A 288358-nucleotide genomic window follows, 5' to 3' on the forward strand; every position below is an offset into this window, starting at 1 on the left:
ATCACTTACAGTAACAAACTAACAATGATAGACTGATACAGAGGGAAGAGGACCCTGCCCTTGTGGGCTTACAGTCTACAGGAACAGGGAAGGAGACAGTAGGTTGAGGGGTTGCAGTAGCTCCGGTGTTGAGGTGGCAGCAGGCAAGGTCATGGCAGGCTGTAAGATTGTTTGAAGAGATGGGTTTTCATGCTCCGTCTGAAGGATCCGGATGTGGCGGATAATCGGATGTGTTGAGGCATGGGAAATCTTAGAGGCGATTGGGCAAGGAATGAATAAGTGTGGTGGAGAGAAGGAGGTCTTGGGAGGACCGGAAGTTACGTGAGGGAATATATCGGGAGATTAGTTCAGAGATGTACGGAGGAGAGAGGTTATGGATAGCTTTGTAGGTCAGTGTTAGTAGTTTGAACTGGATACGTTGGGCAATTGGGAGCTAGTAAAGGGATTTGCAAAGGGGCTTAGCAGAGGAGTAGCGAGGCGAGAGATGAACAAGTCGCACAGCAGAGTTAAGGATGGACTGGAGGGGTGCGAGAGTGCTAGTAGGTAGGCCACAGAGGAGGGTGTTGCAGTGGTCGAGGGCGGGAGATGAGGAGGGCATGCACAAGCAGTTTAGTAGATTGAGGGTTGAGGAAAGGATGTATTCTGAGCTGGAGGCCACAGGAGGTGGCGAGAGCTTGGATGTGGGGTTTGAAGGACAGAGCAGAGTCAAGGGTTACTCCGAGGCAGCGAATTGTCGGTACAGGGGAAAGAGTGATGTTGTTGTGATAGAAAGATGAGATGGGGGAAAGATAATGAGTTCAGTTTTGTCCACATTGATCTTGAGGTAGTGGGAGGAGGAGAAGGAGGATATGGCTGCTAGACATGCTGGGATTCTGGACAGCAGAGAGGTGACATCTGGGCCAGAGAGGTAGATCTGGGTGTCATCAGCGTACAGATAATACTGGAAGCCGTGGGACTTTATCAGCTGTCCCAGGCCAAGGGTATAGATTGAGAAGAGTAGGGGTCCTAGGACAGAGCCTTGAGGGACTCCAATAGAGAGGGGGCGGGGTGGGGAGGTAGTGTGGGAGTGGGAGACGCTAAATGTGTGGTTGGAAAGGTACGAGGAGATCCAAGATAGGGCAAAGTCCTTGACGCCAAAGGAGGAGAAGATCTGTAGTAGGAGGCAATGGTCAACTGTATCGAAAGCAGAGGACAGGTCAAGAAAGAGTACAGAGAATCGTCTTAGTTTTGGCTGTAAGTAAGTCATTGGTGATTTTGGTAAGGGCAGTTTCGGTGGAATGGTGGGGGCAGAAGCCGGATTGTCGGTTGTCGAAGAGGGAGTTAGATGAGAAGTGTGAGGTAAGTTCAGTGTGAACGTGTTCCTTAAGGAGTTTACAGGCAAATGGGAGCTGTGATATGGGGCGATAGCTGGACAAGGCGGTTGGGTCGAGGGATGGCTTTTTGAGGATGGGCATGATTGTGGCGAGTTTGAAGGCAGAGGGGAAGGTACCAGAAGATGGTGATAGGTTGGTATCTGTATGGCCTGGCCATGATTATACAAGGTCGGTATTTATGGTGTGGTATATTATACAGGGTTGATATCTGTGGTCGCCACTACGACTGGACCAGGTGGGCTCGGACGCACATCCAGTTGAAGTATATTGCGGCATATAGACCCATTGGGTACGTGCCAACAATACACCCTGCCGGCCAATCAGTCCCTTCTACTGGGTGAAATGTGCTCTTGTCCACAATCCCTTACTAACAATGGCCGTTTCCTTGTGTCAGTATGTCCAGCTGTTATGGGGTTTGGCTTCACATGAGTTAATATCTCTGATTTTTAGTTACTTTTATAATGTCTGGTTTTCTTGGATATACAAAGGATGGTGATGGACCAGAAGGTGCAGAAAAGAGACTTCCACTTCTTCGTCACCATAATCTTTGGAGAGTCCATAGCCACCAGTGCCGATCATACTCACAGGTAACATAACCACTGTCATTGCTGAATTATAAAATACTTGTTTTTATTTCTTTCACTCAATGGAATGAAGTGTGGTATTGCCGAGTCCCGTTGATGGGTTCTGATTCCAGAAATCAATGTTTTGACAAATTCTCCTTCTTAGTCTTGGTTTGTACAGTATATGAAGTGGATGTTAGGAATAGTTTTCTCACTCCAGTTTAAAAGTTGCACGGGTGTGAAGATTTGGTGTGAATACGGCCTCTGGAGGATAGCCCGAGCTGCAAGGCTTTTCACGGGGCCACCTAAAGCGCCTTTCAGCTTCCACTCCAAAATCCTCCTTGTGCTGGTAGACATTTATAAAGTTTCTCCTGTTTTTATACTGCACCGAAGAGCCATCCGAGAAGTAGTAAGCCTTGTTCAAACTTGGTAGGATGTCAGTTTTTATCACTGAAATCAAACTTTTTGGCACAAATGAACATCTATTGAATAATGAAGTAAGCACTCCGATATCAGAACTGCACTTTTATGTATTATTTCTGACTGTAAAGCAGAGCCGGCTTCTTACTGATCAGCGAAGCCGACAACAGCCCGGACGCTGCGCTCGTCGCACAGGGCGCTGGGGGAGACATTGCAAAAGGGAGACTAGCCCCTCATGACTCTTCATTTCAGAGCAGCAAACAAAGCTAGGGGAGTGTTGGGATGTCCCAACCCCCTCCCTTCGATGATGATTGAGGCGGAAAGGTGAGTGACAGCAGTTTCTGCCAGCAGATGACTATTCGTTTTGAGTATCCCATCATGCACTGAAGATTCTCAATCAAATCGTCATAGGAAGGGGGTAATATATACAGTACCTGAAGTTGCAGGACAGAGTGAATAGTAGGGAATTTTACCATGACTTAATTTCTGTTTCATTAGTTTTTAAAGATTTATTAATTTTTTATTTTGAAATTTACTTTTGGGTTTCGGACTATCAGCTGGTCGCAAAAACTTTCTACAAAGTCTTTTGCACTTTTAGAAACAGTGTCAGAAGTCCATCTGTCACCTGATACCCACTGTCTATAAATTATACAATCTACCATAGCCTGTTGGAAATTATTTTGTATTTTTTCTTGGACGGCCATTACTGGAGGACGTTCTTTTGCAGATATTTAGGTAACAGTTTGAACTCTTTTACTGGACACATTGTTTCAGACACATACCTTGTAATCACCAAGGCTGGACTCCCCAATCTGAATATCTTCCAGCTTACCTCCTTCAGCTTAGTGTCCTGAAGTGCTGAACATACACATACTGAGTATGGACCACTACCCCCAGCTGGGACGCAATTCTTAGGTCGCAGCACGACCACTAGCCGGGACGCAATTCTTAGGTCGCAGCACGACCACCAGCAGGGGACGCAATTCTTAGGTCGCAGCACGACCACTAGCCGGGACGCAATTCTTAGGTCGCAGCACGACCACCAGCTGGGGCCGCAATTCTTAGGTCGCAGCACGACCACCAGCTGGGGACGCAATTCTTAGGTCGCAGCACGACCACCAGCCGGGCCGCAATTCTTAGGTCGCAGGTCAGCACATTTTGGCAAAAGTTGAATTAAAAAAAAAAATTCATAGGTCTCTTTCAAATTGGGAAGAACCAGCCTCTTATGGACACAAGTTTTCTTAATGCTCACTTTCATAGACACAGTCTTTCTTGCCAGGTATAATTCTGCTCACTGCTTCACTTTTGTAAATACCTTTCGCTGTACGCACTATAACTTTACCTAATGATTTGCCTGGTTTACGATCAATCAGGACAAGTCATGAAACCTTTTTTAATTTGGAAAACAGACCTGCACTTTTAGACCACAGGCTCAGCAGATCTGAATTCAAGATTTTCAAATTGACGCTGTTTATATACTTATTTTTTGAAGTATGATCCCTTTGAGATCCCAACTTGAATTTTGGTACAGATGTGGCTAGGAGCATAGGAGGCACTTGAATTTTTTGAAAACTTTATAATCATAGTTTTTTGACTATGCTCTTCAAAATTTTGCATTAGAGTCCGCATAGGTAAAATATTAGTTATTCTTGTAACATAACGGGTGAAAGAATGTACAGTTCTCAGTGTAATAATGTTTTTTTTTTTCTATATTGGTTATGAGGAAAAATGTGAAGGCATGCAGCATAGAAATTCACATTTTTTCAAAACTTTGAAAATTAATAAATAGATTTTTTTTTTTCTTCACATTTTGCATCCTCTAACACACTATTACCAGAGAACAAAATGTAAAAATATAGAGGTAAAATTCATTGGCTCACTTGACATGGAATGACCCGGATGACCATGGGGGTACATTATACTTTTATGAAGGACTGTGGGGTGTAGTATACTATATGGATGACTAGGGGGAGTGCATTATACTACAGTGGGGAAATAAGATTTTGATACGCTGCCGAGTTTGCAAGTTTTCCCACCTACAAAGAATGGAGAGGTCTGTAATTTTTATTGTAGGTCAGTTCACCTGTGAGCGACAGAATCTAAAAATAAAAACCAGAAAATCCCATTGTATGATTTTTCTATAATTAAATTGCATTTTATTGCATGAAATAAGTATTTGATCACCTACCAACCAGCAAGAATTCTGCCTCTCACAGACCTGTTAGTTTTCTTTTGTTTTTTTATTTTTAAGAAGCCCTCCTACTCTGCATTCATTACCTGTATAAAAGGCACCTGGCCACAGACTGTCACACACCAACCTCTCCAACATGGCCAAGACCAAAAAGCTGTCTAAGGACACCAGGGACAAAATTGTAGACCTGCACAAGGCTGGGATGGGCTACAGGACAATAGACAAGCAACTTGGGGAGAAGGTAACAACTGTTGGCACAATTATTAGAAACACAAGATGACTGACGATCTTCCTGGGTCTGGGGCTCCCTGCAAGATCTCGCTACATGGGGTAAGGATGATTTTGAGAAAGGTCAGGAATCAGCCCAGAACTACACGGAAGGACCTGGTCAATGGCCTGAGGAAAGCTGGGACCACAATCTCATACATTATTGTTAGTAACACACTGCACCGTCATGGATTAAAATCCTGCAGGGCACGCAAGGTCCCACTGTTCACACAAGCACATGTCCAGGCCCGTTTGACCATAACCATCTGGATGATCCAGAGGAGGCTTGGGAGAAGGTCATGTGGTCAGATGAGACCAAAATAGAACTTTTTGGCAACAGCTGCACTGCGATTTTTGGAGGGAGAAGAAGGAAGACTACAACCCCATTCCAACTGTGTAGCATGGTGAGGGAAACATTGTACTTTGGGGGAGCTTTTCTGCAAAGGGGACAGGATAACTGCACCGTATTGAAGGGAGGGTGGATGGGGTCATGTATCGTGAGATTTTCAACAACAAACTCCTTCCCTCAGTAAGTGTATTGAAGATGGGTCGTGTCTGAAGGCCCCGTCACACATAACGAGATCGCTAGCGAGATCGCTGATGAGTCACGGTTTGGTGACGCAATAGCGATCTCGCTAGCGATCTCGTTATGTCTGACAGGTAGCAACGATCAGGCCCCTGCTGTGAGATCGCTGATCGTTACAAAGCTTCCTGGACCATTCCTGGGTCGTTGCGCTCCCGCTGGGCAGTGTGCATCGCTGTATTTGACACCTTGTCAACGACCTCGCCAGCGATTCAGAACTGAGACATGTAGAGGTGCATAAATTGGACTTTTCTGCGTTCATCGTCCCCGATTGGTGGTCGCTACTGCGTCCTTGTTTTTTCAGATCCCACCAGCGTTCTCCGGCTGTGACTCCACTTTGAACAAATCAGACATCTTTAGCGAAGTAGGTATTGTTTGGGGTCTCAAATGAGTTTCCATTTTTAATTCATTTATAGGACATCTACCAATTATCTGCTATCATTGCTCTTCAGGGAGGGAGGGCTTGGCTTCTATCTGTATATATATGCTTTTGCATGGGCAGATATTTTAGGGGTCTCGTGCACACACACCCACACAGCACGTTTTCTGACACGCTGTCGTGGCCAACCGCTTCAGAGTTTTTCATACGCCAATTAACATGAAGCTTAAATCAATAGACTCTGTTCTTTTGGCCTGTTGCACGCTTCAAAACTTTCTTCGTCGACGTGATGCAATTACGTACTGTCCACCTGGCTTTGTGGACTCTGTGGACCGAGCCAATGGGGAAGTGGAGCTCGGTGAATAGCGTGCAAACTATCCTGCAATTGCAGGCCTTCAACCAGTGGGACATGGCAGAAACACCCATGATGCGAAGACCTGCTTTAACGGTCCTGGTGCCCCGTCACACATAACGAGATCGCTATTGAAGCCAAAGCCCTCCCTCCCTGAAGAGCAATGATAGCAGATAATTGGTAGATGTCCTATAAATGAATTAAAAATGGAAACTCATTTGAGACCCCAAACAATACCTACTTCGCTAAAGATGTCTGATTTGTTCAAAGTGGAGTCACAGCCGGAGAACGCTGGTGGGATCTGAAAAAACAAGGACGCAGTAGCGACCACCAATCGGGGACGATGAACGCAGAAAAGTCCAATTTATGCACCTCTACGTGTCTCAGTTCTGAATCGCTAGCGAAGTCGTTGACAAGGTGTCAAATACAGCGATGCACACTGCCCAGCGGGAGCGCAACGACCCAGGAATGGTCCAGGAAGCTTTGTAACGATCAGCGATCTCACAGTAGGGGCCTGATCGTTGCTACCTGTCAGACATAACGAGATCGCTAGCGAGATCGCTATTGCGTCACCAAAACGTGACTCATCAGCGATCTCGTTATGTGTGACGGGGCCTTGAGTCTTCCAGCATGATAATGACCTGAAACAAGCAGTCAGGGTAACTAAGGAGTGGCTCCGTAAGAAGCATTTCAAGGTCCTGGAGTGGCCTAGCCAGTCTCCAGACCCCAGGAAGCAGCAGATGATTCATAGGCCGGATGAATAGGGGCAGCTATGCTTTACTACAAAATGGGGTGATGTTTCAGAAATATTTTGGGAGAGCAGTCATCAGGGAGAGTTTTTGCCTGGCTTGATTTGCAGGTCTCTCCCTGTCTTTATGACCCCTGGACTTCAGTCTATATAGAAGTTAGGGCAGAAGATACTATACGTAATAGTGACCATACTGTATCATGGATATATAGGAGCAAATGGTGGCTTGTTGCAGGCACATGGACACCCGTGTGTAGCGATAGTCAAAACACCTGCACTGTCAGCCTCCACCACCGCCGTGGGTTTGGTGGTGCGCCTGCCCTTGCATCAGACATACTGGCAGTAAGGGGATAGCAAGCTCGGACCGTCAGCCACTCAATACGAGAGACTTGTATGCGAGTCCAAATCCACACTAATGAAAGAACGACAGTACTCGCTCACCATAGTGAAATGCGTTGGTTTATTGGATGTGACCTGGCTACACAGACGGAGTAGCAGTGACCAGGCGGATAGTCTGAACAAACATTTATTGAAAAAAAAAAAAAAAGCCCCATCTGTGCCACCCCTATCCAAACTTGTGTGTATTACTGTGCACCACCGCTCTTCTTTTAAATAAACTTTATTTACACAGACCTTTCTGCACAAAGGAACACATCCACCTGAGATCATCGGTTACATTCATCTACGTGGGCTGTTTTTCATGTATGGGGGCAGTCACAGAAATTGCTGCAAAAACTCCAGTTTGTGACCGAAAGAAGAAGAAAAAAAAATGTAGCTTAGACGGGTATTACTTGACCAGGAGCCGACAAAGCTCATGATGCATCTTCATACAACCGCCTCAGCCATAAGACACCTATAGATTAATACCTCTCCAATATAGGAATTCAATACTCTAAAACTAATGATATATATAGGTAAAGTGAGTGTGTTGACCATTATTCCTCTCTTGGTTGAAAAACAGCACAGGAAACAGTGCTGACACCAGAGGCAGGGTGCAAGCCGTTATATTACATCGAAATATAGTAATTAACAATAGGTTCAGAGAGTAATTGACAATCCCTTTAAGAACATAGAGATCAGCCTGTATATACCCATCTTTTACATCATATACAGACATTGCCTATGGCTGATGAAGAGCGGGGGAGGACTCAGTATACAGAGGAGCTCCTGAACAAAGCCCACCCAGGAGGTTCCAATAATGAGCGAATACAGTTGTGCTCAAAAGTTTACATACCCCAGCAGAATTTTTCCTTTCTTGGCCTTGTTTCAGAGAATATGAATGGTAACAAAAACTTTTTCTCCACGCATGGTTATTGATTGGGTGAAGCCATTTATTGTCAAACTACTGTGTTTACTCTTAATGATAACCAAAAACATCCAAATGACCCTGATCAAAAGTTCACATACCCCAGTTCTTAATGCCGTGTATTGCCCCCTCTAACATCAATGACAGCTTGAAGTCATTTGTGGTAGTTGTGGATGAGGTTCTTTATATTCTCAGATGGTAAAGCTGCCCATTCTTCTTGGCAAAAAGCCTCCAGTTCCTGTAAATTCAGGGCTGTCTGCGCGCTTGAGATGTCCCCAGAGTGGCTCAATGATATTGAGGTCAGGAGACTGAGATGGCCACTCTAGAACCTTCACTTTGTTCTGCTGTCATTGTCATGTTGGAACGTCCAAGTACGTCCCATGCGCAGCTTCCGGTCTGATGGGTGCAAATTTGCCTCCAGTATTTGCTGATAACGTGCTGCATTCATCTTTCCTTCAACTCTTACCAAGTTTCCCCAAAACATCAGCGATCCACCTCCGTGCTTTACTGTAGGAATGGTGTTCCTTTCATCATAGGCCTTGTTGACCTCTCTCCAAATGTAACGTTTATGGTTGTGGCCAAAAAGTTCAATTTTGGTCTCATCACTCCAAATGACCTTGTTCCAGAAGTTTTGAGGCTTGTCTCTGTGCTGTTTGGCGTATTGTAGGCGAGATACTTTGTGGCATTTGCGCAGTAATGGCTTTCTTCTGGCGACTCGACCATGCAGCCCATTTTTCTTCAAGTGCCTCCTTATTGTTCATCTTGAAACAGCCACACCGCTAGTTTTCAGAGAGTCCTGAATTTCAGCTGATAATATATGTGGGTTTTTCTTTGTATCCTGAACAATTTTCCTGGCAGTTGTGGCCAAAATTGTTGTTGGTCTATCTGACCATGGTTTGGTTTTTACAGAGCCCCTGTTTTTCCATTTGTTAATCACAGTTTGAACGCTGCTGACTGGCATTATCAATTCCTTGGATATTTTTTTGTCTCCCTTTCCTGTGTTATACAGTTCAACTACCTTTTCCTGTAGATCCGTTGACAATTCTTTTGCTTTCCCCATGACTCACAATCCAGAAACGTCAGTGGCTGGATGAAAGAGTTGGTCTGGATCCCAGAAACTCACTCAGCTTTTATGCACACACACTGATTACAAGCAAACAGGTCACAGGTGAGGATGTTACCTTTAGTAGCCATTCAAACCCATTTGTGTCAAATTCTGTGCATGTTATCAGGCCAAAATCACCAGGGTATGTGAACTTTTGATCAGGGTCATTTGGATGTTTTTGGTTGTCATTAAGATTTAAAAGGAGAAAACACAGTAGTTTGACAATAAATGGCTTCACCCAACCAATAACCATGAGTGGAGAAAAAGGTTTTTGTTATCATTCATATTCTCTGAAACAAGGCCAAGAAAGGAAAAATTTTGCCCGAGTATGTAAACTTTTGAGGACAACTGTATGTGGGGACAATTAGCTGCAAGACCCCTTCACTGCAAAATCTTTAACATTGATCCTTTGTTAAACAGGTTTAAAATCCAACCTCAAGTACAGGTTTCCCCCCCAATCCTCGAGACACTTTGTAAATGCAAGATGTCACTGATCCGGAGTTACCTCCTGTATTATACTCCAGAGCTGCACTCACTATTCTGCTGGTGGAGTCACAGTACAGGATCAGTAATGTAATGTATGTACACAGTGACTGCACCAGCAGAATAGTGAGTGCAGCTCTGGAGTATAATACAGGATGTAACTCAGGATCAGTATAGGATCAGTAATGTAATGTATGTACACAGTGACTGCACCAGCAGAATAGTGAGTGCAGCTCTGGAGTATAATACAGGAAGTAACTCAGGATCAGTAATGTAATGTATGTACACAGTGACTGCACCAGCAGAATAGTGAGTGCAGCTCTGGGGTATAATACAGGATGTAACTCGGGATCAGTAATGTAATGTATGTACACAGTGACTGCACCAGCAGAATAGTGAGTGCAGCTCTGGAGTATAATACAGGATGTAACTCAGGATCAGTAATGTAATGCATGTACACAGTGACTGCACCAGCAGAATAGTGAGTGCAGCTCTGGAGTATAATACAGGATGTAACTCAGGATCAGTAATGTAATGTATGTACACAGTGACGGCACCAGCAGAATAGTGAGTGCAGCTCTGGAGTATAATACAGGATGTAACTCAGGATCAGTAATGTAATGTATGTACACAGTGACTGCACCAGCAGAATAGTGAGTGCAGCTCTGGAGTATAATAAAGGAGGTACCTCAGGATCAGTCTTATATTATAATGTAATTACAGAAACACATGTAAGTCTCAGCAGTACATTGATACTATTGAATACTCTTGGGGGGTAAAGTATTTAAAAGGGGCTTACTTGGCGCCAGGCCCCCTTATAAATGTCTACATCTCCAGCCCGCACTCCCCCTGCAGGCGCACACTGACACAAGCTATTTGGTATCATGTAAACCACAATTTCCCTCTGCGGTTGGCAGAAGATTTGATCACTGGAGATGCAGCCGTTTCCTCCATCGCTGTGAGATGAAGCGTCTCCTGTAATGCGACGGCCGATGAGAAACTAGATACAGGGCATCTCCTCAGCTGGGGTCTATACAGACAGGTCCCTTTAAGAAGGGGGCTGGTTCCTCTGCTCAGTCCTTGCAGGTTCCAGTCATATGTAACACAGTCCATGTCACACATGCGGGAAGCTCCGACCTCCATGATCCTAGCTCCAACAAGCAGCTGGTCAGTCACCGCACGACTCAAGAAGAAGCCAAGTCACACCAGATGGACTTTATTATTGCCAGAGCGCCAAGCGTCACCAACCACCATGATATCACCGACCTGTGACACCATCTGTTCAGCTTGTCTCATAGGAGGAGAGGAGAGCAGCGTCCACCGGCTCCATGCACGACGGACACGTGAACGATCGCATCAGCCAGTTATCTATACACTCCATGTGGTAGACGTGCATACAGGGCAGGAAGCGGACCGGATCCCCACCAACAAAGTCCAGCATACAGATCACACACCTGCAGAGACAACAGCGCCGACCTGGTGACGACTCACATGTACTGCACCTATGCAACCGCCACATCCTAATTCCTGCCCTGCTGGATTATAGTAGTTATATTCTTGTACATAGGGGGCAGTATTATAGTAGTTATATTCTTGTACATAGGGGGCAGTATTATAGTAGTTATATTCTTGTATATAGGGGGCAGTATTATAGTAGTTATATTCTTGTATATAGGAGCAGTATTATAGTAGTTATATTCTTGTACATAGGGAGCAGTATTATAGTAGTTATATTCTTGTACATAGGGAGCAGTATTATAGTAGTTATATTCTTGTATATAGGGGCAGTATTATAGTAGTTATATTCTTGTACATAGGGGCAGTATTATAGTAGTTATATTCTTGTACATAGGGGGCAGTATTATAGTAGTTATATTCTTGTACATAGGGGGCGGTATTATAGTAGTTATATTCTTGTACATAGGGGGCGGTATTATAGTAGTTATATTCTTGTACATAGGAGCAGTATTATAGTAGTTATATTCTTGTACATAGGAGCAGTATTATAGTAGTTATATTTTTGTACATAGGGGCAGTATTATAGTAGTTATATTCTTGTACATAGGGAGCAGTATTATAGTAGCTATATTCTTGTACATAGGAGCAGCATTATAGTAGTTATATTTTTGTACATAGGGGCAGTATTATAGTAGTTATATTCTTGTACATAGGGCCAGTATTATAGTAGTTATATTCTTGTACATAGGAGCAGTATTATAGTAGTTATATTTTTGTACATAGGGGCAGTATTATAGTAGTTATATTCTTGTACATAGGAGCAGTATTATAGCAGTTATATTCTTGTACATAGGGGCAGTATTATAGTAGCTATATTCTTGTACATAGGAGCAGCATTATATATCACATTGTCATGAGTTTTGGAGTAACATCACTCACTCTTTTGGTTTCTTCTCGGATGACTCGGAGCCGGGGTCATATCTGCCTTTAGGTAAGTGCTGTATAAGGCCGATTCTTTGAGCAATCCACACCTGTTCTTCTTCGGTCAGCTGAGTGGCGAGGCGGGTCTGGCTGGGTGTGGGATGATAGACAGGGACCGGCTCTCGCTCCTACATAGAAAGTAAAAAACATAAAAGTTAACAACCCAAAACTTAAACAGTATTACATCTGAGAACTGCTGAGTGAATGCGCGGGGGGCCTGGAAACTGGGACTATTATGTAAGACACTTGGACCAGTCAAGATGACTTTTACCTGAAATCTCCACTACAAACGTAAAGATCCAATACATGGGAAGGTTACTGTGTGGCCATATAAATGTATATGTGTATATATGTGTATATATATATATATATATATATATATATATATATATATATATATATATATATATATATATATATATATACATACATACATTGCCCACACATGCGCAGCTCACAAGTTACCAAAGGTCTTTGGGGGCCATAGGAATCTCTAAAAGCTTAGGGGGCCCAATGCATAGAGCCCCTACCCATCACATGCCAGTTAAAGCACTGATGTGGCAGGGGGGGCCTTGAAGCCCCCTTTACCTCCTTCCCACGTACATCACATATCTGTTATACATCCGTTGTTAGACTAACAGCAGCGATCGGAGTTACCTCCAGTAACTGCTGTTTAAATGCGTTGTTGATTGGCTATTTTCTGCGTACACTGTGCATAGGCAGAAAGCAGCCAATCAGTGGCGTGGGCGGGGTTATACAGGGCTCAGCATTTAGAGCACTGCTAGAGCTGCAGCAGAGAAATCAGGTTTTTTTTTTAATGAAAACTACAACAAGCAGCCCAATAAGTGACATCACTGGAATCAGGGTCTCTGCCCCTACATCATACTGCTCTTAAATGGAGTAACAAAAACTTGTGGACAGAATTCCTTTAAATGCTGCTCTCAATGATTGGCACAGTAGCCGGGAGTGTATTGAAAGTCCCCATCTTATTATATTGTAGTTTGTCTAAGCAGTCGGATGATTGCAGTTTTATACCGCCAGGGGACTGAAAAGGAATATATTTTATATATATATATATATATATATATATATATATTTTTATTCTAAAGGGGTTGTCCTATGAACAGAAGTGCTGCTTGTTCTGACCCCGTAGAAGGAGGGAGGATAAGTGGCAGCGCTAACAGGGGACCCTCCATTCTTACCTACCTGGTATCTACCTTAACAGAGGGTCTATGAGCTTCCCTCAATAAATCCCACCAGCGCAGTACGAGAGATTAATAACCGGACATTATCAGCGCATATGTCCGTCTCCGGAGCTCGATTTACTGCACTGCTGTGATTTAGGCTGGGACTGCACAGTAGTGTTGAGCCACCCCCGTAGTGTTCGAGTTCGGTTCGGTTCGTCGAACACCCGTGTGTTCATCGAACTGTTCGTCGAACACCTTCGAACACCGTTAAAACCAATGGCAGGCAAACAAAAACACATAGAAACACATAGAAAACACCTTCAAAGGTGTCCAAAAGCTGACAAACTGCTCAGAAGACATAACTAACACATGGAAAAGTGACAAGTACATATAGTCATGCGAAAAGAAAAGAGGTGGAGGAGTAAAAGGAGGGGGAGACACAGATATAGGCATGTCATGCCCTTCTAAAATCCAAAAAGTGAGAAGCCGACACGTTCAGTCCGCTCCTGCCCGTGCCACCTCCGTGTCGCCGGGTGTGTGCCAGAGCCGCGGTGAACCCTGACGGCCAGCCCCCCTCTCCCAATACTGGTGCCTGTCCGCTGGTGGGTCGAGCGAGCCCCCCTGTGGTGGAGGCAGCTCTAAGCTTTTTAATTTAAATTGTCTCTCTAATTTGAATGAATACACTTTAAATCCATTTACAAGGATCTATTGGAGGGCAAGTCTCATGCCAGCAGCCGCGTAATTCCAGCTCCAGTAGCGTCCACTAAAGCTGCTGCAGTTAAAAAGCTTTTATAAGGATCGAGCTCGGCTGTCCACCGCAAGGCATCCTACTGCCAGTCCCAGCCCCTATGCCTTGGGGTGCCTCCTGATGCTCTTCACTGAGTATCCCGTGGTCCCGAAGCATTTCCTTTGAAAAAATGAAGTGTCCAAACTACAGGTGGTGTAGCTTGCTTAACAGCCGGGATAATCCGCTGACTAGCAGACCCTGCTACTAGGCACAAAGTATTTCCTGGGCTAGATGCAGTTAAAAATTTGTAATTAGATACTCTCGTTGGAAGCTGAGAAAGCATTCCATAGAGTCTCCTGGCACGCCATATATGATTCTCTTAAAAAGCTTGGGGTAGGGGTCTAGGGGACCCTTTTATAGCCAAAATCACGGCCCTGTATCGCAATGCGTCACCTAGGCTGAAGATAAATGGAACTGTAGCACCCTGAGGGCTCTGTTGCTACAGAGGTATTGCACCTTACCCAGAGGTGTGATATCTCACTCTCAGGTAAGGATGTAGTGTGGATCAGGACCCGACACCTGCATGCATTACACCACATTGCCGTGGGGCAGGGCGACCAATATGCCCCTGAAATGGGCACGACAGTCCCTGTCCCTGGCTGGAGTGGGGGGAGGGAACACTGAGGAAGGGGAACCCTGTAGTGCAGGAGCAGGGAGGAAGCAGTTCCTGGGTGCATTGAGAAGGGAGTATAAAAGGTGGGCACCATCTTAGTTCAGTGCAGAGAAGTCTGAGCAGAAGTGGCAGGGAGCAGGGGCTCTGCATGAGCTCTGCTCCAGAGGCGGGCCTAGTAACAGAGGCCCAGGCCTGCAAGAGGGAGAAGGAAGGAAGAGGAGCGGAGAAGGCTCCAGGAACGAGGAATGAAGGGATCCCAGGGGTGCGGACGGGCGAGTCGCCACCGCACGCCCGAATCCACCTGCGTGGAGGGGTCAGGCCAAAGGGGGAGACCGGTCCCCGAAACTAGTGGAGGCAGGAAACGACCCTCAGCTAGAAACAGGAGGCTGTGACATTTTATGTGGTGCAGCCCCTCGCTACACCCGCTAGGAAGGCACCACATAGGGTCAGGGAAACTGGCGCCAAGTTTACCAAGAGGAGGCCCGAGGCAGCCGGACAGAAGTGTTGGTAAGAAAGGCCAGACAAAGGACACACAAAGGGGGTCCTGTGAAGCGCTCCAAAGTTATCTGGGAGTTGTCTGAGCCCCTCACCTGGTGAGCACAGTACGACGTGGGCAGCCGTTACCTGCAGACGTGGTCTGGATAATAAGAACTGTGAGTAAAGGCCCTGGACTGCATCACTGACTCCGTGTCGTTACTGCTGCTGCCCTGCACCATCACCCCCATCCTCCGCATACACTGCCCTGAGGCTATACTCCTCCCGTGGGGAGTTATGCTACGCTCTGCTGCACCCACAACACCAGCCTCAGCGGTCTGCACTGGAGCGGCGGTTCACTCTGACCGCAATCCACGGGTGGCGTAGTCGGACATTTAAACATCAAAACCACATAAATAGTTCCGCCACTGGTTTGACCGCCCTGAGCCACGGAACCGGGTTGCCGCCACGGAGACTACAACCACCAGCATCCACCAAAAAGGGTCCGGCTCCGGGTGTCCCAAGGCCCAGGGGGCGCGTCAGAACATTTTCATCACCTTTCACAATCACCAATGGGACAAGGCAGTGATGTCCTCTGTCCCCTCTCTTATACATCCTAGTGACGGAGCACCTGCTCTCATCAATTCGCCATAACCCCAATATTAGGTGGATTGAGGTGGGAGGCACCGAGTACAAGTGCTCTCTATTTGCTGATGATGTCCTAGTATATATCACTCAATCACATATATCCATCCCTGCTGTTATGGCTGAAATAGATCACTTTGTTACATGGTCAAATTTTAAAATCAATGCAGCGAAGTCTGAGGCCCTCGATGTCTCCCTCCCCAAATCCATATAGGATTCCATCCAGTCCAACTTTCCCTTTGCCTGGCCCTCACAGGGTATCAAATACTTAGGAATTCCTATTCATAGAGACCTCTCCCATCAATGTTATCTTAATTTTGGGCCCTTTATTGAACAACTCCATACAGACCACGGTTGGCAAGTTAGAACTGTAAGATTCACTACGTGAACCACTGGTGTTTTGTGGAAAAGCACATGTACACCGCGTTCCAAATTATTATACAAAAAGTGTTTAGGAGTGATAAGGGAAGAATTTGTTTGTTTGTCAGTTAAACTCATTGATGGTGATGTGTGTCAGGGCTCTTTATATCACTGTAAGCAATTGCAGACACCTGTGCTAATTAGTTTGGCAGGTGTGTCCAATGAAAGGCAAGACTACTTAAGAAGGCTCTCTCACATTATTAAGCAGCCTACATTTTCTGCCAAAATGGGAAAGAAAAAGGATGTGTCGGCTGCTGAGAAGCAACAAATTGTGGAGTGTTTAGGTCAAGGCATGACTACAATCAACATTGTGCGATGATCAGGATGAAGTGTCTTGGCAATCAAGAAGTATGTAGCTGATTCACAGTACACACGTGTGCGTGCTGATAAGGGCAAATTGAGGACTCTTTCCTACAGGCAATTACGTCAGGTTGAAAGAGCAGCGGCAAAAAAGCCTTGTCATAGCAGCAGGCAAGTTTTTGAAGCTGCTTGTGCCTCCAACGTCCCCCGAACAACAAGATGCAGGGTCCTTCAGAGGTTTGCAGCTGTGCATACGCCATCCTGTCGACCTCCTCTATCCACTTCACACAAGCAGAAACGGCTCCAGTGGGCCAAACATTACATGAAGACTGATTTCAAAACTGTTTTGTTCACGGATGAGTGCCGTGCAGCGCTCGATGGTCCAGATGGATGGAGTGGAGGATGGCTGGTTGATGGACACCCCACGCAAACACGGCTACAGCGCCAACAAGGAGGAGGTGGAGTAATGTTTTGGACTGGAATCATGGGGAGAGAGATTGTCGGCCCCTTTAGGATCCCTGAAGGCGCTAAAGATGAACTCCATAATGTATGTGGATTTTCTCAAACAGCACTTCCTGCCATGGTTCAAGAAGAAGAACCGTGTATTTCACAGCAAGATCATTTTTCTGCATGATAATGCACCATCTCATGCTGCACATAAAACATCTGCATCTCTGGCTGATATGGGCATAAAAGGGGACAAACTTATGGTGTGACCCCCATGCTCCCCTGACCTCTACCCCATTCAGAACCTTTGGAGCATCATTAAAAGGAGTGTCTATGATGGCGGGAGGCAGTTCACATCTAAGCAACAGCTCTGGGAGGGTATTCTGTCCTCATGCAAAACAATTGAAGCAGAAACCATCCAAAACCTGACAAATTCAATGGACGAGAGAGTTCAGAAGCTCCTTTCGAACAAGGGGTCCTATGTGAAAATGTAACATCACCTAGAATAAAGTTTTGAGTTGAAAACTGTTTGATTTCAGTTTCTAATAACCTGCTAATGCTTATAATTTCAAAAATGACCATTTTTTTGGTCTTTATTAAAATGAAAAGGTTGATCGAAAAGTTTGGGGGATCTAAGAGTGTGGCAACCCAGTAGTCATGATTACTTCGAATTCTGACAATATGAGGGTCATGCTGCAGGTAGTGCAGCAAGAAGGCACTTATGTGTCTTGCGCATCTCGGAGCCCCAAAATTATTTTCCGGGCTAGATGCAGCTAAAAATTATTATTAATTTTAAATCTGGTGAAGCTTTAGTATAGATGGCCTAATAGGATCAGTGCTGCACACTGCTACAAAGCCCAAATTATTTTCCAGTCAAGATACAGATAAACATGATTAGTAATTTTAAATCTGGTGGAGCTTATTATAGATGGCCTAATAGAATCAGTGCTGCACACTGCTACAAAGCCCAAATTATTTTCCAGCCAAGATACACATAAACATGATTAGTAATTTGAAAGCTTAAAACGGTTGGTAGGGTGATTTTAAACAATCAAGCTTTTACTCTCCCCAGGATGACACAGGGGTAGAAAAGTCGTTTCGGATCCATGATTTGTTCATCTTTATGAACGTGAGTCTGTCTACATTATCAGTGGAGAGCCGCGTGCGCTTATCTGTCAGCACACCACCAGCAGCGCTGAACACACGTTCGGAGAGAACGCTGGCTGCGGGGCATGACAAGATCTCCAAGGCGTAAGTGGCTAGCTCCGGCCATTTATCCAGATTGGAAGCCCAAAAAGAGCAAAGGTCCAGTGACACAGTCGTGGCTTCAATGTTTACTTGGAGATACTCCTGTACCATCGTCTCTAGGCGTTGACTATGTGTCAGACTTCTTGTCTCCTGTGGCCTTGCAAAGGATGGGCTAAAAAAGTGGTGAAATGATTCCGCAAAATTGATGTTACCAGCAGATACTGTGGTTCTGTTACGGTTTGAGTGCTGAACACTTGACGGTCCCACGGTTGGCAAGTTGGAACTGTGAGATTCACTACGTGCACCACTGGTATTTTGTGGAAAAGCACATGTAAGATTCTGCAACAGTCTCTGCTGATACTCCTGCATGCGTGCATCCCTTTCTATGGCAGGAATAATTTCTGCAAATTTACTTTTGTACCGGGGAACTAACAGTGTGGCAACCCAGTAGTCAGGATTATTTCTAATTCTCACAATTCGAGGGTCATGTTGCAGGTAGTGCAGCAAGAAGGCACTCATGTGTGTTGCGCATCCAGGAGCACCAAGTCCCTGTTGTGTTGGTGGCGAGGTAACAATCATGCTTCCTTCCTCTGTCCTCTCCCCCCAACCTCGCACAACAGAAATGTGATCAAGGTCTCCCTCATCTGATGAGTCTTCCATCAGTTCGTCCTCCACTTCTTCCTGGGCTCCTGCACCTTCCTCACTAGTTTGGCTGCTACCATGCGCCCTAGTAAAACCATCTCCCCCACCCTCACATGCCTGCCGCCTTGGTGCTGCCGACCGTCTGGACCTTGCAGATGTTAGCCCTTCCGCATACAACTCCTCCTCCTCTACTTCCTCCACCTCCTCTTGTGCCAGCACCTGACTCCGAATTCTGTTTAACGTGTGCTCCAGCATGTAAATCACCGGAATAGTCATGCTGATAATGGCATCGTCAGCACTAAACATCTTCGTCGCCATTTCAAAACTGTGCAGAAGGGTGCATAGGTCCCTGATCTGAGACCACTCCTCCAGCGTGATTTGCCCCACCTCTGGATCTCGTTGGCCCAGGCTATACGTCAGAACGTATTGCACCAGGGCTTGTCGGTGCTGCCACAGTCGCTGCAACATGTGCAGAGTTGAATTCCACCGGGTAGGCACATCGCATTTTAGCCGGTGAAGTGGCAGGCCCAACGACTTCTGTAGAGATGTAAGTCGCTGAGCTGCGGGATGCGAACGGCGGAAGTGAGCACACAGCGACCGTGCCCTCTGCAGAAGGCCATCTAGTCTGGGATAGTGGGCTAAAAATTGCTGGACAACCAGGTTCAACACGTGAGCCATACAAGGCACGTGTGTGACATTGCCCCGGCGAAGGGCCGCACCCAGGTTTGCAGCATTGTCGCACACGGCCTTCCCTGGTTTCAGGTCCAGTGGAGACAACCATTCATGAAATTGGTTCTCCAGAGCTGACCACAACTCCTCAGCTGTGTGACTCACATTTCCCAGACATTTCAATGTAAAAACCGCCTGATGACGTTGAGCCCTACTGCCAGCATAGTAAGGAGGTGTGCAGGATCCCTTCTGCGCAGTTAGAAAGCTTGTGGCATGACCAGACAGGCTTTGGGTGCAGGTGGAAGACCGAGAGGAGGTTGAGGAGGCAGAAGCAGTGGAGGAACTTTGACATAAAGAGGATTGACGCACAACTCGTGGGGACGGCAAGACTTGGACAGCAGCCCCTTGTCCTGCTGTCACCATAGTTACCCAGAGCCCAGTCAGCGACATGTAACGCCCCTGTCCATGCCTACTCGTCCAAGTGTCTGTGGTGAAATGCACCCTGTCACACACAGAGTTTCTCAAAGAAGCGGTGATGTTGTGTGCGACATGCTGGTGGAGCGCAGGCACACCTTTCTTTGAGAAGTAGTGCCGACTGGGCATCTGGTACTGGGGCACTGCGACGGACATAAGGTCTCGAAAATCCTCTGTGTCCACCAGGCGGAAAGGCAGCATTTCTGTAGCCAAGAACTTGCAGATGGTGAAATTCAACCTCTTAGCTTTCTCATGGCTAGGAGGAAATGGTCTTTTACTTGTCCACATCTGAGGGACCGAGGGCTGGCTATTGTGCTTAGACGGGGTTGATAAGGGTGTCCCCGGCAAACTGCCGGTCTGTGAGGAAGATGCAGGCGGACATGTTAGGTTGCCTTGATCCAAAGGTGGTGCTATCGATGTCGGACAGCGCTCAACACCAGCTGGTGTTCCCACCTCCAAAGAAAATGATGACCTGCCAATCACGCTGGCTGTTGCGGGTAAAGAGGTGGCAGGTCTGCGCCCCAAAACAGGTGTGACTGCTGTCCCCCCAGTCACAGAGGATGAAGAGGCCGCGGATGCACAAGATATGGCAGACGGTGGTTGGCCCGGCCGGCTAGGCCGCATTGTAGCACACTGAGCTTCCCACTGCAACTTATGCTTCATGTCCATGTGCCGGTTCATGCATGAAGTACTCAAACTATGTATTTTTTGGCCTCTACTTAGCTTTTGCTGACAAATGTTACAGATAACACGAGTTGGGTCATCTTTATCGATCTGAAAAAATGCCCAGGCTATGCAAGGCTTAGCACCCATGCAACCTGAAGAGCCACCACGACTTGTGGTGAGAGGCAGAGTTGTGTTTGAGGATGCAGTTGTTGACGTGCTTCCAGTACTACGTCTCTGTCCAGGAAGGCGCAACCTGACCTCGTCGTCACTAGCATCTTCCTCCACCTCCTCTGCTGACCTCATCTCTTGGCTGACTGTGGGTTGACAGTAAGTGGGATCTCCGACCTCATCATCATCACCCTGTGCATTATCACACCCGTCGTCCTCAGAGCCAACCTGTTCCTGCCCTGACAAAAAACTAAAGTTGTCGCTCCAATCAGGTATTTGAGTCTCATCATCGTCTTCCTCATTGTCTCCACCAACAGGAGTTACAGTTTGGGAATGAGGGTCTACATTATGGTGAAAACCTTCTGCGTCTGGTCCTGGATCCGACTCATAAAGATTCTGGGCATCAGTGCAGATCATTTCCTCGTCTGGATTCACAGAAGCGCTGGAGTCGACCTCTGATTCCCAGGCTATAGTATGAGTAAACAGCTCTGCAGACTCAACCATCTGTTCTACCTCACACTCAGACGGGCAGCTGGAGATTTGGGAGCTGTGAGGAAGCAAGTGCGATTTGGGTGACACCTTTGAGGACTGGAGTATTTGTGATGTTGAAGTTGATGTGGAGGAGAGCCCACTTAAAAGAGCACTTGATATCCGTTGAAGCACCTGCTGTTTTTGTGCCTCATCTGGAATTTGTAGCGATTGGCGTGGCCGTAAGAAAGGGATCTTATCACATTGTCCGCTAAAAGAAGTAGACATTTTAGTTTGGCTGGAAGATGGTCTTTCTTCTGCAGATGTTACTGTTGCTTTAACACCTACCCCACGGACACAACCTTTTTTCCCCTTCCCAACATGCCTATTCCCCTTTCCACTCATTTTGGTGGTTAACTAATTAACAACTCTGGAGTTGTTTGCACAAAAAAACAATGGATGGTAACCGAGCAGAGCTGAGTGGCCAAACTGTGGTATTAGGCCAAAACTATTGGCTGGGTTAGATGCAGAAAAAAATTATATTCAATTTGCAACCTGATGGAGGTCAGTATAGATGGACTAATACAACAAGTCCCACACACAGCTAGAAGCCCAAATATTTTTTCAGAGGTAGATGAAGAAAAAAATATATGCAGTTTGCAACCTGATGGAGGTCAGTATAGATGGACTAATAGAATGATGCTATGCCCAAAAGATTTTACTTCACTAGGTGCAGTAAAAAAATTGGTATTGTATACACAGGTGGTGTAGCTTGCAACACAGATAGGCTACTCCACTGACTAACACACTCTGCAATAGGCCAAAAAGGATTAGCTTTGCTAGATTCAGCCAAATGCTGTGAAAAAAACTTGCACAGCACTGGCACAGACCTGCCTGGCAAAAACTGATAGGAACTGATGTAACCTAGTCCTGAAAAGGACTGCAATTACAATTAGTCTTTACTCCCACAATCTATCTATTTAAGAGCACAGACCTGCCTGATAAAAGTCGTAGGAAATGCTGTAACCTAGTCCTTAAAAGGACTGCAATCTCAACTATTCCCTACTCCCAAGCTATCTGTAGATTTGTGCGAAAATTGGCTTGAAATTAACAAGGTATAGCGCACACAGCAACAGCGGTGCCGTCTAACACGCAGCTGCAGCAGTGAGAAAATGGTGGCGACGCGGAAAATGGCTGGGTCTTGTAGGGCAAGGACATGTGACATACACTGCCAATCACACATGCCCTTGCTTGTGTGAAAAAAAAGCACTTCGCTCCGTGTGTGCGCTGCTGATAGGCTGACAGATTGCACCTCCCCACTGCAAATGCGGGAAAGAGAAAAAAAAAATGGAGATCTTCATTATTCCTGCAGAGATCCATCCCCTGCCCCTCCCCCCACCCCGCTGTACACTCAAACTGCGTATTAACATTAATTTTCATCATTACTGAGAAAAAATCCAGTTATGATTTTGGTGCACGAACAGTTATCGAACATAACCTCGAACAGCCGGATTTTTCTCAAATTGTTCGTGTTCACCGAACGGCTCGAACACCGCCCAAAACAGCTCGAATTTGAGATTGGCGAACAGTTCGAGTAGAACAACGCTCATCTCTAGTGCACAGCAATCCTGGCCGTGACCAAGGTATCACAGTCACAGAACAGCGCTGTCAGTAGGGGACATTCACTCATCCTCCTCCTGCACGTCCCGGCAGCTGTAGCGCCTCCCTATGGGCAGTTATACAGAACACAGGACTAGCAGTTTCTACATTTAAGAAAAACCCAAAACATCCAATTGTGAAAACATTTTTTTTTCCTGCCATCTGTTGCACTTTTGTTCCTGGGAAAACCCCTTTAAATTCCCCTCCCCCAAATAAAAAAAAAATTAAAAATAAATACAAAAAAAGTATCACAATATAAAAGGATTTAACCCATTAAGGTCTTGAACTGCAGAATTTAACTGCCAGGTCATTTTTATCATATAGATAGATAGATAGATAGATAGATAGATAGATAGATAGATAAAAAAACAAACAAACAAACAATGGCAGAAAAAGAAATAAACGAAAGAGCAAAAAAAAATATGAAAAAAGGCTACGACAGGAAAGGGTTAATAATAGAGTAGCCAATATATGAGGAACTAGCAGCAGACATCACACTGACAGATGATTGTGTGCAGCCCCCTGGACTCCTCCATGCATATGATGATGATGATGGAGGGGGCGATCACCTGGTATGGCGGCGGGGGCTCCCCGGGCAGGCTGGCACCGTCTGAATCGTTGAGCAGGGACAGATCATCAGCAGTCTGCGAGGACAGACAGTTCCCCATCCCCCAATCCCGGAGCTCCCCGCGCCCCAAGTCTCCAGCTCCGGGCTGTTTACACTCACGTCCGGCAAGTCTGTGCAATAGCTGAAAGGAAAAAACTACAACTCCCGACACGCTCCTGGGCTGAGCTTATTGTATACGTCATCACCGTGCGCCCGCACTGAGCACGTGATCGGGCTGCTCAGTCACGTGGTGTAAATTCCTCCTAGATTCTCCTACATGGCTGCTTAATTGGTTCATGGCGCTGATTACAGATGGATCTGCGTCGTTATTCCCTGTTTTAGTCGATCTCCAATCTGTGGCAACTCCATCAGTTGTGGGACTACAACTCCCAGCATGCTTCAACAGCCAATGGCCATCAGGGCATGCTGGGAGTTGTAGTTCTCACAGGTGATTTGAGTGCCATTGCATTTTTTTGTCTTATTTCTTTTATTTCTTCTAACTAAGGGGAATAAAACTGATTCTTTGATGCATTTTAGTCCTTTTTTTTCTGGTTTTCATTGTTTTACATTTTGTGCTTTAGTCTTAAATTTGCGGGTTTCTTTGTTTTCAAATCAATTTTTTATGTTTTTGTGTTTTTATTTTTAATGGTTTACATTGTAGCCGAGGTTTGGGGTCTTGAGATGTTTTCGGCTGATTCATCAATTCCATTTTACATATTTTTAGCCCAAATATGTCCCGTTTCCCCTTCCTGGAGTCATTTCATTTGCTCTTGGGGAGTTTTCTGTGCAAATTTTGCTTTCTTTTAACAGAACTCGTTACTTTTTTTGTGTTAAAAAGTTGCAAAAATGGTTAAAAGAAAAAAAAAATTTTTTTTGATTTTGTACAAAATTGATGAATCCTGTCGGCCATTTTGGTTAATGTGATGCAAAAAAACCAAAACATCAATCAATACAAAACAGAGAAAAGAAAGGCCGATTCAGCAAAGTCCCCATGGGCCCCTCTTCGCTTCCGATTTTTCCTCCTCGCCTTCCAAGACCTGGGTTGTTTTTTCTTTTTTTCGGATGACGGCCTTCATTTTTGCAGCACGAGCCATTAGGTTTTATTCTTACCCTTTTGGGGTCTATATAACTTTCCGATATATTTTTATTCCATTGTTTTAAATCTTTGTTAGAACTTTTTTTTATATATGGTAACATTTTTTTTTATTTTTTATTTTTTTTAGATTTTGCTCTTTCAGTTTTTGTTTTGTTTCAGCCTTTTCGTTCGGGTAGTAATGTAAACCGCAATACCAGATATGTTCATTTATTTTTTATTTTCTAGATTTTTTTAAATTTTTTAAGGACTTTTTTTTTATATATTCAAAATTATTTTTTTTTTTAGATTCTGCGCTTTCAGTTTTTGTTTTATTTGTTTCAGCATTTTCTTCATTTGGGTAGTAATGCAAGCCGCAATACCAGATATGTTCATTTTTTATTTTCTAGATTTTTTTCATTTTTTAAAATTTTTTGCTTGCCGTTTTATGCAGACATTATGTTGCACTGCTGTTACATTACTTCAGTATAAAGCTGCCACAGTATGTTGGTAATGTTCCAGCACTATATGGTGGTACTTACCTGTATGGCATTGATACTTGAGTACTGTGCCATATATTATTTTGTAGAGGAAGGTGCAGCAATCAATTGCCACAGGGGTCCTACACAGAAGGAATCACACAGGGTATCACCCAATATAAGGCCCTCCGTGGAGAACATCATCTGAGAGCACCAGGCACTGGGTAGGACCACCGAATCCTGGAGACAGTCCTGGTAAATAGTCATTGTCCTTTCAACAAACTTTGTATGAATCAAAAGTACAAGTGAATATAAGAAACTTGTCATCGCCCCGAACGCTTCAGTCATTCTGAAAAACTGCTAATATCCATCAAGGTCAAAACCAGATTACAGCTGCCTATGGAGGTATATATCCCCATCAATATACTTCAGTAGGCAGCTGTAATCCTGACCCGAGACAGTAGGGGGCGACACACTGTTATGTTTCACCTAGTGAGGTGGGTCCTCAAAGCCCCCAGTCTGGAAAAGCAGCTCTTAAAGGAAATCTGTCATGACGATTGAATCTCCCCACACACACACTCCAGACAGGTGTGTAACGGTTTCAATCTTAGATGTTGTGACCGGGCCTGTGTGGGAGGGGGGCCCACCGACCACACCACCTACTTTAGCTGGATGTGCATCCTCGGATTGGTGCAGGGACCCGCCGGCGCCAATCAGAGGCCGGTAGCTGACATTGGCATGCCAGGCATTGGCATCTCGTGGCAGTGACATCATATATCGCCATAGCAGGCACATCGATGTCAGCTGCCGGCCTCTGATTGGCCGGCTGTGAGTATTGTAGTGCAGAGAGCCGGAGCGCCGCTGCTCTGCAATACACTTCAGGTGAATATGCTGAAGGACACACATCCAGCCGAAGAAGGCGCTGGGGTCGGCGGTCCACCCCACCTTCCCCCACACGGGCCCGGAAGAGGTTGCCGTACGTCGAGGGAGCGGAGGAAGGCGAGAAGAATGTTTTGGGTTTTTTTTATTATGGAGAACGGGGAACATCTGTACCAGGATGGGAGACACACAGTATATACCAGGATATGGGGGACGTACAGTTGAAACCAGAAGTTTCCATACACTATATAAAAAGACACATCTGCATGTTTTTCTCAATATCTGACATGAAATCAGAATAAATCTTTCCCGTTTTAGGTCAATTAGGATTACCAGAATAATGCAAAGTCAAAAGTTTACATACACTCAGATTACTATGCCTTTAAACAATGGAGGCTGATAGCAGTGCTGGAAGAAGGATGTAGCAGAGTTATAACAGTGGAAGCCAAAAGCAATGCTGGAAGAAGGATGTAGCAGAGTTATAACAGCAGAAGCTGATAGCAATGCTGGAAGAAGGATGTAGCAGAGTTATAACAGCAGAAGCTGATAGCAGTGCTGGAACAAGGATGTAGCAGAGTTATAACAGCGGAAGCTGATAGCAATGCTGGAACAAGGATGTAGCAGAGTTATAACAGCAGAAGCTGATAGCAGTGCTGGAACAAGGATGTAGCAGAGGTATAACAGCGGAAGCTGATAGCAGTGCTGGAAGAAGGATGTAGCAGAGTTATAACAGCGGAAGCTGATAGCAATGTTGGAACAAAGATGTAGCAGAGTTATAACAGCGGAATTATAGCAGCGGAAGCTGATAGCAGTGCTGGAACAAGGATGTAGCAGAGTTATAACAGTGGAAGCTGATAGCAGGTCAATTAGGATTACCATCATTTTTAATATTTGCCAAATGCCAGAATAATGAGAGAGAGCGAATGTTTTAAGGCATTTTTATTACTTACTGCAAAGTCAAAAGTTTACATACACTCAGATTACCATGCCTTTAAACAATTGAGGCTGATAGCAGTGCTGGAAGAAGGATGTAGCAGATTTATAACAGCAGAAGCTGATAGCAGTGCTGGAACAAGGATGTAGCAGAGTTATAACAGCGGAAGCCAAAAGCAATGCTGGAAGAAGGATGTAGCAGAGTTATAACAGCAGAAGCTGATAGCAGTGCTGGAACAAGGATGTAGCAGAGTTATAACAGTGGAAGCTGATAGCAGTGCTGGAACAAGGATGTAGCAGAGTTATAACAGCGGAAGCTGATAGCAGTGCTGGAACAAGGATGTAGCAGAGTTATAACAGTGGAAGCTGATAGCAGTGCTGGAACAAGGATGTAGCAGAGTTATAACAGTGGAAGCTGATAGCAGTGCTGGAACAAGGATGTAGCAGAGTTATAACAGTGGAAGCTGATAGCAGTGCTGGAACAAGGATGTAGCAGAGTTATAACAGTGGAAGCTGATAGCAGTGCTGGAACAAGGATGTAGCAGAGTTATTACAGCGGAAGCTGATAGCAGTGCTGGAACAAGGATGTAGCAGAGTTATTACAGCAGAAGCTGATAGCAGTGCTGGAACAAGGATGTAGCAGAGTTATAACAGCAGAAGCTGATAGCAGTGCTGGAACAAGGATGTAGCAGAGTTATAACAGCGGAAGCTGATAGCAATGCTGGAACAAGGATGTAGCAGAGTTATAACAGTGGAAGCTGATAGCAATGCTAGAATAAGAATGTAGCAGAGTTATAACAGCGGAAGCTGATATCAGTGCTGGAACTAGGATGTAGCAGAGTTATAACAGCAGAAGCTGATAGCAGTGCTGGAACAAGGATGTAGCAGAGTTATAACAGCGGAAGCTGATAGCAATGCTAGAATAAGAATGTAGCAGAGTTATAACAGCGGAAGCTGATATCAGTGCTGGAACTAGGATGTAGCAGAGTTATAACAGCAAAAGCTGATAGCAGTGCTGGAACAAGGATGTAGCAGAGTTATAACAGCAGAAGCTGATAGCAATGCTGGAACAAGGATGTAGCAGAGTTATAACAGCGGAAGCTGATAGCAGTGCTGGAACAAGGATGTAGCAGAGTTATAACAGCAGAAGCTGATAGCAGTGCTGGAACAAGGATGTAGCAGAGTTATAACAGTGGAGGCTGATAGCAGTGCTGGAACAAGGATGTAGCAGAGGTGTAACAGCAGAAACTGATAGCAGTGCTAAAATAAGAATGTAGCTGAGTTGTAGTTTAGTCTAAGTAGCACACCAATGCCAGCACTAAGTAGTCAGGTTGCCACAGCAAATTGATTCACAGAAGCAGACAAAACAGTATGATGGAGAGAGGCAACGAAGCGTTCACCACTGGAACCAAGAAAAGGTGAGTAACATGCACAATAACATTGTAGTTTTATAGTGAGTGTTTATCTCACCCCAGCACTGGATGCACAGCTACACTGCTCAGTACTGATGTATAATGTCCTGCTGCTTCTATGAGTGTTTATCTCACCCCAGCACTGGATGCAGAGCTACACTGCTCAGTACTGATGTATAATGTCCTGCTGCTTCTATGAGTGTTTATCTCACCCCAGCACTGGATGCAGAGCTACACTGCTCAGTACTGATGTATAATGTCCTGCTGCTTCTATGAGTGTTTATCTCACCCCAGCACTGGATGCAGAGCTACACTGCTCAGTACTGATGTATAATGTCCTGCTGCTTCTATGAGTGTTTATCTCACCCCAGCACTGGATGCACAGCTACACTGCTCAGTACTGATGTATAATGTCCTGCTGCTTCTATGAGTGTTTATCTCACCCCAGCACTGGATGCACAGCTACACTGCTCAGTACTGATGTATAATGTCCTGCTGCTTCTATGAGTGTTTATCTCACCCCAGCACTGGATGCACAGATACACTGCTCAGTACTGATGAATAATGTCCTGCTGCTTCTATGAGTGTTTATCTCACCCAAGCACTGGATGCAGAGCTACACTGCTCAGTACTGATGTATAATGTCCTGCTGCTTCTATGAGTGTTTATCTCACCCCAGCACTGGATGCAGAGCTACACTGCTCAGTACTGATGTATAATGTCCTGCTGCTTCTATGAGTGTTTATCTCACCCCAGCACTGGATGCAGAGCTACACTGCTCAGTACTGATGTATAATGTCCTGCTGCTTCTATGAGTGTTTATCTCACCCCAGCACTGGATGCAGAGCTACACTGCTCAGTACTGATGTATAATGTCCTGCTGCTTCTATGAGTGTTTATCTCACCCCAGCACTGGATGCACAGCTACACTGCTCAGTACTGATGTATAATGTCCTGCTGCTTCTATGAGTGTTTATCTCACCCCAGCACTGGATGCACAGCTACACTGCTCAGTACTGATGTATAATGTCCTGCTGCTTCTATGAGTGTTTATCTCACCCCAGCACTGGATGCAGAGCTACACTGCTCAGTACTGATGTATAATGTCCTGCTGCTTCTATGAGTGTTTATCTCACCCCAGCACTGGATGCAGAGCTACACTGCTCAGTACTGATGTATAATGTCCTGCTGCTTCTATGAGTGTTTATCTCACCCCAGCACTGGATGCACAGCTACACTGCTCAGTACTGATGTATAATGTCCTGCTGCTTCTATGAGTGTTTATCTCACCCCAGCACTGGATGCACAGCTACACTGCTCAGTACTGATGTATAATGTCCTGCTGCTTCTATGAGTGTTTATCTCACCCCAGCACTGGATGCAGAGCTACACTGCTCAGTACTGATGTATAATGTCCTGCTGCTTCTATGAGTGTTTATCTCACCTCAGCACTAGATGCAGAGCTACACTGCTCAGTACTGATGTATAATGTCCTGCTGCTTCTATGAGTGTTTATCTCACCCCAGCACTGGATGCAGAGCTACACTGCTCAGTACTGATGTATAATGTCCTGCTGCTTCTATGAGTGTTTATCTCACCTCAGCACTGGATGCAGAGCTACACTGCTCAGTACTGATGTATAATGTCCTGCTGCTTCTATGAGTGTTTATCTCACCCCAGCACTGGATGCAGAGCTACACTGCTCAGTACTGATGTATAATGTCCTGCTGCTTCTATGAGTGTTTATCTCACCCCAGCACTGGATGCAGAGCTACACTGCTCAGTACTGATGTATAATGTCCTGCTGCTTCTATGAGTGTTTATCTCACCCCAGCACTGGATGCACAGCTACACTGCTCAGTACTGATGTATAATGTCCTGCTGCTTCTATGAGTGTTTATCTCACCCCAGCACTGGATGCAGAGCTACACTGCTCAGTACTGATGTATAATGTCCTGCTGCTTCTTTGAGTGTTTATCTCACCCCAGCACTGGATGCAGAGCTACACTGCTCAGTACTGATGTATAATGTCCTGCTGCTTCTATGAGTGTTTATCTCGCTCCAGCACTGGATGCAGAGCTACACTGCTCAGTACTGATGTATAATGTCCTGCTGCTTCTATGAGTGTTTATCTCACCCCAGCACTGGATGCAGAGCTACACTGCTCAGTACTGATGTATAATGTCCTGCTGCTTCTATGAGTGTTTATCTCACCCCAGCACTGGATGCAGAGCTACACTGCTCAGTACTGATGTATAATGTCCTGCTGCTTCTTTGAGTGTTTATCTCACCCCAGCACTGGATGCAGAGCTACACTGCTCAGTACTGATGTATAATGTCCTGCTGCTTCTATGAGTGTTTATCTCGCTCCAGCACTGGATGCAGAGCTACACTGCTCAGTACTGATGTATAATGTCCTGCTGCTTCTATGAGTGTTTATCTCGCTCCAGCACTGGATGCACAGCTACACTGCTCAGTACTGATGTATAATGTCCTGCTGCTTCTATGACTGTTTATCTCACCCCAGCACTGGATGCAGAGCTACACTGCTCAGTACTGATGTATAATGTCCTGCTGCTTCTATGAGTTTTTATCTCACTCCAGCACTGGATGCAGAGCTACACTGCTCAGTACTGATGTATAATGTCCTGCTGCTTCTATGAGTGTTTATCTCGCTCCAGCACTGGATGCACAGCTACACTGCTCAGTACTGATGTATAATGTCCTGCTGCTTCTATGACTGTTTATCTCACCCCAGCACTGGATGCAGAGCTACACTGCTCAGTACTAATGTATAATGTCCTGCTGCTTCTAAGCATGTGCTGCAGAGCAGGAATCCCTCAGGTCTGTGTTTCTACCCAGTAGGTCTGAGACAAATGATAACTGATGAAAAGGCAGCCCTGACAGATTCAGGTGCTAATTCCAAAATTCTGAGACTCCATAGATTATAGGGTGGATTATAGCATACCGACAGGATAATAGATACAAGTGTCTCTCCTGTATATGAAGTGTCCTGCGCGTCCCGGCGGTGCCCCAGTTTCGGCACCAGCAGCCCGTCTCGTTAGGTCACAGTGGAGCAGGCTCTCCCGTATACATTTGGGGGATGTTTCCGCTTGAACCACATTTAATTAGAGAAATGTCTCATCATTAGAGAAAGAAGCCTGTAACCCCTTGTGTCCATCTGTCAGCTCTGTCACACGGCATTAGGATGAGGCACAAGCAGATGGCGCAGGGGGGCAACACCGCCTGCTTCACCGGGGATTTGTAAAGCTTAAGTCCTGCCATCCAGCACCGGGACACAACGTTACCCCGCAGAAGCCTCCTCACTCATTCTATAGGATTTCGGGGCTCACAAAACAATATTCACACCCAGGCACGTTCCACCCTCAGCAAATAAATGTTAATTTAGTATACACCTTTCATATACAGTGCTCAGCATAAATGAGTACACCCTTTTTGAAAAGTACGATTTTAATCAATTTCTCACTTCAACACACAAACAATTTACAACATTTTGAAACTTCTGAGTTTTATAGAACATTTTTTACCCCATAACATGAGAGTAAGGTTATTTATATAACTTTCTTTACAAAATATTCAGTTTTACTCAAATTAAGTTGATGCAAAAATGAGTACACCCCACATCAAAAACTCCAACATCTAGTATTTTGTTTGACTTCCATGATTAGGATTATTAAGGAAAGCACCAAGTCTTCTAGGCCTGGGATCAACAAGTTGGCGACATATTGTAACATCTATCTTTTTCCATTCTCCAAGAACGAGTTCTCTTAGAGCCTGGACGTTGGATGGAGAGTGATGACAACTTGACTCTTCAGAGGTTCCCACAGGTGTTCGGTTGGGGTCAGATCAGGAGACACTTGGCCACCGAGTCACTGTCACCCTGTTCTTATGAAATGCAACAAATGTGAGTTTTGTATCATTGAGATGTTGGAAAAGTGCTCGTCTACCAAGGGCACAGAGTGATGGCGGCATCTTATCTGTCACTATAGAGCAGTACATCTGTGAATTCATGATACCATCAATGACATGTAGCCCTCAACACCAGCAGCTCATGTGCCCCCGACACCAGCAGCTCATGTGCCCCCGACACCAGCAGCTCATGTGCCCCCGACACCAGCAGCTCATGTGCCCCCCCGACACTGGCAGCTCATGTGCCCCCCGACACCAGCAGCTCATGTGCCCCCGACACCAGCAGCTCATGTGCCCCCCGACACCAGCAGCTCATGTGCCCCCCCCTGACACCAGCAGCTCATGTGCCCCCGACACCAGCAGCTCATGTGCCTCCCTACACCAGCAGCTCATGTGCCCCCCGACACTGGCAGCTCATGTGCCCCTGACACCAGCAGTCCATGTGTCCCCCGACACCGGCAGTTCATGTGCCCCCGACACCAGCAGCTCATGTGCTCCCCCCTGACACGAGCAGCTCATGTGCCCCCCGACACCAGCAGCTCATGTGCGCCCTCCATCAGCAGTCCATGTGCCCCCGACACCAGCAGCTCATGTGCCCCCTGACACCAGCAGCTCATGTGCCCCCCGACACCAGCAGCTCATGTGCCCCCCGACACCAGCAGCTCATGTGCCCCCCCGACACTGGCAGCTCACGTACCCCCTGACACCAGCAGCTCATGTGTCCCCTGACACCGGCAGTTCATGTGCCCCCGACACCAGCAGCTCATGTGCCCCCCCTGACACGAGCAGCTCATGTGCCCCCCGACACCAGCAGCTCATGTGCCCCCCCCATCAGCAGTCCATGTGCCCCCGACACCAGCAGCTCATGTGCCCCCCGACACCAGCAGCTCATGTGCCCCCCGCCACCAGCAGCTCATGTGCCCCCCGACACCAGCAGCTCATGTGCCCCCGACACCAGCAGCTCATGTGCCCCCCGACACCAGCAGCTCATGTGCCCCCGACACCAGCAGCTCATGTGCCCCCCCGACACCAGCAGCTCATGTGCCCCCTGACACCAGCAGTCCATGTGCCCCCCGACACCAGCAGCTCATGTGCCCCCGACACCAGCAGTCCATGTGCCCCCGACACCAGCAGCTCATGTGCCCCCGACACCAGCAGTCCATGTGCCCCCTGACACCAGCAGTCCATGTGCCCCACATAAGGACGCGGCCACCACCATGTGTCACTGCAGGCACCCGGCATTTTTCCTTGCTTTCGTCATCTCACAGTTTTGAAGCCGTCCGTTCCAGAAGCCTTTATCTTGGTCTCATCCCTGCAGAGTATGGAGGCCCCGGATCTTCATGGTTTTCATCGTGGACCCTGGCACATTGCAGGTGGCTTTCCTGTGCATGGGCTTTAGGAGAGGATTCCCTTGTGGACGACCCCCATACGTGTAGTTCCCCTGACCTGTACCCCATATTGTGTCACCCCAGTTTGGCTTTCTGTTTCTTTAGATAACAGCAGTGATAATTACAGGTGGATTTTCTTCATCCCTTCTCATCAGAAGACGCTCCTGTCTAGGTGGTAACTTCCGTGCTCGGCCCGGACTCTATGAGATGGTCGCAGTTCCATCTTCCATCACTTTTGCTTCAGTATCTTACCGATAAGTAAAGCTTTGCTGATTTTCTTGTAGACGTCACCTTTCTTGTGTAAAGAAATCATGTTCTTTCTCAGGTCTGGTGACATTTCTCTTCCATGTGGTGCCATTGCTGACAGCATGAAATGGGAAGAGGTTTTCTTTGTTAAGTAAAGGTACCGGTGATTGGATTCTTGTAGTGTTTTGTAATCTAAACGTCACCTTTGCGCCTAATACTTTAATTGGGGGTGTTCTCATTTTTCCAACATGGTCTTGAATAAATTTGTTAGCCAAATTACTTTTTTGGGTGCGCAAAATAATAAATCTTATTCGCAATCAATGACTCACATTTGTGTGAGTATTTTGTAGTATGGTGTCCCATAAAAAATGCTGAATTATTAAAGCAAATTTAAGGTTTTCTGTCAAATCTGTTGGGGTGTACTTATTTATGCAGAGCACTGTATATTTTCTGTATCCATTCTCAACAGTTTTCAAGATCTCTGCTTGCTGTCATTGCATAGAAATTCCATCATTTTTTATTACCAGATGCTACAAACCAGTTGTGGTTACAAGTCATAGCTCTGATAACTCGGCCAGCTGGGACATCATGGTCCATACTGGGACTGTGAAAGTCAGAAGGATCAAACTGGTCTTACTGTAATGAACCATGCAGCTGTTGGCAATAAGGTCTAGAAAGTGAGCCATAAGGGAGCTCATGGAGCCTAATCATGGAAGCAGGCGATGTTTGGTAGTACCTATGGATTTAGCATGTGATCTCCTTATACCCCTAATCAAACCACTGCCAAATATATGACAAACCACATTTCCATTCGGAAATGCCTGATCGCTTCCACCTTACTTGGGCTCCGTAAGGTGACGATTGGGCGACTCCAGCCTAAGTTACCTTCCTATCTTATTTACTCTTCCTAAGCAGATTATATCAGACTTCCATTGCTTTTCTCCTCCCTCTATCCACTGCGTGTTTTCCTTTCTCACATTCCTTGGTTAATTATTACCTCTTTTCTGATACTGATACCATTCTGATTTAGAGGTTATGCTAATTTATCAGCTCTTCGCCGGATGTCCACAGTCAGACTTGTTCCAAGCCGCTCAACTCAGTAGAGTTTAGGGGCGGTGCTCTGGTTCTTACCCTTTAACACCTATATATCGAAATCTGCAGGTACCCCTATATTGTATATGTAGAGTATCTGCCGACCGGGAACAGAACCTGAAAGACAGGGACAAGGACAAAAATGCATCCAAATGTGTGCTCTGTGGAAGCCGGGTCACCGTCCAAGAAGTCAATCAGAATAAACAGGAGGAAAGGAGTCAGGTAGTCCAAAAGTCAAACCAGTTAGGGCATCCAAGGGTTAATTAGGAGAGAGCACCAATTAAAAAAGCACCATGGTGTTATCCAAAAGGTACAAAATGTTTTTTTCACTTAATACTTTTAGTCAACTTTTTACTGTGGAATTACCTTTAATAACAAGCTGAACACCTGAGGACACCCCCTGTAAGAATACTAGGGTTATAATACCTGAAAACGCTCCATCTAAGTACACTAGGGTTACATCACCTGAGGACACCCCCTGTAAGAATACTAGGGTTATAATACCTGAAAACGCCCCATCTAAGTACACTAGGGTTACATCACCTGAGGACACCCCCTGTAAGAATACTAGAGTTATAATACCTGAAAATGCCCCATCTAAGTACACTAGGGTTACATCACCTGAGGACACCTCCTGTAAGAACACTAGGGTTATAATACCTGAAAACGCCCCATCTAAGTACACTAGGGTTACATCACCTGAGGACACCTCCTGTAAGTACACTAGGGTTATAATACCTGAAAACGCCCCATCTAAGTACACTAGGGTTACATCACCTGAGGACACCTCCTGTAAGTACACTAGGGTTATAATACCTGAAAACGCCCCATCTAAGTACACTAGGGTTAGATCACCTGAGGACACCCCCTGTAAGAATACTAGGGTTATAATACCTGAAAACGCCCCATCTAAGTACACTAGGGTTACATCACCTGAGGACACCTCCTGTAAGAATACTAGAGTTATAATACCTGAAAATGCCCCATCTAAGTACACTAGGGTTACATCACCTGAGGACACCCCCTGTAAGAACACTAGGGTTATAATACCTGAAAACGCCCCATCTAAGTACACTAGGGTTACATCACCTGAGGACACCTCCTGTAAGAACACTAGGGTTATAATACCTGAAAACGCCCCATCTAAGTACACTAGGGTTACATCACCTGAGGACACCTCCTGTAAGTACACTAGGGTTATAATACCTGAAAACGCCCCATCTAAGTACACTAGGGTTAGATCACCTGAGGACACCCCCTGTAAGAATACTAGGGTTATAATACCTGAAAACGCCCCATCTAAGTACACTAGGGTTACATCACCTGAGGACACCCCCTGTAAGAACACTAGGGTTATAACACCTGAAAACGCCCATCCAAGTACTCTAGGGTTAGATCATCTGAGGACACCTCCTGTAAGAACACTAGGGTTATAATACCTGAAAACGCCCCATCTAAGTACACTAGGGTTATATCACCTGAGGACACCTCCTGTAAGAACACTAGGGTTATAATACCTGAAAACACCCCATCTAAGTACACTAGGGTTACATCACCTGAGGACACCCCCTGTAAGAATACTAGGGTTATAATACCTGAAAACACCCCATCTAAGTACACTAGGGTTACATCACCTGAGGACACCCCCTGTAAGAATACTAGGGTTATAATACCTGAAAACACCCCATCTAAGTACACTAGGGTTACATCACCTGAGGACACCCCCTGTAAGAACACTAGGGTTATAATACCTGAAAATGCCCCATCTAAGTACACTAGGGTTACATCACCTGAGGACACCCCCTGTAAGAACACTAGGGTTATAATACCTGAAAATGCCCCATCTAAGTACACTAGGGTTACATCACCTGAGGACACCCCCTGTAAGAATACTAGGGTTATAACACCTGAAAACGTCCCATCTAAGTACACTAGGGTTACATCACCTGAGGACACCCCCTGTAAGTACACTAGGGTTATAACACCTGAAAACGCCCCATCTAAGTACACTAGGGTTAGATCACCTGAGGACACCCCCTGTAAGTACACTAGGGTTATAACACCTGAAAACACCCCATCTAAGTACACTAGGGTTACATCACCTGAGGACACCCCCTGTAAGAATACTAGGGTTATAATACCTGAAAACACCCCATCTAAGTACACTAGGGTTACATCACCTGAGGACACCCCCTGTAAGAACACTAGGGTTATAACACCTGAAAACGCCCCATCTAAGTACACTAGGGTTACATCACCTGAGGACACCCCCTGTAAGAATACTAGGGTTATAACACCTGAAAACGCCCCATCTAAGTACACTAGGGTTAGATCACCTGAGGACACCCCCTGTAAGTACACTAGGGTTATAATACCTGAAAACACCCCATCTAAGTACACTAGGGTTACATCACCTGAGGACACCCCCTGTAAGAATACTAGGGTTATAATACCTGAAAACGCCCCATCTAAGTACACTAGGGTTAGATCACCTGAGGACACCCCCTGTAAGTACACTAGGGTTATAATACCTGAAAACACCCCATCTAAGTACACTAGGGTTACATCACCTGAGGACACCCCCTGTAAGAATACTAGGGTTATAATACCTGAAAACACCCCATCTAAGTACACTAGGGTTACATCACCTGAGGACACCCCCTGTAAGAATACTAGGGTTATAACACCTGAAAACGCCCCATCTAAGTACACTAGGGTTACATCACCTGAGGACACCCCCTGTAAGAATACTAGGGTTATAATACCTGAAAACGCCCCATCTAAGTACACTAGGGTTACATCACCTGAGGACACCCCCTGTAAGTACACTAGGGTTATAACACCTGAAAACGCCCCATCTAAGTACACTAGGGTTAGATCACCTGAGGACACCTCCTGTAAGTACACTAGGGTTATAACACCTGAAAACGCCCCATCTGAGTACACTAGGGTTAGATCACCTGAGGACACCCCCTGTAAGAACACTAGGGTTATAACACCTGAAAACGCCCCATCTAAGTACACTAGGGTTACATCACCTGAGGACACCCCCTGTAAGAATACTAGGGTTATAATACCTGAAAACGCCCCATCTAAGTACACTAGGGTTACATCACCTGAGGACACCCCCTGTAAGAATACTAGGGTTATAATACCTGAAAACACCCCATCTAAGTACACTAGGGTTACATCACGTGAGGACACCCCCTGTAAGAATACTAGGGTTATAACACCTGAAAATGCCCCATCTAAGTACACTAGGGTTAGATCACCTGAGGACACCCCCTGTAAGAATACTAGGGTTATAACACCTGAAAACGCCCCATCTAAGTACACTAGGGTTAGATCACCTGAGGACACCCCCTGTAAGAATACTAGGGTTATAACACCTGAAAATGCCCCATCTAAGTACACTAGGGTTACATCACCTGAGGACACCTCCTGTAAGTACACTAGGGTTATAATACCTGAAAACGCCCCATCTAAGTACACTAGGGTTACATCACCTGAGGACACCCCCTGTAAGAATACTAGGGTTATAACACCTGAAAACGCCCCATCTAAGTACACTAGGGTTAGATCACCTGAGGACACCCCCTGTAAGAACACTAGGGTTATAACACCTGAAAACGCCCCATCTAAGTACACTAGGGTTACATCACCTGAGGACACCCCCTGTAAGAATACTAGGGTTATAATACCTGAAAATGCCCCATCTAAGTACACTAGGGTTACATCACCTGAGGACACCCCCTGTAAGAACACTAGGGTTATAATACCTGAAAACAACCCATCTAAGTACACTAGGGTAACATCACCTGAGGACACCCCTTGTAAGAATACTAGGGTTATAACACCTGAAAACGCCCCATCTAAGTACACTAGGGTTACATCACCTGAGGACACCTCCTGTAAGAATACTAGGGTTATAATACCTGAAAACGCCCCATCTAAGTACACTAGGGTTACATCACCTGAGGACACCCCCTGTAAGAACACTAGGGTTAGATCACCTGAAAACGCCCCATCTAAGTACACTAGGGTTACATCACCTGAGGACACCCCCTGTAAGAATACTAGGGTTATAACAGGTGAAAACGCCCCATCTAAGTACACTAGGGTTAGATCACCTGAGGACACCCCCTGTAAGAATACTAGGGTTATAACACCTGAAAACGCCCCATCTAAGTACACTAGGGTTAGATCACCTGAGGACACCTCCTGTAAGTACACTAGGCTTACATCACCTGAGGACACCCCCTGTCAGTACACTAGGGTTATAACACCTGAAAACGCCCCATCTAAGTACACTGGGGTTACATCACCTGAGGACACCCCCTGTAAGTACACTAGGGTTACATCACCTGAGGACACCCCCTGTAAGTACACTAGGGTGATAACAGCTGAAAAAGTCCCATCTAATTACACTAGGGTTACATCACCTGAGGACACCCCCTGTAAGTACACTAGGGTTATAACACCTGAAAACGCCCATCCAAGTACTCTAGGGTTAGATCATCTGAGGACACCTCCTGTAAGTACACTAGGGTTATAACAGGTGAAAACACCCCATCTAAGTACACTAGGGTTAGATCACCTGAGGACACCCCCTGTAAGAACACTAGGGTTATAATACCTGAAAAAGCCCCATCTAAGTACACTAGGGTTACACCACCTGAGGACACCCCCTGTAAGAATACTAGGGTTATAACAGGTGAAAACGCCCCATATAAGTACACTAGGGTTAGATCACCTGAGGACACCCCCTGTAAGAACACTAGGGTTATAATACCTGAAAAAGCCCCATCTAAGTACACTAGGGTTACACCACCTGAGGACACCCCCTGTAAGAATACTAGGGTTATAACACCTGAAAATGCCCCATCTAAGTACACTAGGGTTAGATCACCTGAGGACACCCCCTGTAAGTACACTAGGGTTATAACACCTGAAAACGCCCCATCTAAGTACACTGGGGTTACATCACCTGAGGACACCCCCTGTAAGTACACTAGGGTTATAATACCTGAAAACGCCCCATCTAAGTACACTAGGGTTACATCACCTGAGGACACCCCCTGTAAGAATACTAGGGTTATAACACCTGAAAATGCCCCATCTAAGTACACTAGGGTTAGATCACCTGAGGACACCCCCTGTAAGTACACTAGGGTTATAACACCTGAAAACGCCCCATCTAAGTACACTGGGGTTACATCACCTGAGGACACCCCCTGTAAGTACACTAGGGTGATAACAGCTGAAAAAGTCCCATCTAATTACACTAGGGTTACATCACCTGAGGACACCTCCTGTAAGAACAATAGGGTTATAACACCTGAAAACGCCCCATCTAAGTACACTGGGGTTACATCACCTGAGGACACCCCCTGTAAGTACACTAGGGTGATAACACCTGAAAACGCCCCATCTAAGTACACTAGGGTTACATCACCTGAGGACACCCCCTGTAAGAACACTAGGGTTATAACAGGTGAAAACGCCCCATCTAAGTACACTAGGGTTACATCACCTGAGGACACCCCCTGTAAGAACACTAGGGTTATAACAGGTGAAAACGCCCCATCTAAGTACACTAGGGTTACATCACCTGAGGACACCCCCTGTAAGAATACTAGGGTTATAATACCTGAAAACACCCCATCTAAGTACACTAGGGTTACATCACCTGAGGACACCCCCTGTAAGAATACTAGGGTTATAACAGGTGAAAACGCCCCATCTAAGTACACTAGGGTTAGATCACCTGAGGACACCTCCTGTAAGAATACTAGGGTTATAATACCTGAAAACGCCCCATCTAAGTACACTAGGGTTACATCACCTGAGGACACCCCCTGTAAGAATACTAGGGTTATAACAGGTGAAAACGCCCCATCTAAGTACACTAGGGTTAGATCACCTGAGGACACCCCCTGTAAGAATACTAGGGTTATAACAGGTGAAAACGCCCCATCTAAGTACACTAGGGTAACATCACCTGAATACGCCGCTTCTAGGTTGTGACGGCGGTGGGTGTTGACCCACTGTGACACTGCACTAGCTTACCCTGGAGGGGCATGACTAAGTGGCTACCCAGTTTCCGCTAGAGCCTCTGATGGTGAGGATAGGCTTGGGTCATTAGGGTAGCCACAAGGTGCCACTCCAGGGCAGAGCCCAGACCTTCAGCAATTTCCCAACGGGTCAAGTCAGAGATACCTAACCTGAAGATGCCGCCTCAAAGTACACTAGGGCTAGAACATCTGAGGACGCCCCCTCTAAGTACACTAGTGTTAGATCACCTGAAGATGCCCCCTCTAAGTACACAAGGGTTAAATCAACTGAAGATGCCCCCTCTAAGTACACAAGGGTTAGATCACCTGAAAACGCCCCCTCTAAGTACACAAGGGTTAAATCAACTGAAGACGCCCCCTCTAAGTACACAAGGGTTAGATCACCTGAAGACGCCCCCTCTAAGTACACAAGGGTTAGATCACCTGAAAACGCCCCCTCTAAGTACACAAGGGTTAAATCAACTGAAGACGCCCCCTCTAAGTACACAAGGGTTAGATCACCTGAAGACGCCCCCTCTAAGTACACTAGGGTAACATCACCTGAATACGCCGCTTCTAGGTTGTGACGGCGGTGGGTGTTGACCCACTGTGACACTGCACTAGCTTACCCTGGAGGGGCATGACTAAGTGGCTACCCAGTTTCCGCTAGAGCCTCTGATGGTGAGGATAGGCTTGGGTCATTAGGGTAGCCACAAGGTGCCACTCCAGGGCAGAGCCCAGACCTTCAGCAATTTCCCAACGGGTCAAGTCAGAGATACCTAACCTGAAGATGCCGCCTCAAAGTACACTAGGGCTAGAACATCTGAGGACGCCCCCTCTAAGTACACTAGTGTTAGATCACCTGAAGATGCCCCCTCTAAGTACACAAGGGTTAAATCAACTGAAGATGCCCCCTCTAAGTACACAAGGGTTAGATCACCTGAAAACGCCCCCTCTAAGTACACAAGGGTTAAATCAACTGAAGATGCCCCCTCTAAGTACACAAGGGTTAGATCACCTGAAGACGCCCCCTCTAAGTACACAAGGGTTAAATCAACTGAAGATGCCCCCTCTAAGTACACAAGGGTTAAATCAACTGAAGACGCCCCCTCTAAGTACACAAGGGTTAGATCACCTGAAGACGCCCCCTCTAAGTACACAAGGGTTAGATCACCTGAAAACGCCCCCTCTAAGTACACAAGGGTTAAATCAACTGAAGACGCCCCCTCTAAGTACACAAGGGTTAGATCACCTGAAGATGCCCCCTCTAAGTACTCTAAGGTTAGGTCAAGTGAGGACGCCCCCTCTAAGTACACTAGAGTTAGATCACCTCAGGCTGACTAAGGGTAAATGATTATAACTAGTGGTGCTATAATTAGATTATATATTAAGGTTAATTATATTGTGTATTGGAAGTAGGAATTTTAATATACCCTAACTGGATCTTATATGAGCTGTGATATTGCCAGTTTTCAGCATTATATAATTGAGTTGCAACCACACATACAGTACAGACCAAAAGTTTGGACACACCTTTAAAGATTTTTCTGTATTTTCATGACTATGAAAATTGTACACTCACACTGAAGGCATCAAAACTATGAATTAACACATGTGGAATTATATACTTAACAAAAAAGTGTGAAACAACTGAAAATATGTCTTATATTCTAGGTTCTTCAAAGTAGCCACCTTTTGCTTTGATGACTGCTTTGCACACTCTTGGCATTCTCTTGATGAGCTTCAAGAGGTAGTCACCGGAAATGGTTTTCACTTCACAGGTGAGCCCTGTCAGGTTTAATAAGTGGGATTTCTTGCCTTATAAATGGGGTTGGGACCATTAGTTGTGTTGTGCAGAAGTCTGGTTGATACACAGCTGATAGTCCTACTGAATAGACTGTTAGAATTTGTATTATGGCAAGAAAAAAGCAGCTAAGTAAAGAAAAACGAGTGGCCATCATTACTTTAAGAAATGAAGGTCAGTCAGTCCGAAAAATTGGGAAAACTTTGAAAGTGTCCCCAAGTGCAGTTGCAAAAACCATCAAGCGCTACAAAGAAACTGGCTCACATGAAGACCGCCCCAAGAAAGGAAGACCAAGAGTCACCTCTGCTTCTGAGGATAAGTTTATCCGAGTCACCAGCCTCAGAAATCGCAGGTTAACAGCAGCTCAGATTAGAGACCAGGTCAATGCCACACAGAGTTCTAGCAGCAGACACATCTCTTCAACAACTGTTAAGAGGAGACTTTGTGCAGCAGGCCTTCATGGTAAAATAGCTGCTAGGAAACCACTGCTAAGGACAGGCAACAAGCAGAAGAGACTTGTTTGGGCTAAAGAACACAAGGAATGGACATTAGACCAGTGGAAATCTGTGCTTTGGTCTGATGAGTCCAAATTTGAGATCTTTGGTTCCAACCACCGTGTCTTTGTGCGACGCAGAAAAGGTGAACGGATGGACTCTACATGCCTGGTTCCCACCGTGAAGCATGGAGGAGGAGGTGTGATGGTGTGGGGGGGCTTTGCTGGTGACACTGTTGGGGATTTATTCAAAATTGAAGGCATACTGAACCAGCATGGCTACCACAGCATCTTGCAGCGGCATGCTATTCCATCCGGTTTGCGTTTAGTTGGACCATCATTTATTTTTCAACAGGACAATGACCCCAAACAAACCTCCAGGCTGTGTAAGGGCTATTTGACCAAGCAGGAGAGTGATGGGGTGCTACGCCAGATGACCTGGCCTCCACAGTCACCAGACCTGAACCCAATCGAGATGGTTTGGGGTGAGCTGGACCGCAGAGTGAAGGCAAAAGGGCCAACAAGTGCTAAGCATCTCTGGGAACTCCTTCAAGATTGTTGGAAGACCATTTCCGGTGACTACCTCTTGAAGCTCATCAAGAGAATGCCAAGAGTGTGCAAAGCAGTCATCAAAGCAAAAGGTGGCTACTTTGAAGAACCTAGAATATAAGACATATTTTCAGTTGTTTCACACTTTTTTGTTAAGTATATAATTCCACATGTGTTAATTCATAGTTTTGATGCCTTCAGTGTGAATGTACAATTTTCATAGTCATGAAAATACAGAAAAATCTTTAAATGAGAAGGTGTGTCCAAACTTTTGGTCTGTACTGTATATCTGAGTGTTGTTAAAAAGTGGATTGACCATATAACACCCAGATTTAAGAGGAGCAGCCGGTATGACTACTGCAAGTCCTGCTGCTAATGTCGGGTGGGCTGCGGTTAGCAGAGTAGATCAGCTGCTGTCAGCGCCTGCACAGCTAATGATGGTGTTCAGGCGGGTGGAAAGGAATTATTGCTTTAATACAGGCTGCACTACTTAAATCTGGGTGTTATATGGTCAATCCACTTTTTACGAAAATTCAGATATGCATGTGCTTGTAACTCAGTTATATAATTCTGCAAAATGGCAACATCACAGCTCATACTAGATCCAGTTAGGAAATAATGCCACATATTTTTGCCTAATTAATTATATACATACATATACCATATGTACGTATTCACAACCAGTGGCATAACTAAAGTCCCATGGGCCCCGATGCAAACGTTGAACCTGGGCCCCCATCTCCATATTGATCATATGTAAGGGCCATTGTAGAGTTCTAGATCCTATAAAGACATACAGGTGCATCTCACTGAATTAGAATACCATAAAAAAAAGTTAATTTATTTCAGTTCTTCAATACAAAAAGTGAAACTCATATATTATATAGAGTCATTACAGACAGAGTGATCTATTAAGCATTTAAAAAGGTGCCTTAGGCTGTTTCAGTAGGCTCCACAATCATTGGGAAGACTGCTGACTGAAATAAACTGAACGTTTTGATGATATTCTAATTTAGTGAGATGCACCTGTAGATGTAATAATGTTCCCCATCCTGTCCCTTTTTTGTAATAAGGTCCCCAGTCCTGGCCTCATTCTGTAATAATGTCCCCAGTCCTGGCCCTCATCTTGTTATTATGTCTCTCATCCCAGAATCCCCTTCTTGTTATAATATACCCTATCCTTGGCCTCTTCCAGATATAATGTCCCCCATCCTGGGCATTTTCCTGGTATAATGTTCCCCTACCTGGTATAATTTCCTCCATTCTGGACCATTCCTGTAACAATGTCCCCCATTCTGGACCCTTCCTGTAACAATGTTCCCCTTCCTGGTATAATGTGCCTCATCATGGGCCCCCATCCTATAATAATGTCCGCCATCCTGGACTCCATTCTGGTATAATGACACCTATCTGTTATGAATGTGTTCACACTCACACCAGGGAAACGCCACAACTACACTCCACTGGTCCCTGTACAGACTAGAAAGGCCCTACCCGCAGAACTAAAGAACACCACCTCATACCTGGCTCCCTAAAAGGTCATCAAGGGGTTTCTCGTACCTCCTGAGGAACCAGAGGGGAGGTGGCAAAACACTACCGATAAGGGGAAAGGAAAGCGTGAGGAGAAATAAGAGAACCCAAGGTGAGAAACTAAGACACATTCAAATAAGGTGGAGGGATGAAGGTTAAAGAGTACCAAAAATAAAAGGAACAAGAAAGACCTCCCAAAAACCTAACAGTGGTAAAAGGAAAAGGTGCTGGGAGGGAAAGAAAACCAACTTGCAGCAAGAATGCAACTGGAGTTTACCCAGCAAGGTAAACCCATAAGATAAAGATCAAGAACTATACATCCACCAGGAAATATAGCCAGCAAGGAAGTGCAGAGAAGGGATACTATATAAAGCCCCACCCAGAACATGATAGGGCAAACCAAAATGGGAATATCGAAAACACTTGGAAGGGAGCAAACCAAGAAGGGAGAATAAGGACAAAGGAAGAATCAGCATTTGGACAGGGAAAGAAAAGAGCCTTCGCTCAACAGGCAGAAGAACCAACCACGAAGTAACAGGTCACTGGATCGAATCCCCAAACTGAGCCATGACACCATCCTGGGTGTCTTCCTAGTATAATGACCCCCATTCTGGTATATTGACCCACATCCTGGGCCTCTTCCTTGTATAATGACCCTCATTCTGGACCCCATTCTGGTATAATGCCCCCAATCCTGGGCCCCTTCTTTGTATGATGTCCTCAATTCTGGGCCCCTTCTTTGCGTAATGACCCCCATCCTGGGCCCCTTCCTGATATAATGTCAGTTCTGTTTTCCAAACATAAAAAAAAAAGATTATTTTTATGTTCCTCCCCTCCCACGACGTACAGCATCCTCTTCTGTAGCTGACTTCATTGTAGCGGCAGGGTCAGCGTATGACGTCGCTGCCATGCGCCGCTCGTGACTGGCACGCCAACGTCAGCTGCTGGCCTCTGATTGGCCGGCGGTGTGTATTTCAGCACTGGGAGCCGGTGGGTCCCTACGCTGCAATACACTTCAGCTGAATGTGTGTCCTCGGATGCAGATCCAGCTGATGTAGGCGCCGGTGTCAGTGGCATAGGCGGATTATAATGAGGGCAATCTGGGCTACTGCCCAGGGCCCCGAACCTCCAGGGGGCCCGGGGCTCCGGGGTGTCTATGGCCAGATTGCCCTCATTATATGTGCGGCGCCGTGGCAAATACCGGTAGACAGTGGCGGGGGGGCCCGGACCGCTCCCCCAGCAGCGGCGCACGGCCGCTGCTTCTTCTTTGGCCAGGCCAGCACTGCAGCAGTTAATTTCCCTGTGCTTGCCTGGCCGCGTCACTGCTAGGAGACACGTCTCTGTGCGCGGCCGTGTTTCCTAGCTGTGACGTCACACGCAGTGCTGCACCAGAAAAGAGCAGGAGGACTGGAGCCGAGCGATGGTGAGTGTGTGTGTGTCTGTGTGTGTATGTATGTGTGTGTATGTGTTTGTGTGTGTGCAGGCAGATATCATTGTGTGATGTCTGTTTATATGTATTTTTGTGTTTCAAATGTGTTTATGCGTGTATGTATATGTCTGTATATGTTTGTGTACGTGCGTGACTGCGTGCGGCCTCCTGCTGAGTATAGATGGCGCCGTGCGGCCTCCTGCTGTCTCTGGGGGGGCGCCGTGTGGCCTCCCCCTGTGTATAGATGGCGCCGTGCGGCCTCCTGCTGTGTATAGATGGCGCCGTGCGGCCTCTCGCTGTGTATAGATGGCGCCGTGCGGCCTCCCGCTGTGTATAGATGGCGCCGTGCGGCCTCCCGCTGTGTATAGATGGATACGTGCGGCCTCCCGTTGTGTATAGATGGCGCCGTGCGACCTCCCGCTGTGTATAGCTGGCGCCATGCGGCCTCCCGCTGTGTATAGATGGCTACGTGTGGCCTCCCGCTGTGTATAGATGGTGCCGTGCGGCCTCCCGCTGTGTATAGATGGTGCCGTGCGGCCTCCCGCTGTGTATAGATGGTGCCGTGCGGCCTCCCGCTGTGTATAGATGGCGCCGTGCGGCCTCTCGCTGTGTATACATGGCGCCATGCGGCCTCCCGCTGTGTATAGATGGCTAAATGCGGCCTCTCGCTGTGTATAGATGGCGCCGTGCGGCCTCCCGCTGTGTATAGATGGCGCCATGCGGCCTCCCGCTGTGTATAGATGGCGCCGTGCGGCCTTCCGCTGTGTATAGATGGCGCCGTGCGCCCTCCCGCTGTGTATAGATGGCGCCGTGCGGCCTCCCGCTGTGTATAGATGGCCACGTGCGGCCTCCTGCTGTGTATAGATGGCTACGTGCGGCCTCCTGTTGTGTATAGATGGCTACGTGAGGCCTCCTGCTGTGTATAGATGGCTACATGCGGCCTCCTGCTGTGTATAGATGGCTACGTGCGGCCTCCTGCTGTGTATAGATGGCTACGTGAGGCATCCTGCTGTGTATAGATGGCTACGTGCGGCCTCCTGCAGTGTATAGATGGCTATGTGCGGCCTGCTGCTATGCATAGATGGCTACGTGCGGCCTCCTGCTGTGTATAGATGGCTACGTGAGGCCTCCTGCTGTGTATAGATGGCTACGTGCGGCCTCCTGCTGTGTATAGATGGCTACGTGCGGCCTCCTGCTATGCATAGATGGCTACGTGCGGCCTCCTGTTGTGTATAGATGGCTACGTGTGGCCTCCTGCTGTGTATAGACGGCTACGTGTGCTCAATATTGAGTCATACAATTAATGTAAGGCTATGTGCCCACGATGCAGAAATGCTCTGGATTTTTTTTGAGCGTTTCTGCATCTCCCTGGCAGAAAAAACGCATGCGGATTGTACATGCGTTTTTCCTGCCAGGGACTTGCAGATGTGAAGCGTTCTTCACTTGCATTTCCGCATGCGGGTTGACAAGCGATTTTAGCATCACTTGGAAAGTGCTTGACAACTTGGTCACACTATATAAATCCATGCAACCGGCATGGATTTATATAGTGTGACCGTAAAAGAATGGTAAAAAATAAATATATAATTACCTTCTGATGGGCTTCCGACGTCAGCGGTCGCGTGACCCGTCACATGACTAAATGACGTCACGGCAGGTCCTTTTCAGACCATCGCGAGCTGCCGGCAAGCCAGGACGCATCGGATAAAGACACCGGGGGCCATCAGAAGGTAAGTATATTTATTTTTTATTTTATTCTTTTTTTACAGGTTCTATGGTACCCGGGTCCGGAGGAGAGTCTCCTGTCCTCCACACCCGGGTACCATCCGCACATTGAAACGCATGGATTCTGCATGTACAGATCCAGTGATGCGGATTACATGCGTTCCAATGCAAGTCAATGGTGGCGAAAGCGCAGCGCTTCCGCAAAATAATTGGTAATGCTGCGGATTTTTCCGCAATGATAATCCGCAGCGGAAATTTCCGCAGCATGTGCACAGCACATGCGGATTATCATTGGGGAACATGGCAGACCTTCTACCAAGCGTTTTTTAAGCATTTCTGCAGCGGAATTGCCGCTGCGGAAAAGCTTAAAAAACGCATAGTGGGCACACAGCCTAAAAAAAAATATTATAATTAATATTGTGCCAAATTAATTTCACGTGAACTATCACATGATCTATCACAGGGGATCATGTGACATGTCACGTGATACATCAGGTGTGTGTGTGTGTGTGTGTGTGTGTGTGTGTGGGGGGCCCGCGCCTTCTAAACTGCCTGGGGCCCTTGCTACTCTTAATCCACCCCTGGTCAGTGGGCCCCATCCCGCACGGGCCCGGTCGCAGTCACACCCTCAATTTACAATGTTGCAAAGGGTCAATGTCGCAGTTCATATAACATCCAGTTAGGATATAATGCCACATTAAAATTCCTACTCACAATACACAATATAATTAACCTTAATATATAATCTAATTATAGCACCACTAGTTATAATCATTTACACTTCGCCAGCCTTAGTTCAATTATTCACAGAAATACTTTCAATGAAATTATAGCGCTACCCAATAATTATAATACTTATAATACCGTCACTGCTTACTGTAAAGGAAAATCGTATCCCAATAGTTAACCGGGAATCAATTTTACTCTCTTCCAATCCCAATAAGAATTCTTGGTTAGGAATAGGGACAATTTTAACTATAAGTATTTTAATGATTATAATAAAAATTAAATTTTTATATTATTTATTCACATGTCTACCCCTTTCTTTAATTTTCTCTTTACAATCAGTTTATTTGGTGGTGTAAACTACATGTGAATATAGATATGAGAGGGTGGTACTTGTAATTGCCCCTATAAGTACATTAGGACTAGAACACCTGAAGGACGCCCTCTAAAAACAATTGCACTAGAGTACCTGAGGAACGTCCCCCCCCCTTCAAGAACAATCTATCTAGAACAGCTGAGGGACTACTCCCTAAAAACAATTGAGCTAGAACATTTGTGGATGACCCCTAAGAACAAGAGGATGTCCCTACAATTACTTTAGAGCTAGAACACCTGAGGACGTCCCATTTTAGGACACTCACGTTAGAACGCCTGAGGAACTCAGGTGTTCTAGCTAAGGACACTTGAGCTAGAACACCTGAAAGGACCTCCTCTAAGGGCACCCCCTCTATGGACTCTGAACTACACTAGAACCTCTGAGACAACCCCCTCTAAGTATACACATGTTATATCACCTGAAAAGGCCCTCCTAAAAAAAACACAATTATAATATACATCTGAGGAGGCCCCTGTAAAGACCCCTGCACTAGAATACCTGAGAAAGCCCCCTCTATAGACACTTGCACTAAAATAACTGAAAAAGTCCCCTCTATAGACACTTTTGCTAAAATACCTGAGAAAGCCCCCTATGAGGGCATAGCAGAATACCTAATGAGGCCCCCCTCCAAGAACACTCACACTAAAACAGCATGGAGAAGCCCCTCCGATAGACACTTATGCCCCCTTTAAAGATACTCTCGCTAGAACTCCTGAGGAAGCCCCCACTAAGGATACGTGGCATAGAACAGCTGAAGAGGGCCACTTTAGCGACATGAACGCTAGAACACCTGTGGACACCCCTTCTAAGGATACGAGTACTACAAAACTTGGGGATGTCCCTTCTTAGGACACAGGAGGCCCTGTGCACACATTGAGTATTTGGGGAGTTTTGTACATCAGTATTGTAAGCCAAAACCAATACTCAACGTGTGAACGTGGCCTTAGATTAAATTGGTTCCACAACCTTTGGTAACAATGACGACCTTGTAGCCATTTGTGAGCGTCTTGTCCTCGTCTACTGGGAGATTCTCTTGGACCAGGTTAACAGTCCAGCTTTTCCTTATTAACCCTTCATGTGTATCTCAGGGTGAGTATTCTGCTGTAGGACTTATTTTTTTCCGTTTTCTTAGATTATGGTGCACATTTCACTATAAAAGGCTATGACGTTCCTCTGGCTTCATTGTTTCTGTAACACATTCAACACCTCCAGTCCCAAAGGCTTCAAAGCAGCCCCACAACAATATGGCCAATATGGCTGCTCCGTCATGTGTCGCTTTCTTCTATAGGTTCCTCCACAATATGTCTCTATAGGTATGTGGACACTGCAGAGCTCCTTTTTCTGGATTTCTGTGGGGGTCGCAGCCGTCGGGCCCCCAGGAATCAGTAAGTTATCTTCTATTCATAGGGGATAATTTGATTTTATATCCCTTTAAGGCCAAAAATGTCTCACCACTAAAGAGTTAAATAATCATGTAGTCTTCACACAAAAAAAAACCATATACCGTAGGGTGATGCGCTCTCATGGTGGGTGATCAGTGAAAATGGGGGCACACAGCTCCAGAAAAAGAGCAGGAACAGATATCAAATAGCTCAAAGGCACAGCCAATCAGAGTCCAGCTCTCAAAATGAAAGTAGCGCTTTTATTGGTCGCCCCCTCTGTGACATCATCCCACCAGGTTTCCTTTTTTCCAACTGCCCAAAACAAAGATGGCGCCCGCGGACAGTCACGTGCTGTAGCGCAGTTGGCATGGCGGCATTTGAAATAGCCCAGGCTAAAGACGGCGGTCGGGAGGGGTCATGGTAAAACTGGCTCCGCCCATTTGAAGGCAGTTTATTGGTTGGTTGTAAGGGTGCAAATGACGTCATCAGCCCGCGCTCTCTCTCTTTCTGTGTCTCCGCCGCCTGCGAGTCTCCTCCATCTCTGCGAGGTGAGCGGCACCGGGGGGGGGGGAAGCGGAGAGGGAAGGGGTCAGCGGCGGCAGCTGTGGTGGGAGAGGAGAGGGGAGGACCGGCTGCGGGGCCGGGGGGAGAGGAAGAGCAGGCGAGAGCTACAGGTGGGAGCCGGCCGGGCCGTAGGAGTGATCTGTGGGGAGGGGGAAGCCAGAATGTGATCCAGTGCGGCGGGATCTGCTGACCGAGGGGCATGTGGGGCCGGGATCTGGCCGGTTCTGAACGCGGTCTACCATTGTTCCACTCTGATAGGATGGAATAAAGATCTGTGAACTTCCCGGACCAATAAAATCTCAGGATCTCCTGGGGCAGATTGTTGGATCTGGGATCGGCCGGGGCAGTTTGGGGGCGGTGGGATCAGCTGGGGCTGCGAGATCTGGGATCCACCAGAGCAGATCAGATAGGTCTGGAGGGGTCTGGGGTCCTCCCAGGTAGATCAGGGGTCACCTTGGGGGGCAAAACCCCCGAACCTTTCTAGATTGGATCTAAATCTGATCCTACACGAGATGATCTGCAGACCTTTGGCTGATTTAAAGGAGTGATCTCAGGATCATTTGATCAGTTGTGCTCCTGACTGACAGATGGGCCGGGGCTGAGCTTCCGGTCCGCGCTGTGCGCTGTCCGGTGCTGCGGTCAGAGGCGGCCTTCACTCTGCAGCATCAAGGAGTGCGGATCTTCAGCTTCAGAGTAGAAAGCTGTTCTCATTGTCTAGGAGACTAGCCGCCTCTGATAGATTGCGGAGGTAGCCGGTAGCCAAGGCAGCAAGCAGTAAATTATAAACTTAAAGATCTCTCCACTCTTTAGAACAGAGGATTTTTAGATAAGAGGTAAAAGGTGATTGATTTATGAGAACGTTCCAATTACTCTTTATTACGATGCGACAACCCCTTTACTAGATGTGATTACAGCTGCGTCAGTCTGATGCCGTCGTGGTCCAAAATGTGAGATCAACAGCTGACGCCACTGACCAGGACCTGCCGCCCTGTGTGCAGGGGGAGATCTGTGATCTGCAGGGAGAGGAGGAAGCTCCTGACATTTACAGGGAATTTGTCACCAGTGTTTGAAATGTAATCTGAGAACTGTATGTTTGAGGGGCAGAGACTCTGATTGCAGCGATGTCACTTATTGGGCTAATTGCTGTAGTTTTGATTGAAAACTGCTTTCTTTGCTGCAGATCTCCGAGTTTCCTGAATGCTGAGCCCTTTATCACCCCACCCACACCACTGATTGGCTGCTTTCTGTGTACACTGTGCATAGGCTGAAAGTTACCAGTTAGAGATGAGGCGGGGTTATACATAACTCATGAATATGGAGCACCACATGGCAGCCGGCTTGGTAGTCCTCTATTGATCTAGTAATCTCCTGCTGATAAAACTGTGATTTTATCAAAACTGCAGCAGGCAGCCTAGTAAGTGGCACATCACTGGAATCGGGGATTCTGCCCCTACATCATGCTGCTGCCCCCCCCCCCCTTGTGCCTCTCGCTGGGCCCCCCCCCCCCTTGTGCCTCTCGCTGGGCCCCCCCCCCCTTGTGCCTCTCGCTGGGCCCCCCCCCCTTGTGCCTCTCGCTGGGCCCCCCCCCCCTTGTGCCTCTCGCTGGGCCCCCCCCCCCCCCCTTGTGCCTCTCGCTGGGCCCCCCCCCCTTGTGCCTCTCGCTGGGCCCCCCCCCCCCTTGTGCCTCTCGCTGGGCCCCCCCCCCCTTGTGCCTCTCGCTGGGCCCCCCCCCTTGTGCCTCTCGCTGGGCCCCCCCCCCTTGTGCCTCTCGCTGGGCCCCCCCCCCCTTGTGCCTCTCGCTGGGCCCCCCCCCCTTGTGCCTCTCGCTGGCCCCCCCCCCTTGTGCCTCTCGCTGGCCCCCCCCCCCCCCTTGTGCCTCTCGCTGGCCCCCCCCCCTCGTGCCTCTCGCTGGCCCCCCCCCCTCGTGCCTCTCGCTGGCCCCCCCCCTCGTGCCTCTCGCTGGCCCCCCCCCCCCCTCGTGCCTCTCGCTGGCCCCCCCCCCCCTCGTGCCTCTCGCTGGCCCCCCCCCCCTCGTGCCTCTCGCTGGCCCCCCCCCCCCCCCCCTCGTGCCTCTTGCTGGGCCCCCCCCCCCAATCATCTCGCCGTGTGCCGCCATCCCCCGACCTCATCTGTTGGGGGCCAGTTGGAGGGTGACCACACATCAGAGTATCGGTGGGTTTAGCCGACACCAGTCTGCATGGGGGGGGGCGGTTTTAGGTCCCTCCATACACATTAGCTGAACCCACCAATTTGAGCAGGACTGACCCTTCACTCCATGGGTTTAGGCGTCTTGACTCTTCCCAAGTGGATTGGGGAAGGAGGGGGGGATTTCCCCATGTTCAGCACTTGTCAGGTGGGCTCCTCTCCCTATAGAGAATACGTTTACACCCTGCCTCGCTGATCATAAATGTGTATGGGGGTCAGCTGAGGCGGCTGTCGGCCAAATGAGCCGAGCTCTGTCTCGTATCCTGCGGTGGTCTCCTAATGGGCAGGAGCTGGGGGGCCGATACCAGGATTGGGCCCAGGGGGACAGTGACCACACGTCTATGTGAGACCCCTGGAGATGATGCACATCCTGGGCACCATGATGTCTCTAGCTCATACTGTCTGATCGAGGGTCTCCCAGCGCCACAATCTACAGATTCAGGGGTGGAAACCATACGGTCCTTCAGCAGCACAGAGTATTTCAGAAGAAGCCTGTGCTGATCTTGTGATCCGAATACTTACATAGTTGACAGAAGCTGCCGGGGAAGAACAGAGTCTCCGGAGACGTCCGTACTGATCTCGTGTGGCTCTGCAGCACAGAGGACTTCAGGAGATGATGGGCTCTTCCTGCAGTACAGACATGGAGCTGTTTATGCTGCTGGCTGTTATGTGTTCTATTTACAATACAGCAGTGCCCACGGCAGGCGGAGGGGCAGTACTGCATGGCTGAGTATTGCTGATGCTGTTTCCCTTCTGTGTCTTCTTGCAGCCTGTGATTGTGACGATGGACTGGCGTCCGGACGAGGAAGGGTTACAGCAAGTCCTGCAGCTCCTAAAGGACTCCCAGTCCCCAGACACGGCCACACAGCGGGTGGTCCAGGATGTATCCTTCACGTGGTCACTGTACGGCGGCTCTGTCCGTGCGTCTCCCATTATACACGCAGAGCCGCTCTTACTGTGGGGGGCAGCGGTGGTATAATATACGGGAGCGGGGGGGCAGATATTCCAGCAGATGATCGCTCTCTTCTCCTGAACCGTCTCTTAGAAACTGAAGCAGCTGAACCAGTATCCCGACTTCAACAATTACCTGATCTTTGTGCTGACGCGGCTCAAGTCTGAAGGTGAGAGGGGGCGGTCGGGTGTAGGTGGGGTATTGTCTGTGGAAGTGTGGGATACTGGGGCTGATTTATGGGGTCTGTCGTACTGGGTGTAGTCAGCGGTCACAGGGTATGGTATATGCGGTAATGGGTGGGCACAGGGTATAGCGTACTGGGTCGCTGTATCTGTGGATGCTCGTCGTGCCATACTGGGTAGATCATGCGGATGTTGTCGCCGGGCCATACTAGTTAGATGGTGTGGATTCACACTGTACAGCGTGGACCATGCAGATACCCATGCCGTATTTGGTAGATTTGTGTGGATGCGCCCGCCGGGCCGTACTAGGTAGTTTGTGCTGATGCCCGTGCTATCCTGGCTAGATAGTGCAGATGCGCACCGTACTGGGTGGATTTGTGCTGATGAGCCCACGGTGCCATACTGGTTAGATTGTGTGGCCCGCCGGGCCCTACTAGGAAGGCTCTCATTAGTCTCATTCCTCTGCCCTCCTCACACCAGGCCTGTGGGGTCACCTTCCAGTGGAGGTCGCAGTATAATGACCAGTGTCTGTATTACAGATGAGCCCACGCGCTCGCTGAGCGGTCTGATCCTGAAGAACAATGTGAAGGCTCATTACCAGAACTTTCCCCAGCCCGTGTCTGAGTTCATAAAACAGGAATGTCTGAACAGCATCGGAGACTCGTCCTCCCTCATCAGAGCCACCATCGGTGAGTGCGGCCCCGGAGACCCCCGCTTTCGGGCCCTGGACATGATGCAGATCCGTATCCCTGAAGTACAGTGAGGGCTTTTGTATTCATACTGTCTGATCCAGTGACCGTGTAATCACCCTGCAGACCCCTCATCCACACGGATGACATGCAGCCACTGGGGTTGCTGTGTGCTTTTGACACCAGTTTGTCCACTTAGTTGTGTGTTTCTTCTCCAGGGATTCTTATCACCACCATAGCATCAAAGGGAGAGCTGCAGACCTGGCCAGAACTACTACCCCAACTCTGCAACCTGCTGAACTCCGAGGACTACAACACCTGCGAGGTGAGCCCCGATGGCTGCGAGACTTCCTGAACCGTCCTGATATAGCAGTGATCATGGGGGTCCCCGGACCCCCTCTCATTATCAGTGCCATACAGGGGTCTCCACTGATCTGCGATTTCTCGCTGTATTATTTATAGGGAGCGTTCGGCGCTCTTCAGAAGATCTGTGAGGATTCCTCCGAGCTCCTGGACAGCGACGCGCTGAACCGACCACTGAACATCATGATCCCCAAATTTCTCCAGTTCTTCAAGCACTGCAGCCCCAAAATCAGGTCCTTCAAGCCGCTTCTGTCGGTGCCTGTCCATAAAGCCGTCGCTCGTGCCCCGTCTGACGCGCTCTCTCCTCCTCAGGTCCCACGCCATCGCCTGCGTAAACCAGTTTATTACAGACCGGGCCCAGGCTCTCATGGATAATATCGACACGTTCATCGAGGTTGGTATTCCTGAGGAGATCCAGTTCGTGACCAGATCCTGAATCTCTCACAGGTGTCGTTGGAGAAGTGAGACTAACAAAGCCCCTCTTTTCCTCAGCACCTTTTTGCACTTGCGGTGGATGAAGACCCCGAGGTCCGTAAGAATGTGTGTCGGGCGCTGGTCATGTTGCTGGAGGTGCGGATAGACCGGCTACTTCCTCACATGCACAGCATCATCCAGGTGTGTGACGGTCTCTCCTCCTCCTCGGTCATGGTGGGTCAGAGCCGCTCTGCTCAGTCTCACTCCTCCTCCTCCGTTGTGCCCTTTTTCTCTCCGAGCCGCTCTGCTCAGCCGTGCCCTCCTCTTCTCTCCGAGCCGCTCTGCTCAGCCGTGCCCTCCTCTTCTCTCCGAGCCGCTCTGCTCAGCCGTGCCCTCCTCTTCTCTCCGAGCCGCTCTGCTCAGCCGTGCCCTCCTCTTCTCTCCGAGCCGCTCTGCTCAGCCGTGCCCTCCTCTTCTCTCCGAGCCGCTCTGCTCAGCCGTGCCCTCCTCTTCTCTCCGAGCCGCTCTGCTCAGCCGTGCCCTCCTCTTCTCTCCGAGCCGCTCTGCTCAGCCGTGCCCTCCTCTTCTCTCCGAGCCGCTCTGCTCAGCCGTGCCCTCCTCTTCTCTCCGAGCCGCTCTGCTCAGCCGTGCCCTCCTCTTCTCTCCGAGCCGCTCTGCTCAGCCGTGCCCTCCTCTTTCCTCCTCCAGTACATGCTGCAGCGGACACAGGACAGCGACGAGAACGTGGCGCTAGAAGCCTGCGAGTTCTGGTTGACGCTAGCGGATCAACCCATCTGTAAAGACGCTCTGTCCAATCACCTGCTGCAGTGAGTGCCCAGCATGGCTGCCCCCTTCTGTCCAGGTCTATCACTACACATCCAGGGTGACCCTATAAGGGGCGTGTCCCTGACTTGATCGGGGTTAAGAATATTTAAGGGAATCCCTCATTATCATAGATCTGAGTCTGGAGAGAAACTCTGATAATGTGCCCCATAGTGGAAGCCTCCAGCCCCTCGGTGCCGTGCAGAGCTCCTCATGGGGTATGATTGGTGGCGGACATAGACATCTGCTGTTTGTCTTGCAGGCTGATTCCCATCCTGGTGAACGGTATGAAGTACAATGAGATCGACATCATTCTCCTAAAGGTGAGGACATCTATTCCTGGGCTTGTGACGAGCGGTGGCCTGTCCATCCAGTCCAACCCATAACCTAATGGGTTATTCTAGAGGAAATGAGGCAGGTGCTAATTGCCCCATAATCAGTGAAAGGGTTCCTTCCCCCACTCCACACAGCAATCGGATTAGTTCCTGGGATCAATGTCCTGTCCCGAAAATCTAATATTTCTTGAAAAGCATCCATGGCCTTGTTGAACTTTTTTAGTGTATCAGCCATTGGAGCATTGTGTGGTAGAGAATCCATGGTATCCCGGCTCGCACGGTAAAGCGTCCATAGTCTCACTGCTCGCACGGTAAAGCGTCCATAGTCTCACTGCTCGCACGGTAAAGCGTCCATAGTCTCACTGCTCGCACGGTAAAGCGTCCATAGTCTCACTGCTCGCACGGTAAAGCGTCCATAGTCTCACTGCTCGCACGGTAAAGCGTCCATAGTCTCACTGCTCGCACGGTAAAGAATCCATAGTCTCACTGCTCACACAGTAAAGAATCCATAGTCTCACTGCTCATACAGTAAAGAATCCATAGTCTCACTGCTCGCACGGTAAAGCGTCCATAGTCTCACTGCTCGCACGGTAAAGCGTCCATAGTCTCACTGCTCGCACGGTAAAGCGTCCATAGTCTCACTGCTCGCACGGTAAAGCGTCCATAGTCTCACTGCTCGCACGGTAAAGCGTCCATAGTCTCACTGCTCGCACGGTAAAGCGTCCATAGTCTCACTGCTCGCACGGTAAAGCGTCCATAGTCTCACTGCTCGCACGGCAAAGCGTCCATAGTCTCACTGCTCGCACGGTAAAGAGTCCTTTAGGGCAGGAGTGTCTAACTCAAACACACAGAGGGCCAAAATGAAAAACCTGAAAGTCGCGGGCCAACAAGTATACAGTATAATGGGCCCCACATAGTCCCCCATACAGTATAATGGGCCCCACATAGTCCCCCATACAGTATAATGGGCCCCACATAGTCCCCCATACAGTATAATGGGCCCCACATAGTCGTGGTGGTTCTGGTGTTGAGGGCTAAATAAAACCACCCTATGAACAGGTTTGACCAACGGGCCGGAGTTAGACATTTGCTCTAGATGTAGATGATGTCCCCTGCGCACAGGCCTAGATGTAATAAGCTCATTATACAGATCCCTGTCCCCCCATATATTTGTACGGTGTAATAAGACGCCCCTGAGCCGTTATCTTTCCAAACTGAAAACTATATTCTCGTCATGGGCCTCTCGGCCTCTTTTGATAGTTCCCATGATTTTCTTAGTCTTGGCAGCAGCTGCCTGACACTGGTCATCGCTCCTTTGTTCTTAGAGGGTTTCTCCACTTTTCGGAGTATTGGGGCTTTTTCTAGGTTTGGCCATAAAGCGCCCAGATAATAATAATCTGTCCTGTCTCTGTAGGGGGATGTGGAGGAGGACGAGACGGTCCCTGACAGTGAGCAGGACATTAAGCCGCGGTTCCACAAATCCCGCACCGTGACCCTACAACATGAAGAAGAGCGAGTGGAAGGAGAGGACGATGGTGACGACGGAGATGATGACGATGATACGTTGTCTGACTGGAATTTAAGTATGTACCACTCTTGCGTAAGACCCTTCACATTAGGACCCTCCAGAAGTGATGCAGATACATCATCCCCTGAGTTACTGAGGGTCTCTAGTATTCATACTGTCTGATAGGAGGGTCTTGGCTTCACCTCTCGGGGCCGGGGGGGCCTCTCTGCCCTCTCGGGGCCGGGGGGGCCTCTCTGCCCTCGGTAACATGACATTGTGTTTTCTCAGGGAAGTGTTCGGCTGCTGCCTTGGACGTCCTGGCTAATGTTTTCCGTGAAGAGCTCCTTCCTCACCTTCTCCCGCTCCTGAAGGACCTGCTGTTCCACCCAGAATGGGTGATAAAGGAGTCCGGTATCTTGGTGCTCGGGGCCATTGCTGAAGGTAGCACTCCTCCTCCTCATATGCTTTGGTTGTAAGATGCCTTTTAACCCCTGACATACTGAGTCGTCCATGTTGTGGTTGGCCACAGGCTGTATGCAGGGCATGGTCCCCTACCTGCCAGAGCTGATTCCTCACCTCATCCAGTGCCTGTCTGACAAGAAGGCTTTGGTCCGCTCCATCGCCTGCTGGACCCTGAGCCGCTATGCCCACTGGGTGGTCAGCCAGCCCCCTGATCTTTATCTGAAGCCCCTTATGACTGAGCTACTGAAACGAATCCTGGACAGCAACAAGCGAGTGCAGGAAGCAGCATGCAGGTACCAACGGCCGACCTCTATGTAAGGCTGAGGTCACATGGTGTGCTCCAGTGCATGCTGGGAGATGTAGTGTGTGGTCTTGGAGGAGAATCTACTTCCTCCATGTTAGTCTTGGGGCTACAGGGAGAAATCTTTGCTACTACCAGGGTAGCATGTAAACTGTGAATACAGCTTTGGATGTGACTGGAGTAATAAAGGGGTGAAGTCTGGGAATGGGTTGCAGGTTTAAAGGGGTATTCCCATCTGGGCAGGTGATGACATATTGTGAGGATATCTCACCATACCTGAGAATGAAGGTGCTGGGGTATTGCACAGGGGGTGCTCCTGATCTGGCGGCCATGGACTACTGCTTTCACCACTGGACAAGGGTCCTGCCAGTCGAGTATCTCATCTCTAGTGATGACTTATCCTAATAATGGAACCTGACAACTTTCGTCCCAAACTGTCTTAGATCCTCCCCCACTTCCCTTAGTATTTCTCATTGCGGCTGATAGCGGGGAACAGTAGCTTGCATTGGCCTGAATGTTCCCGCTGAGATCCACAGATGAGCCGTTTTCTCCCTCAGTGCATTCGCCACCCTGGAGGAGGAGGCCTGCACCGAGCTTGTGCCGTATCTCAGCTTCATCCTGGACACTTTGGTTTTTGCCTTTGGAAAATACCAGCACAAGAACCTCCTCATCTTGTACGACGCCATCGGGACCCTCGCCGACTCAGTGGGCCACCATCTAAACCAGCCGGTGAGTGGAGGTTTATATATAAATATATATATGTATGTATATATGTAGATGGGTTGCAATTTGTAGAACTGGGTGGGGGGACCGCATCTCCGGAGATGATGATACATCTACCATGAAATCTCTGATGTCTTGTATTCATACTGCCTGATCCAGAGATCCGTCCTCACATTGCACTGTATGGTGGGTCCATTATATGACCCCCCCCCCCCCCCGTTGGGCAAGCTCATATACTATATTTCTTTCCTTCCCCCTGTCCCCCCCCCCACCCCACATACATTCAGGAGTACATTCAGAAACTGATGCCCCCTCTAATTCAGAAGTGGAACGAACTGAAGGATGAGGATAAGGACCTATTCCCACTCCTGGAGGTGAGGACCGGTCCTTATGGAGGTGGCGGTGGTTGTGTGAGGGGTGTGATGTAGAACCGCAAATCTGAATTACCCGTGTTGGTATCTTGTATTCATACTGGCTGACCCCTGGTGACTGGCACAGGGTATAGTAGGAGGTGCCACTCGCCCATCTGTGTAACAAAGTGTTTTCCTCCAGTGTCTGTCCTCCATCGCGACCGCCCTGCAGAGCGGATTCCTCCCGTACTGTGAACCGGTGTATCAGCGCTGCGTCACGCTGGTGCAGAAGACCCTCGCTCAAGCCATGGTGAGTACATGCAACCCACAATCATGCCTATGTGACATCAATCCCTTCCCACACCTAAGCTTAAATAGTTTGCTGAGGTCATTGGCAATACCGTGGCTGTCAGGGTGCAAGGCGTTGCCTCTGCACCCGCTGGCCGCCAGGCGTTGCCTCTGCACCCGCTGGCCGCCAGGCGTTGCCTCTGCACCCGCTGGCCGCCAGGCGTTGCCTCTGCACCCGCTGGCCGCCAGGCGTTGCCTCTGCACCCGCTGGAAGCCAGGCGTTGCCTCTGCACCCGCTGGAAGCCAGGCGTTGCCTCTGCACCCGCTGGAAGCCAGGCGTTGCCTCTGCACCCGCTGGCCGCCAGGCGTTGCCTCTGCACCCGCTGGCCGCCAGGCGTTGCCTCTGCACCCGCTGGCCGCCAGGCGTTGCCTCTGCACCCGCTGGCCGCCAGGCGTTGCCTCTGCACCCGCTGGCCGCCAGGCGTTGCCCACAGAGGACGGGTGTAATTCACAGCCGTTTCCACAAAAGCCGTAATAGGGAAAAACTCAGATCCCAGGGCAGACCCATACTGTAAAATATCTGCAGCCATCAGCCAGACGCTTCCTGACGCCATGTCTTGTACTGATCCTTTTTCTGCCCAGCAGATGTACAGTCAGCATCCAGACCAGTACGAGGCTCCCGATAAAGACTTCATGATTGTGGCCTTGGATCTTCTCAGCGGGCTGGCGGAGGGGCTTGGGGGCCACGTGGAGCAGTTAGTAGCCAGAAGCAACATTATGACCCTCCTGTTCCAGTGCATGCAGGTGAGGATTCTGGCTTTGCTCTTGGTAAATCATGATCCCCCTGGGGAAACAGACCTTGGTCTGAGGCTTCTCTCCTTTTACTTATAGGACATCATGCCGGAGGTTCGGCAAAGCTCTTTTGCTCTCCTGGGTGACCTGACGAAGGCTTGTTTCTTGCACGTGAAACCTTGTATTTGTAAGTAATTTATTGTGTTTTATATGAGCATGAAGGCCTTTCCACGATTACCTGGTACATGTACATTTTATATCTTGATCTATTGTGGGCACAGGAGCTGAACCCGCGCCATGCAGGTTTTACACCCAGCAGCGATTAGAGCTAGATCTGATTGCTGCTTTTTAACCCCATAAATGCTACTGTCAATCCCTGATATGAGCATTTAAAGGGATCCTTTAAATAAAAGCTAGAGGAGGCAGTGGGTGAAATGAAAAGGCTCTGGGTTCTGACGGTCTTCTCAGAGAAGTTTTCAAAGATTATGGAGAGATCCTGCTTCCTAGATTGCTGGAAGTGTTGGAGGGAGCAGTAACAGCTGGGTGACTGCCCGCTTCAAGGAATGAGGCGATTTATTGTTCTGTTACTGAGGCCAGGAAAGGACCCCGAGTGCCCGGACTCTACATCTACCGGTAGCAGAGATATGGGTCTATAAAGTATTTGCTAAGGTACTAGCCATGGGGCTTAATAAAGTTATAACCGAGCTTTATTGCCTAATAGATCCTCGGCTATAAATATTAGACGCTTATACTCTAACTTGCAATTATGTAGTGCGGAAACGGGTCACCGAGGAATAATGTCCCTCGATGCGGCCTTCGATAGTTCCACTCAACACTATCTATGGGAAGTTGTGAGTAAAATGGGGATGAGCCAGAAGTTTATAAATTGGGTCAAATTACTGTATGGGTCACCATCGGCAAGGTTGAGAGTTAATTGGCTCCTGTCAAGTCCATTTGCATTAGGTATGGGCACGCGTCAGGGGTACCCGCTCTCACCCCTCCTATTTGCTCTGGCGACGGAGCCATTGACTTGTAGACTTACGAGACTTTGTGGGATTCTGGTGTAATGATATAGAGGAAAAAGTAAGTTGTGATTGGCCTACATGTAAAAGTTTATAGAACGCTAAATATTAACCCTTTGTTAGACAAATTTAGATCTAAAATAAATGCATGGTGCAGACTTCCTCTATCGGTAATTGGGGGGAGGGGTGACCTTATCAAAATGATCTTACTGCCACAATTGCGATATCTGTTACACAACCCCCCCCCATGTTGGATCCCACCTCCTATACTCCGTAAGGGGCAGTCAATGCTTAGAAAACTAATTTTGGTGCAACGATTAAATTGCTAACTCTCCAGGGGAGAAAAACGAGGGGTGGGCTGGCGATACCAGATCCGTGGATCTACTTTGTGCAGAGTTTTCATGGCTCGGGACAAGGGAAAGTATGGGCAAGGCTGGGAGTCTTGTCGTGCAAGATAAGAAATGTTCCTCTCCTGTCTATATATTGGAGGAAGGTACGGGCTGTCTGGATGGTGATAGACCAACTTTAGCGCTAATGTATAAGGTCTGGGATGGGGAGAAAGAGATTGTTGGGAATGACTGGGCTCTCCAAATTTACCCCACTGTGGCGTAATCATAAATTGGCGGAGTTTGGCAAATTAAAGGGTTTCGGGGGATGGGAGTAAAAGGAACACAGATTTGATTGTTCCACTATCTATTATATTATCTAAAGTTTAAATAAACTCCAACAGGAGTTTGGGCTTCTCAGGCTTCCTTCTTCCAATACTTACACTGGAGACCTGTGTTCCAGACTCAGTTTGGTGTTGCTGTACCCAAAATTCAAAAAGGCAAAATACACGTCCGGTCATGGGGCTGTAATTGGACAGTAATACTACAATGGGACACATACCTGGGACAGATCGCAAAAGAACAATGGAAAGCGATATTGGAGCATATTCCTAGACTGTTCCCTTGTGAATCTGAGACACTCGCAGGTACCGTATTTTTTGGATTATAAGACGCACTTTTTTTCCCCCAAATTTGGGAGGAAAAAGGGGGGGTCCGTCTTTTAATGCGAAGGTACGGTATTTTACCTGGGGGGCGTCGTCGGTTGAGCGGGGCCACAGATTCAGGAGGTTGGTGGCGGCTGTAGCAGGAGTGGGACGATGCTGCAGGCCCCATCCTTGCAGAAGAAGTCGGCGGTGAGCGGAGGTCCCCTCTTCAGTACATAGCCCTGTGGTGGGCTTCAAGAAAATGGTCGCCGCAGGCGGCGCAAGCACAGATCGAGACCTCGAGAGACGTCATCTTGCCTCCCGAGATCTCAATCAGCGCATGCTCCGTTGGCCATTTTCCCGAAGCCCACCGAATGGGTATGTACAGAAGAGGGGACCGCCCTTTCAGAAGAAGTCGGTGGTGAGTGTAGATCCCCTCTTCAGTACATAGTCCGGCGGTGGGCTTCAGGAAAATGGCCGACGGAGCATGCGCTGATTGAGATCTCGGGAGGCAAGATGACGTCTCTCGAGGTCTCGATCTGTGCATCCGCCGCCTCCGGCAACCATTTTACCAAAGCCCACCTTGGGGGGACAGGTCTTTTCCATGTGTCCATATGTAGGGAGAAGACCAGTCACTCATCTGGAGCATCGCTGGGAGATGCCACCCAGAATGGCACTGGACAGGTCTCGTCTCCATGGTCCTCCAGTGCTTGCTTCTATTGTTCCCGCTGGATATTTAAACTGTTTTCTCTGAAATTAGTGTTTCAGAGAAAAACATACCTGACTGCAATCATGTAGTTTAGGCTCTGATTTATGCTGCCTGTGGTTTAAGGGATGAGGCAATCACTTTTTCACACAGGGCCCTGTATGTTTGGATTTCTTTTTTTTTTTATCGCTGGGTGTGTAAAAGTCGTGTTTCTTGTTTTTAGAAAATAAAATGGTACAATTCCTGTTCTTATTTTTACAGCTGAATTTATGCCCATTCTCGGTACCAACTTAAACCCCGAGTTCATCTCTGTGTGTAATAATGCCACCTGGGCCATCGGGGAGATCTGCATGCAGATGGGTGAGTATATATGTGTCCTTCTGTCTGTATACAGGGCTGAGTCCTGCTCTATGTCCGGGCTCCCTCTGCTGGCAATGTCTGACCTCCCTGCTCTCTGACAGGGGCCGAGATGCAGCCGTACGTTCCCATGGTCCTGAATAACCTGGTAGAAATCATCAACAGGCCGAATACGCCCAAGACGCTGCTCGAGAACACAGGTTAGTTGCATCCTGATATTTTCTGCTCCAGATCAGTCGTCTAAGCGAGTGGCAGCCGACAGACCCTCAGCTGAGTGGCTTGCCTTAAGGGGTATCGTAGCCAGTGAGATATAAGCTTTGCTTGTATGCCTGGAAATGACACCAACACACATGTTAAAGTGCACGAGGCTTCATTGTTCCTTTTAGAGGCTAAAAGTGTCCTTTTGGCCACCATTCAACTGGCATCTATTGATAATACCGCAAAAGAAATCCTTAAAGGGGTTCTATCGATTATGAGAAAAAACATAAAAAATGACAGGAAATGAGATTTATAAGATTTTTTTCAAATATATGTCATTAGCAAATCCCATGTTTTCCCTGCGTATTACAGCGACACAGGATTTGCATTAACCGCTACTAGAGTGAGCGTGGAATCTGGGGAGATACCAAGTGTGTGTGTGGGGGGAGTCTACACGTCGTTTGAGTGATAGTGGAGCCCAGAGCTCAGATCTGTACTTCATTGTGGACATTGTTATTTATCAGCTGTGAAATAAGATGTCCTGGTGTATAATGCTGCCCAGATAAAGGAGGGGGGACTGCTGCTTGTAAAGGATCAATAAGCAGTAGGAGGACATCGCTGCTTGTAAAAGATCAATCAGCAGTAGGAGGACATCGCTGCTTGTAAAGGATCAATCAGCAGTAGGAGGACATCGCTGCTTGTAAAGGATCAATCAGCAGTAGGAGGACATCGCTGCTTGTAAGGGGCTAATTTGAGTCTCTGGCTGTGCACAGTACTAGTTATACAACAACAGGAGGCTGTGAATCCACTGTTTCCAGTCACCACCTCCTATTATTCCATAATACACAGGCATCCATCTGACATTGTCTCTTATAATAACATAAGCATGACATTAGGAACGGCAGCTCACGTCTCCCCTAGGTTTCCATGATGAACACTTCCAATCTCCTGCCGCACAGTGGGATCTCCCAGCCCAAATGCAGGAATAGTGCGGCAGCGGAGAGCCGGCATCTTCAGACACTGTTGTGTTTTGTTTATGGGCCAGAGCTTTTATCACTAAATTCGATATGAACGTTTACCTAATTACATGTATCTCAGAGAGGTTTTCTATTTTGGTCTCCTTTTGCTATATGAAGCTTTCCAGGAGGTGATGGAACAGAGTAATAACCTGTTCTTCCATACAAAAAAAATAATCTCTAAATGTTATACTGAAATACTCCTGAAACACCCCCAAATGTGGTTCACTAGATGCTAAAGGTTTAGGACCTCTGGTCTGGGCCCGGAGTGGCCCCTTGGGAACATTAATTGTCCACATGAGAAATTGACTGTTGTGATGGGGCAAACCAATAGGGTTTTATTGCTTTATAAAAAGTTCTGGCTGCCGCCGCTGTGCCGCTCTGGCTGCCGCTGCCGCCGCCGCTGTGCCCCTCTGGCTGCCGCCGCCGCTGTGCCCCTCTGGCTGCCGCCGCCGCTGTGCCCCTCTGGCTGCCGCCGCCGCTGTGCCCCTCTGGCTGCCGCCGCCGCTGTGCCCCTCTGGCTGCCGCCGCCGCTGTGCCCCTCTGGCTGCCGCAGACAGACGCGCGCAGTGTGTAGCGTAGCTTGTGTTCCTGACCTTAATCTCTGCAGATCAGCGCAGGACCTGGTGTACACTGCGTCCTAGGAGCACCGCTGCGTCTTGCGTTTGATTGCCAGCTCTTCGGCTGTCCCTGTCCACAGCCGACAATTTTCCCAGGTTTGGTGTTGGCAATACTCTGTAACTCACACTCCATCCTGACTGCACTGACACGTAGTAACAGATTCTCAGTTCTGTGAGTCGGTTTGATGTTTAGGAGCACGAGGTCTTCTAGATATTTTCTGCCACTGAATCCTAACCGGATTGTTTCCTTTCCGTGAATCCTGTTTTCTGCGCTTCTGGTTTCTGGACCCTTGTGCTCCAGCGTCTCATGTATTTCCCCTTCTCTCCCAGCTATCACTATTGGTCGCCTCGGCTGTGTCTGTCCCCAGGAGGTCGCCCCCATGCTGCAGCAGTTCATCCGGCCTTGGTGAGTAGTGGGCTCTTGTTCCCCCTTCCTCATCTGTAGTTTGTTTGGGATTTTCCTCAACGTTTTCCCATATAACAGGTGCACGTCCCTGCGTAATATTCGCGATAATGAGGAGAAGGACTCGGCCTTCAGAGGGATCTGCATAATGATCGGCGTGAACCCTGGTGGAGTAGTGCAGGTGAGTGGGACACGCCGGGGTCTCCTATAGGAGGGGTCTCCCCTGCGTCTGGCTTCACATTCATCTCCTTTATCTTGCAGGATTTCATCTTTTTCTGCGACGCTGTGGCCTCCTGGGTGAGCCCCAAGGATGATCTGAGAGACATGTTCTATAAGGTCAGTCAGGCGGCGTCGTTGCCCGAGGAGTGACTGCAGCGTGTGCACAGGTCCCATCGTAAACCCCCGTAGGACCGGGGATCTGCCGCACTCAGAAGGCTTGGGCTCCATCTACAGCGCACCTTTACCCTATGATTAGCACTTGTAGAAGGAAAGCTCCCGACGATGGGGTTACCCAACCCTGATGGTCTCATTGATGACACCTTAGTGAGGTTTGGTAGATCTAAAGTGATGACCTGTCGTTAGGATAATCATTCATTTTATGAGCAATGGGGGTCTGAGTTCTGCAATCCCCACCAATTCCAAGAGTGACGGAGCCACAGAACTGCAACCTCAACATTTTTTTTTCTTGCATGGCGGCGCCCGACCACCAGGGCACGTTAGTGGGACCTCACTGCAGTTTGTGTAGCACCTTGTCCCTTCACAGTTTATCCCTGCTTAGTGCCCCCCCCCCCAGCTGTGCAGGGGTGCGGTGCTACACCAGCAGTCTACGGAGACGGTCTAACATGTGCGCTGCCCTCAAATCAGACGGTGGGCCTCGGTGGAAAGTACCTGTCCTGTGGATAGGTGATAACTTTTGGTTAACAGAACACCGCTTTTAATTTGGCTTTCCGGGACATTAATACTTATGGGATATTCCTAGGCAGGATCAAGGTTTAAAGTCCGAGGGATCATGTCAGGTGATTCATTAGTGATGGCGGCGTTCAGGCACAATCTCTGTTTTCACTCTGAAAATAGGAGCGGGGATCAAGGTGATTGAGAGAACTAGTTTCAGAATTGTCTCCCCCTGCCGACTCTGCTCCCTTGCTCCTCGCCACACCGGCTGCTCGCCACCCCGCCGACTCCTAACATTGCAGCATTGAGTGAGACTATATTACTAATGACTGGGCCGGTCACTGATTCCCGCAGGTCACGCAGCAGGTTCTCAGTGAGGAATGGGAGTGAATGAGCGGACCCCGGAGGACATGCTTACATTCCACCTGATCGTTTGTCCCCTTCTGTCTTACAGATTTTGCACGGTTTTAAGGAACAGGTCGGGGAGGATAATTGGACGCAGTTCTCTGAGCAGTTTCCTCCTCTGCTGAAGGAGCGACTGGCCGCGTTCTACGGGGTGTAACGTGATCATGGGCAAATCTACACACACCCAGCGTGGGAGGTAACGGGCGGAGGGTCTGCTGCGGGTGGGGAGGGGTCAGGAATAAGCTGTGCTTATATTGTCCTCCTTCTCTTCCTCCAGGTTCCTGTTAGGTCCATGAGGTCATTGGGATTGGTGTCCTACACCCCACACATCAGTCTTTAGCGGGGTTTCAGGGAACAGTGTCCTGGGTCAGCGACATCCCTCCATTCCAGACTCCTTCCACCCGACTCCCAAGACACCTCAGCGGAGAACAGCAGGATGCAAACACTACGCCACCCTCCCGCCATCGGAGATCTTCTTTTTTTTTTATTTTTTATTTTCTAGTAACAGAGCATGATGGGGGGAGTTGTCTTAGGATTGAGATGTTAACCCTTGTAGGGTGGGGGGTGGAGGAGCTGGTCCCACGTCAGGGCAGGAGGGTTAGACTATAGAGCGGGAGGGAGGAAGGGGATCTACGGCAATAGGCAGATCGGAGCAGGTTAGGGGTCAAACATTAATAATGTCAGAAAAAGCAGAATCCAATCACAGCAGAATAGGGTTGTAACCACAGACTGGAAGGTCGGACATCACCACCAGGCCCAGGCTCGGCCGGAGGAAGAGATCGCATCGTCATCAGCTTGTGAACTTATTTTTATTATTATTTCTTTGCGTCTTACTACTTTTTGCTCCCTTGCTAATTTGCACAAGAGGTAAATGGTTCACTACAAGTTCTCAGTTTTCACCAGCCTTTATCAATACGGCAGGAAGAGTCTCAGACGGGGTTGAGGTTTCCTCACTTATTTTTTATTTTATTTTTTTTATCCTAAATCATGTCCAAGGGGGTGAAAGACTTTGCAGAGTTCAGACTGGCCCTATAAGGGAACAGGTGGTTGTGTAAAAAGCAAGTAGAGGGAGCCACCTAGTGGGCAAAAAAACAAGTCTAGTTTCCAGTGCAAAGTTCGAACCTTCGTGAGGGTAACGGCGAAATAATGAATATTTTCTATTATTAATTATATATTAGGCCGGGCGCTGGGACGTGACGTCTCTGCCGGCTGTCGGAGGGGGCTTTAATTTAATGGGCATTAGCAATAAGGAGCTTTATGTATCTGGACTTAAAGGCGAGAACAGTAAAGGGTTTCTATGTAGGATTGGACGGCCCCTGCAGTGATCCCTTGCTGCTCACACTGCGGCCTTTAGGGGGCAGTGTTTTGCATTCATCATAATTGTGATTAATGGTCACTGCAGCCATTAACACCCCCCCCCCAATAATGGCACTCAGAGTTTAGCTGTATGGCGCGGTTTAACCCCTACTTGTATATGGGTAGATGCCCTTTATCTGTTAATACTAATTATGCAATGTCGACTCTGGCGCCTCCAGGACTTGGTGGTCCATAGGGGTCACTGGTGAGGAGGTGGACGCCACCACCACTAAAAATCTACAGCATTGTGACCAATTTGCCCCTTCCTCAGTGGTTGCAGGGCATGTCTGATCCTCAACAGGGGGTCCTGCCCGTGAAGGTCTTAAAAATGTGGTAGGGCAGAGCCAGGCAATCTACCCAATCCGTGAGTGCCATGGACCATGCATGGTGTATCAGGTCATTCCAAATGGTTCAGGTGGCACAGGTAAGGCGGTGGGCACCATGTCGGCAAGCGGTTCCTCACCCGGTGCAGGGTGCTGTACAGCGAACTTGCTATAAAGGCAAAGTCTCCATTTTTTTTTTTTTCCTTTCACCTCCCTGTTGCGTTTAGAGCACGGCGGGAACCAACCCGGATGTGGGAAGCGTCAGACGGTCTGCGACCAACATTCCAGTTTACATACCGACAGAAAACGTATATATATGTATGCTTTCTTTTGTTGTTTTTATATACATATATAGATTTATAGCCATTTCCAGCAGATGAAGACGGAGAAGAAAGGTCCTGAGACTTGACTGACACTGTGAAAAGGGAGACGAGCGTGTAACATGGCTTTAGGCTTAGGGTGGTCTAGGAAAGGGTTAAACCTGCGGGGAGGTAGAAGGGGGACCGGGGAACATTTTTAATAGGTAGAGCAGGGTTTAGATGGCGTCCTGGTACGTGTCGTGAAGTGTGCGCTCCTGGGCCGAGGGTTCATTAGCATCCTCCCTTCCTGTTTTGTATAGTAGGGCACACCACTAGGCTCCAGGCGAATTCTGGGACTGTATATTGGTATTTGTGATGTAATGTTTCCTATGGTAAAACTGCAGTGTATTTAGTGTAAAGCCGTCTGCTTGCACCTTTGCTCAGATGAGAATTATATTCTCATTTTATGTATATTTTTTTTTTCATTTTTTTTTTTTTTTCTTTGTTAAACTAAAATGCAGTTTTTTTTTTGTGACTCTACTAGTCTACTGTCCTGTTATTTTTATGGGGTGGAGTGTTGGTATCGGTAGTGCTGGTGCACCCATCTCACAGTGTATAGACAACACGATCGAGGGTCGATCCAGAGCCAATGCAGAAATATGTAAAAAGAAAAAAATCAAGTTTATTCTATCTTTAATAAAATCACATTAATGACCTGAAAAAAAAAGGGTTAAACACCCAGCCGACGCGTTTCAGGCCCATTGCATAGAGCAGCACGTAGTACAAGGTCGACATATAATCCATATGAAAAAGAAAGAACAGCTGCAGTCCGATCTATGGAAAAGCAACATTGACCGTAGAAAAAAGCGGCTCTCGCCACCTAGAACAAAATAGCTCTTAGCTAAGTCCTTACGGGCGCAGTCAGACACCGTATAGATAGGACCGCAGTGCACGGACTGGCTGGCGGCTCTCCCGGCCTGAGCGTGACTGCTTCATGTATTTCTACGCAGCTGTCACACTGTAGTCTGGAGAGCAGACTTCCAGTCCGTGCACTGCAGTGCGATCCTTGTCTGAGACATACGGCTGTCTGATTCATCCCTTAAAATGCAACCTGTAGGGCACACATCACTTTTGGCATTTGGCCCTCTATACTACATGTGCAGGGATACAATTCATATACCATTTAATATGGTAAACAGAATCATGATTACAACTTTTCCTATTAGGGGTTGTCCAGGCTTGGGGTGCAAGCATTCAGTTACTCTGTGACTGCCGACTTGTTAATCCTCACACTGCGCGCGGTCAGGACTCTTTGGTACGGGCAAGCTCGTGACCGCAAGTATGTGATTTGTAGACTTCCAGCCACGTTACGACTAGATGTGTCCGGCGTCACTCAGTACATCTAGTTGGCATGTGACCGCATATATGCCAATCCCATACTTGCAGGCACACGCCTACCCACTCCTTACTCAAGGTTTTGACAAGGTGGGGTCCCGTTCAGTGATCTGATCTGCAGATATTTGAGTCGGGGTGTCGCAGTACTTACAGCACCAGTGAAAGGGCTGGCTGATCATCTAGGTAGCCAAACCAGCCCCCTTCTCTGAATGCATTTGCCATGACGACAGTGGCTACTGCACCTTTTGGTTCTTGGGTTATGTCTGAATCCTGGAGGTGAGAAATGAAGATCTGAAAGCTGAGATAATGGATGCGCATAAGTAAGTTGTATTTTTTTGTGTTTTTTTTTTTTTTATTTTTTTTAATTTAAGGTTACAGTCACACATTTGTTTCACAGACCAGGTATAGAATGTGATTTTTATACCCTCAGTGGGGTCTCCTGACCTGAACTCGAAATCCCCCTATCCTGGGAATAGACCGTAATTTCTGGACTGGCCACTGTTTTCCTGACCTAACCTCGCCAGCCTCGTGGATGTGGCTGCAGCTGGCAGGGGCTCCGCCGCCAGTCCGGCATCATGGGCCATAAAACATGGGCCTATGAGTGCCCTAAATATACAACAAATTTATGCCCAACATATAGTAACTTGTATTATTGCAGAATGAGTGTAAAGGTAAATGACATGGCGGTATAATTTATGAAAAAAATAACATTCGGAAATAGTTCTGTCCAATTGGCGTTACTTTAACATAAAAGGGGCAACAGAATCCCTGCCTGGGGTGGTGAGCACGTGTGGACAGAGCCAACCTTGGGTAATGGAGATTCCCTGGACTAGGCATGGTGGAGCAGGAGCTACTGGCCATGAAGAAGAACTAGGTATGGCAGAGAAGTGACTACTGGGCATGAAGAAGGACTTAGGCATGGTGGAGCAGTGACTACCGGCCATGAAAAAGAACTAGGCATGGTGGAGCAGTGACTACTGGCCATGACGGAGCAGTGACTACTGGCCATGAAGAAGGACAGGGCATGACGCAGCAGTGACTACCGGTCATGAAGAAGGATTAGGCATGGTGGAGCAGTGACTACCGGCCATGAAGAAGGACTAGGCATGGTGGAGCATTGACTCCTGGCCATGAAGAAGGACTAGGCATGGCGAAGCAGTGACTACCGGCCATGAAAAAGGACTAGGCATGCTGGAGCAGTGCCTACTGGCCATGAAGAAGGACTGGGCATGACGCAGCAGTGACTACTGGTCATGAAGAAGGATTAGGCATGGTGGAGCAGTGACTACCGGCCATGAAGAAGGACTGGGCATGACGGAGCAGTGACTACTGGCCATGAAGAAGGACTGGGCATGACGGAGCAGTGACTACTGGCCATGAAGAAGGACTGGGCATGACGGAGCAGTGACTATTGGCCATGACGGAGCAGTGACTACTGGCCATGAAGAAGGACAGGGCATGACGCAGCAGTGACTACCGGTCATGAAGAAGGATTAGGCATGGTGGAGCAGTGACTACCGGCCATGAAGAAGGACTAGGCATGGTGGAGCATTGACTCCTGGCCATGAAGAAGGACTAGGCATGGCGAAGCAGTGACTACCGGCCATGAAAAAGGACTAGGCATGCTGGAGCAGTGCCTACTGGCCATGAAGAAGGACTGGGCATGACGCAGCAGTGACTACTGGTCATGAAGAAGGATTAGGCATGGTGGAGCAGTGACTACCGGCCATGAAGAAGGACTGGGCATGACGAAGCAGTGACTACTGGGCATGACGGAGCAGTGACTACTGGCCATGAAGAAGGACTGGGCATGACACAGCAGTGACTACCGGCCATGAAGGAGGACTGGGCATGACGGAGCAGTGACTACTGGCCATGAAGAAGGACTGGGCATGACGGAGCAGTGACTACTGGCCATGAAGAAGGATTAGGCATGGTGGAGCAGTGACTACCGGCCATGAAGAAGGACTAGGCATGGCGAAGCAGTGACTATTGGCCATGAAAAAGGACTAGACATGGTGGAGGAGTGACTACCGGTCATGAAGAAGGACTAGGCATGATGGAACAGTGACTACCGGCCATGAAGGACTAGGTTGCTGCATAGAAGATCTGCACGGCCCAAGATGGGAGCGAATGATCTGCTCCAGCCAGGGACACTGATTATGACCTATGGATGATGATCCTTCATGTGGACCAGAATATTCAGTGCTTCATAGATATAGGCAGGGTGGTGTCTATGGCACAGTGGTCTGGTATGTCTCCCATGAAATATGAAGTATGTGACCTACATCCCTGAGAAAGTTGTAAAAAGCAGCCATTATATCTACTGCTGTTCTAGGCCCCAGTACAGGAGTACGGACCGGTCATAGGTCTAAGCCAAACTCAGCACCCACATATGCTGAGTACAAGCTGCGGAGTTGGGGTCGGGGTCCCTGCGGCCGGTCTGGACATTGCCGTCTGTACTCAGACCGTGAATGTCGGATGTGTGATACCCTGGCCACATGTTGCCACCGATATGGCTGCTGTAAGTCCAGCTCATTATCTGCAGGCCGATTTGCTGTTTGTTTATCTCTTAAAAATGATGAATTCGTTTGACAAATCCGTGGCGTAAATATGTGCCAAGTGTGAATTCGGCCTTATGGAGGTGTCTGGGTCCGCCAGCTCGTAATGTCCTTCATGGCATCTCTGCTGGAGAGTTATTATGTTGTGCCAAGTTTAGGGCCTAAAATCTACAGGTGACAACTCCACATGAGCAGTATAGGGGGTGTGTGTGTGTGTGTGTGTGTGTGTATGTGTGTGTATATGTATGTATGTATTGTAAGGCAGCGCTAGTCATCATACTGGGGGTAACTCGCTTCGCTGCGTCAATCAATGCACACGTGCAATGTCTTTACCTTTTTCACACAGTGTTGCAGTTTATTATGGCACTTCATAAACCGCTGTTCACACACAGTTCATCTTAGTCCGCCACCGGCAGGTTTACACACAAACAATTCATGAGCCAAGTGGCACACCGGCCCACTTGCTCCAGGGTACAGCTTACGGCAAGGTAATAAAGTAGCAATGTTCATATCACAATGTCCATATAGCACCGGGTATTACCTTTGCCAGGTATAGCTGTCTCAGTCCGTTACTCTGCCACCACTGTGGCTCTGCGGCTTCCCAGGTAGGGGTCTCCAGCCGTCGTTCCCTCAAAGGCCACTGACATCCACACAGGATCCAGGCTCTGCCTTCCAGGAGTCTTACTCAAGCCGGCTCTCCCTCAAAGGCCACTGACATCCGCACAGGATCCAGGCTCGACCTTTCAGGTACCAGGCTTCACTTCAAAGCCGCTGCCTTCCAAGGCCACTAGCATCCGCACAGGATCTAGTCTTTGCCTTCAGGCTGCCAGGCTTCACGGTATCCCGGTATCCCACACACATGGGGAACAGGCCTCACGCCTCTCACACCGAACACACCTGTCTCAAATTAAGCAGGTTTATATATGCTGTGCACAGACAGCCTCATACTGACAGGACCTTGCTGATGTCACAGTCATGTGATCAGTCAGCTGTGTGTATAGGTCCTGTGTGCTGTCCCAGTCATGTATACAGAGCTTTACTGTGCATGCAGGACCTGGGTGATGTCACAGTCATGTGACCAGTCAGATAAAGGGGAAGGTACATGGTCCAGTAAGCACATCCTGGACCATTTACAGTAATGCTAGCAACCTGCTGCATTACATATCCCCCCTCTCTGTTCAAACTTGTGGGGTTGAACACATAATATACACAATAACATTATAACCCCCAGCTCACATATAGACCATGAACTTTACAATTGTGCTACTCAGCCCCTGGAACCTTAGTCAATGACATTAGCCCATTCCTTAGGGACCTACCATTTGTCACTGTCACTGACTTCGTCAGGTCACCTTTCCGGGTTGTAACTTTGTCAGGTCTCCCCCGCTCCCAGCGGTCAATCAAAACCCTGTCAGGTCTTCCCCGCTCCCAGCGGTCAATACAGCAGCGCGACTCGCATGCCCCGGTATCTAAGGTCCGGTTCGACTCCGTACTGTCCCGTCCTCTATTGGGTCGTTTGTATGGGCTGCTCAAACCGGAGTTACTGGAGGTCTCACTACCTCTAAACCCACGCCCACTACTCTCAGGACATCCTAAAAGGTCCCTAACTTCAGCTGTAGCTGTTCTGTTATTTAGGCGGCCCTTTCTCTGTCGGGTCTCACTATTTCTAGACGGCTTCCATCTTCTGCTGCTCAGATGATGCTGTCTATCTACTCGCAGTCTAGCGAGATTCAATTGTTCTACCTCCTGCAGGCAGGTCACTCGGTACTCAATCAGCATGCGTATATATTCTAGGCTTTCTTCTGTTCCTACCGCGGAAAAGGACACCATGCCGTCTTTGTCTGGTATCCAGTCCTGTTGATCACGTGGACTGCTTACTTTCACCACACCAGACTTCTTGACCATCATCTGCATGGCTCGACCGCTTCTCCCAATGAGCTTTCTCACCAGAACATGAGGCACCCGGATGACCTCTTCACGCATACTGTGAGCTTTTCTCCTAAGCTCCAGTTGTCTAACGGCTTGTTCCGTCTTCAACAGGAGAAACCGCTTCGTGCGAACACATCGCCAGTGCATGTCACTTAGGATAGCCACCCTCTTCACTGTGACTTTGGTCGTGGACAGGACCACCAGCTGTTTAGTTTCTGAGGTCAAGTAGACCTTACAGGCTCCCACAGCCTTCTTAAACTCTTCATGCACGGACTCACGGGTGCATTCTTCCCTCAAGTCCTCGGGTACTTCTACGAGGCACTTGTACCGAGACGTTTCGGTCTCACCAGTGGTTTCCAGACGATCAACCAGCTCAGGTTTCAGGAACAACTGACTTCCAGCTTCTTCACCCTGGATGCTTCCCCTGAGCTGACTCACAGCTACCACTTCACAACTTTTCGTCTTGACCACCTCCACTTCACCTTTATCTTCCAACACCATACTTTTAGCTCTCCTCAGGTCCTCCTTCTCAGGGTCTAAGGGAGTAAGTGCAACTTGTTTGCCTTTTCCCTTCTCCAAGGAGACCTCGTTCACCACGTGACACTTTGCTAGGCGACCTTTGAGCTCTAAAACTTCTCCTTCCAGCTCAGTTACTCGCCTCTCAGCGGCCCGTCTCTGAAGCTCTTCCTGCTTCAACTGCTCTTCCAGCAGCAGAGCTCTCTCAGACCTCTCCGTCTCCAATGTGCCCACTCGGCGCTCAATAGCCAGTCTCTCACGCTTCTCTTGCGTCCACTGGGTTTGTAGCAACTCCTTGAGCTCCCTGATCTCGGCTCTTACTTCCACCGAATCATCCAAGCTCGCATCACTCGAGGAGGTATCTGTTTCACACCTCCCCTCACCAGCGGCCAACTCCTGGCCCTGGTCTGTGGCTTCTCTGACGGACTCCTCCATCTTTTTCCGCTCAGCTTCCATCTTGCTGACTGTTTCTTTAAGGCACGTCTCCGCCCTCTGGAGAGTATCACAGGACATCTGTAGCTCCTTCACCTGAGCTTCCAGATCTAGGGTCTTTCCACGGAGACCATCATTCTCCTCACGGGTGTCTTGCAGAGTGGTCTCAACCACTTGGCGCACTTGCTCTGCACCCGCCTTATCCTCCTCTAGTTTTTCCTTCACCTTGAGGAGATCTTCATAATCTCTCTTACTCTGTTGCAGTTCCCTACTGCGTTCACTACACACCTTCTTGGAGTCACACAGCTCCTGGTTGAGCTGTTTGCGCAGTCGTTCTAGGATTTGTTCACGTCCAGAAACACCATCCTGCCGCGCCTCCTTCTCAAGCTTCAACTGCAAAACCTCTTCCTTGATTTTGCGGCGGTCCTCCTTAATTGCGTAGAACATTTCCTTCCAATGGTTAATTTCCGCGTTGCTTCCCTCCACGTCTCGCTGCCAGTTCCTCATAACCTGGTATATTTTCTGCTGTTCAGACTCCAGGTTCAGCTGGTCTGCGGACACGTCACTCTGACACTGTTGCCTGATAGGCTCCAGTTCCTGGTCATGACTGGCCACCTTCTCTTTCGGGTCTGTCAGATCCTGATCCGTCAGTCTCAGTACCGTACCGGAGGTTGCTACTGGAAACGTCACCTCCTCTTCTACCTCTAAAGGAGGATCCACACTTGAAGCATAGGCACACAGTACTACATTCTTTTTATTTTCATTTTCAGCCAAGTCTACAGGAGCAACCTTTTTGTGGCCCTTGCGCCGTCTACGAGATGGGGACTCTCTCACCTCGTCTAGCCCCTCCTGACTGAACTCACTTTTTACTTTCATAGTGTCACAGTCAGCTACGGGGTCTGTGTCACTACCCATGGTGTTGTGGACTAACAGGTCACCTCCCACTTTGACTTCACCCCCTTCTACTGGAGTTACCCCGTTATCAACGGTCACATTGTCATTTTTAGGAGGCACCAACCCACCAACAGTAACAATTTTCAGTTTTCTACACTCCACACTCGTGAAAATCCACCCCTTTTTTAGACTCCGCCCCCTTTTTAACAACCACACCGGCAGGGTAATTTTTACACAAAAAATCTGCAGTAGTCTTAGGACTCAGTTCACAACATCTCTTACCACCTCCCCGGGCACTCTGGGACAACACTGGCGCCCCCGGAGAGTCCATAGAATGGTCCACTGCAGCCATTCCATATGGTGCCCACAGCTCCTGCGGTTCCTGCACCATGTCCAGAAAAAGTTTCCCAAATACCTGCTCCGGTCCCAACCGGTCCTTCAACCGCTCAATAGCTCCAGACAGATCTGCTGCTTTGCTCACAGCCATCGCGGTACACTGTTCACACTAGCACTTCATCGCTCTCCCGGAAAAATTTTCGTGGCCCCACCAAGCCACCGCAAAACGGGATTTGAGTGCGATGAGAATCTTCGCAACCCCGCCGAGTTGCCGCAAGATGCTTTATCCACACTCGTCGTCCTGTGCCGTTGCCCCTAGCAACCGGGGTTGTCGTTGCCACTAGCAACCGGGCTGCCGTTGCCCGCACTCTCGAACCATATGTAAGGCAGCGCTAGTCATCATACTGGGGGTAACTCGCTTCGCTGCGTCAATCAATGCACACGTGCAATGTCTTTACCTTTTTCACACAGTGTTGCAGTTTATTATGGCACTTCATAAACCGCTGTTCACACACAGTTCATCTTAGTCCGCCACCGGCAGGTTTACACACAAACAATTCATGAGCCAAGTGGCACACCGGCCCACTTGCTCCAGGGTACAGCTTACGGCAAGGTAATAAAGTAGCAATGTTCATATCACAATGTCCATATAGCACCGGGTATTACCTTTGCCGGGTATAGCTGTCTCAGTCCGTTACTCCGCCACCACTGTGGCTCTGCGGCTTCCCAGGTAGGGGTCTCCAGCCGTCGTTCCCTCAAAGGCCACTGACATCCACACAGGATCCAGGCGCTGCCTTCCAGGACTCTTACTCAAGCCGGCTCTCCCTCAAAGGCCACTGACATCCGCACAGGATCCAGGCTCGACCTTTCAGGTACCAGGCTTCACTTCAAAGCCGCTGCCTTCCAAGGCCACCAGCATCCGCACAGGATCTAGTCTTTGCCTTCAGGCTGCCAGGCTTCACGGTATCACGGTATCCCACACACACATGGGGAACAGGCCTCACGCCTCTCACACCGAACACACCTGTCTCAAATTAAGCAGGTTTATATATGCTGTGCACAGACAGCCTCATACTGACAGGACCTTGCTGATGTCACAGTCATGTGATCAGTCAGCTGTGTGTATAGGTCCTGTGTGCTGTCCCAGTCATGTATACAGAGCTTTACTGTGCATGCAGGACCTGGGTGATGTCACAGTCATGTGACCAGTCAGATAAAGGGGAAGGTACATGGTCCAGTAAGCACATCCTGGACCATTTACAGTAATGCTAGCAACCTGCTGCATTACAGTATATATATATGAACAGTATAGGAACATCACAGGCTGTGTATATAGATATGTATGTGTATGTGTATATATACGAGGGGCGTTCATTAAAGATTTCCCCTGACCCTCTTCTATTTATCACAGGATGCTAAAATTTCACATGTATAATGATATAAGTCTCTATAGGTTACGTGCCAATTTGCAGCTCAGAACTGATTACGGTCTTGATGTTACAGGTGCTGAAGTGGTGTGAGGTTTGATAATGGACCCAGTCATCAAGTTCCTGTACTTGAAAGGTCGCACCCCAGAGGAGACGTTCGATGACATGAAAGAGGTTTATGGTGATGATTCCCCATCAGATCATGTAGTCAAGAACTGGCATCGTCAATTGAAATGTGGTCGGACTTCGGTGCAAACAGTTCCAATTCCAGAGCGACCCCCATTCTGCTATTGAACACACCATTCAGCAAGTGGAAGTCGCCATTTTGGAAAATTGCAGCGTAACCATTCGCCATCTAGCCCAAAATGTCAAGATTAGTGTGGGGTCTGTGGAAAAAAATCATCCAAGACCATCTTCACATGCATAAGCTATCCGCTTGCTGGGTTCCCCGGCTGCTCGCACCTTTCCAGAAGCAAGAACGAGTCGAATGCTCTCAGGCTCAATTGACGATGTGCCATGGAAACCAGGAGGACTTTTACAACAGACTGATCACACAGAATGAAAGCTAAGTCCATCACTATGATCCTGAGACTAAAGTCCAGTCGATGCAATAGAAGCATCATGACTCACCGCCTCCAAAGAAGGCTGGTGGCCAACCCTCGGCAGGCCAGGTCATGCGCACAGTATTTTTGGACCAGCACGGAGTAGTATTGATGGATTTCCTAGCAAAGGGTACCATGATCACTGGGGCATACTATGCTTCACTGCTGCGGAAATTGCAGGAGGCCTTCAAAACCAAGAGACGTGGCATGTTCACCAAAGATGTCCGCCTTCTGCAAGACAATGCACCAGTTCACAACTCACATGATGCCAAAATGGAAGCTGCTCCTGTGGCTTTGAAATTGTACCGCACCCCCCTTATTCACCCGGCCTCGCACCATCGGACTTCCACCTCTTTCCCACAATGAAGTTATTTTTGAAGGACAAGCATTTTCCAGATGATGAGACTCTGATTTCCAAAGTCACAACGTGGCTTTTGGAGCAACCTGACAACTTCTACAAGCGAGGTGTTTACAGCTGCTTAAAGAGAGGGGGGAAGTGTGTGTCCTTAGGTGGCACCTATGTAGGAAAGGACTAATAACTGTGCCAAGTTTCATTGCTCTCAGTCCACAGGAAGTGGGTCAGGGGCCAGTGTGTGTGTGTACATGGATGCATATAATAAGCAGTATAGGAACATCATAGGCTGTGTATATGTGTGTGTGTGTGTATATATATATATATATATATATATATATATATATATATATATATATATATATATATATATATATATATATATATACAGTCATATGAAAAAGTTTGGGCACCCCTATTAATCTTCAGCTTATTGTTTTATATAAATTGGTGTTTTTGCACCAGCTATTTCAGCTTGATATATGTAATAACTGTTGGACACAGTAATGGTTCTGCCTTGAAATGAGGTTTATTGTACTAACAGAAAATGTGCAATCTGCATTCAAACAAAATTTGACAGGTGCATAAGTATGGGCACCTCACCAGAAAAGTGACATTAATATTAAGTAGATCCTCCTTTTGCAAAAATAACAGCCTCTAGTCGCTTCCTGTAGCTTTTAATGAGTTCCTGGATCCTGGATGAAGGTATTTTTGACCATTCCTCTTTACAAAACAATTCCAGTTCAGTTAAGTTTGATGGTCGCCGAGCATGGACAGCCCTCTTCAAATGATCCCACAGATGTTCAATGATATTCCGGTCTGGGGACTGGGATGGCCATTCCAGAACATTGTAATTGTTCCTCTGCATGAATGACTGAGTAGATTTGGAGCGGTGTTTTGGATCATTGTCTTGCTGAAAGATCCATCCCCTGCGTAACTTCAACTTTATCACCGATTCTTGAACATTATCGTCAAGAATCTGCTGATACTGAGTGGAATCCATGCGTCCCTCAACTTTAACAAGATTCCCGGTGCCGGCATTGGCCACACAGCCCCAAAGCATGATGGAACCTCCACCAAATTTTACTGTGGGTAGCAAGTGTTTTTCTTGGAATGCTGTGTTTTTTTGCCGCCATGCATAACGCCTTTTTGTATGACCAAACAACTCAATCTTGGTTTCATCAGTCCACAGGACCTTCTTCCAAAAAGAAATTGGCTTCTCCAAATGTGCTTTTGCATACCTCAGCCGACTCTGTTTGTGGCGTGCTTGCAGAAACGGCTTCTTTCGCATCACTCTCCCATACAGCTTCTCCTTGTGCAAAGTGCGTTGTATAGTTGACCGATGCACAGTGACACCATCTGCAGCAAGTTGATGCTGCAGCTCTCTGGAGGTGGTCTGAGGATTGTCCTTGACTGATCTCACCATTCTTCTTCTCTGCCTTTCTGATGTTTTTCTTGGCCTGCCACTTCTGGCCTTAACAAGAACTGTCCCTGTGTTCTTCCATTTCCTTACTATGTTCCTCACAGTGGAAACTGACAGGTTAAATCTCTGAGACAGCTTTTTGTATCCTTCCCCTGAACAACTATGTTGAATAACCTTTGTTTTCAGATCATTTGACAGTTGTTTTGAGGAGCCCATGATGCCACTCTTCAGTGGAGATTCAAACAGGAGAACAACTTGCAAGTGGCCACTTTAAGTAGCTTTTCTCATGATTGCATACACCTGGTTATGGAGTTCAAAGCTCAATGAGGTTACAAAACCAAAAAAAGTGCTGTAGTAAGTCAGTAAAAAGCAGGTAGGAGTATTTAAAACAAGAAAATGATAAGGGTGCCCATACTTATGCACCTGTCAAATTTTGTTTGAATGCAGATTGCACATTTTCTGTTAGTACAATAAACCTCATTTCAAGGCCGAAACATTACTGTGTCCAACAGTTATTACATATATCAAAGTGAAATAGCTGTTGCAAAAACACCAATTTTTATAAAACATTAAGCTTAAGATTAATAGGGGTGCCCAAACTTTTTCATATAACTGTATATATATATATATATATATATATATATGAGCAGTATAGGCACATCACAGGGTGTGTATGATTTTTTTCCATTGCTATGCCACCTGATCACCAGCAGGGTGCGCACTTTCCTAACAGAACGCAAGTCATAGCAGCTAATAGTCCATCCTGTAGCCACGCCCCCATCCCTTTTATTGGTGCCCTTACTGTTTCCACGGTTACACCTAGTCGCCGCTCCGCACAAGGTACAGAGAGTTCCTGTCGCCGTGACGTCATCTCCAGGCGTCGGCTGTTCGGGCGGTGTCCTAGGAGACAGGTGTGTAGAGCTGAAGAGAGTGAGAAACATGACGAAATGTCTATATGTCGGCGGTTACTCGGTGCTGCCCTCAGTGTAAGGCTCCTGTATAGCACTGCCCCTGTATACAGCCTGGCATGGGTCGGTATTGCCGGATCATCTCAGTAAATGGCTACTGAGCCTCATATAATGGGTATAAATGGTGTTACTGTGGGAATGCAGCAGATAACTGTAGGTATTGGGATAGTGATATGGGGCCTTAGAGGGGTTGTCAGGTCATGGTGATAACTAGGTGTTGTGATAGGGGTTGTCAGCGGCTGCACGAAAGGAAGGAAAGCCATAATAATCCACCATTCCTCTCCTTCTATCCAGCTGCTCTCTGGTAACTGTGGCGCCGCAGTGACATCATGCAGACACGTGACTGCTCCAGCCAATCCCCAGCCTCGGCTGTCTTGTGCTGTGATGGGCTGCAGCAGTCAGGTGATAGTGTGTGATGTCCGATGGCCTCTTCTACAGCCTTTTAGTCCGCAATCCCTTCTGCATAGCACAAACATACCCTTTATCATACAGTCCGGCCAATGGGTGTTGCTGGTCTGGATCCATCGCCTCCTCACTAGTCGCAAGCGCTGCCCTGTTGGTGTCATGTGCCTGCAATTGCAAGCAGGAGGATCAACACCAGCAACGCCCATCAGACCGGACCGCAGCCTATGGGGGTACAATAAATTGTATTTTTGTGCTATGCAGAGGGGATTGCGGACTTGTAGCTTACTAAAATGCCATAAAGTGGCCTGAAAGGTTATGACCGTACTTTATACAGGGAAAACCTGGTGACTGGCTCCCTCTAAAGGAGGACAAAAAAAGTGCGTGCACATTATAAAGGAAAAATCCACATTATATCTGTGCAAGATCTGATGTTCAGCTTGCAGGGGCAGATTTGACCATGGATTTTTAGCCCCCCTGTATTGAAAACCGTGAGATGTTCCAGGGATCAGCTGTAATGTGTTGGGGAACTCGCAAGCAATTGCTAAATTTACCTGCGGCGCCGTCACAGGAGTAATGCAGAGTTACACATTTCTCATTGAAATCAATGGGTTGTCCATGTTGTACAGAAAATTGCCAGGTACTCCCCAGCGAGACTCTTTGTAACCACCTGAGTTTGCGTGAATCGATAAGTGCGTCCCATACCATTGACCACAACAGCAGTGAGTGGCTCATAGGCGGATATTGGGGAGTACCACCTGACGACATCTGCAGCTCGCCTTTTGATTAGCCGGACTGGAACGACATCAGACCAGGCCAATGAATGAAAAGAAAAGACGCAGATGCCATCAGGGGAGAGCCTGTTCTCCTTTTCCCGTCCAGTGACCCCTGACCATTGTCACAGCTTTACACACAGCTCAGCATTCTGAGCTCTGCTAGACCTGCAGCAGAGAAAACGGTGATTGTATTACAACTGCTGCACCCAGTAAACTTAGTGACACATCGCTGGAATCAGAGTCTCTGCGTCTACACCATTCTGCTGTCATATTACATAGCCAAAGCTATTGATTGATTCCCTTAAACTAAAAATGGCCCTATTGTATTTGATAGTGGGTTTTGTGAACTAACAGCCCCTTTAGGTTTCTTTGGTGGCTGATGTGAATGATGGCCAATGCCGGGGAATTAGCAGATTATTATAATCTGCCGTTAGTTATTTACGCTTCCTCCTATCTTCCGTCTCATGGATTACTTTTGTCCTTTAGTTTTCCTGCCCTCGGTGTAGATGCACAGATAGGAACGTTCAGGGACTTTGCCCACCCTGATTATCACCATGGCAAGTGCTCGGGAGGCAGAGTCTGATAACGACTCTGATGGGGAAACAGGAGAAGACCCTGAAAGACAAGCAATGGATTATGTCTCAAGGGTCCTAAGTACCGTGACGCTACAAGACAAAGCCAGGCGACAGCCGCACACTCTGCCTGTGGAAGCCCAGGATGGGATCCAGCATGGCGGCCTGGATCTGAAGAAGTCTCCTGTATCGGGGGAGGACGTAGAGGTGACGTCGCTGCTGTTACTTCTTCCCCTGGAGCTTATTTTGCACATTCTGTCGTTTCTGGAAGCACGGTTCATCCTCGGTGTCCTCCCCCTGGTGTGCCGCATGCTCCGAGATATCGTGTCACAGAAGGTAACCTGGAGGCTGAGGGTTCAGAAGAAGATCAGCTCCAGTTACCCCGTGGTGGAACGTGAGTTATAATCCTGCAATTCATTAACCTCTGCTAATACACAGACATCAGGACACACGGACCTCTCCTCCTCCTAATACACAGACAATAGGACACACAGACCTCTCCTCCTCCTCCGACATCAGGAAACACAGACCTCTCCTCCTCCTCCGACATCAGGACACACAGACCTCTCCTCCTCCTCCTCCTCCTCCAACATCAGGACACACAGACCTCTCCTCCTCCTCCTCCTCCATCAGGACACACAGACCTCTCCTCCTCCTCCTCCTCCTCCGACATCAGGACACACAGACCTCTCCTCCTCCTCCGACATCAGGACACACAGACCTCTCCTCCTCCTCCGACATCAGGACACACAGACCTCTCCTCCTCCTCCGACATCAGGACACACAGACCTCTCCTCCTCCTCCTCCTCCGACATTAGGACACACAGATCTCTCCTCCTCCGACATCAGGACACACAGATCTCTCCTCCTCCTCCTCCGACATCAGGACACACAGACCTCTCCTCCTCCTCCGACATCAGGACACACAGACCTCTCCTCCTCCTCCGACATCAGGACACACAGACCTCTCCTCCGACATCAGGACACACAGACCTCTCCTCCTCCTCCTCCGACATCAGGACACACAGACCTCTCCTCCTCCGACATCAGGACACACAGACCTCTCCTCCTCCTCGGACATCAGGACACACAGACCTCTCCTCCTCCTCGGACATCAGGACACACAGACCTCTCCTCCTCCTCGGACATCAGGACACACAGACCTCTCCTCCTCCTCGGACATCAGGACTCACAGACCTCTCCTCCTCCTCGGACATCAGGACTCACAGACCTCTCCTCCTCCTCGGACATCAGGACTCACAGACCTCTCCTCCTCCTCGGACATCAGGACTCACAGACCTCTCCTCCTCGGACATCAGGACACACAGACCTCTCCTCCTCCTCCTCCGACATCAGGACACACAGACCTCTCCTCCTCCGACATCAGGTCACACAGACCTCTCCTCCTCCTCCTCCGACATCAGGACACACAGACCTCTCCTCCTCCGACATCAGGACACGCAAACCTCTCCTCCTCCGACATCAGGACACGTAAAAACCTTTCCTCCTCCTCCTTCTCCCCCGACATCAGGACACGTAAAAACCTTTCCTCCTCCTCCTCCCCCGACATCAGGACACGTAAAAACCTTTCCTCCTCCTCCTCCTCCTCCTCCCCCGACATCAGGACACGTAAAAACCTTTCCTCCTCCTCCTCCCCCGACATCAGGACACGTAAAAACCTTTCCTCCTCCTCCTCCTCCTCCCCCGACATCAGGACACGTAAAAACCTTTCCTCCTCCTCCTCCTCCTCCCCCGACATCAGGACACGTAAAAACCTTTCTTCCTCCTCCTCCTCCTCCCCCGACATCAGGACACGTAAAAACCTTTCCTCCTCCTCCGACATCAGGACACGTAAAAACCTTTCCTCCTCCTCCTCCTCCTCCTCCTCCGACATCAGGACACGTAAAAACCTCTCCTCCTCCTCCTCCTCCTCCTCCTCCTCCCACATCAGGACACGTAAAAACCTCCCCTCCTCCTCCTCCTCCTCCTCCTCCTCCTCCTCTCACATCAGGACACGTAAAAACCTCTCCTCCTCCTCCTCCTCCTCCCCCGACATCAGGACACGTAAAAACCTCTCCTCCTCTTCCTCCTCCTCCGACATCAAGACACGTAAAAACCTCTCCTCCTCCGACATCAAGACACACAGACCTCTCCTCCTCAGACATCAAGACACACAGACCTCTCCTCCTCCTCCTCAGACATCAAGACACACAGACCCTTCCTCCTCCTCAGACATCAAGAAACACAGACCCTTCCTCCTCCTCCTCCTCAGACATCAAGACACACAGACCTCTCCTCCTCCTCCTCCTCAGACATCAAGACACACAGACCTCTCCTCCTCCTCCTCCTCAGACATCAAGACACACAGACCCTTCCTCCTCCTCCTCCTCCTCCGACATCAAGACACACAGACCTCTCCTCCTCCGACATCAGGACACACAGACCTCTCCTCCTCCAACATCAGGACACGCAGACCCCTCCTCCTCCTCCTCCATCAGGACACGTAAAAACCTCTCCTCCTCCATCAGGACACGTAAAAACCTCTCCTCCTCCATCAGGACACGTAAAAACCTCTCCTCCTCCTCCGACATCAGGACGCGCAAACCTCTCCTCCTCCTCCGACATCAGGACACGCAAACCTCTCCTCCTCCGACATCAGGACACGTAAAAACCTCTCCTCCTCCGACATCAGGACACGTAAAAACCTCTAATCCTCCTCCTTCTCCTCCGACATCAGGACACGTAAAAACATCTCCTCCTCCTCCTCCTCCTCCTCCGACATCAGGACACGTAAAAACCTCTCCCCCTCCTCCGACATCAGGACACGTAAAAACCTCTCCTCCTCCTCCTCCGACATCAGGACACGCAAACCTCTCCTCCTCCTCCGACATCAGGACACGCAAACCTCTCCTCCTCCTCCTCCTCCTCCTCCGACATCAGGACACGTAAAAACCTCTCCTCCTCCGACATCAGGACACGTAAAAACCTCTAATCCTCCTCCTCCTCCTCCTCCTCCTCCAACGACATCAGGACACGTAAAAACATCTCCTCCGACATCAAGACACACAGACCTCTCCTCCTCAGACATCAAGACACACAGACCTCTCCTCCTCCTCCTCAGACATCAAGACACACAGACCCTTCCTCCTCCTCCTACATCAGGACACACAGACCTCTCCTCCTCCGACATTAGGACACACAGACCCCTCCTCCTCCTCCGACATCAGGACACGTAAAAACATCTCCTCCTCCTCCTCCTCCTCCTCCTCCTCCTCCTCCTCCTCCTCTTCCTCCTCTTCCTCCTCCATCAGGACACGTAAAAACCTCTCCTCCTCCGACATCAGGACACGCAAACCTCTCCTCCTCCTCCTCCGACATCAGGACACGCAAACCTCTCCTCCGACATCAGGACACGCAAACCTCTCCTCCTCCTCCTCCTCCATCAGGACACGTAAAAACCTCTCCTCCTCCGACATCAGGACACGTAAAAACCTCTAATCCTCCTCCTCCTCCGACATCAGGACACGTAAAAACATCTCCTCCTCCTCCTCCGACATCAGGACACGTAAAAACCTCTCCCCCCTCCTCCTCCTCCGACATCAGGACACGTAAAAACCTCTCCCCCCTCCTCCGACATCAGGACACGTAAAAACCTCTCGACCTCTCCTCCTCAGACATCAAGACACACAGACCTCTCCTCCTCCTCCTCAGATATCAAGACACACTGACCCTTCCTCCTCCTCCTCCTACATCAGGACACACAGACCTCTCCTCCTCCGACATCAGGACACACAGACCCCTCCTCCTCCTCCGACATCAGGACACGTAAAAACCTCTCCTCCTCCATCAGGACACGTAAAAACCTCTCCTCCTCCTCCGACATCAGGACACGTAAACCTCTCCTCCTCCGACATCAGGACACGCAAACCACTCCTCCTCCTCCTCCTCTGACATCAGGACACGTAAAAACCTCTCCTCCTCCTCCTCCTCCTCTGACATCAGGACACGTAAAAACCTTTCCTCCTCCTCCTCCCCCGACATCAGGACACGTAAAAACCTTTCTTCCTCCTCCTCCTCCTCCCCCGACATCAGGACACGTAAAAACCTTTCCTCCTCCTCCTCCGACATCAGGACACGTAAAAACTTTTCCTCCTCCTCCTCCTCCCCCGACATCAGGACACGTAAAAACCTTTCCTCCTCCTCCTCCTCCGACATCAGGACACGTAAAAACCTCTCCTCCTCCTCCTCCTCCTCCTCCTCCTCCTCCTCCTCCCACATCAGGACACGTAAAAACCTCCCCTCCTCCTCCTCCTCCTCCTCCTCCTCCTCCTCCTCTCACATCAGGACACGTAAAAACCTCTCCTCCTCCTCCTCCTCCCCCGACATCAGGACACGTAAAAACCTCTCCTCCTCTTCCTCCTCCTCCGACATCAAGACACGTAAAAACCTCTCCTCCTCCGACATCAAGACACACAGACCTCTCCTCCTCAGACATCAAGACACACAGACCTCTCCTCCTCCTCCTCCTCAGACATCAAGACACACAGACCCTTCCTCCTCCTCAGACATCAAGACACACAGACCCTTCCTCCTCCTCCTCCTCAGACATCAAGACACACAGACCTCTCCTCCTCCTCCTCCTCCTCAGACATCAAGACACACAGACCTCTCCTCCTCCTCCTCCTCAGACATCAAGACACACAGACCTCTCCTCCTCCTCCTCCTCAGACATCAAGACACACAGACCCTTCCTCCTCCTCCTCCTCCTCCGACATCAAGACACACAGACCTCTCCTCCTCCGACATCAGGACACACAGACCTCTCCTCCTCCAACATCAGGACACGCAGACCCCTCCTCCTCCTCCTCCATCAGGACACGTAAAAACCTCTCCTCCTCCATCAGGACACGTAAAAACCTCTCCTCCTCCATCAGGACACGTAAAAACCTCTCCTCCTCCTCCGACATCAGGACGCGCAAACCTCTCCTCCTCCTCCGACATCAGGACACGCAAACCTCTCCTCCTCCGACATCAGGACACGTAAAAACCTCTCCTCCTCCGACATCAGGACACGTAAAAACCTCTAATCCTCCTCCTTCTCCTCCGACATCAGGACACGTAAAAACATCTCCTCCTCCTCCTCCTCCTCCGACATCAGGACACGTAAAAACCTCTCCCCCTCCTCCGACATCAGGACACGTAAAAACCTCTCCTCCTCCTCCTCCGACATCAGGACACGCAAACCTCTCCTCCTCCTCCGACATCAGGACACGCAAACCTCTCCTCCTCCGACATCAGGACACGCAAACCTCTCCTCCTCCTCCTCCTCCTCCTCCGACATCAGGACACGTAAAAACCTCTCCTCCGACATCAGGACACGTAAAAACCTCTAATCCTCCTCCTCCGACGACGACGACATCAGGACACGTAAAAACATCTCCGACGACATCAAGACACACAGACCTCTCCTCCTCAGACATCAAGACACACAGACCTCTCCTCCTCCTCCTCAGACATCAAGACACACAGACCCTTCCTCCTCCTCCTACATCAGGACACACAGACCTCTCCTCCTCCGACATTAGGACACACAGACCCCTCCTCCTCCTCCGACATCAGGACACGTAAAAACATCTCCTCCTCCTCCTCCTCCTCCTCCTCCTCCTCCTCCTCCTCCTCTTCCTCCTCTTCCTCCTCCATCAGGACACGTAAAAACCTCTCCTCCTCCGACATCAGGACACGCAAACCTCTCCTCCTCCTCCTCCGACATCAGGACACGCAAACCTCTCCTCCGACATCAGGACACGCAAACCTCTCCTCCTCCTCCTCCTCCATCAGGACACGTAAAAACCTCTCCTCCTCCGACATCAGGACACGTAAAAACCTCTAATCCTCCTCCTCCTCCGACATCAGGACACGTAAAAACATCTCCTCCTCCGACATCAGGACACGTAAAAACCTCTCCCCCTCCTCCTCCTCCGACATCAGGACATGTAAAAACCTCTCCCCCCTCCTCCGACATCAGGACACGTAAAAACCTCTCCCCCTCCTCCTCCTCCGACATCAAGACACACAGACCTCTCCTCCTCAGACATCAAGACACACAGACCTCTCCTCCTCCTCCTCAGATATCAAGACACACTGACCCTTCCTCCTCCTCCTCCTACATCAGGACACACAGACCTCTCCTCCTCCGACATCAGGACACACAGACCCCTCCTCCTCCTCCGACATCAGGACACGTAAAAACCTCTCCTCCTCCATCAGGACACGTAAAAACCTCTCCTCCTCCTCCGACATCAGGACACGTAAACCTCTCCTCCTCCGACATCAGGACACGCAAACCACTCCTCCTCCTCCTCCTCTGACATCAGGACACGTAAAAACCTCTCCTCCTCCTCCTCCTCTGACATCAGGACACGTAAAAACCTCTCCTCCTCCTCCTCCTCCTCCTCCTCCTCCGACATCAGGACACGTAAAAACCTCTCCTCCGACATCAGGACACGTAAAAACCTCTCCTCCGACATCAGGACACGTAAAAACCTCTCCTCCGACATCAGGACACGTAAAAACCTCTCCTCCTCCTCCTCCTCCTCCTCCTCCTCCGACATCAGGACACGCAAACCACTCCTCCTCCTCCGACATCAGGACACGTAAAAACCTCTAATCCTCCTCCTCCTCCGACATCAGGACACGCAAACCACTACTCCTCCGACATCAGGACACGTAAAAACCTCTCCTCCTCCTCCTCCGACATCAGGACACGTAAAAACCTCTAATCCTCCTCCTCCTCCGACATCAGGACACGTAAAAACCTCTCCTCCTCCTCTGACATCAGGACACATAAAAACATCTCCTCCTCCTCTGACATCAGGACACATAAAAACATCTCCTCCTCCTCCGAATTCAGGACACGTAAAAACCCCTCCTCCTCCGAATTTAGGACACGTAAAAACCTCTCCTCCTCCGACATCAGGACACGTAAAAACCTCTCCCCCTCCTCCTCCGACATCAGGACACGTAAAAACCTCTAATCCTCCTCCTCCTCCGACATCAGGACACGTAAAAACATCTCCTCCTCCGACATCAAGACACGTAAAAACCCCTCCTCCTCCTCCTCCTCCGACATCAGGACACGTAAAAACATCTCCTCCTCCTCCGACATCAGGACACGTAAAAACCTCTCCCCCCTCCTCCTCCTCCTCCGACATCAGGACACGTAAAAGCCTCTCCTCCTCCTCCGACATCAGGACACGTAAAAGCCTCTCCTCCTCCGACATCAGGACACGTGAAAACATCTCCTCCTCCTCCGACATCAGGACACGTAAAAACCCCTCCTCCTCCTCCTCCTCCTCCTCCTCCGACATCAGGACACGTAAAAACATCTCCTCCTCCTCCGACATCAGGACACGTAAAAACCTCTCCCCCCTCCTCCTCCTCCTCCGACATCAGGACACGTAAAAACCTCTCCTCCTCCTAATACACAGACATATTTGTTCCCTCCCTTTTCTTCATCCTTTCACAGAAGAGAACTTGGATTGGCCAGCTGCCTGTATAGAGCTGGAGGAGCAGCTCTCCCATTGGTCAGATAATGGGACGCTAGAACATTTCTCATTGGCTGACGGCCATTACGCCCCGGTGGACGCGGTTCTCCTGTTACAGGTGTGTCCGTCTGTCCTTCCCCTCGGATCTGTGTGCTCCTGTACCTGTAGCTCCTTTCTAATGTCCATAAAATACACATGTTGTGTGTGTGTGTGTGTGTGTGTGTGTGTGTGTGTGTGTGTGTGTGTGTGTGTGTCTCCCGGTGCTGGACCTCCACAGTGGTCCCCGGTGCTGGACCTCCACAGTGGTCCCTGGTGCTGGACCTCCACAGTAGTCCCCGGTGCTGGACCTCCACAGTGGTCCCCGGTGCTGGACCTCCACAGTGGTCCCCGGTGCTGGACCTCCACAGTGGTCCCCGGTACACGCTCTCACCTGCTCGCACAGGTCGTCTTTCTTCATTTTCATGATCGTTCGGCTTTCTTCTACTTCTCTCCTCAGGATGGCTCTCTGTGTGTGTCTGGGTCTCGGGACAGGAATGTCTGCCTCTGGAATCTACAAAACCTGGGAAAAGACCAAGAGAAGGTCTCCGTGAAGCCCTTAGGGAAAGACAAGACCGGCACACACAAGGTATGGACAGTGCAGTTCACTACTGTTACACCAGAGGACGCTACGAGAGTCACAATAGGTGTAAGATCATACCTGCAGCACTAGGTTGGCAGCTGCTAGGGGCCCCTGCCCTGGCCTTGGTGGAGCTGGGCCCCATAGTTACGTGTGTTGTCATTCCTCATAGGGCTGGGCCTGGTCGCTTGCCTCCTGTGAGGATCGGGTCTGCTCCGGGTCCTGGGACAGCACCATGAAGATCTGGGATATTGGGGCTGAAGGTCAACTGCTTCAGGATATCAAGTAAGACCCCCTTGAAATGAGAATCTCCCTGTCCTGTTATTTCAGACTGTCAGATAACGTTTCACTACTCCTCATAATTAAAATGTAAGAGAAACTTTTTAGTATGTAGTAGCTGCTGGAGATTGTGGGGTCTGGGTCATGAGACCCCCTATGGACATTCGAGCTGTGAAGTGCTCAGGCTATGCAGTGTATGGGCTCAGTGGACACTCTGTGGATGTGTACACTGCTCCTTCACAGGCGCCACTGCGTGCACGCTCGTTCATAGGCGCCGCTTCGTGCACGCTCGTTCATAGGTGCCGCTGCGTGCACGCTCCTTCCCAGGCGCCGCTTCGTGCACGCTCCTTCACCGGCGCCGCTGCGTGCACTCTCCTTCACCGGCGCCGCTGCGTGCACTCTCCTTCACAGGCGCCGCTGCGTGCACTCTCCTTCACAGGCGCAGCACTTCTATCTCTTGTATTAAACAATGTATGCAGTATCAAGACTCAAGACCCCCACCAATCAACCATGATGAACGGGGGGCTACATCACTACATCATAGGAAAAAGTCTTTCATGTTTAGTTCTATGTACACAGCTGCACTGTCCACAAAGGTTCACATACTTTTCATACTAAAAATTGGTAGAGAGGAGAGCCGCCAGCCAGCACACTCCAGTCCTCAGTAATAGTTAGCGACGTTTCGCCAGGAGCGCCTCGCTAGGGTCTCCAGATTATTCTTTTTTTTGTAGTGTTCTTTGTAGTTTTAAAGCCTTAAAGGGATTTTGTCTTTATGCCGAATGTTTAAAATTGCAAAGTGCTTGTAAAAACAAAACAAAGGGCAATTTTTCAATTTATTTCTTACTAAAAGAAAAACAAATATCTCTATTCTTCAGAATGGAAGAATTTTTAATTGTAATGTGTCCTACGTTCTGCTTTGGTCACCTAGACCTGCTCGGTTATGGACTCTGCTATAGAGCTTGTATGTACTGCTGCTGGAGTTGGGCAGATCCTGCGATCCGGACTGCCGAAGGGCCCCTGCTCTGCTCTGGTGCTGCCTCTGTTTGCCACATTGGGAAGGGTGTAGTTTTGGGCCAGTGCCCCTGTGGCAACCATGCTGCTTGGCCATAAGTGTCAATATTTAGGAGCGCACTGCCTCCAGCAAGCAAGAAGACCGGAGGCAGAGGAGCGGTGCGCTCCTGAACATCGGATCATGAGAATATCCGTCTAATACAATATTAACTTTGGATGTACATTCAGATTCAGTAGACGGTGCAGAAGCCCTCTAGTGCAAGGCGACCGTCCTGTGAGCCGGATATAATAACCTCAGGATGGCCAGCTGGTGACTGCTGGGACTGTCAGTGATGGCATCAGTAGGATCAAGCTGCATATTACATCTATAAACTGAGCCATGTTCCTCCATGACCCAGGGCAGGTCCACAAGACGTGTTTCTGCTCATTCATCCTTACACACATGCTCATTTGTATATGATACCGTCCGTCCTCTTTATGTGTATTAGGGGCTTCAGGATTACCCCCTCTCTGAAATAATTAGTCAGGGTCACGAGTTTGATCACCTCCGATCCTGTGCTCACAGGAGATGAGGCTCGGATCACACTACTGATTGGTGTCCAGCTTTTCTGTTCCATAATGTGAACTCCTGCAAGAAACCCATGCATATGATGGATACTAATGGCACCGGACAGACCCCACTGAGTGTGTCGGGGGGGTGTTTGCATAGCTCAGTCCCAGCAGATTTAGATTGAATCCACCATTGATGTGCAGATAAATATCTAACATGGAAGCACGGTCCCTGCATCACCCCCGATGACTGGAAGAGAGCGGCTGCAGGGATAACAGAACTTCATTTTCTTCCTGTAGCCGCTGCTATAGTCAGGATGTAAATGCTATAACAAGATATTGGTGACTTACAATGACAGAATCCATGTTATCTCGCCCTTGTCTCTATACAGGGGGCGAGCTGCAATCCTTTGCCTGGCGTACCTGCCGGACATCCTGGTGGCTGGATCCTACGATAAGAGAGTGAGTGTGTATGACCCAAGAGGTGAGATACCGTGTGGGGGAATGGTTACCTGGCCCTGCGCCGCCCTGATTACAGCCCTCTCATTGCCATATACAGTATTCTATAGATTTATTGTACTACCTAAAGGTCCGGTGACTTTTTCTACCAATTCTCTTTTCAGCTTCTTCGCCATTGATAAAGTCTCGCAAGATCCATTCCAGCCCGGTGTTATCGCTTGCTGCCGACGACCGTCACATCGTGTCTGGGAGTGAGGACAGGACCTTGGTTGTGTTTGACCGCAGGGTTAATGCTGTTTTACAGAGAATACAGGTGGGATTATAGTGTCATTCCCCATCTGCTTCCTAGAAAGTGATTCCACTTGTCCAGCACCTTAATGTGCAGGGTGGGCCATTTATATGGGTACACCTAAATTACATGGGAATGCTTGGTGACATCAACTTCCTGTTTGTGGCACATTAGTATATGGGAGGGGGAAAACTTTTCCAGATGGCTGGTGACCATGGCGGCCATTTTGAAGTCGGCCATTTTGGATCTAACTTTATTTTTTTTCAGGCTATAACTTCTGGGATCAGAGATGACTCTGATCCCAGCATTTTAACCCCTGGGATGCCATCGTCAATAGCTCCAGCAGCATCCAAGCAGTTAGGCATATAGGACTGACTCCCTCTATTTTCCCCAGTGAATTAAAAAAAAAACTGATCACAAAGGTACAATTGGGGGAGGAAGGTTGATCTTGATGGAGCTAAGTCTTTATTCAACCTGTGTTACTATGATACATGTGCCCCAAAATGGCACCAACCAAGCAAACATGGCTGCATCGGTGCAAAAATAAAGAAAAAGTCATGGATCTCAGAATATGGCACAAACTAATGTTCTTTCTTTCCTTTTTTATTTTGATACATGACTATATAAATTGCTGTGATTGCGGTGACCCTCACCCGAGACCGCAGGGAACGCTTTAAAAAATGTAATAAAAAAAAAATGGATTTTTTTTAAATATATCTTTCACCACATTCTACATTTAATTACAGTAAATAATCCTATTAAAAAATGTGACTTCTCAAGTCAACATGTAAACCAAATGCGGGGGTGAAAAACTGAAAGTTGGTTGCATATTAAACAGAAATTGTGGTTAAAAAAAATACCTCTCTATAGTAAGTATTGGGCCTGAATCACACATGCAGTTTATGATGGGGTTTTTTTTCTTCTTTTTTTTTGAAGCCAGAAGTGGATCCAGCAGGAAAAAGGAAAAAATGACATTTTTTAATTCTTCCCAAATTCATTCTTCTTGGACTTTTATATTATTTTTATTTTTTTTAAAGCCAGAAATGGATCTAGCAAGGAGAATAAATAATTATTTTATACTTTCCATTCCTTCTAAATTCAGTCTTTTTTGGAGGTAATTAAAGAAGGAATAGGAAAGATAAAATACTTTTTTTTTATTATTCTTATTCTTGCTGGATCCACTTCTGGCTGTAAATAAAAAAAAACCTAAAAAACCCCAAACATATGCCCAGCAATGTGAAAATGACTCGCGTAGGTTCCGTCATAAGTCATCCAAAATAACAGAGAAATGCTTCAGGGGAAAACATTGCGAACATTTTCCTAAAGTGCCTTCTGCTTAGAAAACTACGGTGTACAAAAGACGCCATGTGCCCGTATAGAGATGCAGCGGGGGCTAATCACTTCTTCTTTCTCGCCACCTCAGCTGGAGAACTACCTCTTCTGCATGTCCTATGAAGCTCCACAGCTATGGGCCGGAGACAACCAAGGCCTGATCCACGTGTACGGGAGCCACGGAGGGACATTCCAGCACCTGCGGGTACAGAACATTGCAGTTTGCTATCAGTTATCTGCATCCAAAAAGTACAGTGCCATCTGTGCCATAGATGCAGACGCGGGTATGAACCCATGCCCCAAGTATTGCTTAAACCAGGAGGGAAAGCAGCCGCTGAGTCTGCACACAGCTGAAGTGTTAGGTAGCGTCAGTATATGGCACATAGTGATTGTATATCCTATATATAACCCTATTATTACCAACCTCGTTTTCTTCCCCTTCTTTCTAATCTCTCCTCTTATTCTCTTTATTTCTTCGAAAAAACCTATAAATGAACATCCGACAAAGAGGCCATATATATTCGATTGAAAACACCTTTATTATAACAAATTAGGGTATATGGTGACAAAGAAAATGAGCATACACATGATAAAGATATCTTATTAAAATATTAATTATTTGTATGCACACAGGACGCCAGAGTAATGACACCACTTCATTTCAGCATAACTAACACTGCTACATCTAACCTGCTACAGTGGCAGTATGTCAGTGTCAATGACTATGCAACTTATACTCAATTAGAGCACCATCCCAAGTATAACCAGCGGTGTATGGACATAACTATTCTTTCATATCAAGGAAGGACGCACCGAAACGCGCGTCGGGGTGAGCATTACACGCGCAGCAGGAACATTCAGTCTGGAGCCACCACTATATGTGGACATTCCAACCAGCAGGTATGAGGACACTTAACCACATACATGTATATAACGCTGAATATTTATTATAACCCAGCAAAAATTAGTGGCTAATGATATGAAATATATATGGCCTCTTTGTCGGATGTTCATTTATAGGTTTTTTCATTTATTGCCGATTGGTCAATCCAATCTAGTCAGCAGAGATACATAATTTACGATGTGGATGTTTAGGACCATTAATATTATACATAAATCTAAATGTGTATCATCTGCTTGCTCTTTGCATCCTTTTAATTCTTTTTTTCTTCGGCCCATTCCGCTCAGTGTTTTGACGTAGGTCATGCATCCCAAGTCACAGGTATCTGGCATTCGGCAGGTGCGCTGTACACCACGTCCACGGATAAGACCATGAAGGTAGGGGCTCGGGGAGTTCTATATGACGCCGTATTCTCGCTGCAGGTGAATGGATCCTGACGCCGCTTTCTGTTTCCAGGTTCACATTCCTACTGATCCGCCCAGGACGCTGAGCACACAGACGCATAGCAACGTAGTCAATGGGGTAAGAACGTCACACCGACCGACCGAGAACTGATCAGCAGAATGCGACCTTCTTACCCCCGCTCCATTCATTCTCGCTCTTTGCTTTTTCTAGCAGCGCCGTAGAGAATGAACAGAGCGGTGATTGGGGGTCCAATCTGTCACTTCATTCCTTGTCATGGATACAAATACTCCGTTCTGCCGATTGGTGCAGGTCCCAGCTGTCGGACCCCCATCAATCATCACATAAAGGCCTATCACTAGGAAAGGCGATAACTTGTATTCACTTGACAGCCCCTGTAACACTCACAGCATTGTCCACAGTGGAGATGATGGAAGGGTTGCAGATTTTACTATTTGTGTTGCGAATCCGCATCACTGGTCAATTTACGCTGCTGGTACTTTACCGAGTTTGGTGAAATCTCATCCACAATACCCCTGTTGTAATTCACTGTCGATCTCCTGCTGCTCAGTGGAATAATTGTTGGGACTTTGGACGCTAACCAGGTCTCTAGAACTAGCGGCACTCTAATCTATCCCCGTCCCCCGGATTACTCCTGAAGGAGGAGACGCTGGGTTCACTTGCCTTGCTATGCTCCTATATCTACCCTGATCTGTCCCCTCCCCCACCCAGAACAGTGGGAAGCAGCAGTGTTTAGGAACATACTAACCAGACAAACAAGGGAAGACGGACAGGGATAAATGAAAATACCATGCATACAAAATACACTCACCAAACAGAGTGGGACACGGGAGTTAAAGGAAGTAGAAACCAAATAGGAGGGGATGAGGATGTGCACACAGACAAAACTCCAAGCAACAATCTCCAGACCAATCTCCAAACACCAACTCCAACCACAGACTACACCTCAAACTCCAGAACCAGGCAGCAAGAACTAACACTGGTAATCTGTAAGTGCCAGAGGGGAGCGGCCAACACTGAACAGCTGAGACAATCCAGGATGGAGAGCTCTAGGAGATCAACTGAACAGATTACCCCCCTGCACTGTTTAATACGATATTGAAGTGCTTCTAACCAGTGCAGGAGTACGTGAAACCAGATACCGCGGTCTTCTGGCCCGTCTGTCTCGGTATTCTTGTGCAAAAATAATATTTCTTTATTGAAGACCATCAATATAAAACACGGAGATGCGCTTTACGCCTCTTCAGTTTTTTATTCATAGCATATCTAAATGCAGTAATCAGGTTACCAAATATTTGGGTTCCAGACTCCTTCATGTACGTCAGGTTACAACATCTGTCACACTGCATTATTGTCTACACTTGTCCTGCGCGTTCGGACGTCTTATGGAGCTCTGTGCTTTTTTTTGTTGGGGTGAGCTGTCAGTCCTTTTATATTTTTCATATACCGTATTTTTCGGACTATAAGAAGCACCTAGGTTTTAGAGGAGGAAAATAGAAAAAAAAATATTTAAGCAAAAAATGTGGTCATGATGCCCTGTTAAAGGGGAGGGAGTCTGCTGCTGACACTGGTATTGGGGTAATGTCCCCCCAATTCTGTTAATATTCTCTATCCTGGTATGTATGAACCCTCCTTCCTGGTATACGTGGCCCCCATCCCATCTTGGCATACGTGGCCCTCATCCCCATCCTGGAATTCATGGCACCCCTTTGATCTACCATCCTGGTATGCATGGCACCCCTTGATCACCCATCCTGGTATGCATGGCACCCCTTGATCACCCATCCTGGTATGCATGGCACCCCTTGATCCCCCATCCAGGTATGCATGGCACCCCCCTGATCCCCATCCTGGTAATGTATGGCACCCCTTGGTCCCCCATCCTGGTATGCATGGCACCCCTTTATCCCCCATCCTGGTATGCATGGCACCCCTTTATCCCCCATCCTGGTATGCATGGCACCCCTTTATCCCCCATCCTGGTATGCATGGCACCCCTTTATCCCCCATCTTGGTATGCATGACACCCCTTTATCCCCCATCCTGGTATGCATGGCACCCCTTTATCCCCCATCTTGGTATGCATGGCACCCCTTTATCCCCCATCTTGGTATGCATGGCACCCCTTTATCCCCCATCCTGGTATGCATGGCACCCCTTTATGCCCCATCCTGGTATGCTTGGCGCCCCTTGAGCTACCATCCTCTTATGCTTGGCACCCCTTGAGCCCCCATCCTGGTATGCATGGCACCCCTTGAGCCCCCATCCTGCTGCCCACAAAAAAAAATAAACAATCATACTCCCCTCCTCTCTCCTCCAGCGCTGTCCCGCTCTGCTGCTGACACTCTCACTGTGTGAGCCGCGCATGGCGTCCCTGCCATTCGCCCTCACACAGTGTGAGAGCGCGCACACTGTAACGCAGCGCGGCTCCTGCTGCGCTCTGCGGTCAGTGTGCCCGCTATTAAAGATCATGGATATTCACTACAACCCATAGGAGTGGGTTGTAGTGAACATTCATGAGTTTAAATAGCGGGCACACTGACCGCAGAGCGCAGCAGGAGCCGCGCTGCGTTACAGTGTGCCGGCTATTAAGGAAAATGAATATTCCCTGTTCCCCATGCCAAGTGTTTTGTTTTTTTTGTTGTTGTTTTTTTTTTATTATTTTATTTACCTTGTTTTTTTGTCTCTTGAGCATGTGATGCCTCAGTATAACAGAACATTATGTCTTTGTCTATGTTTGGCCTAATATGAGTCTAAAGATGGCTGATTTAGCGGCCATTACTAAGCTCACAGTTGACAAAGAAACCCATTGGCTCCCTGCGGTTGCTTTGCAAGGGCGCCAGCGAGGTGACAGTGCGCACCCTCCTCATGTCTAACCACTTAGATACTATTCTTGGTATGCACCTGGCAGTATACTATATACATTTGTTGTGAAGAAGTCATCCAGCCCTTGTATAAAGCTGTTATAGTGTCGGCCATCACTACCCCTTGTGGTCGACAATCCACAGTCATAGAATCATAGAATCATAGAATGGTAGAGTTGGAAGGGACCTCCTGGGTCATCTGGTCCAACCCCCTGCTCAAAGCAGGATTCACTAGATCATCTCAGACAGATGTCTGTCCAGCCTCTGTTTGAAGACGTCCATTGAAGGGGAACTCACCACCTCTCGTGGCCGCCTTTTCCACTCATTAATCACCCTAACTGTCAAAAAGTTTTTTCTAATATCTAATCTGTGTCTCCTCCCATTTAGTTTCATCCCATTGCTTCTAGTCTTTCCTTGTGCAAATGAGAATAAAGATGATCCTTCTACAATGTGACAGCCATTGACATATTTGTAGACAGCTATTAAGTCTCCTCTCAGTCTTCTTTTTTGCAAGCTAAACATTCCCAAATCCTGCAACCGTTCCTCATAGGACATGGTTTGCAGACCAGTCACCATTCTGGTCGCTCTTCTCTGAACTTGCTCCAGTTTGTCTATGTCTTTTTTAAAATGTGGTGCCCAAAACTGTACACAGTATTCCAGATGAGGTCTGACCAAAGAGGAGTAAAGACCGATAATGACTTCACGTGATCTAGACTGTATGCTTCTGTTAATACATCCCAGAATTGTATTTGCCTTTTTTGCTGCTGCATCACACTGTTGACTCATGTTCAGTCTATGATCTGTTAGTATACCTAAGTCTTTTTCACATGTACTGTTGCTTAGCTCTATTCCTCCCATTCTGTATATGCTTTTTTCATTTTTATTGCCCAGATGTAGTACTTTGCATTTTTCCCTGTTAAAAACCATTCTGTTGGTTGCTGCCCACTGCTCCAGTTTATTTAGGTCTTTTTGAATCCTCTCTCTCTCTTCTCTAGTATTAGCTATCCCTCCTAGCTTTGTGTCATCAGCAAATTTAATCAGTTTACCCTCAATTCCTTCATCTAAATCATTGATAAAGATGTTGAACAATACAGGTCCCAGGACGGAGCCCTGTGGTACCCCACTTGAGACATTCATCCAGCTGGATGTGAAGCCATTTACAACCACCCTTTGAGTCCGATCACTAAGCCAGTTATGAATCCACCTAACAGTTGCCTGGTCCATTGCATACTTGGTCATTTTTTCAATAAGGATGGTGTGAGATACTTTGTCAAATGCTTTGCTGAAGTCAAGATATACTATATCTACAGCATTTCCCTGATCCACCCAGTCAGTGATTCTGTCATAGAAGGAAATTAAGTTAGTCTGACATGACTTGTTAGTTACAAACCCATGCTGACTCTGGTTAATCACTTCATTCTTATCCATGTACTTACATACATGTTGTTTAATAATTTGTTCAAAGATCTTTCCTGGTATAGAAGTCAGACTCACCGGCCTATAGTTCCCTGGGTCCACCTTCTTCCCCTTTTTGAAGATAGGAACAACATTTGCTCTTCTCCAGTCTTCAGGGACTTCTCCTGTTCTCCAAGAATTTTCAAAGATTATGGAGAGTGGTTCTAAAATTTCTTCTATGATCTCCTTCAGTACTCTGGGGTGTAATTCATCTGGACCTGGAGACTTGAACTCATTTATGTTAGCTAAATATTCCCTCACAATCTTTCTGTTTACAGATAACTTAGATTCCTCTATTCCTCTAAAAGGACAGTGAAGATCAGTTGATGTTACATTTTCTTTCTGAGAGAAAACAGATGCAAAATAGGAATTAAAAAGTTCGGCCTTCTCAACATCCTCTCTTACCATTTCTCCATTTTCATCCTGTAAAAATCCTATAGCATCTTTGACTTTTCTTTTACTTTTGACATACCCCCAAAATCCTTTTTTATTGCTTTTGACATCTCTTGCAAGCCTTAATTCATTGTCAGCTTTAGCTAACCTGATACGTGCCCTACAGGATCTGCAGACTGCATTATAATCTTCTTTAGATATGCCTCCCTCTTTCCATTTAATAAACATTTCTTTCTTTCTTTTTAGCATGTGTTTAAGTTCTGTGTTCATCCATCCTGGTTTCCTTAAATGCTTCCCATTCTTCCTACTTTTCGGGATTGTTAACGATTGTGCTTTGAGAATCTCATTTTTAAAAATTTCCCATCCTTCCTGGACATTTTTGTCCTTAAGGACATCCAGCCATTGGATCCCTCCTATTCTCTTTCTGAGTCTCTTAAAATCTGCCTTTCTAAAATCTAACCTTGAAGTTTGAGTCTTCACATGTCTTCCTCCTCTATTTATCCAAAATTCTATAATAGCATGATCGCTGCCTCCTAGCGTCCCAGCCACTGCTCTGACTGCTCTGACTGTAAAGAACCCTTTCCTGTTTAGCTGCCGGAATCGCCTTTCTTCCTCCCGTAGTCCCCTGGTCCTTAGTATGGTCTTTGGAAGGAATAAGTCATGTGCCAGTACTTTGTACTGACCACACATATATTTATACATATAAATGAGATCTCCTCTGAGGCGTCTTCTTTCTAAGCTAAACAAGCCCGACTTTTCACCCTGTCATTATAAGAGTTCCCCTGTAATTATCCAGTCACTTGCCTTTAAACCAACTCTACTTAACGCCTTTTTTATGTTTGCACTTTTTCCCCTTCTACCCGGAGCCTGAACTTTTTTTTTTTCGTTTAATTTTGCATCAACATCACTTAATTTCTCATTATTACACATAACTTAATTCATGGACATCTATGGTGATTTCTTTATGGATTGGATGGGTTGTTACCGACATCTAGTGAGAATTTCATGTCAATAGCACCTTTAGAAATAGATTTACTTAGAAAATTAGTGACGTGTTCAATACTGACCTTATTTTTCGGACTATAAGACGCATTTATTTTCCCCCAACTTTGGGAAGAAAATGGAGGGTGCATCATAAAGTCCAAATATGGCTTACCAGGGGGGGCGGCGGTGGTGGAGCAGGGTCACAGGAGGCAGGGTCGCTGCTGGAAGACGGCAGCTCTTCCCTCGCACTAAGACCTGTATATAGCAGCTGTGACATGGGGCGCAGAGACCCCAAACGTATCGCCACTAGATGTGGCTTCCTCAGGGGTAATGGATATATATGTGGGAGTGGGTCTCTGCACCTGGATCTTCACCAATCAAAACATCTGACATGAAATATCAGAAGTTTTCTGAACTTTACACATGCATATTTATATTCATGGCTGACGTCGTCTGAAAAAAACAGCCCCAACCCTGTCTCAGTCGTATCCAGTATTGCAGCTCGGACCCATTGAAGTGAACAGATAACGGGATAGAGCCGTGACGTATACGGCAGACCATGTATGTGACCTGGGTAAGGAGAATAAAGGGAAGAAGACGTCTGACCTTTATAATGGTAGAAGTGATAATGACACAAATCCCCCGACCCCTTTCATCACCGCCGGATGACTAACAGATGACTAACCATACGGCTGAGAACTGAAGGCAATACCCAAAATACAGACCATGACCCTGCGAAACTGACGGTGGTAGGGAACCAGTTTAGACATACCTGGATGGATGATCTTTGTGTGAATATGACCGAAGAAATGTTAAATGGTCAGGAAGTGGGGGGGCGGGGTCTGTGTTGTACAGGAAGTGGGGGGGGCGGGTCTGTGTTGTACAGGAAGTGGGGGGGCGGGGTCTGTATTGTACAGGAAGTGGGGGGGCAGGTCTTTGTCTCTATAGGAAAGAGGGTGGGTCATTGTCTCCTCTTTTTGCTTCTGCCCCCATGTCTGTTAAGCAGCATACAGGTATAGCAGAGTGGCAGCCCTTTAGTTCAGGGTGGGCAAAGTATTTGGAAAATTTTAAGAGCTTTGCATTTTAGGATATGAATGGAAGGAAGTTCCAGCACATAATGTGCTGGCAAAATGTTGAAGAGGAAGCACCTCACCCCCCCTCCCCCCTCCCAAATAAAAAAAATTTGCAAGTTGCGTAGCATAAGAACAGGAACAGTTCCAGGACTTATTAGATTGGTGTGAACAATTTAATTTTACCTTGTTGTGGGGGGTGAAGGCAACAAGACAATGCCTTTCTATAGATGTTGAGGGAAAGGTACGCCTTAACCTGTCATGCTATGTATCTGCTGGGCATTCTTTACCAGTGAAGTGTCTCTTCCCACACTCCCTCCACCGCGCTCTTAAGTGACAGCCCTAGTGTCCTTCCAGGAGACCACCAGATTGACTCCAACCACCCCCCACTATAGAGGAGTACGTAGTGCATGTGCGCTGTTCCCATGATATTATAACCTGTGCTCCCATTGTGCCGGCTTGTTTTCCGCCATCCTCTACTCATGTCCACATTTCTTCCTACCAGGTGTGTGCGGCCGGGGGCACGGTGGCTGCAGCCTCTGGAGGACAGACGGTGGAGATATGGAGATTTCCCGAATAACACCCATCACCATTAACACTTGGCGTCTGTCTCTAACCAGTCGTGCAAATATAAACAAGAAATATACAGTACGAGGAGGCGACCTGCATGGAAATCAATATGTAGCGGGGGACGAGGCTTGCGTCTCGGTGGTCCTCCTTCCATATGTGATAACATGTATGCTGAGATTTGCACAAACAGAAGAAAGGGCTTTATGGTAAACGATAAAATGGTGCCCGTTCATGCCATCACACCCTTCACCCCCCCCCCCCCCCCCCCAAAAAAAAAACAGGTGGACCTGGGGCTGATTGCTCTGAGCACGGGATGCACACAGGGAACTGGACCAGCCATGGGTCACCGGCCTCCAACCTGTGGCTCTATGGCTATCGGTAAGGTGACAGCCTTCAACATGCTGGGACTTGTGGTATCTGACATTCACAGGTTGGCGGACACTGATGAAACCAAATACCATCTCCTGATCTCTGTAGATTGGGCTTCCATACTCAGGTTTTTAGTCACCATTTTAAATATATGAAAAATAAAATAAATCCTTGGAAAGCGTCCTGGCGTCAGCGTCTTGTCCATAATACGGAATATTATAGGTTCCTCCATTGCGTTGATGAACCATCGTGATTAGGATGGACCGCTCCTATCCTAAAAGAGAAAATTAAAATCGCCCTGCAGAAAACATGTATCTATGTGAGTGTGAGCAGATCTGGTGACCGGGCGCCTGTCAGGGATGGAGATATCAGGCCGTAAATGATCAGTCAGTTCTTGAAGCAAGAAAAATGGGCGAGTGTAAGGATGTGCGTGATAAGGGCCCAATTGTGATGATTAAAGAACTGGGTCAGAACAGCTCCAGAGTGGCGGCTCGTGCGGGGTGTCCCTGGTACATGCCGGCTCGTGCGGGGTGTCCCCGGTACATGCCGGCTCGTGCGGGGTGTCCCCGGTACATGCCGGCTCGTGCGGGGTGTCCCCGGTACATGCCGGCTCGTGCGGGGTGTCCCCGGTACATGCCGGCTCGTGCGGGGTGTCCCCGGTACATGCCGGCTCGTGCGGGGTGTTTCTGCCGTTCTTCAGGTCTTGTATGGTGTTCCCTGTATTGATTGGTTAGTACATACCAAAAGTGGTCCATGGAACGTCACGCTGAGCATCGCAGCTATGATAGAAAAGTGTCAGGACACGCTGAGCATCGCTGCTATGATAGAAAGGTGTCAGGACACGCTGAGCATCGCAGCTATGATAGAAAGGTGTCAGGACACGCTGAGCATCGCAGCTATGATAGAAAGGTGTCAGGACACGCTGAGCATCGCAGCTATGATAGAAAGGTGTCAGGACACGCTGAGCATCGCAGCTATGATAGAAAGGTGTCAGGACACGCTGAGCATCGCAGCTATGATAGAAAGGTGTCAGGACACGCTGAGCATCGCAGCTATGATAGAAAGGTGTCAGGACACGCTGAGCATCGCAGCTATGATAGAAAGGTGTCAGGACACGCTGAGCATCGCAGCTATGATAGAAAGGTGTCAGGACACGCTGAGCATCGCAGCTATGATAGAAAGGTGTCAGGACACGCTGAGCATCGCAGCTATGATAGAAAGGTGTCAGGACACGCTGAGCATCGCAGCTATGATAGAAAGGTGTCAGGACACGCTGAGCATCGCAGCTATGATAGAAAGGTGTCAGGACACGCTGAGCATCGCAGCTATGATAGAAAGGTGTCAGGACACGCTGAGCATCGCAGCTATGATAGAAAGGTGTCAGGACACGCTGAGCATCGCAGCTATGATAGAAAGGTGTCAGGACACGCTGAGCATCGCAGCTATGATAGAAAGGTGTCAGGACACGCTGAGCATCGCAGCTATGATAGAAAGGTGTCAGGACATGCTGAGCATCGCACCTATGATAGAAAGGTGTAGAGACACACAGAGCACCGCGGCAACGATAGAAAGGTGCCGGGACATGCTGAGCATCACAGCTGTGATAGAAAGACGTTTGAAATCTGTTCTGGAGCGTGGCAGTCAGGTCAAGACATGATGAATTGAGGACCGTGGCAGATACAGTGGGGGAAATAAGTATTTGATCCCTTGCTTATTTTGTAAGTTTGCCCACTGACAAAGACATGAACAGTCTATAATTTTAAGGGTAGGTTAATTTTAACCTTGAGAGATAGAATATCCCAAAAAAATCAAGAAAATCACATTGTATACATTAGATACATTTTTTTGCATTGAGAAATAAGTATTTGATTCCTCTGGTAAACAACATTTAATACTTGGTGGCAAAACCCTTGTTGGCAAGCACAGCAGTCAGACATTGTTTGTAGTTGATGATGAGGTTTGCGCACATGTCAGGAGGAGTTTTGGTCCACTCCTCTTTGCAGATCATTTCTAAATCATTAAGATTTTGAGGCTGTCACTTGGCAAATCGGAGCTTCAACTCCCTCTATGAGTTTTCTATGGGATTAAGGTCTGGATACTGGCTAGGCCACTCCATGACCTTAATGTGCTTCTTTTTGAGCCACTCCTTTGTTGCCTTGGCTGTGTGTTTTGGGTCATTGTCTTGCTGGAAGACACAGCCACAACCCATCTTCAATGCTCTTACTGAGGGAAGGAGGTTGTTTTTATCCCAAAAAACAGATTTTTAATACAAATATGAAGGGTGGAGCCCGAGCCCACATGATGTCATCACAGGGGTGTGGGGGCCGATCTTCCCCTTCGACATAACAGAGAGCCGAAGGGACATTGATCAATATTCATTTCGGGAGTATATAGTTATTATATGCAATGGATCCTGTTCGATAACAGTCAAATCAGAGAGCTCCCCTCCAGCTATATTGAGTCGTCACTGCGAACGTATAGTAAGTTTCTTCCTTAATCCTTATTATTTTGTGTAACTGCTTATGTATTGTAAATGTCTCCTTTTATAAAATCTTTTGTATATTTTCCCTAAACACTGCCTCCCTTTTGGATTAAACATAAAATGTAATAGTTCTGTTTCTTTTGTTCTGTAATCGTTCCCTCCCCCGAAGCCATACGCTACCAAAAAGCGGGCGTCCGCCCAGGCCTGTATTATATTTCAAATCTGGATGGTGGTAGCAGCGAAAAATATTAATAATTGGGCTATCGTGAAGCTGACAGTGACCGTACGGAGGGCATAAACACATATTCCATGCGTTGGAATCCAGAGGTGTGACACCATACGCTCACTGGTCGCTTGCCGATACCTCCTTAGCGAGTAGTGGGGACTGTGTGCTCACGGATCCCTGACGAAATCCGTGAGATATTGTGTGATCTCCCTGGTGTCGTCCCTGTGGAATCCATGACAAATGGGTAAAATCTCGCGATACATGACCCCACCCATCTTCCCTTCAGTACGGTGCAGTCGTCATGTCCCCTTTGCAGAAAAGCACCCCCAAAGTATAACGTTTCCCCCACCATGCTTCACAGTTGGGACGATGTTCTTAGGGTTGTACTCGCCCTTCTTCCTCCAAACACGGAGAGTTGAGTTAATGCCAAACAGCTCAATTTTTGTCTCAACTGACCACAGCACTTTCTCCCAATAACTCACAGATTCATCCAGGTGTTCATTGGCAAACTTCAGACGGGCCTGCACATATGCCTTCTTGAGCAGGGGGACCTTGCGGGCACTGCAGGATTTTAAACCTTTAAGGCGTAATGTGTTACCAATGGTTTTCTTTGTGACTGGTCCCAGCTGGTTTGAGATCATTAACAAGTTCCCCCCCGTGTAGTTTTAGGCTGATCTCTCACCTTCCTCATGATCAAGGATACCCCACTAGGTGAGATTTTGCATGGTGCCCCAGATCGATGTCGATTGACAGTCATTTTGCATTTCTTCCATTTTCTTACTATTGCACCGACAGTTGTCTCCTTCTCACCCAGCGTCTTACTTATGGTTTTGTAGCCCATTATAGCCAAGCAAACAACATTTCCGCCTGAACTGCTGCTGTTCTCGGCAGACCGGCTCATCCTCTGGTCATACGTGCAGCTCCAAGCCTCTTAAAAAGGGGTTGTCCCATGAACAAACTACTTAGTAATAAATTTCACCTTTTAGATGTGTTAAATAAAACCTCCTGTGCAGAGATTTTATAAATGCGCCCCTGTATGTACTGTGTAATGGCCATGTCTCACCATGCAGGGGCATAGTCTGAACTTTTATTCCAAAATCTATTGATTAAACTGTGCTTTGTCAGTAGGACAAATTCCTGCGCTTGTCTTCAGTTATTGTCTGAGGCTTCTTTAAAGACCCTCCTTTATCTCTCCTTTTCTGAGTCATTTCGTTCATCTGGTTCTTCAGCTTTTTTTGAAAACGATCTATTCCTGTTTTCTTACCCAGCTTGTCTCTATTTACCTTCTTTCTTTTTATTTCCACCAAATTTTGACCTTTTGTCATTACGTCATTGTAATATAATGTCCGGGGTTTGTCTAACTACACTTTGTTAGCCGTGGTTGACACAATTGAAGACTGAGGCTACTCCGGGGAAAGTGATTGGGAATTCCCTGCCGTTAAGCCCTCATCTCCATATGAGGGTAAAAGTATGAAAACCGGGGTGTGAAGATCTGAGGTTGTGGGTTGTAATAATCACCTAGAAAGGTTAACGATTCAATTACTTTTTTATTCCTTGCGTCCATGGTCTTACAAAAACTCTGGGTAGATGGCCAAAATACAATGTCCCCAGTCCACAAGATCCCACTGGGTAATTCCACTGTCTCACAGCTTTTGTATCTCCCGCCAGTATAGTCTGTAATCAGTCCATGCTCCTCCATATGACGCATACCACGACAGTAGCACACATATCCAGCTCCAGCCAGCAACAACAACCCCATTCTCTTGTCAGTGTCCTAAATACCCAAGACGCCCCCTGGAATTGAGCCCGGCCCTCGGGAAACACTACCACCCCCCCCAAAGCTAACTGTGCATTGGTGGAGGTATTCTCCTGATGCCGAGCAGATCACCTGGGACTGCATGTGAGATCCCCAGTGGTGACAGCTCCACTGGGTCTACTATCCCCATCCACATAATGGGACTAGTGGCTGGGAGAACAATGGCTTAATTGAGGCCCCTGAGACACTGATGAGAGTAATGGAATGATTGCTTTACCTTTACCAATCTCGTGTCTGGCCTTATGTATACATAAGATCCAGTCCGCACGTCTTCCTCTGCTTACTGTCACTGAATGAAAACATTGATTACTGAGGCTGAACACTCTCCATTAGAGATTTGTGCACCTTAAACTGACGAGCAAATAAATCTCTAATAAAACACGAGAATAAGATCGCCGTAACCAGTGCTCCGTGTTGGGAGAAGTCTGCATCCCTTAGAGCTGTGTATTCTGCTCTACGTTCATGGGTCCAATAAGTCTTTAGTCTGTGGTAAGCTTCTCAGATGTCTGCTCCTCTGTTTAACCCAACACCAGCTCCACATCATCCCTGGTGGGCCTTGTGTCCCGCGAGAAAGTTGGTTTTCTTTTGGCAGATATGTTGGGAGATCCCCTCCCGTTGAGGTAAATACACTTAGTAGGTTCTATCCTACGGTAGCTATAGTTCCTTGTATTTTAACATATAGTGGTGCGGTCCTCCCCTTTGGGCACCTTGTTTCCTCATCTTTCTACTGGCAAGTTAAAAAAAAAAAAGCCAAGTCTGGGTCCTGCTCTGCCCCCGTCTATTTTGAGGCCTCCTGGCACGTGGCAAGGTGATATACTAGAGTTGGGGTCTATCCCGATGGGTACGACTTGTGGTGGTGGGATGGCTTTTATGATCAAAAAAACCTCCACATTCCAATTTCTTGATACACACACATCTGTTTCCATGCTTATATCCATCAAACAGTAACTGTTTTCTCCAGGGGTGTACCTAGAAATAATGGGACCCCCACAGCAATTTCTTCACTGATGCCATGCCCCAACTTTGGACACTTTTTTTTCAGGTTGGCATCAGCAGCGCATGTCATTGTGGAGTATTTTCCACAATTTGGAAACCAATTAAAAAAATTAAATCCATTGACCTGAGATGCACAAAGAGGCTTGGGTTCAAGGAGGACAGCCAAAGAAAATCCGGTTGGGAGCCATGTGAAGAAGTAAAATTAAGTGTTAAGGTAGACCGGTGGCACGATTGTCTTTTTTTTCTTGAAGCCCAACCGTCCCACGCCAGAGAGGTGTTTTGGTGTAAGGTCAAAAAAAATTACCGAGCAAGTACTTAGGGGTTTTGTCACTTTTGCAAAGTTAAGAATCGCCCAGTGATCGGCTATCCATTTGTGTACTGGGCAGCAGAAAGAAAATGATGATCTTGTAAGTTGCAGTTGGGGCTGGAAGGAAAGATGGTCAGAATTCAGTGAGGCCAGAAGTGGGCACAACTAGTAAGACGGGTGAATATGCGGCAGCTGCCAGTGATATCCCAGGCTTCTGATGTGTAGGGCATAATCTGACCATCAAAGTTTACTTGATGGAAGCAATGTCCTGGATTTAAAGGGTTATTCCTAACTTTGAAAGTTATTACCTACCCAAAGGATAGGTGATGACTTTCTGATCGAATGCTGGGACCTTTCCAATATATACTTAGAGGCCATGCCAAGCATGCCCCAGGCTTTGTGGTGGGCTTGGTCATCAGTGGGTGGACACAGGTCCCCATATTGGTTGGGCTTAGGTAGTCACAAAAGTTGGTCTAGCCCTGTTTGGTGTGCACCTCGCCAGCAAGGACCGTGAGCCGACGTGCCCATTTCACAATTGCTCCCTCACTGGTTTTTATGTTTTTTTGACACACATTGTGCCATGTCGGCTCTGTCGTTTGTGTTAATTGTGTGTTGGGGACTCGGGTGGGGTATAACATGTGTGCACCTTATGTGTGCGCCAAGATTTGTAGAAACTTTTGCATAGAGATAATTATTGCTCTGCAGCTAACAGCCTGAGGGGGAGGTGGGGAAATCTAGGACAAGTCTTGAGGATGACAAGTGGGAGGAGGGGGTTTCATTTCAGAACTAATTGTCCCACATCACTGGCCACAGATCACATTGGAGAGAGACCCAAGACAGCTGCTGCGCCGGAGAAGGTCTGTACCCAAGAGTGTATAACGACTATATCATGCAGAATAGGCTTAGATACACAGGATAGTACATGATGGGCTTAGATGCAGCACATTTGTGCAGATATCTGTAGATGTCATTAGTCCTGATCTTAGACCTAACCTCAGTTTATGAGATGTATGGGGTGCAATGTTGTGGTTTGGAGGAGATGACGGAACAGGAAAGGAAAAGGGAGGGGGGGAAAGCGAAATAGCCAAACTGAGCCACTGGTGACAAGGTAGGACACTGGAGAGTGACAGGGGGAGACCAATCATGTGATATGTGCCGTATCACCGGGGCTGGGCCGTTTATGACAAAAGCCAAGCAATGAGAAGGTGACGGCTTCTGTAACGGCTCCTGGGACCTGACGTCTGCATGTCCTACATACAGCACTGCATACTGTGTGCACCAGGGTAGGGCTCTGCCGCTCGCAGTCTGAGGGGAGGGTGGGGGATCTAGCACAAGTATTGAGGATGGTGAGGGACAAGTTAGGGGGTTATTTCAGACCGCAGATAACACTTTTTAGCTTGTAGGAGGTCTTCAGCCATGTACAGTGCCTTGAAAAAGTATTCATACCCGGTGAACTTCTCCACATTTTTTTCATGTTACAACCACAAACTTAAATGTATTTTATGGGGATTTTATGTGATATACCAACACAAAGTTGCAAGTATTTGTGAAGTGGAAAGGACATTATTACATGGTTTTCTAATTGTTTCTAAAACATAAATTTAAAAATTGTGAGGTGCATTTGTATTCCGACTCCAGGTCAATACTTTGTACGACCAACTTTTGTTGCAATTACTGCTGCAGTGTTTTGGGGTCTGTCTCTATCAGCTTTGCACACCTAGAGATGACATTTTTGCCCCTTCTTCTTTGCACACTCGCTCTCGCTCAGTGAGATTGGATGGAGACGTCTGTGATCAGCAATTTTCAAGTCTTACCACAGATTCTCAATGGGATTTGAGTCTGGACAGTGACAGGGCCGTTCACATACAGGGATATGTTTTGATCTAAACCCTCCATTGTAGCTCTGGCAGGATGTTTAGGGTCATTGTCCTGCAGGAAGGTGAACATACGCCCCAGTCTCAAGCCTTTTGCAGCCTCTCACAGGTTTTCTTCCAGCATTGTCCTGTATTTAGCTTCATCCATCTTCTCATCATCTCTGACCAGCTTCCCTGCCTCTGCTGAAGAAAAGTCTCCCCACAGCAGGATGCTGCCACCACCATGTTTGATAGTGGGGATGGTTTCAAAAATGGTTTTCTTCTAGCCACTCTTCCATGAAGGCTAGATTTGTGGAGTGTACAACTGAGGCTACATACACATGTTCAGTATTTGGTCAGTATTTTATATCCGTATTTGTAAGCCAAAACCAGGAGATAGTGAAAAATGCAGAAGTGGTGAGTGACGTGTTTATGTTAAACCACCATTTATTGTGTATGGAGGTGAACAGACTCTCTCCCCTGACAGTAGATGTCAGTGGAGAGAAGGATGGGGCATGTTGGATATCAACATGTCCAGTTATGTTGTACTCAAGCCATCACTGGAGGGATCTGATAGCTGCTTACTCCCCTCTCCCCATTGAGTGTGTCACACAGAATAGACTTCTGTACAGGGCAAAATCAGGCAGTGTCCCATGTGGGTTAATGGACAATCCCTTGCGATAGTAATGGCTCACCCCCTTCCCCCACCCCCCAGCTTTCCGCTGAAATTTGCAGGCAATCTTTCATCCCACAGTGTATAAATGGCCACAAATATATGTTTGCACTTGTATATTATTAGCCCACTTGTGTTTGGGATTACTTTAGTGGCCATAAAGTTCATGACAGACCCCCTAAAAAAAATGTTGGCAATTCTTTTATAAACTTTTTTTTTTAAATTAAAGACCAGGAGAAAGATGCGGTTATTTACCAGCCAGCTCTTCTGCCAAACGCCTGCAAATTTCTGTTCCGAATGTTCCCTTCTGTCCGGGAACTTTTTAAAGGGGTTGTCCCTTTTCAACCATCTTTAGTGATTGTAAAAATAAAACTTGCACTGTCCTTGCTCTCCCAGGTTCAGCGTTGCCTCCTACACTGCCCTGGTCTTTGGCTGCAGTGCCGTCGACATTACGTCACCACTGCTGCCGATCATCAAGCAGTGAGCTTAACCACTTGATTGGTCTACATTGGAATATGGCTCAGTGATTAGCTGCAGTGCTGTTGATATGTAGTCACCACTGTTAATCACCAAAGACTGGAGCATTGGAGGATCCCAGGAGGCTGAGAAAAGGGCAGGTTTTTTTTTTTTTACATATCTTAAAGCCTGCGGGATAAATATAGTTGAATGAGTATAAACCCTTCAAGGCTGGAGGATCAGGAATAGATTATTGTGACATTTGTCATCATTACAGCTCTCAGTAAATGCTTCCGATGTGACTAGATTAGCATTCTGCGCTAAAGACGAGTCTTGCCTATAAGCTTTATGGGTCGCTCCGCGGTTTTCAAACACTCCCGTGAAAAAGTTGCTTGTCTGTGACTTCTGGATAAGTTCTAGAAAGAGAAATAATCAGGCTGAGTTATGATATATATCATCCCCCCGGGCCTGTCTCTTGTCATACCACTGACTGTGTGCAATGCAAATTGCCTCACACCTTCGTCTTCCTCCTGCTGCAGATCTGGTATTCCTCATATGACACATCTGTCTAATCACCAGAGCTGTGGTAGCCAGGGTACGTCTCAAGCTGTCAGAGTTTGCATTGGAGCTCTTTAAAGGGTTTGTCCAGTGAAGAAAAGCTATTGCTTTTCCATGGGATCGATGATGGCTTATAAATCGGTGGAAGTCCAACTGCTGGGACCTGCACTGCTCACCAATATGGGGAATTGTTATCCCCGTTAGAATGGGGCTGCAGGGCGCAAGTGCGACCACCGATCCATTCATTCCTCATGGGGCGGCCAAGTGCTGCGCTCGGCTCTTTCTGGCTGCTCCATAGAGTACTAGAGTGGCGTCCTTGCGATCTGCCGCCATGGCGGATACAGGATCTTCTTACCGGGGCCAGTAGTGAGCCTGGTATCCATGTGTGGATTCCAATCTTTGGCAGGTGAAATCACTTGCTGAAAGTACAAAAAATGAAAAAATACCTACACGTTTCGAAAGATACACTTCTTCCTTCATCAGGGTTACTGCCTTACCAACTTCACTCACCTTTCATTTGTTCAATAAGTACTGGTTTATTAATGAGAACAAGTCACTTATTCAGATGATGAAAGGATTCTGGTGATGTAAAGATGTGGAGGGGTTAATGTCACCAACGTTGGGGGTCTAGGGTTGTGCCTCCTTTATTGGTGCAGCTTTTGTTTGTGTAGTGGGGTCTGTATTTATGTGGTTGGAGGGGGGGGTTGGTCTGTATTAGTTTAATATCTGTATTTAGAGAGTCTGTATTCATTTTGAAGATTTGTCTTATTTTAATTCTGGTCCTGAATTGATTAAGCAGGGGGTGGTGTCCTGTAGTGGACACCCCCTTTAAAGTGCTACCTGTTTTTATAGGACAGGTCTCAGGTAGTCGATATGACAATCATTAAAGCTGGTTTCTCATCAGTGTTCGGAAATTGTCCAAAATGCAAATGTGAACCCCACCCTAACAGACCCCAAAAAATTATAGATCCCAGACGAGGTCCCCTAAACTAATGCAAGTGTCTGGATTATTTTCAATATTAGTTTAGGGGGTCTGATATCTATATTTTTTGAGTGTGGTAGGGTGGGATTCACATTTGCATTTTGAACAATTCCTTAACACTGATGTGAACCCATCTGTGATTGTCACGTGGACTATCTGGGACCTGTCCTATAAAAATGGGAATCATTTTTTAAAGGGGTTGTCCACTACAGGACATCCCCAGCTTAATCAATTCAGGACCCAAAATAAAAACAATCTATACTCTCCTCCCACAGCCGCACTGTTCCAGCGATGTCTGCGCTGCTGTTCCTGGAGAGTGATGACTTGTTGGGTCACGTGCCGGCTGCGGCCAGTGATTGGCCACTCATCAGCTGCAGCCTTTACTATTTGATTACAGCGAACATCCTGACAAGTGGTCACTTATTGGCTGCAGCTGTCACGTGACCCAACAAGTCGTCACTCTCCAGGAACATTGACCCCCGACATCGCGGGAGCGGTGCTGCCATCAGAGGAGAGTGTAGCTTGGTAGGATCTTGAATTGAGGAAGCAGAGGGTATCCAGTAGTGGACAACCCTTGTAATAAAACACTTCTGAGTCTTGATGGTGACACTTTTTACAAATTTGGCAAATATAGTGTAAGGGTCATAGCCTTGACCCTTCAAGAATGTTCTCATGAGAATTGTCAATGCAGCAAGTAATAACCAGTTTTTACTGTTTATGCTGCGAGCAAATAAGGGAGTGGTCGGACGTCTGACATTCTGCACAATGTGCACTGACTTCATGGTCTGTCTAAGGTATTGGTGCACAACAGGGGGCCCCCCTCGATCTTTCCTATCTATATTGGTGGCCTCTCTTTTTATACCCCACATTGACAAAAAAAAACCTGCAGTAAAATCTGTGGTTAGCTTGTCATGGCCCATAGCTACCCACACCATGGTGGTGGCCCTGAAGTGCCGCACATCTTGCTGCAAAATGTAATGTAGGCTCGTCCATCTCCCCTACATTACAACCTTATTATTATTAACTGCATTCAGCTCGATCTCAAGCCATGGGGACTTGATGGATGAACGACCTGTAGGAAGATAGATCTTGTATGAGCCTAGATAGGTCCACCAGGGTCTTCTCCGCCGTTATCTTGATTGTATCAAACCATCGGGTTGCTGGTCTTCCTCTTCAACTTGTTCTTTCTATTCTTCCGACCATGATGTCCTTCTCCAGTGATTGCTCTCTTCGTATCATGTGTCCAAAGTAGGCAAGTTGTAGCTTGATGCTCGTTTCCAGTGACACGTCCGGCTTGACTTGTTCTAAAATTGATTTGTTTGTTCTTCTTGCCATGCATGGTACTGATAACATCCATCTCCAGCACCACATTTCAAAGGCACTTGCTCTTCTCTCTTGTTTATCGTCCAGGTTTCGCATCCATATGTTAGTGCAGTAGTACAAACCTCTATCGCGTCCTGCAGGCTGAAGTGGGAAATGCATCTTATACCTTCTGTACGATTCATCACATTCAATGCCCACCAGTCTACCAACAGCCACCATGGCACTCTTCAATGCCAAGCTAACTTTCCTCTCCACCATCTTGGATGATGCAGCACCCCTCCCGTCTCATTTGTATAATTTCTGACCACCCCAATTTAACCTCCGGTCACTTTCCAAAGAAAAACCAACATAAATCTGGAAGCTCGACTATTAATTCCAGACTTCTGCATGCCCTTCTGTGACCCTTACTATATCTGGTCAGTTTCCGACTTTGTCAACCCTTTCTTAGCCATCTCATCTAATCAATCCTAAATGCCCCCTCAAACATCAGTTCAGATACCAGTGCTGCAAAAATATTAAAAGCCTAAGAATGTGACTTTCTTCAATTGGGGGCAAAAAAAGTGCACAAGGATGTGGTGCATGGGGGATCGCAAGCCTCTAACAAACCTTTTTGTAACCTTTCCGAACCAGAACGCCACAGCAAATGGTCAAGGATCTGTGGTCTTCATCTGCTGAAGTGTAGGGACGGCCCTTTTCGCTCCTGGGTCCCTCTTGCTCTGCCACCATAGTGTCCACCCAGAGACTCAACTGAGGCTACCTTTCTCCCCCTCTGTGAAGGGAACAAGAGTTTGCAGGGGGGGCTGAGGACCCTGATCATCGCCCCTTTCCTTTTCTCAATGTAATGAATTAAATTGATTCCTTTCTTTCATTTTGCCCTTCATCCCCTGCCCCATATAAGTCCATTAGTGACTAGTAATTGCTGACTAGTCCTGCACATCTGCTTCAAGGAATTTTAGCCCATTCCTCCCTACAGATCAGCTTCATCTGATATATTGATGGGGTTTCTCCATGAACTGCTCAATTCAGCGCTGGCTGACTCAGACAGAAGAGGGCCACTGTGCAAGAACAATATTTGGGCCCTTTGCAGTCCAATAGTTTATCATAATGCACAATTCAACCTGCTTTGGAAGTAGTTTTGCTCATTTTTACCTCATGGGCCCCTGGTTGCACCAATGATATGTCCGCCCCTGAGGCTTAGGTCCTTCAACAGCATTTCCATAGGATTAAGGTGCTGACTGTGACTCTGCCATTCCAAAACATTTTTGTCATTTTATTATTCTCATTCTTTTGTAAAATGCCTTGTGGCTCTGGGTCGTTGTCTTGCTGCAGGATCCTCGTTCTCTTCAGATTCGGCTCATGGACAGATGTCCTGAGATTTTCCTTTAGAATTTGCTGGTATAATTCAGAATTCATTGTTCCATAGGTGATGACAGCCATTCTAGCCCAGATGCAGCACAGGCTCAAACCGTAATACTACCGCCACAACGTGTCACAAATGATACGAGGTTTTTATGCCGTCATGCAGTGTTTTTCTTTCTCCATATATCATTTAAACCTCAAAAAACTCTCTTTTGGTCTCATCTGTCCCAGTTGCCTTCTGGTTTGTCCAGGTGATCTTTTACCAACTGTAGGTGGGCAGTGATGTTCTTTTAGGAGATCAGTGGCTTTCTCCTTGCCGTCCTGTCATGTACACCATTGTTATTCAGTGTCCTCCTCATGGTAGATTCATGAACATTCACTAATGTGAGAAAAGCCTTTAGTTGCTTAGAAGTTACCTTGGGTTCCTTTGTGACCTTGCAGACTATTACATGCCTTACTTGGGTGATCTTTGTGGGTTCACCCCTCCTGGGGAGGGTAATAATGGTCTTGAATTTCCTCCATTTGTACACATCTGTCAGACTGTGGTGTGCATTAGTCCTAACTCTTTAGAGACGGTTCTGTAACCTTTTCCATTCCTCAGAAACCTCCTTAGTTCGTCCCATGATGCACTTCTACACCCATGTAGTGTGAAGATCAGATTTTGGCTGTGGGCCCACGATGCGTTTTTTTAAGCGTTTCCGCAGCGGCAAAAACGCTGCAGAAACGCTTAAAAAATGCATAGTAGAAGGCCTGCCATGTCCCCCAATGATAATCCGCATGTGCTGTGCAAATGCTGCGGAAATTTCCGCTGCGGATTATCATTGCGGAAAAAAACGCAGCACTACCAATTATTTTGCGGAAGCGCTGCTTTTTCGCCGCCATTGACTTGCATTAGAACGCGCCAATTCCGCAAGACTGCATCTGTACTTGCAGAATTGGCGCGTTCTAATGTGCGGATGGTACCCGGGTGTAGAGGAGAGGAGAGTCTCATCCACACCCAGGTACCATTAAAAAAGCTGTAAAAAGAGAATAAAATAATAAAATAAATGTATACTCACCTTCTGGCGGCCCGCGCTGCGCTCCTCCTTGCTTCCCGGCACTTCGCGATGGAATGAAGGACCTGCGCTGACGTCAGTCATGTGATGGGTCACGCGACGCTGACGTCAGCAGGTCCTTCAGTGTACCGCTGCCGGCAGCCAGGACCGAGCGAAGCAAAACAGCGCGGGCCATTGGAGGGTAAGTATATATTTATTTTTTTACATTCTTTCGGGTCACACTATATAAATCCATGCCGGTTGCATGGATTTATATAGTGTGACCAAGTTGTCAAGCACTTTCCAAGTGATGCTAAAATCGCTTGTCAACCCGCATGCAGAAATGCAAGTGAAGAACGCTTCACATCCGCTTGTCCCTGGCAGGAAAAACGCATGTACAATCCGCATTTCTGCATCGTGGGCACATAGCCTTTAGTGGATTCCTGGTGCTAATAGTGAAAGCAATGCTTGTGTTTTGGTTTCAGTCACGTTTTCTGCTAATGCTAAGGGTTCACATACTTTTGCCACTCACAGACGTGATACTGGATCACTTTCCTGATTTTAAAGGATCACATACTCTAATATTAGTGACTCATCAGTTGTATTTTGTTCTTTCTTTGCTTTTAGGACTTGTGTGAAAATCTTTTAGGTCAGATTTATGCAGAAATATGGAAAATTCTCAGGGGTTCACAAACTTTCAAGCTCCAGTGTAATTAACCATTGCAATTGCTGCGGGTTGTAACATCCACAGCGTCCAGATCTACCCTGTCAGGCTTATGGCTCCTCATAGCAACCACGTGGGGGCAGTCATGGGCTGATGTGTCTGTAATGGCGGATGTGACTCTCCATAGGGATCATGTGGCTCCCTGTGCCATGTGGGGTAAGAGCTGCAGCCGGCATGAAGCACCGGCAGGATGTGCTGCTCCTTACTGCCGGCACCTGGACCCTGCACCCCGCTCTGGGTCCGTGTGTACAGGGCAGAGGTGCAGCAGGAAGCCGCGCCGTACGGCAGTCACACTGCGGCATCGCAACTCGGTTACCCGGCAACGTGCTTTACCCGAGTAAACAAGCCGGAAACCAGGAAAACCACGCCCCTTGTGTTACCCGGCCGGTACAGGGCGTGGTCAGCTGGTCTTCTCCAATCTTACAGCAGAGGTCGCTTTCTAGCTCCGCCCAGTGCCCCGCGGGTCCTCGGCGGTTTCCGTACAGGGGAGGGAGACATGTGAGCCGGCTCAGTGCGATGGACGTAGGTGGTGTGTGTGTATATATACTGTGTGTGTATTGTGTGATTTGATGTGTATATACTGTAGACGTGTGTGATGGGGTATATACTGTATGTGTGATGTGTGTATACATACTGTGTGATGAGTATATATACTCTATACATGTATATGTGATGGGTATATACTGTATACGTGTGGTGTGTATATATTGCATGTTTGGTGGGTATATACTGTATACGTGTGTGATGCGTATATACTGTATGTGTGATGGGTATATACTGTATACATGTGTGATGGGTGTATACGTGTGTGATGGGTATATACTGTATATGTGTGTGATGGGTGTATACGTGTGTGATGGGTATATACTGTATACGTGTGTGATGGGTATATACTGTATATGTGTGTGATGGGTGTATACGTGTGTGATGGGTATATACTGTATACGTGTGTGATGGGTATATACTGTATGTGTGATGGGTATATACTGTATACGTGTGTGATGGGTATATACTGTATACGTGTGTGATGGGTGTATACGTGTGTGATGGGTATATACTGTATACGTGTGTGATGGGTATATACTGTATACGTGTGTGATGGGTATATACTGTATACGTGTGTGATGGGTATATACTGTATGTGTGATGTGTATGTACTGTATACTTGTGATGTGTGTATATATTGCATATTTGGTGGGTATATACTGTATACGTGTGTGATGGGTATATACTGTATACGTGTGTGATGGGTATATACTGTATGTGTGATGGGTATATACTGTATACGTGTGTGATGGGTATATACTGTATACGTGTGTGATGGGTGTATACGTGTGTGATGGGTATATACTGTATACGTGTGTGATGGGTGTATACCTGTGTGATGGGTATATACTGTATACGTGTGTGATGGGTATATACTGTATACGTGTGTGATGGGTATATACTCTATACATGTGTGATGGGTATATACTGTATGTGTGATGTATATACTGTATGTGTGATGGGTATATACTGTATGTGTGGTGGGTTATATACTGTATACGTGTGATGTGTTTACAGCCACAGTCCGTGTCGGAGGACTGATCCCTGAACGCTCCATCGGTAGATTTGTGCAGCGTTCGGCTTTCAGCTCCGGGGTGGAGCATTGTTACCAGACATCACATGTTTTTCCTCGTTCCCCCAGGCGCAGATCACCACCATGGCTGAGGAGCTGCCCAAAGATGCCAAAGGGGCAGTGCTGATGCCCAGCGACTCCCTGCCGGAAGGAACCACCCAGATCCGTGGCTACGATTTCAATCGGGGGGTGAACTTCGAGGCCTTGCTGCAGAGCTACCTGACCACCGGATTTCAGGCCTCGCACTACGGGCAGGCGGTGCGGGAGGTGAACAACATGGTGAGACCCTTGGCAACGCCATTGTAGCAAACCTGTAACTGTGCAAATTTTTGATCCAAACAGGTTTTTACCCTCCAGATGTAGAGAGGAAAGTTCTCATTCAGTGACTGTAAGCGGAGGCCTTAGAAATCCGGAAAAATCTTACAAATCCTGAGGAATTGGAACAATTAGAAACCTTTGCCCTGAGGCTGGAGGAGCCATCTGGACGCAGCTGTAGTTGACGTCTCTGATCTCAGCCATTTAACCCCATAGATGCCGAGCTGTAACCTCTTCCATACAGCGCCTGGTATCTGTGACCAGAGATCAATTCTGCCCTCTCCGATCTCCCGCCGTTCTGTTTCTACTTCCTGGTCCCGCCTCCACACACAGGAAATCCCTTCTCTGCCAATCGGTGGCTGTAGCTGGGCCCCGCCTCCTCCAGTAATTGGCTGGGCAGCGGGCATTTATTAGAATTTTTTATGTTTCTTCCTACAGATTGACACCAAGCTGTCCTCCCCCGGCGGGTGCGTCATCTTACTGGGATACACCTCCAACCTGATCAGCTCGGGGGTCCGGGAGACCATCCGATACCTGGCGGAGCACAAGATGGTGAGCGCATCGATGTGTCAGTATACGAATGCTGCATGTATGTACTTACGACTGTCCGTTATCTGTCCAGGTGGATATTATTGTCACCACCGCTGGCGGGATAGAGGAAGACCTGATCAAATGCCTCGCCCCTACATATCTAGGAGACTTCAGCCTGAAGGGGGTAGAGCTGAGGCCAAAGGGCATCAATAGGTGAGCGGGCGATATACTGGGGCGGAGTCGGGCTCACCCCGCAGTTACTCACCGTGTACCCGATTGCTTACAGGATCGGTAATCTCCTGGTCCCTAATAATAATTACTGTCTGTTCGAGGAATGGATAACGCCGATATTGGACCAGATGGTGCTAGAACAAGACACTGAGGTGAGGGCATGATGGATGCCGGGGCGAGGAGGGATCCTGGACCTGTGAAGTCATCTAATCACAATTCTTCTTCACTGCAGGGGACTAAGTGGACACCGTCCCAGATGATCGCCCGACTAGGAAAAGAAATTAATCACCCCGATTCTGTATATTATTGGGCCCAAAAGGTAAATACCAGAAAGTGGGCACGGGGTGGGGCGAGGGGTGCAATTATGGAACCTGCTGAGTGACAGGGCATGGAGTCTGCTCCTCCCACCACAGGGTGACACAGACAAGAGGAAGGAGCTGTGACATATCTTCAGCTCCTCGCTCTTGTCTGTGATGGGAGGAGCATACTCCATCTTACTTAGCTCCTCTAGCCTCTCTGTTACCCTATGGTGGGAGGAGCAATTAGACATGGAGCCTGCTCCTCCCACCACAGGGTGACACAACGGGAGAAACTTTTTGATATGGACTCTGTTCTTCCCATCACTTGGTGACAGTCATGTGGGAGGAGCTATGTGATAAGGACTCTATCCTTCCCGTCAGGTGGGAGGAGCTCTTTTGTAAGGACTCTTTTCTTCCTGTCATGTGGGAGGAGCTATGTGATAAGTACTCTACTTCCTGTCATGTGGGAGGAGCTCTGTCCCTCCTATCTAATGATGACTTTCTCCCTCTAACAGAACAATATTCCGGTGTACAGCCCGGCCCTCACAGACGGATCACTGGGGGACATGTTGTATTTTCACTCCTACAAGAACCCTGGTCTGAAGTTGGACATTGTTGAAGGTGACATTCCTGATCTTCTCATTAGTGACCTCACTTATACGCTTGAGTGTGCCATCACGGGTGGCAAGATCTGCCCTGGCACTGCCCAGCTCACCCATCAGCAGATCAGGAGCTGTTTATGGCAGCCTGCATTCTGTGTATGGGGGGCAGACACAGGGAATACATCATTCCCTCTCCTGCTCGCAGTACCTGGGGGGTTGTCGCACCTCTCGCCCTTTGTATTGATATTATCGCTATATATGACGGTAAGAATCATTGCTCCTGTCGTTTCTCAGACATTCGGCGGCTGAATTCTTCGGTGGTTTTTGCTAAGAAGACGGGAATGATAATTCTTGGAGGAGGACTGGTGAAGCATCACATCTGCAATGCCAACCTCATGGTACGTGAAGCCTGACGCCCATGACAGAGGGAGACCATAGAGACGAGCATGTGATCCCGAGAGCTTATTCCCCTCGCAGAGCGGCTCTTCATCATCCCTGATGCTTTTTCCTTCTGCAGAGAAATGGCGCAGACTATGCGGTTTATGTGAACACGGCACAGGAATTTGATGGATCGGACGCTGGAGCCAGACCAGATGAGGCCGTGTCCTGGGGAAAGATCCGCATGGATGCTAATCCAGTCAAGGTAAGGAAGTGTCGCAATATGTCTCCTGACCCCAAAATAAAACACTCGCGTGTGTGCAGTAATCCTTCTGTATATAACTATTATAATACTGTTCCTGTATACAACAATATAACTATTATAATACTGCTCCCCCCTCCCCCTGTGTACAATAATATCCCAGCTATACTACTGTCCCCCGTGTACCGTACAACAGCTATACTACTGCCCCCCCATGAACCAGTGTACAACCTCTATAATACTGCCCCCCCCATGTACAAGAATACGACTGCTATACTACTGCCCCCCCCCATGAACCAGTGTACAACCTCTATAATACTGCCCCCCCATGTACAAGAATACGACTGCGATACTACTGCCCCCCCTGTGTACAAGAATACGACTGCTATACTACTGCCCCCCCGTGAACCAGTGTACAACCTCTATAGTACTGCCCCCCCTGTGTACAAGAATACGACTGCGATACTACTGCCCCCCCTGTGTACAAGAATATGACTGCTATACTACAGCCCCGTGTACAAGAATACGACTGCTATAATGCTGCCCACCCCGTGTACAAGAATACGACTGCTATACTACTGCCCCCCCATGTACAAGAATACTACTGCCCCCATGTACAAGAATACGACTACTATACTACTGCCCACCGTGTACAAGAATACGACTGCTATACTACTGCCCACCGTGTACAAGAATACGACTGCTATACTACTGCCCCCGTGTACAAGAATACGACAGCTATACTACTGCCCCGTGTACAAGAATACGACTGCTATACTGCCCCCGTGTACAAGAATACTACTGCCCCCCCATGTACAAGAATACTACTGCCCCCCATGTACAAGAATACGACTGCTATACTACTGCCCCGTGTACAAGAATATGACTACTATACTACTGCCCCCCCCGTGTACAAGAATACGACTACTATACTACTGCCCCCCCGTGTACAAGAATACGACTACTATACTACTGCCCCCCCGTGTACAAGAATACGACTGCTATACTACTGCCCCGTGTACAAGAATATGACTACTATACTACTGCCCCCCCGTGTACAAGAATACGACTACTATACTACTGCCCCCCCGTGTACAAGAATACGACAGCTATACTACTGCCCCCCCCCCGTGTACAAGAATACGACTGCTATACTACTGCCCCGTGTACAAGAATACGACAGCTATACTACTGCCCCGTGTACAAGAATACGACAGCTATACTACTGCCCCGTGTACAAGAATACGACTGCTATACTACTGCCCCCGTGTACAAGAATACGACTGCTATACTGCCCCCCCATGTACAAGAATACTACTGCCCCCCCATGTACAAGAATACTACTGCCCCCCATGTACAAGAATACTACTGCCCCCCATGTACAAGAATACGACTGCTATACTACTGCCCCGTGTACAAGAATATGACTACTATACTACTGCCCCCCCGTGTACAAGAATACGACTGCTATACTACTGCCCCCCCGTGTACAAGAATACGACTGCTATACTACTGCCCCCCCCCGTGTACAAGAATACGACTGCTATACTACTGCCCCCCCCCGTGTACAAGAATACGACTGCTATACTACTGCCCCCCCCCCCCCGTGTACAAGAATACGATTGCTATACTACTGCCTCCCCCCGTGTACAAGAATACGACTGCTATACTACTGCCCCCGTGTACAAGAATGACTGCTATACTACTGCCCCCGTGTACAAGAATGACTGCTATACTACTGCCCCCGTGTACAAGAATACTACTGCCCCCCATGTACAAGAATACGACTGCTATACTACTGCCCCATGTACAAGAATATAACTACTATAATACTGCCCCCCCGTGTACAAGAATACGACAACTATACTACTGCCCCCCCCGTGTACAAGAATACGTCTGCTATAACACTACCTCACAAAAAAGTAAATTTGTAGAAAAGCCTCACTGTGTAGTAGATAAAGCAGCAGCTCCCGAATTATTTTCCTTGGATCCTATACCGTCGACCGGTAGAATCAGAGAGAGAAAAAAACAAAAGGACCCGGGCAGTGCAAAATATTTAGAAAGTTCTTGTCTTTATTCCATCTTATATAGGGATATCTATACATAGGAAATAGATTAGAACAGACTAATCTTTTTCATATGTATGGATATCCCTATATCTATCCTAAATATTTTGGACTGCATGGCTCCTTTTTTCTTCTATAACACTACCTTGTTATTAATGATAATAGCGCCTCCGCACTATACTGCCCCTCGTGGACGAGTTGATGAACATTAACTTGTTTACGGATTTCGTCTATAGGCAGTATGACGCCTTCCCGTTTCCTCCACAGGTCTACGCTGATGCCACCCTGGTCTTCCCGTTGCTTGTAGCCCAGACATTTGCGCAGAGACACGCGGATTTATCCACCCGGGAGAAGGAGAAGGAGCAGGACTGATGATGTGCGGACCGATGTCCGTCAGGGTTTGCACGCTGCATGCTGCTCCTGGCTGTCAGTCTGTACTGAGCTTCCATCCCAGGCGGCCTCCGCACAGGAGCGTGGTAGAGGTGACCCAGGCGTGAGATTAGAGCATGTGACGGTGTGCCGATACACCACGCTGGGTCTACACAGCACTATACCGGTGTAGGAAAGCGCTCGGCCAGCCAAAGCTCCCGCTCTGCGGTGCATGGGAGTAGTAGTCCTAGAATGTGATGGGCGGGTCGCTAGTGATACACATAATGCTCTGCCCTGAACTGTAAACCAAGTAATGTTATTATGTATTTAAGTCGTTCTAGGTGGGGGAGGGGAAGGAAGTCGGGGTAATGGGCGTGGAAATAATAAAGGATTGTTTCCAAAATGTCAGACTTTATTTGTGATATTAAATTAAAACAAAGTCACTGTGATCCGCTGCCACCGTCCTCCGCAGGCTCACCCCTCCAAACCTGGACTTCACCCTCACTGGCGGTCAGCAGGCACGGTTCAGTGGGATGATATGAGAGCGACTGTACAACTCCTTTACTGACCGGGAGCCTGAGTGTGAGGGATCCCTGCAGGACAGAAGAGGGAAGGCGGGTGATGGAATACTGCCCCCTATGTACAAGAATATAACTGCTATAATACTGCCCCTATATACAAGAATATAACTACTGTAATACTGCCCCCTATGTACAAGAATATAACTACTGTAATACTGCCCCCTATGTACAAGAATATAACTACTATAATACTGCTCCCTATGTAGAAGAATATATCTACTATAATACTGCCTCCTATGTACAAGAATATAACTACTATAATACTGCCCCCTATGTACAAGAATATAACTACTATAATACTGCCCCCTATGTACAAGAATATAACTACTATAATACTGCTCCTATGTACAAGAATATAACTACTATAATACTGCCTCCTATGTACAAGAATATAACCACTATAATACTGCTCCCTATATACAGGAATATAACTACTATAATACTGCTCCCTATATACAGGAATATAACTACTATAATACTGCCCCCTATGTACAAGAATATAACTACTATAATACTGCCCCCTATGTACAAGAATATAACTACTATAATACTGCTCCTATGTACAAGAATATAACTACTATAATACTGCCTCCTATGTACAAGAATATAACTACTATAATACTGCCTCCTATGTACAAGAATATAACTACTATAATACTGCCCCTATGTACAAGAATATAACTACTATAATACTGCCCCTATGTACAAGAATATAACTACTAGAATACTGCCCCCTATGTACAAGAATATAACTACTAGAATACTGCCCCCTATGTACAAGAATATAACTACTATAATACTGCCCCCTATGTACAAGAATATAACTACTATAATACTGCCCCCTATGTACAAGAATATAACTACTATAATACTGCCCCCTATGTACAAGAATATAACTACTATAATACTGCCTCCTATGTACAAGAATATAACTACTATAATACTGCCCCCTATGTACAAGAATATAACTACTGTAATACTGCCCCCTATGTACAAGAATATAACTACTGTAATACTGCCTCCTATGTACAAGAATATAACTACTATAATACTGCTCCCTATATACAGGAATATAACTACTATAATACTGCTCCCTATATACAGGAATATAACTACTATAATACTGCCCCCTATGTACAAGAATATAACTACTATAATACTGCTCCCTATGTACAAGAATATAACTACTATAATACTGCTCCCTATGTACAAGAATATAACTACTATAATACTGCTCCTATATACAAGAATATAAGTACTATAATACTGCTCCTATATACAAGAATATAACTACTATAATACTGCTCCCTATGTAGAAGAATATAACTACTATAATACTGCCTCCTATGTACAAGAATATAACTACTGTAATACTGCCCCCTATGTACAAGAATATAACTACTGTAATACTGCCCCCTATGTACAAGAATATAACTACTGTAATACTGCCCCCTATGTACAAGAATATAACTACTGTAATACTGCCTCCTATGTACAAGAATATAACTACTATAATACTGCTCCCTATATACAGGAATATAACTACTATAATACTGCTCCCTATATACAGGAATATAACTACTATAATACTGCCCCCTATGTACAAGAATATAACTACTATAATACTGCTCCCTATGTACAAGAATATAACTACTATAATACTGCTCCTATATACAAGAATATAACTACTATAATACTGCGCCTATATACAAGAATATAACTACTATAATACTGCCTCCTATGTACAAGAATATAACTACTATAATACTGCCTCCTATGTACAAGAATATAACTACTATAATACTGCCCCTATGTACAAGAATATAACTACTATAATACTGCCCCCTATGTACAAGAATATAACTACTATAATACTGCCCCTATGTACAAGAATATAACTACTATAATACTGCTCCCTATATACAGGAATATAACTACTATAATACTGCTCCCTATATACAGGAATATAACTACTATAATACTGCCCCCTATGTACAAGAATATAACTACTATAATACTGCTCCCTATGTACAAGAATATAACTACTATAATACTGCTCCTATATACAAGTATATAACTATTATAATACTGCCCCTATATACAAGAATATAACTACTGTAATACTGCCCCCTATGTACAAGAATATAACTACTGTAATACTGCCCCCTATGTACAAGAATATAACTACTATAATACTGCTCCCTATGTAGAAGAATATAACTACTATAATACTGCCTCCTATGTACAAGAATATAACTACTATAATACTGCCTCCTATGTACAAGAATATAACTACTATAATAATGCCCCCTATGTACAGGAATATAACTACTATAATACTGCCCCCTATGTACAAGAATATAACTACTATAATACTGCCCCCTATGTACAAGAATATAACTACTATAATACTGCCCCCTATGTACAAGAATATAACTACTATAATACTGCCCCCTATGTACAAGAATATAACTACTGTAATACTGCCCCCTATGTACAAGAATATAACTACTGTAATACTGCCCCCTATGTACAAGAATATAACTACTATAATACTGCTCCCTATGTAGAAGAATATAACTACTATAATACTGCCTCCTATGTACAAGAATATAACTACTATAATACTGCCTCCTATGTACAAGAATATAACTACTATAATAATGCCCCCTATGTACAGGAATATAACTACTATAATACTGCCCCCTATGTACAAGAATATAACTACTATAATACTGCCCCCTATGTACAAGAATATATCTCCTATAATACTGCCCCTATGTACAAGAATATAACTACTATAATACTGCCCCCTATGTACAAGAATATAACTACTATAATACTGCCTCCTATGTACAAGAATATAACTACTATAATACTGCCCCCTATTATGTCATCATCTACCATTGGAGGTATAGGTTCGGAGTTATACCCTGCAGATGCGATATGTATGGGGTCTCGCTATCTGCCTAACTTTAACACTGGAGTGGGCCACAGCCCATTTTAAAAGGTAAAGGTTCATTATGAAGAGGGAGGACAGAGCAGCGGTCGGAGCTTCTGAGACTTCAACAAGGTCTCATCCATGGAGTGGTCTCTCGCTTAGAAACCTCGACTGGTTTAAGGTTTCAAGCAGCGGCCACATGTAATCCTGAAGATTGAGCTACGCGAGTCCTCACCTCCACCAGGTCCCAGAAGCAGACGGTGCCGTCCTCGGAGCAGCTCACCACATGCGTGTCCTTCTCACTGAGGCAGCTGTCCAGTTTATAGCTAGAGTTCTTGTGTCCAGAGTACCTGGTGAAGAACAGAGGACGCATGGTTACAGGGCAAACGGTAATACTTGTAATAACTACTGCCGACCACTAGGTGTCACAAACTCACTCCCCAGCTCCTTACAAATAATTTTGTGGCGGCAGTGTGGGGGCGAGGGCGGCACTGGGGTTGGAGCACATTTTACTCACTCTCCGAGCAGTTCTCCTGTGTCCTTATCCAGGAGGCGGAGGCAGGAATCCAGGGAGGAGGCCAAGAGACACTGCGAGTCCTGACTGAAACTCACACACGTAATGGGGTCTATGGGAAAGTAACAACATTAACCGGTCACTATAGGGTAATGCTGGCCTAGTAATCCCCTCCTGGCCCAGTGAGCTCCTGTGTATGAGGCGTCTGCTCTGTAATCGCACTGTCCGCTGCTTTGCCTTCTCCCTCAGGACATCAGCTGCTAGTAGGAGGCATAAAACATGGCTGCACACTGCTGTCAGGTGCCGAGGAAAATTAACAGAGAACTTACTGCCAACGTAATCCGCACACATCTCGCCCGCCCGCAGGTCATAACGGCGTAGATTCCCATCCACAGACCTAGAGCCAAGGAGGAGAAGTCACAGTGATGAGTGATCCTCCCACTATAGGGTGACACAGGAGCAACGTTCCCGCCCTCTCCTCCCACTATAGGGTGACACAGGAGCAACGTCCCCGCCTGCTCCTCCCACTATAGGGTGACACAGGAGCAACGTCCCCGCCTGCTCCTCCCACTACAGGGTGACACAGGAGCAACGTCCCCGCCTGCTCCTCCCACTACAGGGTGACACAGGAGCAACGTCCCCGCCCTCTCCTCCCACTATAGGGTGACACAGGAGCAACGTCCCCGCCTGCTCCTCCCACTACAGGGTGACACAGGAGCAACGTCCCCGCCCTCTCCTCCCACTATAGGGTGACACAGGAGCAACGTCCCCGCCTGCTCCTCCCACTATAGGGTGACACAGGAGCAACGTCCCCGCCTGCTCCTCCCACTATAGGGTGACACAGGAGCAACGTCCCCGCCTGCTCCTCCCACTACAGGGTGACACAGGAGCAACGTCCCCGCCCTCTCCTCCCACTATAGGGTGACACAGGAGCAACGTCCCCGCCTGCTCCTCCCACTATAGGGTGACACAGGAGCAACGTCCCCGCCTGCTCCTCCCACTACAGGGTGACACAGGAGCAACGTCCCCGCCTGCTCCTCCCACTACAGGGTGACACAGGAGCAACGTCCCCGCCCTCTCCTCCCACTATAGGGTGACACAGGAGCAACGTCCCCGCCTGCTCCTCCCACTACAGGGTGACACAGGAGCAACGTCCCCGCCCTCTCCTCCCACTATAGGGTGACACAGGAGCAACGTCCCCGCCTGCTCCTCCCACTATAGGGTGACACAGGAGCAACGTCCCCGCCTGCTCCTCCCACTATAGGGTGACACAGGAGCAACGTCCCCGCCTGCTCCTCCCACTACAGGGTGACACAGGAGCAACGTCCCCGCCCTCTCCTCCCACTATAGGGTGACACAGGAGCAACGTCCCCGCCTGCTCCTCCCACTATAGGGTGACACAGGAGCAACGTCCCCGCCTGCTCCTCCCACTACAGGGTGACACAGGAGCAACGTCCCCGCCTGCTCCTCCCACTACAGGGTGACACAGGAGCAACGTCCCCGCCTGCTCCTCCCACTACAGGGTGACACAAGAGCAACGTCCCCGCCTGCTCCTCCCACTACAGGGTGACACAAGAGCAACATCCCCGCCCTCTCCTCCCACTACGGGGTGACACAGGAGCAACGTCCCCGCCCGCTCCTCTCACTACGGGGTGACACAGGAGCAACGTCCCCGCCCTCTCCTCCCACTACGGGGTGACACAGGAGCAACGTCCCCGTCCGCTCCTCTCACTACGGGGTGACACAGAAGCAACGTCCCCGCCTGCTCCTCCCACTACGGGGTAACACAGTAGCAACATCCCCGCCTGCTCCTCCCACTACGGGGGTGACACAGGAGCAAAGTCCCCGCCCTCTCCTCCCACTACGGGGTGACACAGGAGCAACATCCCCGCCCTCTCCTCCCACTACGGGGTGACACAGGAGCAACATCCCCGCCCTCTCCTCCCACTACGGGGTGACACAGGAGCAACATCCCCGCCCTCTCCTCCCACTACGGGGTGACACAGTAGCAACATCCCCGCCCTCTCCTCCCACTACGGGGTGACACAGTAGCAACATCCCCGCCCTCTCCTCCCACTACGGGGTGACACAGTAGCAACATCCCCGCCTGCTCCTCCCACTACAGGGTGACACAGGAGCAACGTCCCCGCCCTCTCCTCCCACTACGGAGTGACACAGGAGCAACGTCCCCGCCCGCTCCTCTCACTACGGGGTGACACAGGAGTAACGTCCCCGTCTGCTCCTCCCACTACGGGGTGACACAGGAGTAACGTCCCCGCCCGCTCCTCCCACTACGGGGTGACACAGAAGCAAAATCCCCGCCCGCTCCTCCCACTACGGGGTGACACAGGAGCAACGTCCTTGTCTGCTCCTCCCACTACGGGGTGACACAGGAGCAACGTCCCCGTCTGCTGCTCCCAACACAGGATGACAGACATAAGGAAGCAGAATAATGAGACAGACCCGGCCAGGATCTCGTGGTCGGACACTTTGATGCTGGAGATCCCGTCTTTGGCTTCATCCAGGATCTGTATGGCCTCCGGTCTGCGGGAGCGACAGTCCCAGCACCTGATAGAAGAATCTATAGATCCTGAGAGATCAGAAAAAAAGTGACACTCAGCGCTCAGGAGGACGACCGCCAGATCACTGCATGTTCAGGGGCGTCTGCAGAACATCACACAAGCAAGGGAAAAGGACGTTACCTGACATGATCACAGTGGACTCCTCATTAAACGCCACGCAGTTCACTTTCTGCAGAGAGACGCAGAAGCACGTCAGACGGTGAGACCGCCAATGTCCCCACACCATTCTATCACCACAAATCATGTGTGGGGGCGGCAAGTTACACTCAAAGTGATAGCCTACCCCGAAAAGGACATGTAGCAGCTGCCCTGTGTACAGGGGGAGATGCGCCGCCATCAGCTGATCGCTGCCGTGTGTACAGGGGGAGATGCGCCGCCATCAGCTGATCGCTGCCGTGTGTACAGGGGGAGATGCGCCGCCATCAGCTGATCGCTGCCGTGTGTACAGGGGGAGATGCGCCGCCATCAGCTGATCGCTGCCGTGTGTACAGGGGGAGATGCGCCGCCATCAGCTGATCGCTGCCGTGTGTACAGGGGGAGATGCGCCGCCATCAGCTGATCGCTGCCGTGTGTACAGGGGGAGATGCGCCGCCATCAGCTGATCGCTGCCGTGTGTACAGGGGGAGATGCGCCGCCATCAGCTGATCGCTGCCGTGTGTACAGGGGGAGATGCGCCGCCATCAGCTGATCGCTGCCGTGTGTACAGAAGGAGATGTGCCGCCATCAGCTGATCGCTGCCGTGTTTACACAGAAAGTAAAGGCAGAACTCGTAAGTAGGATGGATCCGTGGATGTGGCTCCGCAGCGACACTACAATTTCTAGAAACATATTCCTGGATTTAGCTTTGTGTCGCTGCAGTCTATATTTGGGGACGATTCCTTTAGTACCAGTGACAAATGTGGACCAATCGGCCATACCAGCCAAAGTTTTTAGAAAAGTAATAGCAGTGTCCTGATTGGTTGCCCGGGATGACTACTCCCCTTCCATTGAATCCAATCATTTACCGGCTCGTACTACATCAGTAATGGTAAGCGCCGCTCACCCCTGCGTGTCCTCGAAACTTCCGAACAACCTGACCTTGCGCCACATCCCACAGGACGACGGTTTTGTCTGAGCTGCAGGAACAGATCTGGCTGTTGTCACAAGACCTGAAAGAGACGTAAAATGAGAACTCTCCCCCAAAAAAACCCACACCGGGGACCCCGCTCATCCAATCAATGAGAGTGTAATACGGCTTCTCTCCAGGAGAGGGCAATCAGTGCTGCCACCATCAGATGACTGTGGGGTTCATAGTGGACCCCCTGTAATCACTGGGGAATCCAGAAACCTGGAGAACCCTGAATACAAATGTATCAGACTCTCCCATCTTATGTAGGCAGGAATGATTCTGTCACCGAACAGCAAAGAGGTAAGAAACTCCTACAGATCATATCCTGTGGCTCATTATATGGGGGAGCCCTGGGTCCAGGCAGTGGGATCCAGAGGTGGGGATCTTACTGATCACAGAATGGATCCACTGTTTACCCTCACACCGACCCCGGCCATAAGACCTGTAATGACGGACGGTTACCCTGCCGCGTCCAGCACCTCGTATCCGTGCCCGGAGTACGTCTTCAGCAGGGTGCCCTTGTGCGGATTCCACAGCTTCAGAGACTTGTCACTGCCACACGTCATACAGTAATTACCGTCCACTGCCAACCGCAAGGAGAGAAGGGTCACAGGGAGGCACACAGCCAACAGGGAGGAGCTAGGTGACAGTCTGCTCCTCCCACCACAGGATCACAGTCAGGAGGGAGGAGCTATGTGAAGGGGTTGTCGGGGGGGGGTTCTCACCGTTGTAGCGTACGGCCCGCACCGCCCCCTGGGCACACAGCAGCCTGCGGTGCAGATATCGGGGCAGCTCCGGGGGTCTCGGTTTGGGGGCTGGGAAGGACATGGCCCCTCCTGTAAATACTGCAGGATACAGAAGTGACAGGATCACACACAGCTGGGGCCATTGTACAGGGACAGGGCCCAGCGTGGGGCAGAATTACCATCTAGGACTATGGAGAAGGTGACCGTACTGAAGACCATTCTGGCCTTGCTGGGACTTCTAGTCCGTCGCTCACCTTCATTCAGAGTCTCTGGGAGCAGAAGAGGATTCTGGGTCTTGTATTTCGCGCAGCAGTGAACCGATCACGTGACGCTATGCGCGCGCCGGTGTACACAAGGCCACGTGGTTCGGAAGCACTTCCGGTTCACCTGGACTATTTTCTTTTACTTCCGGTCCCTGTGCCGGAAGTTCCCTGATTAGCCGCAGATTTGTCTTACTACACGGAAAGGAAGGGAGAAAACATGACCGGGAATATCGGGAGCGACCCCAGGAGACCGGCCAAGGTGCAGAGGTGAGGGGGCTGCGGAGATACTGCCTCAGAATGGAGACGGAGGGGTTAATGTCAGAGCCATAGTGATTAATGGTGCACAGTCAGATGCAAGACGCTGATTGGCTCCAGTGATCACGTGGCACTTCTCCCCTGTGGATGGTACCAGAGGACAGTATGGCGAAATGTTGCAGCTTTAAGTTTTTTCTTTTTGTGGCCGTCACTACGTGACCAATAGAATTACATTTTAATTTAATGCACGTCCCCTTTAAGCCGGGACCTGTCCTGCACATTGAGGCTGCAGAGTGTTAGATACTCAGTATACTACTTAAAGGGTTAATTCTACAAGTAGAAATGATGCCCTATCCAATGTATAGAGGATAGCCCCCTGGGACCCCACGATCTGCGCTGTGCACATGGGGCGGACGTGATCATACTCGCTTTCTGCTGCATTCATTATCTGTGTGACTGCTGGGATGGCCGCACTCTGCTTCTCTGCAGCCCCTATGGATGATGAATGGGGCAGATGCCGAGCATGAGCAGAGCCACCCCACTGTGCGGGGCCCCGATCCCGGGGTAGCCGGGTCCACCCCGCTGTGCGGAGCCCCGATCCCGGGGTAGCCGGGTCCACCCCGCTGTGCGGAGCCCCGATCCCGGGGTCGCCGGGTCCACCCCGCTGTGCGGAGCCCCGATCCCGGGGTCGCCGGGTCCACCCCGCTGTGCGGAGCCCCGATCCCTGGGTCGCCGGGTCCACCCCGCTGTGCGGAGCCCCGATCCCTGGGTCGCCGGGTCCACCCCGCTGTGCGGAGCCCCGATCCCTGGGTCGCCGGGTGCGCACAGATATCTGCTCTACTTTGGATGGGAAATCATTTTTAATTCTAGGAATTCATAGTTATGGTTGAACGTAGATCTTATCCAATCTTGTTCATCCTATAACCCTTTTTATTTCTATTACCTGCCCGCCTTGGCCATGTGCCACCACTTAGCAGTCTCACTGTACAAGAAGGATCTTGGCTTAAAAGGAATGTCCATTTCCACTTAATCCATAAAAGTGCCAGGTTAGCGCAAGAAATACGAAAACCTATAGAAGATTAGACCCCTAAAATTTAACTTTTAATAAATTATCTAAAAAGGACTAAACAATCCACAATAGGCAAAACAAAAAAAATGCAAAATGTAGTATTAGGGAATATCCAAATTAGGTTCCACACCGACCAGGAGAGAGTACAGGCTAAACCTGTCCCTACTTTATCCCTAATGTCCCTTCCTGGCAGCGGAGGTTGGCACCCTAATTTGTGCTGCGGGGGGGGGGGGGGGGGTTGTGCCTGGGGGTTTTTTGCTCTCACGGCCAGGTACAGAGAACCCTCTGATATTGGCCATTAAACCCCATGATTGATGTGTTTCATAGTTCCTAACCACTGCAGCCGATCACAGGAGGGATCCAGGAGAGGCCTGTAGATGAGTATGACAAAGATTAGTATTTTCAGAGACTCCAAGCAACATTGAACTTAGCTAGGATATCCCTTTAAGCCTGTTAAAGGCCCTTGTACACATTGGAGCAAGGTCCGAGGAATTCTTCCGAACCATCCGACCATCTGATGTGTTTGGGGCTTCCCCGATGATGGGGTGAGGGGGATGGATTGGGCATGCTGAAGATCTGTCCCATTCGTTTGCTCTCAGAGGAGATAAGTGGCCATCAGAGATACCGACAGCCGCTGACTCTCTTGCCCTCGTTGATGCGCGGCTGAGGCCATTATGGGTATATATGGAGGGATTGCCCTGCGGTGACTCTTATTGGGGGTTTATGGGCTCCTTTAGTGTTACGCTAATGACGCCGGCATCGTAGTGACACAGTGTGTACAGGAGTTTGTTCCATGAGACGGATAAAATATTGATGTAAAAAAAATGTATACCGGTAATTTGCAATAAAAATGATTATTATATGATACATTACATCCTATGTGTAAGTCGGCTCCCCTGAAGCCTGCACTGCACCTTGTAGACCCCCGGCAGACCCCTGCACAGGTTGCCTGTCCCCCGAGTGCCGTAGTGGCAGCAGGCTGTGAATCTGTGAGTACAGCTGGGATAGGTCTATGCACCGGGGGAGCGGTGCTCTGTACAGAGCTCTGCCGCTACCTTACTCAGTGTGAGGATCCAGGCTCCATCCTGGTATAATTGCCCCTTTAATCTATAGGATCTTCTTTTCCAGGGACACATAATCCGGGGCTGCAGGGCGATCCTGCTCTTCCGGGAACAGGGTGACACGTGTATTCCAGCTAAGCCTCCGCACGGCCGAGCATCGTGACTTCATGGCCTTGGAGTCATCGGACCGATGATCCCGGCGCGGGTTTATCTCTTTATTCCACGTTGCTTTTCCATAGTCCGAAACTGAAGGCTGCAATATAATATGTCTAACGCCCATCTGCTCTGCAGGGAAACACAATCTATTGCTCTCTGTTATCAGCCATCTCCAGCAGGGGCGAGGATGACAGAAAGTTCTAGTGTCACCGATCTGCAGCCCCGAGACCCTCAGCACCTTCTAGTCCAAATACCCCAGTATATAAGATGGGAGACCCCGTTCTACGTATCTGTGCTGCATGTTAGGGTCTCGTCTAGTTTCTGTCTTTCCTACATAGGCGGCCATGTTTCATAGATATCATATGACACATAGCAGCCAGGATTTTCTAATCCTAGGATTCATTCTTCCAAAACAGCGCCCCCTCTGTCCACTGGTCAGATATGGTATTGCAGCTCAGCTCTAAAAACATACCAGAAGCCGACAATTGTGGTGCTGATAATAGAAGAAAGCGGCCATGTTTTTCTAACTCTGGACATCCCAGTGATGGTGAGCGTTACATGAATAATCACCTTTTATGTCTGATTTAGGTATAAACCCCCCACATCGGAGAACTCACCCACACTGGACGACCCGACCCCAGACTACATGAACCTGCTGGGGATGATCTTCAGTATGTGCGGCCTGATGCTGAAGGTGAGTGTCACCTATAGGTGTGTGGACATACGGGGCCATGACCTCTGCTTATATAGGATATAAAAGACTACAACTCTCAACATGTCTTGACAGCGGGAAGTGCTGGGAGTTGTAGTTTTATAAGCAATGTCTATATACATATGATGTCTTGCAGCTGAAGTGGTGTGCCTGGATCGCCGTCTATTGCTCCTTCATCAGCTTCGCCAATTCCCGCAGCTCCGAGGACACCAAGCAGATGATGAGCAGCTTCATGTAAGTGGGGGAGGGGGTCATCGCATACATTATTGTGCCCCCCATGATGAAGTCGCACTTCCCCTTTAATTATTCTCTCTCTGTCCTCGCAGGTTATCCATCTCCGCTGTCGTCATGTCTTATCTACAGAACCCGCAACCCATGTCTCCTCCGTGGTGACAGCTGCTCCGGCGTCTCGTTACTGTCTGTTTATAGAAAAAATAAAGGCTGATGTCGCACTGTGTGTACAGAGTCTTATTTTACCTGCAGGATCCTGGCTGATGCCCCCCCCCCCCCTGGCGGCGAGAAGCGGCACTTCTGTGCAGGGTGAGATCTGTCGCCACGGGGAGGTGTACTCTTTTATCCCTTTCCCACTACATGATGCACTGGTGAATGAATACCGGGTTAAGTTTTTAAAATTCTAAAAAAAAAAAATAATTCAATAAAAAAAAAGAAAATGAAAGCATATTTAGTATCTGAAAAAGTCTCGATCTGTGGAAATATAAAGTTATTTGATCCAGACAGGAAATACCGTATAGAAGAAAAAAAAAAGGTATTTGGAACCTGGTGCTGCCCCTCAGTTGGGAACAAAAGACCCCAAAATGGTACCAATAAAGACATCAGCGAGGGGTCTCAGAAAATGGTGACACAAGTGAATGTTAATATTCTATAATATAAAGAAAATAGTAATAAATATAAATCTATGTATAAAAAGTTATTTTAAAATATATATATATATTTTTGCTAAGTTCTAATTTTTCCTGACAATAAAAACAAAAAATAAACTAATAATCTCCTTACCCTGGAGAATCGTTACCAGCTGATTTTCACCGCACAGTGACCGCAGTAAAGACAAGGAGTGATGGCCGGATTGTGGCTTTTTTTTTCCTTTTCAGCCTTTTGCTACATTTAACAACTCTTTCCAGTCTTTTGGGACATTATATAGTAAATAACAAGCTGTCAGACGCCGACGGAAAATAATAATAAAAAAAAAGTTATGACTCTTAGAACAAAAGAAGCAGAAGAATGAAAATCATCATCATATCAGCCCAGGAACAGAATTCTAGACCAGCAGTGAACACTGACACACAACACTACTGAGATACCAGGCGTCATGTGGGTTATGACTCAGGTGAGTGGTATTGCAGTAGTGTCAGTGTTCACTGCCGGTGTAGAATTGTGTTCCTGACCTGGGATGAGCGGAGCTAGAGCTCATGGCATGCTGGGAGTTGTAGTATCACACCGTGTGGTTTGCTGCTGATCCCCCCCTGTAGACGTTAGAGATTCCTGATGTGAGCAGACATAGCAGAGCAGAGTTTACCACCTGGCACCTCTGCATGGCTGTCATGTTCATCCAGTACTGCCTGATTCATGACCCATGTGAGGTAATAGGCCGTAAAGGACCGATTGTAGAGTGTGAGAAGGAGTGGGGCGCTATGGTGACGGCAGCAGCGGTATATCTGCTCGTTTTCGCCCTCTGGTGGCAGAATTTGCGTACTGCACTTTATGAGCTGCTGTTCGGTCATGTGACCTTCAACTGTAGATCAATTGGTTATCGAGCTGTTTAGAGGCGTGGTCTGTGAGAATCACATGATTGTAAATTCCCGCACCGGTAATACGGTGACAGTAAATGATGGAGCGACACCGGGGGCTGCTGATCCTGCTGCTGCTGCTGGGAGCGGTGTACCGGGGGAGCGGCTGCGGCCCGGAGGCGAGTGAGGATGATTATCATGTCTCCTTCAGTTAACTTAGCGGCTTCTGACTAAAGCAGGAAGCAAAGTCTGATATCTATGAGGCGTGCAGTGTACCGAGGAGGAGAGGAGAGGGGGAGCAGTGTACCGAGGAGGAGAGGAGAGGGGGAGCAGTGTACAGAGGAGGAGAGGAGAGGGGGAGCAGTGTACAGAGGAGGAGAGGAGAGGGGGAGCAGTGTACTGAGGAGGAGAGGAGAGGGGGAGCAGTGTACAGAGGAGGAGAGGAGAGGGGGAGCAGTGTACCGAGGAGGAGAGGAGAGGGGGAGCAGTGTACCGAGGAGGAGAGGAGAGGGGGAGCAGTGTACCGAGGAGGAGAGGAGAGGGGGAGCAGTGTACAGAGGAGGAGAGGAGAGGGGGAGCAGTGTACTGAGGAGGAGAGGAGAGGGGGAGCAGTGTACTGAGGAGGGGAGTAGAGGGGGAGCAGTGTACTGAGGAGGAGAGGAGAGGGGGAGCAGTGTACTGAGGAGGAGAGGAGAGGGGGAGCAGTGTACAGAGGAGGAGAGGAGAGGGGGAGCAGTGTACAGAGGAGGAGAGGAGAGGGGGAGCAGTGTACAGAGGAGGAGAGGAGAGGGGGAGCAGTGTACAGAGGAGGAGAGGAGAGGGGGAGCAGTGTACCGAGGGGGAGCAGTGTACCGAGGGGGAGAGGAGAGGGGGAGCAGTGTACCGAGGAGGAGAGGAGAGGGGGAGCAGTGTACCGAGGAGGAGAGGGGGAGCAGTGTACAGAGGAGGAGAGGAGAGGGGGAGCAGTGTACTGAGGAGGAGAGGAGAGGGGGAGCAGTGTACTGAGGAGGGGAGTAGAGGGGGAGCAGTGTACTGAGGAGGAGAGGAGAGGGGGAGCAGTGTACTGAGGAGGAGAGGAGAGGGGGAGCAGTGTACTGAGGAGGAGAGGAGAGGGGGAGCAGTGTACTGAGGAGGAGAGGAGAGGAGGAGAGGAGAGGGGGAGCAGTGTACAGAGGAGGGGAGTAGAGGGGGAGCAGTGTACTGAGGAGGGGAGGAGAGGGGGAGCAGTGTACAGAGGAGGAGAGGAGAGGGGGAGCAGTGTACCGAGGAGGAGAGGAGAGGGGGAGCAGTGTACAGAGGAGGGGAGGAGAGGGGGAGCAGTGTACTGAGGAGGAGAGGAGAGGGGGAGCAGTGTACAGAGGAGGGGAGGAGAGGGGGAGCAGTGTACAGAGGAGGGGAGGAGAGGGGGAGCAGTGTACAGAGGAGGGGAGGAGAGGGGGAGCAGTGTACAGAGGAGGGGAGGAGAGGGGGAGCAGTGTACAGAGGAGGGGAGGAGAGGGGGAGCAGTGTACAGAGGAGGAGAGGAGAGGGGGAGCAGTGTACTGAGGAGGAGAGGAGAGGGGGAGCAGTGTACTGAGGAGGGGAGGAGAGGGGGAGCAGTGTACAGAGGAGGAGAGGAGAGGGGGAGCAGTGTACAGAGGAGGGGAGGAGAGGGGGAGCAGTGTACAGAGGAGGGGAGGAGAGGGGGAGCAGTGTACAGAGGAGGGGAGGAGAGGGGGAGCAGTGTACAGAGGAGGGGAGGAGAGGGGGAGCAGTGTACAGAGGAGGAGAGGAGAGGGGGAGCAGTGTACAGAGGAGGAGAGGAGAGGGGGAGCAGTGTACAGAGGGGGAGCAGTGTACTGAGGAGGAGAGGGGGAGCAGTGTACTGAGGAGGAGAGGGGGAGCAGTGTACAGAGGGGGAGCAGTGTACTGAGGAGGAGAGGGGGAGCAGTGTACTGAGGAGGAGAGGGGGAGCAGTGTACTGAGGAGGAGAGGAGAGGGGGAGCAGTGTACAGAGGAGGGGAGGAGAGGGGGAGCAGTGTACAGAGGAGGAGAGGAGAGGGGGAGCAGTGTACTGAGGAGGAGAGGAGAGGGGGAGCAGTGTACTGAGGAGGAGAGGAGAGGGGGAGCAGTGTACTGAGGAGGAGAGGAGAGGGGGAGCAGTGTACTGAGGAGGGGAGGAGAGGGGGAGCAGTGTACTGAGGAGGAGAGGAGAGGGGGAGCAGTGTACTGAGGAGGAGAGGAGAGGGGGAGCAGTGTACAGAGGAGGAGAGGAGAGGGGGAGCAGTGTACAGAGGAGGAGAGGAGAGGGGGAGCAGTGTACTGAGGAGGAGAGGAGAGGGGGAGCAGTGTACTGAGGAGGGGAGGAGAGGGGGAGCAGTGTACAGAGGAGGGGAGGAGAGGGGGAGCAGTGTACAGAGGAGGGGAGGAGAGGGGGAGCAGTGTACAGAGGAGGGGAGGAGAGGGGGAGCAGTGTACAGAGGAGGGGAGGGGGAGCAGTGTACAGAGGAGGAGAGGAGAGGGGGAGCAGTGTACAGAGGAGGGGAGGAGAGGGGGAGCAGTGTACAGAGGAGGGGAGGAGAGGGGGAGCAGTGTACAGAGGAGGGGAGGAGAGGGGGAGCAGTGTACAGAGGAGGGGAGGAGAGGGGGAGCAGTGTACAGAGGAGGAGAGGAGAGGGGGAGCAGTGTACAGAGGAGGAGAGGAGAGGCAGCAGTGTACAGAGGAGGGGAGGAGAGGGGGAGCAGTGTACAGAGGAGGAGAGGAGAGGCAGCAGTGTACAGAGGAGGGGAGGAGAGGGAGCAGTGTACAGAGGAGGAGAGGAGAGGGGGAGCAGTGTACAGAGGAGGGGAGGAGAGGGGGAGCAGTGTACAGAGGAGGGGAGGAGAGGGGGAGCAGTGTACAGAGGAGGGGAGGAGAGGGGGAGCAGTGTACTGAGGAGGGGAGGAGAGGGGGAGCAGTGTACTGAGGAGGGGAGGAGAGGGGGAGCAGTGTACTGAGGAGGAGAGGAGAGGGGGAGCAGTGTACAGAGGAGGGGAGGAGAGGGGGAGCAGTGTACAGAGGAGGGGAGGAGAGGGGGAGCAGTGTACAGAGGAGGGGAGGAGAGGGGGAGCAGTGTACAGAGGAGGGGAGGAGAGGGGGAGCAGTGTACTGAGGAGGGGAGGAGAGGGGGAGCAGTGTACAAAGGAGGAGAGGAGAGGGGGAGCAGTGTACAGAGGAGGAGAGGAGAGGGGGAGCAGTGTACAGAGGAGGGGAGGAGAGGGGGAGCAGTGTACAGAGGAGGAGAGGAGAGGGGGAGCAGTGTACAGAGGAGGGGAGGAGAGGGGGAGCAGTGTACAGAGGAGGAGAGGGGGAGCAGTGTACAGAGGAGGAGAGGGGGAGCAGTGTACTGAGGAGGAGAGGGGGAGCAGTGTACTGAGGAGGAGAGGAGAGGGGGAGCAGTGTACTGAGGAGGAGAGGAGAGGGGGAGCAGTGTACTGAGGAGGAGAGGAGAGGGGGAGCAGTGTACAGAGGAGGGGAGGAGAGGGGGAGCAGTGTACAGAGGAGGGGAGGAGAGGGGGAGCAGTGTACAGAGGAGGGGAGGAGAGGGGGAGCAGTGTACAGAGGAGGGGAGGAGAGGGGGAGCAGTGTACTGAGGAGGGGAGGAGAGGGGGAGCAGTGTACAGAGGAGGAGAGGAGAGGGGGAGCAGTGTACAGAGGAGGAGAGGAGAGGGGGAGCAGTGTACAGAGGAGGAGAGGAGAGGGGGAGCAGTGTACAGAGGAGGAGAGGAGAGGGGGAGCAGTGTACCGAGGAGGAGAGGAGAGGGGGAGCAGTGTACCGAGGAGGAGAGGAGAGGGGGAGCAGTGTACCGAGGAGGAGAGGAGAGGGGGAGCAGTGTACCGAGGAGGAGAGGAGAGGTGGAGCAGTGTACCGAGGAGGAGAGGAGAGGGGGAGCAGTGTACCGAGGAGGAGAGGAGAGGGGGAGCAGTGTACAGAGGAGGAGAGGAGAGGGGGAGCAGTGTACAGAGGAGGGGAGGAGAGGGGGAGCAGTGTACAGAGGAGGAGAGGAGAGGGGGAGCAGTGTACTGAGGAGGAGAGGAGAGGGGGAGCAGTGTACAGAGGAGGGGAGGAGAGGGGGAGCAGTGTACAGAGGAGGGGAGGAGAGGGGGAGCAGTGTACAGAGGAGGGGAGGAGAGGGGGAGCAGTGTACAGAGGAGGGGAGGAGAGGGGGAGCAGTGTACAGAGGAGGAGAGGGGGAGCAGTGTACAGAGGAGGAGAGGGGGAGCAGTGTACAGAGGAGGAGAGGGGGAGCAGTGTACTGAGGAGGAGAGGAGAGGGGGAGCAGTGTACTGAGGAGGAGAGGAGAGGGGGAGCAGTGTACAGAGGAGGGGAGGAGAGGGGGAGCAGTGTACAGAGGAGGGGAGGAGAGGGGGAGCAGTGTACAGAGGAGGGGAGGAGAGGGGGAGCAGTGTACAGAGGAGGGGAGGAGAGGGGGAGCAGTGTACAGAGGAGGGGAGGAGAGGGGGAGCAGTGTACAGAGGAGGGGAGGAGAGGGGGAGCAGTGTACAGAGGAGGAGAGGAGAGGGGGAGCAGTGTACAGAGGAGGAGAGGAGAGGGGGAGCAGTGTACAGAGGAGGAGAGGAGAGGGGGAGCAGTGTACAGAGGAGGAGAGGAGAGGGGGAGCAGTGTACAGAGGAGGAGAGGAGAGGGGAGGAGAGGCAGCAGTGTACAGAGGAGGAGAGGAGAGGCAGCAGTGTACAGAGGAGGAGAGGAGAGGCAGCAGTGTACAGAGGAGGAGAGGAGAGGCAGCAGTGTACAGAGGAGGAGAGGAGAGGGAGCAGTGTACAGAGGAGGAGAGGAGAGGGGGAGCAGTGTACAGAGGGGAGGAGAGTAGGAGCAGTGTACGGGAGAGGAGAGGGGGAGGAGAGTAGGAGCAGTGTACTGGGGAGGAGAGGGGGAGAGGGGGAGGAGGGGAGCGGGGGAGCAGTGTACAGAGGAGGGGAGGAGAGTAGGAGCAGTGTACTGAGGGGGTGCAGTGTACTGAGGAGGAGAGGAGAGGGGGAGCAGTGTACTGAGGAGGAGAGGAGAGGGGGAGCAGTGTACCGAGGAGGAGAGGAGAGGGGGAGCAGTGTACCGAGGAGGAGAGGAGAGGGGGAGCAGTGTACCGAGGAGGAGAGGAGAGGGGGAGCAGTGTACCGAGGAGGAGAGGAGAGGGGGAGCAGTGTACCGAGGAGGAGAGGAGAGGGGGAGCAGTGTACCGAGGAGGAGAGGAGAGGGGGAGCAGTGTACCGAGGAGGGGAGGAGAGGGGGAGCAGTGTACAGAGGAGGAGAGGAGAGGGGGAGCAGTGTACTGAGGGGGTAGGAGAGAGGGGAGCAGTGTACAGAGGAGGGAGCAGTGTACTGAGGGGGGAGGAGAGAGGGGAGCAGTGTACAGAGGCGGGAAGGAGAGGGGGTGCAGTGTACAGAGGCGGGAAGGAGAGGGGGTGCAGTGTACAGAGGCGGGAAGGAGAGGGGGTGCAGTGTACAGAGGCGGGAAGGAGAGGGGGTGCAGTGTACAGAGGCGGGAAGGAGAGGGGGTGCAGTGTACAGAGGGGGGGAGAGGGGGTGCAGTGTACAGAGGGGGGGGGAGAGGGAGGGAAGGAGAGGGGGTGCAGTGTACAGAGGGGGGGGAGAGGGGGTGCAGTGTACAGAGGGGGGGAGGGAAGGAGAGGGGGTGCAGTGTACAGAGGGGGGGGAGAGGGGGTGCAGTGTACAGAGGGGGGGGAGAGGGAAGGAAGGAGAGGGGGTGCAGTGTACAGAGGGGAGGAGAGGGGGTGCAGTGTACAGAGGGGGGGAGGAGAGGGGGTGCAGTGTACAGAGGGGGGGAGGAGAGGGGGTGCAGTGTACAGAGGGGGGGGAGAGGGGGTGCAGTGTACAGAGGGGGGGGAGGAGAGGGAGGGAAGGAGAGGGGGTGCAGTGTACAGAGGGGGGGAGGAGAGGGAGGGAAGGAGAGGGGGTGCAGTGTACAGAGGGGGGGAGGAGAGGGAGGGAAGGAGAGGGGGTGCAGTGTACAGAGGGGGGGGGAGAGGGGGTGCAGTGTACAGGGGGGGAGGAGAGGGAGGGAAGGAGAGGGTGCAGTGTACAGGGGGGGGGAAGGAGAGGGGGTGCAGTGTACAGAGGTGGGGGGAAGGAGAGGGGGTGCAGTGTACAAGGGGGGGGGAAGGAGAGGGGGTGCAGTGTACAGAGGTGGGGGGAAGGAGAGGGGGTGCAGTGTACAGAGGTGGGGGGAAGGAGAGGGGGTGCAGTGTACAGAGGTGGGGGGAAGGAGAGGGGGTGCAGTGTACAGAGGGGGGGGGAGGAGAGGGGGTGCAGTGTACAGAGGGGGGGAGGGGTGCAGTGTACAGAGGGGGGGAGGGGTGCAGTGTACAGAGGGGGGGGAGAGGGGGTGCAGTGTACAGAGGGGGGGGAGAAGGGGGTGCAGTGTACAGAGGGGGGGGAGAAGGGGGTGCAGTGTACAGAGGGGGGGGAAGGAGAGGGGGGTGTAGTGTACAGAGGGGGGGGGAGAGGGGGTGCAGTGTACAGAGGGGGGGGAGGGGGGTGCAGTGTACAGAGGGGGGGGAGGGGGGTGCAGTGTACAGAGGGGGGGAGAGGGGGGTGCAGTGTACAGAGGGGGGGAGAGGGGGTGCAGTGTACAGAGGGGGGGAAGGAGAGGGGGTGCAGTGTACAGAGGGGGGGGGGAGGGGAGGAGAGGGGGTGCAGTGTACAGAGGGGGGGAGGAGAGGGGGTGCAGTGTACAGAGGGGGGGAGGAGAGGGGTGCAGTGTACAGAGGGGGGGAGGAGAGGGGTGCAGTGTACAGAGGGGGGGAAGGAGAGGGGGGTGCAGTGTATAGAGGGGGTGCAGTGTACAGAGGGGGGGAAGGAGAGGGGGGTGCAGTGTACAGAGGGGGGGTGAAGAGGGGGGTGCAGTGTACAGAGGGGGGGAAGGAGAGGGGGTTGCAGTGTACAGAGGGGGGAAGGAGAGGGGGGTGCAGTGTACAGAGGGGGGGTGGAGAGGGGGGTGCAGTGTACAGAGGGGGGGGTGGAGAGGGGGGTGCAGTGTACAGAGGGGGGAAGGAGAGGGGGGTGCAGTGTACAGAGGGGGGGAGGGGGGGGTGCAGTGTACAGAGGGGGGGAAGGAGAGGGGGGTGCAGTGTGGAGAGGGGGGTGCAGTGTACAGAGGGGGGGTGGAGAGGGGGTGCAGTGTACAGAGGGGGGGGGAGGTGAGTGCTGTGGGGAGTGCTGTGTGCAGTGTACAGAGGGGGGGGAAGGAGAGGGTGTGCAGTGTACAGAGGGGGGGGAAGGAGAGGGTGTGCAGTGTACAGAGGGGGGGAAGGAGAGGGCGTGCAGTGTACAGAGGGGGGTGCAGTGTACAGAGGGGGGGAAGGAGAGGGGGGTGCAGTGTACAGAGGGGGGGTGGAGATGGGGGTGCAGTGTACAGAGGGGGGAAGGAGAGGGGGGTACAGTGTATAGAGGGGGTGCAGTGTACAGAGGGGGGGAGGAGGGGGGTGCAGTGTACAGAGGGGGGGTGGAGAGGGGGGTGCAGTGTACAGAGGGGGGGTGGAGAGGGGGGTGCAGTGTACAGAGGGGGGGTGGAGAGGGGGGTGCAGTGTACAGAGGGGGGGTGGAGAGGGGGGTGCAGTGTACAGAGGGGGGGGGAAGAGGGGAGTGCTGTGTGCAGTGTACAGAGGGGGGGAAGGAGAGGGGGAGCAGTGTACAGAAGGGGGGCTGCAGTGTACAGGGGGGATAGGGGGTGCAGTGTACAGAGGGGGGGGAGGAGAGGGGGTGCAGTGTACAGAGGTGGGGGGAAGGAGAGGGGGTGCAGTGTACAGAGGTGGGGGGGAAGGAGAGGGGGTGCAGTGTACAGAGGTGGGGGGGAAGGAGAGGGGGTGCAGTGTACAGAGGGGGAGCAGTGTACAGAAGGGGGGAGGAGAGGGGAGTGCTGTGTGCAGTGTACAGAGGGGGGGGGAAGGAGAGGGTGTGCAGTGTACAGAGAGGGGGAAGGAGAGGGTGTGCAGTGTACAGAGGGGGGGAAGGAGAGGGTGTGCAGTGTACAGAGAGGGGGAAGGAGAGGGGGAGCAGTGTACAGAGGGGGGGGGCTGCAGTGTACAGGGGGGGAAAGGGTGTGCAGTGTACAGAGGGGGGGAAGGAGACGGGGTGCAGTGTACAGAGGGGGGGAAGGAGAGGGGGTGCAGTGTACAGAGGGGGGGGAGGAGGGGGGTGCAGTGTACAGAGGGGGGGAAGGAGAGGGGGGTGCAGTGTACAGAGGGGGGGAAGGAGAGGGGGGTGCAGTGTACAGAGGGGGGTTGGAGAGGGGGGTGCAGTGTACAGAGGGGGGGTGGAGAGGGGGTGCAGTGTACAGAGGGGGGGAAGGAGAGGGGGGTGCAGTGTATAGAGGGGGTGCAGTGTACAGAGGGGGGGAGGAGGGGGGTGCAGTGTACAGAGGGGGGGTGGAGAGGGGGGTGCAGTGTACAGAGGGGGGGTGGAGAGGGGGTGCAGTGTACAGAGGGGGGGGAAGAGGGGAGTGCTGTGGGGAGTGCTGTGTGCAGTGTACAGAGGGGGGGAAGGAGAGGGTGTGCAGTGTACAGAGGGGGGGAAGGAGAGGGGGAGCAGTGTACAGAGGGGGGGCTGCAGTGTACAGGGGGGGAGAGGGGGTGCAGTGTACAGAGGGGGGGGAAGGAGAGGGTGTGCAGTGTACAGAGGTGGGGGGGAAGGAGAGGGGGTGCAGTGTACAGAGGTGGGGGGGAAGGAGAGGGGGTGCAGTGTACAGAGGTGGGGGGGAAGGAGAGGGGGTGCAGTGTACAGAGGTGGGGGGAAGGAGAGGGGGTGCAGTGTACAGAGGTGGGGGGGAAGGAGAGGGGGTGCAGTGTACAGAGGGGGAGCAGTGTACAGAAGGGGGGAGGAGAGGGGAGTGCTGTGTGCAGTGTACAGAGGGGGGGAAGGAGAGGGTGTGCAGTGTACAGAGAGGGGGAAGGAGAGGGTGTGCAGTGTACAGAGGGGGGGAAGGAGAGGGGGAGCAGTGTACAGGGGGGGAGAGGGGGTGCAGTGTACAGAGGGGGGCTGCAGTTTACAGAGGGGGGGAAGGGGCTGCAGTGTACAGAGGGGGGGGAAGGAGAGGGTGTGCAGTGTACAGAGGTGGGGGGGAAGGAGAGGGGGTGCAGTGTACAGAGGTGGGGGGGAAGGAGAGGGGGTGCAGTGTACAGAGGTGGGGGGGAAGGAGAGGGGGTGCAGTGTACAGAGGTGGGGGGGGAAGGAGAGGGGGTGCAGTGTACAGAGGTGGGGGGAAGGAGAGGGGGTGCAGTGTACAGAGGTGGGGGGGAAGGAGAGGGGGTGCAGTGTACAGAGGTGGGGGGAAGGAGAGGGGGTGCAGTGTACAGAGGTGGGGGGGAAGGAGAGGGGGTGCAGTGTACAGAGGGGGAGCAGTGTACAGAAGGGGGGAGGAGAGGGGAGTGCTGTGTGCAGTGTACAGAGGGGGGGAAGGAGAGGGTGTGCAGTGTACAGAGAGGGGGAAGGAGAGGGTGTGCAGTGTACAGAGGGGGGGAAGGAGAGGGGGAGCAGTGTACAGGGGGGGAGAGGGGGTGCAGTGTACAGAGGGGGGCTGCAGTTTGCAGAGGGGGGGAAGGGGCTGCAGTGTACAGAGGGGGGGAAGGAGAGGGGGTGCAGTGTACAGAGGGGGGGAAGGAGAGGGGGTGCAGTGTACAGAGGTGGGGGGAAGGAGAGGGGGTGCAGTGTACAGAGGTGGGGGGAAGGAGAGGGGGTGCAGTGTACAGAGGTGGGGGGGAAGGAGAGGGGGTGCAGTGTACAGAGGTGGGGGGGAAGGAGAGGGGGTGCAGTGTACAGAGGTGGGGGGAAGGAGAGGGGGTGCAGTGTACAGAGATGGGGGGAAGGAGAGGGGGTGTAGTGTACAGAGGTGGGGGGGAAGGAGAGGGGGTGTAGTGTACAGAGGTGGGGGGGGTGCAGTGTACAGAGGGGAGGAAGGAGAGGGGGGTGCAGTGTACAGAGGGGGGGAGGGGGGCTGCAGTGTAGAGGAGGGGAAGGAGAGGGGGTGCAGTGCACTGAGGGGGGTGCAGTGTACAGGGGGGGAGGGGGGCTGCAGTGTACAGGGGGGAGGAGAGGGGGTGCAGTGTACAGAGCGGAGGAAGGAGAGGGGGGTGCAGTGTACAGAGGGGGAGAGGAGAGGGGGGTGCAGTGCACTGAAGGGGGGTGCAGTGTACAGAGGGCGGGATAGGGGTGCAGTGCACTGAGGGGGGGAGGAGAGGGGTGCAGTGCACTGAGGGGGTAAGAGATAACGCTGCTGTTCTTTGTCTCTCCTGACCCCATGCTCCCTGGTCTCCTCTTCCTCGCTCTTGCACGCTGCTGCTTCCCGCAGTTGGGGTCTTCTGTGCTGATTGTGAGGTTATTTACACTGATCTGACTGATGGCAGCAGTAGATCTGTGCCTGCAGTAGATGTGATATTGCCCCTATTACAGAGAACAGTGGCCGTTTGCGGGCAGTGATGAGAGTTGTTGTGACCTTAGACCGGTCTGGGGTGGAGGGGGCAGTCGTGTACGGTCTGTGTAGGGCCTGGATCTGGGGTCACTTTATTTTCACTGAATCGGATGCTTTTCCCTCCAGACCTGCCCTGCGGCCCCCGAGGGCTTCCTCAATGTGCACCTTATCCCCCACACGCACAATGATGTGGGCTGGCTGAAGACGGTGGACCAGTATTACTACGGAGGTGAGGAGTCACCGATCATTGTCTGCACTGCTCCCCCATCTATTCTCCTCCATGGCCGAATTAGGCTGTTTGAGTATTTCACTTTTGGCTTAAGATCTATCACAAGATTAAAAATTACAAGACCCAGGAAATCCTCTGCAAGAGGGAAGTGTGGCTTCTTATCGCTTCTCCAAAATGCATATCGTAACCCTTTTATTGGCTTTATTTTTAAGGGGTAGAAAACTTCTGCCCAAGACTTAGAAAGTTGGGTGACCATCAATGGCTGCGGCTCTGCTTTCTCAAGTTTTGCATGTAGTGTGGCGGTAGAGGTGCCATCAGATATGGCGGCATCCATGTAGCAGGGCTGGCCGCTCTCACACTTATATTTTCTGCTTTGCAGCACGTAACAGCATTCAGCACGCAGGGGTGCAGTATATTCTGGATTCGGTTATCCAACAGCTACTTGCGGACCCCAAGAGACGATTTATTTACGTGGAGAGCGCATTTTTCTGGCGTTGGTGGCAGCAGCAGAAGGAGGCGGTGAAGAGAGATGTGGTTCAGCTCGTGCAGGAAGGTGAGCACTAGAGGGCGCTGTGGTTGCCCATGTGCTGCCATGATATTGACCATCCCCCTCCTGCATTATAGGCCGATTGGAGTTTATTAACGGAGGTTGGACAATGAACGACGAAGCGGCCGCACATTACAGTCCAATTATTGACCAGATGACCCTCGGCCTGCAGTTCTTACAGTCTACATTTGGTGAATGCGGTAGACCACGGGTAGCTTGGCACATCGACCCCTTTGGACACTCCAGAGAACAAGCATTGCTCTTTGCTCAGGTAAGTTAGAAAGACTTCAGAATCTGCCCCCTATGTACAAGAATATAACTACTATAATACTGCCCCCTATGTTCAAGAATATAACTACTATAATACTGCCCCCTATGTACAAGAATATAACTACTATAATACTGCCCCCTATGTTCAAGAATATAACTACTATAATACTGCCCCCTATGTACAAGAATATAACTACTATAATACTGCCCCCTATGTACAAGAATATAACTACTATAATACTGCCCCCTATGTTCAAGAATATAACTACTATAATACTGCTCCTATATACAAGAATATAACTACTATAATACTGCCCCCATGTACAAGAATATAACTACTATAATACTGCCCCCTATGTACGAGAATATAACTACTATAATACTGCTCCTATGTACAAGAATATAACTACTATAATACTGCTCCTATGTACAAGAATATAACTACTATAATACTGCTCCTATGTACAAGAATATAACTGCTATAATACTGCTCCCTATGTACAAGAATATAACTGCTATAATACTGCCCCTATGTACAAGAATATAACTGCTATAATACTGCCCCTATGTACAAGCATATAACTGCTATAATACTGCCCCTATGTACAAGAATATAACTACTAGAATACTGCCCCCTATGTACAAGAATATAACTACTAGAATACTGCCCCCTATGTACAAGAATATAACTACTAGAATACTGCCCCCTATGTACAAGAATATAACTACTAGAATACTGCCCCCTATGTACAAGAATATAACTACTAGAATACTGCCCCCTATGTACAAGAATATAACTACTAGAATACTGCCCCCTATGTACAAGAATATAACTACTAGAATACTGCCCCCTATGTACAAGAATATAACTACTAGAATACTGCCCCCTATGTACAAGAATATAACTACTAGAATACTGCCCCCTATGTACAAGAATATAACTACTAGAATACTGCCCCCTATGTACAAGAATATAACTACTAGAATACTGCACTAAATAAGAAAATCGAACTCTCCAAATCCAGGTAAAAGCGTTACAAAACAATGTGTGACTAATAGCATCTTTATTTGTTACGCTTGAAACGCGTCAGAAGATGTGTATGTTTGTATCCTGATTCTATTACTCCATGATGTTTTTCTGTAGAAATAGCAAAGCTTTTAGCTTGATTTTCCTATTTTTCTGCTATATAAAGTGACCTAATGATGCTGCTTATCTTGGTTAAAGTCCAATATCAGTTGAACCATAATCTGCCTTTTTACCTCCTATATTATTGCCTCCTATGTTCATGGGTACACAGCAGGTGAAATAAGCATTGAACATGTCACCAATTTTCTAAGTAAATCTATTTCTATAGGTGTTATTGACATGAATTTCTCCCCAGATGTCGATAATTCATCCAATCCATACAGTCAAAGAAATCACCATAATGTTCATAAATTAATTTGTGTAATAATGGAAAATGACACAGGGAAAAAGTATTGAACATATGAAGAAAGAGAGATCCTAAAAGTCCTGACACCAGCGGAAATCTATCAGTAATTAGAAAGGAATCCTGACAAATAATATCAGCTGGTTCAACTGATGGCCTATAAAAAGGTGTCTCATTACCAAGGTGCCATACAAGAAACATCTCATGATGGGTAAAACCAGTGAGCGGTCTCAAAACCTTCACAACCTTATTGTTGCAAAACATCCTGATGACCTTCGTTACAGAAGAATTTCTAAACTGCTAATAGTTCCAGTGAGCACTGCTGGGGCCACAATCCAGATGTGGAAAGAACATCATTTCACCATAAGTGTAACATACCTGGCGGCGTTCTTGCATAGGGCACCATCTCCCACTATGCAAGATCGCAAACTTGATCATCAGTCCAGTCTGCTAGCCTGGCTTCTTTCCATGCTGTCTGCTTGCCTCTGTTCTGGCTGCTTAGGGCGGCGGCCCAGTCACTTCCTGTTTCTTGTAGCTGCTGTGGGCACACCCCTAATGCGCCCTCAGCCTATTGCTGTCAGTCACTGGATATTTAAACCAGCTTCACCTGGAAGCTGATGCCTGAGCAACTTTAACATTCAGTGTGCTCCTTGACTCTGAATGTGCCAGGTCCTGTTCTGTTTTTCCCTGCCTGTCCGCCTTCCTGGAGGCTGTATTTCCAGGCCTGTCCGAACACGCTCCTAGCCTGTTCGTTTCTGCCTCTGGGGGCCGTATACCCAGGCTCGTTTCTGTATTTTGCTGCAGTAACAGTACCTGTCTGAACTGTCTCCTAGCCTCTTACCTGTTTTGTCTCTATGTCCGTTTCCTCCCTTTTGATGCAGTGTCTGAACCAGCACTTGGCTATACCTAGGCTCGTTCCTGTATTTCGTTGCAGTACAGTTCCTGTTTGAACTGTCTCCTAACCTGTTTTGTCTCTATGTCCGTTTCCTCTCTTTTTCTGCAGAGTCTGAACCTGCACCTAACTCCTACCCGTTGTCGCTGTACTTTCGTTTGTGAGTTTGGAGTCCACTTGCTACTTCTTTGCAAGTACCTCGTGTGTATCTGGTTCTGCCTTTCCCTTCTAGTCTGTTCCGTGTGAACAGAGCTCTGTCCCCTCTGCTCCGTCTTTGCTCACCGCTTTGGCGGTTTATCTCTGCTCTGCCTTACTTACCGCTCTGGCGGTTTCTGCTCGCTCTGATCTGCTTTGTTCACCGCACTTGCGGTTTTTCTCTTCTCAGCCTAGTCCACCGCGCCTGCGGTTTTTCTCTTCTCAGCCTAGTCCACCGCGCCTGCGGTTTTTCTCTTCTCAGCCTAGTCCACCGCGCCTGCGGTTTTGCTCTGCTCAGCCTAGTCCACCGCGCCTGCGGTTTTGCTCTGCTCAGCCTAGTCCACCGCGCCTGCGGTTTTGCTCTGCTCAGCCTAGTCCACCGCGCCTGCGGTTTTGCTCTGCGCAGCCCTGTCCACTGCACCTGCGGTTTTGCTCTGTTCAGCCTTGTCCACCGCACCTGCGGTTTCGCTCTGTTCAGCCTTGTCCACCGCACCTGCGGTTTCGCTCTACTCAGCCCTGTCCACCGCGCCTGCGGTTTCGCTCTGCTCGGCCTAGTCCACCGCGGTTTCGCTCTGCTCGGCCTTGTCCACCGCACTTGCGGTTTCGCTCTGCTCGGCCCTGTCCACCGCACTTGCGGTTTCGCTCTGCTCGGCCCTGTCCACCGCACTTGCGGTTTCGCTCTGCTCGGTTTCGCTCTGCTCGGCCCTGTCCACCGCACTTGCGGTTTCGCTCTATTCGGCCCTGTCCACCGCACTTGCGGTTTCGCTCTGCTCGGCCCTGTCCACCGCGCCTGCGGTTTCGCTCTGCTCGGCCCTGTCCACCGCGCCTGCGGTTTCGCTCTGCTCGGCCCTGTTCACCGCGCCTGCGGTTTCTCTCTGCTCGGCCCTGTCCACCGCGCCTGCGGTTTCGCTTTACTCTGCTTGATTACCGCATCTGCGGCTCTGAACCCGTCTCCTAGTCTGTACTGGACCCTACCTAGCCTGTGCTTTAACCTGCCTGTTCCTGTATTCCCCGGTGTGGGTCAACAGCCGTGTCCGGGGTCTGACCTGGAGTCGCACCTGGTCCCTCTGCTCGGTTCCTCCCTGGTGCACAGGTGTTGTATGCCATCGTGCGACCTTGCTCGGATCGGGTAGATACTTAGTTGCGCCCCTCCAGGCACTCTCCTGTTCATGGTCCAGTGGGATCACTAAATCTCGCACACGCCAGTCAGCCCGGGCGTGTGCATAACAATAAGCTGCCCATGACCAGGTGCTCCCCGCAAGATTTCAGATAAAAGAGTGAAAATAATTATCAGAAGAGTTGTCCAAGAACCAAGGGGCAGCTGTGGAGAGCTACAGAAAGACCTGGAATCAGCAGGTACAGTTGTTCCATAGAAAACAATTAGTAATGCACTCAACTCCCATGGCCTGTGTGCACGCTCACCATGCAATACTCCTTTACTGTACAAAAAGCAAGTTAAAGCGTGTTTACCGTTTGCTGAACAATATTTAGACAAGCCTGTGAAATACTGGGAGAATATAGTCTGGTCAGAGGAGACCAAAATTGAACTCTTTGGATGCCATAATACACACCATGTTTGGAGGCCAAAAGGCACTGCATATCACCCCAAAAACACCAGACCAACAGTGAAGTTTGGTGGTGGGAACATCATGGTGTGGGGCTGTTTTTCAGCATACGGCGCTGCCAAACTTCATATGATTGAAGGAAGGAAGAATGGACAAATGTACCGAGACATTCTTGATAAAAAATCTGCTGCCATCTACCTGGATGGTGAAGATGAAAGGAGGGTGGACATTACAGCAAGACTGATCCTAAACACGCAGCCGATTAAAGAATATAAAGCTGCTAGAATAGCCGAGCCGATCACCGGACCTGAATCCAAGATAAAATCTATGGAAGGAACTAAAGCTCAGAGTTCATAGAAGGAGCCATGGGACCTTCAGGATGTGAAGTGTTTGTGTAGAAGAATGGGACAAAATTACACCTGAGCAATGCCTGCGACTAGTTTCTCTATACAAGAGGCTTCTTGAAGCTTCATCACCAACCAAGGCTTTATACGAAATATTAATCAAATTTCAGTAAGTGTGTTCAATACCTTTTCCTGGTGTCCTTTCTCATTATTACACATAACTTAATTCATGGACATCTATGGTGATTTCTTTTCCTGTGTGGATTGGATGGGTTGTTACCGTCATCTGGTGAGAATTTCATGGGAATAGCACCTTTAGAAATATATTTACTTAGAAAATTGGTGACGTGTTCAATACTTATTTCACCTGCTGTAACTACTATAATACTGCCCCCTATGTACAGCAATGCTATACTGCAGACCTGACTTGCTCATGTTTGGCAGATGGGATATGATGGGTTGTTCTTCGGACGGTTGGATTATCAGGACAAATCGAGTCGTGAGAGCAAGAAACAGATGGAGATGATCTGGAGGGGCAGTGATGACCTGGCTGCGCCCGCCGCCGACCTTTTCACCGGTCAGTCACATAATAGGCTTATATCATACCGTCATACAGTGAGTATTTCTTGCGGTTATTGCCCATCCTTTCCTGACATAATCCAGTGATGTCACTCAGCACCGACGTAGACTCATCTTTCATCAGACGCTTACATAGAAGTGATGCAGCTGTCATGTCGTGATCCCAGATTTTGTGCCACATATATCAGACCTAAGCGTATAGTGACCGTTCCAGCTCTGCTACATCACTACTGGGATCTGCCAGAACATGAGCTATATTGATGCCTGCTGCCGTGTTTGCCTTGTTACCAGGTGCTTTGCCCAATGGCTACAACCCTCCGGACGGTTTCTGCTGGGATCAGTTGTGTGCGGACCCCCCAATAATGGATGATCCACAGATGGAGGACAATAACGTTCACGCCGTGGTACAGTCATTTCTGAAGACCGTGAGCCTGCAGGTAATATATCATACAAGGCGGGGGGCCGGGACCACAGGGGCAGTGTTCTGGAGTGCCAATGTTTTTGTGGCCCCTTTTCTTTTTTTTTTTCCCCCCCGCAGGCAGCAAAGTATCGCTCCAGTCACATAGTGATGACCATGGGCTCCGATTTCCAGTATGAGAACGCCATCCCCTGGTATAAGAACATGGACAAGCTTATAAGTCTGGTGAACGCTCAGGTGGGCGCTGCTTGTGCCCCTCTGTCTTTTGGGGGGTCGGGGCATCTTCACTGACTTGCGTTTTACTTCGTAGCAAGTGAATGGAAGCAACGTGAATGTGATTTACTCCACCCCGAGCTGCTACCTGACGGCACTAAACCGGGCGAACCTGAGCTGGTGAGTGCGGGGCCGGCGCCTATAGGGAGGGTTCACTATACTGATGGCCGACAGCCCAGTCTGCCCGGCGGGGCCTCACTGAGTACCGCTGTCCGCTCTCTCCATCCCCTTATCTCAGGCCCATGAAGATGGACGACTTCTTTCCTTATGCGGATGGTCAGCACATGTTCTGGACAGGATACTTCACCAGCCGGCCAGCATTCAAGCGCTATGAAAGACTCAGCAATAACTTCCTTCAGGTGAAAATGTATTAAATATAACTTCTCATAGAGGAGATGTCACCACCCTGAGATCCGAGCAATGTAGTAATGTCCCTATAATCAGGTCTGCAACCAGCTGGAGGCCATAACCGGAGCAGCAGCCACACACGGACCGTACGGGACCAGCAGCAGCGCAACGTTAAGTGAGTGTCCGGTCACCCAGCGTCATCCTCTTATTACAGTAACCCGGCTCCTGATCCTTTTGTTACCCCTGTACCCTCTTATTACAGTAACCCGGCTCCTGATCCTCTTATTACCCTGTACCCTCTTATTACAGTAACCCGGCTCCTGATCCTCTTATTACCCTGTAACCTCTTATTACAGTAAACCGGCTCCTGATCCTCTTATTACTCCTGTAACCTATTATTACAGTAACCCGGCTCCTGATCCTCATAATACCCTGTAACCTCTTATTACAGTAACCCAGCTCCTGATCCTCTTGTTACCCCTGTACCCTCTTATTACAGTAACCCGGCTCCTGATCCTCTTATTACCCTGTAACCTCTTATTACAGTAACTCGGCTTCTGATCCTCTTATTACCCTGTAACCTCTTATTACAGTAACCCGGCTCCTGATCCTCTTGTTACCCCTGTACCCTCTTATTACAGTAACCCGGCTCCTGATCCTCATAATACCCTGTAACCTCTTATTACAGTAACCCGGCTCCTGATCCTCTTATCACCCTGTAACCTCTTATTACAGTAACCCGGCTCCTGATCCTCTTGTTACCCCTGTACCCTCTTATTACAGTAACCCGGCTCCTGATCCTCATAATACCCTGTAACCTATTACAGTAACCCGGCTCCTGATCCTCTTATCACCCTGTAACCTCTTATTACAGTAACCCGGCTCCTGATCCTCTTGTTACCCCTGTACCCTCTTATTACAGTAACCCGGCTCCTGATCCTCTTATTACCCTGTACCCTCTTATTACAGTAACCCGGCTCCTGATCCTCTTGTTACCCCTGTACCCTCTTATTACAGTAACCCGGCTCCTGATCCTCATAATACCCTGTAACCTCTTATTACAGTAACCCGGCTCCTGATCCTCTTATCACCCTGTAACCTCTTATTACAGTAACCCGGCTCCTGATCCTCTTGTTACCCCTGTACCCTCTTATTACAGTAACCCGGCTCCTGATCCTCTTGTTACCCTGTAACCTCTTATTACAGTAACCCGGCTCCTGATCCTCTTGTTACCCTGTAACCTCTTATTACAGTAACCCGGCTCCTGATCCTCTTATCACCCTGTAACCTCTTATTACAGTAACCCGGCTCCTGATCCTCTTGTTACCCTGTAACCTCTTATTACAGTAACCCGGCTCCTGATCCTCTTATCACCCTGTAACCTCTTATTACAGTAACCCGGCTCCTGATCCTCTTGTTACCCCTGTACCCTCTTATTACAGTAACCCGGCTCCTGATCCTCTTATTACCCCTGTAACCTCTTATTACAGTAACCCGGCTCCTGATCCTCTTATTACCCTGTAACCTCTTATTACAGTAACCCGGCTCCTGATCCTCTTATTACCCTGTAACCTCTTATTACAGTAACCCGGCTCCTGATCCTCTTGTTACCCCTGTACCCTCTTATTACAGTAACCCGGCTCCTGATCCTCATAATACCCTGTAACCTCTTATTACAGTAACCCGGCTCCTGATCCTCTTATCACCCTGTAACCTTATTACAGTAACCCGGCTCCTGATCCTCTTGTTACCCCTGTACCCTCTTATTACAGTAACCCGGCTCCTGATCCTCTTATTACCCTGTAACCTCTTATTACAGTAACCCGGCTCCTGATCCTCTTGTTACCCCTGTACCCTCTTATTACAGTAACCCGGCTCCTGATCCTCTTATTACCCCTGTAACCTCTTATTACAGTAACCCGGCTCCTGATCCTCTTATTACCCTGTAACCTCTTATTACAGTAACCCGGCTCCTGATCCTCTTATTACAGTAACCCGGCTCCTGATCCTCTTATTACAGTAACCCGGCTTCTGATCCTCTTATTACCCCTGTAACCTCTTATTACAGTAACCCAACTCCTGATCCTCTTATTACCCCTGTAACCTCTTATTACAGTAACCCGGCTCCTGATTTCTTTTTCAGGACGTGCATTGGGAGTAGCTCAGCACCATGATGCAGTCACTGGAACAGCAAAGCAGCATGTGAATGATGACTACACCTTGCAGCTGTATAGAGGATGGGAGTCGTGCCAGGTAACCTCACCCAGCTCTTTTAAACTTTAAAAGAATTGCTCCTTATGGATTATCAAATCAAGATGGAATTATTCTCATTTAAGTCTCATGATGATATTGCATCAATTTTTAAAGGGCTAGTGACAATATTCTTATGTTAATGCTTTTGAATGTACATTTCATGCATGATTTTAATCCTTTTTGTTATGGACTCTCTGCTGGCGCCACAGTTCACATAGGAACATACACTGCAACATACACCTATTATATTATCCTGTCTTGTGTCCTCCCAGCGTCTATTCTGCCATTATCATCTTGCAGGTTGTGATCAGTAATGCGCTCTCCAGTCTGACGGGAACCAAGGAAAGTTTCACCTTTTGCAATTTACTGAACATCAGTGTGTGCCCGACCACCGAGCAGGCAAAAAATGTGAGTCCATTACAAGATAAATAATGTATGTACACAGTGACTGCACCAGCAGAATAGTGAGTGCAGCTCTGCAGTATAATACAGGATGTAACTCAGGATCAGTAATGTAATGTATGTACACAGTGACTGCACCAGCAGAATAGTGAGTGCAGCTCTGCAGTATAATACAGGATGTAACTCAGGATCAGTAATGTAATGTATGTACACAGTGACTGCACCAGCAGAATAGTGAGTGCAGCTCTGCAGTATAATACAGGATGTAACTCAGGATCAGTAATGTAATGTATGTACACAGTGACTGCACCAGCAGAATAGTGAGTGCAGCTCTGGAGTATAATATGGGATGTAACTCAGGATCAGTACAAGATCAGTAATGTAATGTATAGGTGTTTCTCACTAAATTAGAATATCATCAAAAAGTTAATTTATTTCAGTTCTTCAATACAAAAAGTGAAGCTCATATATTATATAGAGTCATTACAAACAGAGTGATCTATTTCAAGTGTTTTTCTGTTAATGTTGATGATTATGGCTTACAGCCAATGAAAACACAAGTTATTATCTAAGTAAATTAGAATAATTAACAAAAAACACCTGCAAAGGCTTCCTAAGCGTTTAAAAAGGTCCCTTAGTCTGTTTCAGTAGGCTCCACAATCATGGGGAAGACTGCTGACTTTACAGATGTCCAGAAGGCAGTCACTGACACACTCCACAAGGAGGGTAAGCCACAAAAGGTCATTGCTAAAGAACCTGGCTGTTCAGAGTGCTGTATCCAAGCATATTAATGGAAAGATGAGTGGAAGGAAAAAGTGTGGTAGAAAAAGGTGCACAAGCAACCGGGATAACCGCAGCCTGGAAAGGATTGTTAAGAAAAGGCCAATCAAACATTTGGGGGAGATTCACAAGGAGTGAACTGCTGCTGGAGTCATTGCTTCAAGAGTCACCACACACAGACGTATCCAGGACATGGGCTACAAGGGTCACATTCCTTGTGTCAAGCCACTCATGACCAATAGACAACGCCAGAAGCGTCTTACCTGGGCCAAGGAGAAAAGACCTGGACTATTGCTCAGTGGTCCAAGGTGTTGTTTTCAGATGAAAGTAAATTTTGCATTTCATTTGGAAATCAAGGTCCCAGAGTCTGGAGGGAGAGTGGAGAGGCCACAATCCAAGCTGCTGGAGGTCTAGTGTGAAGTCTCCACCATCAGTGATGGTTTGGGGAGCCATGTCATCTGCTGGTGGAGGTCCACTGTGTTTTATCAAGACCAAAGTCAGCGCAGCCGTCTACCAGGACATTAGAGCACTTCATGCTTCCCTCTGCCGACAAGCTTTTTGGAGATGGAAATGTCATTCTCCAGCAGGACTTGGCGCCTATCCACACGGCCAAAAGTACCAATACCTGGTTTACACACAACAGTATCAGTGTGCTTGATTGGCAGCAAACTCGCCTGACCTTAACCCCATAGAGAATCTATTATAGAGAATCTATGGAGTATTGTCAAGAGGAAGATGAGAGACCCCAGACCCAACAATGCAGACGAGCTGAAGGCTGCTATCAAAGCCACCTGGGCTTCCATAACACCTCAGCAGGGCCACAGGCTGATCACCTCCATGCCACATTGCCGCATTGATGCAGTAATTGATGCAAAAGGAGCCCGACCAAGTATTGAGGCATTTACTGAACAGACATTTCAGTAGGACATTTCAGATTTTAAAATCATTTTTCAAGCTGTTGTTATAAAGTATTCTAATTTACTGAGATAATGACTTGTGTTTTCATTGGCTGTAAGCCATAATCACCAACATTAACAGAAATAAACGCCTGAAATAGATCCCTCTGTATGTAATGACTCTATATAATAGATCCCTCTGTATGTAATGACTCTATATAATAGATCCCTCTGTGTGTAATGACTCTATATAATAGATCCCTCTGTGTGTAATGACTCTATATAATAGATCCCTCTGTGTGTAATGACTCTATATAACATACGAGTTTCACTTTTTGTATTGAAGAACTGAAATAAATTTACTTTTTGATGATATTCTAATTTAGTGAGAAGCACCTGTATGTACACAGTGACTGCATCGGCAGAATAGCGAGTGCAGCTCTGCAGTATAATACAGGATAAGTAGTGTGCCTTCTCGGTCACTCTGCACATGTGACTGTTCTATATTATTTTAGCTTCCCATAATGCACCTTGTATCTTATTTCGCCATCTCCTCCTTACAGTTTAATGTATTCCTCTATAACCCCCTGGGAGGTGCAGTAACGTGGAACGTTCGTCTTCCGGTCAGTGGATTCGTCTACACAGTAAAAGGCTCCTCAGGAGACGTTGTGCCCAGTGAGGTCAGATCTTCAGGATTACTCTCTGCTGCTTCTGTTCTGTAAGATTATGGATGAGCAGGGAATAAAAAAAAAGTGTACAGTATCTTATTTTTATTCTTTTTGGTGTGTGACGAAGGAGTCGCTTATTGCATCTTAAATATGTGAATTGCAAAGGATTGTTTGGATTTTGAGTAATCATTTGCTTTGTTGTGATCATGAGGATTGTCAAACACTTTCCAATTTCCAGGTGACTCCGGTTTCTAATTTCACAAAAGCCGTCCGCCGAGAGCAGGGAGCGGCCGAGCGGGAGCTGATATTCCAGGCTGAGATTCCTCCGTTAGGTTTCAGCAAGTTCACCGTTCAGAAAGTGTCTGCGCCGGAGAGATTCTTCACAGAGAGAAATAAGAGGACGAGTCCTGCAAAGATCCAGAATAAAGTGCGTCATAGCATTATAATATTCCAGCTGCTGGTGTAAGTGATCCGCTCACGGTTTCTGATCTCTTCAGTATTACAAAGTGGAATTTCACCCGGAAACCGGATTAATATCGGGCATTCATAATCTGGAGAAGGGGATCTCTTTACCCATATCACACAACTTTTACTGGTGAGAATCCTTCATGTGCTTTAAGGGAAGAGAATCCTTTCCAAATTTAAGTTGTAGTTTTCCTAGAGGAACTCCAGCAGTTATCACTTTCTGTGCACATATCTCTGGCTGAACATTGATGTGGACGGTGCTCTCGATCCTTATGGAGATCTCCATCATAGGACAAAACCTGATGGAAACCAGGATATAGTCATCAGCATCTCTCAGTAGTGAAGCCTCAGGAGTTTTCAGTACATGATATGATAAAATTAATAGTGTCATAGCCCCATATATGACTACAATGTCTTAGTGTAAGAAATGGTACATTAGTCATCCTTCACCAGGACTACCACCCCTATTCTCCTGCAGGTATAATGCCAGTATAGGGAATGAGGACAGCACGCAGACCTCTGGAGCCTACATCTTCAGACCCAACCAGTCCAGCCCTTTCCCTGTGACGCAGAACGTCCGCAGTTACCTGGTGCAGGTAGGAAGTTCTCTTTTTCTTGTACGTTGTGTATTAGCCTGTTGCTGCAGAGTATTTCGGGCTGCAGTCAGTAAGTGTGGTGTGATTGTCTGCAGAACGCCCTGGTGCAGGAAGTCTACCAGAACTTCTCCTCCTGGTGCTCACAAGTGGTCCGGCTGTACTCGGACCAGCGCCACGTGGAGCTGGAGTGGACGGTGGGGCCTATTCCTTTGAAGTGAGTGCAGACTTATTTTGGAGGGGGATTCCAGGGTGCACTCCCAATATCTAGGTATAAATGGCTTCTCATTTCAGGGACAACAAAGGAAAAGAAGTGATCAGTCGCTTTGACTCCAAGTTACAGACCAATGGCATATTTTATACGGATGCAAATGGAAGACAAGTTCTGCAACGGAGGTGACTTACCCTGTAGTGTAGGAGCAGATGCCACGTCACTCGTGTCCTACCTCCCGTTATCCTGTAGTGGAGGAGCAGACGTCGCGTAGCTCAGCTCCTACCTCATGTCTGTCACCTGTAGTGGAGGAGCAGATGCCGCCTCGCTCAGCTCCTACCTCATGTCTGTCACCTGTAGTGGAGGAGCAGACATCGCGTAGCTCGGCTCCTACCTCCTGTCTGTTGTCCTGTAGTGGAGGAGCAGATGCTGCGTCGCTCAGCTCCTACCTCATGTCTGTCACCTGTAGTGGAGGAGCAGATGCTGCGTCGCTCAGCTCCTACCTCATGTCTGTCACCTGTAGTGTAGGAACAGACGCCACGTCACTCGTGTCCTACTTCCCGTTATCCTGTAGTGGAGGAGCAGACGTCGCGTAGCTCGGCTCCTACCTCCTGTCCGTTGTCCTGTAGTGGAGGAGCAGATGCCGCGTCGCTCAGCTCCTACCTCATGTCTGTCACCTGTAGTGGAGGAGCAGACGCCGCGTCGCTCGGCTCCGACCGCCTGTCTGGTGTCCTGTGGTGGAGGAGCTGACGCCACGTCGCTCGGCTCCGACCGCCTGTCTGGCGTCCTGTGGTGGAGGAGCTGACGCCACGTCGCTCGGCTCCTACCGCCTGTCTGGCGTCCTGTGGTGGAGGAGCTGACGCCACGTTGCTCGGCTCCTACCGCCTGTCTGGCGTCCTGTGGTGGAGGAGCTGACGCCATGTCACTCAGCTCCTACCGCCTGTCTGGCGTCCTGTGGTGGAGGAGCTGACGCCACGTCACTCGGCTCCTACCGCCTGTCTGTCGTCCTGTGGTGGAGGAGCTGACGCCACGTCGCTCGGCTCCTACCGCCTGTCTGTCGTCCTGTGGTGGAGGAGCTGACGCCACGTCGCTCGGCTCCTACCGCCTGTCTGTCGTCCTGTGGTGGAGGAGCTGACGCCACGTCGCTCGGCTCCTACCGCCTGTCTGTCGTCCTGTGGTGGAGGAGCTGACGCCACGTCGCTCGGCTCCTACCGCCTGTCTGTCGTCCTGTGGTGGAGGAGCTGACGCCACGTCGCTCGGCTCCTACCGCCTGTCTGGCGTCCTGTGGTGGAGGAGCTGACGCCACGTCGCTCGGCTCCTGCCTGTCACCCTGTAGTGGAGGAGTAGACGTCATCCTTTTCCGCTCCCCCTCACATTTTTATTTTTTCACATAGACGAGACTTTCGGGAAACTTGGCCGCTGGTGCAGACTGAACCTGTAGCTGGAAACTATTACCCCGTGAACAGCCGAATCTATATGAAGGTAACTGATGATTTGAGCTGCCAGACGATAACTCCCATCGTGAAGACTCTGACCACTGAGTGAATCTTGCCCTGAGCTACAATATTATGTCCCTGTAGCACCCCAATCTCTTAGTGTTGCCTGAGTCCATTTCTCTTGCAGGACAAAAATATTCAGTTCACGGTACTGACAGACCGATCACAGGGAGGATCCAGCATTGCTGACGGGTCACTGGAGCTGATGGTGAGGAACTGCAACCAGTGTAAACGAAATAAACACTTGTTGGGTTGGGGGGGTCTTTTTTGTCCGGTGTTTACTTATATCAGGAACGTATGACAACGTCTGCCATCGTTTTGTCTTTCCTTCCAGATTCACAGACGGCTCCTGTATGATGATGCCCGTGGGGTGGGGGAGCCGCTGCTGGAGCCTGGGCCATATGGAGAGGGGATTGTAGTGCGGGGGAGACATCTGCTGCTGTTGGAGACCCCACAAGATTCTGCAGATCTGCATCGAACTCTGGCGATACAGGAATACTTGTCACCCCAAGTCATCCTTTCCTCTGGAGATGGGGGGGTGCCCTATAGCGCACAGCAGGGCCCCACCAACCAGGTAAGTGGCCCTGGCTCATATAATGGGGGGGGGCCCCTCTGACCTGTCAATGTAGCTGTAGGGGAGGCAGAATCTGTAGCCACATGAGGATCCATAAGTGTGACCTCCCCACCCGATATCCTGTATCAGACCCCATATAAATATCCCTTTCCCTCTTATATGGGCACTTAACGTCTTCCTTTGCCCCAAGTTCTCAGCGCTGCGGTCCCCACTCCCCAGCAACGTCCACCTCCTCACCCTCGCGCTGCATGAACCAAAGAGGCTTCTCATGCGGTTGGAGCACCCCTTCCAGGGACAGGAGAGCAGCAACTACTCCCTGCCGGTCACCATCAATCTCCAGGTGAGACCTCAGCCCGTAGCGCATCTGTCCAGTACATAATGTGTGGTCTCCCACGTCCTGCTTTCTGATTACACAGGATCTGTTTTCCACCCTCGTCTTATCCGAGGTCGAAGAGATGACTCTGTCTGCTAATCTGCCGAAGAGCAAGATGAATCGTCTGCGCTGGAGAGCGGAAGGAGGTGAGAGTCGCTGTCAGCTCCGCTTACTGTGCAGAATTTTGAACGCAGCTCTGGGGGCACAAACTATGATGTTACAAAGTCAGGAAAGGGATTTTATGTAGGTTTTAAAGCTTTGCTGTAGTATAGCAAACTTCTGATCTCAGACACAGGTGTGCAGGCAACACTTTATTTTAGAGGCGGCATCTACTTCTACCCAAACCCAATACATCAAGTAAAATAAAACTGAATTATGCCAATAGTTTGGGGAAAAATAACCGTAGTTCCTATGCAGAGCGATGCATCTCCTTGGTTGAGTGTTGAAGCCTTTAGTCATTATCTTCCTCTACGTGCTGTAGGATATTTTTGATGCATTGTGTTAAAAAACAATTGTTGCAAAAGTATTCATACCCTTTAATGAAGCTGATTCCGTTGCAATATATTAGTCCGTTTTTTTTCCCCCCTTTGCAGCTTCTGATTTGCCCAGAGGAGACAATTCTTTCTTCCTGGACCCCACAACCATCACACTGAACCCCATGGAGATCCGCACTTTCCTGGCCACCGTCCAGTACAGAAAATACGCCGGTTGGGGTAGTTGATTGCACCCTTCCCCCTATAGGGGGGCATCCACTGCTGCCTTAATAATGCCTTGTACTCTGTGTGACAGGGGTCAAATAAAATCTATTTTCCAAGAAAAAAAAAACATTTGAAAAATTTTTTTTTCCTTTCCAGGGAATCAATAAAAAAAAAAAACAAATGTCCATCCACAGTCTTAGAAACAGACAAATAAAATCACAGCGCCCTCAGGAGGTTGTGGTGGTATTATCTTCTGATTGGGGGGCATGCTGGGACCCCACTTCAGGGTCTTCGAGTGAATGAGAGTAGCGGCAGCTGTCGCCCAAGTCACAAGTGCCCTGGGAAGGCAAAGAAGGAACCAAATCAGACACTAGTTTATGGGTAGGATCTAAAAAAAAAAACCTGTCGTTTATTTAAGCGGTTAACTACTTTTGGTCCCACAATAATCGCACCGATAAAGAATCATGTCATTTTTACAACATAAAAATTGCAGTATATTTTTTCGCCCACTTTCCTTTTTTTCTGTACATATATAATGAGCCACTGCAAAAATTAAAAAAAAAGTTATGGCTCTTGGAAGAACGAGAGGGAAAAAAAAAAAGAAAAGAAGAGTCACTCTGTGATGTCAGAAAAGATGGATGTAGATTCTGCCGCGGCTACAGTCAGACATCCCCTTCTTGCACGGTGGCTGCTCTTCCAGCATCTGCTATCACTGAGTGTCTCTATACTGCCCCCTGCTGGCAGGGGCTGTGCTTATCATGTATTGCTGATACCTAGAACTACAAGTCTCGGCAGGCCCAGGCTCTCACCTGCTTGTATTTCTTACAGGTGAAGTGTTTGAGGCCCGGATCTTCCGGGGCGCCTTTCCTCTTGTTCTGATTGTGTTTCCTCCTCTCGTCCAGAGATGTGGATATTCCTCCCCTGGAGGAGACAATAGGGCATCAGTGACTCCAGTGTGGAATGACACGAGACCCTCGCATTAAACTACAACCCTCATCATCCTGAGCTGTTCTAGAATTTATTTTGGATGGGACTGGAGACGTGATGTGACCCGCGATCATTACGTGCACAGTACAGTTACAGAATATTGAGGCGCCATAGTTTAGGAGCGGTGTGGTAGCGCCAGATCCCTGCCCGTGCACCATTATTAGACCCGGTAGTTACCCCGCCTTGGCTCGTGCTTTCGGCCCCCAGTTGGCCTCTGGATTTTCCTGAAATCTCTTTAAACCCATCCTTCGTGAGTTGGGATTTGCATCCTGTCGGACTTCAAAATTCGCCTCGATCCTGCAAAGAATTCACCCAGATGAGAGGAAGGAAGGCAGGCAGGGGGTCTCGTGTTATATAAGGGGCGTCCCACCTACCTGGGCTCTGCCCCGAGGATGTGGTGGGCCGGGCAGCTCTCCGACAGCTTCTCCCTTTTCACTGGATTCAATTTCTCCTGTTTGGGATATAATCTACTCACATCTCTAACACATGCAATCCTTTAATCTGACGGCCCCTAAATCCTGATAATCCGGCATATACCCCATGTCAGATTAACAGGAACAGCCATAGATCCCTCCTCTCTTACTATAGGTTCAATGTCACTCGTTGAATAATAGGAAGCAATCCCATCTCGTCCTAAAGAGGTGCTGCAGCAGCTACACATTCCATTACAAGCTGCTGTGTAACATGTTACATTCGCTTGGTGAGAACAATGCTGGAAGAAACCCCCCCCCCAATAAGAGGGGTCCATGCTGGAGGAACCCCCCCCTCCTTCAACAAGAGAGACCATGCTGGAAGAACACCCCCCCCCCCAACAAGAGGGGCCATGTTGGAGAAAATCCCCCAAACAAAAGGGGCCATGCGGGTTGTCACTCAGATAAAGGTGCAAAACAGAATTTAGAACTGAGGACTTGCAAGAATCATCTTTGAAAAATACCTTTAAATTTGCATTTTTTTGTGCTTCACTACCTTCCCCAGGTCCAGCGTAGACTCTCCACCTCTGCTTCCGGTGTCTGTTATTGTTTGCAATGCCGCAGCTGATCACTGAGTTCACTGATTGGCTGCAGCACTGTCGCTGCAGATAACAGGCACCAAAGCAGATGCAGCATTGGACCTGGGGAGGATGAGTAAGGCACATCTTTTTTATTTAAACAAACTGCAGTTAGGGCAAAAGTCATTTTTTCCAAAACTGTAAAACCTTTTAAGATTTGTGCTGATGAAGAAATACAAGAGGCGTAGAGTGGCTCACCCAGCATCTCATGATGTCCCAGATAACGGAGGGCGGAGCGTCAGTTTTTATGGCGTTCTGGCAGGCGTGTGACAGCGAGACCTTGTACCCAGCATGCAGCAGGGCAGACCTGGAAGACATAGGGTTAAAGGGGTCAAGAGTTGTCAGCGGCGGCTACATGCTAGATAGATGGCTGCCAGGAATTGTGCCCATGTCCTATTCATCAGGACGTGGCGACCCTATATCTGTCCCAGGTGAGAGGGACGCCCACAGGCAGCAGTGTCTTTCCGTGTAAGACGCAGACATGAGGGGCGCTGCACAACCGCTTTATGGCACTGCTGCAAACATAAAAGGAAGGGATGCAGGAAGTCACCTGAACTGCAGCAGCGAGGGCGTGTTACAGCGCACGGTGCTGCTCAGGTTGTCCAGGGTGTAGTATAACGGGATGTTCAGCTCCTGCCGAGAAACAGAAAGGTCATCAGGGGACGGCTGAACCGGAGTATGGCTCCACCAGGGCCGGGCGCACGGCTTTCCCAAAGCTTCTGCAGCACCAGGCAGATTTGGGGAATGGCCAGTAGGGGGCGCTCTCTGACCTCAGTCACCATGCTCAGCATTCCCTCTATCCTGTCCGATGTTTTGAAGCGTTTGGGGTTTTTCTCCGACGCGGTCAGGATTTTCTGTACAAATGTGACGTCGTGGAGGGGCTCGGCCCAGATGGGTCCTCCGACCTGAAACACAACACGGGGTAACACGGGGCGGCAGGCGCAGGACTGGCGGGCACCGTATAACGGGCGGACTCGCTACCTGGTGCTTCTGTCGGCAAAACTCGCAGCTTGTCCCCACAGGAGGCCCGGTACCGGCTGAGTACTTCATACTGTGCAATGAGAGCGATGACATCCATTAACTACAGCACCAGGAACTCTGCAGTCTCCTATCTGTACTCGCTTTTGCTCCCTGTTATCAGCTACTTCAGGCTAGAGGCAATATTCTTCAATTAATATTTACTCTAGTTTAATATAGTCACCAAATGTGTCCTTGCAGAATCCTGAAAGGTTTTTTTTACATAAATGTATGTATTTTGGGATAAAAATAATTGAGTTTCATTTAAAATCTTGCCCTCTTGCTTTTTTCAGGCTCATCCTTTCCCTAAAGATTAAACTTTGATGTGTTTTACGGTAATAAATCAGCTGATAGGAGCTCAGAAAATTACAGATAAGAGTTACAAACGCTCCGGTTAGACCATTAGAATGAGCTCACTGACGGATTCTCAGTTTACTCATTCTGCAGCCAGCAATAGACAGCAGCGCTCAGACTATAGAATGCAGACGCGGCAAGCTTTCTAATGAAGGCCAATTACAAAAAAAAGTGATTTTTAGTCTCAAAACTAATGCAGTTAAATAGAAAAAAAAATTGTCCCCAAAGTTGGGCAACTGTTTTAAGAGGTAATTACATTTTTTAAAATAAACTTTTTGACATGCCATAGGGACAGGTCAGAACTTGTGATTGATGGTCGGGGTCCTGACACCTACGTTATCATTGAAACGAAGGACCAAACACTCAGCCGATCGCTGCGCCCGTTTATCTCTGTCCGGATATGTAGAGACCCTGCGCCCACAAACTACAGACCTCGCCGCTCCGAGCATCAGCCGATCACTTCCGCCCCATCGTATCACAGAGCCGTACCTGCCACCGAATCAGAACTTATTCCTCTGACGTGTCAAAAGTTTTTTCAAAGTTTAGTTACCCTTTAACCCCTTCAATTACGATCTCCCGTGCCTATTACTCGACTACATGGGAGTATAAAGATGGCGGCAACAGGTGTCTTAAGTAGGTTCTAGGATGCCATCGCCACCCCACAATCACGTCATGGCCTATGGGCCCCGGAAAACACGCTTTATGTAATCGTGTAAGCCTCCGAAGTGTTATCTATACACCCGCGCCCGACCGTCAATCCACGACAGCAAGGGCTTCCCACAGGCTAAGAGGCTTTATAAGCTTCCGTCAAAGCTCTTGGACATGTAGTCTCACCTTACTGACTTACTGAAAGCGATTCATGCAAAGCACTGGTAAATTTCCCAGTCATTGAAGCAACTCACTTGTTTCCATGAGCGACAGCTCTCCCCATCCGCTGCAGATGGTACGTTCCGCAGCCCACACAGTTGTACACCAGGGCTTGTTTACTATGGATATAAATGGGGGGGATTGCGGTCATCTTCTATAGTTATAGATGCATTTGCACAGCCTCCAGAGCAGCACTCACCTGGCGGACATCTTTACCTTGGCTTGTCCAGTGAAGACTCGCACAAACACCCGGATGTAGAAGTCGGCGGAAACGCTGAGCAGAGGAAGGATGTAACGCTGGTAACAATTGGCGCGCAGATCTAAGCTGTGTAAGAGGATCCGCAGGGCCTGGAGAAAGTGGAAAACACAACATCAGGTTCAACGTAGAAGAGCTGCAGAACGGAGCTGGTGAAAGTCCGTAAGAGCATGGCGCCACCTAGTGGCATTAAAAGCAACAATCACTAGAAGACCTGAAAAATAACTGGACCAGGAGTGTCGGCAAATGCTCAGGACGATCCCAAAATCTCATGCCCATTGCTGTATCTCACCATTTCATGGCAGAATCTGGACTTCAGGGACATGGAGCCATATTTGCCGTAGCATGTCTCCCCGCTGTTACCTGCGAGCACGGCCATGTCCGTGCAGGTAACACAGAGCAGCCCTGCGAGGGAGACAATACATAACGGGGGTCATTACACGGTATTGCTATCAGTACCGGGACTTTTATGGAGGAACTCTGCACAAATGGCAGGATCCTAAAGCAAATGGCGCCACCTACCTCCGTCACAGACGCTCTGCACCGCTGCATCCAGGAACATGGCGGGGCTGCCATAGGGATCGAGATCAATAACATCGAAGCGATCATGTTTTCCCATCCGGTTATACATCAGCATCCTACAGGAAACATAACACGCAGTCACCACCAGAGGGAGCAGTGAGGCCAGGACGTATACACGCAGTCACCACCAGAGGGAGCAGTGAGGCCTGGACATATACACGCAGTCACCACCAGAGGGAACAGTGAGGCCTGGACATATACACGCAGTCACCACCAGAGGGAGCAGTGAGGCCTGGACGTATACACGCAGTCACCACCAGAGGGAGCAGTGAGGCCTGGACATATACACGCAGTCACCACCAGAGGGAGCAGTGAGGCCAGGACGTATACACGCAGTCACCACCAGAGGGAGCAGTGAGGCCTGGACGTATACACGCAGTCACCACCGGAGGGAGCAGTGAGGCCTGGACGTATACACGCAGTCACCACCAGAGGGAGCAGTGAGGCCTGGACATATACACGCAGTCACCACCAGAGGGAGCAGTGAGGCCTGGACATATACACGCAGTCACCACCAGAGGGAGCAGTGAGGCCTGGGCGTATACACGCAGTCACCACCAGAGGGAGCAGTGAGGCCTGGACGTATACACGAAGTCACCACCAGACGGAGCGGTGAGGCCTGGGCATATACACGCAGTCACCACCAGAGGGAGCAGTGAGGCCAGGACGTATACACGCAGTCACCACCAGAGGGAGCAGTGAGGCCTGGACGTATACACGCAGTCACCACCAGAGGGAACAGTGAGGCCTGGACATATACACGCAGTCACCACCAGAGGGAACAGTGAGGCCTGGACATATACACGCAGTCACCACCAGAGAGAGCAGTGAGGCCTGGACGTATACACGCAGTCACCACAAGAGGGAGCAGTGAGGCCTGGGCGTATACACACAGTCACCACAAGAGGGAGCAGTGAGGCCTGGGCGTATACACACAGTCACCACAAGAGGGAGCAGTGAGGCCTGGGCGTATACACGCAGTCACCACCAGAGGGAGCAGTGAAGCATAGACATACACGCAGTCACCACCAGAGGGTGCAGTGAGGACTGGACATATACACTGTCTGTGTCCATCACCTTAAGTGTCCATTAGCTGAAGTGTCTGAAATTTGAATTAATCCTGAATAAAACCTGAAGGTAACTGGATACTAAGTCACAGTAAACAATGTTTGTCTTTGTTCTGACTCTCACCCCCTTAATCCTTCACTTCTTACAACCACCCCTAATCCCTACACCTAGTAAGGAACTCTTCATCTCTCCCTCCATTCTCCCCACCCATCTCACCTCCTCCTCAGAGCTATTCCTCAACATACAATCCTTTACCTCCAAACACAGACAGCCACCTCATGCCCTCTCCTGCTCCCACCTACTAGCGCTTTCTCTGCTCCTCCTTACTGCCGGCGACATCTCTCCAAATCCTGGCCCTCCTCACCACATCCCTGCATTCACTTCCACCTCCTACCCACGATCTATCCCAAACTCCCGTAACCCTTCTAACCGTATACCCATCCGCCCAGCCCCCGCTTCCCCAGTTCCACTAATAGGAGCTCTATGGAACGCTCGCTCTGTCTGCAACAAACTTTCCTACATTCACGATCTCTTCATCACTAAGAAGCTTTCCTTCCTCGGCATCACTGAAACCTGGCTCACCCCCTCCGACACAACCTCTCCTGCTGCACTTTCGTATGGCGGATTCCACCTCTCCCATACCCCCCGCCCCACCGGCAAGCACTGTGGAGGAATAGGTTTCCTCCTCTCAGATAACTGCTCCTTCACCCATATCCCACTGCCGCCCTCAATTACTCTCCCCTCTTTTGAAGTGCACTGCGTGCGCATCTACTCCCCCTCCAACCTCCAACTGGCTGTCATCTACCGCCCCCCAGGATCAGCCACCACTTTCTTTGACCACTTCACCACTTGGCTACTTCATTTCCTCTCCGTTGACATCCCCACTATCCTCATGGGCGACTTTAACATCCCCATTGACACTTCCCTCTCAGCTGCCTCTAAGCTTCTATCCCTCACTTCCTCCTTCGGTCTTACCCAGTGGTCTTCCACACCCACAAAGACGGCCACACGCCTCATCTTCACCCGCCTCTGTTCCCTATCTAACCTCTCTAACTCACCTCTCCCTCTCTCTGACCACAATCTACTCACATTCTCTTCTCTCACCTCCCCGGGGCAACAATCCCCACTCCACAAACTTGCATACCCTCGCAGAAATCTCAAACACCTTGACCTACACTCACTCTCTGAATCCCTCCTCCCTTTTACAGACATTAGTTCCTTACATGATTCAGATGTTGCTGCCACTTTATACAACAGCACAACAGCTGCAGCTCTCGATTCGGTCGCCCCCCTCACACATACCAAGGCTCGCACAATCAACAGACAGCCCTGGCACACCAGCCTAACTAAAGAACTGCGACGGGCCTCCAGGGCTGCTGAACGTAGATGGAAAAGGTCCCACTCCCATGAGCACTTCATCGCATTCAAACAGTCCCTCACTACCTTCAAGTCCACACTCACTGCAGCAAAACAAACATACTTCACATCTCTCATATCCTCCCTGTCTCACAACCCTAAGCAACTATTCAACACCTTCAATTCTCTCCTCCGTCCCCCAGTGCCTCCTCCCTCTCCTCTTATTTCAGCGGAAGACTTTGCCTCATTCTTCAAGCAGAAGATTGACACCATCAGAGAAAGCTTTTGCCTAAAGCCCCCACAGCCCCTCCCAACACCTACTCAACCCTCTTCCTCCAAAACCACCTTCTCCAGCATTTCTGAAGATCAACTTTCCTCCTTACTCTCCAAATCACACCTCACCACCTGTAAACTTGACCCAATCCGGTCCCACCTCATCCCAAACCTTACCACTATCTTCATCCCAGCCCTAGCCCACCTCTTCAACCTGTCACTAACAACTGGTGTCTTCCCCTCATGCTTCAAACATGCCTCAATCACACCCATCCTCAAAAAGCCCTCCCTTGACCCATCCTCTGTGTCTAGCTATCGCCCCATATCACTTCTCCCCTATGCCTCAAAACTACTGGAACAACATGTCCACTCTGAACTGTCCTCCCACCTCTCCTCCTGCTCCCTCTTTGACCGTTTACAATCTGGTTTCCGACCGCACCATTCTACTGAAACTTCCCTGACTAAAGTCACCAACGACCTACTAACCGCCAAATCTAAGCGACACTACTCTGTCCTCCTCCTGGACCTGTCATCTGCCTTTGACACAGTGGACCATTCCCTCTTACTACAGACTCTCTCATCTCTCGGCATCACAGACTTGGCCCTATCCTGGATCTCTTCATACCTAACAGACCGGACATTCAGTGTCTCCCACTCACACACCACCTCTTCATCTCGCCCCCTATCTGTCGGTGTCCCCCAAGGTTCAGTTCTAGGACTCCTGCGCTTCATCTACACCTTCGGCCTGGGACAGCTCATAGAGTCTCATGGTTTTCATTATCACCTCTATGCTGATGACACACAGATCTACCTCTCTGGACCCGATATCACCTCCTTACTAACCAAAATCCCACAATGTCTGTCCGCCATCTCATCCTTCTTCTCTGCTAGATTTCTAAAACTTAACATGGATAAAACAGAATTCATCATCTTGCCACCCTCTCATTCATATCCCCCATCTGACCTATCTATCAACGTCAATGGCTGCCCACTCTCCCAGTCCCACAAGCTCGCTGCCTTGGGGTAACCCTGGACTCTGAACTCTCCTTCAAACCACATATCCAAGCCCTTTCCACGTCCTGCCGACTCCAACTCAAAAATATCTCCCGGATCCGCACATTCCTAAACCATGAATCTGCAAAAACACTAGTGCACGCCCTCATCATCTCCCGCCTCGACTACTGCAACCTCCTGCTCTGTGGCCTCCCTTCCAACACTCTCGCACCCCTCCAATCTATCCTAAACTCTGCTGCCCGACTAATCAACCTGTCCCCCCGCTATTCCCCGGCCTCTCCCCTCTGTCATTACCATCACTGGCTCCCCATTGCTCAGAGACTCCAGTTCAAAACCCTAACCATGACATACAAAGCCATTCACAACCTGTCTCCTCCATACATCTGTGACCTAGTCTCCCGGTACATACCTGCACGCAACCTCCGATCCTCACAAGATCTCCTTCTCTACTCCCCTCTTATCTCCTCCTCCCACAATCACATACAAGATTTCTCCCATGCTTCCCCCCTACTCTGGAACTCTCTACCCCAACATATCAGCCTCTTGCCAACAATGGAAACCTTCAAAAGGAACCTGAAGACCCACCTCTTCCGACAAGCCTACAACCTGCAGTAACCACCGCTCCACCATACCGCTGCATGACCAGCTCTGCCCTCATCTACTGTATCCTCACCCATCCCTCGTAGATTGTGAGCCCTCGCGGGCAGGGTCCTCGCTCCTCCTGTACCAGTCGCTGTCACATTGTGTTCAAAATTATTGTAACTGTTCTTGCATTATACCCCTTTTTCACATGTAAAGCGCCATGGAATAAATGGCGCTATAAGAATAAATAATAATAATAATAATAATACACGCAGTCACGACCAGAAAGCGCAGTGAGGACTGGATATATGCACGCAGTCACCACCAGAGGGAGCAGTGAGGAGTGGACGTATACATGCAGTCACCACCAGAGGGAGCAATGAGGCCTGGACATATACACGGAGTCATCAAGAGAGGGAGTAGTGAGGCCGTGGCAAATACACGCAGTCACCACCAGAGGGAGCAGTGAGGAGTGGACGCATACATGCAGTCACCACCAGAGGGAGCAATGAGGCCTGGACATATACACGGAGTCATCAAGAGAGGGAGTAGTGAGGCCTTGGCAAATACACGCAGTCACCACCAGAGGGAGCAGTGAGGCCTGGACATATCCATGCAGTCACTACAAGAGGGAGCAGTGAGGACTGGACGTATACACGCAGTCACCACCAGAGGGAGCAGTGAGGCCTGGACATATACATGGAGTCATCACCAGAGGGAGCAGTGAGGCCTTGACGTATAGACACCGTCACCACCAGAGGGAGCAGTGAGGCCTGGATGTACAGACACAGTCATCACCAGAGGGAGCAGTGACGCATAGACATATACACGTAGTCACCACCAGAGGGAGCAGTGAGGACTGGATATATACAAGCAGTCACCACCAGAGGGAGCAGTGAGGCCTGGACGTAAAGACACGCTCACCACCAGAGGGAGCAGTGAGGACTGGATATATACAAGCAATCACCACCAGTGGGAGCAGTGAGGAGTGTACATGTGCACCAAGCTCCCTCACTCCCCATAGTGGTGGCTTCAGGAATACACACAATTTATAATGGTTTATGATGACAGGAACATGGTGTCCATTACTTCCAAGTGCACAAGGAATAAACAGCAATTATACCTGATTCCAGACAAGCAAGTCAGTGACGCAGCCGCATTCCAATGAATGCTAATCATGTTATTATATATGGGCCCAGCTACACCTGCAATGCCAGAACATAGCTTATTATAGAAACTGGTACATGCAGAGTCCAAAATATCACTGCAGTGTCCCATAGCTATGGCTGTGATAGCAGTAATACTTTCCCTGGTCCTCCTATGGGGGCACTTCCAGAAAGCGATCCAACATCTGCCTCCTCGGCACCAACATGGGTCAGCAATGACGCAACAGTGTAAATGGGTATCTATTCGATTGTATAGAAACTATTGATTGTAAGTTTCAGGCTTGGTGTCCTGTTAGTTAACCCTGTGTGCTCACCTGGCATCACTGTAGCTGGCAGTCACAAGCTGCTCCACGCCATTGAACTGTATGTTTCTCTTGATCAGCTCCACGGCACTGGCAGAGAAGTCATTGGCCAGGATACTCTGCAGCCCGGGCACCTCCCGGGCAAAACGGATGGAACGTAGCCCAGACGCTGCCAGACCCTCCAGGACCCGCAGACCTTCCTGACATAGAGAGAGATGGTGGGAGATAAAGTCCAGAAACAAGGGTGAGAAGAACTAAGAGGAGTGTAACCATCAGCGATGGCATCCTGGGGTATCGCCCTCCTCGTGTTGCCTCCTTTTCTAGGATGTTTTGCTATTAAAGCATTTGGAAAGCTACATGATGCCCCCTGTAGGAGCTGCAGGCGTGGCCATATTACTTGTTGCCCAGACCCATCCCTTAAAATGTACAAATGTCACTTTAACAGCATTCAACACACCTCCAACTAATATTAGAGGGCATCTGTCGCTCTGGACAGCTCCATGTTATTGGCTTTTTGCACTAATGGGGTGTTTACAAGTAATTAAAGGAATTGTCCATTCCTATATATTTTTTTTTTTTAATAAACGGACCCAAGGGCTAATAAAAGAAAAAAGAATGTATACTTGTCTGCTGGTCTCCCCATTCAACGTTAGCAGCTTGGCAGATGTGTATCCATTTATTTGTGCTTTCTTAGGGCTCATGCAGACTCTGTGCCTTGGTCCGAGCATGGACTGGCCGTGGCTCTCCCAACCCAAGCGTTGAAGCTTCATTATCACGTTCGGGTTGGAAGACCAGCAGCCAGTCAGTGCATTGTGGTCTGAGTTCAGAGCAAAATCCACAGATGTCTGCACGATCCCTTACCCCAATGGGTCTGTTTTTAATTAAAAGAAAAAAAAGTAGCATGAAAGTCTAAAATACTGTGCCAACGGCTTAATCATTGTAAATGCCCTACCAATATATTACTCCGCACTCACCGGACAGGCCTCTCCTACAGTCACAGTGCGTCTCCCTGTAGGAGCGGGATTATCCTCAGGGGCAGATGTCTCACAGTCCTCTCCATTATCGGACAGATCCACCACCACTTTCTCCTGCTCCCTCTCTCCTGGTACCACCACTGCAAAAGACAGGAAGATACAGAGACGTCTGGATAAGGAGACAGGGACTCTAACCCAAAATGTGCAGGGGCCCATGTGGGAGGGGCAGTCGTACTGCATGTATCTCAGTCAGGACGTTACAAGAGACCACTCTGTTTCCTCCACGTTGGGGGAAGGACCCTTGGGAACTGTCTGTGCTCAGCAGATGTCTTTATGGTTAGTTAAGCATTTGCTTTTATTGAAGGGAGATCTCAGGATTCAAACTCACAACCTCTAGCATGGCAGGCAGCAAGCCCAGCAATGAGCCACAAATTGAGGATTTTCTCTGCCTAAAGATCTTCTTCTTCTTTACAGGCATATTGTACTGGTACATAGCTATACATCTCTATATATCTGTACACTTCTACATACCTTTATTTTAGGGGTATAAATAAAAGTTGGAATTTTTTTCCTATCAAATGACTGAAAAAATAATGAAAAAAAAATCACAACCATATTCTTTTTACACTTTTTAAAACTAAACATCACAAATCTGTAAATAAGGTGGAAATATCGTAACAGCGCGCGCGCGTGTGTGTGTGTGTGTGTGTGTGTGTGTGTGTGTGTGTGTGTGTGTGTGTGTGTGTGTGTGTGTGTGTGTGTGTGTGTGTGTGTGTGTGTGTGTCTAATGTGAATATGCATGTATATGAAGCATGTGCCCAGACACGAGTATAGTACAGGAACTTGTCACAGTTCGTCCTTGCAGTAAATCCTGTCTGTGCAGGGGCATTACAGAAACCTCATACTTACAGTCGATGCCTTTCTCCGCCAGCTGCATGCGAGCAAATTCTGTGATGACAGCACAACTGAGGATAAAACAGAATAATATAATGCAGATCCACAAAAAAAGATGTACAGACTATCACTATGCCTATATGATGCATCTCGTCCCATTAGTGAAAACCCCCCAGGGCATGCTTCCACTTACGTCAGGTCTCTGTTGAACTCCTGCACGGGATTATAAAACACTTGGTTGGCACTGGGATAGATGACACTGGCTTTCCCCTCTGTGATAACAGTCTCTTCTTGGGTGGGTGCAGCCCCTTCCATCATGGACGCACAGAAAATCCTTGTCAGACTTTTGGACGTGAAGAATGAAGCCCTTTGTGGAAGAGAATGGAGCCGATGAGTGATGGCGATCATCAGACGGACCTAAAAGGGAAAAATGTATCAGTAGTAGCACTGGTTATACCACTGGGGGCTGTCCTCCTAGAGATTTTCCATGTAGCTTTCTATTAATAGGACAGCACCACACTTGCCCGTGGTTGCATCTGGTATTGCAGGTCAATCTCATTCACTGGAATATCAGACACAGCCCATGGACCAGAGTGGCTCCGTTTCTTGAAAGAAAAAAAAAGAAAAACATGCTGTATTTGCACCATGTTATCAATAAAGTTTTATCAACGCTAAGTAACAGGAAGTTTCCAAAACAAAGAAGTTTAACCAAAAAGAAACTTACAGTTGAAAAAAAGTGATAAAAATGCACTAAAAGAAAAATAAAAAAAAACACAAGTTACCCAAGTTAGATAACATGCAAAAAATCTGCACCATCAAAAATTCACCAAACATTAATTGTGGGAACTTAAAGGGATTATCCAGGATTTAATTTTTTTTTTTCTATGGGGTTAAGCATTTATCAGCAGGTGGTTACTAACTACCTGGCCGTTCTGCCATGCCACAATCTCTCCCGGCTCAGGGCAGACACGCACCACTTCTGAAGGCGATTCTCCTGCTTCCTGTGACGTCCTCCTTCTCTTGCGCTTCGCTCTGTCAGCAGAGAGACACTGCCGACATCATGCTGATTGACATCTGGCTGAGCCTAATACAGAAATCAACATGAGGTCGGTAGTGACGCTCCGTTGACAGAGCGAAGCGGAACAGAAGGAGCTGTCAACGTGACGTTACAGGAACCAGTAGAGTCACTGGCAGGAGCGGTGCGTGTCCCTTTAAGGGTAAGAAAAGAAATGAAGTTCAACCATAAGAAGGAAGGGAGGGGATGTGGATCATTTCTTTCAGTCACTAAACTGCAGTCCAAAGGGTTAAAATCTGCAGCATAAATGAATCCACTTCTGATATGAAGTCTGAACCACTGAAAAACGTTCACTCTGCGCATTTTCTATCCGCTCTGCTAGAGCTGAAAGACGCTGTTGATATCTACCCTATGTGAACATGCCCTTAAGAGGGTTGTCCAAGGCTGATGTAGGATAGATCATCAATACTGGGTCCCAACGATGAATATTGGCTCCGGTAGTGGCCAAACTTCATGGAGTTGTCCAGTCTAAAACTACAATTCTGTAGTGACTGCAGACTTGTGAATCCTCTGTGCGCTATTAGGATTCTCCGTTATCAGCGATCATGTGACTATAAGTATGCGATATGCATCCTGCGGCCACAGTCTGACTAGACTGTTTCTCGCCTCATGCAATACACTTGCATCCAGCAAGGCTGTGCACGTCTAGTCGAATTGTGGCCGGGAATCCGCATATCACATACTTGTAGTCACATGAAAAAATTACCAAGTATGGAATAAACAAGGCAACTGTAAGGTGGATTCATAACTGGCTTAGTGATCGGACTCAGAGTGGTCGTAAATGGCTTCACATCCAGTTGGATGAATGTCTCAAGTGGGGTACCACAGGGCTCTGTCCTGGGACCTGTATTGTTCAACATCTTTATCAATGATTTAGATGAAGGAATTGAGGGTAAACTGATTAAATTTGCTGATGACACAAAGCTAGGAGGGATAGCTAATACTAGAGAAGAGAGAGAGAGGATTCAAAAAGACCTAAATAAACTGGAGCAGTGGGCAGCAACTAACAGAATGGTTTTTAACAGGGAAAAATGCAAAGAACTACATCTGCGCAATAAAAATGAAAAAAGCATATACAGAATGGGAGGAATAGAGCTAAGAAACAGTACATGTGAAAAAGACTTAGGTATACTAATAGATCATAGACTGAACATGAGTCAACAGTGTGATGCAGCAGCAAAAAAGCCAAATACAATTCTAGGATGTATTAACAGAAGCATACAGTCTAGATCACGTGAAGTCATTATCGGTCTTTACTCCTCTTTGGTCAGACCTCATCTGGAATACTGTGTCCAGTTTTGGGCACCACATTTTAAAAAAGACATTGACAAACTGGAGCAAGTTCAGAGAAGAGCGACCAGAATGGTGACTGGTCTGCAAACCATGTCCTATGAGGAACGGTTACAGGATTTGGGAATGTTTAGCTTGCAAAAAAAGACTGAGAGGAGACTTAATAGCTGTCTACAAATATGTCAAGGGCTGTCACATTGTAGAAGGATCATCTTTTTTCTCATTTGCACAAGGGAAGACTAGAAGCAATGGGATGAAACTAAATGGGAGGAGACACAGATTAGATATTAGAAAAAACTTTTTGACAGTAAAGGTGATCAATGTGGAACAGGCTGCCACGAGAGGTGGTGAGTTCTCCTTCAATGGACGTCTTCAAACAGAGGCTGGACAGACATCTGTCTGAGATGATCTAGTGAATCCTGCTTTGAGCAGGGGGTTGGACCAGATGACCCAGGAGGTCCCCTCCAACTCTACCATTCTATGATTCTATGATCGCTGACAACGTAGAATCCTAACAGCGCTCAGAGGATTCACAAGTCTGCAGTCACTATGTAGTTTTAGGCTGGAGAACCCCTGTAAGCAATGAACAAAGCAGAAAACCGCAGCCTCTGACATCATTTAGTGTATACTGACACTTCATCAATATGTTAGTCCTGGACAATCCCTTTAAACGAGGCGCCATTGACCTAGGTTCTGCACATTCCTGCTGCGATGTGTGCACAGGGATCATGTATGTGTCCTATTCACACATACATACACATATATAGATAGATAGATATATACACACACACATACATACATACATAAACTGTACACACAGCAGGGGCCTCCAGGTTGTGGCTTTAGAGCTGTTGCTAAACTACAACTCTCATCAGGCTGAAGGCTGTCAGGCCATGCTAGGAGTTGTCGGTTTGCAATAACTGTAAACACAGGCGCTCTGCGCTTGCAGACATCTCCAGTTCCCTCCCACGGTCACTGTGTCACTCTCGACACCTCCGCAGCCACCACACAGCACAATCTCCAGCGCCCCCCATACGATCACCTCGCTAGCACTCACTGCAGCATGTTCACCAGGGCGCCGCCATCTTGCTCCGCGGCAGCCGACTCGTCACGTGACGCCTTCTCAAGTACGACGGCGTTCGAAGAGGACCAAACGTTCTTCCTGCGCGCTTTCTTGTACATGGACATTTGTTTTTGTATATTTTGCGCTTTGTTCTTGTTGTGGAACCACAGGTGCCAGCATACAGAAGGCTGAAATCACGGCAGCTTGTTATACAGTGATTTATACCCGCGGACAGACCATTAATACGATAGTACATCACATCAGGGTGACCATTAGTGAGACAGCGGCCCTAGCTGTGACTGATGGGTCAGTGTCACACCCCGGGGGCTCCGTTATCATCCATAGAGGCTTATATTGGAACATCCTGATTATCCGCCACGCTCGGGCCCCAGAAGTCGTCGATTAGCGTACTGTCTACATTGCACTTATGCGCACATTCACACCAGGGCTCCTCGCTGCATTGTACTTTATTATTGTGATTTTTGTTGTTAAACCTGTAAAAATAGAAAAAAAATAAATTGCCGAATAAGAAACCAACTTCAGCATCGTCTGGTCAGCGACATCACTGTGATTACAGCCCACACATGGAGGAGACTGATGCACATTCTGTATTGTGGCTCCAGAGCTAGGGGACTGTTCACATGTAAATTCCACTCTTAGTTCCGAACTAAGCGGTGATTGTCTCAGGGACCTCACCTATAGAGGAGCCTTAGGACAGGAGGAGACCGCCACAGCCCTACACGATGGCCTCCAGCTACTGGGGTTGATTTCATTGTCTCCTCTTTGTCTTCTCTACCTCTTTTAAATGTTCTCCCTTCCTTCTTTGCATTTTTTCCTCCTTTTCCTTTTGTCTTTATTTTCCTTTATTCCATCCCCTTCTCCTCCCTTTTCTTTCTCTTCTCCCACACTCTCCTTTATTTTCCCTCCCCTTCTTCCTTCCCCTTTTCCCTTTCCGTCTCAGGCTTGTTCTGTTCCCATTGATCCAGCCTAATATACCATAGATATCATAACGCGGAGGACTGATCTGATTATAGTCAGTGGGGACAGTTGGTCGATGACAAATCCATCCCCAGCTGCTTTTCAAAGTGCACAGCCCAAAGGAGATGACCTCTTCCCCAAATGCATCAGAGTGTATTCCCTTTGGGTTGTGCACCTTGTCTATTTAGCTTTCTACTAGCAGGTGCAAAACACAGTCACTTCCAGGTCCTGCTCTGCCTCCGTCTATTTTGAGGCCTCCCAGCACAAAACGAGGTAAGTTACTACACTCTGGCACCATCCTGATTGGGTACACCTTACATTTTCACGGTGGGATGGCTTTTACCCTCTTTTGATTAAAATGGCGTCATCTAAGGCATACTTCCCAACTTTTGAAGAAAATAAGAAGAATAGAATATGCAGGAAGCTTAGTGGGCTGCGGCGATACCTTAGGCCACGCCCATAACCACAGCCACACCCATTTACAATTTCAATCTCACCTGGCTACATTAAGAAAAGTTTAGAAAGTGATGAACAACCCCATGAAGGCTGCATTCACACTACTGACCCACTCCATGTGCTGTTAAGAGCTTTATAAATCTGGAGACCCAGGTCTGGCTGACCGTGGTCTGGCTCTGAAGGGTCACACTTAAGGGTCTAACAGAAATATGCAGAAGTGACCAGAAGGTACGAGTAACTATTTACTAAACTTAAACTTTCATTATGCTTACATATGCCCTTACTGTCTTTGCACCACTAATCCTCACTCTCCTTCGCTATCCCCAAACCCCAGCACCCTCTAACCAAATCATCATCTCTCCTTCCCTCCTAACTCCCCACCTGACCTCATCTGCCGTCCTGCTCCTCAACCTCAGATCGATCCTACCAAAATATAAAACAAGCCGGACACTCTCCTTCTCCCACCAGCTCTCCCCCTCTCTACTCCTCTGCTGGCGACATACCTCTCAATCCTGGACCCCCACAGCTTACACCACCCACTAACTCCCCCTTCCCTATGGCTTCCAACCAACTGAAAACTACCGCAACCTCTCCTACGTAAAACCCGTGCCCCGGACGCTCACCCCTCTGCTCCTTCTCTCTGGAGCACTCGGGAACGCCCACTCTGTCTTCAACAATCTCCATGTTATTCAATACCTCTTCACCTCTCGTAATCTCTCATTCCTGGGCATCACAGAGACATGGTTGACACCCTCCAACACTGCCTCCCCTGCTGTGCTGCGTTACGGTGGCCTCCACTGCACCCACACTCCTCGCCCTGGTAACAGTCATGGTGAAGGAGTGGGTATTCTACTTTCCACCAACTGCCCTATCCCACCTCTACCCTACCTTATTCTTCCTTCTTTTGAAGTCCACTCTGTTCCCATCTACTCCCCCTCCAACCTACAAGTAGCCATCATATACCGACCTCCGGGCCCGGTCACTGCATTTATTGACCAATTCTCCAACTAGCTTCTTCACTTTCTCTGCTGACATTCCCACAATCATCATGGGCGATTTCAACATCCCCACTGACACTCGCCAGTCAGCATCATCCAAACTCCTGTCGCTCACTTCATCTTTTAGACTTACTTAGTGGTCCACCTCAGCCACCCACACAGACGGACACACACTAGACGTCATCTTCACCCGACTCTGCTCCCTATCTAACCTCACAACCTCCCCACTACCCCTATCTGACCACCACCTACTCACATTCTCATCCCTGTCCTCCCCACCTGTCACCCATGTCCAGCAACTAGCACACCCCCGCAGAAACCTTGCACATCTAGACACTCACACACTCTCTGACTCTATTCTACCACTGGCATCCATATCTTCACGACATAGACAGCGCCACTGCTTTCTACAATGCCACTCTCACATCAGCTATTGACTCGGTCTCCCCTCTTTGCATGGGAGAGCGCAACAAGTCTATAGGCAACCCTGGCACAACAACCTCACTAAACATCTTTGGCAAGCGTCCAGGGTTGCGGAGCGGCGTTGAAAGAAAACACATTCGGAAGATGACTTCACTGCATTCAAACTTGCATTCAAATCAGCCCTTACCTCTGTTAAACAGGCCTACTTCACAACCCCCGCCCAACCCCACCGTATCTTCCTTATCCTACAACCCCAAACAGTTATTCAACACTTTTAACTCTCTCCTCCGCCCTCCACTTCCCATCCGACCTCCGTCATCTCTGCTGAGGAGTTTGCCACACACTTCAAAAACCAGATTGACCAAACAAGGCAAGTCTTTACTATCCAACCACCACTACCCCTTTGTGTTCCAGACCATTGCCCTTCCCCCATAACCTCCTTTTCCAACATCACTGAAGGAGACCTTACTCGTCTCCTCTCTAAATCACACCTCACCACTTGTGCACTCTACCCCATCCCACCTCCTCCCCAAGCTCACCCCCACACTCATCCCATCCCTAACCCATCTCTTCAACCTATCACTAACTTCTGGTACTTTCCCCTCTGCCTTCAAACATGCCACAATCACGCCTATTCTCAAAAAGCCATCCCTCGACCCAACTGCCTTGTCCAGCTATCACCCCACATTGCTGCTCCCATTTGCCTCCACACTCCTTGAGAAACACGTTCACACTGAACTTTCCTCCCATTTCTCATCTAATTCCCTCTTCAACAATCCGGCTTCCGCCCCCACCATTCCACCGAAACTGCCCTTACCAAAATTACCAATGACTTACTTACAGCCAAAACTAACAGACAATTCTCTGTACTCCTTCTTCTTGACCTGTCCTCTGATCTTCCACACAGTTGACCTCTGCCTCCTACTACAGATTCTCTCTTCTCGTCATAAACGTTGCCCTATCTTGAATCTCCTCATACCATTCTAACCGCACATTTAGCGTCTCCCACTCCCACACTACCTCCTCATCCCACCCTCTCTCTGTTGGAGTCCCTCAAGGCTCTGTCCTAGGACCCCTACTCTTCTCAATCTATACCCTTGGCCTGGGACAGCTCATAAAGTCCCATGGCTTCCAGTACCATCTGTACGCTGATGACACCAAGATCTACCTCTCTGGCCCAGATGTCACCTCTCTGCTGTCCAGAATCCCAGCATGTCTATCAGCCATATCCTCATTCTTCTCCTCCCGCTTCTTCAAGCTCAATGTGGACAAAACTGAACTCATTATCTTTCCCCCATCTCGCATATCTTCCCCACCTGATCTTTTTATCACAGTAAATGACATCACTCTTTCCGCTGTACCGACAATCCGCTGCCTCGGAGTAACCCTCGACTCTGCCCTGTCCTTCAAACCCCACATCCAAGCTCTCGCCACCTCCTGTCGCCTCCAGCTCAAAAATATTTCCAGAATCTGTCCTTTCCTAAACCCTCAATCTATTAAACTGCTTGTGCATGCCCTCATCATCTTCCGCTTCGACTACTGCAACATTCTCCTCTGTGGCCTCCCTGCTAACACTCTCGCACCCCTCCAGTCCATCCTTAACTCTGCTGTGCGACTGGTTCATCTCTCGCCTCGCTACTCCTCTGCTACCCCCTTTGCAAATCCCTTCACTGGTTCCCAATTGCCCAGCGTATCCAGCTCAAACTACTAACACTGACCTACAAAGCTATCCATAACCTCTCTCCTCCATACATCTCTGAACTAATCTCCCAATATATTCCCTCACGGAACCTCCGGTCCTCCCAAGACCTCCTTCTCTTCTCCACACTTATTCGTTCCTCACCCAATCGCCTCCAAGATTTCTCCCGACTCCCCCGTCCTATGGAATTCTATGTCTTAACACGTCCGATTATCCACCACACCTGGATCCTTCAGACGGAACCTGAAAACCCATCTCTTCAAACAATCTTATAGCCTGCCATGACCTCGCTGCCACCTCAACAACACCGGAGCTACTGCAACCCCTCAACCTACTGTCTCCTTCCCCACCATCCTGTAGAATGTAAGCCCGCAAGGGCAGGGTCCTCCTCCCTCCGTACCAGTCTATCATTGTTAGTCTGTTTACTGTAAGTGATATCTGTATTTTGTATGTAACCCTCTTATATACAGCGCCATGGAATCAATGGTGCTATATAAATAAATAATAATAATACTGTTAAACTTTTTTGTTGTCCTGTCCATTATAATAGCAGAACAATGAAAAGCAGCTGTGGACAGATTTGTTATCGAATGCACCACAGAGCCTAACTTTCCCCATTTACTATAATGAGATCCGTCAACTTTCTGTCCAGGTGTCCATCACCTTTCAAACTTAAGTTCTTGTTCCTATCAGTCACACTTAGGCCATCCCTTCAATACGCCTTTCTTCTCCCAGGCTGTCTCCTCCTCCGACCCTGTTGAAGAAAAGCCTCCCCACAGCAGGATGCTTCCCACCACCATGGTTGACGGTGGGGATGGTGTTTTAGGGTGATGTGAAGTTTAAGTTTTTTTGGCCCAAAAAGTTCTCCTTTGGTCTCCTCTGACCAGAGCCCCTTCTTCCACATGCTCGCTGTGTCCTCTACTTGGCTTTTTGTAAACTGCAAACTGGACGTCTTATAGCTTGCTTTCAAAAATGTCTTTCTTCTCACCACTCTTCTATAAGGGCCATATTTGTGGAGTATGTGACTAATAGTTGTCCTGTGGACAGATTCTCCCACCTGAGCTGTGGATCTCTGCAGCTCTTTCAGTGACCCATGGGCCTCTTGGCGGCTTCTCTAATTAGTGCTGTCCTTGCTTGGGATGTCAGTGTAGGTGGACGGCCATGTCTCGGTAGGTTTGCAGTTGTGCCATCCTCCTTCCATTTTTGGATGATGGATTGAACAGTGCTCCGTGAGATGTTCAGAACTTGGGCTATTTTTTATAACCTAACCCTGCTTTACTCTTCTCCACAAGTTTATCCCTGACCTAAGAGAAAGGATTCATGGAGTACACTAGTCCAATATCAGATATAACAAACTTTATTGAAACCATTTAACATGGCGTACAAATGAATAACTATAAAAATATATAGACATGGTGACTAATAGAAATTAGGTACAGAAAAGGACATGCTTCCCCACCCACTAAAATTTCAAGGGTGGGGAAGAGACCAAGCTGGCAAATAAACTACATGTGTACAATGCCATTATCCAACTGAACAGTATACTGCACCCTCACCCCTCAACCAGCTAAGCCATGCAGACAGATAAAGTGCCAATGTGCTAGAAATCAATTGTCATAACAGCATCCCACTGGTACATATAGAGGGAGGATTTCCAGTTAAAATGTACAACCACAGAAGGAAACAACATAACCCAGCAGACTGCTCTTACCCATAGTGCCCACGTGGAGAAGCACATCGCCAGCCCCAAAGAGCGTTTCGCGTGGGCTTCCTCAGGGGGCTATATCCCTGACCTGTCTTGTGTGCTCCTTGGTTTTCATGATACTGTTTGATCCCTAATGTTCTCACACAAACCTCTGAGGCCTTCACAGATCAGCTGTAGTTATACTGAGAAGAAATTACACACAGGTGGACTCAATGTACTAATTATGTGACTTCTGGAGGCAATTGGTCACTCAGGATTTTATTTAGGGGTGTCAGACGACAGAGGGCTGAATACAAATGCACATCACAATTATCAGATTTATATGTTTAAATTAATTAGAAAACCATGTATCATTTACATGTCACAAATAGTTGCTACTTTGTGTTGTTATATCACATAAATCCCAATAAAAAAAACATTTAAGTTTGTGGGTGCAATGTGAAAAAATGTGAATATTTCACGGGGTATGAATACTTTTTCGCGACACTGTAAATTTGGTATAGCTGTAACGACAAAGAATAAAGCTGTCTTATCAATTTTACCACACGGAGAACAGTATAAAAAAAACCCCCCAAAAAAAAACTAAAAACAATTCCAGAATGAATGAATGCCTTGATGTTTTTTGTTTATTTTGCCTCCCTAAATCGGAATTGAAAGCGATCAAAAAACGTTATGCACCTTAAAATGTCACTAATAAAAACTTCAACTCATCCCGCAAAAAACGAGCCCTCACGTGACTCTGTCAGGCAGAAAAAAAATTATAGCTCTCTAAATATGGCAATAGAATTTTTTTTTTTTTTTTTTGCAAAAAGTGTGTGAAAGTAGCAAAATCTAAAAAATTGCTATAAACTTGGTATCGCTGTAAACGTACTGACCTGAGAAATAAAGAAGCATTATCACAAATACTGCAAGGTGAACAAAGGTAAAAAAAATGAAATCAATTTTTTAACTGTTATTGATTTGTTCATTTACCCTGCGCTCTGCGCTGAGCGCTTACACAGGGGTTTCCTTGTAAATCTCTGAAATACGTGATTCAGACGACACCGCAGACAAAAGATTCCCTGTAATGAGGCAGATGGAGACACTGTGGACACCGTCTGGCCCATGAGCTGTCAGTGTCCGTCTTTTCAGTGGTTCACAAAGCACGGTCCGCCAGTTTTGTGCACCTCTCAAAAAGGACAAGGCTGAACAAAGGCCAGACGGAGTCCAGGATAACTCTGCTGCCTCATTATAGTGAATGGATTCCTCAGGGGTTCATCTGAATCATATATTTCAGAGATGTATATAGAAACCCCGGTGTAAGCGCTCAATGTAGAGCGCAGGATAAATGTGAACTGTGCTTAAGAGTGATCCATATATTCTGTTCTGTACTCCAAAATGCCACTAATTAGAGCTTTAACTCAACTAATAAAAAACAAGTCCCCACTCAGGTGCGTCATCTGTTAACAGAAATGTAGAGGGTTTCCACGTTACTGGTAGCACAAAGGCTCTGGAAAAGAGTTATGGTTCCTTGCCCCCCCCCCCCCCCAAAAGAAATTCAGCAAATTCTGCACTCCCAAATGCAAATTTGCCCTCCCTTTTGAGGCCCAGTGTGTCTAAACCACAGTTAGCGTCCATGTTTGTCATTTCTGTAGTGAGGAGAACTTGCTTAATTTATGGAGTCCATGTTTCCGGAAGCATGAGCTACGCACAGTGTACAGGCTCTACAATGTACGGGCACTACAATGTACGGGCACTACAATGTACGGGCACTACAATATACGGGCACTACAATGTACAGGCACTACAATGTACAGGCACTACAATGTACGGGCACTACAATGTATGAGCACTACAATGTACAGGCACTACTATGTATGGGTACTACAATGTACAGGCACTACTATGTACAGGCACTACAATGTACGGGCACTACAATGTACGAGCACTGCAATGTACAGGCACTACAATGTACAGGCACTACAATGTACAAGCACTACAATGTAAGAGCAGTAGAATGTACGGGCACTACAATGTAAGAGCAGTAGAATGTACGGGCACTACAATGTACGGGCACTACAATGTATGGGCACTACAATGTATGGGCACTACAATGTAAGAGCACTACAATGTACAGGCACTACAATGTACAGGCACTACAATGTACGGGCACTACAATGTACGGGCACTACAATGTACGGGCACTACAATGTACGGGCACTACAATGTACAGGCACTACTATGTATGTGCACTACAAAGTACAGGCACTACTATGTACGGGCACTACTATGTACAGGCACTACTATGTACGAGCACTACAATGTACAGGCACTAGAATGTACAGGCACTACTATGTATGTGCACTACAAAGTACAGGCACTACTATGTACGAACACTACAATGTACGGGCACTACTATGTACGAGCACTACTATGTACGAGCACTACTATGTACGAGCACTACTATGTACGAGCACTACAATGTACAGGCACTACAATGTACAGGCACTACTATGTATGTGCACTACAAAGTACAGGCACTACTATGTACGAACACTACAATGTACGGGCACTACAATGTACAGGCACTACAATGTACGAGCACTACAATGTGGGAATTGGATGTTTCGCCCCCAGCAGTTCGCCTCCAGCAATTCGCCCCCGGGTACATTTCGCCCCCGCACATTTCGTCCCCAGCATTTGGCCCCCAGGATGTTTTGCCCCCGCACATATCGCCCCCAGTTCGAAACGTCCAGGGGCGAAACATGCGGGGGCGAAATGATAGGGTGTGAAATGATAGGGGCGAAATGTGCGGGGGGCGAAATGTACCTGGGGGTGAACAGATGGGGGCGAACTGCTGGGGGCGAAACTTCCTATAACCCTACAATGTACAGGCACTACTATGTACGAGCACTACAATGTACAGGCACTACTATGTACGGGCACTACAATGTTTTCCATGTTCACAGCCCAATGTTACACAATTCCAAGAATCAACTGTGGATTTAAAATGCTCACTACACCCCTAGATGAATTCCTCTAAAGGTGTAGTTTCAAAAATAGGATCATTTGTGAGAGTTTCTGCTGTTTTCGCATCTTAGGATTCGTGTAAATGTGACATGTTTTCTGCAATCTATTCTAGCAAAAATTGTTCCCCAAAAGTAAAAAAAACACTCCTTCCCCCTCTAGCCCTGCTGTGCGCCCAAATAGTAGTTTTCCACCACATATGAGATATCGTCGTACTCAGGATAAATTGCACAACAAATTAAATGGTCCATTTTCTTCTGTTACCCTTGTGAAAATTAAAAATTTGGGGATAAAGCTACATTTTAATTGAAAAAACATATTTCATTTTCATGACTCACTATTATAAATTTCTGTAAAAGACATCAATGGATTCAAGGCGCTCATCACACCCCTAGATGAATTCTGTGAGGGGTATAGTTTCCAAAATGGGGTCATTTGTGGGGGTTTCTGCTTTTTTGGCACCTCAGGGGCTCTGCAAATACAAAATTGCACTCCAAAATTCACATAGTGTGTCCAAGCCCTGCCATGTGTAGATTCCAACCACATATGGGGTATCGTTGTACTCAGGAGAAATTACACAACAAATTAAAGAGTACATTTTTTCTTGCTACCCTTGTCAAAATGAGAAATTTGGACTAAAGCAACATTTTATGGAAAAAAAGCAGTGTATCATTTCCACAGCTACACGTTATAAAAATTCTGTAAATCACCTGTTCATTTAAAACAGTGTTCCCCAAACTCCAGTCCTCAAGGCCCACCAACAGGTCATGTTTTCAGGATTTTCTTAGTATTGCTCAGGTGATGGAATTATTGCCTTTGCAGGTGATGAAACTATCACCTGTGCAATACTAAGGAAATCCTGAAAACATGACCTGTTGGTGGGCCTTGAGGACTAGAGTTGGGGAACCCTGGTTTAAATTGCTCATCACACACCTAGATAAATTCCTCAAGGAATGCAGTATCCAAAATGTGGTCACTTGTAAGTGTTTCTACTGTATTGGCACCTCAGGGGCTCTGCAAATGCGACATGCCGCCCACAATCTGTTCCAGCAAAAATTGCACTTCAGAAGTCAAATGTCAAAGCCCAGCCGTGCGCCTAAACAGTAGTTTCCACTCACATGTGAGGTATTGTTGTACTCGGGAGAAAATGGACCCACCAATCTATTGTGCAATCCTTCTTGCTACCCTTTTGAAAATGTGAAATTTGGGGCTAAAGCAACATTTTTGTGGAAAAAAAAGTCATATTTATAATTTTCACAATCTAATATTATAAAATTCTTTGAAGCACCTGGAGGTTCAAGATCATCATCACACCCATCTATGAATTCTTTTAGGGGTGTAGTTTCTAAATTGGGGTCACTTGTGGGGGTTCTGCTGTTTTGGTTAATCAGGGGCTCTGCAAAAGCAACATGGCGTCCGCAGTCTATTCCAGCGAAATTTATGTTCCAAGAATCATACAGCGTTCCTTCCCTTCCGAAGTAGTTTTCGACCACATATGGAGTATCTGCATACTCAGGAGAAATTGCATCATCAAACTGTGGTGTCCATTTTCTCCTTTTACACTTGTAAAAATGTGGGGCTAACGCGACATTTAAGTAATTTTTCATATCTTCCATCCAGGTTGCATAAATTCCTGTGAAGCACCTAATGGGTTAACAAACATCCTGAATGCGGTTTTTGAATACTTTGAGGGTTGAGTGTTTTAAAATGGGGTCTAGTTTGGGGTTTTTATTGGCAAACAGGCCTCTCAAAGTCATTTCAAAAGTGATGTGGTCCCTAAAAATATAGGTTTGTAAATTGAATTGAAAAAAAATGAAAAATTGCTGATAAAATTGTATGTAACCCTTCTAAGAACCTGACAAAAAAAAGTAATTTCAGGAATGATGCTGATGCAAAGTAGAAATGTGGGAAATGTTATTAATGAACTATTTTTGTGGTATAACTATCTGTTTTAAGAGAATAAAAATTTAAAGTTTGAAAATTGCTAATTTTCCAAATTTTTTGTCAAATTTTAGATATCTTCATAAATAAATCCAAATCATATCGACCAAAATTTACCACTACCATAAAGTACAATGTGTCATGAAAAAACAATGTCAGAATCACTGGGATATGTTGAAGCATTTCAGAATTCTCTTCCAGCAGGGGGCACTGTGTTTAGCTCTAGTGGTCACGGGTGGCGTCTGCAAGTAGCCGATAGGAATAGATAAAACATTCAGTGGGGTTTTCTTACAATTAATATTTATCATCTTTCCTACTGAAGACCCTCATGGCCGCCATCTCTGCACTATTGCGAAGCCGAACCACCGGCTGAGCTTCATAGAAGACCAACATCTAAACTCTATGCAGCAATACTGTAGTATCAAGCGATCAAAGAATTGTAGGTTCAACTCCCATGAAAGTGACTAAAAATAAAGTAAAAAAATACTTTTTTTTTTTCAATATATAGAAAAAGAAAATAAAATAATTTAGAAGTTTGAATCACCTCTCCTCCACTTCAATTTTCTAGTTTACAAATAAAAAAATGAAAATCTGGTGTCTCCGCGTCATTATAGTCCAACTCTATAAAACTGTAATGACTCCATACAGCAAATGACGCAATTTTTGAACACCACATCTCACAAAAACATTACAAAGATCCTTCGAAATTTCGCTGCCCGCTCAGAGGCATCACGTTACCAGTCACTGATGTCACATCAAGTGAGGCGTGACATGAGTGACGCGCTCCCTGCGATGGATGCTGGCCTGTGGGCGGGGTTACCCCGTGCGTCACACCCAGCATCCACTGCGCGTTTTCCCATTGAATGAGGAGAGGGAGAGCGCGCGGTGGATGCTGGGTGTGACGTGCGGGGTAACCCCGCTCAGCAGCCACCGGTGGAACGCGGAAGAGGGATCCTCGGCTGCAGCCTGGACTTGTGACGCCAGCGGATGTCAGCGCCGGCAACAGCCAGGGGTCACAAGATGCCTGTGAGTGGCCAGTGATAGCACCGCTCACAGGCAGAAAAGGCACCACAAGGTATTTAGAGAAACACTTATGGGCCCTGGGGGAATACATTGGGGGATCATATAAAGCAGTGGACAACCCCTTTAAGGCTCATCCACTTTGCTGGTGCTGTAAAATGCTACGGATTTTACTTTAGGACAATCGACACATAAAATCTGCAACGTGTGAACCGTGCCCAAAAGCAGCCTTATCAGGTATCCGAGTGGTTGTAACAACCTAAACAGTTAATTTACCACGTTAATTAGTGTGTAAAGAATCTGTATAAAAAAATAAACAAAAAAAATGCAGATTTATTTTTTTATTCATGGTGTAAAAGAAACTGATAGAAGTTACACAGCAGAGTTGCGCAAACTTTTTTTTGCTGGACACATGGCCACATCAGTAGTCTCTGAGTGCCAGACCTCCTCCTACCAGCCAACATCTCGGGCGCCACTTCTGATTGATCGTCCGGAGCGATGTCCTTGAAGCGGAGTGACAGACGCGACCACTAATCAGAAGAGGTAGGAGGAGTACAGCGATGACGGACCACCGACGTGGCCCCCGAACCTGCAAAGATTTGTGCTCAACTCTTTTCCAGTATTTATACGAGTCCCCATAGAGAAGTGTAATGGCTGAGTGTACAGTGCTGCGGAATATGTCGGCGCTATATACATATTTTCAAGAAATTAGATTTATTAACATGTTATTCAATTGGGATATTAAGTAACTTATTCAATATTTTTACCATTTGCGATGCAAAGGTTGATGCAATTTACAAAATTCTATTATAGTTAACGAGATTTCCTATGTGTGCAGACTTTAGGGACACCCTGCATTTACATTACTATTATTATTAAATGCAAAGCTGCCAAAAATCCCCGTAATTAAAGGGTTATTTTCCTCCGGCCCTGAAAATGATTTTCTGGTGCCCCTAGGAGCAGCCGCAGAAGCTTCTCCTCCACACCGAGCAGGACTCGTGCTCCCGCTCCACCGCCTCTGGGGTCTGCAGTTCGCGCCGCCAGGAGTCTGCGCTCGGCCATCGACTCGTCACGCCTTTGTTTGCATATTTTCCTTTCTGTCTATTCTTGGAAGCTCGATGCTCTATTCGTCTCCCCTGGGTGTCTGCTCCATTGCTCGCGCTCCTCTAGCCTGCCCAGCCTATCTGCCTCGTCGTCTGCTCGGCAATCCTCTCCCTCCCACTCACCCTCGGGGATGCAGTCTGCTCGATGCCCTCGGCCATCTCCTGCTCTCCCCTGCAGTGCGGGTCCTGAGCTGGCCTCGGCTCGGCGCTCCATTGTGCCTCCTGGGAGTCTGTCTGCTCGGTTGTATCGGCGCTCGCTCTCTCTCCCCTGCCTATGTGACCCGCAGTCTGGGGCTCCAGCCGCCGTCTCCCGAGCTCCGGACCATCCGTCTCTCGCGGTAACGTGATCCGCTCCGTGGTACGTCCTGCTGCCGGTATCTTTCTCTCGTTTTCCGGACAGTGCTCCCCGCCGACCGTGCCCGTCCTGTCTGCAGCCCGTTTTCTTATCTCACCTCCATCGTTCGCCCCGCCCCCTCCCGTCCCTCTCTCATCCGTCTTCCCGTCATTCACATTTCTTTCCCCCCCGCGACACATTTTTATTCATCGCTCGTGTCTACAGTTCGCCTCATTCATATCGGCGCTCGATTGCTGCACCCTGCTCTATGTCTCCTGCCCCTCCCCCTTCTGTCTGGCTCGTTGTGATCGGCGCTCAGCTGATGATGCCTGTCTATCTCTTCCCATAGTCTGGCTCGCTGTGATCGGCGCTTGTTGGCTCTCCCCTGTGGCTGTACTGTGATCGGCGCTCGCTCGCTCTCCCCTTGCTGGCGATGAATGGCCGCCGCTGCTGCTCCCGGAGCCGCTAAGACCCGAGCAACGCGAGCGGGAACCGGGGGGAGCGGACCGCGGTGAGAGCAGGAGGACCGACCGAGCAGCCGGGTACGTGAGTCTCCTGTTATACTCTGTGTTCTCAGGGATGATCCGGCGCCGCCATCTTTATTTATCCCATTCTCATAGGAGTCCTGTCTGTAAACAGGAGGGAAGTCCACACAAGAGGAGTCTGGGGGCGTAAGGTGGGGGGGAGTGCGAGACTGGGGCGTAAGGTGGGGGGGAGTGCGAGACTGGGGCGTAAGGTGGGGGGGAGTGCGAGACTGGGGCGTAAGGTGGGGGGGAGTGCGAGACTGGGGCGTAAGGTGGGGGGGAGTGCGAGACTGGGGCGTAAGGTGGGGGGGAGTGCGAGACTGGGGCGTAAGGTGAGGGGGAGTGCGAGACTGGGGCGTAAGGTGAGGGGGAGTGCGAGACTGGGGCGTAAGGTGAGGGGGAGTGCGAGACTGGGGCGTAAGGTGGGGGGGAGTGCGAGACTGGGGCGTAAGGTGGGGGGGAGTGCGAGACTGGGGCGTAAGGTGGGGGGGGAGTGCGAGACTGGGGCGTAAGGTGGGGGGGGAGTGCGAGACTGGGGCGTAAGGTGGGGGGGAGTGCGAGACTGGGGCGTAAGGTGGGGGGGAGTGCGAGACTGGGGCGTAAGGTGGGGGGGAGTGCGAGACTGGGGCGTAAGGTGGGGGGGAGTGCGAGACTGGGGCGTAAGGTGGGGGGGAGTGTGAGACTGGGGCGTAAGGTGGGGGGGAGTGCGAGACTGGGGCGTAAGGTGGGGGCGAGTGCGAGACTGGGGCGAGTGCGAGACTGGGGCGAGTGCGAGACTGGGGCGTAAGGTGGGGGGGGAGTGCGAGACTGGGGCGTAAGGTGGGGGGGGGAGTGCGAGACTGGGGCGTAAGGTGGGGGGGGAGTGCGAGACTGGGGCGTAAGGTGGGGGGGGAGTGCGAGACTGGGGCGTAAGGTGTGGGGGGAGTGCGAGACTGGGGCGTAAGGTGTGGGGGGAGTGCGAGACTGGGGCGTAAGGTGTGGGGGGAGTGCGAGACTGGGGCGTAAGGTGTGGGGGGAGTGCGAGACTGGGGCGTAAGGTGGGGGGGGAGTGCGAGACTGGGGCGTAAGGTGGGGGGGAGTGCGAGACTGGGGCGTAAGGTGGGGGGGGAGTGCGAGACTGGGGCGTAAGGTGGGGGGGAGTGCGAGACTGGGGCGTAAGGTGGGGGGGGAGTGCGAGACTGGGGCGTAAGGTGGGGGGGAGTGCGAGACTGGGGCGTAAGGTGGGGGGGAGTGTGAGACTGGGGCGTAAGGTGCGGGGGGGAAGTGTTAGGCGGGGGAGATGTCACAGACGAGGGCGTAAGGCATGTGGGGGAAGGGATCAGACGTGGGCTTAACGCACAGAAGAAGGGGTTCAGGCGCGGGCATATGTCACACGGGGGCAAAACGTGCAGAGCAAGCCACTCCAGACCTCTTTTTAGATAGAGGAACCCTTCCCCAATTTCCTATATAATCTCCATATAAAGGGGCAGATGTGTGATAAGTTATAATGTACGGAGCTGCCGGCGGTCTCCTGCCTGTGCCGGCAGTATATGGAGGCCTTATCATGTAATCTGTCATATCTGCTCACGTTGGTGACGTCTCCGCCCCTTCTGGGCGTATGGATAATAATAATAATCTTTTTATTTATATAAGTGAGAATGATATTTAGGGTCACAGGGTGGATACATTTGGCTGAAACATGTCACCGAGGACGGCCGCAGCACTGATCCTGATAGTTGGCGCTGCTTATCACATCACACATGATGGGATTAGATACACAGCTCAGCCGACTGTATCACACATGACAGGCTTAGATATACCGTAAAGACCAAAAGTTTGGACACACCTTCTCATTTAAAGATTTTTTCTGTATTTTCATGACTATGAAAATTGTACATTCACACTGAAGGCATCAAAACTATGAATTAACACATGTGGAATTATATACTTAACAAAAAAGTGTGAAACAACTGAAAATATGTCTTATATTCTAGGTTCTTCAAAGTAGCCACCTTTTGCTTTGATGACTGCTTTGCACACTCTTGGCATTCTCTTGATGAGCTTCAAGAGGTAGTCACCGGAAATGGTTTTCACTTCACAGGTGTGCCCTGTCAGGTTTAATAAGTGGGATTTCTTGCCTTATAAATGGGGTTGGGACCATCAGTTGTGTTGTGCAGAAGTCTAGTGGATACACAGCTGATAGTCCTACTGAATAGACTGTTAGAATTTGTATTATGGCAAGAAAAAAGCAGCTAAGTAAAGAAAAACGAGTGGCCATCATTACTTTAAGAAATGAAGGTCAGTCAGTCTGAAAAATTGGGAAAACTTTGAAAGTGTCCCCAAGTGCAGTTGCAAAAACCATCGAGCGCTACAAAGAAACTGGCTCACATGAGGACCGCCCCAGGAAAGGAAGACCAAGAGTCACCTCTGCTTCTGAGGATAAGTTTATCCGAGTCACCAACCTCAGAAATCGCAGGTTAACAGCAGCTCAGATTAGAGACCAGGTCAATGCCACACAGAGTTCTAGCAGCAGACACATCTCTACAACAACTGTTAAGAGGAGACTTTGTGCAGCAGGCCTTCATGGTAAAATAGCTGCTAGGAAACCACTGCTAAGGACAGGCGACACGCAGAAGAGACTTGTTTGGGCTAAAGAACACAAGGAATGGACATTAGACCAGTGGAAATCTGTGCTTTGGTCTGATGAGTCCAAATTTGAGATCTTTGGTTCCAACCACCGTGTCTTTGTGCGACGCAGAAAAGGTGAACGGATGGACTCTACATGCCTGGTTCCCACCGTGAAGCATGTAGGAGAAGGTGTGATGGTGTGGGGGGGCTTTGCTGGTGACACTGTTGGGGATTTATTCAAAATTGAAGGCATACTGAACCAGCATGGCTACCACAGCATCTTGCAGTGGCATGCTATTCCATCCGGTTTGCATTTAGTTGGACCATCATTTATTTTTCAACAGGACAATAACCCCAAACACACCTCCAGGCTGTGTAAGGGCTATTTGACCAAGAAGGAGAGTGATGGGGTGCTACGCCAGATGACCTGGCCTCCACAGTCACCAGACCTGAACCCAATCGAGATGGTTTGGGGTGAGCTGGACCGCAGAGTGAAGGCAAAAGGGCCAACAAGTGCTAAGCATCTCTGGGAACTCCTTCAAGATTGTTGGAAGACCATTTCCAGTGACTACCTCTTGAAGCTCATCAAGAGAATGCCAAGAGTGTGCAAAGCAGTCATCAAAGCAAAAGGTGGCTACTTTGAAGAACCTAGAATATAAGACATATTTTCAGTTGTTTCACACTTTTTTATTAAGTATATAATTCCACATGTGGTAATTCATAGTTTTGATGCCTTCAGTGTGAATGTACAATTTTCATAGTCATGAAAATATAGAAATTTCTTTAAATGAGAAGGTGTGTCCAAACTTTTGGTCTGTACTGTATGGCTCAGCAGACTGTATCACACATTATGTGCTTAGATACGTTGCTCTGCTCAGATGTCTGTAATGCAGGGACGTCTCAATGAGGCATACAGTGACATAGCTGAGTTAGTGCTCAGAGCACAGCGGCGTGATGATGACACTGCTGTGCTCTGAACACCGGTGAGAACAGCGCAGGTCGAGCAGCCGGACATCGTACTACTGATCCCAGGCTGCCGAGCTGTTCTCCCGCAGCTTCATGCTCGGAGCTGCCGGCCGTCCTCGGTGTCCTCCTCGCAGTATCACTGGGCAGTCACCAGTGATCTCTCCGCACTGTGACCCTAAACTACATCCTCACTTATCGGTTTTTAAACGCCCAGAAGGGGAGGAGTGACATCACACCCATGTGAGCAGATCCCGCCCACTTTTACTGCAGTCGTAATGTGAGCTAGCTGTACACTAGGTTCATGGCAAATGTCAGCAGCTGCTCCCCCTAGTGATCAAAAGTGGAAAATATCAACAATTTTAATTATTTTTCATACATAATACAATAAAAAAAACAGTAATACGTTACATTTTTATTTTAATTGGTGAACTATATTTTTTTTAATGACATATTCATTTTAAACTACGTAATCCTTTATGTGCAGGTCTACAATTAAATGGGGTGTTGTCTTACTATAATAGGTTAACAATAGCAGCTTGGTGGTGTCCAGCACCCCCACTAATCAGTGGTTCTAAGCTCCGGCAGTGGATGGAGAAGAACAGCTCTAATCGCTGTGTAGTGGCAGCTGCTGGAGCTGGTTGGGGGGTCGGACCCCCACCAAGTTGATATTGATGACCTATCCTGAAGATGTGTCATCATTGTTATAGTAGTGCAAAACTCCTGTAACAGGGGGCACTTGGACGTCTGTGGAGTGAAGTAGTGCCCGCTCATAGTATGAGGCTCCCACAGTGCCCCTCACGCTGTACAGTGCCCCCACAGTGTCCCTCATGCTGTATGGTGCCCCGCACGCAGTATGATGCTCCGGCGGTGCCCCGCACGCAGTATGATGCTCCGGCGGTGCCCCGCACGCAGTATGATGCTCCGGCGGTGCCCCGCACGCAGTATGATGCTCCGGCGGTGCCCCGCACGCTGTATGGTGCCCCGCACGCAGTATGATGCTCCGGCGGTGCCCCGCACGCAGTATGATGTTCCGGCGGTGCCCCGCACGCAGTATGGTGCCCCGCACGCAGACGGCGTCCAGGAGGAGGTGATTGCAGCGTCCGGTCACACCTACTCTGTCGCTCCATTCAGTGCCTCAAGTTTCGAGGCAGCGCCACCCCCAGGTCGGATGTGCTGTCACATCCATCTGTGTGGAGGGGATGTGGACTTATGGGATATTTATGTGGTAGCCATATACAGTAGTGATGGTCAGTCTGACCTGTGGGGCCCCAGCTATGGCTCTCGACTAGCAAAGCGCAGGTTCTGGAACAATGGAGATGCCACGTGCCCCTATAACTGTTCTTCATGGCGGAGTCTTATATCTGCCCACTCTCATCCCACCGGAAGATCACAGAGAAGTGTTGTGCGGAGTCGGCGCTGACCTCGTGTCCTGCTGGGACGAATGTACCAGCTCCCCGCAACTTCTTCTCTAGTGCCCTCCCAGTCAGTAGAGATGGTGAAATGGCACAAAAGGGACAAATCCTCATCTCAGCCTTTATGTGTATCAGTGGGGGGTTGCGCCGCTGCTTCCAGTCTGGGGGGGGGGGGGGGGTAGCGCTGCACTTCTAGTCTGGGGGGTTGCGCCGCGCTTCCAGTCTGGGGGGGTTGTGCTGCATCGACACTATCAATGGGAAACTGGGGCAGTAATGTCTTCGGGCCATAAGCTGCCGTACATTTTTTCATTGGGTCCATCCAGGCCGCCCCTTTAAATGCCAATTAATCACCTTTTTCAGGATCTCTGCAAATGGAAATCTTTCTTTTGGGGGCTGAAAATCTATACTGAACGATTACATGTTACAGCTTCCTTTGGATTTTAGGTTATAGATGAAATATTTCTACCTAATTTTTATTTATTTTTTATTCCCTTCCCCCGCAGCCTCTCTATCCTCCGTCTCTCATTTTCTCCCCCTGATCTGTTGTCATGTCTCAGACTCTACAAATGGAGATCCCAAACTTTGGGAACAGTATCCTGGAGTGTCTGAACGAGCAGCGGTTGCAGGGCCTGTACTGTGATGTTGCCGTCGTGGTCCGCGGACATCAGTTCAAAGCCCACCGGGCCGTCCTGGCAGCGAGCAGCTCCTACTTCAGGGACCTCTTCCACAGCAGTAAGAACCCGGTGGTGGAGCTCCCTGGCTCGGTGCAGCCTCAGTCCTTCCAGCAGATCCTCAGCTTCTGTTACACCGGGCGGCTCAGCATGAACGTTGGGGATCAGTTCCTCCTCATGTACACGGCTGGATTCCTGCAGATCCAGGAGATCATGGAGAAGGGGACAGAGTTCTTCCTGAAGGTGAGCTCGCCCAGCTGTGACTCCCAAGGTCTACACCCTGAAGAAGCGCCAAACTCCGAACCTCCCAGCCCGGCAGCGGCGGCAGCAGTAGCGGCAGCAGCCACAGCGGTGGCCTCGCTGTCATCGTCATCCTCTTACTCTATGTCCCGGCCACCCCGGGTGAAAACAGAGAGCCAAGAGTCCGATTCGGTGCAGTGCACACCAGTAGCCAAGAGACTCTGGGACGGGGGGCAGAAGGAGGCCGGAGGGGCGAATAGAAAGGTGCCACGCTTTTCTCAAGGAGCGGTCGGAGGGCAGTCGGGGGCAGTGGCCCCACTGGGGTCAGAGAGGACGAGCCCAGGAACGTCCAGCGCATACACAAGTGACAGCCCAGGGTCTTATCACAACGAGGAGGATGAGGAAGAAGAGGTCGGAGAGGATGGCACCGAGGAGCAATACAGGCAGATATGCAACATGTATACAATGTACAGCATGATGAACGTCAACCAAACCGGTAAGAGTCTGTATGTGCCCCATATATCATCACCCTCCGTGCCACCCAGAGCTGCATGCAAAGTTCTGCTCAGTAATCCCTAATGCTTTCCTAGAGAAAAGGTCTGACCACTAGATAATGCTGAGCTAAAGGCCACGGACCCCCATGATCAGCGGTGTGCAGCACCTGGTGGGTGTAACCTGTGTATAGCGCTGCACACAGTCAATTGACCATTCTCTGTACTGCAGCTCTGCTCCTATTCACTTCAATGTGACGTGAGCTGCAGTACCTGAGAACGGCCACTACCTGGGCCTGCCGACAGTGATGGGTGGGCGAGCCAGATACCACTTATCTGATCTAACCTGTCCTGTCTGATAAGTTTATATAACATTCTGTAGTGAGGGAGGAAACACAAAGATGTTCAGTGTGGGATACCGACCTGGGACGTTAGTAGTGAGGGAGCGATGTCAGCTCTGGAGTATAATGCTGCCTATACTGATAGGTTTCTGGTGCCATGTACACCCGGTGTATGATCCCTGGGGTGAGGGGGGCATGTGTGGCGATATATACTGTATACATCTTCCCCGCTGTGTGATAAAGCGTGTACCTGTCCTCTTGTCAGTAGAATATTCTTTGACTTCTTCAGCTGAGAAGGTGGAGGCTCTGCCGGACCCCGTCTTCTCAGACTCCAGGAACCGCGTCCGTGTCAAGCAGGACCTGGCCACCCTCCCAGCAGAGCTCATCAGCCAGATCGGCAACCGCTGCCACCCAAAACTGTACGAAGAGGGCGACCCAGCCGAGAAGATAGAGCTGGTGACAGGTACTTACATATGGAGCACTGTCAGCTGATTAATGGGGGGCAGCGTGACCCTGCGCCCGGCTGTGCGATGGCAGCCAGGTGTATTGTCCTTCACAGCGCTCAGTGTAGATCCAGCACCGTCCCAGGTGATTGACAGGTCTCTAGCAGCCCTGGGCTAGTCTCATCTACGGTTATAGTCCCCAGCCAAATCCTCTAACTCTATATTACCCCTGTGCTCCCGGCTCATCATTCTCTTACCTTTCAGGAACCAACGTGTTTATCACCCGCGCCCAACTCATGAACTGTCACATCAGCGCTGGGACGCGCCACAAGGTGCTGCTGCGCCGGTTGCTGGCGTCTTTCTTCGACAGGTAAAAAGGACCCCCTCCTTATACATGAGAACTCGCCGCCCCCTTAGTATCATAAATTATGTGACTTTCGATCTCCCTCATTACTCCAGGAATACCCTGGCGAACAGCTGCGGCACCGGGATCCGCTCATCCACCAATGACCCCAGCAGGAAGCCCCTGGACAGCCGGGTGCTGCACGCCGTGAAGTGTAAGTTCACCCGCTCGTGCCCCCCTCATCTCGCTCACATTTTTCTATGGGAATGCGCCCACATCCCTCCAGGGCGCTGCCGTACACATCCATTATAAGCCTTTTCACCCTTTTTTTTTTTTTTTTCATTTTTCTTAGTCTACTGTCAGAATTTCGCCCCAAACTTCAAGGAGAGCGAGATGAACGCCATCGCAGCGGACATGTGTACGAACGCCCGGCGCGTGGTGCGCAAGAGCTGGATCCCCAAACTGAAGCTGCTGATGGCCGAAGGAGACGCCTACACGTCCTTTATTAACGACACCGGCAAGATGGAGCCTGACCTGATGGGTGGAGGCACCCCTGCAGATCACGGAGTGGGCTTCGAGGCCGAGCCGGGAGAGGGAATGCCCTGATGGGGCTCTTTTTGCACGACCCCTACCTAACCCCCCCCCCCCCAAAAAAAAATTGTAAACATGCCTCCCCCCTTTTAGCGAGGAAGGGAGGGAGGAAGAACAATATGGCAGCCAGGAGATGGGCTGTCGTCTGTATGCCATAGGTGGTGCTAAGTATGACTGTACGCTGCTGCACGACCTCGGGAGCGGTGCGGAGGGACTCGATCACTATACACTGCTGCATGAGATACTCATTTATCAGCGCCACGTCGCCATTATCAGCCTGCAGGTATACTACGCAGCGTCATTATATAGCGCCTCCATTATCAGTGTATATCGTCCTCATCCAACGCTCGATTGGGGGGGAAACTTGTAAATATTCTGCATTATTTTATGGTGCAGTCGGGGTAAGACCCCCGTAATCTCACTGGCCCTCTGATAACCCAGCTCTTGGGAGAAGAGAGACTTTTTTTTTATAGTAACTTTGCTAAATTTTAACCCCCCTCCCCATGTGCGCACTGGAAAGGAGAGCGCTGCCTGCACCTGGAGGATGAGCGCCGGCGCGACTACAACACTCAGCATGATGGGAGCTGTAGTCTGGCAGTAGACGGGAGATCGATGCTTTAGACGATTATGTCCAGAGCGACCAAAATCTGATTGGTGGCCACGGACAATTTATTTGCACAGCTACTAATTGCACATTTATTTTTTTTTTTTTATTATTTTATCGTGTCCCCCTGTTTCTGTTTTGTCGTGTATGTCGGGGCGGGAAATGAGGTTCCCTTAGATTTATTTTTTAATTTCCTGCATGGTATTAGAAGTTTGCAATTTCCGGAGGGCAGCCATTTTGGTGATTGCATTGTGGACGGCGTTGGAGGGGGGCGGCGAAGTCGTCAATTCCATGGACAATGTGCGTTGACATCTCTTCCCCCTTTCACTAAACACTTGAGCCCACAAGATGGCTGCCCTCTATAAAGGACTCTGTAATACAATCCTGATGGAGGTGGTCGCCCCCTGGTGGTAATTTTTCATATTACCCAAAGTGTTTTTTGTTGTTTTTTTTCTATCGAACGTACATTAACATTAAACTCCTTGACGTGACAGTAGCACAAGGTGGATTTCTAAGCGATTTTCCTAGAAGTCTTGATTTTTACGGTAGACGACTCGCACTAATTGCTATGTACGTACGTAGGACGGCTTTAATCATTTAGGTGGGAGCGTCGGCTTCTGCGGTTGAGACTGTTTTAGTATTCCACTATGTCATAGGTGGTCCAATCGGGTCACTCGGAGGTGATTTTTTTTTTGTCCGGTTTGGTCACTTGAGTTTTCCCAGTGAGATGGGCAGACATAGAGTAAGGCGCTTCCATTCATGCCAGGCCGGGGCGCTGTGCCCCTAACAAGTACCCGCTCTCCTATAAACCACTCATGAGCCCCAGCGGGCAGGACATTGAATACCTAGGACACATGTATACCACCACTTCTGATTTTGGAGTGTCAGGAATATTTATGGGGTTAATTAAAGGGGTTGTCCAAACTCACAATATTGATGATCGAACCTTTCAGATTGTTTGTGGTTCGACATGCCCACCGATCAGCTATTCGCAGATTCTGGGGGTAAGCAGTGTATGGAGCCAGAACAGCTCAGCTCTGTGCCCTCCGCTCCACGTCAATAGGAGCTGAGATGCAGCATCCGGGAGCGGCCACTACACAGAGTACCGAGCGGTGCTGTCCTGTCTCCATACACTTTTTACATCCGGCTGCTCGGTCTCAGATGTCGGACCCCCAGCAATCTCAGGTTGTCAGTGTGTAAGATCTGGGCAGCCTCTTGATGGGTGGCACATCAAATCATAGGGTCTGACCTGTGCTTTAAGGTCTGCGGCTTGTGTGATTGCCCTAGATATTAAAGATAATTTTTATTCTCTTGGACATATAGGGCTGTGTTGCAGTACTATGGAACGGCCTGTTCACAGGAGTGGCGCTATTTTGTCTATTGAGTCCTTACCCAACGTCTATGGGTTGAGCCCTTTTCCCCGTGACCATTGATCTGTACCCACGGTGCTTTTATATTAAATCCTATACGCAAAATTTCACTTGATGCTTCCCGCTGGTAATTAACCAATCATGGAGTCCTATGGGAGAGCCAGCGTGTCATTGCACAGCGCCCCTTGCTGGGCGTGCGATTACGTGTTTATTTTGTAAATATGTGTATAGCTTATCCTGTAGGAGGACGGGAACGGCTGTAGGTTCTAGGTTCTGGGACAGAGAGGGAACTATATGACACGATCATACGGATAACACTGTAGTTCTGCATTAAGGCTAATACACTGATGTGAGCGGGAATGCTGGCTACGCTGTCAACCAGATTATTCCTATTCTTGGCAACATCCCCTCCCCCGTGATTCATACCTTCTCCCCCTCCCTTTCCCAGCATTATATATAACCCATACATCGTGTGTTCATAGTAAGGAATACTGTCTGTATGGGGGTATAAGAGGGGATTTTACCAATCCTCAATATGCAGTGACGGATGAATTGAGTACAAGGGCTGCCGACGAGTCTGAACTATATCTTGCCTTTGCGTGCATGATATCGGTGTACATATATATGTGTATATGTATATATAGTGACCCCTCTCTTCCCATGTAGTAGGGCTGTAATGGGATGTAAATATTTGAATTAATATTTTTGCAGGCAATAGGGGGTGGGAATGGAGAGACTGAAAGAAGCAGCCCTCGAAAAAAAAAAAAAAAAAAAAAAAGAATCCGTTGTGTGTATGTGTATATACAGAAGTGCATGGGGTGGCACAATGTATATACCCACTTTTTTTTTTTCATCTTTTTTTTAGGCAGACTTATTTTTTTTTTGTAGGATAATATTCAGAGACCACATTTTCACCATAGTCATTTTTTTAAAGGGAGATTTCACGTTTTTAAAGTTGTATTTTATAGGCCCATTTTGATTCTATGAAAAAATACAGTGAGCGCAGTACAGGGTTTCAGACACTAGATGGTGCTGTTTTGTTTATTCAGATCTTAGTGCACCATCTAGTGGCTGCCAGAGAGAATGACCCTAACCTATAAAATATAGTTTTGATGAAGGATAAAGGTGATTTCTCCCTTGTTAGCTGGCAATATTAATGGCATTTCCACAGACAGACTGGTAAACTTTAGAATGATACACTAGCAGAGAGGAGGGCTGCACACTTTCCACTGTTTTTATTTTCCTGCCCCCTGGGCTGGTGATTTTGTTTTTTTAATATTATTTTTTAACTGTAGAAAATGAAAATTGAAAAAAAAAAAAAATTCCATATTTCCTTCTGCCATAATTAACTTCACTAATTGCACACTCTTGATTGTGAATCGCAGATGCTTGACAGGCGTTCCCCATCCCCTTTGGCCTCGGCACAGCGGGTGGGGAGTTTTTTTCGCAATTTTTTTTTTTTCCAGATCGCTCACTTTACATGTCCCCCTCCCTTCTGCTCTCTTTAAGTGCCAAGATATCGCTGTGTGTTCCCTTAACTGTGAGAAAGGAGCATTGCACATTATGGAAAAAAAAAAAAAATCAGAAAACCATATTAATAAACGTTTTTAACAAAATAGGAAAACGTCTGCTCGTCTTATTTCCTGAAATCTACCCATCTAGTCTGCAAATAAACTACTGCTCCTATCATGTCATGGGAAAAACGCTGCAGTAATCCCCAACATCTGCCCTTACAGTCACGAAGTGGAGATAGAAGAGGCTGCTTTATCTAGTCATATGGACATGAAAGTGATAATTTGGTATTTTCTTTCCATTTTGGCCACTTACGCTGTAAATGTGCAAATAGATGGGTTGTTTTTAGTAGACAACCCCTTTAAGGAACAACTGTTATTCCTTCCTTCCTCAGGTCCCCATTATCATTTCCTCTACAGAGGCCAGGCTCCAATCATCGCATACCCTAGTGATCACCTAGGGCCATTGGGGGAAAAAAAAGTGCAGAGTTTTCTCAGCTCCCCAAGTACATGACTTGGGGAAAAGTCAAGACTGCCGCATAACTCTGAAGAGGATCACAATCTAATGCCCGGACTGGCTGTTGGCTGAATTAAAATAGGTGCTGTCTCGCTCGGGTCGGACAGTCCGAGCATTGCGTTGCGATCCTCGTCCTGAGTTATACAGCCGTCTGACTCTTCCCTTTATGAAGAGCCTTTTGTGCTGCAGACCTTTACTGTCAGGATGTTGTCATAGTCTTACAGACACAAGGAAGCAATCCTGCCGATCAAGCCTATTGCTCACCCTTTCCCTCTAATACTGTAGATACGACCTAAATAAGAAAGTGCCCATGCTGCTGTGATTAAAGGACTTTATAAGGTAGAACGTTCACTCTACAGTTTGATATTTGATATATTCAAGTTATTTTTTAGCTCTGTATATCAGCAGGGAGGAAGTAAAGGAGAAGAACTCAAATTCAGGCAGCCGGCATAAAAGCTGATAAAGAGCACTGAGGACACCCTAGGATATTGTTGAACATACCCACTGTTTTTCCCTTTCTTTATGACCACAAATACATTTTAAAATGTATTCCCCTTTCTGTTACAATTAATTTTATAAATCGCTTTATAAAGCCCCCCTCCAACTCGGTGTTTTTCCTGTCCCGAGCAGGAATGTGGAGATACCCCAAGGGAGGCAAGGGTAGATTCACCCAGTTTTCTTCTGGCCCATTGGGAAGACCGTGATGCCAAAGAAGTGTGGGTGGAGGGATGGCAGGCCATTACAGACAGCCAGTGGATTCTGTGAACCATAAGGGAAGGTTACATGGTACTTTTTCCACCTCATCCCGCAACACTATCATCTGACTCGGCCACAATCCCTCTCCACCTCAAAGAGGCTCTGCAGAGACATAAGAGACCTTCTAGAGCAGTGGTTCTCAACTCCAGTCCTCAAGACCCACCAACAGATCAGGTTTTCAGGATTATCTTAGTTTTGCACAGGTGATGGAATTATTACCTGTGCAATACTAAGGAAATCCTGAAAACATGACCTGTTGGAGGGTCTTGAGGACTGGAGTTGAGAACCACTGTTCTAGAGCTAAGGGTGGTCAGTCCAGTTCCCCTCTCTGAGATAGGACAGGGTCACTAGTCCTCACTTTTCTCCATAAAAAAGCCTTTGGGCAAATACCGTACCATTATAAATATGAAACTTGTCAGGTACAGTAAGGTCAGAATGGAGCATTGCATTGATGGGGAGGGATTCGGTAATGTGCACATTAGCCCTAAGAGACTCCTATTACCACATGCCCATTCACCCCAGCCACCAACAATTTCTGAGGTTTGCTCTGGAAAGGCAGGGAATAGTCCACCACTTCCAATTTACATGCCTACCATTTTGCCTGTCCTGCACCTCGTATTTTTATGACAGTGGTGGCAGCCTCCTTAAGAAAAAAGGGCATTAATACAATCCTATACCCGGACGATCTGCTTCTAGTGGCAGATTCAACCGCCCTCCTCATTCAGCAACAGACCCAAACTATCTACATGCTAGAAAGTCTAGGGTAGCTATCAATTGGGAGAGGTCAGACTTACAGCTAGACACTCAAAAGGTGTTTCTAGGGGTACTCCTCAACTCACATCGCAGAATCTCTTCCCTGCCTCTTATAAAAGAGGAAGACATCAGGTCAAGAGTTCAGACCTTCCAGAGGAAGAATACAGTCTCAATCAGATACGCTATGAGGGTCCTAGGCCTAATGACTTCTTCTATCCCAAGCCTACGGTGGGCTCAAGCCCACTCAAGACAACTGCAGAGAGCAATTGCGTTGGTCTGGAACAGGCATCCGTCTGGTCTAGACAGGAAGATGAAAGTGCCAACAGACCTAAAAACTTCCCTATCATGGTGGACATCCCAGACGAATCTCCAGAAAGGAGTATTATGGGTCCTATCCCCCTTCATTCTAATTACCACCGACGCCAGCCAGATAGGCTGGGGAGCAGGAAGAGAAGGCCAATACCTTCAGGGCTCAAGGTCAGCAGAAGTAAGGAAGAGATCGTCCAATTACAGAGAACTAAGAGCAGTTTGGGAAGCGCTCCAGCAATGCCAAGATATCATCGGAGGGCATCATGTGAAGGTTTTCTCGGACAACGTTACAACCGTTTCTTTTCTGTGCTGTCAGGGAGGTCCGAGGGGCAAGAACAACTCATTCAGTGGGCAGAAAAAAACCTGTTCTTTCCATTTCAACAGTTCATCTGAAAGGATCAGAAAACAAAATAGCAGATTTTCTCAGAAGAGAAAAGATTTGGTCCACCGAATGGGAGCTAAACCTGGAGGTTTTTCAACAGTTAACCCAGAGATGGGGTGCCCCACACATAGATTTATTCCCAACCAGAAAGAAAACAAAACTACTAAGGTTCTTCTCTATGGACCCAAGACACAACCCAGAGGGAGTAGATGCCTCATCTCAGTCTTGGGGAACAGATCTCCTATACACAATTCCTCCAATCTCTCTTATCCCAAGAATTCCGTATTCCTACGAAAGATCCAGGAGGATCGAACCACGGTGATCCTGGTGGCCTTCTACTGGCCCAAGAGAAGCTGGTTTCCGTTGTTATGTCACATGGCTCTGGAGGATCCATTTCCCCTTCCAGAGAGATACGACCTGCTGTTTCAGGATACCCTCTTTCATCAGGATATACACTTCTTTCGCCTGATGGCCTGGATCCTGAGAGGCAGATCCTAAGTGCTAAAGGTCTGTCACACAGAGTGATAACAACTATGAAGGCAAGCAGGAAGCCGGTAACTTCGGCCATCTATTCCAAGGTGTGGAAGAAATTCTGCTCGCACATAGGAGAATCCATTTCAGAATCTGCCCGTCCGGATATTCCAAAGATCCTACAGTTCCTCCAGCTCTGGTTCGAAAAAGGATTAAGACCTAGCAAATTAAGGGTACAAATCTCTGCTCTCAGTGCCTTCTTACACTTCCCACTAGCAGACCAGCCTTGGGTTGTGAGATTTACTAGGGCAGTTACCCCTTTTAAGACCCACAATCAGGAAACATGTCCCGCCGTGAACCCTAAACCTAGTGCTAGGTGCCTTATGCAAATCTCCTTTTGAGCCTCTGGAAGAGTCTAATGTCAGACTATTCTCCATGAAAACAGCGTTCTTAGTGGCGATCACCTCAGCAAAACGGGTAGGGGAGATCCAGGCGTTGTCGGTAATGGATCCTTATGTGAAAATTCTAGAAGACCGGATAGTATTCAGACTTGATCCCTCCTTTCTTCCAAAGGTGGTATCTAATGTGAACTTAAACCAAGAAATAATTCTACCTTCCTTTTGCCAGATTCCAAGGAATGAGAAAGAAAAACGATTCCATACTCTGGGTGTGAGAAGATCAGTGGTTCGTTATGTGGAGATTACAGAATCCTGGAGACAGGACTCGAATCTCTTCATACAGCATTCAGGGAAGAATAGGGGCAAAAAAAGCCTCAAACTCTAGCCAGATAGATAACCTCAGCCATATCGCTGGCATATGAGTCGGGAGGAAAAGAACCCCCAATTAACATTACAGCTCATTCCACAAGAGCAATTTCTGTGTCCTGGGACCATAGAGCTGGAGCTTCTGTGGATCGGATCTGCAGCGCCGCGACCTGGTCTAGTCTAACCAGCTTCTGTAGGTACTACAAACTAGATGTAGTATCAGGTCAATAGCTAGCCAATGGACGAAAGGCCCTTCAGGCAGTAATCCCACCCTGAGATGCCATTTATTTGGTATTTCTCCTGTTATGCTGTCATGAGGGATGCCCTGGGAAAACAGGAATTCGTCCTACTGGTAATTGTATTTCCAGGAGTCCATCATGACAGCACCATTATATTCCCTCCCCTGAATACTGATGTGAAGGTAATATTTGTGTGTGAATTCAATAAAATGAGTTCAAGACTTCAGGCAGTCATTGCCAACAAAGGGTTTAACCAAGTACTAGAAATGAACATTTTATTTACAATTATTTAATCTGTCCAATTACTTTTGGTTCCTTTATAAACAGGGTGGCACATGTTAAGGAGCGGAAACTCCTAAACCCTTCATCCAATTTTAATGTGGATACCCTGAAATGAAAGCTGAAAGTCTGAACTTCAACTGCATCTGAATTGTTTTCTTTAAAATTCATTGTGGTAATGTCTAGAACCAAAATTAGAAAAATGTTGTTTCTGTACAAATATATATGGACCTAACTGTATGTGAAGATAACCTCAGAATATGTTATGTGGACATAAGAATGGTGTCTTCTGCTTAGGACCTTCCTCCCCTTTTCAGAATGGAGGATTTTTGCACTTACTGTAGTTCTAGGCTGAATGGTTGTTCATGTAATGCTACTTTTTCCCTGAAGAACCTTTTTATTTTAAGGAATTTGATGGACTAATCACAGATTTAACGAACCAGACAACAGAATTTGTCATAAATTGTATTAACGCAGTATAAATCAGTAGGCGATTGTTTGGCACCTTACAGAAAGGCACAATCCGTCTTCATTTTCCAGGGAGGGAAATACATTTCCGTCCCCCCTTGTAACTTGCAGTCTCCATTTATACAGCACCAGGATGCTCCGATCACTCTTGTCGCGAGGGTCCTTTCATGATGGCAACGTGAGCAGCAGTATCAGTACAATAAAAAGAATAACAACCAGGACGATGATGGCGCACCACTGCCGGCGGTCTGTAAAGGAGAGAAACACCGGCCGTTACTCCACACAAAAGTAATAAAGAAAAGCGTCCTCACTGATAATAACGTTTCTACATAATTGGAAAGAAACGAGAAAAGCAGAAAATCAGCTAAATCCCCCGCCAGTCCAGTGATCCCTGTCGATCTGTGTGCACTTTGCTGCAATGCTGATGTCACGTACATCCTGCAGCCAATCACTGTCCAGCAGACACGCCTCTCAACCAGTGATTGGCTGCAGCGATCACGTGCATGTACGTGACATCATTACTGCAAGGCAAGTTAAAGCCCAACCGTAACAGCAAAGGGTTAAAAAGGTATATGGAGAAAGTGGTGCATTTTAGCAGCGAGAAGGGTGTTCTGTTGCTCCCTGTTATCGGCCATTTCAGGAGATGTGTACAAGGGAGAGTGAAATATCTGTACTCTGGCGGCAGAATTTATTTTAATCAACTTTCAGATGAGACAAATACATCATATATTTTGACATAATTTCTTCACTTTTCAATATTCTTAGTCCATCTGTCAACAAGCTTTCGTATTCCCTCATTAAAAAAAAAAACATACATTATCAGCTGAGCCGCGCCTGCACCTCTTCATTAGATGTGGATCTTCGTCTGTCCTCATACGGCTTCTTTCAAAGGTCCGAACACGGTGATAGTCCGACGCCGGAGACTTGTGTGACCTTCCTTGAACTTCTCTACCCATTCATAGACTTTTCTTGGTCACAAAGCCTTGGATAAGTATTGGCACCAGACGCACCCTCAGACTACAAAAAAAGCCCCCAAAAATGAATCACTGCCCGCTGATCTTCTTTCATCCAAACCTCCAGTGGGGCGGCCATTGTTTCAGGCATCGCAGTCACAAATGAACTGACGTAACACGTTCACACCTGTGACTTTGTGTGGAAAGTGATGATGAGACGATGAGGCCAAAGAAAACTTTAATGTAACAGGAGTGTGGAAAAAGGTTTCGACCTGCCCTCATAGAATCAAAATGGAGAGAAAAAGGAGTTTTTTTTATAGGCGTAAAAAGTTACAATTTTATTACATCATTATTAAAAATACACGAGACAATATAGATAGTATAAGTTAAAATTACATATAGATGGCAGCAGTAATCACTGGTATAAAGGCCAATAATCACATCCCCAAAATCCCAAGTTATGTCTGAAAATTCCTAAGGGCAGCTAGACAATAAATTATTCAAGGGAATGGGTAGTATGGAATTTTATATTTGTCAATAGACTATGTTCCATAAATACCAAACAAACCCAAATGTGTAACCCATGTGATATAGCAATGCTGCCTGCCAATAGGAGGGATTAACATAGGAGAAATGTATGATAACAAATCATCTTACCCAGTAAGGGGCCAGGAGTGAACCAGTGATAATAGGCGCGCAAAGGCAGCCCCCCGAAGCGCGTTTCGCAGCCCGCAACGGCCGCTTCCTCAAGGGGAATAAATCATTCCGGGCTGCGAAACGCGCGTCGGGGGGCTGCCTTTGCGCGCCTATTATCACTGGTTCACTCCTGGCCCCTTACTGGGTAAGATGATTTGTTATCATACATTTCTCCTATGTTAATCCCTCCTATTGGCAGGCAGCATTGCTATATCACATGGGTTACACATTTGGGTTTGTTTGGTATTTATGGAACATAGTCTATTGACAAATATAAAATTCCATACTACCCATTCCCTTGAATAATTTATTGTCTAGCTGCCCTTAGGAATTTTCAGACATAACTTGGGATTTTGGGGATGTGATTATTGGCCTTTATACCAGTGATTACTGCTGCCATCTATATGTAATTTTAACTTATACTATCTATATTGTCTCGTGTATTTTTAATAATGATGTAATAAAATTGTAACTTTTTACGCCTATAAAAAAAACTCCTTTTTCTCTCCATTTTGATTATATGTAATATGAGTTGGCATACTTTGGTGCTCAGGGAAAGTACCTTCTTCCAGATGCACCAATACGGCTACAATAGGGTTAAACCACCTTCATAGAAGCCTACTCTACAGCTCTTCCTTGGAAGGACTGAGAAGAACAGTCTTAAGCTACAAGTCAGTAGTAACTATGTGACTGCAGACTTGTGAATCCTCACATCACACATACTGCAAGCTGCCAGGATTCTCCAGGGCCGGGCACGTGATCGCAAGTATGTGATTTGCATACATGCTGTCACATGCCAACTAGCCTGTGTATTGAGTAAGGCCACGCATGTCTAGTTGGAATGTGGCCGAAATGTTACAAGTCGCATACTTACGGTTACATGACTGCCCGCTCCTGGCACCGAATAATATACATACCGCACTGCAGATTCACAAGTCTGCAGACACATAGACTTGTAGCTTAAGACCGGATCACCCTTTTAATTAATAGGAGTTCCCCGGTGCCTCTTACTTTGAGAGTTGGGAGTTCACAACTCCCGATACACAAGCGAGAAGCACCAGAGGTCCCCTTTACAGCCCTATTAGGATATCTACGGCTGTACGGACGTCTTACCACTGGTCATGTGCGATACTTTGGCCATCCTCTTGAGAACTGTGTCCATACGACTTTGAGTATTGTCCATCTCGTACGAAAACTCATCGAGCATCCTGAGTAAGAGAGGGAACGAGTGTCAGATAGAAGTACGGTGTGTGTGTGTGTACATGATATGGCTGCATGACGGTGACGTACACGGCCTGCTCGTCCAGCTCATCTCCAATCTTCCCCGACATGTTCTTCAGAACCCGGATACTGCCTGACACTAACTCCAGCTCCGCGTCCTGCTCGCTCATAATCAGCTGCAGAGGTAACACATAAGGGTCATACATGCATTCATTCCTAATTACCCGTCAGGGGGGCATTTTCTAAATTGCACCCTCTAGTTCACATTTAAAGGGGGTTATCAGAAGTGGGTGCTGCCGATGACATTACAACCCCATACACCTGGGAAACGGGTGCACGACCGGAAGGTATCGTCCATGTGACCCATTCATTAGAAAACTAAATGTGCCCGATATTTGCAGGTGTGTGGGGTCACAACCATCAGCATTGCTCACCTACCTCTGATATTTTAGTGCTGTGGCTCCGGTGGTCACAGACCAACTCCTCCATCATTCGTGTGACAACTGCAGCCAATCATACGTTGTACATGCCAACAAAATCTCTGATGCCAGTGATTGGCTGTAGCACTCACGTGGCTAATGAATGAACCGGCAGAGACCACTTAATCGTATGCTGTCGGGTATTCCCCCCCCGGATCCCATCATCTCCTATAAATAATAATGGAGGGCACACCTGCTGCTGGGCTTGCTGATCCTCGATGTAGCGCGAGTTTCCTGAGACAATCTCGTCGTCCAATCGGGAGAAGCGATCAGAGGTCAGAGGGTGAGAGACGCCCAACGCCTGAGAGTGAAGAGACAGGTGAGAGTGCAGCAAACACACATATATATATATATATATATATATATATATATATACATACATACAGTACAGACCAAAAGTTTGGACACACCTTCTCATTTAAAGATTTTTCTGTATTTTCATGACTTTGAAAATTGTACATTCACACTGAAGGCATCACAACTATGAATTAACACATGTGGAATTATATACTTAACAAAAAAGTGTGAAACAACTGAAAATATGTCTTATATTCTAGGTTCTTCACAGTAGCCACCTTTTGCTTTGATGACTGCTTTGCACACTCTTGGCATTCTCTTGATGAGCTTCAAGAGGTAGTCACCGGAAATGGTCTTCCAACAATCTTGAAGGAGTTCCCAGAGATGCTTAGCACTTGTTGGCCCTTTTGCCTTCACTCTGCGGTCCAGCTCACCCCAAACCATCTCGATTGGGTTCAGGTCTGGTGACTGTGGCGGCCAGGTCATCTGGCGTAGCACCCCATCACTCTCCTTCTTGGTCAAATAGCCCTTACACAGCCTGGAGGTGTGTTTGGGGTCATTGTCCTGTTGAAAAATAAATGTTGGTCCAACTAAACGCAAACCGGATGGAATAACATGCCGCTGCAAGATGCTGTGGTAGCCATGCTGGTTCAGTATGCCTTCAGTTTTGAATAAATCCCCAACAGTGTCACCAGCAAAGCCCCCCCACACCATCACACCTCCTCCTCCATGCTTCACGGTGGGAACCAGGCATGTAGAGTTCATCCGTTCACCTTTTCTGCGTCGCACAAAGACACGGTGGTTGGAACCAAAGATCTCAAATTTGGACTCATCAGACCAAAGCACAGATTTCCACTGGTCTAATGTCCATTCCTTGTGTTCTTTAGCCCAAACAAGTCTCTTCTGCTTGTTGCCTGTCCTTAGCAGTGGTTTCCTAGCAGCTATTTTACCATGAAGGCCTGCTGCACAAAGTCTGCTCTTAACAGTTGTTGTAGAGATGTGTCTGCTGCTAGACCTCTGTGTGGCATTGACCTGGTCTCTAATCTGAGCTGCTGTTAACCTGCGGTTTCTGAGGCTGGTGACTCGGATAAACTTATCCTCAGAAGCAGAGGTGACTCTTGGTCTTCCTTTCCTGGGGCGGTCCTCATGCGAGCCAGTTTCTTTGTAGCACTTGATGGTTTTTGCAACTGCACTTGGGGACACTTTCAAAGTTTGCCCAATTTTTCGGACTGACTGACCTTCATTTCTTAAAGTAATGATGGCCACTCGTTTTTCTTTGCTTAGCTGCTTTTTTCTTGCCATAATACAAATTCTAACAGTCTATTCAATAGGACTATCAGCTGTGTATCCACCAGACTTATGCACAACACAACTGATGGTCCCAACCCCATTTATAAGGCAAGAAATACCACTTATTAAACCTGACAGGGCACACCTGTGAAGTGAAAACCATTTCCGGTGACTACCTCTTGAAGCTCATCAAGAGAATGCCAAGAGTGTGCAAAGCAGTCATCAAAGCAAAAGGTGGCTACTTTGAAGAACCTAGAATATAAGACATATTTTCAGTTGTTTCACACTTTTTTGTTAAGTATATAATTCCACATGTGTTAATTCATAGTTTTGATGCCTTCAGTGTGAATGTACAATTTTCAAAGTCATGAAAATACAAAAAAATCTTTAAATGGGAAGGTGTGTCCAAACTTTTGGTCTATACTGTATATATTATATATATATATCACATACACACACTTGTATGTATTTGTGACCACCCCGTAGGGTAGGGAGATCCGGTTACCTCTCTGTTCTTCCGCTCCGTGAAGGCCTGAGCTCTGGGACTGGAGATGTGATCCCTCATTTCCTAAAATTACACACACAATACTGACATAAGACAGAGGCACGGATTCTACGGCTGCCATGACACTGGTCAATGCGGCTTATATGCCCAGTACTGTGAAGGCCAGGTAGCCACCAATATGGTAATGGCGACCACCCACCTGGTACAGACACCACAGAATACGCAATGACTTGCTGATTGCTGAGAGACCTACAGGTGGCCACCGCTCCGCTCTAGGGGGGCATTTCAGAGCCCTGTTCTTGGCATCAGCAAGACCCCAGCAGTCACATTCTGCACATATTCTGCTGATAAATTCCAGAATTGGGATAGCCCCTTTACATCAAGGACTCGACCATTTTTGCGTTTTCGTTTTTTATTTATTTATATTTTTAATCAGTATTTTTTTTCTTTTTTTTTTTAATCACTATGCGAACGATTGTTTTTTTTTTTTTTTCTGAACAGGTTAATTACTTTATATGTGATAGATTGGACTTTTGCGAATGCGCCAAAAATCTGAATATGTTTAGTATTTAATTTCTATATTTTTTGAATGGGTAAAAAAAGGGAGGGGGGGTTCTGATAAATTTTTATAGCCTTAAAGGCTTTTTCCCACGAACAAAAGTTCATTTTAATCAATAGATCTTGGAATAATAATAAGTTCCACAATTGGATGTGTGTAAATAAAATGTTCCTGTGCTGAGATAATCTTATACATGTGTCCCTGCTGTGTACTGTGTAATGGCTGTGTCTGACCGTACAGGAACATGGTCTGATCATACCACAGCTCCTGGGCGGGGGAGGAAGCAAAAGAGTATACAGACAGGACAGCAGGGGATCACAGCTGATTCTTTCATTGAAGTAAAACATTGTTCAAAAACAGGCAGGGAAATGTTTTATCTCACAAAAAGAATCAGCTGTGATCCTGTGCTGTCCTGTCTGTATACTCTTTTGCTTTCTCCCCAGCCAAGTACACAGCAGGGACACATTTATAAGATTATCTCAGCACAGGAACATTTTCTTTGAACACATACAATTGTGGAAATTATTATTATTCCAAGATCTATTGATTGAAATGTACTTTCGTTCATGGTAAAACCCCTTTAAATGTTTTTAAAACATTTTTGTTATTGTAGACTGTATAGTGTCGGCCCCCTTGGGGGACTTGAACTGGTGATCGATTGTTCTAAAAAGTGTAATATTTCAGTATACGGTAAAAAAATGACTGCCTCCCTTGTGTCTGGGCTTCACAGAAACACCAAGGAGACCGTGACGGGGGCGTCTGCAGGTCCCCGGCTGCCACTGCAACCCACCGACACCCTGCGATCGTACTGCGAATAGGCTGGTGGTTGCTCGAAATGATGCTCCACTGGGTATAATCTACTTAAAGGGATTTTCTACTTCCAGGAAAATGGACCCCCAAGGCTGTAAATACCTAAAATATTAAATGTGGGGGGGGGGGGGGGTTACTCGCCTTCCCCAGGTCCAGCAGCTGCTTCCCACCACTTCTCTGGTCTCAACATTTTGACTTCAGAAGAGACGTCACGTCATCACTGTAGCAAAACTCTGAGATCAGCATCAGACAGCACAACCTGGTGAGACTTATGATTGGCTGCACTGGTGACATTACGTTACTACTGTAGCAAAATACTGAGCCCAACACTTGTGCCGAGGTAGTTGGCACGAGCCAATTAGCTCAGTGATTGGCTGCAGCGGTGACATCACGTCACTACTGTAGCAAAATACTGATTCCAGTAGTTGTGCCAAGTTAGATAACATGAGCCACTAAGATAAGTGATTGGCTGCAGAGGTGACATCACATTACTAACATAGCAAAATACTGAGCTCAGCAGTTGTGCCAAGGTAGTCGGCCCAATGAGCTCAGTGATTGGCTGCAGCAGTGAAGTGACGTCACCGCTGCAGCCAAGGCACCGAAACCCGAGCAGCAGTGGGAACCGAGGGAAGGCGTGTACCCCCTCTTTTTTATCTTATGTATTTTCTGAAAGTGGAAAACCCCTTTAAATGCCGCAGTTAGAAACTGTCAGAGGCATTTAAGCGGTTAAACAGAAGTGATCAGAGCAGCTCTGTCCGGCAGGTGCTGGCAGTATGACACAGCCGGCAGCTGCCCTGTTTGGCCTAACTCTGGACCCGGCTTCACAGGCCCCGGAACTGGACACAGAAAGCGAAGGGGTTAATACAGAACAAAAAGTTTAGGTATCACCTTTAAAGAACTCCGCGTCTTCTCCACGAAGTCTCTCCTCTCGGTCAGTTCGGCCTCCGATATCTTAAACTTCTTCTGGTTTGATTCGACGATGCCCAAGATACGAGTAAAGGAAAAAAACACAATGGGGGGAAGGGGGGTCTGAGACCTGGGAATGCTGGGTAATGGGGAACTATGGCATCAGGATACTGATGGTCTCCTCCAAGTCCTCCAGGTCCCACTCGATGCTTCTCAGGGAATTTCGGAGTTCGTTGGTCGTCCAATCAAACTCCTCGGCGCTGGTCATGTGATCCTCCTGCAGGAGCTCGCACCAGCGCTGGTACAGACCCCGGCTGGTGTTCAGGGCCTTCTGCACCTCCCTGAGGAAGAGGAGAGGATATATAGACTGTGAGACCGTGTGGACAGGACCCCCTGCCCTACTGTACCAGTGCGCCTCGTTTGATGTCTCGTGTTCATGTCCCCGTCGGACCCTACACTTGTAAAGCGCCATGGAACCTTATGGCGCTATATAAATATTTAATAATAATAATAATATGGACCTTGTAACCGTGACGACAATAAATACTCAGGAAACAATGTATCTTTCCATTAGATGGAGCAGTGGGGAGAGGCTCCTGCTGCAGCCACTGTGAAGATCAGCAGCCAGTGAGGTCTCTATGGCTATAGGGGCGATTATCACACGGAGCAGATACTCACCCCCGAACCACGGAGAACGGGTCCTCCAGAGACATGGCGGACCACCTCTTCTTCGTTACCGAGGACTATTATTACTTTATGTGGCTAGACCCGGGCTGTACCTATCCATAAAGTGCTCAGCCCCTATAAATACGTCTCACCGGGGAGAGACAAGCAAATGCGTCAACATACAGACCAGATGCAGACGGCTCCTTTAAGAATTAAAGGGGTAGCCTTAAAAATAAAAGTTATAAAGTAAAAACGTCCACTTAAAGCCTAACTATTAACTAACCACATAGAGAAAATCATACAGAGCCCCTAGACTAGTGCAGCCCAATAAATACCAGCTATGAGCACAGATTATCCAATGCAGGCTTATTATGGCACTGATATGGGGGTTTCCTCAGCCCCCTCCCACTCCAGTCGGCTAAGCAGCTCTCCCCTCTCACTTGTCAACCTTCCTTCTCCCCACCCACACCCCCACAAACTCCACTTTCACGTGTTTCCGGTTCTGCCCGCTACGAATCATGGGAATTATAGTACCGAACGTAAGCTAGGACGATAACCCCGCCCACATAGTCAGCCCGTCCTTTCTCTAACCCCGCCCCCATCACACGCACGCCTTTTCTCTACATTGCCTGTCCTCCTTTTATCTAACCCCGCCTACATTGCCTGTCCGTCTTTTCTCTAACCCCGCCCACACGCACGGCCGTCTTGTATATAACTCCGCCCACATTGCCCGCCCGCCTTTTATCTGACCCCGCCTCCAGCTATTTTGAGGCGGGAAGCCGTCGAGTGACGCAGTTATTATTGTGTGGTCACTTGTGAGGTAAAATTTGCGCTTTTTGTGGAAAATATTTTAGGATTTGTTTCCTTCTTGACGTTTAGATGAAAATAGTGATAGAAAAACGTCTTGTCCTGCTCTCAGGGACATTTTATTTAGTTTTTGGTGATGAAAACACAATTCTGGCCAATGCTGTCTGTGCTACGGTTAGGGTTTAGCTCCCATTTTCTTCATTTGTTCTGTGTGAGGCATCCGCTAGCACCATCGCCATGTAGTCTCATAGCTCTCCGCTTAGCGCCAAAGCAATGTTATAGAAGCGTGAGGGAAAAAGTGTTTTTTTTTTCGCCACGTTATAACCATATAAAGCGGTTTTAATTTTTTTTTTTCGGTTTCATCCAAGAAGTTAATTTTACCCTATAATGTGCTGAAAAAAAACAGAAAAAAAAATCCAAGTATGGTAAAATGGCGTGGAAAAAAAAAACCCACGCAATCTGGCAATTTTTGTTTTTATGCCATTTAGTGTATGTTAAAAATGATGGAAAACTGATTCTCCAGATCAGTACAACTGGAGCTGTCTATTATTATAAAAACTCAAAATATATATATATATATATATATATATATATATATATATATATATATATATATATATATATATATATATATTAGTACGTTGTGTGTGGTGTTTTTTGTTGTAATGGGAGGTGCAAAAACAACTTTGGCTTTTTTTTCTGCCTCCCTAGGGGACCTCAACCAGGAATTATTTGATCTTGGCTGTACTTTTAGGCTGTGGGCACATGGTGCGGTTTTTTTTTCCGCTTGGAAATTGGACGAAAACGCTAGGTAATCTGTCTGCCAGCTAATGCAATGACAATCCTGAAGTGCTGTGCACATGATCAGGAATTTTCCTGTCAGGATTGTCATTGCGTTTAAATCTGCAGCATTTCATTTCTTTGTGCGTTTATGCAGCGTTTTTCACCCATTGACTTCAATTGAGTCAGTTAAATCCGCAGCCAAAATGCAGGTATAAAAATATTTTTGGATTTGCTTTGTATTTGACTGACTCAAGTCAAAGAATTGCCCGTGGGAGACTACTCCTCCTATCATCTTACGGTCGCTCCCGCTAATAACTACGAGAGCCAGTGTGGCTGAGGAGAGAAGTAGTCTCCTCAGCCAGCATCTGCGCAGTGTGTAAAAAAAAAAAAAAAATAGATATAGTAAAAACACCTTGTATTCAGCTGCCCACCTTGTCCCATGGTGATCTGATCACCCAGAGCACTCTATACACTGACAGGAACACGATCTCTCCTGGCTGCGTATATGGCTGAGCTGCTGAGTCGAAGATCACTGGAGTTCATCAGCTGATGTGTTCCGGTGACCTCACTTACGGTAAAGGTGCTGCGTGAGACTTTTCCCAAGCAACAGTGATATAGCAAATGAGGCCACTGGAGCTCTTCAGCTGATGAACTCCAGTGAACTCTGTCCCAGCAGCTCAGCGCTATACACTGACTAGAGTGATTACACTCCTGTCAGTGTATAGACTGCTGTCCTCTACAGCAGTCACACCAGTGATTGCTGTAGAAGTGACCCAGATCGTCTTTGGACACTGGATTATATCATCACGGCGGACAGGTGAGGGATATGGTGGTTTTTTATTTCTTACAGGAGATGAGGGCATCGAGGATTAAGCGTTAGGTGAGTATACAGTGTTTTTTATTTATAAATGATTAAAACCGTGTGGAATTTTATTTAAAATACTTTATTCTGGCCGTGTCTTTATTTCAAAAACTTTACTACTGGGTTAGTAATGGAGACGTCTTTTAGACGCCCTACATTACTAACATGGGCTTCATGTCAACTGCCAATACAAGGCTAACATGAACCCCAACCCTATTACCCCACTTGCCACCGCACCAGGGCAAGTGGCAAGAGCAAAGGCTAAGCACCAGATTTGGCTTATCTTATTGATGCGCCAGTTCTGGAGCCGCTGAGAGCTGATATTATTACCCTTGGAGGGGGGTGGGGGCCAGGATCCATGGCTATTATATATAAGCCCACAGCTGTCTGCCTACGCTTTGCTGGTTAGATTTTACAGGGGGATACTACGTCAATTTTTTTCTGGAGTCCACCTGTAATCTAGCCAGTAAAGGCTAGGCTAACAGCTGTTGGCTGTTAATAGCCAGGGAACATTTTTGGCTAATGGTCCCTTCCCCAGCTAGTAATACCAGCTCCCAGTGGTTGGCTTTCCCTCTGCAGGTTATGAAAATGATGCGGGAGCCCATGCCAGTTTTTTAATTTTAGGCTATGTGTCCACGATCTGGACGTAGCAGTTCTTTGGACGCAGCATATTTTTGCTGTGTTCTATTGAACGCAGGTAAATCTGCATGTGTTCACTGAACCATGCGGATTTACCACATTCAATACATTCTAGTGGTCAAATTTCTGTTACGGAGACTAACGACTTCGCAAGTGAATTTGACATGCTGTGGTTCTGAAAGATGCGCTGCATGTCAGTGTCCACAGGTGATCCGCAGCCTCAGATGCACGCATAGTGGACATGGGATTTATAGAAATCCCATCCACTATGCTGTAACATCTGGCCGCTGCGGATTTGACGCTGCATAAACCCGCAGCATTTCCTGATCATAGGCATGTCCCCAAACTCACTCGCAGCATGTCAGTTTCTGTGGTGGAGACGATAGTCCCTCTGCTGCAGATCTTGACCAATTGAAATGTCCTAAGCGGTGAATCTGCATGTATTGACAAAACAAGTGCGGCATTAGAACACAGAATTTTGAGCTGTTATTAATAGCTAGGGAACATGTTGGCCTAATGACCCCTTCCAAAGCTAAAAATGGCAGCTCTCAGCTGCCCCAGAAATGACATGAATGGGAATTAGGGCTAATGGGATTAGTGTTTATGGGAGTAGGTGTCGCTGACACCAAGCCCTTTTAGTAATGAAGAGGTGTCACCCTCATTACTAAACCTGTAAGTAAAGAGTTAAATAAACATACAGAGTAAAACACTTTAAAGATTGTGTCTGCTCTATTTCAAATAATAATTTAAATTAACCAATATACTCACCCCAGGTCCAGCGGTAATCCAAGGGTTAAAGCGATGTCTCACGTTTCCTTTTTCAAATATCTTTATTTAGCTCCAAAAAGCATTCATTGTTGTACAAAAAAACGCACCAAAATCTTAGGGTCTGTGCACACAGTAAGGCTGTGTGCCCACTATGCGTTTTTTTTTTTTTAAGCATTTCCGCAGCAGCAATTCCACCACAGAAACGCTTAAACGCATGGTAGAAGGCCTGCCATGTTCCCCAATGATAATCCGCATGTGCTGTGCACATGCTGCGGAAATTTCTGCTGCGGATTATCATTGCGGAAAAATCCGCAGCACTATCAATTATTTTGCGTAAGCGTGGCGTTTTTGCTGCCATTGACTTCCATTGAATCGCTTAATATCCGCATGACTACATGTTCACATGCAGATATTAAGCAATTCAATGTGCAGATGGTACCCGGGTCTGGAGAAGAGGAGACTCTCCTCCAGACCCGGGTACCATAGTACCTGTAAAAAAAAAAAAACAAAAAACAATACTCCCCTTCTGATGGCCTGCCGTCTTCTATCCGGTACGTCGTGGCTCGCGATGGTGTAAAAAGGTCCTCCCATCACATCATTCGGTCATGTGACCAGTCACGCGACCGCATGCTTTTTTTCAGCCAGGGACAGCGTTTGTCACGCGTTTTGAACATGCATTTCCATGCACATGCATTGCATTTCCATGCTAGTGCATTACAATACATTACACCTGTAAAAAGATCTATTACACTAATAAATACACATTTTTATGTAAACAAAAAAAGCCGCGTCCAGAACGACCGATCTATAAATTTCACACTAGTTAACCCTTTCAGTGAACAGCGTAAAAAAAAAAAAACACATGGGAAACTATGCCTTTTTCATCATACCACTAGAAAAAAAGTGGAATAAAACGCGATAAAAAAAAAGAATGTAAAAAAAGGTATCGCTGAAAACGTCATCTTGTCCCGCAAAAACAAGCCACCATACAGCTCCGTCAGCGGAAAAATAAAAAATTTATAGCTCTCAGAATAAAGCAATGTAAAAAAATTTTTTTTTCTCTAAAAGTATTTATGTAAAAGCGCAAACACATTAAAAATAATTACATAAATGAGGTATCTCTATAACCGTACTGACCCGAAGAATAAAGCTGTCTGATCAATTTTACCACACACAGAACGGCATAAAAAAAAAATCCTGAATTGTTGGTTTTTGTTTATTTTGCTTCCCAAAAATCGGATTAGAAAGCGATCAAAAAGTGTCGCGTGCCCGAAAATGGTACCAATAATATTGTCAACTTGTCCCGCAAAAAAAAAGCTCTTACATGACTGTCAGGCGAAATATGGAAAAATTATAGCTCTCAAAATATGGCGATGAAAAAACTAGTTTTTGCAAAAAAAGCATTTTTTAGTGTGTGACAGCTGTCAATCATACAAGCCAGCTATAAATCTGGTATCGCTGTAATCGCATCGACCCGAAGAATAAAGTCTCCTAATCACTTATACCGCACGAGGAACGGCGTAAAAGATAAATAAAACCAATTCTTCACCTGCTGTTTTTGTTCATTCTGCCTCACTAAGATCGCAGTAAGGCTCTGCTCACGTTTATCTTGCGCTGAACGCTTACATCGGGGTTTCTGTGTAAATCTCTGTGTAATCTGTGTAAATCTCGTGGTTCAGACGGAACCCCTGGCAGAAGATTCCCTATAATGAAGCAGATGGAGGCACTGTGGACGCCGTCTGACCTATGATCCAGCTGTGTCCATCTTTTTAGGCGTAGATAAAAGCGCGGTCAGCCAAAGTCTTGTGAACCTCTGAAAAGAACAACGCTGAACAGAGGCCAGACGGGGTCCATAGTAACTCTGCTGCCTCATCCCATTATAGTGAATTGATCCCTTGGGATTTTCATCTGAATCACGTCTTTTGGAGATTTGGATGGAAACCCCAGAGTAAGTGCTCAGCGTAGAGCACTGGATAAATGTGATCCAAAATGTTATGTAAAATATTCCCAATAAAAGCTTCACATAAAAAGCCCCCACTCAGGTCTGTCATGTGTTAATGGAAATATACTGGGCTTCCACGTTACTGGTAGTACAAAGGCTCTGGAAAAGTGAAATGGCTCCTCGCCCCCTTAAAAGAAATTCAGCAAATTCTGTGCTCCCAAATTCAAATCCCCCCTCCCTTCTGAGCCCCACAGTTTGCCTAAACCACAGTAAGGCTATGTGCCCGCGATGCGGAAAATGTTCTGGATTTTTTCTTGAGCGTTTCTGCATCTCCCTGGGAGAAAAAAACGCATGTGGATTGTACATGCGGATTGTACATGCGTTTTTCCTGCCAGGGACAAGCGGAAGTGAAGCGTTCTTCACATGCATTTCCGCATGCAGGTGGTCAAGCGCTTTCCAAGCGATTTTAGCATCACTTGGAAAGTGCTTGACCAACTTGGTCACAGTATATAAATCTATGCAAACGGCGTGGATTTATATAGTGTGACCGTAAAAGAATGGTAAAAAATAAATATATACTTTCCTTCTGATGGCCCCCAGAGTCTTCATCCATATGCGTCTCGGCTTGCCGGCAGCTCGCGGTACACTGAAAGGACCTGCTGACGTCAGCGGTTGCATGACCTGTCACATGACTAAATAACGTCATGGCAGGTCCTTGAGTCCACCGCGATCTGCCAGCAAGCCAAGACAAAGACACCAGGGGCCATCAGAAGGCATTCATTTTTTTTTTTTTTTTTTTGTACAGGTTCTATGGTACCTGGTCCGGAGGAGAGTCTCCTCTTCTCCAGATCCGGGTACCATCCGCACATTGAACCGCATGGATTCCGCATGTACAGATGCAGTGATGCGGTCCAATGCTAGTCAATGGCGGCTAAAACGCCGCGCTTCCGCAAAATAATTGGTAGTGCTGCGGATTTTTCCGCAATGATAATCCGCAGCGGAAATTTCCGCAGCATGTGCACAGCACATTTGGATTATCATTGGGGAACATGGCAGACCTTCTACCAAGCGTTTTTTAAGCGTTTCTGCAGCGGAATTGCTTAAAAAAACGCATCGTAGGCACACAGCCTTAGCGTCCACTTGTTTGGCAGGATTATGATTTCCAAAATGGGGTTTGCTCTTCTAGCACTTGGGGGCTCTGTTTATGGAGTCCGTAAACTATTCTAGGAAAATCTGCGCTCCAGCAGATAAATAGCGCTTCGTCCCTCCCGAGTCTCACCGTATCTCAAGCAGTACTGTACAACCACATGTAAGGTATTGCCACGTTCAGCAGAAATTGTGACACATTTTGGTGGCTTATTTTTTTTTCGACCAATTTCCACATGTGAAAATGTAAAATCTGGGGCTAAAACAAAATATTTGTAGTAAAAATGTAATTATTTTTTCTTCACTGCCCAATAGTATAAAATTCTGTGACACATCTGTGGTGCCAATATGATCACTGCACCCTTAGATGAATTTATAAAAAAAAAAAAAAAATTGGTTTTGTAAATTTTGTTAGAAAAATGAGAAATTGCTGGGCAACTTTTAACCCTTATAACTTCCTAATAAAAGCAATTATGTTTCAAAAATTGTGCTGATGTAAAGTAGACATGTGGGAACTGTTATTTTTTAACTATTTTGTGTGACATAACTCTGTGGTTTAAGGGCATAAAAATTCAGATTTTGAAAATTGTGAAATTTTCAAAATTTTTGCCAATTTTTCACAAATAAACGCAAGTCTTGTTGAAAAACTTTTACCACTATCATGAAGTACAATTTGTCACGAAAAAAAACAGTCCCAGAATCAGTGGGATCCGTTGAAGCATTCCAGAGTTATTGCCTGGCAACCCAACAGAACTTTGTGTTCGGGGGCCATGGATTCCAACAGTCGCTCAGTCGATGACAAGAGGCCTTTGTGGTTCAATCTCTGTCAGCAGCAGGTGAGCGGCACAATCAGCAATCAAAGCTAGCTCTGGGTGCTGCTGTTAGCAGCTGGTGCTAGATGTGTAATTTTGCGATCACACTTCCATGTTGCAATATTATTTTTCATTAAACCGATACTTAGATGCAAAAACACCCAAAACACCATATGCAATGATATAACACAAAATACTTTTATTAAACAGTTATTTTAAAAATGACAAAAAGTGCGGTATACAAAAAATTCCCTGAGGTGAACAGAGATATAAATTTAAGAAGCAAACAGCAAGTGGTCCACAGTTAGTATCAAATAGTATTATAAAAGTGGTTCAAAGATAACATGCATGCACTTTTTTATATATAAAAAGGAAGGAAGGGAACAATAGTTACACCCATAGTTTAAATGAACTGCCAAACAAGTATTATATTGTGTGGGAAAAAGATTCCCTAACCTAATTCTATTGCTACCCAGATACACAACATGCGATTGATAGTTCAAGCATATAGATCCCCTATATCCAGGAGAATCTGCATGATGTCCATTGAAACATACCCATGTAAGTGCAGACCACCGCTGGCAACCCCGACGTGCGTTTCGTAACTGCTGGCTTTCTGAAGCCAATATAAAGTTGATACGCATTTTGAATATATTTGTAAATATTATTTTTCATAAGTGGGGCAATAAAAAGTTGTGGTTTTATTGCAACTGTTTGGGAGGGGAGGGGGGTGCAAAGCTGCTGCAACACAGCTCTTTGCAAATCTCTCCCTCATTATCAATGTGCAATTAGGCCAGATGTACGTCCCAGCTTCACCCAAGCTCTTCACATGCCCAATCAGGTCTACTGTGATGCAGGAAGCAGCCAACTGTGAGGTTTACAAAGAGCTGGCGGTAACTGCTGGCTGAGTCCAGCATCATTGCTGCCTCCCTGCGAATGTGCAGTGCATGTAATAAGAAAGGAACGCTGCATCTAAACACGGTCATGACAAAAAATCCAAACACCGGAACCGCGTAGTTATTTTTGGCCACTGCAACATCGCAAAATAAAAAATGCAATAACAGGCGATCCTCAAAAGATCAGATCTACCCCTAAGTGGTATTTTAATAGAAATGTCAGCTCAGGGCGCAAAAAAAGCAAACACTCAGACAGCTCAATCGACTAAAAATTGAAAAAGGAGTCTCTAAAAATGGTGACAACAGCTAAATTTAGTTGTGTGTTTTTTTTTTAAATTTGACTTTTTTTTTCCCATCACTTAGTTTTATTTTATGTTTGGTATCTCTGTAATTAAACCGATCTGAATAATCATATTTTCAGGTAATTTTTACTGTATAATGAACGCTGTAAAAGCAAAACCCAAAAAACGATGGAAGAATTATGTTGCTTTGCAGCACTTGGAATTTTTTTCCCTGCTTTCCAGTATGAATGGTGTTATTCATATAAAAATAAAAATGTTATGGCTCTTGGAAGAAGGGTGAAAGTGAAAATACTGGAAAATCAGGAAGGGGGTAAAAAGTAGCAACATTTTTGTGCAATGCAGAGTTGCTCATAAGGTATGTGACTTGAGGTCCCAGGTTATGCTATTGATAAACCAGCTTTTACTTAAAGGGGTTTTCCCATGAACGAAAGTTAATTTTAATCAATAGATCTTGGAATAATAATAACTTCCACAATTGGATGTGTTTTAAATAAAATGTTCCTGTGCTGTGATAATCTTATAAATGTTCCTCTGTGTAATGGCTGTGTCTGACCGTGTATGGAATACGGTCTAATCATACCACAGCTCCTGGGCAGGGGCGGAAGCAAATACAGACAATACAGCATGGAATTACTGCTGATCCTTTTTGTGAGGTAAAACATTTCCCTGCCTGTTTTTTAACAATTTGTTACTTCAAAGAGAGAATCCGCTGCAATCCCCTGCTGAAATGTCTGTATACTCTTTTTGCTTCCTCCCCTGCCCAGGAGCTATAGTATGATTGGACCATGTTCCTGCACGGTCAGACACGGCCATTACACAGTACACAGCAGGGGCACATTTATAAGATTATCTCAGCACAGGAACATTTTATTTAAATACATCCAATTGTGGAACTTATTATCATTCCAAAGACTATTGAAGAAAATGAACTTTTGTTCGTAGGAAAACCCTTTTAAACTCCACAGGCTAATCTTGAACTCCACCATGTCATCAGCTGAAGTAGCGCTCGGATGTATATACCCTCTTTGCTGAGTGCGAATAATTCACCAGAGGCATTTTAGCAGGTATCTTGTTCACCGCTTTAGTGATGCCGGAAGGTCAAGAAGTCATCCGCCGGTTCCAAGCAAAGGAGTTAATCAGGCACCTGACATAAAAAACAGTGCTGACCAGCCCATTCAAACGAGGTTGATTTTGACAGCAGCGCCAAAAGACACGGCTCCATGATCCACATCAACTCCTATCCAACGATACAACACCCCCTTGTAGACACCGCTCTCTGAACCCGAATCTAACCCCTGTTACTCCTTACACCAAGGAAATTTGGAAGGAGACCTTTCTGACCATGATGCAGGAGGGCAAACACCTGAGCATCTACAGTCTAGACCAGATCTTGTCATTGGTCCAGTACACAGAGGAGGAGCAGGAGGCGGCCCAGATAGATGCAGTTAAGCCAGTAGTTTCTGTAGTATTATCATACAACATGATAATAAATGCTACACCAATTTGCAGGAATTCCTCTATACTAATATATACGTGGGCAGCACGGTGGCTCAGTGGTTAGCACTGCAGCCTTGCAGCGCTGGGGTGCTGGGTTCAAATCCCACCAAGGACAACATCTGCTAGGAATTTGTATGTTTTCACTGTGTTTGAGCGGGTGTCCGGTTTCCTCCCACACTCCAAAGACATACTGATAGGGAATGTAGATTGTGAGCCCCAGTGGGGACAGTGACGATAATGTCTGTAAACTGTCTGAATTGTAAAGCGCTGCGGAATATGTTGGCACTAAATAAATAAAAATATGATTATTATTATATGTATCTGAGCCAAAGAGATTGCACAACATCAGAGGTAACCCTGACGTCCAGAAACATCTCGATCACTGATTCTGAGATTGTTTTCTTTCGTGACATACTGCATAATAGTAGTAAAATTTCTTTGATATGACTTGCATTTATTTGTGAAAAAATCGGAAATTTGGCAAACGTCACAATTTTCGGACTTTCAATTTTTATGCCCTTAAATCAGAGATATGTCACACAATGGAGTGGATGTTGCTTAGTGAAAATTGCAAACTGCCTTTGTAGTCCCCAGCAGGGCTGGGGAGTCCCACTGTGGGACTTTCACTTTTTGCAGTCTGATCCCTTATAAAGCATAGCAATGCAGGAGCATTTCTATGCTTTACAAACTGTCAGCGCTGCAGTGACTCACAAACTTGCTACAAGTTTGCTAGCTATGGTGACCTGGATGTCGTCATGATGACATTAGGTTACCATGGCAATGATCGGGCACCCACAATGATGTGGGGGCGCCGATCAGAGGGCATTGGGGGCTCCCTCCCTTTGCCTACTTTCTAAATGCTGCGATCGATCGCAGCATTTGAGGTGTTGAAGTGCCGGAAGCGGTTTGGGCACCATTACTGGTACTTAGTGCCAGGTGTCACCTGTCAGAATCAGCTGACACCTGGCGGCGATTTAAGTGCGCACAGCTTCGGGGTGCGCAAAATCACCTGGCCGTATCTACCAAACTGGATGTATAGATGCGTCCAAGGTCGTGACGGGGTTAAGAACCAAACTTTGAGTTTTCCACTAGATACGCAATCACAACATGAATCCGAGGACTACAAACATTCGTCCACTGGGAACCCATCAGTTGCATCATCTGTAGTGGACCCAATGGAAGACATCATAGAGTTGGATGTAGGCTCCACAGATATATTCAAAAGACAAAAATATATCTCATACCCTACCATCATTATATATAAATGTAAAGCAAAGTTGCATAATAAATATAGGGTACTTAGTGAACTATTTTTGATCAAAAAAAGTATACAAGCCGTCCCACCAGCGGCAAGGTGACCCTAAATTGGGACGGTACCTATACTGCCTATATTAAAAACCTTACTGTATATCAAAGTTGAAGCAATGCATATAAAAGGGTAGACAAATAGGACCGGGTCCCAACTCCAGACCACCCAGGCCCGTGGTAAGCTACATATATACCAGTCAGCTCAACAAAAGGGAATGCCACACCCTTAAATTGCACAGAATGCAAACAAGATAAAAAACCAAGCAATGTGAACTGAGGTCTAAGATGGTAGACATGCAAGAATTAGGAGCATGTTCACACTAGCAAAAAGAAGCAAAACCTGCAAAAGACAAAAGACAAAAATATATCTCATACCCTACCATCATTATATATAAATGTAAAGCAAAGTTGCATAATAAATATAGGGTACTTAGTGAACTATTTTTGATCAAAAAAAGTATACAAGCCGTCCCACCAGCGGCAAGGTGACCCTAAATTGGGACGGTACCTATACTGCCTATATTAAAAACCTTACTGTATATCAAAGTTGAAGCAATGCATATAAAAGGGGTAGACAAATAGGACCGGGTCCCAACTCCAGACCACCCAGGCCCGTGGTAAGCTACATATATACCAGTCAGCTCAACAAAAGGGAATGCCACACCCTTAAATTGCACAGAATGCAAACAAGATAAAAAACCAAGCAATGTGAACTGAGGTCTAAGATGGTAGACATGCAAGAATTAGGAGCATGTTCACACTAGCAAAAAGAAGCAAAACCTGCAAAAGACAAAAATATATCTCATACCCTACCATCATTATATATAAATGTAAAGCAAAGTTGCATAATAAATATAGGGTACTTAGTGAACTATTTTTGATCAAAAAAAGTATACAAGCCGTCCCACCAGCGGCAAGGTGACCCTAAATTGGGACGGTACCTATACTGCCTATATTAAAAACCTTACTGTATATCAAAGTTGAAGCAATGCATATAAAAGGGTAGACAAATAGGACCGGGTCCCAACTCCAGACCACCCAGGCCCGTGGTAAGCTACATATATACCAGTCAGCTCAACAAAAGGGAATGCCACACCCTTAAATTGCACAGAATGCAAACAAGATAAAAAACCAAGCAATGTGAACTGAGGTCTAAGATGGTAGACATGCAAGAATTAGGAGCATGTTCACACTAGCAAAAAGAAGCAAAACCTGCAAAAGACAAAAGACAAAAATATATCTCATACCCTACCATCATTATATATAAATGTAAAGCAAAGTTGCATAATAAATATAGGGTACTTGGTGAACTATTTTTGATCAAAAAAAGTATACAAGCCGTCCCACCAGCGGCAAGGTGACCCTAAATTGGGACGGTACCTATACTGCCTATATTAAAAACTTTGAGTTTTCCACTAGATACGCAATCACAACATGAATCCGAGGACTACAAACATTCGTCCACTGGGAACCCATCAGTTGCATCATCTGTAGTGGACCCAATGGAAGACATCATAGAGTTGGATGTAGGCTCCACAGATATATTGCAGACAATCAAAGAAACTAACTGTACTCTTGTCCAAGCAGCATTTTTCACTAAATTAATCAAGGAGCACCAAGAGTGTCTAGTCAACCTCATCAGTGTCTGCTTTGGAAGAGTCAACACCAAGCTCAATGACATTATAGCAAGGATGGAAGAAGATCATGCCAGGATGTCACGAGTCAAGGATGTGGTCAAATACTATGCAGTGGTTAAGATGCAGCATAAGCCAAAGAGCTCTTTCTCGTACTACGGCCGCTGTCACTGTGTTGACCAAAGCATTGTTGACTGTCAAATTAGTGGTACCATCAGAGCCAGACAATGACCCTAAAAACAAAGGATCAATCAACCCCACCTTAGGTACTGTGTTCCGTAGAGACCTACTTAAAACATCCAAGCAGGTGTTTGAGCCTGACACATCTAATGTGCATATGGGAATGACTAGCACCCAAGGGACTACTCATAGGTTTAAGTCAAAGTTTCAATTAAAATATTCCTCAGACAGGCAGTACCTCTGACACTACAAAGTTCAGACCTACAAGTACTAGAGTTCATAAGCAAACAATTTGGGCTATTGTAAAGACTGGTTCCAGATGACAAGATGAGATCTGAGATGAGATGTGCTGGACTCTCTATCAAGAGTGAAGTTGACATTGTTAGCTTCCGTAGTAAGTTGAAGCAGTTAATTCTTAAGAAGAATTGGTGATTGAACAATCAAGTTAGAGAGATTTTAAGGCTGTGTGCCCACGTAGCGTTTTTCAAGCGTATATGCTGCGGAATTTCCGCAGCGTAAACGCTTGAAAAACGCATGTATATCCGCACCCCATGGTCCCCAATGGCATTCCGCAATGTCAATGCCCATGCTGCGGATTTTTCCGCAGCGTATATGCTGCAGTCAAAAATCCGCAGCATGTTCATTAATTTTGCGGAAGCGCTGCGGAATCAATGTGCGGATGGTACCCAAGTCTGGAGGAGAGGAGACTCTCCTCCAGACCTGGGTACCAAAGAACCTGTAAAAAAAAGAATAAAATAAAGTTTATACTTATCTTCTGATGTTTTCCCTCCGTCGCGCTGTTGTCTGAAGGACCTGCCACGTCATTGAGTCATGTGACCCACCACATGACTCAATGACGTCACCGCAGGTCCTGCACACAACAGCGTGAGCCGCTCAAGACTCCGGACGGGGCAGAGAATGCATCAGAAGGTGAGTATAAAGTTTATTTTTTTATTTTTTACCATTCTGAACAAGTTGTCAAGCACTTTTCCAAGTGATGCTTGGAGAAGTGCTTGATAACCCGCATGCGGAAATGCATGCAAAGACGCCTCACAAACGCTTCTACCTGGCGGGAAAACCGCATGTAATATCCGCATGCGATTTTCCCGCCAGGGAGAAGCGTAAAAAATATGCTTCAGGTCCGCAACGTGGGCACATAGCCTAAGGCTGTGTGCCCTCGATGCGTTTTTAATGCGTTTCTGCAGCGTTTTTGCAGATGTGGAAACGCATTAAAAACGCATGGTAGAAGGGCAGCAATGTTCCCCAATGATAATCCGCATGTGCTGTGCACATGCTGCAGAAATTTCCGCTGCGGATTATCATAGCGGAAAAAAAACGCAGCACTACCAATTATTTTGCGGAAATGCTGCGTTTTCACCGCCATTGACTTGCATTAGAACTCGCCAATTCCGCAAGACTGCATCTGTACTTGCGTTATTGGCGCGTTCTAATGTGCGGATGGTACCCGGGTGTAGAGGAGAGGAGAGTCTCATCCACACCCAGGTAACATTAAAAAATCTGTAAAAAAAGAATAAAATAAAAAATAAATGTATATTTACCTTCCGGCGTCCCGCGCTGCGCTCCTACTTGCTTGCCGGCACTTTTCAGTGGATTGAAGGACCTGCGCTGACGTCAGAGTCATGTGACGGGTCACGCGACGCTGACGTTGGCAGGTCTTTCAATCCACTGCAGCCGGGACCGAGCGAAGCAAGCCAGCGCGGGCCATCGGAGGGTAAGTATATATTTATTTTTAACCACTCTCTCTGGTCACACTATATAAATCCATGCAGTTTAATACCTCTGACCACGTTGTTGACAGCAGTGACCTGGGGGTCAGAAATGCTTCCTAGGGCGATGCCCATGCTGTCCCCATGTCTTTTGAGCACTGTCACTATCATTTTGCGCACTTTTTAGGCTTTCTACAGACTGCCGGGGGTGCCGCCACAAAAATGTTCTGGTCTCCCATAGACTAACATTGGGCTCGTTGCTCGGGTCAAGCACCCGAGTATCACGGCGAGCTCGGCCCGAGCTTCGAGCACCCGAGCATTTTAGTGCTCGCTCAACACTATTCATTAACTCTTCTGGTTCTTTTCAGGAGGTAATGGAAAGTGGCATGACAAGAATGAAAAAGTTTATTTTTGCCACCTAAATTTTGATAACTTCTGAACAGGCCGCTATAGCCAGAAGACTGTAAGGCCGTTATTTGTCCGTTACCTGCCATGCCAAACATCAGGACCACACGATCAAGATCTCAGCGTGCCGATGAGATCAAAGAGGGAGCCCCCACACTCTGTTAACTATTTCGTTTCTGTAGTCACTATTGACAGGAGAATCTAAGGGGGTTAAACGTCCATGGTCGGTGCCAACACTGATCGTGGCTGCAAGTTGTCAGCTATAGTGTACAGCTGACGGTTACAGGATTGTCACCTGTCGGGGAACGCTAGTCTCTTATATCGCAGGTCAGTAAAAAGACTAAAAGAGTAAAAAGATTGGTCACTAAGGGGTTAACAGTGTACAGAGCTGTACATCAGCAACAGTCATACATTATAACCACTCCTCAGCTCTGTAAACAGGATTGGTTCTGGCTTTTACTCAAAAATGTTATATCTTCATGGCTCCACACTGTGGCAGTGGAATATTTCATATGGTACTTTCCAAGACGCAATTGCATTTAGTTTCCCTGGCCAACTTCTGAAGAGTTGTGGCACATCACACAGGCTGGTGACATGTAGGTGTTGCTGATCTCACACATATATTCTTGATACAGCAGAGATTATGGGGAAAAATTACTTTATAATTACTTGAAATCAATCTGGAGTTTACAGGCTTCATTCAATCTTTCCAAATTATAGAGGGGTTTCATTTACATTTTTCCCCATTTTGCTTTTGCAGGCTCTTTGTTTTCCTTTAAATTTATCTTTGATGTGGTCTGTGGCTATAAATCAGTTAAAAGGATCTCAGAAGAAGACAGCTAAGAGTTACAAACTTTCCTTTAGACCTTCATAGCAGACTGTTTCTCAGTTAACTTATTCTGCAGCTAGAAACAGAAAATCCAACACATCTATAGAACCGCAAACGGCAATAAATTAAATTTTATTCTTGTATCCTTACAATGCAGCAGCAACAACTATGCACGGCGTATGTATTCTTTTATTGTTAACTATTGAATGAAAATAAAATACTTTTAAATTAAAGAAAGTTTTGTTTTCATCCCATGGGAGATCTGAGGCAAGGATTGTGCGATTGCCATTATAATACTTTATTCGGACCCGACTTGCCACAGTAAGCCACCAATCGCAAGGTGGGTGCCTATGTGCTGGGAGAAAGCCTCCACCCTTAGTCAAGCACATTCGAGGCCGTGGTTCCTCTTGACTTTGGGGTTGTTAAGCTGCGTGTCCCACCATGAATTTTTGATGCTCCGTATTTTTTTTCCTGCATCAAAAACGCAGCGTCTTACAGCTCCAGCAAAGTGGATGGGATTTATAGAAATCTCGCGCCCACTGTGCTTCTTATTTATTCAGTGTAAACTGACCTGCAGTGCGTGTTTCAAATTCTCAACATGTGAATTTCTCTTGTGGGTACGCTCAGTTTATGCATGGATTTTCCCATGGATTTGCATTAGATAGGGAAATTTGCAGGTAAAAAACACGTTTTTAGTGCGTTTCCGCTTGTCAAAGCCAAATACCAGGAAGTACAAGAAACAAAGCAGCTTTATCTCAAAACATACCAACAAGAAACAAAACCGCATAGTTAAAAATGTGATAAAAACGTAATGAAAAATCACAAGTAACCTAATTTAATTAATAGATGCAGAAAATCTACAACATCCTCCTAAAAGCTCATCGTGGGAACATAACCTGAGGGTTTCAATGACCAGCTGTAGAGATCACCGATCCAGAGGGCTCATTTACACAACTGTATTTTCGGTCTAAGTGCTGTCCGTGAAAAAAAACAGCACTTGTGTAAGGAGATTGGTCCAAGTGTTAACAGGTACGCCCTGTGTTACTCAATGGGGCAGTGCAGATGAGCAATTTTTTTCACTGATCGAATCTGCGTGTGAAAAAAAATAAATCAGATGCTGTACGGTGACACAGTATAGCATCCGATTTTTACTGATACATTGCAATTCTGTAACAGAAAACTGTAAAGGATTAAAAGCTGCTGCTGTAAAATAAAAAAAATTGATTTTTCATGGATGACAAGTGAGCAAAATATTGTACCATTTTTCTGGATGAAACTGACCAATTTTTTATACCATCGTATGAGCCTACCGTGATTGTTAGTAGGAGCCCTACTTTCAAACAGGCTATCACTGGGACAAATGTAAGTTTCATAGTTTTAAGGCTGAAAGCAAACACGAGTCCATACTGTAACCCAATGTTGATTTAGAGGAAGGGGAAAAGCAAACTATAAAAAGGTAGATTCTAATTGCCCCGTATTAGAGGAAAAATTCCTTCCAGACTCCACCTATGGCAATCACTCATTCTTGGGATCAATGTCCCATCTAAGAGTTACAGGGGTTGTCCACCTTTGGGGACAATTTTATTAAAGCACTCCTCTAGTGTTTTTATGTATTGCAACGCTGGAGTGGTGCTACTAAACCAAGTTCCCTGTACCCGGTCTTACACGTATCAGCCGCTGTCTTCATCTGTTCCCGGCGCCGCTCCTGACGGTCTCCAGCAGTTTGTGACCTGCCAGATCACCCAGCAATGTAAGTCTACGAGAGCTAGAACAAAAGTCCACAACGAGGCTCTCATAGACTTTCAATGAGAGCCTGTGACTGTGTTACTTTTTGTCAATCAGAAGATGCGGTCACAAGATGGCACAGTCGGACCGAAGAGACGCCAGGAAATGCTGAAGACGTCTGTTTCCTTAGTATATTACTAGGGGCAGGGAACTTAGATTAGTAGCACCACTCCAGCGCTGAAATAAAAAAACGCTGAAGGGGTTGCTTTAAGTAGATGTAATTGGGGCTAAAAAAAATATATATATTTGCAATTGGATTTCATTATACTGCATGACTTGGTGAAAAAAGAAATAAAAAGCTTTCTGAATGTGAGGCAATTACTTTTTTTTTATTTGATGGAGCATCATCAAAAGGAGTGTCTATGATAGCGGGAGGCAGTTCACATCTAAGCAACAGCTCTGGGAGGGTATTCTGTCCTCATGCAAAACTATTGAAGCAGAAACCATCCAAAACCTGACAAATTCAATGGACGAGAGTTCAGAAGCTCCTTTCGAACAAGGGGTCCTATGTGCAAATGTAACATCACCTAGAATAAAGTTTTGAGTTGAAAACTGTTTGATTTCAGTTTGTAATAACCTGCTAATGCTTATAATTTCAAAAATGACCATTTTTTTGTTCTTTATTAAAATGAAAAGGTTGAAAACTCTGCTGTGCATAATAATTTGGAACATGCATTTTGAGTGCAGTTTGAGTGTTTTATTTTTTTAAAAAATATACTGTTATCATAGGCAGTTTGTACAAAAACCTTTCAATTGTACTCTAATAGTTATTTGACTGGAAAATTACAATGACTGCAATTCATATAGGTAATTTGGGAAAATCTGAGAAAATATTATTTGCATAATAATTTGGAACACAGTGTACTGTATGCTGGTTGGCCTGCAACTTTGTCCAAGTTCTTCATTTTGGCTCTGTGTGTTTTAGTTTCATAATCCGTGCCTTAAAAGGAACCGGTCACGTCATTTTTAGCATCTAAACTGTCTCCAGTGCATTGTTAGTGAAGGAATGTGCATCACTAACATTTTTTCATTAAAAATGGCGCTGTAATGATGTGCAAAAAGCACTTTATATACTTATATCATACCTGCTCATTTAGTCATAGAGGTGTGCTACATTTCATTCAGTCACTGTTGTTGCCGCCGCCGCCCACGCAATTTGAATGATATTCCCGGGTTTGCGCCGACATCACTCTTTGAAATCCTTCGCTTGTGTAGTGTGTATCGGGCAGCCGTGCGTGCACAGTGTCGATCAGGGAGCCGCGCATGCACTGTGACTAATGGACATAGTGAAGCTGGGTCCTACATAAAGCTTCAGTGCGCCTGCTCGACGCTACGCAAGCGCGGCTCTTTGATACTCACTGCGTAAGCGCAGCATTTCAAGGCGTGACGTTGGTGCAACCCCGGGAACATCATTCAAATTGCGTGGGCGGCGACAACCGTGACTGAATGAAATGATGCAGACTATATAAAGTGCTTTTTGCACATCATTACAGCACCGTTTTAAATGAAAAAAAAAACACATGTTGGTGATACACATTGCGTCACTAACCATACACTGGGGACAGTTTAGATGCTAAAAATGATGTGACAGGTTCTCTTTAAAAGGAATCTATCAGCACATTTGACCTATCCTATTAACATGGGCATACAGGCTATAGACTGGTGAAAAAAAGTCATCCCTGTATGTCTCATATCAGATGCCTTGTTGAGAAATAATCTTTTGTCACTTCAATGTAAATGACCTCTTCCAGGCAATATTTCGGATCGTGTCTGTTATCTTCCAGACAAGATCAGAAATATTGCCTGGAAGATAACTGTGCATCCTCATACATGAAGGGGAGTTACCAGTGAGACAAGTAACTAAGGCTAAGTGCCCACAATGCAGAAATGCTCCGGATTTTTCCTGAGCTTTTCTGCATCTCCCTGGCGGAAAAAACACATGCGGATTGTACATGCGGATTGTACATGCGGATTTTACATGCGTTTTTCCTGCCAGGCACAAGCGTAAGTGAAGTGTTTTGATCATGCGATTTCGCATGCAGGTTGTCAAGCGCTTTGCAAGCGATTTTAGCATCACTTGGAAAGTGCTTGACAACTTGGTCACACTATATAAATCCATGCAACCAGCATGGATTTTATATAGTGTGACCAAGTTAGTTAAAAAAAAGAATAAAAATGGTAAAAAAAAAAAACATTATAGTCCCCTTCCAATGGCCCCCGGTCTCCTTATCCGATGCGTCCGGTCTTCCCGGTGTCTTGCGGTTGTGTAAAAAGGACCTTTCATGACGTCATTTAGTCATGTGACAGGTCACGCGACCGCCGACGTCAGCGGTCGCGTGACCTGTCACATGACTAAATTAAATCATGGCAGGTCCTTTTAGACCATCACGAGCTGCCGGGGAGCCAGGACGCATCGCTATGGAGACCGGGGGCCATCAGAAGGTGAGTATAATGTATATTTTTATTCTTTTTTTTTTTTTTACAGGTACTATGGTACCCGGGTCTGGATGAGAGTCTCCTTTTCTCCGGACCCGAGAACCATCCGCACATTGAATCGCTTAACCCCTTTGCAACCCTGGCATTTTCCGTTTTTGCATTTTCATTTTTTGCTCCCCTTATTCCCAGAGCCATAGCGTTTTTATTTTTTGGTCAATATGGCCATGTGAGGGCTTATTTTTTGCGAGACGAGTTGTACTTTTGAGCGACACTACTGGTTTTACCATATCGTGTACGGGAAAAAAATTCCAAGTGCGGAGAAATTGCAAAAAAAGTGCAATACCACAGATGTGGGTTTTTTGTTGTTGTTGTTTTTTTACCACGTTCACTGAATGCTAAAACTGATCTGCCATTCTTATTCTCCAGGTCATTACGAGTTCGTAGACACCAAACATGTATAGGTTCTTTTTTATTTAAGTGGTGAAAAAAAATTCCAAAGTTTGCTAAAAAAAAAAAAAAAAAATGGCGCCATTTTTCAAGACCCGTAGCGTCTCCATTTTTTGGGATCTGGGGCCAGGTGAGGGCTTATTTTTTGCACGCCGAGCTGAAGTTTTTATTGATACCATTTTGGGGTAGATCCAATGTTTTGACCGCCCGTTATTGCATTTTATTGCAATGTTGCGGCGACCAAAAAACGTAATTCTGACGTTTAGAATTTTTTTCTCGTTACGCCGTTTACCGATCGGATTATTATTTTTTTTATATTGATAGATCGGGCGATTCTGAATGCGTCGATACCAAATGTGTATGTGTGGTTTTTGGGGGTTTTTTTTAATGGGGCGAAAGGGGGGTGATTTAAACTTTTATATATTTTTTGGATTTTTTAATATTTTTAAAAACATTTTTTTTGCACTTTTTGCAGCACTTGTCTTATCGCCTCTGCTACATAGAGGTGATGAGCAGATCACCTCTATGTAGCAGAAATGCTCCTGTGCTATGAGCGCCGACCACTAGGTGGCGCTCATAGCGATCAGCACATGACAACGACTGGAGTCTGCTGCAGACCAATGGTTGTCATGCCCACACATCGGTGACCCACGATCACGTGACGGGGTCACCAATGGGCGGGGTAAATGGCGCGCTTCCGGTGCGGTGATGTTAAATGCCGCTGTCAGAGATTGACAGCGGCATTTAACATGTTAACAGCCGCGGATGGATCGCGATTCCACCCGCGGCTGTTGTGGGCACATATCAGCTGTAAGAATCAGCTGACATGTGCCCGGTTCAGTGTGGGCTCACCGCCGGAGTCCTCACTGAACCGGGGTTACAGCCTGGTGCGTACTAATACGTCCCAGGCTGTAAAGGGGTTAATAGCCGCATGTGCACATGTAGTCATGCGGATGTTAAGCGATTCAATGCAAGTCAATGGCGGCGATTACGCAAAATAATTGGTAGTGCTGCGGATTTTTCCGCAATGATAATCGGCAGCGGAAATTTCCGCAGCATGCGCACAGCAGATGCGAATTATCATTGGGGAACATTTGCCGCTGCGGAAACGCTTAAAAAACGCATAGTGGGCACACGGCCTAACACGGAACAGGAGAAATGAAATTTGTCTTCTTGCAAACACATTTTTTGCTTTTCTCTCAGCTCTGCTGTATTGTTACAATATTGCAGCCCTGTCTGCCTGTGAGCTGGAAGCTGAGAGGAACCTGCAGATGTGTCAGGTATAATCACAGCGTTCTGCAGTGAGATCAGGAGAGCAGAGAGCGGCCATCACACATCACACTGGTAACTCCACCTGATATTTAAAACAAGCTCTGGAGGCAGCATGATCTTCCAGGACCCATCCTCCCCAGTGCCTGGAAGAGGTCATTTATATAAAGTGTTAAAAGATCATTTCTCAGCAGAAACACATCTGACATACAGGTGGGACTTTTTTCAGCTGTCTATAACCTGTATGCTCATATTAATAACGCCCCAATTTTTTTATTAAAACTAGTTAATAAATGGTGCAGCTGAAAATACCCTGCGATTTGACTGAACAGTTGTCTCGTAAGGTTACAACAATTTAATGTGATGATGAAAAATAACACTTGGTCCATCCCAAAATAGGCTGAATCCTACTGAGAAACATTGCTAGCCTGAAAATACTGATAAGTAATGTGTGTCAATAGCACTTATGGGTTTCCTTTCTGTTTTCATTAGTTCAACTCGGAAACCCCTTTAAAATGGTTCCAGTTAAAAATAAGAACCATAGAATATTACATTCTGGAGAAAACGCTTACTTCTGGAAGATCGGTAAGAAGTACTTGCAGATAATGTAAGGAATAGTACTTTTTATAATGGTGCTCATGCCTGACTGTTTTTTTTTTATTCATATTAAACCTCTTGCTATGTTTCTATGCATAATTTATCATGTCGTTTTTCTCCAATAACCCCCCACGACAGCACCAAAGGAGGATGTCACCCCACCCTAATAGGGACAGGAAATACAAAGAGGTCAAATAGCCCCTCCCTCATCCTCCCTCCAGTGTTTTTCCTGTCCCTATTGGGAGGACCCATCATTCTGCCAGCAGTCAAAAACCTTCTCCATCAGGGTCCAATACTCCATCCAGAGAATCTCCATCTAGCGGCCTGGCTTCTGAGTTCACAATCCTGAAAGCCAAGGGACTCTCAGACCGAGTAATTCATACCCTACAAAGAAGTAGGAACAAATCACAAACTCTATATACAGCAAGATATTGAAGACCTTCCTAACATGGTATAAACCGAATATACCAGATCTTTGGCATCCTGACATGACCCAGATCTTGGATTTTCTACAAGAGGGGCTGGAGAAGGGCCTTAGACCCAGCACCCTCAAGGTACAGATCGCGGCGCTGAGTACCTATTTTGACCAGAGCCTAGCCGAACACCGATGGGTAAAAAAGTTCATGACAGCCGCTACTCGTCTGCATCCCAGAATAATCAACCACGTTCCCCCCTGGGATCTTAATATCGTCCTTAAAGGTCTGACACTACCGCCGTTTGAACCTGTGGCCTCAATAGAGCTGGATAAATTAGACTGGAAAACAACTTTTTTAGTAGCGATTACCACGGCCAGGAGAGTGGGAGAAATCCAGGCCTTCTCGGTGAATGACCTATATTTGAGAATCCTGGATGATAGGATTATTCTACAATTGGACCCATCTTTCTTGCCAAAGGTGGTCTCAGACTTTCATAGATCACAGGAGATAATTCTGCCTTCCTTCTGTCAGGACCCAAAAAATAAAAGGGAAGAAGAATTCCATACTTTGGATTTGAGGCCGGTTGTTCTTCACTACCTCCAAAGACAGAGGCCTGAAGGAAGGATCAGAACCTCTTTATTCAGCCATCTGGTCAGAACAGAGGAAAGAAAGTCTCAAAGGTTACCATCGCTACTTGGATCAAGAAATCAATTGTGGAATCATATCAGATCCAAAATCTCTCACCACCAGAAAAACTGAAAGCACACTCTACTAGAGCCATGTCCGTCTCCTGGGCAGAAAAGGCTAGCGCTTCCCTCGAGCAGATATGTAGAGCAGCTACATGGTCCTCGGTCCATACCTTCACCAAGCATTACAAACTTAATTTAATGTCCATTAAAGACTTGCTCTTTGGGCGGAAAGTGCTTCAGGCCATTGTCCCTCCCTAAACATGAGTCTTTGGTACTCCTCCTTTGGTGCTGTCGTGGGGGGTTAATGCAGAAAATTTAATTAGACTTACCGGTAATTCGGTTTCTAATAACCACCACGACAGCACTGGTAATTCCCTCCCAGGCTTGGTTAGCCAAAAAATCATCTAATTTGAACAAGAATAAATATAATTTGAAGCATCCATACTTGTGTGGTCCTTTATAAAACACTGGAGGGAGGATGAGGGAGGGGCTATTTGACCTCTTTGTGTTTCCTGTCCCTATTAGGGTGGGGTGACATCCTCCCTTGGTGCTGTTGTGGAAGTTATTAGAAACCGAATTACTGGTAAGTCTAATTCTATTTTTTTTTGACATATCAAGTCATACAGATATTAGGAGTAATTTTCAGTGCTCGCAGATAGATAGATATATTGTGTAAAGTTGGCAAAGGTTTGGATGGCACACCACAGTTACTGCATGCTTTCAACTTCAATCCAGCTTGTGTGGGTTTTATATTAAAGGGAAAGAAATAACAATGCTGAAGTTGGTTTCTTATTCGGCAATTTCTTTTTTTCTGTTTTTTTTTACAGGTTTAATGACAAAAATGAAAAACTACAATTATAAAATACAATGCAGCGAGGTGCCCTGATGTGAATATACTTAAAAGCGGCTACAAAAGTCATAAAACTGGCACAAAAATGAGCATCAAAGTGGGCACTGAAGGGCGTTAATGAAAAGGTTAAATTACTTTGGGCCACTGATCTCACATTGCGGACACATAGATCAGGGTGCCCCGCATCACATTCATGTCACTCCAGCCTGGCCCAAATGGGTTCTGGGCTTCAGAACGGGCATCAAAGCAGGCAAATAGCCACTTTTTAGACATTTGCATAAGTAACTGGTGTTTTTCAGGGGTTAAATGACTTTGGGCCACTGATCTCACACCAGCATTACATATATAGTGATGACCCGTATCAAATTCACTCCAGCCTGGCCCAAATGGGTTTTAGGAATCAAAGTGGGCAAATAAGCACTTTTCACAGATTTGAATAAGTAACTGATGTTTTTCAGGGGTTAATTTAACGTCCTTTAACCCCTGAAAACACCAGTTACTTATTCAAATAGGTGAAAAGTGGCTATTTGCCCGCTTTGATGCCCGTTCTGATGCCTAGACCCCATTTGGGCCAGGCTACAGTGACCTGAATTTGATGTGGGCCATCACGAAGTATGTAATGATGGTGTGAGATCAGTGGCCCAAATCATTTAACCCTTTCAATAACGCCCTTCAGTGCCCACTTTGATGCTCATTTTTGTGCCAGTTTTATAACTTTTGTAGATGCTTTTAAGTGTATTCACACCAGGGCACCTCGCTGCATTGTATTTTATTATTGTAATTTTTATTTTTGTCATTAAACCTGTAAAAAAACAGAAAAAAAGAAACTGGACGAGAAACAGCCCCGAATAAGAAACTGGACGAATAAGAAACCAACTTCAGCAACGTAAAGTAATAAGCTATTGATTGTTTCAGTCCACGTGTGTTAGGTTATTGCTAGTCAGGAAACAGAGGGCTTAGCACTTGTTTATTATGATCCGGTCACTGGAGCCATCTCCTAAACCACCAGAAATGAGAGCTTGTTATGTTAGCTGTAAGCAATTTCAGATAGAAGTGTCATGCTGGATGCAGGATAATCCTATGATTGAAGATTTCATCAATGCAAATTGTAGTATAGCAGCCATGAGAAACTGATTGCCTTAAAAACATAGATTTAGGTCTAGAAATAAGCAGGTTTTTTCTATAACTAGAGATACGGTGTAAACTCACACAAGTGTCCGCTGCAGACGGCCAGGATAATTTATAATTGAGGGTATGTTCGTTCACACAGAGTTTTTATATGTGAATTTTTCTGATGGCACACGTCTTTTTTTACACTTTTAATGTGATCGACAATTCTTTTCAGCATGGTTTTTGGACCGTTTAACTTATAACATTGAGTATTTTTTTTGGGTGTGTGTTTCTGTTGCAAATCCTCTGCAAAAAAAAAGTATAAAAAAAAACATGATAAAAGCGGTTTTCTGCCATTTATGCATGGAAAACACGAGAAAGACTTGACACCATGCTTTTTCTAACATGTTTGAAAAAGTGCTGCAAGCAAATTTGAAAAGTTTTATTTTTCTCTACAATTTGGAGTTCTAACCAAAAAAACGCTTTAAAAAAAACCTCCATCTGAACATACCCTAAAGCTGACCATAGACATGAGATCAATGTCGGCTGAAAATTTTGTTTGGCAGGCAATTATCTCTTCCATCTCCTCCACGTACACGAGTGCACGTCTTAGCCAGAAATGGATCTTGATGATTTGTCCAAGTGCTGCATTGAGTGCAGCAGAACAGTCCTCAAACAACCGCTAATAATCCCAGAATTGAATGCCATCAATGAGGTTTTCATACTTCTGCGGCTCCTCCTTTTTAATGTTCAATTTCAATGATGAGGTGTGTGTATACATGTTCTACACCAGGGCGTACATAGAAATCATGGGGCCCCATAGCAAAAATCCTAATTGCTTCCACCCCAAAAAAAAAAAAAAAAAAGAATAATATTTGATGGGGTCACAGAAGAGCATGACCAAGAACTTTGCAGTCCTTAAAAAGTAATTTTGCCCCTATTGAAATCCCTTAGTGTTCCTACACTCTAACACAGTGCTCCCCAACCTTTTTTGCACCAGGGACCGGCTTGAAGCAAGATCATTTTTCCATGGCCCAGCAAGGAGGGGGTGGGGTGGGCGGGGCTTTGGTCATATGGGAGCGGGGTAATGGAGGGATTTGGAGTTTAGTGCATACTTATCATATAGTGTAGACCAGGTCCCCGCCAGGAGCTATGCCAGGAGCCCCACATAATGTGCTGTGCCAGGAGCCGCATCACTGAGGCCCCATCACGCCCTGCAGCAGGACAGGGCAGCTGTCCTGACAGCTGCTGTTCAGCTGCATTTACTTCATCCCAGGGGCGGACACAGACTGTAGTGGGCCCCTGTGCAAGAAATTTTTGGGGGCCCCCCCGCCCTTCATAAGGCAACAAAGTTATGTAAACATAACCCCCCCATGTGCATCTCTCACCCCCCCATGTGCAGCTCTCATCCCATGTGCAGCTCACCCCCGTGCATCTCTCATCCCCCTCCGTGCATCTCTCATCCCCCTCCGTGCATCTCTCATCCACCCCCCGTGCATCTCTCATCCCCTCCGTGCATCTCTCATCCCCTCCGTGCATCTCTCATCCCCCCCGTGCATCTCTCATCCCCCCCGTGCATCTCTCACCCCCCCGTGCATCTCTCACCCCCCCGTGCATCTCTCACCCCCCCGTGCATCTCTCATCCACCCCCCGTGCATCTCTCATCCCCCCGTGCATCTCTCACCCCCCCGTGCATCTCTCACCCCCCCGTGCATCTCTCATCTCTCCCCTCCCTCCCATGTGCATCTCTCATCTCTCCCCTCCCTCCCATGTGCATCTCTCATCTCTCCCCTCCCCCCCATGTGGATCTCTCATCTCTCCCCTCCCCCATGTGCATCTCTCATCTCTCCCCTCCCCCCCATGTGGATCTCTCATCTCTCCCCTCCCCCCATGTGGATCTCTCATCTCTCCCCTCCCCCATGTGCATCTCTCATCTCTCCCCTCCCCCCCATGTGGATCTCTCATCTCTCCCCTCCCCCATGTGCATCTCTCATCTCCCCCCTCCCCCCTGTGCATCTCCCATTCCCCCCACTCCTAGTTAATTGTATTTAAAAAAAAAATAAAACTTGTTATACTTACCCCCATGCGATCCCTGCAGAATCCTGGCGCTCGTCCAAATCGCTGACACCAGGTTCTCCTGACTTCCGGCCATGTGACGGCGCCGTCACATGACCGGAAGTCAGGGGAATCATGAAGGTGCTGCCGCAGCAGCGCAGCGCTAAGATGTCCCGGACCCGGCGCTTAGCATGCGGCCGGGGGCCCCATGAGGAGAGAGACGCACAAGAGGGGGGCTCCGAGGGGGCTCCTACCGGCCGGGCCCCATACTGGAGTCAGGGCAGTCATGCCCTGATGGCGGCCCTGCTGGAGGCTGGAGGGGCCCCCTCTCCCCGCGGACCGGCTGAAAAACCCCAACGGCCCGGTCCTGGTCCGCGGACCGGCGGTTGGGGACCTCTGCTCTAACATACACGTTTCATTGCTCCCATAAAGTATGATGCCAACATATGTGCTCCCCCCTCCAAATACGGTAAGATACTCCCACAGTGAATTCATCCATAATACCATCCACACGCACAGTATGATGACCCGATGTTACGCCCCACAAAGTATTATATGCCCACAGTGACCCCAACATTATATGATAGCCCCCATACTCCTCAAAATAGTATGATGGTCCCACAAATAGCCCTCCAAATAGTATGATGGGCCCCCAGGTATCCCTCCACTTAGTATGATGGCCCCACAAGTACTCATTGATTAACATGGTCTGTGGTCTGCACTGCTCAGCACAGCAGTCACAATGTAATGACATCATCTCGCCCGCTGCGCTGAGACGTCAGAAGCACAGGGAGAATGATGGAGGAGGGAGCGACAGCTGACAGCTCCCCCTTTTATCATTGCTTTCAACTGCATCCAGGATGTGGATACAGTCGAAAGTCGGGTGGGTGGAGGGGTGCGGTGCCGGCGCTGGCATCGGGTCCCCCAGACTCACATCTCACATAGTGGCCACGTGGGCTGCTGCTATTAGTGGTACGCCACTGCATATACACACAGACAAACATATTCATGCCCATCTGCTCTAGGTCGTTAGTCTACTAAACAACTGAGAATATAAGCGGGATTCCTAGAATGGTGGTTAATAAAGAAAAATGTGAATTATTTACTCAGTTTAAAGGAAAAAAAAATTAAAGGTTTAGATAGGGACAGGAGCGTGGGCGGCTGCAGCCGGAACCAAATCTTTCCGCCTCTGCTTCTTTTCCTTCCGTACACCCACACACTATTTCAGTAGGAAGGGATCTCCCAGCACAGATGACGGACAAGTTTCTGCTGTAGATGTGGGGGAGGGTGAGCAGCTATGTAAAGTCTGACTCTTGTATCGTGAAACACACTATCATATGGAAATGAAAACAGATACTTCAATACATCTGCAAAAAATTTACACTGACACACGTCCAATATGCCACCGATTTTACAAAGTCAAATATATTTTTGTTTCAATTGTTGGACATGTTTTCCCAAGTCTATAAGGTAACTTTGTAGCAATTAGGCCACATGCAAGCAGTGAGAGCATACAAAAAAGAAAACTATCAAATGTCCTGAGTGATAGTAAAAATACAAACTTTATTCAAAAGATCAGATAAAATGAGAAGGGAGGGCATCATAGATTCATACATGCAAAAATTGGGTGCGAGTCAATACAAGAGCTAGGCGAAAAGCTCAGTATATCTAAATGTAAACAAGATTGCTCAAGGAATAATTGCACATCCCACATGACCTATTGAATGATATATAAGACATGATCAAGCTATAATAGTAAATGCAAATTCATGTAATAAGATGTATATGATTACCTACAGTAATAAGGCCAAGGGGACAGAGAGTTCCTAGTTGAACGTGCGTCCAACCCTGCATGCAAGCAGTGTACACTATATATACTGTATGTTTGTGTCACCTATTTTACTAAATCATAGCATGCTCTAGAACCAGGGGTCCATGACCTGTGGCTCGATAGCCCATGCTGGGGGCATATATGCATCACAGGAGGGACTGGGGACATATACAGTGTTGTGAAAAATTGTTTGCCCCCTTCCTGATTTCTTATTCTTTTGCATGTTTGTCACACTTAAATGTTTCAGATCACAAAACAAATGTAAATATTAAGACAAAGATAACACAAGTAAATACAAAATTCAGTTTTTAAATGAACAAAATGGCGAAAATATGGAACACTGGTGAACCTTCCTAGGACTGGCCGGCCGAGCAAAAATACCCCAAGCTCGCTGCGACGACTCATCCAAGAGGTCACAAAAGACCCCACAACAACATCCAGAGAACTGCAGGCCTCATTTGCCTCTGTTAAAGAGAACCGGTCACGTCCTAGCTACCCTCTACACTGCCCCCATAGCATTGTTAGTGATGCAATATACATCACTAACAAGCTTTTTTCATTAAAATTGGTGCCGCTATAATAATTTTATAACCTTTAATATACTTAGATCCTACCTGCTCGTTCACTCATAGGGGTATGAGTCTCATATTCAGTCATGGGTGGGCGCAGCATTCACTCACTGCTGGTGCCGCCCATGTATTTGAATATTTCTCCCGGCAAGTGCTGATATTGTGGGGCGCATGCGCATTTGTACATGTCCGGCCGCCTGCGCAGTGAGGCTGTGTGATTACCAGCTTCACTGCGCATGCGCTATGTTCCTCGCGTGTGTGCAGTGAAGCTGTGTAGTTCGCAGCTTCAATGCACATGCGCTATGACGCTCTGTTACCCCCACAGTGAAGCTGCGAACTACAGAGCCTCACTGCGCACGCAAGCTCGTAATCATACAGCCTCACTGCGCACGCGCTGGGAATAGAGCGTCATAGCGCATGTGCAGTGAAGCTGCAAACTACACAGCTTCACTGCGCGGTAAACATAGCGCATGCGCAGTGAAGCTGGTAATCACACAGCCTCACTGCGCAGGCGGCTGGACATGTACAAATGTACATGCGGCACACAATATCAGCGCTTGCCGGGAGCAATGTTCAAATACATGGGCGGCACCAGCAGTGAATGCTGCGCCCGCCCCTGACTGAATATGAGACTCTCACCCCTATGACTGAACGAGCAGGTAGGATCTAAGTATATGAAAGATTATAAAATCATTATAGCTTCACCAATTTTAATGAAAAAAGCTTGTTAGTTATACACATTGCATCACTAACAACGCGATGGGGGCAGTGTAGAGGGTAGCTAGGACGTGACCGGTTCCCTTTAAGGTCAGTGTTCATGACTCCACCATAAGAAAGCGACTGGGCAAAAATGGCATGTATGGCAGAGATCCAAGATGAAAACCACTGCTGAGCAAAAAGAACATAAAGGCTCATCTGTTTTGCAAGAAAACCTCTTGATGATCGTCAAGACTTTTGGGAGAATATGCTGTGGACCGACGAGACAAAAGCTTAATTTTTTGGAGGGTGTATGTCCCATTACATCTGGTGTAGAAGTAACACAGCATTTCAGAAAAGGAACATCATGTCAACCGTAAAACATGGTGGTGGTAGTGTGATGGTCTGGGGCAATTTGCTGCTTCAGGACCTGGAAGACTTGCTGTGGTAAATGGAACCATGAATTCTGCTGTCTACCAAAAAATCCTGAAAGAGAATGTCAGGCCATCTGTCTGTGAAGCGCACTTGGGTTATGCAGCAGGACCATGATCCAAAACACACCAGCAAGTCCACCTCTGAATGGCTTAAGAAAAACAAAATTAAAACTTTGAAGTGGCCTAGTCAAAGTCCTGATCCTGACCTTAATCCGATTGAGATGCTGTTAAATGACCTTAACCCCTTTCTGACGTGTGACCTATCCATATGTCCCTGTGGCCTTGTACTTATTGACCAGGGACTTATGGATACGTCTCGGTGATTTTGTGCGCACAGAGGCTGTGCATGCGCGATCACCGCCAGGTGTCAGCTGATTCTGACAGCTGACACCCGGCACTCAGTACCAGGAGTGGTGCCCGCACCGCTCCCAGCACTTTAACCTGCTAAACGCTGCAATCGCAGTATTTAGAGTGCAGGCAGAGGGAAGAAAGCCCCTCTGCCTTTGGATCAGAGACCCCGCGACGTCATCGCCGGGTCCCGATTGTTGCCATGGTGACCCGATGTCATCATTACGACATCTGGCTCTCCAGAGCTAGGAAACTTAGTAGATCATGCGCAGTGCACGATCTAACAAGTTTGCCTGTCAGTGCAGCACTGACTGTATAGTATAGGAATGCTGCTGCATTTAGTGAACGTCCTATAGTGGGACAATGTGTAAATGTTAAGAAAAAAGTGCAAACAAAAATTGCAAAAATTTTTTTAAAAAAATCACTTAATAAAAATAAAAAATATATCGTACCCATAAACATTTTTATGGAAAAAAAAAGTACACATATTTGGTATCACCATGGACGGAACAACCTGACCCATAAAACTGTCCCGCTAGTTAACCCCTACAGTGAACACCGTGTAAAAAAAAAAAAAAAAAGCAAGAAAACAGAGCTCTATCATCATACCAATGAACAAAAAGTGGAATAAAACACCGATCCAAAATACAAATGTAAATAAAAATGGTACCTCTGAAAACGTCATCTTGTCCTGCAAAAAACAAGCCGCCATACTGCTCCGTCAGCCGAAAAATAAAAAAAGTTATAGCTCTCAGAATGCAGCGACGCAAAATAATTATTTTTTTCTATAAAATAGTTTTTGTGTAAAAGCGCCAAAACATAAAAAAACGCTATAAATGTGGTAGCGCTGTAATCGTAATGACCCGAAGAATAAAGCTGCCTTATTTAATTTTACCACACGTGAAACCACATAAATAAAAACAAGCAAAAAAAACAATTCCTGAATTGCTGGTTTTTGTTCATTCTGCCTCCCAAAAATCAGAATAGAAAGTGAACAAATGTCACGTGCCCGAAAATGGTACAGATAAAAACGTCAAGTCGTCCGGCAAAAAACAAGCCGTCAGATGACTGTCTGCCGAAATACGGAAAAATGATGGCTCTCAAAATATGGCGATGCAAAAAAGGCAATAAAAAGCGTATTTTACTGTGTGACAGCAGCCAAACATAAAAACCTGCTATAAATCTGGTATCGCTGTAATCGCATCGACCCGAAGAATATAGTCTCCTAATGAATTATACCGCAGGAGGAACGGCGTAAAAAATGTATAAAACCCAATTCTTCACCTGCTGTTGATTTGTTCATTCTGACTCCCAAAGATCGCAGTAAGGCTCGGCTCACATTTATCCTGCGCTGAGTTCTTACACCGGGGTTTCCGTGTAAATCTCTGAATTGCGTGATTCAGATAGAACCCCTGGCGGAAGATTCCCTGTAATGAGACAGATGGATGCACTGTGGACGCCGTCTGGCCTATGATCTGTCGGCGTCCATTTATTTTTTTTATTATTAGGCATGCATAAAAGTGCCGTCGCCCACAGTTTTGTGCACTTCTGAAAAGGACAACACTGAACAGAGGCCAGATGGAGTCCAGAGTAACTCTGCTGCCTCATTATAGTGAATGGATCCCTTGGGGGTTCATTTGAATCACGTCACTCAGAGATTTAAATGGATACCTTGATAGAAGTGCTCAGCGTAAAGCGCAGGATAAATGTGATCCAAAATGTTATGTAAACTGTTCCCAACAAAAGCTTCAACTCAATCCACAAAAAAAGCAAGTCCCCACTCGAGTCAGTCATCTGTTATCGGAAATATAGGGGCTTCCACATTACTGGTAGCACAAAGGCTCTGGAAAAGTGCCATGGCTCATCTCACTCCCAAATCCAAATGCCCCCCTCCCTTCGGAGCTCCACAGTGTGCCTACACCGCAGTTAGTGTCCACATGTTTGGCATTTCTGTAGGGATGAGAGCCTGTCTAATTTACAGGTGTGTGTCTCCAGAAGCATGAGCTGGGCACAACGTACTGGTCACTACAACTTACTGGCCACTACAACGGCAGTTTGCAATTTTCACTCAGCAACATCTGTTGCTTCTTGTTTCTGGAAAACACCCATGGAGTCAAAATCGTCACTGCACCTGTAGATAAATTCCCAAAGGGGTATAATTTCCAAAATGGGGTCACTTGAGGGGGGTTTCTGCTATTCTAGCACTTAGGGGCTCTGTATATGGAGTCTGCATACTATTCTAGAAAATTCTGCGTTCCTGAAGGCAAATAGCGCTCAGTCCCTCCTAAGTCTCGCCATATGGCTAAGCAGTACTGTACAGCCACATATGGGGTATTTCTACATTCAGCAGAAATTGTGGGACACATTTTGGTGCCATTTACCAATTTCAGTGTGAAAATCTGGGGGTAAAACCAAATTTTGGTGGTAAAAATGTAATTCTTTTTTTCTTCACTGCCCAATGGTATAAAATTCTTTGATCCATCTGTGGTGTCAATATGCTCACTGCATAAAGATATATTTTTTTCATCTTTACAGATCCACATTGTAAAATTCTGTGAAGCACCTGTGGGTTCAAGATGCTCACCACACATTTAAATAAATTCTTTGAGGTGTCTAGTTTCCAAAATGGTGTCACTTGTGGGGGGTTTCCACTGTTTAGGCACATCAGGGACTCTCCAAATTTGACTTGGCGTCCGCTAATTATTCAAGCAAATCTTACATTCAAAAAGTCAAATAGCGCTCCTTCCCTTCTGAGCCCTGCTGTGCGCCCAAACAGTGGTTTTCCCCCACATATTGGGTATCTGCGTACTCAGGAGGAATTGCACAAGAAACGGTATGGTGCAATTTTTACTGTTACCTTTGCAAAAATAAAAAAAATTGGGTCTAAAATAAAATTTTTGTGAAAAAAAGTTAAATGTTCATTGTTTTCTTCCACATTCCAAAAATTCCTGTGAAGCACCTGAAGGGTTAATAAACTTCTTGAATGTGGTTTTGAGCTCCTTGAGGGGTGCAGTTTTTAGAATGGTGTCACTTTTGAGTATTTTCTATCGTAAAGGCCCCTCAAAGTCACTTCAAATGTGATGTGGTCCCTAAATAAAAAATGATTTTGTAAATTTTGTTGGAAAAATTAGAAATCGCGGGTCAACTTTTAACCCTTATAACTTCCTAACGAAAAAAAAAAAAATTGGTTCCAAAATTGTACTGATGTAAAGTAGACATGTGGGAAATGTTATTTATTAACTATTTTGTGTGACATATCTCTCTGATTTAAGGGCATGAATATTCAAAGTTTGAAAATTGCGAATTTTTCAAAATTTTCGCCAAATTTCCGATTTTTTTTTTTTCACAAATAAACACAAGTGATATCAAATAAATTTTACTACTATCATGAAGTACAATATATAAACGAAAAAACAATCTGAGTCAGGGGGATCCGTTGAAGCGTTCCAGAGTTATTACCTCATAAAGTGACAATTGTAAAAATTGGCCTGGTCTTTAACTTGCAAACAGCCTTCTGGAGTAAAGGGGTTAAAAAGGCGTTTCATGCTCGGAAACCCTCCAATGTGGCTGAATTACAACAATTTTGCAGAGATGAGTGGCCAAAATTTCTCCAGATCGTCGTAAAAGACTCATTTGCCAGTTATCGCAAACGCTTGATTGCAGGTGTTGTTGTTAAGGGCGGCCCAACCAGTTATTAGGTTTAGGGAGCAATCACTTTTTCACACAGAGCCTAGTAGGTTTGGATTTCTTTTTCTCTTAATAGTAAAGATCTTCATTTAAAAACTGCATTTTGTGGTTACTTGTGTTATCTTTGTCTAATATTTAAATTTGTTTTGTGATCTGAAACATTTAAGTGTGACAAACATGCAAAAGAATAAGAAATCAGGAAGGGGACAAACGCTTTTTCTCACATCACAGGAGACGCTGTGGGCATATATACATCACAGGATGGGCTGGGTCTGCTGCTGCTGTCGTCGTTGGTAAGACTGGAGCGCGGAGCGCGCTGACGCCAAGGTACGTTAGCGTTTTCAGTGCATGCGCCGCAGCTTTGTGTACTGAATGCTGCTTGTGCATGCTCGCAGTCTCAGGAACAATTAAACGGCCCACGACCAGTTAAAAGCGGCCTTCGGCTCAATCACTGCTGCCCTCTGGAATCTGCCCGGGGGCCACAGAAAAGGACACCACGGGCTGCAAACTGCCTGTGGGCCAGAGGTTCCCAGTTTCTGCTTTAGGCGTCATTCGGTGAGTACATACTCTAGATGCATAGCACAACCTGTATACAAGGGGAAGGGGGAAAGACAAGATAGAATCGGCTCCTCTGGCAATTTAGTGGCAATAAATTTTAGGTTTTTCTGACTTGTTTTATAAAGGGAACCTGTTATGTCCCCAAATGCTATTAACTTGCAGCCATGAGGTAAAGCAGCAGATTAACAGCATTACAATGCTGTTCGGCTGCCTTACTGAAAGTGCGGCTACTGGGTGAAAATGAACTCATTTGCTTCCAGAACCCGCCAACTTTTAGTCATAGAGGTATGCAGGGGGCGGCTTCAGTCACGGATCACAGCATTGTGAGCAGCGACTGATAGCACGCCCCGGCACTTTGATTGACAGCCATCTGTGCAGAGCGAGGTGTCCAATTGCAGAGCTGTGCTTAGAGCCGCTGCTCACAATGCTGTGATCGGTGACTGTAGCCGCCCTGTGCACACGTCTATGCCAGAAGCTCATTTCCGGTAGCCGCTGTTTCAGTAAAGTAGCTGAACAGCATAGCAGTGGAACGCTATTAACCTGCAGATTGATCCTATAGCCGCAGGTTAATGGGGTTTAGGAAAATGAATGGCCGGTTTCCTTTAAGTTTCCAAAGGTGTGGGAGAGTGTGATTGGTTGGGGTTGCAAGTCCCAGAGTATGGAGAACACACAGGAGAAATGATAGTCATTAGGTTGTCATTTCTGGACATATAATTAATGGGAATCCGTCTGCAGGTTTTTTGCTATGTAATTTGAGGACAGGATGAGGTAGGGGTTAAAACACAGAATTCAATAATGTGTCATGTCAGGCTGTATTCTGTTGTTTACTTACACTGAAGATAATATCATCAGGGCATTATCATTGCTTTGACTGTCTGGTGCATGGGCTTTTGTCTGACTCTGCTCCTTCCTGTGATAAGCAGCTCACAGTGTATAGACTATGTACCCAGAGAGCCTGGTGTGGGCAGGGGCAGCTTTTTCAGCTCTGCTTCATGTTAAATCTAAAAAATGATTGTGTCAGAACCGCTGCACTCAGTAAACTAATATATAATAACTAATACATTGTTGGAATCGGGGTCTCTTTCTCTACATCATGCTGCTCTCAGATGAGGTAGCGACAACCTGCTTACAGATGTCTTTAATGAATAGAGGGCCTCAAACAGCAGCTTGAAGACCGGTCCTTACCTACCTGTTCTGTACTTTTCACAGTGGTGATGTAAGGTATTGCAGGTTTGGCCGATTCACTTTAGTGGAACAATGCTGCAATATTATGCACGGCCACAGGAAAAAAAAAAGTATGGCGCAAGCAAGTACAGACTAGTCTGCAAGCTGCAGCAACCTCTGAAGAGTCGGCAGTGCTTGGACAATCAATGCAGCCTTTGCCATCAGCTGGTCTAATATTCATGGCCCATTGCAGAGATAAGACATCTGCTTTAAAAAGTTTGATAACCCCTTTATCTTCAATGTGAGCACCTTTTAGGCCCCATGCAGATGTGTTTATCGTGTATGTATTCTCTCTGTGTTTTTCACCGATAGAAAGGGTACCTTTTATAATAATCTATATTGCTGTTCACATATCTGTGGGTTTTTTTGTGGACCGTGAAAACATGTCTGTTTTTGATCTGAGTCAAAGATCAAACTTACTCGTACAAGTCAATGGGTCCATGAAAAAGCACTGACCGCACACATTGCTATCCATGTGCAATTCATCTGTTGCCCGTCCTGTTTTTAACAGTGCAATGGCTAAAAGAAGCTTGGCAATTTATTTTTCCATTCAAGAAAATCACTGATGATAAAAACTGAAACACTGCCCAAACACTGAAGAGCAGACCATTTTCTTTTTTGCATAAGAGAAAAATCCCACACGTCTGAATGAGACCTTAGAAAGCGAAAGACAGGACAAGTATATTTCTTCTGCCATGTCTGAGGTTGTGGGGGGGGAGAGGGGTATACAATCAGGTCAGTTGTCCAAAGACCAACTCTAAGGCTATGTGCACACTGTATCCATGCACCTAGCCACAAATGCGTCTGAAAGCTTTTCCAGATGTATTGTCACCATATGTGACCATGCACCAGATACAGACGGATGAGCGCTCTATCAGCCTCCGTCTGGACAGTATGTGACTGCATACCATTTGTAGCAGCAGACTGCGCTTTCCTATACAGAGGTTCACTGCAAAGAAACAGTAGCATGCGGTATACATTTCTTTATAATGAATTCCTATGGTGGACAGACACCTCGGCATCCATCCTGATTAGGGCATGTTTTTTGAGCGCGTGCACCCACAGTGTTCAAAGACACAGGGTGGACACAGCCGATCTCTACAACAGTGTATTTTTTTCTGGTGCTGTCCGCCAGCCTTGTGAACATCGATCCCCACATAGGCTTATCAGCCGGGTCAATGATCCCCACTACTGTGCGAGCACTAGTGATATTCAGCTCTTTGGACAAATGATCTACTGCCTTCCCAATAGTCCGTGCCCTTTATTTTATTGGCAGGAGTGGCACTGCCTTTTTTCGGGAGCAGGATGTTTAGATTTATTTATAGCTTCTAAGTAACCAGTGGTAAAACAGGTTTGTTTGTTTTTTACCGAAGGCAAGGGTGCCACACTGTTCCTGTATATGTCTAGGTGTTGTTACAGAGTAATTGCAGGTAATATTTTGTTGTTGTATATGTCTGCTACGTTCAGTGGAGCTTAGCAGCTATGAATCTAGTCCTATTCATGATGTTGACTATATATTGAACATGTCATTATCTGGAAGTTTATGGAGGGGATGGTGATAGCGTATTTACCTGTATTTGAATCTATGGCCACGGCCCCACCATCAGTATTTGGGCAGTAGTTTTTCTCAGGAGTGGGAGCCAAAACCAGGAGTGGGTGACTTGTTTCTATTATAGCTTTTCTCTGATTGTTCCTCACCCGCTTTTGGCTCCCACTCCTGAGAAAAAATACTGACCAAATACTGATAGTGGGGATATGGCCTAAAGAGTGCATACACAATAGTGGAAAATCGACCAAGCCTGTCAATTTTGGCTGAATCTGTCAACTAATGTCCTAGTGGCATTTGAAAATTTTAATATAGGGCTATTTACCCACACCTTGGGCTGGGGCCACACATGTAATAGCAGTTCTGTGGCAAGTTTTGAAGCTATAATTTTTTGTGCGATTTACTGTTGCATAACTATTTTAGAGCCCTCATTTTGCGGTTATGACAATATACACCGGTACATATTTACACCTCATACAAAAATGTCAGAGTATTTTTCGATACAGTGTAGGAAACAATTATACATCCATGGTTGGGTGATGTTTCTTTCTGTCTCTTAAGGACCTGTAATTATTTAAGTATTGATGATACAAAACCGAATTTAAGAACACCGTGTTCGAAACGCGTTTGGTGTTTCTATTCCATGGCTTTCATCCTGTCCAACAACTTTTATCTGGATGTACAGGTGTTTCTCACAAAATTAGAAGAATATCATCAAAAAGTTAATTTATTTCTGTTCTTCAATACTAAAATTGAAACTCCTATATTATATAGAGTCATTACAGAGTGATCTATTTCAGCCGTTTATTTCTGTTAATGTTGGTGATTATGGCTTACAGCCAATGAAAACACAAAAGTCATTATCTCAGTAAATTAGAATACTTTATAACAACAGCTTGAAAAATAATTTTAAAATCTGAAATGTCCTACTGAAATGTCTGTTCAGTAAATGCCTCAATACTTGGTCGGGCTCCTTTTGCATCAATTACTGCATCAATGCGGCAATGTGGCATGGAGGCGATCAGCCTGTGGCCCTGCTGAGGTGTTATGGAAGTCCAGGTGGCTTTGATAGCAGCCTTCAGCTCGTCTGCATTGTTGGGTCTGGTCTCTCATCTTCCTCTTGACAATACCCCATAGATTCTCTATAATAGATTCTCTATGGGGTTAAGGTCAGGCGAGTTTGCTGCCAATCAAGCACACTGATACTGTTGTGTGTAAACCAGGTATTGGTACTTTTGGCCGTGTGGACAGGGGCCAAGTCCTGCTGGAGAATGACATTTCCATCTCCAAAAAGCTTGTCGGCAGAGGGAAGCATGAAGTGCTCTAATGTCCTGGTAGACGGCTGTGCTGACTTTGATCTTGATAAAACACAGTGGACCTCCACCAGCAGATGACATGGCTCCCCCAAACCATCACTGATTGTGGAGACTTCACACTAGACCTCCAGCAGCTTGGATTGTGGCTTCTCCACTCTCCCTCCAGACTCCGGGACCTGGATTTCCAAATGAAATGCAAAATTTACTTTCATCTGAAAACAACACCTTGGACCCCTGAGAACAGTCCAGGTCTTTCTCCTTGGCCCAGGTAAGACGCTTCTGGCGTTGTCTATTGGTCATGAGTGGCTTGATACAAGGAATGTGACCCTTGTAGCCCATGTCCTGGATATGTCTGTGTGTGGTGGCTCTTGAAGCAGTGACTCCAGCAGCAGTCCACTCCGTGTGAATCTCCCCCAAATTTTTGATTGGCCTTTTCTTAACAATCCTTTCAAGGCTGCGGTTATCCCGGTTGCTTGTGCTCCTTTTTCTACCACACTTTTTCCTTTTACTCAACTTTCCATTAATATGCTTGGATACTGCGCTCTGAACAGCCAGGTTCTTTAGCAATGACCTTTTGTGGCTTACCCTCCTTGTGGAGGGTGTCAATGACTGCTTTCTGGACATCTGTCAAGTTAGCAGTCTCCCCCATAATTGTGGAGCCTACTGAAACAGACTACGGGACCTTTGTAAACTCTTAGGAAGCCTGTGCAGGTGTTTTGTTGATTATTCTAATTTACTGAGATAATGACTTGTGTTTTCATTGGCTGTAAGCCATAATCATCAACATTAACAGAAATAAACACTTGGAATAGATCACTTTGTGTGTAATGACTCTATATAATATGAGTTTCACTTTTTGTGCACTGGGGTCTGTGCGCCCTGCGATGGGGGTCTGTGCGCCCTGCGATGGGGGTCTGTGCCCTGTGATGGTGCAGGCTCCAGCACTTTTCTGTGGTCAGTCCTGGCTCCTGCACAGCAGTGGGTGGTAGTCAGCAGGAGCACCAACACAGATCATTGAGCTCAGTAGGAGTCAGATGTGAGCAGAAAATACCTGCTGAAATCTGTGGCAAAAAAATCCTGCATGTGCCTGCAGCCATAGTGTACATGGATGTTCTCCAGTATGTATCAGCCGCCCTCCATTTGATGGAGCATCCGCAATAATCACACCTCGTCCAGTATTATGGGTGTAATGATGAGAAGTAGCCGGTAGGGGGTCAGATGGTGGAGCAGCTCCTTATATAAGCAGCGCGGCCCCTGGGGATGCGAAACTCACACTGACTGTTTCCAGGGAGGTAATCCCCCCTCCCCCTCTTACAGCCGCACTCCATATATGGTCAAAGGAATCAGCCGGAAAACTATGTTCTGCGTACTTCCCAGGACACGCCCCCTGACGTAACAATCACCTAATATAGCCCTGGAATCCGACTGTCAGGGCACAGGGTCGGGGCGTGGCCGTACGGCTCCCGTTAACCCGTACTGCGCTGGTGATTAATAGACTCCTGCATAGACCTCAGCTGCGCTGGCACGAATGTCACTTTAAGCACAAACCACGCCTCCGCATCACCACGCCCAGTGATCCGTGAGACGTATAAAATAGCGGCTCCTTCGCTGTCACCCCTCATAAGCTGTTTTACTGCTCACCGTCCTAAGCAGAGCACGTCGGTGGAGATCGGTCCCTGCAGTGAGAATGGAGGCCCACGCTCGGTTCCTGGCGCAGCAGGAGGCTGTCCACCGTGAGGCGCAGCGCATCGCCTCTCTGTCCGCCGTCAAGCTCTTCCGTTCCCGCAGCCAGCGCGGAGGGATGCGGCTGCACCGGTCTCTACAGCTGGCGATGGTGATGAAAAGTGCCCGGGAGCTCATCATCTCATCCACTCAGGTGCCGCCGGCCCCGGCAGCCGACGTCCCGATGGAGGTGACCAGGGAGAGCCGCAAGAGGAGGTTGTGCGAGTCCCGGTTACCGGAGCCGGTGCTCCCCAGCAAGCGCGCCTGTCTGTGGCAAGAAACTCCGCATCCTCAGCCCCAAGGGGGCGCCTTCCCGGGCCTGGCTGAGGTCCTCCAGCAGCTGCTCCTCAGGACTGTCCCGCCGCCTCCTCTCCCCGGGGGATGCAGATCTGCCGGGGCTGAGACTATATCTGGCGTCCATGCCCGACTCCTGGAGGCATTCTGAGAGCCCGGACCTGCTGTACCACCTGCTGCCCAGGCGACGAAAGGCTGCTGCCCAGGCGACGAAAGGCTGCTGCCCAGGCGACTGCGACTAGGAGATGCCATGGCTGCTCAAGAGCCTCTGCCCCCGCTGGGAATGGGTTAACCCAGCCGAACCGCGCAGGCCGGCTCCTTACCGGAGATGCCGGTGACTCATCACGGAGGAGAGTTTCTGAGTGAGTCATCACCGATGAGTGGACATTCCCTTCCGATGACTGTATGATGCGTCACCCGACAGGAAGGCGACATTGCCGGTGACTGCCACAGTCAGGCAGCCCGGACTATTATTCCCCTTCTGTGAAGGGTCCTCACTGCTGCTGAACTCTCAGCTTTCTACTGGTTTTATACTTGTTTATCTTTGTCCTGTTTTGTATTGTCAGTATTAAATGTTTCTGGTTATAACTTTGTCTTTGCTTATTTGTGACTTAGCTGATACAAATGATTGGGGCATCACAGCTAAACGGAGTGTATGAAATCCAGTGTCCCCCCCCCCACAACTGGTAGAAGGACGAGGCCTCTGTGCTTATAGGATCCCTATGTGATCAGCTTTAAAGCCAATGAAACCTGCAGGGATTGGACCGGGTATGGGTGAGGAGCACGGCAGGCCTGTGCACCATTTCAGCAGTGTGTCTGTGGGGTTCTACCTGAATCCCACTGATGGGGCCAACGAGCAGAGCTAGAACATCTGTGTGGTTTACCCCCTCCCTCCGTTAATGTGTCTGTTCATACTTTGCTACGGTTCTGTGCTCACCTGAACATATGGACATGTTCAGATTAAAAAAAGCTAATTTAAAGAAGTTGGCCACAACTTTATTATGTCCCCAATGTATCTCCCCCCCCCCCCCCCGGCTGCAGCCAGCTGTCACGTGATGCCTGTGATAGCGCCGCTCACAGGCTGAACCTGCAACAAAAGGTAATTACAAAAACCCTTATGGGCCCTGGGGGGATACATTGGGGAGGGGATAAGTAGTGGACAACCCCTTTAAGCTTCATGTCACTGCAGTCTATGGCTTCCGCAGTGTTTCATATGAATCCCATTGTTCATATGGAACAGCTGAATATGTTGCAGAAGGGCAGTGTGAACAGGGCCTTACTATTGGGCCAGACACATCTGTTCTCCCTTTAAACTTACTGTAGTATAGTTTGTTTCACATAAACATATTACAGGCTGGCGGTGTTACTAATAGAGCGAATAAAATCTAAATATAATTGTTGATTGTTAAAGACACCCTAAATGCAAAAAAAAAATCGGCGCCAGCTTACAAGATATATGCTACAGGCTTGTATGTTGTCCATCAGTAAATAAGTAGTAAATTAGATATGGCTATCAGAACACGACCTGAGTAATTGGGGTTATGGAGAACACAGACCTGGTCTGTGAAAGTCACTGGTTTAATTGCATATAAACAACTCTGGCCATGTTTTGATATCCACCATAATTATTAAACTATTGGTGGATATCGTACAAACCTGTACCACTCTATCTTATGTGCTAGTACTGACTTCATTTTTTTTGCCTTTTTTTTTTTTATATTTTTAAGCATAGAAATAAAATTAGATTTTTGCTTACACTGGAGGCCAGGATTGGATTTAATAGGAGCAGAAAGTGTAAACCAGTCCTCTACCCTCTTTCATTAATTACGGAGTTTGCAAAAAAACTGCATTTATAGTTCCATCCTTAAAGCACCACTCCAGCGTTTTGTTTGCACTGCTGGAGTGATGCTTTAAATGCAAGCCCCATCTGATACTCTCCTTCCAGCGTTGCTCCAGTCGGTCTCCGGTGACAAGTGACCTGCTGGGCAGCTCCAGTGGTTTATGGAGCTGTGCAGTGGTCACTTCTCAATACAAGAGCCTTGTTCTGTTTCACATAGACTTGTATGGAGTTTTGACGTAGCTTCTGACTTCTGGCTAGTCAGAAGCTCTTGTCATAAGATGGCGCGGGGAGACTGGAGCAGTGCTAGAAAAAAGTGAAGATGCCGGAGGGTGAGTACAAGACGGGGCTTACATATAAAGCACCACTCCAGCGCTGAAAACATCTCGGTCGGTGTGCTGACCAATGTTAGTCATTGTGTGAGTGCACATGGTTGATATTCCATTTGGACCCCAGGTTTTACAAACAAAACATTGCTGCTATTGCCCTCCTCCTCTTTGCAGACAAGCACTCAACCCAGTCACATTTGCAAACCAGTCCTATAGTGGCAATGTTTGTCAATGTTATGACCTACAGCAACAGCTTTGTAGAATCTTGACAATTTCTAAGAACCTAACCACAGCTGCAGTCCAGGGGCTAGTTTTTGCTATTTGCATAGCGTGGGCAACAGATTTTTTTTTTTTTTTCTTCTCCCTACAAAAAAAAAAATCTTCAGAGGGGTATTTCCATGTCAGCTATTCATCACTGAAATAGGAATCTTTTTTTTCCCTATGATAGCCACGAGCGAGCTCTTGGAATTTTCTTCTGATACATGTGTTTTGCTATGTGAGTATGTTAACACTTTGAGATTATTTGTGCCTGTTGATTTACTACTTGAAATGGGAATATCTGTGTCTATTCAACAGAACAGAACGCGCTACATTGTTTACAAACCTGCAATTTACTGCTATGCAAGTTAGGGGCACAGCTCAGTTTAGCCTTGGGTGTTTCCATAGTGCCAATGGCTTGTGGCTGCTGCAGAGATCTTCCCATCTCGGAAATGAATAGCCATTGTGTGAATACCCCAGTGATGTGCGCTTTCAAGTGGATCTGTTGCAAGGTTTCCCAATGCAAACTGTATACACTTTTAGCCCCTTTACCCAGGGCCGGCTCCAGGTATTTGTGGGCCCTGGGCGAAAGCGTCTCAGTGGGCCCCTTTAACACATACCACGATATATAGTACATGGCCAAAGATTTCACTTCTTACATCACATGAGTGATATCTATTGTAAATTCCACAATAGCTGATAAACCGGCGAATCGCTCCATACAGAATACTGGCCCCCATAAAATGCTCCATACAGGATACTGGCCCCCATATAATGCTCCATACAGAATACTGGCCCCCATATAATACTCAATTCAGACTGTGCCCCCACATAATGCTCCATGCAGGCTGTCACCCCCCCCCCCTTATAATGCCCCATGCAGGATGTCACCCCCCCCTTATAATACCCCATGCAGAATGTCACCCCCCCATATAATGCCCCATGCAGGATGTCACACCCCCCTTATAATGTCCCATGCCTCCATACATGAAAAAAAAAAAAATCAAATACTCACCTCACTTCTCACCTGCTGCCCCTGCCGCTGCTCTGGACTCCAGCGTCGCCGGCGTCTTCCCACTCTGTGCTGCGATAGCTCAGCAGAGAGCGCGGTGGAGTGACGTCACCGCGCCCTCTGACCTGAGACGTCACAGTCCGAGGACGAGGAAGAGACCGGAGTTGCTGCGGAGGCATGGGGAGGGGCAAGTACTGAACCGATTGCCGGGGCACTGCTCAGGGCCCCGGCACTTGCTCGGGTGCTGCCTTTACCCCCGAAGACTGTTTGCACCAGGGGTCCTCAAACTTTTTAAACAGGGGGCCAGTTCACTGTCCCTCAGACCATTGGAGGGCCGGAATATAGTTTTAAAAAAAAAACTATGAACAAATTCCTATGCACACATCTTATTTTGAAGTAAAAAAAACAAAACGGGAACAAATACAATATTTAAAATGAAGAAGAAGTAAAGTTAAATCAACAAACTTACTGGTATTTCAATGGGAACTATGGGCCTGCTTTTGGCTAATGAGATGGTCAATGTCCGGTTCCATATTTGTCACTGCTAGTCGTAACAAGTGATGCAAGTGTGCATCAGTTAGTCTGGATCTGGTTGGAGAACAGAAAGAAGGCATTCTTTAACAAATTACCTCAAGCTCAGACTGGTGTGGTGCGAGAGTCCCCAATAGGCAGGTAAATATCCCCAATAGGCAGCATAGGTTCCTAATAGGCAAGTAAATGTTCCAAATAGGCAGCATAGGTTCCTAATAGGCAAGTAAATGTCCCCAATAGGCAGCATAGGTTCCTAATAGGCAAGTAAATGTCCCCAATAGACAGCATAGGTCCCCAATAGGCAGGTAAATGTCTCCAATAGGCAGCATAGGTCCCCAATAGGCAGCATAGGTCTCCAATAGGCAGGTAAATGTCCCCAATAGGCAGCATAGGTCCCCAATAGGCAGGTAAATATCCCCAATAGGCAGCATAGGTACCCAATAGGCAGGTAAATGTCCCCAATAGGCTGTATAGGTTCCTAATAGGCAAGTAAATGTCCCCAATAGGCAGGTAAATGTCCCCAATAGACAGCATAGGTCCCCAATAGGCAGGTAAAGGTCCCCAATAGGCAGGTAAATGTCTCCAATAGGCAGCATAGGTCCCCAATAGGCAGGTAAAGGTCCCCAATAGGCAGGTAAAGGTCCCCAATAGGCAGGTAAATGTCTCCAATAGGCAGGTAAAGGTCCCCAATAGGCAGGTAAATGTCTCCAATAGACAGCATAGGTCCCCAATAGGCAGGTAAATGTCTCCAATAGGCAGCATAGGTCCCCAATAGGCAGCATAGGTCCTCAATGGGCAGGTAAATGTTCCCAATAGGCAGGCTGTTTCCCCCTTATAATGCCATATGCAGGCTGTTCCCCCCTTATAATGCCCCATGCAGGCTGTTCCCCCCCCTTATAATGCCCCATGCTGGATGCCACCCCCCATATAATGCCCCATGCAGGATATCACTCCCCTGTCTTTATAATGCCCCATGCAGCATGTCACCCCCCCATATAATGCCACATGCAGCATGTCACCCCCCCATATAATGCCACATGCAGCATGTCACCCCCCATATAATGCCCCATGCAGCATGTCACCCCCCATATAATGCCCCATGCAGCATGTCACCCCCCATATAATGCCCCATGCAGCATGTCACCCCCCCATATAATGCCACATGCAGCATGTCACCCCCCATATAATGCCCCATGCAGCATGTCACCCCCCCATATAATGCCCCATGCAGTATGTCACCCCCCCATATTATGCCCCATGCAGCATGTCACCCCCCCATATTATGCCCCATGCAGGATGTCCCTTTCCCCCCATATAATGCCCCATGCAGGATGTCACCCCCCATATAATGCCCCATGCAGCATGTCACCCCCCCATATAATGCCCCATGCAGCATGTCACCCCCCCATATTATGCCCCATGCAGCATGTCACCCCCCCATATTATGCCCCATGCAGGATGTCCCTTTCCCCCCATATAATGCCCCATGCAGGATGTCACCCCCCCCATATAATGACCTATGCCTCCATACATAAAAAAAAAAAAATCCAATACTCACTTTTCACTTGCTGCCGCTGCTCTACTCTGGTCCGGACCCCAGCGTCGCGGCGGCGTTGTCCCGCTCTGCGCTGCCTGTTGCGGCACTCGGGAGGGCGCGGTGTAAAGACGTCAACGCGCCCTCTGACCTGAGACGTCACAGGAAGCGCAGAGCAGGAAGACAGCGGATCTGCGGAGGCACGGGGAGAGGTAAGTATCCGCCTGCTGGGGCCCTGAGCAAGCGGGGGGAAGGGCGGGCAATGGCACCGCTCTCCTCTCGTCCGCCCATAGCCCGGCGGGCCAAATAAAAGTCCTCCGCGGGCCGCATGTGGCCCGCGGGCCGTAGTTTGAGGGCCCCTGGTTTGCACGTTAATGACTAGGCCAATTTTTACAATTCTGACAACTGTCACTTTATGAGGTAATAACGCTGGAACGCTTCAAAGGATGCCACTGATTCTGAGACTGTTTTTTTTGTGACATATTGTACTTCATGATAGTGGTAAAATTTCTTCGATATCACTTGCATTTATCTGTGAAAAAATCTGAAATTTAGTGAAAATTTAGAAAATTTCACAATTTTCAAACTTTGAATTTTCATGCCCTTAAATCAGAGAGATATGTCACACAAAATAGTTAATAAATAACATTTCCCACATGTCTACTTTACATCAGCACAATTTTGGAACACAAATTTTTTTTTGTTAGGTAGTTATAAGGGTTAAAAGTTGACCCGCGATTTCTAATTTTTCCAACAAAATTTACAAAATTATTTTTTTAGGGCTACATCACATTTGAAGTGACTTTGAGGGGCCTTTATGACAGAAAATACCCAAAAGTGACACCATTCTAAAAAATGTACCCCTCAAGGTGCTCAAAACCACATTCAAGAAGTTTATTAACCCTTCAGGTGCGTCACATGAATGTGGAAGAAAACAATGAACATTTAACTTTTTTTCACAAAAAATTTAATTTAGACCCAATTTTTTTTTATTTTCGCAAGAATAACAGGAAAAAATGGACCCCAAAATTTGTTGTGCAATTTCTACTGATCACGCCGATACCCCTTATGTAGGGAAAACCACTGTTTGGACACACGGCATGGCTCGGAAGGGAAGGAGCGCCATTTGACTTTTTGAATGTAAAATTTGCTTGAATAATTAGGGGACGCCATGTCGCATCCACTGATGTGCCTGAACAGTGGAAGACCCCCATAAGTGAACCATTTTGGAAACTAGATCCCTCAGGGAATTTATCTAGATCTGTGGTGAGCACCTTGAATCCCCAGGTGGTTAACAGAAGTTTATAACTTAAAATAAAATTTTCACATTTTTCCCACAAAAATGTCTTTTAGCCCCAAATTTAGCGTTTTCATAAGGGGTAACAGGAGAAACTGGACCCCAAAATTTGTTGTGCAATTTCTCCTGAGCACACAGATACCCCATATGTTGGGGAAAACTATTGTTTGGGTGCACGGCAGGGCTCAGATAGAAAGGAGTGACATTTTGGAATGCTGACTTTGATGGAATGGTCTGCGGGTGTCATATCGCGTTTGGAGAGCCCCTGATGTGCCTAAACAGTGGAAAACCCCCACAAGTGACCCCATTTTGGAAATTAGAACCCTCAAGAAATATATTTAAATGTGTGGTGAGCATCTTGAACCCACAGGTGCTTCACATAATTTTACAATGTGCATCTGTAAAAATTGAAAAAATATTTTTCCCACAAAAATGTTGTTTTAGCCCCAATTTTTTTAATTTTGACAGGATACCGGGAGAAAATCAACCCCCCAGAATTTGTTGTGCAATTTCTCCGGAGTACGCCGATACCTCATATGTGGTCAAAAAATATTTTTGATGCACAGTGCAAATCTCAGAAGGGAAGAAGCACCATATTGGAGTTCAGATTTTGCTGGATTGGTTTGAGGGTGCCATCTCACATTGGCAGAGCCCTAGCGGTGCCAGAACAGCAGACCCCCCCCATAAGAGACTCCATTTTACAAACTACACCTCTCAATGAATTAATCTAGGGGTGCAGTGAGCATATTGACACCACAGGTGGATCAAAGAATTTTATACCATTGGGCAGTGAAGAAAAAAAGAATTACATTTTTACCACCAAAGTTTTGTTTTAGCCCCAGATTTTACATTTTCACACCTCAAAATGGGTAAAAATGGCATCAAAAATTGTCCTCCAATTTCTTCTGAATGTAGAAATACCCCATATGTGGCTGTACAGTACTGTTTAGCCATACGGCGAGACTCGGGAGGGACAGAGCTTTATTTGACTCCTGGAGCGCAGATTCTAGAATAGTATACAGACTCCATATACTGAGCCCCTAAGTGCTAGAATAGCAGAATCCCCCCTCAAGTGACCCCATTTTGGAAATTATACCCCTTTGGGAATTTATCTACAGGTGTAGTGACGATTTTGACTCCATGGGTGTTTTCCAGAAACAAGCAGCAGTGGATGTTGCTGAGTGAAAATTGCAAACTGCTGTTGTAGTGACCAGTACGTTGTGCCCAGCTCGTGCTTCTGGAGACACACACCTGTAACTTAGGCAGGCACTCATCGCCAGGGTCGGCTCCAGGTTTTTTGTGGGCCCTGGGCGAAAGAGTCTCAGTGGGCTCCTTTAACACATACCACGCTTCATGATGCACAGATACCGCAGAGATATATATATAGTTCAATGCCGAAGATTTCACTTCTTACATTACATGAGTGATATCTATTGTAAATTCTACAATAGCTCAGAAACCTGCTAATCCTCGCAGCACAGAGTGCAGACCGGACAGTATAGTCCTCCATACAGTATTATGGGCCCCATATATTGCTCCATACAGAATACTGGCCCCCATATATCGCTCCATAAAGAATACTGACCCCCTTATAATGCTCCATATACAATACTGGCCCCCTTATAATGCTCCATACACAATACTGGCCCCCTTATAATGCTCCATACAGAATACTGGCCCCAATATAATGCTCCATACAAAACACTGTCCCCCACATAATGCTCCATACAGAATACTAGCCCCCATTTAATGCCCCATGCAGGCTGTGCTCCTGTATAATGCCCCATGCAGGCTGTGCCCCCATATAATGCCCCATGCAGGCTGGGCCCCCATATAATGCCCCATGCCTCCTGGCCCCCATATAATGCCCCTTGCCTCCTGGGCCCCGATATAATGCCTCATGCTGGTGCCCCATATAATGCCCCTTGCAGGTGTCCCATATAATGCCCCATGCCTCCATACATAAAAAAAAATCATCAAATACCTCACCTGCAGCCTCTGCTCTTATCGCTGCCGCTGCTCTGCTCCGGACTCCTCAGCCGCGCCGCCGTCTTCCCGCTCTGTGCTGTGACTGCTCAGTAGAGGGCGCAGTGGAAAGACGCCATCGCGCCCTCTGACCTGATACGTCACAGTGCAGCAGCCGCGGAAGACACCAGACCTGCTGCGGAGGCACGGGGAGAGGTAAGTATTGTGCCGGGGCCCTGAGCAAGCAGGGGGAAGGCTGGCACTGGCACCGCTCTCCTCCGCTCACGGGTCCCATAGCGCGCCGGGGTGCCCGTCGGCGAGTGGGTACCCCAACTGCTCAGGGCCCCGGCACTTGCCCTGGTGTGACGGGTGCTGATGCCGGGCCTGCTCATCGCTAGAGAAATGCTAAACATGCGGACGCTAACTGCGGTGTAGGCTCGCACTGGAGCTCAGAAGGGAGGGTGACATTTGGATTTGGGAGTACAGAATTTGCTCAATTTGTTTTGGGGGGTGATGAGCCGTGGCACTTTTCCAGAGCATTTGTGCTACCAGTAATATGGAAGCCTCTATATTTGCGATAACAGATGACGGACCTGAGAGGGGACTTGCTTTTTTTTGTGGATTGAGTTGAAGCTTTTGTTGGGAACATTTTGCATAGTATTTTGGATCACGTTTATCCTGCGCACTACGTTGAGTACTTTTATCGGGGTTTCCATCTAAATCTTCGAGTGACGTGATTCAGATGAACTTCCGAGGGATCCATTCACTATAATGAGGCAGCAGAGTTACTCTGGACTCCGTCTGGCCTCTATTCACCGTTGTCTTTTTCAAAAGTGCACAAAACTGTGAGCGACAGTACTTTTATGCATGCCTAATAAAAAGACGGACGCCGACAGATCATAGGCCAGACGACATACACAGTGCATCCAGCTGCCTCTTTATAAGGAATCTTCCACAGGGGATTCTGTCTGAATCACGTATTTCAGAGATTTACACGAAACCCCGGTGTACACCCTCAGCGCAGGATAAATGTGAGTCGAGCCTTACTGCGATCTTTGGGAGGCAGAATGAACACATCAACAGCCGGTGAAGAATTGGTTTTATTATTATTATTTTTTACGCCGTTCCTCAAGAGGTATAATTGATCAGGAGACTTTATTCTTTGGGTCGGTGCGATTACAGCCTTACCAGATTTATATCGGGTTTTTATGTTTGGCAGCTGTCACACACTAAAAGACACTTTTCATTGCAAAAACTCATCGCCATATTTTGAGAGCTATAATTTTTCCATATTTCGGCCGACAGAGTCATGTGATGACTTGTTTTTTGTGGGACGAATTGACGTTTTTATTGGTACCATTTTTGGGCATGTGACATTTTTTGATCGCTTTCTATTCTGATTTTTGTGAGGCAGAATGACAGAAAAACAGCAATTCAGGATTTTTTTTTTATGTTGTTCCGTGTGTGGTAAAATTGATAAGGCAGCGTTATTCTTTGGGTCAATGCGATTACAGCCATACCACATTTATAGCTTTTTTTTTATGTTTTGGCGCTTTTAGGCTATGTGCCCACGATGCAGAAATTCTCTGGATTTTTCCTGAGCGTTTCTGCATCTCCCTGGCAGAAAAAAACTCATGCGGATTGTACATGCATTTTTCCTGCCAGGGACAAGCGGATGTGAAGCGTTTTTCACATGCGTTTCCGCATGCGGGTTGTCAAGCGCTTTCCAAGTGATTTTAGCATCACTTGGAAAGTGCTTGACAACTTGGTCACATTATATAAATCCATGCAAACGGCATGGATTTATATAGTGTGACCGAAAGAATGGTAAAAAATAAATATTATACTTACCCTCTGATGGCCCCCGATGTCCTTATCCGATCCGTCCTGGCTTGCTGGCAGCTCGCGTTAGACTAAAACGACCTGCCATGACATAATTTAGTCATGTGACGGGTCACACGACCGCCGACGTCAGCGGTCACGTGACTCGTCACATGACTAAATTACGTCACCGCAGGTCCTTTTAGTCTACCGCGAGCTGCCAGCAAGCCAGGACAAGGACACCGGGGGCCATCAGAAGGTAAGTGTAATGTATATTTTTTATTTTATTATTTTTTTTACAGGTACTATGGTACCAAGGTCTGGAGGAGAGTCTCCTCTTCTCCAAACCCGGGTACCATCTGCACAGTGAACCGCATGGTATCCGCATGTACAGATGCAGTGATGCGGATATCAAGCGGTCCAATGTAAGTCAATGGCGGCGAAAATGCCGCGATTCCGCAAAATAATTGGTAGTGCTGCGGATTTTTCCGCTATGATAATCCGCAGCGGAAATTTCCGCAGCATGTGCACAGCACATCCGGATTATCATTGGGGAACATGGCAGACCTTCTACCAAGCGTTTTTTAAGCGTTTCTGCAGCGGAATTTCCGCTGCGAAAACGCTTAAAAAATGCATAGTGGGCACACAGCCTTACACAGTAAAAACTATTTCTTTATCACCTCATTGGGGGACACAGGTAACCATAGGTGTATGCTGCTGTCAGGCCTGGCGTCATTACCTGGGCAAGTGCCGGGGCCCTGAGCAGGCAAGGGGGCCCACTCGCTGTCGGGCACCCCTGCGCGCTATGGGACCCGTGCGACACCCCCCCCCCCCCGCTTGCTCAGGGCCCGGCAGCCAGCACAATACTTACCCCTCCTCGTGCCTCCGCAGCAGCTCCGGTCTCTTCCGCGTCCTCTGACTGACTTCTCAGGTCAGAGGGCGCGGTGACATCTTTCCACCGCGCTCTCTCCTGAGCCGTCACAGCGCAGAGTGAGAAGACACCAGCGCGGGTGAGGAGTCTGGAGCAGCGGCAGCAGGTGAGAAACGAGGTGAGTATTTGATTTTTTTTTTTCTTTATGTATGGACGCATGGGGAATGACATCCTGCATGGGGCAATATATGGGGGCAGTGACATCCTGCATGGGGCATTATATGGGGGGCAGTGACATCCTGCTTGGGGCATTATATGGGGGCAGTGACATCCTGCTTGGGGCATTATATGGGGGGGAAATGACATCCTGCATGGGGCATTATATGGGGGGGAAATGACATCCTGCATGGGGCATTATATGGGGGGGGGGAGTGACATCCTGCATGGAACATTATATGGGGGGTGGAGTGATATCCTGCACGGGGCATTACATTGGGGGGAATGACATCCTGCATGGGGCATTACATGGGGGGGGGATAATGACATTCTGCATGGGCCATTATATGGGGGGAAGTGACATCCTGCATGGGGCATTATATGGGGGGGAAGTGACATCCTGCATGGGGCATTATGTGGGGGGGGCAGCCTGCATGGGGCATTGTGTGTGTGGGGGGGGGACAGCTTGCATGGGGCATTATATGGGGGCCAGTATCCTGTATGGAGCGTTATAAGGGGGCCAGTATCCTGTATGGAGCGTTATACGGGAGCCAGTATCCTGTATGAAGCGTTATATGAGGGCCCGTATCCTATGTGGAGCATTATATGGGGTCCAGTATTCTGTATGGAGCGTTATATGGGGCCTATAATACTGTACGGAGGACTATACTTTCCGGTCTGCACTGTGCGCTGCAAGGATTCGCCGGTTTCTGAGCTATTGTAGAATTTACTATAGATATCACTCATGTAATGTAAGAAGTGAAATCTTTGGCCTTGTACTATATAGACTGCTCAAAAAAATAAAGGAAACACTGAAATAACACATCTTAGATCTGAATGAATGAAATATTCTCATTGAATACTTTGTTCTGTACAAAGTTGAATGTGCTGACAACAAAATCACACAAAAATCATCAATGGAAATCAAATTTATTAACCAATGGAGGCCTGGATTTGGAGTCACCCCCAAAATTAAAGTGGAAAAATACACTACAGGCTGATCCAACTTTGATGTAATGTCCTTAAAACAAGTCAAAATGAGGCTCAGTATTGTGTGTGGCCTCCACGTGCCTGTATGACCTCCCTACAACGCCTGGGCATGCTCCTGATGAGGTTGCGGATGGTCTCCTGTGGGATCTCCTCCCAGACCTGGACTAAAGCATGTGCCAACTCCTGGACAGTCTGTGGTGCAACGTGACGTTGGTGGATGGAGCGAGACATGATGTCCCAGATGTGCTCAATCGGATTCAGGTCTGGGGAACGGGCGGGCCAGTCCATAGCTTCAATGCCTTCATCTTGCAGGAACTGCTGACACACTCCAGCCACATGAGGTCTGGCATCGTCCTGCATTAGGATGAACCCAAGGCCAACCGCACCAGCATATGGTCTCACAAGGGGTCTGAGGATCTCATCTCGGTACCTAATGGCAGTCCGGCTACCTCTGGCGAGCACATGGAGGGCTGTGCGGCCCTCCAAAGAAATGCCACCCCACACCATTACTGACCCACTGCCAAACCGGTCATGCTGAAGGATGTTGCCGGCAGCAGATCGCTCTCCACGGCGTCTCCAGACTCTGTCACGTCTGTCACATGTGCTCAGTGTGAACCTGCTTTCATCTGTGAAGAGCACAGGGTGCCAGTGGTGACTTTGCCAATCCTGGTGTTCTGTGGCAAATGCCAAGCGTTCTGCACGGTGTTGGGCTGTGAGTACAACCCCCATCTGTGGACGTCGGGCCCTCATACCATCCTCATGGAGTCGGTTTCTAACCGTTTGTGCAGACGCATGCACATTTGTGGCCTGCTGGAGGTCATTTTTCAGGGCTCTATATGTAAAAAAAGGAGAGAACAGGGCGCAATGGGTGACTCAGTAATGCAATTTGTAGAGGGGTGTGGGAATGGCTACTAACCTTATGGAGCTGCGCACCTCTGCACAACCCCAGTGTAAAGCTCCGCTCTGTTGGTGGCTGTCATCTGCTTTTAGCGGCGTTCACAGATCCCAATCTCACGGTGGTGGGTCACATGATCAGGTTAGTTGCGCATACCGCCAAGATGGGCGCCCAGCTTCATCAACACTCCCGGCAGCGTTCCGGGGGGTTAGGGCAGTGCAGCTTGGAAACCAGGGTAGTAACTCTTAGTTAACTTCATCCCACAGGTGGTTGAACAAGTAAATAAAGCCAGCTCTACCGCACCCCAGCAGGGGGAGAAAGACAATCAGTGAATGTGAATTGCGGTATCAGAGCGCCAATAACAGGGCAAAAATGAATTAAAATGACTGATTTATTATTAGACACTGAAGCTGAACGATCCTTGTTAGGTCGTGGATTATCTTTCTGTCCAGCTGTCCCATTTAATAATTTCACTTTGTTCTGTGATTTAAATGAATTTATAAGGAAATTGACACTAAAAAGGCATTTTCTATTGGAAGATAAGAGAAAATCACATCCTACTAGTTCAACTTCATCAGTATCCCCTTCCACCCAAGAATCTAATATACCATCAGGCCCCCCATTACTGGACCCTTTCACTCATGTAAATGTGAAGGGGAAAAACAATTTTTATCCATTACATCATAAAGGTTCACACCTTGAAACTTTCCAACAATTAATTTTGAGGGACCTTAGGACATTCCTCCCAATTTCTAAAAAAGTAAATAACTTGAGCTACCAGGAGAAATGTGCATTAAAAACCCTTCAGGATAATAAAGAAATAATTATAAAGAGAGCAGATAAGGGAGGGGGGACTGTGATAATGAACAGGGGCTGGTACATCAAGGAGGGCCTCAGAATTCTAGATGACTCAAATTGGAAACAGACCCATCTGTAACCATTTATTTGGAGTACAGAGGACTTGTAGCAGGGGCCTCTACAGCTGGCTTCCTCATCAAAAAAGAAAAATCCTTTTTAGACATTAAAAAATTTAAAGTCCCTTATTTTTATTTTTTACCCAAAATTCATAAAGATAAATTTAATCCCCCTGGACGTCCTATTATTTCTGGTATTAATTCTATCACATCCAACTTATCCCACTATATTGATCTTTTTTTACAGAAGTACGTTTTATCCCTAGATTCTCATTTAAAAGATTCCACACATTTAATTATATTGTTGAGTGAATTACCCCCTTTTCCAGGCTGTCTTCTTATTACACTCGATATAAGCTGTCTTTATTCCAATATCACACACATATTGGGCTTACAGGCAATTAAAAAATTCCTAGATGAGGACCCAAACTTACAGGACCCCCCCCAAATTTTTTTTTGAGGGGTATAACTTTCATTCTTGAGAACAATGTATTCTCTTATGAGGGGGTGATGTATCGGCAGCTGAGGGGCTGCGCGATGGGGACGAGGTTTGCCCCGAGTTATGCAAATCTATATATGGGGGCATTCGAGTCTGTCCACATCGCGCAATCCCTCGGCGCCGATAAACCCATCATCATGTACCGCCGCTTTATAGATGATCTGTTTATCATATGGAGGGGGAATACTGTAGAGGCTGCCAAATTTATTGATGAATTAAATACCTATGACTGGGGTCTTTCCTTTACCTCTACCATATCCGAGAGTAATATCCAATATCTTGATCTTCAGATAAATATAGACAATTCGGGTAAAATATCCACATCTACCCATTTCAAGGAAGTGGATGTAAATAGTTATCTTGAATTTGACAGTGGCCATTTGCCTAGTTGGATTAGAAATATTCCATACGGTCAATATTGGCGTGTCAGAAACAATTGTACACATGATTCGGATTTTTTTCTGGAATCTAAGGTTTTACAAAAACGCTTTAGAGCTAAGGGATACCCCCAGAAATTATTAAAGGATGCTTTCTCCAAAACTATATCCCTATCACAGAACTTATGTATCAATAAATCTAAGAATACCAGTCAAGAACCAAGTGATGATTTCAGTTTAAATCTGATTACTACCTATGGTAAACCTACGCAAGCGTTATCCAGTTTATTAAAAAAATACTGGTTCATTTTAAGGAATGATCCGATATTGACAGGTCATTTACCGGAATTTCCCCATGTCATATATCGGAGGAGTAAAAATCTAGGAAATTATTTAGCCCCCAGCAACACAACTATTGGTAGAAGACTTAACCATTCAAATTTAGCTCCTAGTAGTAGCAATGGATGTTATAAATGTAATGTTCCTAAATGCTTATGCTGTCAATCCATTGATAACGGAGCTAAAACATTTGTCTCTGCGGTCACTGGAGAGATATATCCCATCTGCTTTAGAGTTACATGTCAGTCCTCATATGTGATATATCGGCAATACATTGGCCGCACTATCCAGGAAATGCACTCCAGACTAAACAAACATCAGCAAAATATTAGAAACGGCTTTCCCCTACATAGCGTTTCTAATCATTTCTTAAAAGAACATCAGAAAAATCCTAATAATCTGAAACTAACTATCATTGATCATATAGTTGATACACACCCTGATAGACTAAATCGTCTCATTACACGCGAAAATTATTGGATTTTCAAAATGGGAACCTTGTCTCCTGAGGGTTTGAATCTTAATATAGAAAAGACAACTTTTTAAACAATTGTTTTTATGTTTTAGCAATTTCATTATATAATTTTTACAAGAACAGGGAAAGGGAGAGGAAAAGAGAAAAAGAGGAGAAAAGGAAGGAAGGGAAAGAGGAAAAGGAAAGAAAGGAAGGGAAAGAAAAAAAAAAAAAAGAAAGGAAACATTTTTTCTTTTTTTTTTTTTTTTTTTCTTTTTTTAGAAAAAAATTTTTAAAACATTTTTTTTGTTGTTTTTTAAATAATATATATATATTTTTTGTTATTATATTTTCCTAATTGTAAAGTTAGAAACAGTAAGGGAGCTCTTGGTTCCTCTCCTACCCCTTTTCCCCTACCTATATCTGGTGATTGTAAAAAAAATTTTTATATTCACATATTGTTCTATGTTGGATGTAATTTTTTTAGATAACAATATATACTATTAAGTATTAAGATTATAGGATTCGCAAGTTCTTATACTGCGAATCCTATTTATGAGAACCCTATATGTTTCATTAGGTACTAATTTATAAAAATCCTGTTTACTCTATTGGGCATAAATTAACTCAAGGGGTTAATATAGAGATATCACTCTGTATTTAGCCCCGCCCCTCTGAAGTAATTGTATACCTGGTTAAATGTATATAAGGATCATTTGTTTGCTGCTTGTCACACCTGATGAAGGTGGCCTTGTCCACCGAAACGCGTTGTGTGTAATAATAAATCAGTCCTTTTAATAAATTTTTGCCCTGTTATTGGCGCTGTGATACCGCTATTCACATTCACTGATTATTTTTCAGGGCTCTGGCAGTGCTCCTCCTGTTCCTCCTTGCACAAAGGCAGAGGTAGCGGTCCTGCTGCTGGGTTGTTGCCCTCCTACGTCCCCCTCCACGTCTCCTGGTGTACTGGCCTGTCTCCTGGTAGCGCCTCCAGCCTCTGGACACTACGCTGACAGACACAGCAAACCTTCTTGCCACAGCTCGCATTGATGTGCCATCCTGGATGAGATCCCACAGGAGACCATCCGCAACCTCATCAGGAGCATGCCCAGGCGTTATAGGGAGGTTATACAGGCACGTGGAGGCCACACACAATACTCAGCCTCATTTTGGCTTGTTTTAAGGACATTACATCAAAGTTGGATCAGCTTGTAGTGTGTTTTTCCACTTTAATTTTGGAGGTGGCTCCAAATCCAGGCCTCCATTGGTTAATAAATGTGATTTCCATTGATGATTTTTGTGTGATTTTGTTGTCAGCACATTCAACTTTGTACAGAACAAAGTATTCAATGAGAAGATTTCATTCATTCAGATCTAGGATGTGTTATTTGAGTGTTCCCTTTATTTTTTTGAGCAGTGTATATATTTCTCTGTGGTATCTGTGCATCATGAATCGTGGTATGTGTTATAGGGCCCCCAGCGAGACTCTTTCGCCCAGGGCCCACAAAAACCTGGAGCCGGCCCTGGCTGCTGTCGCTAGGAGGCTGACACTAGGCTAGAAAAAAGAATTAGCTCCTCCTCAGCAGTATACACCCACCGACTTGCACTAAGCTCGTCAGTTTAAGCTTAGTTTATGAGGAGGCGGACCTGGATCTGATCCCAGATCCGTCCTTTTTTCCTTTTAGGTATCTTGTTGTGTTTTATTAATCTTTTACCCTTTTTCTTACAGAATTTTCCTTCCCAGGGTAAGCAGGGTGTAATATTTCACCCTGTTTTCTCACACAGGTGCAGCCGAGAGAGCAATGTGGTGTTGCCCACATTGCCCACTCTCTGGTCTGCAAGGCAGGACCTCTTCCCTGTCACCTCACGGTGTTCAGGACAGTAGGAGCGAGTAGGTCCTTACATTTTTCCCTGCCCCCGCCTCAGTGCATGCCTGGAGGAAGATGGTGTCACTAGCAGTGACCTTCCCCCTCTCCAGGGGTTGCTACCATCTTCTGCACCGTCAGGGACCATGATGGTTCGGGATGGACGCCAACCAGTGACCCCCCTCTCCACCCGGAGCTCCTGATTCCATCCCATGATGTGGAGAAGAGGCTCCCGGACACGGCACCAGACTCTGCAGCGTTTCAGGTACCGTGCCTCTCTACCCTATCCACCAACGCAGCAGTGTTACACTACCTGCCTTCTCTCCCAGCGGCGGGGACGCATTGGGAGCTAATCAACTCCTGATGCTCTAAAAGCTCCTCAAACCCGGCTCAAAATCTAAGCCCCTGTCTCGGCCTGCTCCCAGACACGCCCCCTCTTCCATGTCATCTGGCCTATCACGACGCGCTTCCGGCCTCAGTGCTGCCCTCCGGCCTGCTCTCCGGCCTGCCCACATCCTTCCTGTTGCCGGCGAGAGAGCGGTAGCCACGTCCCCTCCTTTTTAAACGGACCATTTAGCAAGCGTTTTTTTCCTTCGTGCACTCCTACGGCCATAGGGGTGTCTCCCCTTGTCTTCCCGTGCCCTTGACGGGACCGCCCTCCATTTTCGCGCACTTTACACAGGACCACCCTCCGTCTTCCTCACACGGGGCCTTGTTTCTCATCTCTCTGCTGCTATCTCGGACTACAGAGCCAGCGCCACGGCCGAATCGCAGCAGCTCCTGCCTGGGGGACACCGCATCGGAAGACAAGACCCTTCCTCAGACCGGGTAGGCTCTGTCTAGGCTACTCCCCTCACAGTATTAGCCTCCCTCAGCAGTATCCCAGGCACACTTACACATATGCATAGGCTCTGGGAGCCTCTCTCCCGTCCCTCTCCCAATATAATCCACTATGTCTGCGCCCTCTGTAATAGGAAGTGGCCCACAGGCCTCTGCCTTCTGCCTAACCTGCAGCCCCTCCACGATGTCCTTTTCACAGGAGCCCCCCCCCGCCACCCAGGACGAGAGCACTCCCCCTCCTCCGGAGTGGGAAATTGAATCAGACCTCACCAAGGTCATTAAATTCTTGGTCCAGGTCATTGGACATTTACCAGCTGCTTCCACTGCTCCGAGCGTTCCTCAGCAGGATTTGCAGGCACCCTGCCTGTCTCACAAGGACAGACCAGGGACTATTCCCAAGAAGCGAGCGACCTCTTCTTCCTCTTCCAGATCTCCGTCCACGTCCTCCAAAATGCCTTCGGTCCTGTCCTCCCCAGAGATGTTCCCTGGATCCATTTCCGAGTCTGATTCAGGGTCAGATTCCTATACGGATCAGAATTCAAAACTGCTTGACATGGTCAACATCCTCATTAATCAGACTCTCAATATCAAAGAGGACGAGTGCTCTCCTCAGAACCACTCTGTCCTTCAAAAAGACTAAACGTCTCCCCCATACATTTTCTAGTCATAAGGAATTTGAGGGTATCCTCTCAAAACACTGGGAACACCTTGTCAAGCGCTTTCCTGGGAGGAGACAGCTAGACGTCTTATATCCCTTTAGTGCGGAGCTCGTCAACCGGTGGTCAGATTCTCCATCCATCGATCCACCGGTCTCCCGTCTTTCTGCTCAGACCATTTTGTCTCTGCCCGACAGTTCCTCCCTTAAGGACACCACGGACAGACAAATTTAATCCCTTGCCAAATCAGCTTTTGAGGCTGCTGGCGCTTCCTTCTGCCCCCTTTTCGCTTCCACATGGGTAGCCAAATCTGTCTCTACCTGGGCAAAACTTCCCCGTCAGTGTCTTACCTCCAGAAGAGATGGCGGATCTGGTGGACCAGATTGCCCACATGGGGAAATATCTTCTCTGTGCCTCTCTAGACGCTGCCAATTGTTCAGCTCGGGCCAGCAGTAATATTGTAGCCATACGCAGGATTCTCTGTCTTGAGGCCTGGAACGCTGATCCGCCTTCCATAAAATCGCTTACCAACTTTCCCTTCCAGGGTTCCCGACTCTTCGGTTCTAAGCTAGACGAGCTTATTTCTGACTCCACTGGTGGTAAGACCACCTCTCTTCCCCAGCCTAAGCCCAACCGCCCGTTCAATTCCAGACGATCCCTTCAGTTTCGTCCCTTCTCCCCTTCCAGGACACCACCCCAGCGGGACCCATCCCCAGCCCAATGGGAAAGAAGGAAGCCTTCTTTCAATCCTGCCCCTTCCTGGCGCAGAAAGGGTCGCCCTAACAAGTCCTCAGGATCCCGCTCCAGCAGATTCACCTCGGCATGATGGGTCACCCCCACCTGGGAACCCTCTCAGGGTGGGTGGCCGTCTTCTCCTCTTCCGGGATGCATGGCTGGCAGCAGTCGACGACGCCTGGGTCAGAGAAATTGTCTCCACAGGCTACAAGATAGATTTCTCATCCCTTCCAAACAGTCGTTTTTTCCTGTCTCACCCCCCAAGGAATCCGGCACACGTTTCAGGTTTTTTTCCAAGCCATCGATTCCCTTCTGCTAGCGGGAGTCATTATTCCCATTCCCTCAGAAGAGCGTTTCATGGGTTTTTATTACAACCAGTTCGTGGTTCCAAAGAAGGACGGATCTCTCCTCCCGATCCTGGATCTCAAGCTCCTGAACCGGCAGGTGCTGCTCCATCATTTCAGAATGGAGTCGCTCCGCTCGGTTATCTCTTCCATGGAACCCGAGGCGTTTCTCTCCTCGGTAGACATTCAGGATGCTTACCTTTATATTCCAATCTGGGCATCTCATCAGAGATTCCTCCGATTTGCGATACAGGAAAATCATTACCAATTCACGGCTCTCCCGTTCGGCCTAGCCACTGCCCCCAGAGAGTTCACCAAGGTAATGGCAACTGTCATGGCCATTCTTCGCTCCAAGGAGATAGTCATCATTCCCTATTTGGATGATGTGCTAATCAAGGGGTCGTCCTTCCGGGACTACTGCCAGAGCCTCCAGATCACCTTGAACACTCTTGCCTGCCTCGGTTGGATTATGAACAGAGGCAAGTTGTCCTTATTCCCGTCCCAGCGCTTAACCTTCCTGGGCATGATATTCGACACCTCCCTGGCCAGGGTTCTCCTAAGATCGCGGCCCTCAGCCTGAGCATCCGTTTTCTCAGACGCCCATTCCTCCACCCCCTGCGGCTTTGCATGCAAGTTCTGAGGAAGATGATCGCCGCAATGGAACCTGTCCCCTTTGCCCAGTTCGATACCCGTCCTCTACAATTGGCCCTCTTGTCAGCTTGGGCCAAGAGGACTTCCTCTTTGGACCGTCCCATTTTCTTGCCTCCTCGGGTCAGACAATCTCTGACTTGGTGGACCCTCTCCTCCTCCATTCGCCTTGGGAGGTCCTTTTTCCTTCCACGTTGGCTAGTTGTCACGACGGATGCCAGTCTTCTCTGCTGCGGAGTGGTTTTCCTTCACCACACCGTTCAGGACCGCTGGAATGCTTTAGAGACCTCACTTCCCATCAACCTGCTGGAAATCAGGGCCATCTATTTCTCCCTTCTTCACTGGCAGGACCTTCTTGCGGGCCAGCCAATCCGGATTCAATCCGACACTGCCACGGCCGTGGTGTACATAAATTATCAAGGTGGCATTTGAAGCAAGTCCGTCCTGTCGGAGGTCTCACGCACCCTGTCTTTAGCAGAATGTCACGTCCCAGCAATATCAGCAGTTCACGTACCAGGTGTGGAAAATTAGGCCGCCGACTACCTTAGTCGTCAGGGGCTCTCCTCGGGCGAGTGGTCTCTTCACCCAGAAGTGTTCGCTCAGATTTGTCAAAGATGGGGCACTCCCGATGTGCATCTAAAGGCATCGCGGATGAATCACAAGGTCCCTCACTTTGTAGCCAGGCCTCGTGATCCTCTGGCGATCGCCTACGACGCTCTAGTCATCCCATGGTCTCAATTTCACCTTCCTTATCTCTTCCCACCACTCCCATTGATCCTCAGTGTCATCAAGAAGATCAAGTTGAAGGCAGTTCCGGTCCTCCTTGTCGCTCCGGACTTGCCCAGAAGGGCCTGGTATCCAGAACTGGTCAATCTGCTTGCAGGCGTACCCTGGAGACTCCCAGACCG

At 47.6% G+C, this 288358-nt stretch overlaps 10 protein-coding genes, 1 long non-coding RNA gene and 2 other non-coding genes across 24 annotated transcripts in view; 9 read left to right on the plus strand and 4 right to left on the minus strand.

The window, feature by feature from the left end:
* Window positions 1–7317: 7317 nt before the first annotated feature.
* LOC141167016 (RING finger protein 11-like) lies at window positions 7318–23868 on the minus strand. The gene is made up of 3 exons (XM_073654303.1): window positions 23646–23868; window positions 12168–12337; window positions 7318–11224 (listed from the first exon to the last, which is right to left on the minus strand). The coding sequence occupies exons 1-3, from the start codon at window positions 23742–23744 to the stop codon at window positions 11053–11055; spliced, it is 441 nt and encodes a 146-aa protein (XP_073510404.1). The 5' UTR covers window positions 23745–23868; the 3' UTR covers window positions 7318–11052.
* A 27716-nt stretch (window positions 23869–51584) lies between these two features.
* TNPO2 (transportin 2) lies at window positions 51585–69695 on the plus strand. 2 transcript variants are annotated; one of them, XM_073654304.1, is made up of 25 exons: window positions 51585–51729; window positions 54720–54833; window positions 54996–55071; window positions 55624–55773; window positions 55992–56098; window positions 56236–56369; window positions 56449–56530; window positions 56629–56751; window positions 57259–57377; window positions 57635–57695; window positions 59122–59290; window positions 59503–59655; window positions 59744–59969; window positions 60535–60706; window positions 60988–61074; window positions 61253–61360; window positions 61981–62142; window positions 62230–62317; window positions 65090–65188; window positions 65290–65385; window positions 67350–67425; window positions 67504–67603; window positions 67684–67758; window positions 68768–68914; window positions 68996–69695. In XM_073654304.1, exons 1-24 carry the CDS (start codon window positions 51658–51660, stop codon window positions 68873–68875), a joined length of 2757 nt encoding a protein of 918 aa, XP_073510405.1. In that variant the 5' UTR covers window positions 51585–51657; the 3' UTR covers window positions 68876–68914; window positions 68996–69695. The 2 variants fall into 2 exon arrangements, with proteins under 2 accessions (XP_073510405.1, XP_073510406.1); XM_073654305.1 differs by having other exon boundaries at window positions 61984–62142.
* On the plus strand, window positions 55809–55877 carry LOC141168048 (small nucleolar RNA SNORD41). The gene has a single exon (XR_012251803.1). It is a non-coding gene; the product is annotated as a small nucleolar RNA SNORD41 (small nucleolar RNA).
* On the plus strand, window positions 60796–60859 carry LOC141168050 (small nucleolar RNA SNORD41). The gene has a single exon (XR_012251805.1). It is a non-coding gene; the product is annotated as a small nucleolar RNA SNORD41 (small nucleolar RNA).
* Window positions 69696–83348: 13653 nt separating the features above from the next.
* LOC141167018 (deoxyhypusine synthase-like) lies at window positions 83349–128155 on the plus strand. Of its 7 annotated transcripts, XM_073654306.1 has the most exons (19): window positions 83349–83474; window positions 85196–85675; window positions 92807–92943; window positions 93322–93450; window positions 93614–93726; window positions 95673–95764; window positions 95904–96052; window positions 97452–97565; window positions 98549–98638; window positions 98718–98783; window positions 122866–123075; window positions 123550–123663; window positions 123734–123855; window positions 123929–124025; window positions 124106–124192; window positions 124688–124793; window positions 125069–125172; window positions 125292–125417; window positions 127748–128155. In XM_073654306.1, the coding sequence occupies exons 2-19, from the start codon at window positions 85264–85266 to the stop codon at window positions 127850–127852; spliced, it is 2373 nt and encodes a 790-aa protein (XP_073510407.1). In that variant the 5' UTR covers window positions 83349–83474; window positions 85196–85263; the 3' UTR covers window positions 127853–128155. The 7 variants fall into 7 exon arrangements, with proteins under 7 accessions (XP_073510407.1, XP_073510409.1, XP_073510408.1 ...); XM_073654307.1 differs by lacking the exons at window positions 83349–83474; window positions 85196–85675 and adding an exon at window positions 91018–91124; XM_073654308.1 differs by lacking the exons at window positions 122866–123075; window positions 123550–123663; window positions 123734–123855; ... (4 more) ...; window positions 125292–125417; window positions 127748–128155 and adding an exon at window positions 105956–106283.
* An 85-nt stretch (window positions 128156–128240) lies between these two features.
* Window positions 128241–136730, minus strand: WDR83 (WD repeat domain 83). Of its 2 annotated transcripts, XM_073654314.1 has the most exons (10): window positions 136576–136730; window positions 136301–136420; window positions 136038–136158; window positions 135510–135615; window positions 134588–134636; window positions 134349–134475; window positions 132215–132282; window positions 131889–131997; window positions 131607–131721; window positions 128241–128442 (listed from the first exon to the last, which is right to left on the minus strand). In XM_073654314.1, exons 2-10 carry the CDS (start codon window positions 136401–136403, stop codon window positions 128290–128292), a joined length of 951 nt encoding a protein of 316 aa, XP_073510415.1. In that variant the 5' UTR covers window positions 136404–136420; window positions 136576–136730; the 3' UTR covers window positions 128241–128289. The 2 variants fall into 2 exon arrangements, with proteins under 2 accessions (XP_073510415.1, XP_073510416.1); XM_073654315.1 differs by lacking the exon at window positions 136301–136420.
* On the plus strand, window positions 136693–140294 carry WDR83OS (WD repeat domain 83 opposite strand). Its single transcript, XM_073654316.1, has 4 exons — window positions 136693–136851; window positions 139714–139819; window positions 139974–140071; window positions 140164–140294. Exons 1-4 carry the CDS (start codon window positions 136802–136804, stop codon window positions 140228–140230), a joined length of 321 nt encoding a protein of 106 aa, XP_073510417.1. The 5' UTR covers window positions 136693–136801; the 3' UTR covers window positions 140231–140294.
* A 1346-nt stretch (window positions 140295–141640) lies between these two features.
* Window positions 141641–168631, plus strand: MAN2B1 (mannosidase alpha class 2B member 1). The gene is given in 25 exon segments (XM_073654317.1): window positions 141641–141678; window positions 141680–141761; window positions 152170–152272; window positions 152652–152825; window positions 152897–153090; window positions 157960–158092; window positions 158386–158531; window positions 158633–158749; window positions 158823–158905; window positions 159024–159144; window positions 159230–159308; window positions 161277–161386; window positions 161687–161794; window positions 164028–164144; window positions 164371–164559; window positions 164630–164727; window positions 165076–165193; window positions 165289–165407; window positions 165485–165586; window positions 166796–166883; window positions 167025–167105; window positions 167232–167471; window positions 167662–167811; window positions 167888–167990; window positions 168438–168631. Coding segments are annotated over 25 exon segments (3021 nt in total). The 3' UTR covers window positions 168566–168631.
* On the minus strand, window positions 168175–184850 carry TRMT1 (tRNA methyltransferase 1). 3 transcript variants are annotated; one of them, XM_073654318.1, is made up of 17 exons: window positions 184705–184850; window positions 181476–181649; window positions 181298–181353; window positions 180389–180528; window positions 179427–179614; window positions 173594–173709; window positions 173364–173476; window positions 173015–173163; window positions 172851–172934; window positions 171559–171628; window positions 171348–171482; window positions 171128–171210; window positions 170776–170884; window positions 169904–169980; window positions 169707–169826; window positions 169352–169463; window positions 168175–168880 (listed from the first exon to the last, which is right to left on the minus strand). In XM_073654318.1, the coding sequence occupies exons 1-17, from the start codon at window positions 184833–184835 to the stop codon at window positions 168770–168772; spliced, it is 1968 nt and encodes a 655-aa protein (XP_073510419.1). In that variant the 5' UTR covers window positions 184836–184850; the 3' UTR covers window positions 168175–168769. The 3 variants fall into 3 exon arrangements, with proteins under 3 accessions (XP_073510419.1, XP_073510421.1, XP_073510420.1); XM_073654320.1 differs by having other exon boundaries at window positions 168177–168880; window positions 181476–181699; window positions 184690–184772; XM_073654319.1 differs by having other exon boundaries at window positions 168179–168880; window positions 181476–181699; window positions 184705–184837.
* Window positions 184851–198257: 13407 nt separating this feature from the next.
* Window positions 198258–209758, plus strand: NACC1 (nucleus accumbens associated 1). Of its 2 annotated transcripts, none has more exons than XM_073654321.1 (7): window positions 198258–198397; window positions 198723–198915; window positions 204386–205289; window positions 205894–206088; window positions 206333–206438; window positions 206528–206625; window positions 206764–209758. In XM_073654321.1, exons 3-7 carry the CDS (start codon window positions 204431–204433, stop codon window positions 207015–207017), a joined length of 1512 nt encoding a protein of 503 aa, XP_073510422.1. In that variant the 5' UTR covers window positions 198258–198397; window positions 198723–198915; window positions 204386–204430; the 3' UTR covers window positions 207018–209758. The 2 variants fall into 2 exon arrangements, with proteins under 2 accessions (XP_073510422.1, XP_073510423.1); XM_073654322.1 differs by having other exon boundaries at window positions 205915–206088.
* A 5648-nt stretch (window positions 209759–215406) lies between these two features.
* On the minus strand, window positions 215407–224310 carry STX10 (syntaxin 10). The gene is made up of 8 exons (XM_073654323.1): window positions 223820–224310; window positions 223312–223482; window positions 223124–223217; window positions 220867–220929; window positions 218968–219075; window positions 218365–218471; window positions 218188–218282; window positions 215407–215673 (listed from the first exon to the last, which is right to left on the minus strand). The coding sequence occupies exons 1-8, from the start codon at window positions 223852–223854 to the stop codon at window positions 215591–215593; spliced, it is 756 nt and encodes a 251-aa protein (XP_073510424.1). The 5' UTR covers window positions 223855–224310; the 3' UTR covers window positions 215407–215590.
* A 260-nt stretch (window positions 224311–224570) lies between these two features.
* Window positions 224571–288358, plus strand: part of LOC141167029 (uncharacterized) — a 148055-nt gene continuing 84267 nt past the window's right edge. The window contains exons 1-3 of the long non-coding RNA XR_012251378.1: window positions 224571–224627; window positions 246774–246866; window positions 248509–248566. This is a non-coding gene — a long non-coding RNA (uncharacterized lncRNA). The remainder of the gene's footprint in view (window positions 224628–246773; window positions 246867–248508; window positions 248567–288358) is intronic.
* On the plus strand, window positions 265803–266811 carry IER2 (immediate early response 2). Its single transcript, XM_073650964.1, has one exon. The coding sequence runs from the start codon at window positions 265895–265897 to the stop codon at window positions 266372–266374; it is 480 nt and encodes a 159-aa protein (XP_073507065.1). The 5' UTR covers window positions 265803–265894; the 3' UTR covers window positions 266375–266811.

Source organism: Phyllobates terribilis, unplaced genomic scaffold (assembly GCF_046119375.1).
Source record: "Phyllobates terribilis strain yellow unplaced genomic scaffold, ASM4611937v1 Scaffold_11__3_contigs__length_659146591, whole genome shotgun sequence".
NCBI lineage: Eukaryota > Metazoa > Chordata > Amphibia > Anura > Dendrobatidae > Phyllobates > Phyllobates terribilis.

Excerpts from the sequence above, each read along its gene's own strand:
- WDR83OS (XM_073654316.1), top strand. The coding sequence starts at position 136,802 with ATGACCGGGAATATCGGGAGCGACCCCAGGAGACCGGCCAAGGTGCAG. Across the intron at positions 136,852-139,713 it reads AGACCGGCCAAGGTGCAGAG|GTATAAACCCCCCACATCGG; the intron begins GTGAGGGGGCTG and ends TGTCTGATTTAG. Across the intron at positions 140,072-140,163 it reads CAGATGATGAGCAGCTTCAT|GTTATCCATCTCCGCTGTCG; the intron begins GTAAGTGGGGGA and ends CTGTCCTCGCAG.
- TNPO2 (XM_073654304.1), top strand. The coding sequence starts at position 51,658 with ATGACGTCATCAGCCCGCGCTCTCTCTCTTTCTGTGTCTCCGCCGCCT. Across the intron at positions 65,189-65,289 it reads GGAGATCTGCATGCAGATGG|GGGCCGAGATGCAGCCGTAC; the intron begins GTGAGTATATAT and ends GCTCTCTGACAG. Across the intron at positions 65,386-67,349 it reads GACGCTGCTCGAGAACACAG|CTATCACTATTGGTCGCCTC; the intron begins GTTAGTTGCATC and ends CTTCTCTCCCAG.
- NACC1 (XM_073654321.1), top strand. The coding sequence starts at position 204,431 with ATGTCTCAGACTCTACAAATGGAGATCCCAAACTTTGGGAACAGTATC. Across the intron at positions 205,290-205,893 it reads GATGAACGTCAACCAAACCG|AATATTCTTTGACTTCTTCA; the intron begins GTAAGAGTCTGT and ends TCTTGTCAGTAG. Across the intron at positions 206,439-206,527 it reads CTGGCGTCTTTCTTCGACAG|GAATACCCTGGCGAACAGCT; the intron begins GTAAAAAGGACC and ends TCATTACTCCAG.
- TRMT1 (XM_073654318.1), bottom strand. The coding sequence starts at position 184,835 with ATGTCCATGTACAAGAAAGCGCGCAGGAAGAACGTTTGGTCCTCTTCG. Across the intron at positions 181,650-184,704 it reads GCCCTGGTGAACATGCTGCA|GGCTTCATTCTTCACGTCCA; the intron begins GTGAGTGCTAGC and ends TCTTCCACAAAG. Across the intron at positions 173,164-173,363 it reads CCAGATTCTGCCATGAAATG|GCCCTGCGGATCCTCTTACA; the intron begins GTGAGATACAGC and ends CACTTTCTCCAG.
- WDR83 (XM_073654314.1), bottom strand. The coding sequence starts at position 136,403 with ATGTCCTTCCCAGCCCCCAAACCGAGACCCCCGGAGCTGCCCCGATAT. Across the intron at positions 134,637-135,509 it reads AGTTTCGAGGACACGCAGGG|AAAGTGAACTGCGTGGCGTT; the intron begins GTGAGCGGCGCT and ends GTCTCTCTGCAG. Across the intron at positions 128,443-131,606 it reads GCTTCTGGGACCTGGTGGAG|GGATCCCTCACACTCAGGCT; the intron begins GTGAGGACTCGC and ends TCTGTCCTGCAG.
- IER2 (XM_073650964.1), top strand. The coding sequence starts at position 265,895 with ATGGAGGCCCACGCTCGGTTCCTGGCGCAGCAGGAGGCTGTCCACCGT.
- STX10 (XM_073654323.1), bottom strand. The coding sequence starts at position 223,854 with ATGTCTCTGGAGGACCCGTTCTCCGTGGTTCGGGG. Across the intron at positions 219,076-220,866 it reads CGGAGCGGAAGAACAGAGAG|GCGTTGGGCGTCTCTCACCC; the intron begins GTAACCGGATCT and ends CTTCACTCTCAG. Across the intron at positions 215,674-218,187 it reads AGTATCGCACATGACCAGTG|ACCGCCGGCAGTGGTGCGCC; the intron begins GTAAGACGTCCG and ends TCTCCTTTACAG.
- LOC141167018 (XM_073654306.1), top strand. The coding sequence starts at position 85,264 with ATGGCAAGTGCTCGGGAGGCAGAGTCTGATAACGACTCTGATGGGGAA. Across the intron at positions 95,765-95,903 it reads GAGTGTGTATGACCCAAGAG|CTTCTTCGCCATTGATAAAG; the intron begins GTGAGATACCGT and ends TTCTCTTTTCAG. Across the intron at positions 98,784-122,865 it reads ATAGCAACGTAGTCAATGGG|GCGCAGATCACCACCATGGC; the intron begins GTAAGAACGTCA and ends TCGTTCCCCCAG.
- LOC141167016 (XM_073654303.1), bottom strand. The coding sequence starts at position 23,744 with ATGGGGAACTGTCTGTCCTCGCAGACTGCTGATGATCTGTCCCTGCTC. Across the intron at positions 12,338-23,645 it reads AGCCCCCGCCGCCATACCAG|GAGCGAGAGCCGGTCCCTGT; the intron begins GTGATCGCCCCC and ends CTTTCTATGTAG. Across the intron at positions 11,225-12,167 it reads TCCGAGAAGAAACCAAAAGA|GTGTGTGATCTGTATGCTGG; the intron begins GTGAGTGATGTT and ends TTGTCTCTGCAG.